General features: G+C 45.7%; 4 protein-coding genes across 13 annotated transcripts; all 4 read right to left on the bottom strand.

Annotated features, from left to right (window-relative positions):
* Window positions 1-9,969: 9,969 nt before the first annotated feature.
* Window positions 9,970-24,251, bottom strand: LOC144934213 (non-selective voltage-gated ion channel VDAC2). Its single transcript, XM_078859814.1, has 9 exons — window positions 24,096-24,251; window positions 23,145-23,216; window positions 22,624-22,673; window positions 17,330-17,482; window positions 16,977-17,029; window positions 15,053-15,280; window positions 12,196-12,346; window positions 11,273-11,330; window positions 9,970-10,990 (listed from the first exon to the last, which is right to left on the bottom strand). Exons 2-9 carry the CDS (start codon window positions 23,209-23,211, stop codon window positions 10,899-10,901), a joined length of 852 nt encoding a protein of 283 aa, XP_078715940.1. The 5' UTR covers window positions 23,212-23,216; window positions 24,096-24,251; the 3' UTR covers window positions 9,970-10,898.
* Window positions 24,252-30,845: 6,594 nt separating this feature from the next.
* Window positions 30,846-150,954, bottom strand: PCDH15 (protocadherin related 15). 5 transcript variants are annotated; one of them, XM_078859807.1, is made up of 38 exons: window positions 150,815-150,949; window positions 143,214-143,307; window positions 125,761-125,887; window positions 105,819-105,920; window positions 102,052-102,066; window positions 101,556-101,621; window positions 95,983-96,143; window positions 94,669-94,824; window positions 92,196-92,312; window positions 90,804-90,914; window positions 90,179-90,349; window positions 88,017-88,125; window positions 85,301-85,413; window positions 84,551-84,757; window positions 83,680-83,814; window positions 81,785-81,934; window positions 80,036-80,229; window positions 77,727-77,859; window positions 75,911-75,990; window positions 74,588-74,681; window positions 74,157-74,285; window positions 72,826-73,131; window positions 70,480-70,698; window positions 67,994-68,110; window positions 66,879-67,019; window positions 66,498-66,610; window positions 63,534-63,643; window positions 61,788-61,928; window positions 60,747-60,874; window positions 58,564-58,773; window positions 57,721-57,809; window positions 56,623-56,799; window positions 46,227-46,445; window positions 43,828-43,938; window positions 37,943-37,967; window positions 36,960-37,036; window positions 35,972-36,113; window positions 30,846-32,298 (listed from the first exon to the last, which is right to left on the bottom strand). In XM_078859807.1, exons 4-38 carry the CDS (start codon window positions 105,898-105,900, stop codon window positions 31,738-31,740), a joined length of 5,109 nt encoding a protein of 1,702 aa, XP_078715933.1. In that variant the 5' UTR covers window positions 105,901-105,920; window positions 125,761-125,887; window positions 143,214-143,307; window positions 150,815-150,949; the 3' UTR covers window positions 30,846-31,737. The 5 variants fall into 5 exon arrangements, with proteins under 5 accessions (XP_078715933.1, XP_078715928.1, XP_078715931.1 ...); XM_078859802.1 differs by lacking the exons at window positions 30,846-32,298; window positions 35,972-36,113; window positions 36,960-37,036; ... (1 more) ...; window positions 43,828-43,938; window positions 150,815-150,949 and adding an exon at window positions 149,777-149,807 and having other exon boundaries at window positions 46,223-46,445; XM_078859805.1 differs by lacking the exons at window positions 30,846-32,298; window positions 35,972-36,113; window positions 36,960-37,036; ... (1 more) ...; window positions 43,828-43,938; window positions 125,761-125,887 and having other exon boundaries at window positions 46,223-46,445; window positions 150,815-150,954.
* A 4,999-nt stretch (window positions 150,955-155,953) lies between these two features.
* On the bottom strand, window positions 155,954-172,248 carry IPMK (inositol polyphosphate multikinase). Of its 6 annotated transcripts, XM_078859801.1 has the most exons (8): window positions 172,178-172,248; window positions 167,128-167,949; window positions 166,521-166,606; window positions 165,135-165,231; window positions 164,054-164,226; window positions 162,596-162,677; window positions 162,171-162,371; window positions 155,954-161,849 (listed from the first exon to the last, which is right to left on the bottom strand). In XM_078859801.1, exons 2-8 carry the CDS (start codon window positions 167,450-167,452, stop codon window positions 161,629-161,631), a joined length of 1,185 nt encoding a protein of 394 aa, XP_078715927.1. In that variant the 5' UTR covers window positions 167,453-167,949; window positions 172,178-172,248; the 3' UTR covers window positions 155,954-161,628. The 6 variants fall into 6 exon arrangements, with proteins under 6 accessions (XP_078715927.1, XP_078715922.1, XP_078715923.1 ...); XM_078859796.1 differs by having other exon boundaries at window positions 155,954-162,371; XM_078859797.1 differs by having other exon boundaries at window positions 155,954-162,371; window positions 167,128-167,374; window positions 172,178-172,225.
* A 5,471-nt stretch (window positions 172,249-177,719) lies between these two features.
* LOC144934278 (cGMP-dependent protein kinase 1-like) lies at window positions 177,720-204,968 on the bottom strand. Its single transcript, XM_078859958.1, has 10 exons — window positions 204,948-204,968; window positions 204,221-204,317; window positions 187,244-187,383; window positions 185,339-185,428; window positions 184,235-184,376; window positions 181,742-181,905; window positions 180,807-180,929; window positions 179,201-179,263; window positions 178,260-178,326; window positions 177,720-177,803 (listed from the first exon to the last, which is right to left on the bottom strand). The coding sequence occupies exons 2-10, from the start codon at window positions 204,302-204,304 to the stop codon at window positions 177,720-177,722; spliced, it is 957 nt and encodes a 318-aa protein (XP_078716084.1). The 5' UTR covers window positions 204,305-204,317; window positions 204,948-204,968.
* Window positions 204,969-216,596: the final 11,628 nt, after the last annotated feature.

The raw sequence follows: 216,596 nt of genomic DNA, 5'->3' as shown, positions 1-216,596 counted from the left end.
ATCTGCGGCACTCGCTTGTATGAGAAAATTCCACCACGGGTCTTTTGTGTATCTGGCCACACTGATGACGTCTATGTATCCCCCGTGTTAGCCTCGTGTTGAAGATATACCGGTTTATTACTTGGTACGAGAGCGTTTCTGTCTAGAATTTTTTAAAATATATATCGTAATCGCGTTTATATTTTGATACATTACGAAATGAACGTACTGCATTGCTGTTCGGTCCTGTATATGTGACTGTGTCTTAATGGGGATGTAAGGTTGGGGAGGCAAACCCGATTGTCGAGGCTAAACAGAATGTGTAACTATCACGCATTCCGTTCTAACTCTCTGCTCTGTATGTTATACGTACTATATATGTTTAATTGTTATCATTTCAGATTGTTTTACTTTCTATACGAATTTAGAAGGAAGGGATAGTGCTGAGCTTTCAGCATAAGGGGGTGATAAGGGGCGATCATCCCTTAAAGCTGTGGGGGTGATTGCACTTGACCACACTATTCCATTGCCTTCACAACTGAGTCTATAATACAAAGATAACAATCATAACAGGAATACTAATGCCGGACATTGCAACAATAGAGCCTTAACAATCTGATGCTGTTGTCTGGGATCCTAAAGGTAGATGGCGCTGAGGGATGACTGACCAGGCATTTGATTGGAGGAGCAAAACAATAAGTGCAAGCTTTGTCAAGATTCTTGTGCAATGTTTGTTGTTTGTTAAGAAGCGGGTGTGTCCCGATGGCTAAAACAACAGTCAGCAATGGGCACGTGCAATTCATTACGCATTAGTTCAACCGTGGGTGAGTAATTCCTTAATTGGCTGTAACCTTACTATACACGCGCGCTGGTGATTCCTGACCATACACACTAATAATGTATGCAAGTACCAGAGTCTGCCATCACCGTAGAGTGTAGTGTGTGTGGCTCGTATTAAACACAATGTTGCGTTGAATGGCCTGAGTAAACAGTCGTAGAGTCGGTTGTTTGACAGCGTCCGACGCTCTCTCGCAGTCCCCGTGAGGGCAAGGTGCTTCTGAAACCAAACATCGGATCCGGCATCAATGGCAGGGGAGCTGGTGGGATTTTACATTTCGTCACTTGCGTAATGCTGTTACCCCCTGTTTGTCGGTTTTGTAGCAAGTGTTAAAGAAACCAAACTGAACGATAAGGATAGACACAGTGACATTCAGCGCACGCTTGTGTGTCTGTGCATGTGTGTGTGTCTGTGTGCTCGCGTGTCTGTGTGTGCGCGTGTGTGTGTGCGCGTGTGTGCGTGCGCGCGTGTGTGTGCGCGTGTGTGTGTGCGCGCGTGTGCGTGTGTGTGCGTGTCTGTGTGTGCGTGCGTGTGTGTGTGCGCGTGTGTGTGTGTGTGTGCGCGGGTGTTGGTGTGCGCGTGTCTGCGCGTGTGTGTGCGCGCGGGCGTGTGTGTGCGTGTGTGTGTGCGCGCGTGTGTATGTGAGCGGACGTGTGTGTGTGTGTGCGTGTGTGTGCGCGGACGTGTGCGTGTGTGTGCGGACGTGTGCGTGTGTGTGTGCGGGCGTGCGCGCGCGCGGCGCGAGAGTCGCGGAGGTGGCGATGCGGGTCCTGTAAGCCAGCAAGTGACAGCCACCGGTTCCAGAGGTCAGTCGGGGAGGTACATGATACTCGTTCCCTGCTGTCGCTTGGGCAGCAAGTTGTGCGATAAATAAAGGGGATGTTTGTGAAATCAATATGTGGAAGAAGGGTAGGGGTGCTGCTGGTCCCGTGAGTTTCAAAGAGGTTGGCTAATGCGTTTTATACATTCGCAATCGGGATGTAACCACCATCAAAATGATGATAGGTTACAAGAAAATGAATGAATACATCTCAAGAACAACGGGACGCCCTGTAAGGTGTCTGCTGCGTATTTGTAGCGATCACAAAAGTGCCTCAAGAATGGAGGGCCCAGCATTGGTACGTATTTTCAGCTAATTCCTAGTTCAGAATTATGTTGCAAATCAGAGGAAACCAATTGAGATGGAATGTAATCACCATTGACCATTTTATAATACTGTACTAATCTTTATTTGGACATAATGACCACTGAAAAGGTTTTCACGTGCACTTGTATTCGTCACTTCTGAAAACATTGCCATGTAAAGTAGCGCAGTGCAAATGTAAACTCTCACCTGTGGAGTTTATGCAGAGAGCACTTTGAGAGTTTAGATCCAGGGTTGTATCCCCACCCGCCTCCCATGAATAAAGACTACTACTTTGGTTGGTCTTCTTGGTTCTTTCGGTAAAGTCACGTAGAATGGAAATAATAAAATAATAAAAATAAACATAATAAAATTATTCTCACAACGTTTCGGCCACAACGCAAGCAGCCGTCCTCAGGTGAAGAACACTGCCATCCAACATAAAAGTATGCTTATGATTATATTGCCCTTCAGAGCAGAGAAGAAGCAGCCAAATATATAGTCGTGTTCTGGTTTTTCTAGGATCATCGTGTTTTGTAAGTAGCTGCCCCTGGGGAATATGGAAATGTTTCACATCCAAATATTGGTCCATCTCCAAACGTCGTTGATATGCGTATTTGTATTTGTGTTGAACTCCTTTCGCACCATACGTAGCCAACCGTGTTAATTGGAGGTACGGATATACTATCTACAGTATATACTGTCTATACTGTAGATAGGTTTAAAGTTTATATTCGGGAAAGTAGACGTAAGTTTGTTATTGGTTGAGTTTTGACCTTTCAACGATAGCCTTTTAATAGATTATTTTGCTATTTTATTTGCTGAGATAATACGTTTTTATTTTCTTAGAAAAGACATTGTTTTTTTTTATATTTGCATTGCTCTTAGCTGTAAGGAATTAAGAAACAACTTTCATTTCAGATCTCTTGGTGTACTTTTAAGTTTTAATTGAATAAAGAAGAGGGTTTAATATATTAACGATTTTCCTTTAATGTCCTATTCCTACTTTTACCTTAACTTTGAGATGACGTTGGGCTGTACTGCCCTCTGTTGGGCATCAGAGTAATGTATTCTCAGCCAGTGCCAAAACACACTCATTGTTTTATTTTTTAAAGTTTCTGAGTACAGGCGCAAAACGTCAAGTGGATGTGTTTTTCACTCACACACACACACGTGGCCCTGTCATAATGCACAGGTACAGAACCAACAAGATCAAACAGGTAAACTCTCTGAACACTGGCGCCGACGTCACTGCGCAAGATGGATCTGACTCAAGATGATGGGGTATCGGTTCATAAGAGACCATAGAGAGATGATGAGAAGTTTCCCGTATCGCAGAGTGTCCGTACATCCAATTAGACTCCAGGCTGTGGTGTCGCCGGGATGTGTGCAGGTGAACGTCTCGCGGAATGGTGAATTATGGAACACACCACTGCAAGGCGTAACCACTGAGATGGAAGACAATGGGGCCGTCCATAAATGACGTCACGCGATGTTGGACGATTTTTGACCCCCCCCCCTCCTTCGTCATACGGCGTCACAAAAAGTCAGACCCCCCTCAAATATGACGTTACGAAGCTCTGCCCCCCCCCCCAAAAAAAAAAACATGCTTCAAATCGCTTTAAACTATTGTCATTTCTAGTGCGTATTTAGTGTGGCGCTGCACTCTGATGTAGGAGAAAACATTTATTGAAGTATATGTAATTAAGTAGAACGTGTTGTCTATATTTATTTAAAGTTGCGCATTTTGAGGTGACTTCACATTTCTCAACCCCCCCCCCTCGTCACACATCGTCACAAATGTCTGACCCCCAGCCCCCCCCCCCCCTAGATGCGTGACGTCATTTATGGATGGCCCCAATGCACGCGGTGTGGGGTGGCACGAAATTCAATGAGCCAGCCGGTCTCGTACTACGTGCATATGTAGCCCGTGCCCACTGTGCCTCGCTCTTCCTTTGCCATGATATTCATCGAGCGAATAGGGGTGATTATCATTAAAAAACAATGTAATGGCGGTAGTAGTCTGGGCGTGGTCTTTTTTAGTTCTCTGTTGTGTCTCTCGCCACCTCTGCATCACTCGCTCGCGCGGCTCCAGCTGGAGCACGCATACCACACACATGTCGGTGATGTGCACGTCTTCTTCGAACTCTGGGGAGCCGGAAAAGCCCTCTGTACCAGCGTGGACGGCACCCTCGTGTTCACCTTCTGAAGCGTTCGCTCGTCACCGTGGCGTGCGCGATGACCACCACCACCACCACGTGACTTTTCTTTCGTGTTGTGCGCGGTGCATTTGGCGCCACAGCGCGTGGATTTGTAGCGTTTATTTTCATTTGTTTTCTGGAGACTGTATTTCATATCGGAATCGCCTCCAGTGCTGTTGCTGCTGGTGGCAATAAAAGTTGTTTAAAAGTCTCTCTTTGGAAGCAGCACGCACAGGAAACTTCCCACAGCCAGTGCAACTACTCCACCTCGGACGCCTTTAAATTGCACACTGGAAGGGCTCCAACAGCATCAGCAGCTCCATCAAAGCGTGCAACATAATTTTCCTGTTCCGATTCGACCTTGACAACAACCTCTCCATTCTCTCCATTCACTGCCTCTGTTCCCTTGCAATAAACCGTGACCCTTTCAATCGCTGCCTTGATTCCGAGAGGAAAGCCGCGTGACCACTCACACACAAGCCGGGGAAGGGGTTGGAGCCGAGAGAGAGACGTTTCTGTCAATGCCAATCGCACACAGAGGAAACCACGCAGCCAATTTCCTTTATCTCGTCGATAAGGAGCGTTTATCATGAACCTAACCATCCCAGTAACACTCACCCCCCCTCCCCCCCTTAAACGGTACTAAAATAGCGACACCCACAACGAGTCACCTAAACACCACAAGTAAGCGAAGACGTGTAAAGAAGAGAAAAAAAAATACAGCCAGGACGTGACTCTAATGTCACCTATTGTACTGCCTAGCACCAGGGCACAAGTATATATTGGAAGTACTCTTTGTTTGATAATTGTTTTTTACCCTTTTATCTGGCAACAAAACTGATACCTGCGGTCAGAATGCAACAAAAAAAACACAACTCTAATAATGTATGCGCTGTCCTTGAAATTAATTGGTCCACACCCGAGACAGCTTTTCTTAGAGCCTAGTCTCACATGGTGTTGGACCAGCATTTTCACCATTGGTTCCAATGGTGTAACTGCTTACCCCGAGCTCTCGTACTCTGATGGTGCATTGTCTTTGAGTTGTGCGTCTTTTGGCGTCCTCTGGTCCATGTGAGACTAGGCTCTAAGAAAAGCTGTCTTGGGTGTGGACCAATCAATTTCAAGGACAGTGCATACATTATCAGAGTTGTGTTTTTTGTTTGCATTCCGACCGCAGGTATTGTGGTCAATGAAAACATGACTCCTTGTAAAAAAAAGTGTCAGTTTTGTTGCCAGATAAAAGGGTAAAAAACCAATTATCATATTTTTCTACTGGCAAAGGAAGTTCCAATGGTGTACATTTTTTGCCCGAGCTCTCATACTCTGATGGTGCATTGTCTTTGAGTTGTGCCCCTTTTGGCGTCATCTGGTCCAACACCATGTGAGACTCGGCTTTAAGAAAAGCTGTCTCGGATGTGGACCAATCAATTTCAAGGACAGTGCATACATTATCAGAGTTATGTTTTTGTTTTCATTCCGACCGCAGGTATTGTGGTCAATGCAAACATGACTCCTTGTAAAAAAAGGTGTCAGTTTTGTTGCCAGACAAAATGGTAAAACAACTATTATCATATTTTGCTACTGGCAAAGGAGGTTCCAATGGTACTCTTTATTTCTTTCGGTAAAGTCACGCAGAAAGAAAATAAAATAAATAATAGAGTACGACGTTTCGATTACAACACAAGCAACCGTCATCAGGTAGAACTAAATTTGAGGGAGAGACAAACCACAGACACGGAGATACACAGACAGACACACAAGCAGACAGAGACACACAACATCGATATTGGAAGATTCACCTCGGCAAACAGCTCGTAAGCTCCCTGGAGTAACAGGTTCAAATAACATCGAGAGTGACCGGCCCCCGTGTCTCCTCAGTTTAGCATGGTGCCGATTTACACCATGCTACACTTGTTCCTCTCCTGTTGCTCAGTCACACGAAATGTGTCTTATCAGTCCCCTATTTCCCTCTTCAAATTTGGCAAATCTGCACAACTTTAAGTTGAGCAAGGAATGTTCTCTCCTGAATCACGGAGTCACGACGTCTCCACGGATTCCACCCGGACTCCCCACCCCCCCAGACCCACCCCGGACCCCTCCAGGCACCCCCTGGACGCCCCCGGACCCCCCCCCCCTCCCGGACCCATCACGAACTGCCCCGGCCTCCCCCTGAATCACCCCAGACCCCCCTCGAACCCACCCAGAACCGACCCCGGAACAACCCGGGACCCACCCCAAACAGACCCCAGACCCCCATCGCAACCCCCCAAACCTACCCCGGATTCACTCCGGACCCTCCCAGGGACCCCAGGCCCACCCAGGACCCCCTCGGACCCCCTCGGACCCACCCCTGACCCTGAAGGCCCATCCTGGACCCACCATGGACCACCCACCTGAACCCATGTCGGATCCATATTCAGTACTATCAGTTGTTAAATGTGTGGTTACATGATGCTCTCTGGTGGCCATATTCAGTACTATAAGTTATTAAATGTGTGGTTACATGATGCTCTCTGGTGTCCATATTCAGTACTATAAGTTATTAAATGTGTGGTTACATGATGCTCTCTGGTGGCCATATTCAGTACTATAAGTAATTAAATGTGTGGTTACATTATGCTCTCTGGTGGCCATATTCAGTACTATAAGTAATTAAATGTGTGGTTGCATGATGCTCTCTGGTGTCCATATTCAGTACTATAAGTTATTAAATGTGTGGTTACATGATGCTCTCTGGTGTCCATATTCAGTACTATAAGTTATTAAATGTGTGGTTACATGATGCTCTCTGGTGGCCATATTCAGTACTATAAGTAATTAAATGTGTGGTTACATGATGCTCTCTGGTGGCCATATTCAGTACTATAAGTAATTAAATGTGTGGTTGCATGATGCTCTCTGGTGTCCATATTCAGTACTATAAGTTATTAAATGTGTGGTTACATTATGCTCTCTGGTGTCCATATTCAGTACTATAAGTAATTAAATGTGTGGTTGCATGATGCTCTCTGGTGGCCATATTCAGTACTATAAGTAATTAAATGTGTGGTTACATGATGCTCTCTGGTGGCCATATTCAGTACTATAAGTAATTAAATGTGTGGTTACATTATGCTCTCTGGTGGCCATATTCAGTACTATAAGTAATTAAATGTGTGGTTACATGATGCTCTCTGGTGGCCATATTCAGTACTATAAGTAATTAAATGTGTGGTTACATTATGCTCTCTGGTGGCCATATTCAGTACTATAAGTAATTAAATGTGTGGTTACATGATGCTCTCTGGTGTCCATATTCAGTACTATAAGTTATTAAATGTGTGGTTACATTATGCTCTCTGGTGTCCATATTCAGTACTATAAGTAATTAAATGTGTGGTTACATTATGCTCTCTGGTGGCCATATTCAGTACTATAAGTTATTAAATGTGTGGTTACATGATGCTCTCTGGTGGCCATATTCAGTACTATAAGTAATTAAATGTGTGGTTGCTTTATGCTCTCTGGTGGCCATATTCATTACTATAAGTTATTAAATGTGTGGTTACATGATGCTCTCTGGTGGCCATATTCAGTACTATAAGTTATTAAATGTGTGGTTACATGATGCTCTCTGGTGGCCATATTCAGTACTATAAGTTATTAAATGTGTGGTTACATTATGCTCTCTGGTGGCCATATTCATTACTATAGGTTTTCCATAATAGAGGGTTTTTTTGGGGAGTTAGATCGCGTAAATATATAAATGTGTCGTTAAAACCCGCCACCACCGACACAGCCAACTAGTAAGGGTTGTCACGTTAACAGAACATGCCAATTCGTCACTCGTACAGCACATCGGTGTGTTGGAGAGCTAAGATACAACATTAATAATCTGAGTACGACGTTTTGCCAGTAATTACAACTAGCTTCATCAGTCAACATACATTATGAATGCGCATTATGTGAGCCCTTTGATCTTGTCCTTCCTGTCTATAGTGTGTATTAAAATACCCGTACCAACGGTAATCCCTATAGGCTATCATTTAAATAATGTATTATTTGATGATTCTCTTCCACGCAGCACTAAGGTGGTAGCTATGTGGCAAGGTGACTTCTATAAACAAAAGGAAGGAGCAGCAATGGCCTCTCCTTTGTCTCCTGTGATAGCAAATTGGTACATGGAAGATTTTGAAACAAAAGCAATAGCTTCAAGCACACTAAAACCATCTGCTTCACTTGACCGTATATTATTACTTAGGGGCCGTCCATAAATGACGTCACGCGATTTTGGACGATTTTTGACACCCCCCCCCCCTTCGTCACACGGCGTCACAAAGTCATACCCCCCCTGAAATATGACGTCACAAAACTCTGCCCCCCCCCCCCAAAAAAAAAACATGCTTCAAATCGCTTTAAAATATTGTCATTGTAGTGCGTATTTAATGTGGCGCTGCACTCTGTTGGAGAAAACATGTATTATAAAGTCTATCTATATAAGTAGAACGTGTTGTCTAGATTTATTTAAAGTTGCGCATTTTGATGTGACGTCACATTTCTCAACCCCCCCCCCCCCTCGTCACAAATGTCTGACCCCCCCCCCAGGTGCGTGACGTCATTTATGGACGGCCCCTTATAGGTCTGCATATGTCCAGCAAAGGTATTTGTCGGCAACCTGCGGCTCTTTAAGCACTGCTGTGACGTTATTCACATGCATTGAGTTTTATACCGAATTCGAAAAAAGTAGCTCTTGTTATTTTGGTTACCTACCCCTCATTTCGGGGGTTCTGGTCTCGGTTAGGGAGCTTTCAGGTTAACACATGCACAGGGTGCATTTAGACATAGCCATACATTCTACCGCAGTACCATATATGTCCACATGAAGACACCACCTAATCCTTTGCATCGGTGTGGAATTTCATCCCGTCGATACCTTAAGGGCCGAGACGTCCGTACCCCCAAAACATGTGACCCTGCCGATCAATAGTAGTGACCCATGTATAGGTAATGGGTATATAAAATGACACCTTCATTTAGCTATTAAACATGTAAACAGTTCAGTTTTAGTCATTTAAATAAATCCGGAAATGTTTTTTTTTATACAATTAGTTATGGAAAAGGCAAAGCAAAAATGTTAACCCTACAATCATGACTGTTACAACCAATCCATTACTTACCTTTAAATAACACATCGTCAATGAATTTGGGTAGTGATTTTTAGCAATTTGAGTTCCCAGTGGCATTACGGCATCTTATTAATCGTCTTAATACCATCATCACTTTTGCCTGCACGGTATATTTAAGAGTAGCTGCATTTTAAAAACAGCACAGCCAAGACGTACCAGTGGTTTGACCATGTTAAGGACCGATGTCTCAAAAGACATTATAAAAACACTGGCATGCATATTGACTCAACACAATGCAGACAATGGAAATCCCTAAGATTGTATTTATTGCCATAGAATCAGCTGATCATACAACAGTTCTTCATTGAGGTGCCAAGTGGGATGAATTTTACATGCATGGGTCGGAGGTAAACCTTACACATGTTAAAGGTGAAAAAATATTCTATTACCCACATGAAATGTAGACCAATTCATATTGACTCAACACAATGCAGACAATGGAAATCCCTAAGATTGTATTTATTGCCATAGAATCAGCTGATCATACAACAGTTCTTCATTGAGGTGCCAAGTGGGATGAATTTTACATGCATGGGTCAGAGGTAAACCGTACACATGTTAAAGGTGAAAAAATATTCTGTTACCCACATGAAGCCAATATAACGGTCACATTTAAAGTTCACGTTAAAATCGTTTCTTTGATAAAAGCAAAAGAAGCTGAAACAGCAAAACATGCACTTTTATTTTTTATTGTGAAGTTAACCGAGGTTACAAGCTCCCAAACAGTCCACAGGAATTTGGAACTTAAATTTTACACAAGACAGCTTTTATTCCACCACTGAATGTTTACAGGGCAAATGTTCATACCCAAATTTAAACACCTTTGCAATAAAAATTAAGAGATTGGCAATACTTCAGCAAGCGATGCATCTTCACAAAATGTAGACCAATTCATGTGCAGGGATGAATTTCATGTGCAAATTGGTTACTTAAACGTAATAGATTGTGAACATACAAGCATACACGTTGTGGCTTATGGCTTCGTGACAACCAGCCTCAGGTTAACTTTCAAAAAAATACACAAGAGAGTTACCAATTAGGTTCGTTAATTTATTACACCAACTGAGGAGAGCAAAGAAACAGCATTGGCAAAATGTTTGGGTAAAATGACAATGCTGTACCTTACAGGGCAGAATTTTTTTTATAACGTGTGCAATCAATATTATCAAGTCAAGGTGAATTATAAAGAACTACGAAGGCCAGTTAGGGTCACCTGGCAGTTTACTATGCCACCAGATAACAGAACAGAAAAGTGAAACATGCACAAATGAACCACAGGTGCATATTTTAAAAAGGCAAAAAATAACTCCCAAGATATACAAGAGGCTCCCAAAAACGGTTATGCATTTACACAAACTTAAAGAACACAAGGACTTAAATGCTTTAAAGAAATCTAAAACATGGATACATATACGCAATGCATACGTGAATAAACACGGTTAGGGTTACATGGGACTTAAGGTTAACTAGTGTTCACTAGGTAACATGGGATAACTAAATTTGAAGCTAATTGCACAGATATAAAATAATGACTGCCTTGTAAAGTACAGCAGAACGTTGCTAGACAGCTCAAGTTGGTGTAGGCCACTCTTTTAAGCCTCCAACTCCAGGCCCAGGCCGAGCTTGTGGCCACCAGCATTGATGTTCTTCCCATCAAGCAGGGCGGACAGTGAAAGTTTGACACCTGTAACACACACAACATTGATGTGGAAAATGCATATTAGTGACTTGAAACCACAATTAACCCTCTTCTGCAATTTTTTTTTAATGTTTTTTACCGAATGTACAATGTTGAGAAAATTAATGACAATTTTCTGAAAAAATATATTTTAGAATTTAGCAACATATGGAATGTACCACCACTAAAGCTGTTGCATCTTACAGCAATTTGTCAATGTTGCCAAACGTCATAACCCTATAATCAATGAAATTACGAATATTAAAACATGATTTATCTTGTACTCACCAGGCCGAAGTGTCTGAGTATACCCCAAGCCAACGAGGCTGGAGTTGTTAACCTTGGCCTGAAAGATAAAAACAATTTAAGTATTAGTTACAGTTTAACAACTCAACATGAAGGCAGTTATAAGCTTCCAAAAAGACAAATATGTGCTTTCCAGAATCATTTTAAACTTGATACATAAAACAGGAATTTTTTTATTGCCCCGATTCTTGAAATCTCAAAAAAGTGTACGCCACAACATTCATATTTGTGCACATGCCACAAGCGGCTGTCAAAAGGCACAACTTTCCTGGAATAGTGCAAAGGATGTGACTTCACAACTTAAAAATGACAATGTAATCAATCTTTTTTTTTTATTCTACGATGTGACGTAAATAAATTGTACAACTTTAGAAGTTGTCAATGCATGGGGAGTAAGTGCACCCATAACTCCTGCTGTAAGAAATCCCAAATGCCCTGCCTTTTTGCTTGTAGACATTTAGGGAAATAATATTCAGGAATTATTTATTTGAGCCCCATAAGCTATTGTTTCATCCGTAAAAATATATTCCCAATTTTGGTTGCAATGCCCTTTTAAATGGCATACATGCAAATATATGAAACACTCTTGGCAAAAATTGGATAATACCACATCAACCATGTGCATAATTGAAAAGGTTGCCCTCTGAATTCTTGTTAGGGATGTCCCATATAATTCTAAAATGGTGGCAACTAAAAATAAATTGTGTCCACCCTGGATTCAACACACCGAGACAATCATTCATCTACTCCAGATGGTTGATGGTCCAAGTGGATGTGTTTTACCAAAATCCAAAGCATGCCCTACACACAATCACATTCTGGTAAAGCAAAAATGGTGACATAAAAAACATCTTGAACAGTGCGAGGATAGACCAATGCCTAGATGTTTGCAGCGGCAGTCTTACGTTGATAGTAGTGTTTGAGTCCAGCTGGTACTTTGCAGCAATACCAAAGCGGGTCGTGTTACTGCCCGCAGTCCAGGCCAGATCCACGGCTGTCTCCAGCTTGTCATTGACCTTCTGGTAGATGTTGCCTCCAAATTCCGTTCCATCATTCCTGCAACAAAAATGTGATTTAAGTTCACGATGGTGGCAGCCGCATGAAAAAGAACACTTAGGTGGCAAAAGGTATCAAAAACCACGTGTCAATGTAATATCTGAATAAAGAGCATCATAATTCCGCAAGCCTTGATCCATTCAAAACCTCAAGATGCAAACGTTTATCGGCTTATATTCAAAAGTAATTGCTTTGTATACATATGCAAACATTCATACGAAGGATATGCATATATTTTCCCTTTCCAACATGTCATGTGCTTGTCCTCGAAATGATTTAATTTGTTAGAGAACACATGGAGGTCAATGACATGATGCAGAGTTGTGGGCTTTTTAGGACAACAAAACTAAGGGATAATGCCTAAGACTTTGTCAAGGAGGTAATATCAATCGTGAACATAGCTGTTGAAACATGACATTAGGTGTTTTCAGGGTTGGACTGGGGGGAAAAACCGACCCTCGCAACCATGAGCCCGCAGAGATCGGCTCACAAACACGAAGTTACACCCACAGACACGAAGACCCACTTCGTGGGATCTTCAGAAAAATCAAAGAACAGCGTGGCAGTGTGGTCACAACACCTTTATATTATGACAAACCTCTGGTCCCATCTCCCAGAAAACTGCCCTTCATCATATGTAGAGGACAAACTCACATAGTTCTTATTCTCTGTTCAAGCCCTAAAAATCTGGATGTCATTTCTGAAAAGAGAATTGATGCTTTCAATTTTGTAGGATAACTTTAATTGCAATTGTATTTGTCTTTGCCTGTGTACAATAATCACTAAAACATCTATTTTGGCCATTCCTAGCTTGATTTTACTGGTTTTTGTTAGTATTTTGTCGCGGCCAACTGTTTTTATTTAAAATTATATTTTGCACCGTTTTATATTTATTGTTCAATGTGGTTACATTTGCTCAATTATATTAAATTTTGCTCAAATTTCTATTTGATTAATTGTTGTACATGCTTTTATGTTAAGGCTTTTATAATGTTGGTAACCCAGTTCACTTCTGAAAATGACACTATCCAAGTTAAGTTCTCACGTGGTTATACAAAATAAACTTGACATTTGAAAAACGGAAAGCTTTACACATTATATATCTCCAATGTAAAATGATGCTTCAATTATTCGATGCAAAAAGGGAAACAGCTGATTTGACAAATGCACACCCATTTCCCCTCTTCATATGTATTTAATGTCATACTAGGTGCCAACCATGACATTAAGCTCATTAGAACTATATTTTCCTCTAGTGACCGAATACAATCATTCTCACTCAAGTGAAGGCAAATTAATAACAATTTATGTTAGGTCAATCTCTTGTAGACTGAGTAGGGATTTGATTCAGTGGATTCAGTCATCCAAACTGTCACAAACTAAAGCTCTTATTTTTGTTATCAAACCATTCATAAAGTGATCAAATTAATAACACCTTCCTTACTATATCTGTCCCTCTGCATCAAAATAAAAAATATTTTATACACATGCCATGAGTGACAGAACTTCTGTGAATTTCAGCAGCATTGGTATCATACAATCAAACTTGGACTGGTTTTGACATACAGTGTCTCGTTAGCAGTCATGCTTGCTTCAACCAATGCTGAACTGCCAGATGTTTTAATAGATAAGGGACCCTCTGTTAGATATGGGTTCTAGTTTTAATAAAGATCAATATACTTTATTCTCCACAAGAATGCCAATGATAATTATTCTTGTTTCAGCAGCCTTGGTGATTGCTCTCAACAAGCCTATTCACAGCAAAACTCAAATATAAATATTTATTTATTAGAGAAATGACGACAAAGATTAATACTAAAAGCATTACCCCACCTAATTGTAATACTCTCATTTAACAAGCTATGAAAATCAAATTCATATGAGAGTTAAGATGGCTGCAAAATTGGACTCGAGATAAATTAATAAAATATCAATCATGTATGTGTGCCATGAATTAAATAAAATTGTTCAAGCAACAAAACAGTAAAAATATGGAGCATTTTTTTTTTACACATTTGCCGAGCACAGGCCCAAATATCCAAAAAGTCAAGATGACAGGAACTCGCATGATCAAAGTTGTCATTAACAACACAGCAGGATCATGATGAAACTGGCTATCGAGAGCAGGTTAGTGTGCTTCTGTAAAATTAAACGTGATAATAAAAATCGACACCAATATACCTCAACGTTGTCAGTGTATATTATGTGCTGTGACATTGACTGACAATGGAGATGAAATAAAAACTGAAAGTGCACAACGAAGCATGGAGAGATACATTATGGGGCTTAAGGCACAACAATGAACATGGACCAGCGAACATTTGCAATTGAGTCATCTTGACTGTGAAGGAAAGTGAGCGAGCTTCGGTGAAGGAAAATGAGCGAGATGATGAATGAGACTGGTGATAGAATGGGAAGCAAAGGAAATAATCCATCCACAAATACAACCACTGTGGGGAGATGGAATGACGAGATCATCTCACATGGAAGAGCGAGGCGAGTTGTGGTTTTGGTGGACCATGGTGGATGGAGACGACAAAGGGAAGAAATGAATCTTACAGTGGATATCTTAGCTTTAAATTCAAAAGTTCAAACACGTTATGGCAGTTTGTGCATGCAAGGAAAAACATATTTACCCTATAACCTATATGGAACCATCTGCATCTACATTACAGAGATTCTGTAAAACAATGTGCAGGTACTTACACATTAGTGTGAAGCTGGAAATCAGCAGTCTTGTATCCAATGGCAAAGTTGCTACGGGTCAGCTTGGACTTGGCTGTGTCAAATGCCAGCTGGTAGCCAGCCAACCATCCCTCATAGCCAACCACAGCTGCGCCATTCACAGTTGGGCCTGCAAAGTCCAAGTCCACGTCACAGCCCAAGTTCAAAAATTCCCGCTTGTAAGTCGACTTCAGTTTGCCACTCTTCTTCCTGCACAGCACACATGAAAAACAAACAAGTGTACATGATTCAACAGCTGGTCGTCATTAAAAATGTGCAACTATTTTAAGGAATACATTTTTTTAACAGTACATTTACATTTATGAGACACTTACTGTAAGATTGTTGGTAATAATGAAAAATAATTGCAACTCAAGTGTTAAATCTGATAATATTTTGGGAGTGGATTATCTATATATAAAAAAGGGACATTTGTGAATGTGTGTCTGTTCGAAATGTTTAGCATACTTCCCAACATGCAACAAACTTGAAATTTGGCATGTGGGCAGCTTCCAGACTGTGCACAATGCAAAAGTATAAAAATAGACTTTTGTATTGGGGGGGGGGGAGCGCAATAATGGATATATTTTGCACGGCAAGTGAGCGGTGACGTCACATCTGTCATGTCACCCGCACGCGGCAGCGTCACGCAGTATGCCTGCTGACGTCACGCATTCCCCCCCCACCCTCCGCGTAGGCCATGTATTAATCCAAGACAAGAATCCAAGTCTCGGGCGAAGCCGGGTAGTAAAGCTAGTACTTTATAAGCCATCCAACGCCACACACCAGTGAACCCGTGATGTTAAATTCCATGATGTATTTCATGTGTAGTTTGTGGGGAAGTACACCCATTCTATTACACTAAAATATGGGAGTCGCATTTACTAGAAATGTGCAACACTGCGTAGAGTGTTTAATACACTCTACAAAAGCATGTACAAGTATATGAATCCCTGCAGTCACAAAAGCTTTAAATCAAAATTCATGTACAAGTAAACAGGCTAACTCCACACTTACATTTTTTTAATAGTATAATTCCTATGACAAAATCACCTAGAATACACATTGTTGGATATTGGAAGCAAATCAGGTTTGAAACTGGAGTTTGGATGGGCGACATCATGAACAACAGATCATAGACGATATATCTACGAGGTGTGCACTAGATGGCAGTGCAGAAAAATCCAGCGTCGAATCATAGGTTTATGCTTCAATGTTTCTATTCCGCCTTAATCATGCCGCACTACCCAGCATGGTAAAGTATGGTCAATAATCACCAAGACCCTGCAGTGTGGTGAGGCCCTCACCCAGCCGTGGATTCATAAAAGCGCTGGACATGTACACACTGCGATAGAAATTTAGAAAACGTCAGATCCAATGATAAAATCCAGACCGTAAATTTTAAACAGGATACGATTTTGACCAAAAGCAGATGTTGATAAGTTATCAAGAGAATATCATGCAAGAATTTTCATAGTATGCAGTTGGTTTTCCAAGATAACAAATCAAACAATACATCAAACAGCAGAAGAAAATACCTACCCTACTGCATTTACAATATAAAAACTACCTTTTACTAAAGAAAAATACAAAATATATTATCAGTATACGATTGTAAATATTGAGTGTAGTTTAAAAACATTTAATGTACTAAAGATTGTATTGCCAGTGTGAGGTGGTGCCATAGCCCAGCAGTCGGGCATTCGCTGCAGAAGTTCAGATTTCGAAGCCGATAGGCCATCCCAGTTATAACTGGAAAAGTAGTACTGTAAAATATGCACCATCTCCTTCAGAGTGGTCATTAAAGATCCCGTGACATTATTTGAATTGAGTAGGCCGTTGTGTGCTGGCATCATGGTCAAAAGTTTATATGCATACATGAAGTATTGGTATATCATATGCTTACCCGGTGTTAGGAGCAAATGTGGTGTCCAATGTCAGCTTAAGTCCTTTGGCAAGCTGCACACAGAGTACATTATTAACACGGCCACTAATACCACATTTGCATTGATACATTGTCATAAAAAAGATTAATAAGCCATTATTTCTGTTCTCAAAAGACAGGTACAGTAATCCTTACCTCCAAAAAAGTATAATTTCTAATTGGAGAGTACGTAATCATTTAAGTTCAATATAAACACAGGCTTAATAGGTTCAAATTAATTCACGTTTTTCTCACTTGGCAATAACAGAAACATTAGAATGCATTTGTACTTCACCATTTGAATTAGGATAGAAAATGTTGTGTGGTACACATACCTGATCTTCCACTGATATCTCGGTCGCAAGCGTGTTATCAGTACTCCACTTCTCCGTCAAGTTCAAGCCATAGTCTGCCCACTTGTATTTGGTCTCCAAGCTGGCATTCACTTTGCCAGTCTCAGAATTAGATGATCCACTCGTAGAGAATTCCTGTAGCACAAACACAAAACCAGAGCAACCAAAACAGTGGTTTTCAAGAGCAGCTATTTAACATAGAAAATGTAAGCCATACACTTACCACTGAACCATCGGGATAATTTCGTCTTCAGAAACTATTGAATATAGAATACAAAAAAACATCCAAAACTTGCAAAAGAAAGTTAAAGGATGCAGCCCAAATCTAATTTGGTAATGTAACTTTTATTTAAAAATACCAAACCATGACGATCCAGCATCATGCACCACAGGTAGGGATGGTTTTAGATTTTAAACACACTGAGTTATAACATCCAGTAAGTAAACTAAACACATAATTAGATATAAAATACTGTTATATTAATATTTGATAGTGTGTAAATGTTATGGTGATATCTATACTGCAGCTTTTATTACATCATAATTTCACAAAGGCATTCCTTGTAATTCAACTAACACCTAAAACAATATATAAACGTTACATGTAGCAAATTACTACTCTACTTAACCAGTTAATGCAGAAAAATGTATGTTCATTTCTACTGTTGTAACACCGTGCTATATAATACGAATACAGCAATTTATATACTTCATTGTTATAGAATGTTGTAATTTTTTTACATTTCAATAGAAGAGTGGATGTCGAATGGTAAGCAAAACATTACTTTAAACCAAAACTTTATGTTACAAATAAAACACGTAATTATCACCGCACGAATTGGTTGCCAAATTTGTAGTGCAACACCTGGCAAGCTTAAGCGCACGAAAAAGTGAAGAGGAAAACGCCTTGCGTAGCTCTGCAGAGCTATGCCAGAGGAAATGAATCAACCCGCATACTAATGAGTGCATGACGTCACGGGGTCACGGATCTCTTGTGCTGCAGATTCCCAACGGGAAAAGCGGCTGGTTTGCGCAGCTACAGCAGCGGTCACAAAAAAAAGTGGAAAACGGCCTACAGGCTTGGCAGGCCACGTGTCTTCATTATATTTGGAAATTAAGTATCAGTGGTTCAGTAAAAACGTGTTTACCTGGATGTGGCTACTTTTAGAGGAAGTGAAACAATACCATGCCTGTGTGCTGTGTCTGTGATTTAACAAGCAGTCCTTTACATTTATAAAGATTATCATATTTGTGAATAACAACGTTTGGGCAATGGGCCTTCTTCAGAAGACATCTGTCAGAGACCGAGTTTGTAAGGGTTATGAAATATTGAGTACTAGACAAACACTTCAAAAATGAAAACATATTTTTCTTCTTGGTTCTTTCGGTAAAGTCACGTAGAAGGGAAGTAATAAAATAATAAAAATAAAACATAATAAAACAATTCTCACGACGTTTCGGCCACAACGCAAGCAGCCGTCCTCAGGCGAAGAATGAAGACGGCTGCTTGCGTCTTCGCCTGAGGACGGCTGCTTGCGTTGTGGCCGAAACGTCGTGAGAATTGTTTTATTATGTTTTATTTTTATTATTTTATTACTTCCCTTCTACGTGACTTTACCGAAAGAACCAAGAAGATGAATCCCTGCAGTCACGAAAGCTTTAAATCGAAAAATGAAAACATATTTATAAACTAACTTATGTTAAAAGTAAATTTATGAAATGGCTGAATGCATTGTGGGAAGTCTTGGTCTTATAACAAATCCGAAAGTACATTAATGAGTCCAACTACCATTTCAATAAAGGAAATTCAACTGCCCTACATTACTCACACAATCTGAGAAATGAGAAGTACAACTATGAAACCAAAAACGCAATTAAAAAGGCAAATTTCTCTTGCACTCAATAATAAAGTTATGTTTTCAGTGTTGACGCATTCACTCAGTCCTGCTTGGCTGAACGAGTCAGTTTAAGGAATACGAAGGAAGATTCGATAAAAAATCAGTTTAAAAGGTAGCAATGTCCATTATTTCTCGTCGCATTCACACCACAGATAAAGAAAGACCAAGCCACACACTGACATGTCACTGGGACTGTGGTGTCCGCTGTTTAAGTGACGAGCCACTGGTGTGGATATGTCTACATGACAGCTGACAGATGTTGAGCAAATCTATTTCCGAGGCATTTAGCTGTTTTCCCAATGGAGTGGAGGCAGCAGAATGTGCACATGATGCAATAAACCATATTGGTTGAGGTGCATGTAAACCTATGGTGCCATGAATGATGCTTTGGGTATTTTTATCCATGTATCGGTTGATGTGAAATACACGTGGGAAGGCGCCCAATATGCTATTATTGCTAGCATTTCACAATGAACTAGAAACTCGTAAGTCCATGAGGTTTGCTTCAATGGAATACACAGACCTCAGTAATCGAGTGGTTTGCGCTACAAAACGAGGATTATGACAATGGGATGTGCATATGGTAGAATCAATCCACCTCATTATCAAACCATAACCCTCTAATTTGTCCCATGTCATTTTTTCAAGAGCTTTTCACACAATTGTTGTCTTAAGAGCACGTGCTTGCTTAATGATGCATTATTTATGTACGAGTGTACAGGATGAATGGTAAGTGGGATGTGCTATTGCAGGCAGACTTCGCCTAGCGCTCAAGCTGCGTTCCTGAAGTGAGCGCAAATCAAATCAGCAGTGAACAGGGTACCATGGTATATTTAGGGAATGTTATCCTAACAGCATTATTTATTTCGTACGAGCAATATATGGATGGCTTCATTGGGGTACCGGTGATAGCACTAATACAAATGGTAAACATTTCATAATTTTTTTTATAGCATCACTATTACGTACTGTACTCGCAAGTGCTTTATACTGTACTAATACAAGGCAGACATTGGAGAAGCTACTGCACTCCAAAATCCGGGTAATTCTCAGAGAGAAGTTTCAGGACCTCCATGATCTTAGTGATGGCCTCAAGTCTAAATTTCTGTGGCGAGGTTTCTTTTAGGTGGAGGCTGAGACTAGTATACTGGTCTCGTGAGTTTTGACCTGTCTAACAATGAAAAACCATATATTTAAATATATATATAATCGCGACAACAAATCGTAATAGACTCGCAGGTGGGATCTGGTTGATTCAGAACGTAGGTTTCTCTCATTGGCTGTGCGAATGATGGGGGCGTTAAGTTATTGGCTAGCACTGCTGTGTTCTTGCTCGTAAGCGCTTAATAAATGTTTTGATTTTAAAAAATTATTCTTAAAAAATCTCCAGGACAGAGCACTAACGATTCAATGTTCTACGGGGTCATGTTAAGCAAGGTCTACCGGCATTTGTCAATTCTACTTAATCAAATCGACAAAAATCAGTTTTACTCTAAAGCGTGCATTTTGGCTAAACGGGGTTAAAGGAACAATTTGAAGACTATTACGGCCACATATTTACTAGCAATTGCACTCGGTGGCGTCATTGGTAAATTGCGTGACTCGTAATCGAAAGGTTGAAAATTGCAAATGGCCAAGGATCGACTTAAACCATTTAGCTCTCAAATTTATACAATCATCACAACCTTGGTGGATTTTATCAGTGGTGTTCTGGGTTGTGGGCAATGGATTAACTGTGATGTAATTCACAGGGTGGTGCCTTCATTGAAGAATGTCAGATGGGCAGCCTTTGGATTCATGGATATTCAGCAAGGACTAAAGATAGACTTTGAACGCCGAATAATCTTTGGTGCAATTGTTTTAACATACGAGTTCCAAGGGTCAGAATAAGGTATATTTAGATTTAAAAGCTTATGTGGAATATCTCGATCCTAATCTGACATCACATGATACCATAAGAAATCTACATTGGGCCCTCTTCAAATCTGCACAATATTTAACCTCATTGTCAAACCCAAGAAACCTAATAAGTCCACCCAATTGCTTTTTAACGATCCATAGAACCAGAAATGGAACCTGTGACAAAGCCTTTGGTATTGCAGCATCAACATTTTGGAACCTTTTAAATTATCCTTCAAAAAATATCCTCAAGCAGAAGATTACTGCAATAATACAGCCACATTTGCCCATGTGATTTGTAACTTTTAACCTTGCCCATTTTACTGTGTAATCGAGGGACTGTATTGTCTTGGTGTGGCCTGGGGCTGTTGATTTGCTGCCCAAAATTGCAATTGGTGTCAAATCGGCAGGAGTTTATGTACTTGTGCAATTTGTACATCTATACTTTATTTATATTCATTTTTAGTGACTTGCTTTTTTTCCTCCATCTTGCTCTTATTTCGTGTTTTTTTCAAATAGCTTGCTGACCCACCCCAACTGTGCATCTGTGAAAAAGAGCTTCAGATCAACGAAAGATTCTGATAAAGGCATGCTAAGGCGTTATTAGGATTCAGTATAAATTATCATTAAGAGGTGCACTTAATTTCCACAAAAAAGGAAACTCTACTGGACTCGCTTGTCAACTTGTATTAATGTTGATAACCAATTAAGATACTGAGTGCAGTCACAATTGTAAACTGAAAAAAATGTGGATCCCTCAAAAAAAATTATATGGCATGGTCCTACAAATCTAAATGTCGCCCAATGTGTTTTTAAAACCAGGCAAAAGGGCGCAGTCCAGTTACCTAAAACAGCCTTACCGAGTCAAGTAAATTGCAACAAGACCACTATGAAGAGTAGCGACATTACAAGGTCAACGTGGAATAGGGACGCGTTCTCTCTCAAAGTGGAGCAGAAAAATACAAAATATACTACAGCTTGGGAGATCACAAGCTAACCAAAGGGCTTGCAAAAAAAATATATACATATTTTATGATCACTCCCTTAGTCATGGAGGTTGAGGAAATGAGGTTATGCAAAAAATAGGGTCGCCCCCACACAACTATGCAGCTCAAGGAACGGATTGGATCTGGTTTCTAATGGCTGCGTCGTCGAATGACCTGGAAGCAATGTCATTTGCCCTATGGTGACGTCACTCAAGGGCTTATATTGCACAGCCGTTGCAGTAGACTATCTTAGGCTTTCAGATGACTATAGCACACATTGCGAATTTAACATGCACAAAGAAGATGTTAAGACGTGGACTAAACCTAATTACGGAAATAAGATTTATTTTTATATGCCCGTTACTTGCAACTGTAAATCCCTATGCAGTCACTGAGAGTGCAAACTAAGAACTTAAGCAGTACTCGCTCTATCCTCTTACAAGGGCATTTGTATTAATAATACCGTGACCTCGCCAATAATTCTACAACTCACCACTCCACTAGAAGTCTTTGTCTTCAGGTCAAGTTTCACAAGACCAAATCCTGAGAGCAAAACATGAATATATAATTAACCACTGTTACATTCCACGACACCTTAGAACTTGGAACGTTCTCATGGGATAGAAGCCACGTAGTTATTAAGAGCTGTTCGGCAAATTTATGACAAATTACATAACAGCAAAAATTGAGAATCAAGTCGCGACTTGTGTTAAATCATTTATGAAACATCCCGCGGGAGCGTTGATCAAATGGCATGACATTTACTTAGAACGTCTTGAAATATTGCTGGTCTATGTAGATAAGTAAATTATCAATATATACAAAATAACTATGTAAGTATAAAGCTACAAAGAATTAACACCAACCTACTACGATAGTGGTTTACACTGTGGTTCATGCAGGTAATGACACGCTCTACCTCATTCCAATCTCGCAAGGCACACACGGCCTGCAGCCTAAACTGCACCACACCAGTCACACCCAGCCCCCCGCATGGCCACCGTGCAGACTCACCGAAACCCTTCGAAAAGACATCTCGGGCAGACTTCCCAAGGTCAACAAAGGTTGGTGGGACAGCCATTTTATCTGCAGGGAGAAAAAAGGCACATTTGAATAACGTATTTGAGCCAAGTCTGCCACGAATTCCACACATCAACCCCATACATTTCTGTCAGTCTATGTCTATCAAATCTCGGCAAAATATTCCGGGATAACGTACACCACAATCCCACCACATTTAGGTTCAAATCGATTCCTGCCAACCGCTCACAGATCCCAATTGCCGGACTGTCCCGGGTTTCACCCAAGCCTGCTGAGCGAACATCTCTACGAGAGAAAGCGAGAGAGAAGAGAGCGCTGCGCCGCCGCGTGCAAGATGGACGGCTCGCTTCGAGTGCGCATTAACCCCCCCCCCCTGCTCCTCGCTGCCACCACAACCCAGCACTGTCGGGTGGTACCGCACTACTGCAAACACGGTGTGGGAGGTGGGAGAGAGGCGGCATCTAAAGCCCTAGCCGCCGCGTCTTGCTTCCCCGCGTGCACCTCAACCCGTGCCTCCTCCTCCCCCCTCGCAGTATAAATAGCGCGGCGCTGTTCGCGCCCCATGCCGCCCGCCGAACCGCGCGCCAAGGTCACACGACGGCGCTACGCGACACGGCGCCGACGAGGGCGACCTAAGCCGCCCGTCGTCGCCGCTGCTGCTCGGCGCGGAAGACGACGCATCGCGCCTCGGCCTCGCGCTCGAGGAAACTCGGGCAGGAGCCACGCGCGCGGCGTCGGCCGTGGTCGAGCATTACGCGGCAGCATGAGCAGGATAACGCGCAGGCTTTCTGTCGCGCCAGGCCGCAATGGCGCTCGGGGTTGGCGCGGCGGAGAGAAGCCGCGGGGCCGCGAGGGCAGGGCGGGGAGCTGGCGGTGAGGACGGCGAGCAGCGCGCTGACTCTCCCCCTGCTCTCTCTTCCTCACCTGGAGGAGCGCGGAGAGGAGCTGGAGACGCGCGAACCGCTGGAGCCGGAGCTGGAAAGTGGCGTGTGGTGTGAGCGAGGTTGCGAGAGAGACGCAGTCAAAGGTGGGCGGGGGGAGATGGGCGCGGCGGCTGGTGACGTCACGCGGACCACGCCCTCGCCCCGCCCCCGCACCGCCTCGTGACGTCGGGCCCCGCCCCCCTCGTGACGTCTGGCCAACCGCCAGGACGCTGACGCAACTTTGCGTCAAGGTCTAAAGGGCAGCAGGACGCCAAGCGGATTGCAACAAGCAGCACCCGTCAAGCCTGAATAATGTCCATAATAAAAGGTGTTTTGGTCGCGAAAGACGAACGTGTTAAACGGCACTTTGGGGGTTTGCCACCCTTTTTCCACGGACATATTTCTCAGCCCCAAGGTCGAAACAAAAAAAACCGGTGCGGTATTCTGTTAAAAAATAAGTTAAACTTCAATGCCACCCGATGTCTTGACACAGTCCCGCTGATGCCTACTTGAATTGAGGGTGATATCGGCACGTAAAATAAAGACTGATCGGTACAAAATCAGTTACTGCCACCGGAACACGAGACGCCAGATGCCCGGACTTGTCCGGTCTAACCCGGGCAGGTGGCACCGTGACCCCACACATCTGTCGTTTACCTCCCCTATACCTCCATAGCCGTCAACCCATAAGGTTTACCTGTATTCTTGTACAGGAAAATTGAGTTTTCATGTCCATACGGCGTGCAGCTGTTTCAATACGGGCAAAACATGTTTTTGTTCATTTATGTTTCCCCCTTGTGATGGGATTTTGTAGGGTGAACGTTGAGATGTATAACGGCACGGGGTGACCAATAAGGTCAGAATTGGTTTGTAATAGGGTAAGCACTGATAAGGGGTTGACAGGTATGTACCTCGATCGCCCACTGTATCTCATCTGCAATCGTCCATCCTGCATGTGTACCCGGACTCATCGCAACTTCCTATTTCTGACCATATTTACTCTGATGGCACGCTTCATGTTAACCTTCAAATGTATTCATACTTCATCTTCCTTACCATATCTAGCCCTGCCCCATTAAAAAAAAACAAGTTATAAAAAGGAAACATCCTATGAGCCTTTCCGAGTGCGTATTTTCAGCGGCATTGGTTCAACATAAGCAAACTGAAATGGTTTCAACACACATTTAATCACCAGCAGTCAGACAGCTGTGGTTATTCTGTATCCTCCCGTGAAATACTGAGCATTCTCTCGAGTGGCTTTTGTTAAAGTGCAGAACTCTGACAAATACTGTATACTGTAACATAATTTACAGACATCTGGCAGTTGTTGTTGTGCAAGCGAGTATGACTCTGCTAATGCGACACAGAATGTTAAAACCAGGCCACAGTTTGGTTGGGTTTAAGCGATACTGCTGAAATGATGCATTCCCAGAGGCTGTGCGGCAGATGGGATGTGTATACATTTGTAATATAGCTCTCAGAGACACCGTCTTGTCTTCTGTATACTTATTATGAATAAAGGCCACTGACAACTCAACAAGTAACCGCGAGTGACTGTACACTTGGGTAGTGAGACAACTCTATTCAGAGACAACATAGCTTCTAGTCCCAAGACAACTCTCAGACGATGGAGACGACCCGATCCAAGGCGGCGACGACAACGGTTCCCCACACCAAACAGCCCACAGCTCCGGCTCGTGCTGGCTCTTATCCTCGTCTTGTCCGGCCACGCCCTTAATCCCGAATTCTCCTCGCCACACCTGCTCTTGTCAATCACCGCCTTAATTACACTTTCCTGCCATTGGATCCCGTGCTCCCCCTCACGTGACCCTGTCAACGCTCGTCCCATCAATCATCATTAGCACGTCCATTAGTAACCATGGTCCCGGGGAACCATACTGTCCCGCTATTGCTCCGCACTGTCTTTACATCACCCCCCCCCCCTTTCTTAAAAAAATAGCTGTCTTTGGCTAACACAATTTCAACCACTTTCTTGTCAGGCCGAATCAATCATTTAACACAACGCGTAACAATTGTGGAAGGGTTGAAAGAACAACTTACACTTTAGAAACCAATGCGGACCACCGCAACCAAACCCATAACACAACAATAACGCCAAAATGCGAACAACAACACACGCACGCAACCCCCGCGATGATCCCGTCCAGCCCCGGACATTTTGAACATACGGACGCCCACAACCAGGGGCGATTTCTTCATTAGGGCGATTGGGCGACGCACCACCAATGTCATTCAACCACACGCTAGCCGTCACTGTCAGCCTCTGGATATAGTCCAATCAGCGTCATGCTACGTTCTGTGGAGTACCGCCTCTTTTTGGGCGATTTCCCTCCAGCTGAGAATCGCCCCGAGTGGTCCCATAGACTTACATTCAAAGATGTTTTTTTTCGAACGGGGGCGCTGCAATGCATTCTCTATGGCTTCCGGGAGGGCTCGCCCTAACGTGCTTACGTCATCATACGTGCTTACGTCATCATACGTAAGCACGTTTCATCCAACAATATAATTTGTTGCCACCTAGTGGAATCTTTAATAAAATAAACTTGAGTGGTTTGTTTTAATAGTGAGTATAGAAACAAACAAGATGTATTGTAAGAGTCACTTTATTTTTCATTAATATTAAAGAAGTGAAGTTGCCTTTACATGCTTAAGCTGTTAATTTATCCATTGCATGGGTGGACCTTATCCTTATCAATCATCCAGACATTTGCCCCCCCTGAGAGATTTTGCAGGAGCCGCCACTGCCCACAACACACAAAGAAACCAACAAGATCAAGGCGATCCGTCAACTAAATGTACAGTTCTTGACATAGGTCCTTCTCCCCGGGCAGATTTGTGGCCGACAATGACCAAGAGGGCTTGCACTCAAGCCCGGGTGGGGGGGGGGGGGGTTTGAGGTCTTCGGGCACTTCTGACGCCAGGGATTCGCAACTGGGGGTGGAACAACACACATCCCTCAGCATCCGATTACTCTGGCCCCCCGTTCCGGCCTGTCTGACACCCCAAACCCCGACCGCACAACACTGGGGATGAATGATGCAAGACTAAGACAATATACGGCACCAAGCGCAACTTATGGCAACTCAACAGCAATATCTCACTTGCCCTTGCCCGCACCGTGGCCGTCCAATTTCAACAACCTCCACCGGCCATTTACCTGGCCAGTGCAAATTTCGGGGACTAAAGCAATGGCACTTCGCAACCGACTCCATGCTCTATCCCGTACTACACCTCCTCTGACTCACACACTCCGACACATCACACAGCCTGACGATTTACTGACAAGGAAGGTGTGTAACTTCCTGAGGCCGGATGCCCTCCGACATCCATAGGGGATGAATTTCCACGGCCAGCATTCCCTCAACAGAAACCACATGCAACAGGAGTCGCACTCAACCTCAAGCACCCCGAACAATTTATGGTTACTGCCACAACTCACCCTCCCATGCTTTCCAGCATGTGTCCTTACTCAGTCCAATCTCAGCGCTCGGCCTGAACCCGTCACATCAAGCTAACCTCGCATAAGCATATTCCTTTTGCCTGAACCCCCGCAATTCCCATATCCCCGAATAGGATCTGCAGGAACGGTTCCCCCTTTCCACTTAACAGCGTTAGCACCCAGAGCGGTATGAGTCCACGGCCCTTCCGCTCAAGACAGCCCAAGGAGAACCCCAGTCTCCTGCCAGCCAGGTCTCACCGTTTGCCACAATGCAACGGGACCACTATCCCCGAGCTCTGTGAGCCCCCAGCCAACTGTTCCAGATGCGCCACAGAGGGTCTCGACCTCCGGGCCGTCAGGTCAAGCCATCTGCCACAGCACGACGGGACCACTACTCTTCGAACAATCTGAGCACACAGGCCACTGCGCTAGACATGCCACGGAGGGTCTCACCCTCCCGCTGTCAGGTCAAACCGTCAGCCATAACACGACGGTATAACTACTTTCGCGTCAGGCGGATCTCTAGATATTTCTTGAATATTACCTGAACCCCTAATGCTTGCTGATGGGGGGGATCCCCGTAACATTCGTGGCCCCATGACATCTGAACACACCCTGGACAGGCAACAATTGCAGGGGCATCTTGGTCAGGATCTCTGCCCCAGAGATAAGTCACAGCCAGCATCCCAAATCCAATATCTCAACCTCCCCCTACTCTGAAACAGGCTACTACACCCCCCATTCCTCCATTCACCGCTATACACACAATCACCACAGCGAACCTCAACGATCCCTTAATTTAAAGGGCTTTGTGACAAAACGATTCTCGAATCAAAAGTCCAAGGCACTCATCCCACAACACACATAATTTCACACCATACACAAAAAATGCTATTCCCGATGAACCAGCCACCACCACTACTACTCGGCTGCCAGCTTTTGCTACTGCAAGCCCAAGTTCCGCCTCAGCGAATTCCCGATAACCCGATGCGTGAGGTGATTTTTAGCGGTCGGGTGTCTGGTTCATCATGACTCGCCTGGGCTGGGCCACAGCTGTTGACGAGGCGGTGGACGCAAGGGGCTCCATTATGTCCCCACGACACTTGGCAATCCTCACACAAAGGGTCGAAGCTGGCCGCAGCAGAGCAGACGAGCCAGGGCGCCCGCAGCCAAGGCACCAAATTGGACCGGTCCCCTCCACGATCCGCCGCCGTCACTCCCCCCAAAGACTAAGTTTCTTCCTGCCGACGGCTCCACGAGAATCTTGGATGGTCGGCCAGTCCATGTGTCTCCATGCCGAAATTTTCCGCTCCATGCAGGCCCCCAAGGCCATCCTCGGAAGGTCTTGCACGCTTGCAGGCACCCCTCGGCCCAGATTGTGGGTGGTATACAGCAGACATCTCCTTGTAGGCATTCTGAAGCGTAGCCCTCTTCCCCTCCGGGATGACCCAGAACACCGCGAGGCCATCATCGTCAAGAGTCGTAGGCAAAGCAGTCAGCACCTCTTCCTCCGTCCAGCCGTAAATTCCTTGATCAATGGCAACCTTCGTGGTTGCTCGACGGCTCCTCACTCTGCCACCCGAGATGTCACCACCTCCGCCGCCTCCTGCGTAGGCTTCAAAATGGCGGCCCCCGACCACGTGGTCTTCAGCGTGAGAACCCCGCACGACTTTGCGGTTCGTCCCCAGCTGCATCGACTCCCAAAGTCGCCCCTCTCCTCTTCAACGTCAAGTCAGCGACGGTCAACCGTAGCTGATATGCCTCCGCCATCAGGGCTTGCCACTCCTCCGACGCAGGTGCCACACCCCCTGCACCCTCGGGCTTCGTCACCGGGTTCCCGGCTCCCGGAGCTGTTGCGGGAACTCCTTGACCGTCTCCCTTCTCCGTCTCTGAAGATGCTACAGGTGGGTTCTTACTATTTCCTTTCGTTGGCATTTTACAATAGCCACTTCTGACACCACTGTAATGTAGCCCACAGCTCCAGCTCGCGCTAATTACACTTTCCCGCCATTGGATCCCGTGCTTCCCCTCACGTGACCCTGTCAACGCTCGTCCCATCAATCATCATTAGCACGTCCATTAGTAACCATGGTCCAGGCCTCCAGGGGAACCAGACTGTCCCGCTATAGCTCCGCACTCTTTTTACACGGGTTTTAGTAATCCCTCGTTATGCGAAAACCCGTAGTATTTTCGCTGTAACGCATACCTGTCAACCCATACGGTTTACCTGTATTCTTGAAACAGGGAAATTGAATAAAATCTTTTTAATGTTTTTGTATTTCTCCCTTGTGATGGGACTTTATATGATGAACGTTGAGATTTATAAGGGCACGGGGTGAGCAATAATGTCTGAATTGGGTCTGTAATAAGGTAAGGGGTTGACAGGTGTGATAACGTAACCTTGAAGCGAGGGAACGAATGCAATGTGCGTTACGTTACATTCACTATTACTGAATTTTTAATGTCTAAATTCATTTTTTTGGGGGGGGGGGGAGTCTAAGAATGCACGGTCTATCGTGCATTTCATGTCATGACACTGCTACCACAAACTCACTGTGGTGGTTCCCCACGCTCGCTGTGCCGGCTGACCTTGGCTCGTTTCGGTTTGGTGCTTCGTGTTGATCACGCCTGGTGCTGTACAGTGCACGATTTCACCCTTTTACTTAAACGTTCTTATTTCAGGAAACGTAAGTTAAGGTGTCTGAGGCTATGAAGTGCAAGTCATAGGAGAAGTGCCAAAAGATACCCTAAAGCAATTACCACATCTTGGTGCAACCGCAACCTCACATGACGATTACCAGTTTCTGGTAAATGCTTCACAGTAATTTAATTTCGAAAGCAATTGTATTATTTTTTTATATCACAAAATTTTCGATTTTCCATTAAATATTTTTTTTAAAGGTTTCTGCATTATTAAGTGTGTTTTTATTACATCTTGGGACTGAAATTTTTCGTCGGAACGCATCTCCAATTGTATAATGGAAGGCAATGCCAAAATAGGGTGCGATATACCGAATTTCGCTCATGGGCAACTTGTCAGGAATGTAGCTGTTCCATATATTGAGATATGACCATATATTTTTAATGTGAAGGCCTATCGTCTGACTATTTTGTTTCTTAAATTATTTACCAAAATTACATGCAACTTCCTTCTTAGCCATGAACCGATTGCCCAGCAGTGCTCCGATTTCCTATTCATAAGCATGTAGAATTTTCAATGTGACCATTCATAAGTACACAAGCATATGTTACAAGCCTTGTATGTGAGCACAAGCACATTTTATTATCATTTTATACATTATCACGTATCGTCAAAATAGTTCTGGGCATTTTCATATCAGCGGTGTGTGTGTGTTGAGATGAATAGCATTTTTATGAAGCAATTATTCAAATGAAAGTGTAACATGTGACATTTATAATAATAATTCACCGGGAAAGTGAGATTTTTCAAATGTATGCTTCACATTACCCAGTGGGAATACATAATTGTTGCTTGTATGATAAGACCTTGCAATGCCTCAGAGTGCTAGCAATGTGGCCTAGTGTTAGTTCATATCAAAATTTGACATATTCTGTGTACCAATGCAAGGTACTGGATTGTATTTTTCCATTGTGCTGTAAATAACACATTGTATATCACTGATTAAATGTTAAGTACTGTGCCTGTTTATTGTAAAAAATCATTTTCTCATTAGTTTATCTTCGTACCAGATTTTTTTTTAACATGTTTTTTTGTATTTTAACTATCAACACAAAACGGTTAAGATTTTACTGAAGATGAATGCAAGACATTAATTTACAACACAGCTGTACTATTGCAAGTGAAATGTCTTGTTTATATTTAAACATATTCTCTTAGAATTCATAAGAATGTCATGAAAACGTGCACAATTACATTTATGTAACTGAATTGTGCCGATTTACAACCCAGGAATGCATGGTAAACCCATTTCCTGTCAACCTTTTATACACATTTAAGAACACAAAACAATTGTACATATTTTAGAATAATTTTTAGATCATATTCAAACATGGAAATTTGTCAAACCATTTTGTCTACTAGCTACAACAATAAAACAAAAATAGAGCACGAGCATTTTTGTATTCAGATTACTGTTGTTTTATTTTGCTAAAAATATAATAAACGGTCTTTAAAATCTGTTGTGCTTCATACATTTGAATGTCAAAGTTTCGTCATTGGAATGCTCAGCTTAGCAAAAGGCCCCATCCATAGCTCCTCTTCAGCCGAGGGCGACTCTCCGTCGCTGGTGGAGTGCATAGTCTCCCTGGTCTCGTCCGCGTTGTCAGCGGACGACTCCATCTCGTGGAAGACGTGCTGCCGTCCGCGGCGCTGCAGGGTGCTGCTGCGCGATGCCGAGCTGGGAGGGCGCGTCAGCGTGGAGCTGCAGGATGCGCTCGACGGGAGCAGTGTGTTCATATTGTCGCCTGTCTTCCCGTACGACGTGGCCAGGTTTGACTTCTGCAAGTAGCTCTCAAGAGATGTTTTCCCATTGGACGATACTCGTTTCGCTTTGGAGTTATGTGGTTTTCTAGCACTGGAAAGTAATGGATTTTTCCCCTTCGACGTGTGTGAATTCCATTTAGTTCGGACAACCGTCCCATTCTGGGTGATATATACATGCCCCGATTGTCTGGACTCACTGGTGCTGATATAAAATCTTTCTCGCTCCACGGTACCGTCATCTCCTGTTGAGCTACTTTCCCAATGCTGAACCTTGTGCTCCTGCATTAACATAAACAAACCAAATTAGAAACGAATTATACAAATCTGAATATAAATGTTACTCTATGAGTAACTCAGAACATATTAATATAAAACATTGGTATTTTGAGGACATTTAACATATTAATCACACTGACACTTGTAGAATTCCACTTCAACCACTGATGAGGTCACAAAAACGGCACAAGATATTTTATATTGTAATAAAATGAATGGTAAAACATTCAACATATCAGAAATTCTCTATTTTAAATTATGACAGCACAAAGAAGTTAGTAGAAATATAATGACGAGAAAACACAAACGTTAGTTCCTGTTAGTAGAGCCGCATGCAAGTAACATTATTTGAGAAAGTAGTGGAATGAAGAACCAGATATAATTCTGACAAAAGAGAATTTCCAACAAACACAGCCAGACCATGCTAAGCAATGGGTTTACCAGTGCGACTAGGATGAGCGTGCTGCTTTATAACATGGTGACAGTGGAGTCACTCTCTGGAAGTGAACTGCCAACATGGTTTTCCATATCTCCTGTGAAAGACTCTTCTTCATCACTGCCCTCTGTCTCTTCAATTTCCGTTGAAGGGAAATTTTCGGAATCTGTTTTATCCTGATTAGAACTTTCATGATCTGTTTGTCCAGAAGTCCGGGCATCTGTAACTTCACTGGATGTCTGTAAACCTTGTGTGTCAGCTACACTCAGGACATCGCTAATTTGAGCCTCTTCCTCACTAGATTCTGAAATGGACTTGGGCAAGCTCCTGTTAGCAAAGTCACTAGTGGAGGAAACACTGCTGATATTTTTGAAATCATTTGTTCTAACCGTATGAGCTGAGCTACTCTCCACGGTAGTTTCAGAGTCGACGACACTCATTGTAGAGCAAGCTCCACTGGTATGGACTGAAATATTGTCGCTTGTCTCTGCTAACGACCTATATATGGATGAACCATCAACAGAAGTAATGTCTTCTGAGCCCATTTCATCTGCATGCTCCGATTCAGAATTTTCATTCTCCAATTCTGTTGTGTCAACACTGGTTCGAGATTTAGATGTTTCATCTCCTGAGACACTAGGATGTTCAAATCCATCATTCAAACCCTCACGATCAACATCCGCAACCTCATTCTCATCCTCGTGTGATTGTTGTAAACTTTCCTGATCATCCAAAATTGCATCAGTGTCTGTTGAAAATCCTCTGCTAAATGATCTATTTAAATGTATGCTGCTCATTACAGACCTCTTGCTCTGTGCTACTGTACTTGCATCAGATGTATAATCCACTGAACACATTTCACTCTGCTGTGTCTCATCCTCAAAATCTTCAGAATCAGACTCTTCTCTATGCTGGCTTCTCTCCTTTTGACCATTTTCTGAACTAAATCTGCTTTGAGAATCTTCGTTATCCTCGCTGTCTGACATACTGTCCGCTGATACGTTATCTCTTTCTGGCAGTTCAGACAAACTGCTTCTCTGACTGTAATCATACTCTTTTTCAGTTACATCACTGTCACCAAAACTAACTTTTGACTTTGTGCTAGTTGTTTTACTGGACACACTTCCTGATACAGACTTCATTTGCCTTGAAGACAAGGCACTTCTATCAGACATTTCACTGAGCACTGAAAGATCATCAGATTCATTATCTTTGGTTTTTGTTGTAGCGTTAGATTCGCTTCCTTCTTCAGAAAACACACTGGCAGTCCTACTGATGGTCTGGCTCCTGCTTCTCAGCGATGCGTTTGAGACACTGGAAGCCCTCGATCTGCTTCCCTGATCAGACAAGTTGCTGCTCGTCTCCGCACTCATATGATCTCTGCTTCTGGTTGACGACATTGATCCCTGACTTGACAGTGATTTTTTTATGCTGCCCTCACTCGTATCAGACACACTTTTCACACTTTTATCACTTATAGAAGAACCCTTTTTTAAATACTTCCCAGTGCCTTTAGAAACTTTTTTTAAGACACCACCTATTCCAAAGGTTTTTGGCTTTGAACCGTTTTGAGCTTTTTGGAAATAATTCCCATTGATTAATACAAGTTCTGAAGATGAACTGGCCTTGCTAGAGTGCCCATTGGAAATCTGTTGGGGTTCTTGAGGTTTGCTGACCTGACCTTTTATCTTTCTAAAAAACATGGGGAATAGTTTAGCTTTCTTCCAGTGCATTTGAGTTTGAAGAATAGGTTGTTTATCTGAAAAATCATCGGGTCCTATTTTGCTAAATATTGGCTGATTTTCCGCATCATGATTTTCTGGGCTGATGTTGTTCGATGGTAAAATTCTTCCACGTCTTGCTGACATCTGTGATGCTGGCAATCCATCGTAATCCTGAGCGATAGCAGCAGATGGGCTCGAATCTCCCGTTTCTATTTCACCCGCATCCATTTGGGGATCCTGCCTTAAGCTGGGCCTCTCACTACCAGAGTGCCCCGTTTCTGGCAGGCCCTCTGCAGCTGCAGGCGACACTTGCTTCTTATGCTTGCCTTTCTTTTTTTGACCTACAGCTTTTTCCTGCGTGTGACCTTCATGCATAAGCTGAAATGATAGGTGAAACGTGTTACATCATGCACGTTAATGAACACTATTATGGAATAAAAATGATCAAATAAAAAAAGCTTCATACCTTTGAACAAAACGACAAAATTGGAATATTCAGAAAAATACCAACACCATTGTTCAAACATGATGGTTTGGGGTTAACTTTCAGTGGATGCTCTACAACCTTTCCAAACAATTATATTAACAAGTGTAGGCACATTGATAAATATCTGTAGAGAACATTTGTTTATCTTGTTCTTTTATATGTATAGCACCATTTACGGTTAGCATCGCAATTTTATCTCCAACGAGGATTATCATTGTAAACGTAAACACAATTACGAAAACAACAATTGTGACATTTGCAGGCACGTTTTTCTATCTAAGTTATGTATTACATGGTTTGCGTCAAACTGGGACCCATATATAACTGCCTATAAACATCTGCCAGTTAATCAAAATTGGTTCAAACAAGTCTGACCGCTGATAAGACACTTAATGTCAAAACCTGTTCAGAGTTTGATTTTGTCGTAACAACGCTGCTCAAATGATGTACTCCCAGAAGGCTGATGGGATGTGTCCAAAACAGTTTTATTTTATGTGGAGGGGCAGATATGGGAAGAATGCAAATTGTCTGTTAAAAACATGGCAATAAAAAGCAAAGCCCTTCATTGTGGTCGTTTTAAATTCAACTGGAGAGACAAATAGCACTTGGACATCCATGGAGTGAATCTCATAGACAAGAATATATTTAACATTTTTTACGGTATTGTTCTTGGCTGAACTTAAAGTGCCTTGGGATCACTGAAAAGTGATATAAAATGTCGATGCATTGTTTACTATTACTTATTATTGTCAATTCGGGGATTATTGTTACCACATGTAAGTAGGGTTGCCACCTCTTTCACAAAAGATACCAGGAGATATTTCTCGCTCGGCCAAGGTCTAAAAGAACTGTGCATTTTACAATCACAAAGTTCAACAGTTCTAACGGATCTCGGCACAAATCCATTCCTGCCACTCAATCACAGGTGCCAATTCCTGGACTGTCCCCAGGTCAAACCCAGATAGGTGGCAACTCTAACATGTAACCATTACTGAGTGCGTTCTGAGGTGTAACAAAAAACGATCTCACCTCTCCATCCTCACCCAGACCGCCACCTTCCCCGTAGTAATAGTCGCCTTCATCCTCCACGATGGGTTCTCCGTACTCGTTAAACATCCGCTGGGGTGCCGCAATCAGCCGGCGACGGCTACCAAACCCTGCCACGCCGTACCTACAAGCACCGCAGCAAACACATTCGGCAAAAAATGTGCAATTCTATGTCGGTGTTTCAGCTGTCTTTTTTTTAATCACGTGTTTGTACTGTTTATTCGCCTATATACACTAGCGTAGCATTTCAACTGTCACAGCTGGAGTGACTGTACATGAATCCGCGATGTGCACCATTTCATTATTTATATAATTATTTTTGCAACTGATGGTGTGTGGAATTCATTGTATGAATATACACTGTATATGTTATAGATTTAAAATATTGGTTTATGTGTCATTATGTTCCTGCTATGTGCGAGTGTGTGTGTCACCTTGGACACCCTTGCAAACGAGATGTTCCACCTGAAGTGATTTTCCAGGCGTAACATTTTAACTAATAAAATACAGTTTAAATCTAACAAATATTTTCTCACGCAATGAAACATCTTGTATATTTTCCTTCCTCTGCACCTTACTGATTATGTAGCCAAAGGCGATTGCGCTCAGGATGGTCTCGTAACAAATACGTATTTATTTAACAACATCGCTGGTATCAAACAAGAACCCGGCCATTCGGTAACAATACCAGCAATAGCCGTCTCTCTCTGTCTTGACTGTCAAGAGCGCATGCACGTTTTCCATGCACGTCATTCGCACAGATGTCACTGTAAGATGGAAAGGTGTTTAATATATTTATACAAAGAGCTCAAGGTCAACAGTGGTGAGCCAGGAGATGGCAGCCATGACGCCCTTGTGTAGGGAGGGAGTTTCACAAATGTGTGTGATCCCCCAATCCTCACTACCTCCACAGTACGTGATCACAGGCCACATGGAGCATAACCATCAGCGCCCGGTAGATGATACTCACCCTGTGGCCTCGTACCCATAGTAATCATGTGGGTAGTATTCTTGACCAGGATCAATACCGGACTCCATGGAGAGCTCCTGCGGCACATTAAGAAGACATTGTGTATAGAATACCGAAATGCTGAAAGGTATATATTTTTGCAAAAACAAACCATCAGATCAGTAGTGGTAGATTGGAGCAGAGGGACAAGGTGGGGAGTTATGGCGTATGAGTGGCCATGAGGAGAGAGGGTGCAGGGACCAACCTGTTTCCTACAACTTGGACAACTCACGGAGGTGTGCTATATTCACCTTGGACTTCACCTTGTAATTCCTAACGTCACTTACGCATAAACATACCCTGCTGTCATCGTAGATGGTGAAATCAGAGGTACAAGTGACTGAGGTCAGGGTTTCAGGCTGATGTACCACTGCGAAGAAATATATGTAATCATACTTAACTACACTGGTCAATGTGGAATGGTGAAGATACCCGACTTTGGTACTGCACCACTCACGTTCAGTTGACCCACCCACCGTGATGACAGCAGGGTAGGTGTAGGCGTAAGTGATGTCAGGCGTACAGGTAGCGGGCATACAGCCATACACGTAGTTTACTTTTTTGTAAGATTAATTCTGCTCTTTATAGTCAACAAATTATGTTTTCCAGGTCGGGCTGTATTTTAAGCTTTTTGTTTCTATCACGCTTTCGCCTGCACTACGACCGCAGGCGTCTTCAGGAGTTGACCTGGGTGACCTTGCCTCGTGGTTATACTGTAAACTCTTTGCGACTTGCTGTCTGCCAAGTCAACAAATTCACAAATTCCGATTGATCAATTCACAGCTGATGCGTTGTGTACACGTGAGTGAGCATTATGCAACAATTAGAATTGCTTCGAAGGTGTTTGCACTTATTCGATTTGTTAATGGTACAGGCAATGGTGGTGGTAAAGCAGAGAGTGATGGCAATGGCGGTACAACGCATTCCAGTGTACAACTGCTTACCCCTTGTTGACCATATCCAATGTTCCTAAAAGGAAATAAACAAAAACGTGTATATATATTTTAGCTATATTATCCAGACCCCCTGTAGAACAATAATGATGATTTGTTCTATATAATCATTGTACAACTAATAAACCATTGTTTATACACAGAATAATCAAGTGTCATTGTGGAGAATGAGAAACAAAATAAATTAGCAAACAATTTCCTCCTCACATCTATCTCTCTATGTAAAAAATGAAAGTGTTTTTTAAACATCCCATCAACCACATTGCCTTATGGAAGTGCATTATATCAGTAGCAGCAGTTAGACACAAGCAAACTCTGGACTGGGTTTTGACATTCAATGTCCCGTCAACAGAAACAGGCTTGCTTGAACCAATGCTGGTTCACTGTCAGATGTTTAGAGATGAGGAACCTCTTTGCTAGACATGGGTCCTAGTTTTACGCAAATAATATAATTCGTAACATAAAATAAGCATTTGCGTCCTTAGTTCAAGCAAGCCTGACTATCCTGATGAGACAGTGTCAAAACCAATCCAGTTTGCTGGTATTGAACTAATGCTGCTGAAATGATGCACTCCCAGCAGGCTGTGTGGACATACTTGTATTATTTTAACAGTTTCACTGAAAACTCATGTGCATCGGGCGGTGAAGACAAGGCAATTTAAAACCAACATAAAACCAAAAATAACGTATTTATTTATACACAAAATGAATGTACCCGACATGTACAAATGATTTTTTTCCATGAAAATGTGTAGATGCTAAACAGAAAGCTATGAAAGCAAGACCAGCAAATGCAATGGCAAATACAACGTTATTATTCCTGCAATACACACATCAACTATATTCACACTGTCAGAATCACACTAATCTCCACTTCTTACCTATATTGCTCACAGCCAAACACCACTGAAACTAAACTATACTAAAAACTATATTCTTTGGGTCTTCAGGTAAAGTCACGTAGATAGGTTCAAAGAAAATAACAAGAAATAACAAAAAACTACGACGTTTCGATCGCAACACAAGCGTTCGTCATCAGGAAGAGGGGGTTAGCTTCGAAAGGTAAACTGTTTGTAAAGTTTCGAAATGGGCGCAGCTCAAATGTCAGCAGCCAATGTTCATGTAAAAACTAAACTATGTCTAATTTTACCAGGTAAGGCCCACTGAGCTATATAGCTCTTTTTCAGAAGAGACCTGGCCACAAATGACAGCTCAACGAAGTGGCTCATCATGTGGAAATTTGTAGCAGCCAAATACTCTAAACGCATGTTGATTCTAAATGTGGAAGGAAAAACCGGAGAACCCGGAGAAATATCCACGCGGCCATGGCAAGAACATTCAATATACAGGCGTCAGGGTCGGGATCGAACCCACAACCTCCTGTATGCCAGGCAAGGTCGTTAACTTCTCGCCAATGATCCACATATGCACCCCCTATTATTCAGTACATATCGTCATCGACTTACAAACAGTATATGTTTCTGAGACCTGGTCTTAAGTGATTTTGTTCGTATCTCGAAACCCAATATTTAATTGTATATACACTCAGTGTTATAAAATGTCTTATGGTTCAACAAAAAAGGAAGCATTGCTAAACCCATAAATAAGAATAAATATTGTACATTCTCACGTAATACTGTAATAAATACTGTAAAGTAAAACACATAAATAAAGTAATATGAAGAAAAAAATCGGTTTATTTTCACTTACCTTGCGTCAAACGGTTCACTGTCATTGTGCATCGCGCCGGATGCTGGGACTCATTACATCTCGCAGAGAATCACTCCGCCGAACAAAATAGTATAGCCGAAAGTTCGCAAATCGGATGGTTCAAATTAATAACATTTTATGGCGGGCGTTCATATCCAGGGGACTGCCTGTATCCATATTTTACGACACATTCCAGTCCTTACTATACATTTACAATTCTTTATTTAACTTATTGTTTTACTGTATACAACTTTTTGTCTCCTCATTTACCTTGAGCCCAACTTTTCAGCCTTCTTTTTTATGTTTTTCAACCTACTGGTTGTTACTGTGACTACATCATCAGAATATCTTGAGATGGTTTATATTTCTACAACTGTGTTTATGCCTCAAAAACTATTTTTCGAAAATAACTACGAATGTTGCTATGAATGACGAACCCCGCTCTCCACGTGACAGGTGACTACACAGGGCTCTTATTGTTTCACAGTCGTGGGATATTTAAGTTTACAAGATATGTTGTGTTTTATTTAAATATTTTAATTAAAACACACTTTCACAAGATGTTCAACTGTTACAACTAGAGTTCATTCGACATAAACCAGCAGTGTGCACCATTACATGATATCTTTATTTACGTGAATGACTGGGTGTGATATTCATGTTATAAGTGCACGCCGTATACGTTATAGATTAACAACGTGTGTAAGTAAATACATTTATAAACGCACAACTCTTGTAGCCTAGGTTACCACGAATGAATCAGACCGTTTACACTCGCATCATGTCAGGTTTGCTATGTGTGTGTGTCAATCAACACCCGGGACACCCTTGCAAACAAGATGTTCAATCCCAGGGATTTCCAGGTGAAATATTTGAATGAATAAAAAATAAATGCAATGAAGTAAAGCACATTCAATCGAACGATTCTGTGGGCCTGATTGTGTAAACTTCGTGTCATAATTTTGACTTCTGCTCAGGTATATATCATTGCAGTCCAAAATTCTTATTGCTCATATCCATGTACGTAGAAGTAGAACTCAAGAAACATGTTGACAGTTTCCATGCAATTTACTTGCACAACAGTTAACACATGTTTGGCTTTTTGTATCAATAATTAAAACCTGAAGTGTCCGTAATAAGATTGATGCATCGTTAAAACACTGCATCCCAGTGATCTAGCACATCAGTACTGTCAGCAGAGCTTAGCACGGGCAGAAGGCTGTCAGCGTCACACCCTCTCACGGTGGTGCCATTGCTGCCCTGAATTCTGTCGGCAGAATCAATGGCTTTATATTGACCCGTCTCCACGTGTCCATTGCTCTCCTTGTAATATTTTAGTGTGGGCCCTCTTTGCGGACTCTTACTCAGCAGATGGCACTTATCTATCTGGCTGTATATGTTGGCCACAGACCTTTCAATCTCCTCCAGGTTGGGAATTGTTTTAAGGATTCCCTTGAGAGGCCTGCGGCGTCTCTCGTTAGTGGGCAGTGTCTCGTTAGTGGGCAGTGTCAGAGTGGGCGAGGAAGGGGGCTCAGAGGAATGTGCGCTTGCTTCAAGAAGAGTAACGGAAACAGGGTTGAGATCGTGTGAAGGAAGATCCACACTACTTGGCAGGGGAGGTGGAATGTGTTGAGAATAAGAACTAGGGACAAGTTGTGGAGGCAGAAGAGGAGGTGGAGGAGGTTGAGGTGGAGGAGGTGGAGGAGGAGGTGGAGGAGGAGGTGGAGGAGGAGGTGGAGGAGGAGGTGGAGGAGGTGATGGAGGTAGTAGTTGATGAAACTTTGGTACTGGGGGAGGAGTCGGTTTTCTGTTCGGAGGTGGCGACGCATCGCACAAGCTGTAAGAAAGTAATTCTCGAATTGTTTGGGAAGACTTTATGCTTCGAGATTCCTCCTGACCATATTCAACCACCTCTTCTGTAGCATCCCCGTTCATCACAGGTAACTGCAGCAGCCATTGCATTGGGCTTGCAGCACCGATATGGGGCAGCATGAGCAGCTCTTGTCTGTGCGAGAGTGGGAAGCTCCAGTTCTGCCGCAAGCGAGCTGCGTCGTCCATAATTGGAAACATTCCCTGTGTTTGCTGTGAGCCCGCACGCTCCTGCAAGCTAAGCGGCCTCCTCTGTTGCATCAGAGTGACGTACGGGTCAATGAGCAAAGGACTGGTGGTGATGTAGGGGCTCTGATCAGATAGAGCGGTGGCACGACTGTGCGATCGTAGGAGACCGTGACGGAGGCTTTCTTTGTTGTATATATACACTTGATTGGTTGCACAGAGACCAAACATCTCGTGAAATTCATCTTGCGCGAATTGGGAGATGCTGCATCCCAACACACAGCACCGTTGTAGGGAGCAGCACGTGCAGGATAAGGGAAAGAAGAGAGCAATGGAAGGGTGATGGAAGAGAGAGAAAAAAAACATAGCACGCTTTATGACAAATAAAAATGGAAAAGCAGTGTTAAGATGAAAGCTGTGCAATCTTTACCTTAAGGTGCATATTTTCTTGATGATTATGCAGAATTATATATTATGTGTAATTGAGTGCACCAGATAATAATACTCAACACAAAATAACAAACAAACAAAACTACTATTTTATTTTACAAGGTAAAGCTGACTGAGCTATAAGATGTTTTTCAAAGGTGACTTGACCACGCATGACAGTGAATTTCAGTGGCTCATGTCATCACATTTGTGTATTTATAGCAGTAGCCAAATCAACTCAACGCACGTTTCTAAACGTCGAGGGCAAATCAGGAAGACACGGAGAAACATGCACACGGCCACGAGGAGAACACACAGACTCCACATATACAGGCATGGCCAGGGTCGGGGTCCAACCCATGCCCTCCTGTGTACCAGGTGAGGGAGATAACAAATGACCACCTCAGCGCCCAATAATTGTTGATGTTTTGGGAAATATAAAATCCAAATAAATAGACAATACGTCTTCGTACCATCTCTCCACATAAAATAAATTTAAGAATGTTGTACGCATCCAAACAGTCACAAGGCATTCTGCAAGTGAATTTTCCAGCAGCATTGGTCCATCACAAGCAAACTCTGGACCGGCAAACTCTGGACCACTGACATCAGCAGTTAGGCTTGCTTGAACCAATGCTGATGAACTAATACTATACTAACCATGTTCAACTAGGAAGCTAAGCCTCAATGAGTTTTCAAGACTCAAGTTTCAAATAGAATCCTGCTTCGGAATATTTCACGTGTGAAAGAAAATGATCCGGTGAAAACCCACGTAGCTCTTGCACCAACATGCCGTACCATCTCCTACATACACCGAGTTGTTCATATAATGTTCAATCTCTGCATGATCTGCCAACTGTGCCTCACAAACAACTGCATAGATAGCACTTTCATGAAACTCAAAGTAATCTCGTGTTCAAATAAGCATTGAGATGATGCTCATCTCTTGTCTATAGCCATGAAGCAGTGGTGGAAATGCGACATACCTATAGCAGGGGCGAGTTTATCATTAGGAATACCACTAACTTCCTAACAAAGTGGTTTCTCATTTTATCGACTGTGGAGGGATGATGGGCTGAGTCGACCTCCACCCAGGATTTGAACTCACAACCTTTCGATTGAGAGCAGCTCACTCCTCCCGCTGAGCCACCTGGCCGGATAATGAACCTACTATGAATGAACCTACTATGAGTGCAAGTCTAATGCAAGGATTACAATTGCAATTCCTATGAATGTAGGAATGTAAGATTCCAGTTACAGTCCTGGATGCAAATTGTTAACTTAATTATTATTATATTTACCCCAAAAAAGCTCTCACTGAGTCTCAAGACTCTTTGATCGGGAGGGTTCTGCCAAGTTTTCAAAGTAGGGGACAATGCTACTGTGATGTGATCCCGATCGAGCAACTTGCAGGTACATATTTCAGCGTTGGGAAGTTTGGCCAACGCCAGTTACATTGTGTGTTGTTTTTAGCTTTGGGAGGAAACTTCAGAAACGAGAGGAAACCCATACAGAACAGCAGGAGAACACTCAAACTCCATGCAGAAAAGCGCCCGAGTCGGGGATCGAACCCAGGCCCATCTTACCGTGAGGAAACAACGTTAAACACTAGGCTGGTACCCTGCCGCGCGAATGTGTTTGAATATCATTTCAGGACGGGCAGCTGCGTGGAAATCACTCACCCCGTGTTGTCGCCGGCCTCGTCGTACTGCTGAGCGATCGGCGACTGCGCCGTCTTCCCGGTAGGGAGAGCCGACTGGATGCGCGCATTCTTGGCACATTCCGCTTGGCGTCTGCACACCGGGAGGACACGAGCGCGATGCGTGCACAATTAGCAAATGCATGATGAACGCAAGTGTAGTTGACGTGTACAAGTTTGTTGGGATGGCCACGTTTTTCATCAACTTGTGTCAGCGGTCAAAATAACAATGTGGCTATACCGTCAGCTCCTGAGCTCGTAGTCTGAACAAGGTTAACAGCATTGCACATGCAATGTGGTGATCACATGGCTTGCAGGGCATGCATGTGTTGAACCAATGCTGTTGAAAAGATGCACTCTCAGAAGGCCTGTATGGCTGATGGAATGTGTGAAAAAATTAACCTGTAAAAACAAGGTTTTTCACTATAAATCCTTCATATGCGTGGCATCGGTTTTATTTTATTATTCATTTCTGTTTTTCTTGAGTAAGAGTTTCATTTTTATCACGTTGGTATTTTAAATTAAATATGAAAATTATTTTTTCCTAAAAAGTGGAAAATTTTGTCAAAAATGTTTTCACGAACATTAATTGTCACGCACAACGAGTCTGTGTGCAAAATGTCAGCTCGATTGGATCACGGGAAGTGGGTTAAAAAACGACCGAAAGATTTGCACGGTTGTAAGCGCGCAAGCAAGCAAGCAAGTGAACTTAATATAAAGGATTTAAAAATACTTTTGTTTTATGTAGAGAGACAGACATGGGAAGGAGGTGCATTGTATACTTTGTTATTTTGTATTATATTTCAATTAACTTGTTATTCACTTACTAGTACAATGAAGCATCAACTTCATACCCTATGTTCGCACTTATATTTGTATACCCATTAGCATAAGAAAATATAATATGTAGATTATATTTAAAAATCAGAAAACATTACAATGTTATACTTGACTTGTTTATGATTGAAAGTGACCATAGTACTTAGATATGTTACTTACTCTTTGAATCTTTGAGAATGCACAGGGACAAAAGAAAACAACATTAGTAACACATTGACATCAATAGCGTTTTATACAACCAGACAGCAGGGGCAAAACACAACGCTCATGTAATGTTACCACTGCGAATCTACAGAATCTAGTGATGTCCATCTACGTAATCTCACGTGTTCCGATTGCTACATCTCAGGCTTAAAGATCTTACGCAGTATTCGTACATCAGGATCGAATACAGTGTTCCTGTACATGGCCAATTCCTTTCGGGAAGAGATCTGGTACACACCATTGCAGAGTACACACCGGTTTCCTTTCCCATTCATGCAAAAACTTCCCCAATAAGGAATTTGTCCAACATCCCGAAGCAGAACTCCCCCAAAGAAGAGTCTTGAGACTCAATGATGGGGGGCTCACACCCCCACCCCCAACCTCTCGCCAACACTCAGTGTGAGCGCCTAAACTACACGTGACGGGTTAACTCTGCCCCTCACCCTGCCCCTCACCCCCCCCCTCCCCCCCACGAATGATGCTCACCCTTCATCTCACGCCCAGCCTTTCCCCTTTCTGTGCACGTGGCATTGAATAACACTGGTCAACACACTTTTTCTGGCATAAGGTATTCCAACGGTTTTAAGGTAAGTTTGGGGTGCTGATTCCTAATCTGGCATGAGTTTTTGTCTATCACATCAGGTTTTTGAGATATCAAATATTGCATTTTCAATAAAAAACTGCAGAAGAAAAATATTAAATAAATGCGGATATCTACATAAATTTATATTATAAACACACTATCCTAAAAATGCAGCACCATATTTTAACACTAAAGCAGTCACTGACTCGCAACAACTTGCAATCATAAGTTACAGAGTTAATTTCGGGTAAAATCAATGAAATGGGGTATGCCGGTAGCATAAAAATGAGATGTGATAGAGCAAATTTGAGATCAGATTTGGAATCAGCACCCTGAAATTAGTCTAAAACAGCTGCAAAAGTCCAGGCCAGAAAAATATGTTTTTTTTGTTGACTAGTGTAATGAACGCTCCCCTAAAATTTGTACTTTGAAAGAAATCAAGATCGAGACGTCATCATGGCCGAAGCCGCTGATGCCACCACTGCACCTCCTCACTACCGGCACCCCCTGCCCTCCACCAGATCCCGCAGCTGTTGTGCAATCAACACGCAGCGACCTCCTTCTTAGCTCTACCCTGACGTCTTTGCCATCGTCTGTTAGGACCTTCCCCTTGGTGGCCGGACTCGTAGAGACCACTCAAATGCCTCGGGTGTCGGTAATTGTGCATGTTTAAAACAGCTTTAGAAAAATAACACCTCACGAATGTGTGTTTTAATAAATGAGCCTGAATGGATGTCGTGCACAAGCGTGCTCACTGCTTGTAGGTGACGATGACGATGAGGATGGCCGGGATGCAGCAAATGATGATGATGACGGAGAGTGCGATGAGCGCGCCCTCCGTGTAGCCCAGAGCCTGGGCCTGCTTCTGCACCGACTGCACCACGGCCGGCGAGCGGATCTCCTGCACCCGTGCTCCGGCTCCAAGAGACGCCTGAAACTCTTTGTTGATGTCCAGAAGTTTCCCGTCCAAAATTCTGAAGAGATCAACCCGAGAAAGACTCTCGTGTTCAAAATACAACGGCATGTGTTTTTACCTCAGAATAAAAAAAAAGTTAGATTCTGGAGAAATCCAGTATATACCTGGACACAGATACCTTCTCTGTCTCCTTGTCTAGCTTCCCGTTGAAAACCCCTGATCTTAAAACACATCTCAGTTACATACGATGCCTAATAATATACACAAAGAGTATTTAGACAAGAAGATTTACAAAATAGATGGACAATAATACACCTTTTTTGTGCCTTCACGTAAAAAAATGTAAATATTGTTTTACACATCCCATCAGACACGTGACCTGGGAGTGCATAACTTCAGCAAGATTGATTCAACAAATGCACACTCTGGATTAGTTTTTCACATTCGGTGTCTCGTCAGCAGAGTCAGACTTTGCTTGGAGTAATGCTGGTGAACTGCCAGATGTGTATAGGCATTTACGTGAGATAATATTTAAAAAAAATACATAACTCAGCTTAACGCCACCATGTGACGATGGACGTTATTTGGTGATGCGCCGCCATCAGCTCAAATGAATTCCTACACCATTCTTGCACTTGACGTGTGACTTAAGAGCAAGTGGAACTACTCAAAATTGCATTGTAGGCTTCACGGGTGGCATCTGTTCTGCTAATTTTGCTACTCTTTAGCAAACACACTCTGTTAATTGCAAAGCAGAGAGAGAAACATGATTGATTCGTTTCAAAAACATTTGCCTGTGTGTTGCGACGTGCAAGTAACGGTGAGACGGAGCTGCAGGGACAAACAGAGAAGCAGAGACAACTGAGAGACTGCGGGATCATGGCTCACGTGTCTTCAAACCTCTTTGGATATAATTGTGAAACTGGCTGAGGCATTGTGGCAATTTTTACTTTTAACAATGCAGCTTAATCATCGCAATATTTATATTTTGGCTTAAACCAGTAACCATCTCCTCTTTTGGGGGTTTTCATTCCAGAGCAAAACAATCTATTTTGGTTCAGTTTTCAGTTTAGGTTCAAGACAATTAACAATAAAACCCGTTCACCGGTTACAGCTTCCAGTTCCGTTAGATGTTTTAAACTGCACAACATTTGTGTGATTCACCAACCCTCGCTGCCTCCACAACGCTGGATTGCAGGCCTGCGCTACTGCCGCCCATAATCTCTTTTCCAAAACCCTTTTGATGATTATACTGCTTGTTTTATCCAGGATTCTCTTTCAGAAGGGTCCTGTCAAGTTTGTCGCTGTAGGAGGTGACGTTGCTATGTGTGGTGATCCAAAGTGAGTAATTCGCAGTAAATGTTTTGTGAGGTTTGGTTGATACTCGTTAAGTTGGATGGGTTTTTTTCTTATAACCTGGCTCAAATATAAAAACGTATTAACTCTAATCGATTAAATTTCGATTTAAATTTCGATTTAAAGCTTTCGTGACTGCAGGGATTCATCTTCTTGGTTCTTTCGGTAAAGTCACGTAGAAGGGAAGTAATAAAATAATAAAAATAAAACATAATAAAACAATTCTCACGACGTTTCGGCCACAACGCAAGCAGCCGTCCTCAGGCGAAGAATGAGAACATTATCAAGCTAGGAGCTTATATAGGTGTAGCGAGGAGGAGCGCCTTAACAAAAGAATGTGCATATGAAGAGGAATTTAGCATACCAATGGGCAATGAGTAGGAGGTGGGCGGAGGGGTTTCAAAGTCCCATTATGCCCATGCATTATGCAGGATCAACAGCACCACGGGGGGGCGCAAGGAACAGCGTTAATAAAGGAAAGGAATGTTAATGATATGTAGCTGCATTTACCAAACAACCACGTAGAAAACCAAAGTAAAAACTACATAAAAAACTAAAATATAAACTGATACTTACTATACTCTACAATAAGCTGAATTACTAACAACAAATAATAAATTACAATTGTACGTCGTAAGAAGTATATAATATACTTCTATTTAAACTTTATTCTCTTAGCATATACAGTACTATATACTGCCATAGATAAACCCAACATTAAATTATATACTGTATTGCTGTAAACCACCCTATACTTTATACATTTTAATATAACACTATGTATTATTCAACTCACCCTAATGTGTATCGAAATGGTTTATTACGTCCTTCCAATGATTGCTAAGCCTGAATCCATCTTCTCGGTTAAAATTGTCTCTGTGTTTGTATATGTGGATCGCCTCATGAACGAATCTCTCATGATAGCCAGATGGCTTGCAGAGAACCTCCGTCTTGGAGAAGTCAATGTCATGTGAGCCCACTGAGTTGTAACAGTGGTCTGCCACGGCTGAGGTGTTTGTCCTACCGTGTTTTAGATCAGCTTTATGTTCACGAATGCGGTCTGAGACGTGTCGTTTGGTTTCCCCAATGTAACTGCTACCACAGAGGCAACTTAGTTTGTAGACGCCAGGGTACTGTATGTCTGGAATCACATCTTTTACAGACGGTACCAGATCACGGATTTTATGTACTGTGTTGAATCGGACCTGGATCTTGTGTTTAATCAGGATTTTGGAGATCTTTTTTGTGACCCCAGCAATGTAGGGTAAGGTGATGGTCTTGAAAGGCTCCTCAACAGGATCTTTCTTGATGGTTGGAGTGATGGCTTTGCGGATTGTGTAGTCGGAGTAACCATTAGCCTTAAGAGCTTGGCGTACGTGTTTGAGTTCACTGGAAATGTGTTCATGGTCGGAGATGCATTGGGCTCTATGATATAGAGTCTTGATGAGGGAATTCTTCTGGGATGGATGGTGGTGGGAATCCGGTTTTAGATAAGCATCCGTGTGGGTGGCTTTCCTGTAGACAGAGTGGCTCATTGAACCATCAGGTCTCCTTTTGATTAGGACATCCAAAAAGGGTAGCTTGCCATCATTTTCGACTTCCATGGTGAATCTGATGGCTGGGTGTATGGAATTGATGTGGCCGAGAAATTGGTCTAGAGCAGGCCGGCCATGTGGCCAGATGACAAAAGTGTCGTCTACGTACCTCTTCCATAAGGTCGGGCGTAGAGTGGCAGTCTGGATGGCGTCCGTCTCAAATTTCTCCATGAAGATGTTGGCTACAACCGGAGATAGGGGGGAGCCCATTGGGGTGCCCTCAATTTGCTTGTAGAAGGTTCCATTCCAGGTGAAGTATGTATTGGTTAAGCAGTGTCTCACCAGGGGGGGTACCCCAGCATTTAGTCCTTGATGAACCAAGTCTTCAATGATTGCGATGGTGTCAGGCACAGGCACCTTGGTGAACAAGGAAACCACATCAAAACTGACAAGCAGGTCGTCTGGGGACAGGGCAATCCCCTTGATTGTCGATACCAGGTCAGTAGAGTTTAGTACTGCAGAGGTGGTTTTTCCAGTGAAAGGCCGTAGGATTTCGGACAAAAAACGAGCCAGTTTGTAAGTGGGGGAGTTGATAGTAGAGACAATGGGACGAAGAGGTGTATCTTCTTTATGTATCTTTGGCAAGCCGTACAATCTTGGTGGCCTGGCTGCAGAAGGTTTCAACGAGAACTGTTTGGTCTGATCAATTAATGCGGTTGAAGCAGAAATGATGTTGTTGGTTTTGGAGACAAGGCTGTTGGTGGGGTCTCTTTTTATTTTTGTATAGCTGCCATCGTTGAGTAGTTCTTGAATTTTGTTGTTGTATTCTATTTTGTCCATGATGACAGTGGCATTGCCTTTGTCGGCTGAGAGGATGACAATGTCATCCCTCTTTTTTAATTGAGCTAATTCAAAACGCTCATCTTTGCTGATGTTGCTAGCTGGCATCTTAGCGTTTTTGAGGGTTACAGAGATTTCAGATCTTGCTACGTCTGCAGCGATGTGACTCAAGCCCTTGAGAGCTACATCTACTCCAGCAATTATATCATTAACTGGTATGTGTCTAGGTGTGACTGCAAAGTTTAGTCCTTTAGCTAAAACGGATTTCAAACCTTCAGAAATAGGACTGTTACTGCGATTAATTACGACTTTGTTAACATCTAGCTTTTCAATGTGTGGGTCCGGTTTATTGTTTGAGAGGCGGTTGAATTTGGAAATCAAGTTGTCCTTACATTTAGTCGACATAGCGGCAGCTGAAGAGGCAGTCATTTTTTCCACGTGTTCCCAATCCGATGTGGACATTGTTGCACTCAAAGATAAGTGTGATTTGTAGAGTGTCTTGTCTAACTGATCTAGTTCGGTGCGCGTAAGTCTGATTTTCTCTGAGATAAGAGCTAAGCTAGTTCTAGACAGAATTCGTTTCGCATTAGAAGAAGTTACAGCAGCAGATGTTAGTGTAAATGCGTTTGGTATTACCTTAGAGTCGCGGCATCTCTTCAGAAAGGTGAGAGACTCGATTAGCTGAGCCTTCTTATCCCGGAGCTTGTTGAAGGATCTCAAAGTTATGTGGAAACCCTCCCCGTAGAGGCGGTTAAATTTCGATTTAAAGCTTTCGTGACTGCAGGGATTCATCTTCTTGGTTCTTTCGGTAAAGTCACGTAGAAGGGAAGTAATAAAATAATAAAAATAAAACATAATAAAACAATTCTCACGACGTTTCGGCCACAACGCAAGCAGCCGTCCTCAGGCGAAGAATGAGAACATTATCAAGCTAGGAGCTTATATAGGTGTAGCGAGGAGGAGCGCCTTAACAAAAGAATGTGCATATGAAGAGGAATTTAGCATACCAATGGGCAATGAGTAGGAGGTGGGCGGAGGGGTTTCAAAGTCCCATTATGCCCATGCATTATGCAGGATCAACAGCACCACGGGGGGGCGCAAGGAACAGCGTTAATAAAGGAAAGGAATGTTAATGATATGTAGCTGCATTTACCAAACAACCACGTAGAAAACCAAAGTAAAAACTACATAAAAAACTAAAATATAAACTGATACTTACTATACTCTACAATAAGCTGAATTACTAACAACAAATAATAAATTACAATTGTACGTCGTAAGAAGTATATAATATACTTCTATTTAAACTTTATTCTCTTAGCATATACAGTACTATATACTGCCATAGATAAACCCAACATTAAATTATATACTGTATTGCTGTAAACCACCCTATACTTTATACATTTTAATATAACACTATGTATTATTCAACTCACCCTAATGTGTATCGAAATGGTTTATTACGTCCTTCCAATGATTGCTAAGCCTGAATCCATCTTCTCGGTTAAAATTGTCTCTGTGTTTGTATATGTGGATCGCCTCATGAACGAATCTCTCATGATAGCCAGATGGCTTGCAGAGAACCTCCGTCTTGGAGAAGTCAATGTCATGTGAGCCCACTGAGTTGTAACAGTGGTCTGCCACGGCTGAGGTGTTTGTCCTACCGTGTTTTAGATCAGCTTTATGTTCACGAATGCGGTCTGAGACGTGTCGTTTGGTTTCCCCAATGTAACTGCTACCACAGAGGCAACTTAGTTTGTAGACGCCAGGGTACTGTATGTCTGGAATCACATCTTTTACAGACGGTACCAGATCACGGATTTTATGTACTGTGTTGAATCGGACCTGGATCTTGTGTTTAATCAGGATTTTGGAGATCTTTTTTGTGACCCCAGCAATGTAGGGTAAGGTGATGGTCTTGAAAGGCTCCTCAACAGGATCTTTCTTGATGGTTGGAGTGATGGCTTTGCGGATTGTGTAGTCGGAGTAACCATTAGCCTTAAGAGCTTGGCGTACGTGTTTGAGTTCACTGGAAATGTGTTCATGGTCGGAGATGCATTGGGCTCTATGATATAGAGTCTTGATGAGGGAATTCTTCTGGGATGGATGGTGGTGGGAATCCGGTTTTAGATAAGCATCCGTGTGGGTGGCTTTCCTGTAGACAGAGTGGCTCATTGAACCATCAGGTCTCCTTTTGATTAGGACATCCAAAAAGGGTAGCTTGCCATCATTTTCGACTTCCATGGTGAATCTGATGGCTGGGTGTATGGAATTGATGTGGCCGAGAAATTGGTCTAGAGCAGGCCGGCCATGTGGCCAGATGACAAAAGTGTCGTCTACGTACCTCTTCCATAAGGTCGGGCGTAGAGTGGCAGTCTGGATGGCGTCCGTCTCAAATTTCTCCATGAAGATGTTGGCTACAACCGGAGATAGGGGGGAGCCCATTGGGGTGCCCTCAATTTGCTTGTAGAAGGTTCCATTCCAGGTGAAGTATGTATTGGTTAAGCAGTGTCTCACCAGGGGGGGTACCCCAGCATTTAGTCCTTGATGAACCAAGTCTTCAATGATTGCGATGGTGTCAGGCACAGGCACCTTGGTGAACAAGGAAACCACATCAAAACTGACAAGCAGGTCGTCTGGGGACAGGGCAATCCCCTTGATTGTCGATACCAGGTCAGTAGAGTTTAGTACTGCAGAGGTGGTTTTTCCAGTGAAAGGCCGTAGGATTTCGGACAAAAAACGAGCCAGTTTGTAAGTGGGGGAGTTGATAGTAGAGACAATGGGACGAAGAGGTGTATCTTCTTTATGTATCTTTGGCAAGCCGTACAATCTTGGTGGCCTGGCTGCAGAAGGTTTCAACGAGAACTGTTTGGTCTGATCAATTAATGCGGTTGAAGCAGAAATGATGTTGTTGGTTTTGGAGACAAGGCTGTTGGTGGGGTCTCTTTTTATTTTTGTATAGCTGCCATCGTTGAGTAGTTCTTGAATTTTGTTGTTGTATTCTATTTTGTCCATGATGACAGTGGCATTGCCTTTGTCGGCTGAGAGGATGACAATGTCATCCCTCTTTTTTAATTGAGCTAATTCAAAACGCTCATCTTTGCTGATGTTGCTAGCTGGCATCTTAGCGTTTTTGAGGGTTACAGAGATTTCAGATCTTGCTACGTCTGCAGCGATGTGACTCAAGCCCTTGAGAGCTACATCTACTCCAGCAATTATATCATTAACTGGTATGTGTCTAGGTGTGACTGCAAAGTTTAGTCCTTTAGCTAAAACGGATTTCAAACCTTCAGAAATAGGACTGTTACTGCGATTAATTACGACTTTGTTAACATCTAGCTTTTCAATGTGTGGGTCCGGTTTCTTGTTTGAGAGGCGGTTGAATTTGGAAATCAAGTTGTCCTTACATTTAGTCGACATAGCGGCAGCTGAAGAGGCAGTCATTTTTTCCACGTGTTCCCAATCCGATGTGGACATTGTTGCACTCAAAGATAAGTGTGATTTGTAGAGTGTCTTGTCTAACTGATCTAGTTCGGTGCGCGTAAGTCTGATTTTCTCTGAGATAAGAGCTAAGCTAGTTCTAGACAGAATTCGTTTCGCATTAGAAGAAGTTACAGCAGCAGATGTTAGTGTAAATGCGTTTGGTATTACCTTAGAGTCGCGGCATCTCTTCAGAAAGGTGAGAGACTCGATTAGCTGAGCCTTCTTATCCCGGAGCTTGTTGAAGGATCTCAAAGTTATGTGGAAACCCTCCCCGTAGAGGCGGTTAAATTTCGATTTAAAGCTTTCGTGACTGCAGGGATTCATCTTCTTGGTTCTTTCGGTAAAGTCACGTAGAAGGGAAGTAATAAAATAATAAAAATAAAACATAATAAAACAATTCTCACGACGTTTCGGCCACAACGCAAGCAGCCGTCCTCAGGCGAAGAATGAGAACATTATCAAGCTAGGAGCTTATATAGGTGTAGCGAGGAGGAGCGCCTTAACAAAAGAATGTGCATATGAAGAGGAATTTAGCATACCAATGGGCAATGAGTAGGAGGTGGGCGGAGGGGTTTCAAAGTCCCATTATGCCCATGCATTATGCAGGATCAACAGCACCACGGGGGGGCGCAAGGAACAGCGTTAATAAAGGAAAGGAATGTTAATGATATGTAGCTGCATTTACCAAACAACCACGTAGAAAACCAAAGTAAAAACTACATAAAAAACTAAAATATAAACTGATACTTACTATACTCTACAATAAGCTGAATTACTAACAACAAATAATAAATTACAATTGTACGTCGTAAGAAGTATATAATATACTTCTATTTAAACTTTATTCTCTTAGCATATACAGTACTATATACTGCCATAGATAAACCCAACATTAAATTATATACTGTATTGCTGTAAACCACCCTATACTTTATACATTTTAATATAACACTATGTATTATTCAACTCACCCTAATGTGTATCGAAATGGTTTATTACGTCCTTCCAATGATTGCTAAGCCTGAATCCATCTTCTCGGTTAAAATTGTCTCTGTGTTTGTATATGTGGATCGCCTCATGAACGAATCTCTCATGATAGCCAGATGGCTTGCAGAGAACCTCCGTCTTGGAGAAGTCAATGTCATGTGAGCCCACTGAGTTGTAACAGTGGTCTGCCACGGCTGAGGTGTTTGTCCTACCGTGTTTTAGATCAGCTTTATGTTCACGAATGCGGTCTGAGACGTGTCGTTTGGTTTCCCCAATGTAACTGCTACCACAGAGGCAACTTAGTTTGTAGACGCCAGGGTACTGTATGTCTGGAATCACATCTTTTACAGACGGTACCAGATCACGGATTTTATGTACTGTGTTGAATCGGACCTGGATCTTGTGTTTAATCAGGATTTTGGAGATCTTTTTTGTGACCCCAGCAATGTAGGGTAAGGTGATGGTCTTGAAAGGCTCCTCAACAGGATCTTTCTTGATGGTTGGAGTGATGGCTTTGCGGATTGTGTAGTCGGAGTAACCATTAGCCTTAAGAGCTTGGCGTACGTGTTTGAGTTCACTGGAAATGTGTTCATGGTCGGAGATGCATTGGGCTCTATGATATAGAGTCTTGATGAGGGAATTCTTCTGGGATGGATGGTGGTGGGAATCCGGTTTTAGATAAGCATCCGTGTGGGTGGCTTTCCTGTAGACAGAGTGGCTCATTGAACCATCAGGTCTCCTTTTGATTAGGACATCCAAAAAGGGTAGCTTGCCATCATTTTCGACTTCCATGGTGAATCTGATGGCTGGGTGTATGGAATTGATGTGGCCGAGAAATTGGTCTAGAGCAGACCGGCCATGTGGCCAGATGACAAAAGTGTCGTCTACGTACCTCTTCCATAAGGTCGGGCGTAGAGTGGCAGTCTGGATGGCGTCCGTCTCAAATTTCTCCATGAAGATGTTGGCTACAACCGGAGATAGGGGGGAGCCCATTGGGGTGCCCTCAATTTGCTTGTAGAAGGTTCCATTCCAGGTGAAGTATGTATTGGTTAAGCAGTGTCTCACCAGGGGGGGTACCCCAGCATTTAGTCCTAATCTATTACAACGTTATTTGTTGCTGGTCGCATGCGCATTATCCCTTGCAAAACCAATTAGTCATTCAAGTTCTCGCTGGATTTCTTCTGAAAAGGTACTTTCATAAACCTCTTCTTACATCTGTACTGTAAAAAAAATATCCGTTTTATATATATAAAAAGTTACAAAAATGTCTTATACCCTATAACTTATATGACATAGGACCACATGTGTGTAATATGGTAAACGGAAGGTAAGAGTGATTTTTTTGCTCAAATGATCATTGAAGCGGTGCTCATCCTTCCGTTTACCGCCTTGAGTCAGTGGTTCCAATTTCACATTCCTCAGATGAGGGCAAGTAGGTCCATATGACAACCACTGTTGACTTCCCAAAAAGTGGTATTCATTTTATCGACCCCCGGAGGGACGACGGGCTCAGTCAACCCCGCAACCAAATTTTTAACTCGCATGCCTGTCAACCCCTTGTCAGTGCCGACCTTATTACAGACCAATTCAGACCTTATTGGTCACCCCATACCCTTATACATCTCAACGTTCATCCTACAAAGTCCCATCACAAGGGAGAAACACAAACAAATAGACATGTTCTTTTTCACGTATTGAAACGGCTGTACGCCGTATGGACCTTTAAACTCAATTTCCCTGGACAAGAATACAGGTAAGCCGTATGGGTTGAAAGGTGTGGACTCGCAACCTTCCCATTGCGAGTTGCCCGCTCTGTCACTGAGCCACCAGGCCGGACATAATATAGGTAAGCCGTATGGGTTGAAAGGTGTGGACTCGCAACCTTCCCATTGCGAGTTGCCCGCTCTGTCACTGAGCCACCAGGCCGGACATAATATGTTAGGCCTGATAAGAATTCAACTGGAATAATGCAAACATATTTAAATGAATACAAGGACAGTGAAAAAATATGTGTTAAGTCATGGGAATTACTTGAAGAGTTCCTTGCTGGAGATGGCACGGTTAGTCATTGGGTCAATGGCATAGACAGCCACGTCTGAGTTGGTGTAGTCCTCCTGCAGGTAGCCTTCACCGTACTGCCGCGGGCCGATTGAATCCACCACCACCTTGGCCCCTGGAATCTGATCCTGGATGTACCTCTCAATGATCCTACACATCAACACAGAGGGCACGCACAGCCAGAACGAGCACCATCAAACTTCACTGCAACATGTTGATAGTCCTTAACAGTCTCACATGGTTTCAATCAGGAACATCATCATCATCAGTCAAGTTCAATCCACTGCTCGATGAAGGCCTCCCCATACAACAATACACGCAGCACCATGCTCATGAACTGATTCCGTTGCTCCATCTTGGCGTTATATTCCATGTATGCAAATTGGCTTCAATACACATTCATTAACATTCCACGAAGCATGCATGGGCATGACATTTCATCCTTGTTGAAGGTACTACACTATATGCTTGAGAGTAATTGGGAGGTGTAATAAAGAGCATTAAGTATGCGTTCAGGGAAGTGATGGCTTAGGGGGCCTTCATCCAGCAGTGGATTGATCATGGCTAGGGTTGCTACCCTTTCCAGAGAACAAAACCAGAGCATTAGTCAGCCTAGGTCTACCAAACAGTGCAATTATTGCGATAGAATGCAAAATAATGATTGTATTAGAATTGCACTTGTTTACCCAGGAAAGCCTCGCTGGGTCTCAAGACTCTTTCTTAGGAGGGTCTGCTCAAGTGTTCACAATAGGGAGCGAGCGATGTTGCTATTTGTAATCCCAATTGAGTTATTTGCAGGTACATCTTCAGCATTAAGATGTTTGGCCAATTCCCAGTTATGTTGTATATATATATATTTTTTAAATAATGCCACCAGATCTCAGTACAAATCAATTCCTTCCACCCAAACACAGATGCCAATTCCCAGACCCATCTGACTCAAACCCTGGTCAAACTTGGACAGAGGTGGCGACCCGAGGTGAGATGCAAATGCAGCCATTCCATTCGTGTAGAGCGCAACCACTCGATGTTGAGCCAAGCGCAGTGATGTTGGAGCCACAAAGCACATACTTCATCAGCTGGTCCTTGTTGTTTTCCACGACTGCCGGTGGAATGGCGGAGACAATCACCTGCATGTCCAGCTCGTTCACAACAGAGATCTGCATGGACAGGAGACGAACACTGCCCATCTACACGCACGTGATGCACATCGCTGTCTGCTGGCGCAATGCGCGCATGCAGCATCAGTAACAATGCAGTGCACCCATCAATAATAGTGTGGCGATAAATGGAAACAAATATATATGTTATATGAGACATTTGAGGAAATGCCCTTTCTTTGTAGCACATCAAGAATTGTGGTTGCCTGTCATCTACATTTTTACACATTTTACTTTTAAGGCCACAGTGTTATTGACAAATGTGTTGAGCTTTTGTGCACCACTGACAATGCAATTTAAATTTAACACGTAGGCTTTCGCGACCAATATTATTAATAATATAGGTTTTTGGGTCAGATCGCGTTATTTATAAATGTGTCGTAACCCTCTCTACAGCACACCGGTGGACTAAAAAAGTGAATTATTTTGTCCTTTGAAAAACGTGACACATTTTTTACTGCTTGGCCGTGTCGGGTGGTGGAGGGTTACGACACATTTATAAATAACGCGGTCTGACCCAAAAACCTATATTATGAATGCAATTTCACCAAATAATTTACGGCATTATTCGGATGGTTAAACTGGGCTATGCTCCTAAAATCACTTCGAAAGATTCACTTCATTCCATTGCGGAATGCGTAAATATAAAACTACATTATATAAATTGCAGCTAACCCTATCCTTGTACACTGATCGCATATCTCAACTCTCAACTGGTCTCAATAACAAAGTATGCTCGACGGGTTTGACGTACCACCACTTCAGACGTGCCACTCAGTCCAGCTCCGTATCTGTCGACCCCCATCACCTGGAACCTGTAGTACTTGCGTCGCATGTTATAAAACAGCATGGCAGTTTTGATGATGCCAGTCAGAGGCTCAATGATGAAGCCCTCGTTGGTTGAAGATGGCAGCAGCAGTTTGTAGGCAATCATACTGTTATTGCCGCTGTCCCGGTCATCTGCCTGATTGAGATGGACATGAGACATAATAAAATGAGACATAATGAAAGAAGTTTAAGAAAAACATGCTGGGTACATACTTTGAAACCATGAAATTAGAAAGGCATAGCTTTGACACTTTAAAATGTATTCATTTTATTTAATTGCTGAAAAAAATGAAATTTCCAGATCACAATTGCTCATCACTAAAACTGAAAATGTATTAAGTTTTTAGTTGTTGAAATTTTTATATTTTGACTGTATTTGTTTTGCATTTTATGAATAAGGATGCTTTTGACTGCCTCTGCGAGCCTTTGGAACTAACGGTGAACCTCAGGAATACTAAATAAGTCTTTGTCTGGCTCTACGAGCCACAGGCATTATTACAGAGACTTCATAACCATGAAGGCTGGCACTACGAGCCACAGAGAAGAAAGCTCAATTTTGCCTGGCTTTACCTGGTAAAATAAAAAAAACAAGTTTAGTTTTATTTGTATATATATTTTTGTAAGTGATTTGTTTACCCTTCCGATACTTTGCATTCCTATCGTGGTTTTGTATTGGTTGTTGTTTTAACCTTGATTTGAAGCTTTCGTAACTGTAGGAATCCATACTCTTTGGTTCTTTCGGTAAAGTCACGTAGGCGCCGGGGCCGTGCCGAGGTCCTGGTCTCAGACTGTGACCTACGTGACTTTACCGAAAGAACCAAAGAGTATGTTGTTTTAACGTTCTGACCTGCCCCTAACTGGGCATCTGTGAAAAAGAGCTTTATAGCTCATCGAATTCCTCCAGTATGACTAAATATTCTGATCGTAATTGTGAGTTTCAAGATGCTCATTTTTTACGAAGTGGCTGTTGTGTAGTACTAGTTATCGTATACAGTACAGTATAATGTATCAGACTTCAGCAAATGCTCTCAGCCTGTGCTATTGTCATGCATTTGCATGATGCGATGTTCGTTCAGAACAATTCTTTGCATTCCGTTCCAAGCAACTGCCAGAACTTGAAGGATTGTTCCAGAGCACTCCAACTCATCCTCACTGAGAGTGGGGATTTGGCAGGCGTCGCAGGCCCAAACCCTGCAGGAGGAGTGGGCGAGATAACGAGTGCGTGGCGAGATGCCCTCAGCACGTCGCACGGTGTCACCTCTGCCACTGTGCGGCGGAATTACAAAATCAAAATCTTGATTTAGACCTGAGGAATCCGATGAGCTTTGAAGCTATTTTTCACAGATGCCCAGTAGGCGTGCGTCAGCAAGTTACGACAATACAGTGAGGTCCGCATTTCCTTGGCACTTTTATAGCTCCGTCCTATACTACTGTGTTATTTATATTGTCCACAATGACTAGAATTATTGTTGTGTTATTTATGACATTTTTTCGTGTCAAACTAGGACCCATATCTAACAGAGAGGGTTCTTGCCTATAAACATCTTGCAGTCCAACCAGTGTTGGTTCAAGCAAGCCTCATTCTGCTGATGAGATACTAAGTGTCGACATTTCGCCAGAGATTGCTTGTGTGGAACCGATGGTGCTGAAATTATGCACTCCTGGAAGGGCTGTGTGGCTGATGAGATGTGTGAAAAAATAGATATTTTTCATATGGAGATACGGATGTGGGAAGGAGTTATAGTGCCTGTTTATTTGTTTTGCTACTCAACCGTAACGCTGCTCTAATCTCACAAATGTGGATGCATTCTGCTGTTGCACAGTTGGGAATCGGACCCTCATCAAAAACTAATCGCGGAATGGAGCCTCATTTGTGACAAAAAGGGCTGTGGAATGAAATGACGGCCATATATATTTTTAAAGTTATCCGTAAAATCATTTTTGACAATGTAAGCTTCATCATGTTTCTTCCATTGTATTCCCTTATTGAAGGAAATACGATTACGCTCCCTAAATTGCAACAATATTTGCACAGATTCTCATGAAATTCTGGGAAGATAACAAAACAAAATATGACTATGATGTTGACTTCCATATATGATCCCTCACCTTGACTTGCAAGACAGATGTAAACGTTCTGGTCTCCTCTGTAACGCCTCCCAAATACAGCGTCTGGTTGAATATGGGAGCATTGTCATTTTCATCCTTCACGTACACGATCACAATTGCCGAGTTTGCTGGAAATAAACACAATAGGCCAACGTCACCAACACGAGTCAGTAAACCTTAATGCACTGCACATGAATTCAAGATCAAAATGCCATTACAGTAAATGCTGATTCGACTATACACCATCATCAGCATAATTGCTGCCATCTTTTTGCCAGATCTTGCAACTTTGAGGCAACAGGGTGACACACATTGGTGCTTCAGAAGCCCTGGCTTCAATTCCTGAGTTAAATCCCTGAATTCCTGAACACTTTCTGTGTGGAGTGTTTATGTTCTCCCCCCTGTTCTACATGGCTTTCCTCTCAGTTCTCGAGATTCCTCCAATAGCTAAAGAGCATGAATTGTAACTGTTATTGGCCAAACATCCCAATGCTGAAAATATACCTGAAGATTACTCTATTGTGATTATACACATCAATCATTGACCCTTACGAGCAGACTAATGGCCACTTGCAGGCCAGTTACTGAGTCACCTTTTGCCACACAGGAACCGCTGTCACTGCGGGTCCCCTTTCCAATGTTTTAGATAAGATGTGATGTAAAGTACTTGAGTTCATTGGGCATTTCTCATCAAGCGCTCTATCAAAGTGATTTTATGCTCAGTTGAGCATTGCGGTGGTGCCCATCGTGTTTCCAGCCCTGAGCCAATTGTGGGAATTCCACATTCTTACGGTGTGACGAGTCTACCCATGGGACAACCACTGGTGACTTCCCCACAAAGTGGTACGGTACTTGTTTCATCGACCCCAGAGGTAGGGACGATGGGCTGAGTCAACCCCCAACTCGGGTGTGAATTAGCAATCCTCACATTGCGAGCCACTCGCTTTACCGCGAAGCCATCTGGCCGGTTAACTGCCATATTAATGCAATGAGTGTGCTTATGCGGACGATCATATTTCACGAATAAATGTAAAACCTCACAGCGAGAAGTGGAGCGCAAGGCTGAGCGGCCGGTGGGGAGCGAGTCGGCCTGCACCTCCAGCTGGTACTGAGGAGTGCTCTCGAAGTCAAGTGGCTTGTTCGTTCTGATCACTCCGGTCTTGCTCTCAATAATGAATGTGTCTGTGGAGGAAGGAAAAAAAAAAACCAAAAACATTACAGGAATAAGCAACGTCAGCAATCGATTTCAGTGGTGGATTGGGAGGGGAGGTTAAGAAACGAGACGTAACCTTCACATGCATTGCGCAGCTGTTTTTGCCCGCTCGTATCTACAACGCTCACCTGCCATGTTCTCTTCCCAACCTCCAAGTTGCTTACCCTATCCTCCCCCATCCTCAACACGTTCCACCCAACACAACCATTGAATCGCATCTACAACACTCGCATGTTATGTTTGCTTCCGGACCTGTGCATTGCTTCTCCTGTCTTGCCACGAAATTCCCAGCATCCATCTCGGACATATCAGCTAAAAAGCCAACAGCTTATATTAAAGCTGCTTCATTTTGACTTACTTGAGGGCCTACAACTTCTGCTGCTGCGTCAACAACAAAGGCCTTAAAGCCTTCTTAAAGAGACCCTGCCTCTGACTACCCTCCTCCTGTCTGGTTCGCAAGTACTGCCAACCTGCCGGGAGATGGGCACGTGGCATAAAATGTCACCTCTGTTAAATTTGTTCTATCATTTGGACACACATCCTCACACAATGCAACCTGGATGCACGCAGCGAGAAGCACCTGTCAGGGCCACACGAGGAGGAGGTGTAACTTGCACCATGTCCACGTGCCTTTGTTCCCCAGTTTTGGTGTTTACACAAAGGCTGAGTGGAAGTAGGGGAGGGTCCAGGACTAGTTCAGATATTTGCCACTGATGTTGGCCATAAGTGGGAATCGAACACAAATATCCCCCATATAGCCTAAATAGACTTTTGGGGCAAGTGCCAGAACGACACACAAAGAAGGGGTGGTGGCCAGCAACACGCCCGACCGCCCCACCAGGTACTAATTTGAGGCTGACTCGACCTAGGGGAGGTCCAAGACCGGTTCAGATAATTGTTACTGTTGTAGTGAACGACTTCCACAACGACTCTTGTAAGGGTGCTTCTTCTATTAACTGTAGCACTGCACAGCTCGGCTCCTTCCCTCTCTGGGTAATTTCCCTTCTCACAACGCCATGGACGAGGCGTCTCTCTCCGGTCCACTAGCGAGGTTCGCTCCCCCCCCCCCCGGTCTCGCCGCTGGTTGGCGGCGTGCCGGAGAGAGAAGGGACGGGCTTCGCTGGGGAACCCGCCACGTGGTCGGTGGCGAAGAGAGGAGATGACGAGCAGCGACGCAGTCCGGACCCCAGGCTTCTCACACCAACCACGAGTCCTCCTCCCCTGCCTCCCCTTATATTCACCCCGGCGGAGCCTAGGCGTGGCTGGAGGCGGAGCTAGGCTAGGCTCCGCCTCCAGCCACGCCCCCTCGTGGAACCTTCCCGATGGTTCCCGAAGCGTCCCTCTCGGCTCCGCCCGTCACCTTTGGCCCAGATGTTGTTCCCTCTCAGGATTGGATGGTGATTACATGATAGTGCCTGCACCCAGTTACCCTCTGGCAACCACTGGATGGCGCATCTCTCATTACACTGGTATTGGCCGTATGCGGGAATCAAACTCGGGTCGTAGTGCAGCGCTCTAATCGATACGCTACCGCTCTACAAAAGACAAACACACAGACACGTGCGCAGACTAACCCCCATTGTTGCCAGCGGTGATTGAGTAGGTGATGGTCTGGTTAATGGCCGACGCTGTCACCACGACAACACGTGTTCCAATAGTAGCATATTCGCTGATGGGCTCCGACCTACACACACGACAAGACCTCCATTTAGTCGTCAGACGGCGTAGATTCAACACAAACAGATAAATGCAAACTTGTCAAACATAAAGTGATTCATTGTGTAGAGTTTTGAATGATGAATATTGTAAAACAATGCGTGGGTTTGGCCTTAACCTCTGTCATTGTGAGTTTGGTAACCATTGCTCAATCAATCAATCTTTATTTTATGTGTCAATATCGCCCTCAATAAAATAGGCATCAGTCAAACATTACAACAGAGCGGGAACAGTAAAAGAAAATAAAACAACGAGAATGAAAAAACCCGTCACGACCTCAGTAGCTAACACCGACTGAGCAAATTGCTGCGTCAATCTGGCTCGACACTGGTCTTCATGTGTAATATTCTCCACAGATTTTCCCATAAGATGATCAAATTTTTTAATATTTTTAATAACACACTTTTCTAAGCATAGGCGCAAAACGTCAAGCGGCCAGAAAAAAACCCCCACTGCATTGAAATCGATTCCACAATTGTTAATATTCTCTAAGCCTATTGCAACACCCTCTTATTTTGATAACTGTGGTGTCAAGATCAAGACGTCATCATGGCCGAAGCCGCACTTCCTCGCTACCAGCGCACCGTTCCCTCCACCAGATCCCGCGGCTGCTGCATGTATGTTGAACTTATTTCGCGCCGTATGTACAGTGAGGGAAAAAAAGTATTTGATCCCCTGCTAATTTTGTACGTTTGCCCACTGACAAACAAATGATCAGTCTATAATTTTAATGGTAGGTTTATTTGAACAGTGAGAGACAGAATAACAACTAAAAAATCCAGAAAAACGCATGTCAAAAATTTTCTAATTTGATTTGCATTTTAATGAGGGAAATAAGTATTTGACCCCCTCTCAATCAGAAAGATTTCTGGCTCCCAGGTATCTTTTATACAGGTAACGAGCTGAGATTAGAAGCACACTCTTAAAGGGAGTGCTCCTAATCTCAGCTTGTTACCTGTATAAAAGACACCTGTTCACAGAAGCAATCAATCCGATTCCAAACTCTCCACCATGGCCAAGACCAAAGAGCTCTCCAAGGATGTCAGGGACAAAATTGTAGACCTACACAAGGCTGGAATGGGCTACAAGACCATCGCCAAGCAGCTTGGTGAGAAGGTGACAACAGTTGGTGCGATTATTCGCAAATGGAAGAAACACAAAAAAACTGTCAATCTCCCTCGGCCTGGGGCTCCATGCAAGATCTCACCTCGTAGAGTTGCAATGATCATGAGAACGGTGAGGAATCAGCCCAGAACTACACGGGGGGATCTTGTCAATTATCTCAAGGCAGCTGGGACCATAGCCACCAAGAAAACAGTTGGTAACACACTACGCTGTGAAGGACTGAAATCCTGCAGCGCCCGCAAGGTCCCCCTGCTCAAGAAAGCACATATACATGCCCGTCTGAAGATTGCCAATGAGCATCTGAATGATTCAGAGGACAACTAGGTGAAAGTGTTGCGGTCAGATGAGACCAAAATGTAGCTCTTTGGCATCAACTCAACTCGCCGTGTTTGGAGGAGGAGGAATGCTGCCTATGACCCTAAGAACACCATTCCCACCATCAAACATCGAGGTGGAAACATTATGCTTTGGGGGTGTTTTTCTGCTAAGGGGACAGGACACCGCATCGAAGGGATGATGGACGGGGCCATGTACCGTCAAATTTTGGGTGAAAACCTCCTTCCCTCAGCCAGGGAATTGAAAATGGGTCGTGGATGGGTATTCCAGCATGACAATGACCCAAAACACACGGCCAAGGCAACAAAGGAGTGGCTCAAGAAGAAGCACATTAAGGTCCTGGAGTGGCCTAGCTAGTCTCCAGACCTTAATCCCATAGAAAATCTGTGGAGGGAGCTGAAGGTTCGAGTTGCCAAACGTCAGCCTCGAAACCTTAATGACTTGGAGAAGATCTGCAAAGAGGAGTGGGACAAAATCCCTCCTGAGATGTGTGCAAACCTGGTGGCCAACTACAAGAAACGTCTGACCTCTGTGATTGCCAACAAGGGTTTTGCCACCAAGTACTAAGTCATGTTTTGCGCAGAGGGGTCAAATACGTATTTCCCTCATTAAATTGCAAATCAATTGAGAACATTTTTGACATGCGTTTTTCTGGATTTTGTTGTTGTTATTCTGTCTCTCACTGTTCAAATAAAGCTACCATTAAAATTATAGACTGATCATTTCTTTGTCAGTAGGCAAACGTACAAAATCAGCAGGGGATCAAATACTTTTTTCCCTCACTGTAACCACCCGTGCTAATTGGAGGTGTGAGGGATAGACAACAAACTAAACACATAAAGCAGTTTGAAAGAAATGAGTTTATAATCTATATTTAAAAGTGCATAGCTCCAGTGGCTTCCTACTGTCGGAAGGAAGAGCGTTACAGACGGCCGCAGAAGCGCATGTGAAAGTGCACACAATACAGTGACCATCTTTGGTTTGCCAAAAGCTGCTGCTGCGAAGATGACTGGAAAAGTCGATCGACACGCAGCAACCTCCAAGCTCTGCCCTGACTATCTGCTCGTCGGTTGGCACTAACACAATGCCCCAGGATTTTAGCCAAACACCGTGTCGTGTATTGTATGAGATGTTAGCTTTGCGTGGTGGCGTGAGGTTGACTGGTCAGATGTTTTTTTTTTGTCCAGCCCTGGCAACAGCTACCTTAGCATCTGAATGGATCTGGGGGAGATTGCGGGCAATGGGTTAAATCTGTTCTCTTCTGCTTGTGCGTTGCCTATCCTGTCTCGCCATGAAACCCCTAGATCTCTGACCCAAGATGTGCTGCAGTGTGTTGATGGCAAATGGGTATTGGTGTGTACCTGTATTCCTCTTGTGTGAAGCGAGGGATGACAGAGGGCTGCAGCACAGTAATGGTGACTGTCGTGCTACTGGTCATAACGGGATCTCCTCCATCGAGAGCCAGCACAACCAGCTAATGAGAAACACGAACGTAAAGCGACACAGTAAAGCGTGGGACTCCACATTTTTCAATGAACCAAACTCGGACACATTTCTGAGTCGGCCTGGGTCTATCGGAATTTGCGTGGATTTTCTGTTATTAAGTTCAAAAACACATTACCGGTGCCAGATCTCGGAACAAATAAGTTCCTGCCACCTGAAAACGGATGCCGATTCCTGGACTGTCCACGTGAAACTTAGGTCCAACCCAGTCATGTAGAAACCCTAGTGGAGAGGCACACCTTGAAATTGGTGTTGGGGTCCTCATTGAGGTTGACTTTGGTCAGGATGCGTCCAGTGTTCTCCTCCACCATGAAGAGGTCAGCAGACCCGCTGGACTGGGCTTCATCAACTGCGTACTGTATTACACCTATACCGCCGTACTGGACACACACATGTGCACAAAGACAAAGAGTCCCCCCCCACCCCGAATAGCCTACACAGACTGTTGGGGCAAGTGCTGCTCACAAGCACCTGTTAAGACTGGAACGGCACACGAGAGGTTTGTGTGCCAGCATCAAACCCTCCCCAGCGTCAATGTTGACTCATCGCAACACATACTCATTCGATTCTGAGCTGACCTAAGAGAAGTACACGACTGGTTCAGATATCTGACATTAATGTTAGCCATGGCTGGGATTTAAACTTGAGCCACAAGACTGCAGCCCAAAACTCTTCTCTTTCTGCTTTCTCCTTCTTCACTCGGACGGGCTCTACTTTGGAATTCCTTCCCATTGTTTTGTTTCCCAAGCTCCTATCATCAAAAAGAAGCTTGCTCAATTGAAGAAGCACATTAACTCCCATCTATTACAACTTTGATAGTGCTCTCTGTTGCTGGCCGCCTGACATTTTGGGCCCTGGAGGAAGCGAGGGTTGTGAAACTCCTTTGCCGTGGGTACTGCTCACCAGGAGAAGGCAGCACCGCAAGTAGACTAATTGCCATCTGTTTCCATCTATACGGGGACAGTGTTCCCCCCTTGTGTGCGTGTGTTTTCTCCGAGCGCTCAGGTTTCCTCCCACATGTTTCCTCCCACATTGGCTGAGAACATCGGAATATATAGAGGGCCACAAAGCTTGGGCAATTGTTGGTTTTGGCTCACCGCGTGGCTGCTGGCTTCCCGCTCGTCTGTGGTTCCCCGCACCTCCGAGTTATTCGCCGCGACAACGAGCGACTACTTTGTGAGTTACAAGTTTGAAATTATAAAAATTACTATTTATTCTCACCTCACTGACACCAATTCCTTTTTCTTACAACCGCTGTTCTCACACTACAATGGGGTTGGCCGTACGTCAGTGCTAAAGCCTAACTTGAACATGGCACGTGGATCTTAGGCAAAGAGCTCCAAGTCGTACGTACGGGAGGGTCCGGATCTCGTGCGAGCACAGAGATGATGTATGTCCCTCGATGTGCATCCGGAGCCACCAGGCCCATCTGGTCCAGCATCGTGAAATTCGGGGCAAAGTCATTCATGTCCTGCCACCAGAGAGACACCGTTTCAAGTTAGATTACAAAATTATTACAAGCATATTCTTGGTTCTTTCGGTAAAGTCAATTAGAAGGGAAATAATACCGAAGAACCAAGAATATGAATCCCTGCAGTCACGAAAGCTATAAATCGAAATTTGATTACAAGCACATCGATAATATTGTTACAGAAAATAAAACAGTGTTGGAGAATATTATATTAGTATTTGAGAAGCAGATTTTTTGCATTAAAATTAAATAGTGGTCAGGGGCCCGAGTACCGAACTGCTTACACAATTCTATACATTTCGTAGGCCAAGATTTGTCCATATCCGATTCCCTACGGGATTTACGCAAGGGGACTGCGTATATTTCCGTGAGATCCTACGGGCGGCCTACGGGCAGCAACAAGCAGCCTTAAGTCAGTCATTACTCAACTCATGCCCATACACACCCACACTCTCACAAGCACATGCACACAGACACACGCCATCACACATACACACGCAGAGACACACACCATCACACATACACATGCAGACACATGCACACATAAACACACACTCAACACACAAGTGCATGTGGGCAAAATTGCACACAAATAGACATAATTAATATCCCCCATATAACCATTGAACAGACACAGCACACAATAGATACACACACAAACACAAAACAAATGCACACACACATAGACATTCCCTAGCAAAGTAACACACTCGAACAATTACGTGCACGCACTCTCACACACTCACACAAATATATACACTTAAAAAAACGATTAATAATATTCAAATAATACGTGCAACGTACAGGCCCCATGATACCACACTGGTACTAGTGGTGTCAAAATGGACCTCTTTGGAGGAGGAGCAAACTCCGGGCCGGTTTAAACATGCATGGTCTCGGCAAGAGTCAGACTTGCTTTAAAAAACTTACACCCAGACGGCCATGTGGCTGACAAGATGTGTAAAAAAAATATTTAGTTTTTTCAACGTGGAGAGACAAATATTGGGAAGGGGCATATCGCCTGTTATATTTGGTTGCTCATATTTTCCACGACGCTTATGAACATTATTGTAATTAGGGGTATCTGCCCGGGTTAAAACGCAGGCTCTCAGCGACGAAGGCTTGTAAATGACTCCAACTGTTGTGCTAAATCAGCCTCACTCTAATCTGTGATTGAGATTTTAAGTTTAAGCACAGTTGCCAAGCACTGGCCCAAAGGCACAACACGTCGTTATGCAAGCATTATCAAAGCAATCTTTCATCGTGCACTTTTGCAATATTATTAAAAAAATTAATTTAGAACACATTCAATACAGCTTGCCCCGTTTTCGTGGGCATTTTCACAGAATCTGATTAATAGAAAGTCAAATATTTAAATGCTACTTCATAAAGCCTGTCTTTGCCAGGCAAAAGTTTTCAAGAAATATAATAATTAACCTGATATGATCTTTGACAATTTTTATCTACGATCAGACACGAACAACTGCTACAAAGATTTGTTTTTTTTTAGCGCAAAAAATTATATAGTTGACGACTTGATTCAATTTCTTATATTTAAAGACGTACCCATCGGAAACCGCTGAATTTAAAGATTCTGATCTTTTTTTTTATTAGAAAAAACTAAAAATTATGAACTTCATATTCTGTGAGGGGAAACTCTGATCTTTTACCGTTTTCGAATAATTCAGATTTGAAAATCATAAAATGTGTATTCTTTCATTCAAACCCGCTTTCATCCAAATATCTCAAAAACAATCAAAGAGAGAACAATCATTGGAACCTCCTTTGCCAGTAGCAAAATATGATAAAAAAAATGTTTACCCTTTTATCTGGCAACAAAACTGACACCTTTTTTTTACAAGTTATGTTTGCATTGACCACAATACCTGCGGTCGAAATGCAAACATGACTTCTTGTAAAAAAAGGTGTCAGTATTGTTGCCAGATAAAAGGGAAAAAAAAAATTATCAGAGAGAACAATGTTTCTCGCTTTAATATAATGTGTTGTTTAATGCTCTATCAAACGAAAATAAACGCAAACGTATATTTTTTACGGTTTCTGAATGACACGCACAATATGTTTATGGGGCACTTAAAATCGACATTTGGGGGTGTTAAAATGAAAAATCTCGGATTTGCAGATTTGTCCTGTTGTTTGTGTTCTAAAAAGCGTCATATGTACCATATTTCAGCTTTCTACCTTGTCGGGAAGTACCTAAGTGGTTTTTGAGAAATACAGATTAAGGTCTTCATTTACACAGAAGATTACATTTTTAAACAGCAAAATCATTAGAAATTTTTACAAAAAGTGCATGACCATTTTTATGGGGAGAAAATTAGCTACCCTGGGTGCGTACGCGCTATTCACACCTTGATGTTGACGTAGACCGTTGCAAGGGATGTGAGGTTGCTGTTATACGCGTCAATAGCCTTGACCAGTAGCGTGTATTCATGTCCTGGTGTTGTCTCATAATCAAGGGACTGGAGAACAGCCAACTGGCCCGTGATATCATCCACAGAGAAGAGCTTACTCATCCCAGCAGTTAGCAGTTGGTATCTGGTGCTTGCATCCATATCTGCATCTGAAGCCTGCGAATAAACGAAGCAAAAGTTGAACAACACTTCAGCTCATCACAATAGCCAGGAAACCCAGAGAGCGAGTCTACATACGAAGCAGCTAACCTGTATGTCATAACATAAATAACTAAGCAAATACTCTTTGGTTTTTTTGGTAAAGTCACGTAGGTGAAAAACTAAATAAAATAATACAACTAAATTAAATCACGACGTTTCGGAAGCAACACAAGCTTCCGTCATCAGGTGGGACAACCACAGTTGTTTTATTTTTATTTTATTTTGTTTTTCACCTATGTGACTTTACCGAGTCACGAAAACTTCAAATCTAGAACTAAGCAAATAATTAACCTGCTTCACATATCTGTCCCTCAACGTTTTACACATCCCATGAACCACACAGCATTTTGGGAGTGCATCATTTGAGCAGCAACTGGTTCACCACAAGAAAGCTATTGACAGTCAGTGTCTCATCAGCAGAGCCAGGCTTGCTTGAACCAATGCTGGTTAAACTGCCATATGTTTAATAAGTAAGCACCCACTTTAATAGACACAGGTCCTGGTTTGACACAAGACCATGAAAGATGCAACACAAAACATTTATTTTTGCCATTGTGGGGAATAAGTAAGAACAAAAATGATCAGCCAATATGGCTCCGTTTAACACTTAGGCTTTCGCGACCCATATCATCTATAATATACGTTTTTTGGGTGAGATGGCGTAAATATAAATGTGTCGTTAAACCCGCCACGACCTGACACAGCTAATTATTAAGGTTTTTCATATAAACAGAACATTGTAAATGTTGTGGATTTGCTCTCCAACACACCGGTGTGCTATACTAGTAACGAATTGGCATGTTCTGTTTACGTGACAAACATTACTAATTGGCTGTGTCGAGTGGTGGCGGGTTTAATGACACATTTATATTTACGCCATCTAACCCCAAAAAAAATCTCTATTATAAATATGGCTCCTTGTGTGTGTTTCTGCATCCAGAGGACTCCTCCGAGACCGCTCCAGCAACTTCAATGAACGAGGAGGCAATTGAAAGCTGTTGGCTTTCAAGTGAGTGGCTTTTGTGAATGTGTTAAAGGGTTCTATAACACATTTGAGCTCGGACCCAATATTTGGATTATCAGCCCAGATGTTAATAATCTTCTGCCAATTATGATAGTCCAGCGCAGCATGAGCCCTGTGTAAAACGTATACAAGAGATAGCTGTTGTGTGTGTGTGTATATCTATTTTGCAACTGAGCCACTTTCATCACAAACCTACTTGTTTATACTGTTGTGGTTGGTGTTGTTTTCATTGTGTTTTATTAGGACCCAACACTTGATATTGTTTGATCGTGTGCTTTTGAGTCATCAAATTAAATTAATCAACTTGCTTCGAGGAACATTAACTCCGTCCTAGTATTTTCTCACTATTTAATATCAGCGGATTTCCCACTAGTATCTCACATCTGAAGTGCAACCACTTAAAGAAAAAAAATTGTTTTCTAAACAAAAGTCAAAGCAATTTTCTGATCAAATGCTCATCTGTTTACTAAAACCGTAACTATTTTATTTACCAGGTAAAGCCCACTGAGCTATTAGCTCTTTATCAGAAACTACCTGGCCACAAATGATAGCTCAATGAAGTGACTTATCATGTGGAAATAAATAGAAGCAGAATAATCTAAACACATGTTAATAAATGTAGAGGAAAAAACCGGTCGACCCCGAGAAATATCCATGTGACCACGGGACGAACATGCAAACTCCAACTATAACAGTGTCAGGATCGGAATAAAACCCACGACCTCCTGCATAACAGGCAAGAGAAATACCATCTCACCACCCGGTGCCCCTTTCTATCGTGTACAGTTTAAAGCCAGAGCTGGAAATTCCACATTGCTATGGCATGGGGTGAGTCTATCCATAGGACAACCACTGTTGACTTCTCCACAAAGTCCACTCATTTTCTCAACCCTGGAAGGATAATGAGCTGAGTCAACCGGCAGCCAGGATTTGACCTCTCAACTTTCCGATAGCGAGCTGTTCGCTCTACTGCTGATCCACATGGCTCTATCAACAAAGGCATTTAATACACCGTACATGAGCCTTAGTAGACGGACACGCTCACAGCTTCACCACACCTCGAGACGCAGCACCAGCTGACCCGGAGAGCCATTCTCCGGCACGGTGACATTATAGACGCCCTGGCTGAAGATGGGCGGGTTGTCATTCACGTCCAGCACAGAGATGGCGAGCGGGAGGTTGGTGTGACGAGGGTACAGCGCACGGTCGCTGGCCACTACGGTCAGCATGTAGGTCTCCTGTTTTTCTCGGTCCAAGGCCACCTTTGTGTAAATGCTCCCATTGGCCATGATCGCAAACACAGCCGCATAGTTGTCCAGGCTATACACCACCTCACCATTCATCCCTGCATCTTTATCGGTTGCCTGAGAATAAAACAAACGTGCTTCTAAGCAGGAACAATGATGCATTAATGCAACAACAAAAAAACACGCATTTCAACTCTCATTGGCCAAACATCCTAATTGTGACAAAGTACACATTTGGGATTACACATAGTAACATCGCCCCCTTCTGAGGTAAATTGGCAAGACCCTCCTTAAAAAGTGTCTTCAGACTCAGTGAGGCTTTTGTATGTATGTATATTGAACTTCTTTCACACCATATGTAGCTAACCGTGCAAAGGAGGAACGAAAACAAACGAAACATAAAAAGCAGTTTAAAAATAAGTTTTGAATCTAGATTTAAAACAACATAGCTCCAGTGGCTTCCTAATAAGAGCGTTCTAGACGGCCGCAGAAGCGCATCTAAAAGTGTGCGATGCAGTAGCCATTTTTGTTCAATGGCTAGCCAAAAGCCGCTGCGAGGATGACCGGAGTTTGCGTGATGGTTTATGCTCCTTGACGAGATCAGCAAGGTATTGTGGTTCATTTGTGGAAAGAACTGTGTGTGTAATGAGTGCGTAATTGCAATAGCAATGCTCTCATCATGCCAATAAACCATATGCTGGCAGGAATTGTAAAAAAATGCATACGTGTGAAAAATGATAACAATATTTTTGTGCAAATAGCATCTAGGTCATAATTTTTCACCCTTTCTGACGAAGGTTGACAGAGTTAATGCTTTTGCTCTGTCCATCTGTTACAGGGGGAGCACAATGACTCTCATAAAGATGAACATATATCAACAAAATGTTGTCTTAAGTTATGCTGCAATTAGAGACTCACACTACACACAACCCGGCAAATTGATCAAAGGGTTGCTCAAAAGTCAGCGATGAAAAACTATTGTGAATTACATATTCATCTTCGCACCATTGCATATTTTATAGTTAAAACACTCATGGTATTAACCAGGGTGGCTTGCCAGATTCGAACTGCGAACCCACTCGTGGCCAACACGGCACCGCTGGGCCATGTCACCGCCCCCCACATTTGTAAGCGCTTCTCACCCGGACTTGCCCAACAAAGACACCGGTTCTCCCCTCGTATACGGAGAAGTTCGTTGGCATCAGAGGATCGAAGGTGGGATCATTATCATTGACATCCGTAACAAGCACCGCTACCGTAGCTGTTGAGGTCTGTGAGCACGCACGCACGCACACACACACAATGTCATGTAAAACCAAACACGACAGCGACTCAACCATTTACATTTGTACTGCCCTGAACTCACTTGTGTACCTTATCATGAGCACTGGGTGAGGCTGGTGACAGAATGGCAGCCAAATGAGAGAACATGGTGTGGGGAGGCCTTAATCCAGCAGTGGATACACAATGGGTCGTGATGATGATGAAATGCGATCGCAATAGAGGTAATAAATGAAGGGGTAGTGATGGGGGCCGGAAGGTTATGTGCTGATGGATAAGACAGCTCGCTGACCCCATTAGGATGTCCGTCAGATGCTGTTAGGATCAGCTGGTACTGGTCCCTTGTCTCACGGTCCAAAGACTTCCACAGGGACAGAATTCCAGTGCTGAGGAACAAAGGGGGGCAACTTAACCCTTAAGATGAGCAGATAGAAAGCAACAGTATTCATCAGTCACCATCCTATGAGCTCACCCAGATCCGGAGGAACGCTGCTAGCAAACAGTGGAATCATGTGGATGTCCAGAATAAACACCTAATTCGAGACACAAACGTCACACCTCCTGGCTTTGACATTCCTCCTCGAAGACACTGGTGGAACCATCAACTGCATCAGAGCAGCAACAAGCCGATGTGCACATCTTCATGAAATGGACAATTAAAGACAAGCCGCAGGAGTGTGCGATTGTGGCCATGAAACCCAAACTACAGACCATGTAGTAAACCACTGTGGTCTGCACGCCTTCAATGGAGGAGGAGGAACAGAAAAGCTCCACGAACTCTCTCCTGCAGCCCTCTCGTGGCTAGCAGACCACGACGTGGGCATTTCTCTCCCGAACATATTGATGCCACATACAACAATAGAATGGTCTCTCCAAGTGGCTTGCAGATGTATCCAGCCAGGGAGCCTCGCACGAGTTGAACACCTGGCAGTGAGACTACTCCACCCAGCGTCCCACCAGGGTGGATAAAAATTAACCCGTAAAAACAAAGTTTTTCACTATAAATCCTTTATATGCGTGGCATCGGTTTTATTGAATTATTCATTTCTGTTTTTCTTGAGTAAGAGTTTCATTTTTTATCACATTGGTATTTTAAATTAAATATAAGGAAAGTCGTATATAAGGATTATAAGGTTTTCAGTTTTTGTATGATTGTTTATATTGTACATTTTTGTTGTTTTCTTGAATAATTTTCCGTGTTTAGGAAAAAGATATGATTGTGTTAGTGAAAAAAATTTTTTCCTAAAAAGTGGAAAAAATTTTGGAAACATTTTTCACGAAAATAAATTGTCACGCACAACGAGTCTGTGTGCAAAATGTCAGCTCGATTGGATCACGGGAAGTGGGTTAAAAACGACCGAAAGATTTGCACGGTCGTAAGCACGCAAGCAAGCAAGCAAGTGAACTTAATATAAAGGATTTAAAAATGAATACCGTATTGTGGGGCAAGATCAACTGTGGTTGTCCTCTGGAGAGACTCGCCCCCCGTCATAGAAATGTGAAATTTGCACCACATGCTCAGGGCTGTAAGCAGGAGGGCGAGTAGAGCGTCAATGCTCACTCGAGTCGCAGGAGATCGCTGCGACGCGACGATCGTGGATAAATGTGCGCCCACCTGGAGTTGAGGTAGAACGCTCCGTCTGGGTTTCCACTCTTGATGCTGTAGACGATCGGGTCGTTTTCACGGTCAATGGCCTGAGAGCAAACGACACAAGACCACCAGGTTGATCTGTCGTGGGGGTGTGGGTGAGAATTACGGTGGTGGTATTCTGAATGATCACAACGATTATGGTCAGCGCTTATTCCGCACCTAGGATTAGCATAATTGGCTACGTACGGTGTGAAAGAAGTTCAACATACATATATGGGGCATAGAGGAAAATGTTTCAGTCATCAAGGGGGAAGTGCTACAGGCATGGGTTAAAGTTTCGACAGCAAAGGACGTACGGAATTGACGGATATGGGAGTTGAGGTGCATTGATTCCACACCTCTCAAGTCTACAGAACTTCCAACTTCCATCTCTGTAATGCCCTTATTCATGCCTTGAGTCGCATCTGGGCTATTGCAACCCCACATTCCTCACTTCCAAAGTCATTTCCAGACTTCTCACCTGCATCCATACAGTATGTGACACCACATTACTCCAATCCTCAGATCCCTCCACTGGCTTCCAGTCTAATATCAGCTACAAGCCTGCCCTCACCATATTGGATATACTCTCCCGTGCCTTAGGAATGTGCAATTTCCACCCCTGACTCAGGGCTATAAGCCATATTCAAGATCCTTCATGGGGCTGTCTGTGCCCATGTTGTGTTTTTCACTAAACCTCACACGCAGGTCAGTGTGGGTTTAAGTTGGGGAGGTCCAGGATCCGTTCAGATATCACTCGCCGGGAATGGAAGTCAGGTCGTTGGGTTCATAGTGCAGTGTGTAACCACCGCGCCACTGTCTCCCTGTACCTAATATCACGGTGCTGCTGAAATAATGTACTTCCAGAAGGCTATGTGGCTGATGGGATGTGTAAACAAATACTTTAATTGTTGACGTGTAGGGACCGACATAAGAATCATGCTTATTATCCGCTAATTCATTCTGTTTCTCATATTCTCCACGTTAACTCGAATGCGTATTGGGCGTTTCCTGCATTGTGGGCGATCGCTGCGGAACGGTGCGGTGTTAATCCACCGCCGTGCCGGCTCCATCGCTGTGGCTGTGATAGCCCTCTCTCTGCGTGTGAGCACTTGTTGCAGTGCGTTGTACGTATGCATGTTGAACTTCTTTCGCACTGTATGTAGCCAACCGTGCTAACCAGAGGTGTGGGGGAAGGACAACAAATGAAACACAAAAATGCAGTTCTAAAGAAATTATTTTCAATCTATATTTTAAAGTGTATAGCTCCAGTGGCTTCCCAATATCGGAAGGAAGAAAGTTCCAGACGGCCGCAGAATCTCATCTGAAAGCAAGTGATGCGGTGACCGTCTTTGTTCGATGGCTAGCCAAAAGCCTTCCTTCCCCCGCACCTCGGATTAGCATGGTTGGCTACGTATGGTGCGAAAAAAGTTCAACATGCATACAAAGCCGCTGTGAGGACGAGCGGAGTTCACGAGATGGTTTATGCTCTTTGACGAGATCAGCAAGGTACAGTAAAACCTTGGATTGCGATTAACTTGGTCTGCGAGTGTTTTGCAAGACGAGAAAACATTTTAAATAAATATTCATTTGATAAATGAGCGAGGTCTTACAATACGAGTAGTATGTATACGCTTTGTCTGCCGAGCATCACGTGGTCACAACTGATATACGAGTGCTTTGATATACGAGTGCTTTGGATTACAAACACGTTTCCGGAACGAATTATGCTCGCAATCCAAGGTTTTACTGTATTATGGTTCAGCAAGGTATTGTGGTTCAAGCGAGGTATTGTGGTTACCTGCACACTGAGCAAGAAGGCACCGGCACTCAGGGCCTCGCTGACCTCCATGCTGTAGAAGCTGAAGGGCATGCTGGGAGGGCTTTGGTTGTTTGGGGGTAGCACCTCGACGTACACGGTGGCAATAGAGCTCCTGAGCAACGAGCAACACAACAACACAGTCACTCCGGCACGGCAACCGCTCATAGCAGCTTCGGAGAGGTTTTTGTTGTTAATTAATTGGGTAATTAATCTATTCAATGCTTGCCCCCCTCCTTCCTCCCAGCACCCTCCGCTTTCTTTTTTAAAGTTTTTTTCTTCCCTTCTCCATATAAAAGCACACCCACCCCACTCTGTACTCCCCCCCACTCCCTCGCGTCTCAGTTTGTGCTCTGTACTGGGCTCCTATTGAAATATAATATAAAAAATATAGTCTGCTTGAGTGGTAATGCACTGGTTAGCACACTGCACTATGAACTTGGCGACCTGAGTTCAATTCTCAAACATGGTTGCCCATGAATGGCGAGTTATATTTCTTTCCTCTCTAGGCATGTGAATGTGTTCCTCGCCTCGATGCTTGATGTTAACGGTCTTGAGTTTGTTTGTAATTAGCTTTGGCCTCTCTTGGGCTCTGATGGAAAGGAATATTAATTGCACCAGTCTGTGCTGGCTTCCTGTGTTTGTTTGCATAGACATCTCTGGCAATGTGGTGTTTGTTCTATTTAATAAAAATTTGTATTACTAATATCGGATGTACAAGTAAAACCGGCCAGATGGCTGAGTGTTACAATGAGCGGCTCGCATTCGGAAGGTTGCAAGTTAAAATCCTGGCCGGAGGTTGGCTCAGCCCATCATCAAGGACGGCAGGGAAATGCAACGGCCACACCTGTGCCTTACAGCAAGAAGCTCCTGAGTTAAATTCACAACCTGGGCGCCTCTCTGTGTGGAGTTTGAATATTTCCCCCCCCCCGTTTCCTCTGGTGTCCTCCCATAGCGAATAAACCATTACAATTGCACTGGTATTGACCAAACATCCCAATGCTGAAACATTACCTGCACATTTCTCAATTGGGATCTCACGCAGCAGCAGCTTTGCCCCTAACTGTAAAAATTTGGCAGTACTCTCCTGAAAAAATGTTGAGACTCAAGTGAGGCTTTCCTGAATAAACAAGGCCAATAATAATAATCTTTCTGGCGTTGGTGAAATTAGTTACCCCCTAAGTCCACAGTGGTTGTCCGATGCATGTACTCTACGCCACCAAAGGAATGGGGAATACCCATCACTGGTTCAGAGCTGTAAATAGGAGTTAAGCACTGACTCAATGCTCATTCAAGCAGGAAATAACTTTTACTCATATGGGTAATTAATAATGTACTTACTGTGTGTCTGTGACCTGCATCTCTTAGCATGTAAACAATCAAAGTCACCCGAACTGATGTATAGGGTCTCAATACAGCCATCACGTGTAAGATGTATATGGATTTTACACTTTCAGCATAGTGAAGTGTATTCTGCAATGTATTTTGGCTGTGTGGTGGGCTTTATTGGTGCTATGAAGTGGGTTTTTGATGGGCTATGAACATCACTTAGGAAGAGGAGAGAGATACGTCTGAGGGTAAAGAGAAGTGCATTCAAGGCAGAAGTGCCATCTGTATTGCTGTATAGATCAGAGAGCTGCCCCCTAACTTAGCAGCTCGAAAATAAGTGATTGGCATTTAAGCTCAGGTGCCTAAAAGTGATGCTGGGAACTTGGTGGCAAGACAGGAAAAGCAATAATTATTTGTGTAAGAGAACATGGCAGGCGATAGTTGTTGATGTGGTTAGGCCGGACGGGGGAGGGCCAGTTGCTAAGAGAGACATTGGAGTGGTCTGCACGAGTTCGGGGAAGAAAAGACCTCATACCAAATGGTGGGAGACATTGAGGGGCAGAGCTTGGAGGTTGCTGCGTGTCTACTGCACAGCTGCGGGATCCGGTGGAGGGGAGAAAACATTGGTGAATTAATACTGAATGAAACTAAACTCTTTTTATTTTACCAAGTAGGGCCCACTGAGCTACATAGCTCATTTTCAGAAGCGACCTGCCAAATGACAGCCCAAATAAGTGGCTCATCATGTGAAAATTTGTAGCAGCCAAATACTCGAAACACATGTTGATTCGAAATGTGGACGTAAAAAAATGGAGGACCTGGAGAAAGATCCGCGCGACCACGGGGAGGACATGCAATATACAGGCGTCAGGTTCGGGATGGAACCCACGACTCGATGAATGATCTTGACCGATCGTGATGCAGTGCGCCATGAGAACGTGCAGCGCGATGGCAGGAGGCACCTTCTGTCGGCAGGCGGGGCGCCGTCACTGGCCTGCACGGTTAGGGTGAAGGTGCGTCCCACGAGCAGACCACCGGGCCCCGCCACGCTCAGGAGCCCCGTGACATTGTTGATGACGAACTGGCCCTGGTCTCCAGCCAGAATCTGATAGTGCACATTTCCGTTTACGCCTGAATCGGCATCACTTGCTACGAGCTGCGGAGGAAGCAAGGTATGGAATATTTACTGTCACATTACGTTTCATGCAACACGTTTTATTTGACTTTCTGTATGTCTCATCAGGTGCGCAGCCAGGCACACTGTTGCTATGTCACCTGACGGCCGTATATATTTACAAGCACTTCTTGTATTCATAGACACGACCTGGTACACAGCTGAAATGCTCATTTGTTCAACTCACAACCATTAATGACTATCAGTGACACAGACAAATAAATAATTATTCAGTGTCATCAGTTTAACAAATAAATGCATAAACATTAACATATAAATGGCAAAACTTGATGAATAAATGATGCTTGAAATTGTGATTTATCCACTTTTTACAAGTTGAACACTTGACATTGACTGTATGAGATGCAGCAGCTACTACATATGGGATGTAAAAAAATTAAGTATGCCAAAAATCTGGTGTTTTAAATAGAACAAGACTTCAAACTTTGCCTCAAGAATATTCTCATTTAAATATAAATGTGTCGTTAAACCCGCCACCACCCGACACAGCCAATTAGCAAGGTTTGTCACATGAACAGAACATGCTAGTTCTTCACTAGTTCAGCACACCGGTATGTTGGAGAGTAACGAATTGACACTTTTGTTTACGTGACAAACATTACTAATTGGATATGTTGGGTGATGGCGGGTTTAATGACACATTTATATTTACGTGATCAAACCCAAACAAAAAAATTATGTTATGGATAAAATTCCCATTGCTTGTGAAGACCATGCCGTGGAACCATGGCAATAACACCATCACCACTCTCAATTGAAAAATGACAACTAAGAAATTTACACACACACCAGTACACTGTCATAAACGTTAAAGTGGACCGTCTTGTGGCGACTATGATTATCTGCTGCTACCTAATAACGAGTTTTGGAAAATAAAAAATATTGCACAAGGATCAGGAATATGCCCCATCCATTCCCCAACGTTTGTATGAAAACCCATCATGCACACCACAAACACCCTCACGAGTGTGTCTGGCTGATGCAAGTTGAACAACCCGTGGCTGTGACTGGATGCAAGAGGAAACAACAAAGATAATTTTCATGGTTTGTTACACAGTTGCTGAGCACAGACGCAAAGCACCACAACGTCGAGCAGCCAATGCAAAACAGCACTGACAAAGTTCTAATCGATGAGAATTAACGTCTTTATTGAACTGAGTATGTTTGTTAGAAGAAAAGAGGCGTTGAGAGGAAATTCGAAAGTGGAGCGGTGCAAGGAAAGAAGCAGAAAGAGGAGTGTTTTGACCTGCAGTGTGGTGAGTGAGTTGGGCGAGTAAGTGTGTTGTTGTGACCTGCAGTGTAGTGGTTGAACACCGTGTGGATGAGACTACACAGTCAGTGTGAGGTAGGCCGAATCGTCAACATGAGTGGAGTCATCAACGAGTGAAGTTCATGGGAAAGGTAACCATGATAACAGTGATAGCAGTGTGATAACCGCCGATGAGAGAGCGAATGACTGGAGTGAATTAGCGAGTGAATTAGCGAGTGCTAGATCATCAATAGCAAACACACAAACCTGTATGACAGGGTCACCCGGTATCATATTGGAGTAGGCGTTGGCAATATACGACAGAGAAGTGAAGACCGGCGTGTTATCATTCGCATCCAGCACCAGGATCGTCACGTTGGCCGGCCCGCTGTGCAAAACCCCGTCCGAGGCCATCATCTGCAGGAGGCACATGCAACATTCTCACCAACAAGAGGGCCAGGACTCACCACCAGGACCAAGTGTGTTGCAGCCGCTTGTGGTTGTAGCAGGGTGGGGCACCGGTAATAATTGCAAAGCATTTTCTCACTCTCATACAGAGGGAACGGCTCAGAGGCAGGAGAAAGGCCCACAGACAAGCAAAAGGGCAGTCACGCAGTGAGCTGGTGCCAAATTTGCCCAAGCTCTGCAGTTTTCTATATATTAAGGTGTCATTGGCCAATCAATGAGTGTTTATATGTAGTAGGAAACTGGAGCACCTGGAGAAAACAGACACGTGCACGACGGGGAAACACTCTATCCCATCCCTTGGCAAGTGAGGGTATGGCACCTCCATGTCCACAGCAAAGGTGTTTTACAACATCTGTGCGATCCGTAAACCTTCACTTCCTCCACAGTGCTGTATTACAGGCGTGTGTAGTCACCACCACCCTAGCTAAACAGGTGCCGGTTGGTCAACATCACTGGTTTTATTTCTAGAGAAGCGGAAGGTCTTGGCTTGTGCATCTACGTACGCATGTTGAAGTTCTTTCGCACCGTACGTAGCCAACCGTGCTAATCGAAGGTGTGGGAAGCCATGAAGGCGATAGACTTTTTGGAAACAGATTAATCCAATCGGGCTGGGGGATGATTCAAGAATAACAATGATATTTGCAGTAGAGGAATATGGATGCGACTGACCGCCAGGGTGTGTCTGGGTAATTGGCTCATCTACTGCTGCTGCAAATGTATAAAGGGTCTGTGCAATCCAAAAAGGAAGAGAAAATCAGGGGGCTACAGCTGCTAATGATGATGTTGCTTTTGCGAACCTGTGAGTTAGAAACAAAACATTTGCACGGTAACCCTGTTTGGCAGTTCACCTGATGGCATTACAAAGCCCCTTTTCCAAAGACTCGTCTCACTCTAGCCAGAGCCAGATGGACGAGCGCCTAAGGTGGTTAAAACGTAAACAGACTCTCCGGTATCGTTGTGTGGGTAGAAGGGAAGTGGAGACTGATGATTTTTCATTTGTTTGTTGTTGTTGTTGTGCAATCACTGCCATGGCACTTGATTGCAGGGCACTGCCGTGGAGCAACGGTTGAGACCCTGGAATGCACGGCAGAGGCTGTCGGGTTGATTGGATGAGGCATCTTAACCTCAAACAAGTTCATCAATCACTCTTGATGTCTATAAGAACACCACGGGCCCCACAGTCCGTGCCAGGCTCTTCATTAACCACAACACCACGCACAACCTTCACTTGCATTTGACGCATATCCTTGTCAGTTTACACACGAGTGCCAAAACCACCCAAAATCCATGTTAATATTTTTGTTGCTTAATCCTACACTGATTGGTTTTCAAAATAAAACTTTCTGAGCCAACTTTGTAATGGAAAATGTATTACATTGATAAAGATTTGTGTTGGTGCACTGTTTTTTTGTAAACAAAGTTAATTTTGCTCAGATTTTTGTTCGCTTCATTGTTATACTTTTATGTATTTTAATCACTTTTGTCGTTTCAGTGACCCGGGTCACTTTTGCAAACGATGCCCTCGAGTTCTCACCCTGGTCACTGGAAACAATCTTGAACTTTGACCCGAACGCCACTCCCTGGCAACAACGCGGCGCCACCTCGACCCGGCCAACCCCCCCCCCCCCCCAGCACCGCACGGCGAACCGCGGACAACCAGTGCCACCGCCGGTACCACCAGCGCCCTGCTTTACCGTGAACGAGTACTGCTGACGCGTCTCCCTGTCCAGCGGCTGCAGCAGGATGAGGAACCGCGTGATGCCGGAGCTTGTCACCCCGAACACGGCACTGGCGCCTTGTAGCGACACCTGCAGCTGTGGGTCCTTTGTCTGCCGTGACGCAGCACAGCGCAGCGCAAGGAAATTGCTCGCGTCATTGCGGAGAATACAAGTGATGAATATAAATAAACAGAGACAACTCGCCTCCTTCACACATAGGTCTGTCTGCACATACAAAATATTTAAGATTTACACATCCCATATATGTATGTTGAAGTTATTTCGCACCATATGCAGCCAACCATGCTAATCGGAGGTACGGGGGAAGGACAACAAACTAAACATAAAAATAAGTTTTACACAAATTAGTTTTCAATTTAGATTTAAAAGTGCATAGCTCCAGTGGCTTCCTAATATCGCAAGGAAGAGCGTTCCAGACGGACGCAGAAGTGCATCTGAAAGCTGCTCAGTCTTTAGGGAGTGCATCATTTCAGCAGCATTGGTTCAATACATGCAATCTCTGGACCAGTTTCAACGTTCATTGACTTGGTACGATAATCAACGTATAAGAAGCTTAATAAGAAACTTAATCTATAAGTTATATATTTCAAACATGTGTCCACATGTTCATTATTTGTCTGCTATGTGTGTGTCAATCGGCACCATGGACACCCTTGAAAATTTGATGTTCTATATCGGGGGAATTGTCCAGGTGAAATATTTAAATGAACAAAAATCAAATGTGGAGTGCTGCAGGGCTGACTGCAACCGTGGCAGGTGGCACAGCAACAAGTTGAGGCGGGCCCTGGTGGCCGCATCCTTCTCATCTCATCTGCCCCTGACTCACCTCTTTAACATCGGCGTCCAGAGCCACGATGCTCAGAGGGCTGTCCAGCTGGAGGGTGCTAGAGATGGTGGTGCCCACGGAGGCGGACTCGAGGATGTAGCCTTGATACATGGTCCTCTCAAAGTACGGAGCTTGGTTGTTCTCGTTCAGGATCTCAATGTGCAGCGCAGCGTAGGCTGGCAGTGGGTGCCCATTATCCTGCTCAGCCTGGACGCAACGCAAAGGGTACGAATAAACAAGAAAACAATTCACCTTCGCACGTTTGTCCCTCCGCAGAAATAAATACGTGTTTTTAGACATCCCACATGGCCTTCTGCGAGTGCATAATTTCAGCAGCACTAGTTCAGTACATGAAAATCTCTGGACTTGCTTTAAAATTAAGTCTCATCAGCGGTCAGGTTTGCTTGAATCAATGTTCGTAAACTGCCACATTTCTACAGGAAAGTATCTTCTCTGTTAGATATAAGTCCGAGTTCAATGCAAAGCTACATGCAGTCATACACAACACAAACTAATCATGCATGTTATTGTACAGAATATAAGTAACAAAATAAATAAGCGGACAATTATCCTCTGAAAATACAAGTGTGACATGGGGAAGCCTTCATCCAGCCGTAGATAGAACATGGCAGAATATTAAGTGCAAATTACAAAGCCAAGCAGTCCACCTCTCTTCGCCTCAGTCTCATGGAAAAATGTGTTTCGCATTCACACTACGATGCGGAGGTGCACACATGTACACACACCTACCTTCAGCACAAGATCAAACTGCGGGAACATGTCACGGTTTACTGGCTGCAAAAGTTGCAGTTCAGCTGTTTTCCCGTTCAGATAAAAGTAATCAGAATAGTTCCCAGGGTCGCCTGAAAAAAACAGACAAATGCTAGGAATTGATACCCATATCACACGAGAACGCATGGTGATTTGGGTGGCTATATAATGCATCATCATTTCATAACACGAAAAACACATCTGGCCTGGGGTATCAGCCCATTGAACGAGTGGCTCGCAATCGGAAGGTTGCAAGTTAAATTCCTGGCTGGGGGTTGACGCAGCCCTTCATCCTCCCAGGGTCGATAAAATGCATCCCACTTTGTGGGGAAGTCAGCAGTGGTTATCCTATGGATAGACTCATCACCACCATAGGAAATATGGAATTCCCTCCACTGGCTCAGGGATGAAAACAGGAGATAAGCACCACCTCAGTACTCTTATTCTAATATACTGCACTGTCATTCTCACAGCGCAAACACCACAGATGTCAATAGTCTCACACCTGAATGCCAGAGCAACCATAAAAAAAACATTTAAAACCGAACGCGAGGGTTATCAAATAGCCAATGCCTTCAACTTATATGTAAAAAATGTTGCATAGAAATAACAACAATGTGTGGCATAATGAGAAAAAATATCACACTTTTTATTCAATGATATCTTTATTTAATCAGGTAAGGCCCGCTGAGTTATATGGCTCTTTTTCGGGAAAGCCCAATGAAGTGGCTTATCACGTGCAAATTTATAGCAGCCAAATACTCTCAACGCATTTGCACCTAATGCATTGTTATTGTCTAGAATTTCTGACCAATAGCAGCTGTGGAACATTGGCACTGATGCCATCAGCACGATGCACAGTGACTGATGCCATTACAGCCAGAGGTTGGAGTGACAATGGACATTCACCATCATGTGATAGTTTGTATGGTAAACCACGGGTTGATTTTAGCATTGGTTAAACACAGAATAAGAACTGGGATTTTTTTTTTAAGACAGAATCTTCTGTTATTTCATGCATTCGGTAAAATACAAAAGGGACATTACATACAATACAAAAGGAGGCCCCTCTCCCTTTCAAATGGGACTCATCCTGGTTTCCCGAGTTCTCACCTGGTTTGACAAAGTCAACTTGATAACCTGAATTGAAGGCGAGGCAGGTAATGATTCATCTCCAACAACCCTCAATTTGAATCTCACCATTTTCAATTAAGATTAAAATCACGACTATATATTGTCCTCTTTAGTACTGTCATATTTACGCTGTGCTGTCCTTTATCATGTGAAACACAAATACAATGTGGACCCATGTCTATCAAAGAGGGTCCTTGCTAATAAACATCTGGCAATCCACAGTTTAAGAAAGCTCGACTCTGCTGATGAAACAATGAATGTCAAAACCAGTCCAGAGTTTCCTTGTGTTGAACCAACTATATGAGTATTCGTATTTTCTGCTTTTGCATTTTGCCTGGAGTATAGCTTCCATGTCCTGTCTGTCTCAATTGCCTAGTCTCGGTGGTTCAAATCATTCCAGTTTAAAAGGTCGTGGCCAATGCTGATAATGCCACATCTGACCATTAGTTTAAAAGGATTTACATTTAAAAAACATTTTTTTTACATTTGCTGAGTACAGGCCCAATGGCTCAAAATGTCAAGCGGTCAGCAACAAACAGCACTATCAATGGTGTAATAGATAAGATTGACACGTTTCTTGGATTAAAACAAGGTTATTGCAATGACGGCTTGGGAAAAAAAGACGATGGGAGATTGCATAGCATGGGTACGAATTGGCGTCGCGCTAACTAAACACGCACATTCGGAGAACCCGTCCAAACGCCACCATGGCAAACGGCCGACTTTACTGCCACATCGCCAGACTTTACACACAGCAGGCCACGCACCATGGGGACCACTGACACATTCCAAGTGACGGTGTGAGGCCATTGCATAGATAGCAGGCACAAGCAGAAGAAAAGAGAAATGTCTTCAAGCTGGACGTGGTGATGATAGTGGTGGTGGTGAATTCGTGAGCTTACATTTTATTTACGAAACATTTGATTGACACTCCTCATTGACAGGCGAGGTCTGCCCACGTGACAGCAGTGCTTGTTTACGGTGTCCTCTTTAATAAACATTCTGACAAGAGTGACAGAACGACATTGACGACTGAAAGGCGAGCCAGAAAATCCAAACTCGTCATTGTGTTTGCGCCCCCGTCGGATGAGCATCTGTTGGCTGAACTCACACTGAACAAACCACGGCCAAATCTTGCAGACTTCAGCCGCACTGGCTTCAAGTTGATACTGTTTGTCACTCTTCGTGGGCAGCAGTGGTGGAGCAGACGATGGTACTGCGCTACAAACCAGGTGACCTGGTTGACTGCAGGTATTGTGGTTAATGTGGTTAATGCAAACATGATTCAATGTAAAAAGGTGTCAGTTTTGTTGCCAGAAAAAAGGGTAAAAAACCTATTATCAGGTGACCTGAGTTTAATTCCTGGTCACAGTACAAATCAGTGGAAAATTATATTTGAATGGGTGCTGAGCCTCCCCAAGGTCGACTCAGCCTTAAAATAGCACCCAGAGTGTACACATCAGCGTGAGAAAGAAACAAAGGCGGCCCGGTGGCCACATCCCCTCGTGTGTCGCACCTACACAGTCTGTTCTTGCGAGCCCAAACCTACGCGTGCACTCACCGATTAGTATGGAGTAGATGATGCCAGGCCGGGCAGTGGGAGGCTGGATGTTTCTGTCTTGATCGATGGCTTCGATTGGTGGTGTGACATTAATTGGAATGACCAGAGTCTGGGAAAAAAAACAAAAGAATTACAAATGTTAGGGTTAGCAAATTCAGTGATCTCCCGCTGACTCAAATGAGCAGTGGAGCAGTGCTCATCTCCAGTTTACAGCCACGGTGAGCCAGTGGTGCAAAATGACACATTCGTATGGTAGGGGTGAATATCTCCATAGGATAACCAACACGTATTTCACCACGAAGTGGTACTCGTTTTATCCACCATAGGGATATGATGGGTCAAGTCAATGCCCAACCTGCATTTGAAATTCAAACCCTCCGATTGCGAGCCGCTCGCTCTACCACCACCTGGCCAGATAAATTAGAACAAATGTTACGTGAATGCATGAAAGATGATGATTTCAATCACAGGTGTTTTAAGATTACAACAGTTGGCATTGTTTGTAAGTTGCTGTTATGCTGAATGACTTTTAAACATTTTGTAAATAATTTAAGAAAATGTCTGTGTAATTTAAAAGGAGAGTGAGTGAGTTTATTGAAGAACTTAAAGTGCTCAGAAAACCACTAACACACAACAACATCTGTCATTCTCCACTAAGTGGCAGTCATGTTACCGCTCGGTGCTTGTGCCAGGCCAGGTGCACCTTAACACCATGTGAAGTATCGAAGGCTTACTGGCAGGAGGACATAGGACGGACCAAGGTGTTATGATGGATTGACTGAAATGACTGGCAGATGCACCACCTGTGCTCCTCACTGTACCAACTTGCTACATATTAGCCACCCGTCGCTCTGCTTGTTGTTGTGAAGATCACTCATCTGCCCTCCGCTGTTGTCAGAGGGCGACTACCTCCAACTGCCAAATAGCATTCTTCATTAACCTCCTCCGCAGAGACCGATCTTGAGACTCCTCATACCCATCATCGGCAAATCTAATCAGCTCCATATCCTTCCCTACCGCATCAGTCCACCTATTCTCTAGCCCATGCCGTGCCCATTTAGCCCCCTCTATCTGGCCAAACGGAAAATGTATGGGCATGTGGGCTACATGACCTAGCCAATGCAGCCTCGCCTGCCGGAGTAGCTCACTTATGGGGCCCTGACAAAATCTTTCAAGGTCCTGTGAGCTCTTCACACGATAGAGTCTGGTTAAACACAGGAGAGATCATAGGCAGGCCAGGCTGAATGTTTCCAACCAGTGCAGATGTTCTTTTAAAGGGCTTCACGTTTCGCAAGCATAGAGAAGAGAGGGCATATGTTTAGCTGATGAAAATGTAATGTGGCTCAACTGAATCGGTTTGAGATCTCCACTGCCAACCAGAGCTGGTCATAACCAAACTGCCCAGGTATGGAAACCTCTCCACACTCTGCACAGTTGCCCTATCACTCATGGGGAGTGGGCAAATCAGAGCATTTGATGATATAAAATACCCAGACCGGTGCGTTATTTTTCTGAGGCTGATAGTAAAGCCCCATTTCCTAGTAGCATACTCGAGGTTCAGCACAAGTCTCTAATTCATTCTCAGAGTGAGCAGCAATTACCAGATCATCAGCATACATAGCATGGTTGACCAATAACGAGTTATCTCTTGACCACACCCAGATACCGATCAGGCTCCCATTGTATCTATACTCGATGGAAATTCCCAAGTTACAGTAATAGAAAGCATCTTGAACTATGTGGTCAAAGAAGATGTTAAATAGTGTCGGGGTCAGAAAAGACCGTTGTCACACACCAAGGCAAACAGGGAATGGCTCTGACTCCTGGTCACGCAGCTTTACCCAGACCTGCTCACCATCATGAAGATCCTGAATGATTGTGAGTAGACGGTCAGAGACCCCAAAAGCACGAAAAATGACGCAAAGATAACTCACAGCCCTGCCCTAATAATAGTATGAAAGGCCTTGGACCAATTCAATAAAGCAGAGATGCAGGTCCTGTTGAAATTTCCTACACCTCAGTAAGCCTGTGTACCTGTTCCATACTAGATTTAATTATTTTGATGGAGTGATTTGTGATCACGTGCTGCTGAGGCGGTTTCCATCTCCGTGTCAGCAGAAATGGACCTCATCGATGTAAATCTTGGCTACCGCAATACTCACTGGCCTGGCGAGCTCCGGGATGGCAGCAAAGTACTTGACGGGCCGACAGTCGCGAGACACGCTGATGGGAATGCACGGCAAGAACATCGGGCCCAGATCGTCTCCGTCCAGAACTTCGATGCTCAGCGTGGTTGTGCTGCTCTTCCGCTCGGCCACATTGGGACATCGATCCTGGTGAATGCAAGCGGTTATAAATGGCGGTTATTTTTCCCACTGCCAAGAAAGACGACATTACTATATATCATAGTCACACAGCATTAGCAATCTCGTGTATTTTAAAACAACAAAATAATCGGTGGCGTCGCTGTTGAAAGTACGAGAAACAAAACATGAATTAGCATAATAATTCATATCCTTTGCACACATCTGTCCTTCCATGTAAAAAATAAAAATGTGTTTTTCACATCCCAAAAGCCACACCGATATCTGGGAGTGCATCATTTCAGCAGCATCGGTTCAGCACAAGCAAAGCCTGGACCAGCATTGACGCTCGGTGTCTCATCTCTTGTGCTTCACACAATGCTGCTGACATCAACGTGGGGGTTATTAATAATATGAACAGACAAGAATACCTGTCAGGTACAGATGTAGGTGAAGTGACCCATGTATCGCATAGTACACTCACACTGGCCTGGACGATGACAGAATACTTCTGGAAGTCCTCATAGTTGAGTCTCTCGCGGAGGATCACAGCACCAGTGAGTGTCAGCGGAATATCAAACGTGTTGTTGGAGCGCTGCAGAGAATCAACACGGCAAAGGACCCTCCAGGTGTTTATCAGTTACTTGACACAACTCTTAGCTCCTTCTGGGAGACAGTACTCAACATGCGTTTGTTATGGCGGGCCCCTGAATGAAGACCACTGATCGTGCTCCACACACTCAGACACTCACCAATCACTACATTCACCTACTACCCATCAAACACTTACAGCTCATTTACCAAATGCTCGCCACACACCAGACAATCACAATTAATCTAAAACTTCTTCTCACCAGATACCAAATAATCACCAGGCACTCACCATAATCACTGTGAACTCACCACAATCAACATCCACTTACAACTCAAATTCTACTTTCTGATGGTGAGAGGCTCGCTCTACCGTGGAGTGGCCTGGCTGGCATCTCCACAGCAGAGTACAGGATTCCCTCGTTTTTCGTGAGTGATACGTTCCGGAGATGCTCATGAATAGCAAATTTCACGGATGATGATATTGGCCTACGAAAATCTAACCTTTCAATTAATTACCTTGAATGAATCCATAAATCATCTATTACATACACGACAATTTTCCTTTAATTTTTTTTATAATAAACATAAAGTAAATAAAAATGTGTGTAGTGACTGACTCAGAGACACTAAGAGTAGGAGGCACTCTGTTTATTAACAGCCTCAACAGTTCACACTTGTAACTACAGCTCCCAGTCAGGACAGCTGGCAGACTGCCTGACTGACGACGCCGAGATGGTGAAGACGGCGACGGAGACTCCAGCAGCACGACAATCCCACTCCAAATGACAGCCCTGAGCTCTCGCTCAGAGCCTCCTTTTATGCTCCCAGCGTGGTCTCGCTCTGCTCCGGCCACGCCCTCTTTCTAGAACCTACTAGCGGGTTCCCGGGCTTCCCTCACGTGCCCCTTCTGTAACCTTCCCCCTATATCCCTCTGTCTGGTCTATCACGTGACCTGCTGTCAGTCAGGGCTGCTGCAACTGCAGATCCCCTTCCCTGCCAGCAACAAGCGCTATGCTGCTAAGTGACCGATTCTATGTCACTACATTTGTTTGAAAGTATTAAATAATACTTTATTTCATTGCTCTCTCGCATCACATTCTCTCTCATTGCTTTATCTCATCACTTTTTTTCTCCTCTCTCTCTCTCCTCGAGGTAGTCGTGCAGGGTTCTCTACGCGATTCGCAGATAGCCAAAATCGCGGATAGCAAGTTTGTGAATGACAAGGGAATACCGCGCGCGGCGTAGCACGGCACGAGGGGCGAGTGTGCAAAGCGGCCCTCACCGGATCGCGGGGGTTGTAAAGGATGGAGTACTCGATTTGCCCATTCGCTCCATCATCAATATCCACTGCTCCAAGCGTGGCAAAGCCAGTGAAGATTGTGGTACCTACGGGAGCCAGCTGAACAACAACACCGTCACCATTATGAAATTAGACTAAATCGTGTTAGTATAATAATCGTGTTTTTTTTCATATACATTGCTTGAATGCCTCAGAAACTCAAAGTGCCTTCATCACGTGTCATCTCAAACATCCGGAGGGCACCTCCAGCGGCAGCTGACCCTGTGAGGCACAATCTGGGCAGTAGGGAGCGATTATACCTTTGTGTAATCCCCCTTGAGTAATTTGCAGGTAATTTTTCAAATATACAACATTTGGACCATGACTCCAGCACACCATAAGCTACTATTTTCAATTACTTCATGCAATAGTTCACACCTACTGTGAAGCACAGTGTGTATTTCATGATGAATTCACCCAGAGTATTAACCAGGGCGGCCTGCCATATTCAAACAACTAACTACTGAGCACGCTACTCCTGGGCCATGTTGCATCACCATATCTACTTCCTGTTACTCTGCAAACTTAAATCGATTTAGGTGTCAAACATTCTTTTTTTAACAGTTGCTCAGCAAAATGTCATACAGCCAGCGGCAAACAGCACTTTTAAAGATGTGATAGATAAGCGTTAACACATTTGTTGAATTGAGCAAGGTAATGGGTTTGAGATTTCTTGTAAATAATTCCTACCCTGAAATGTCCTGTAACTGCTGCCACTACTGACAGTCTTGGGCTGTGGTCGTCCTTGTAAAAGAACTGCTAAGCTGCATGGGGTCTCGCAGGGCTGACACAGAGTCCGAGTCTGAGTTATAGGAGCTTGGGGAAAAGAGACGATGAGATGGAATTCCAAAGTGGAGCAGTGTGAGGGAAGAAGCAGAGAGAGAAGTGTTTTGACCTGCAGTGTGGGGAGTGGATGAGTGAGTGAGTAGATGAGTGAATGGCTGAGTGTGTGAGTGAGTGAATGGCTGAGTGCATGAGTGGGTAAATGGGTGGGTGAGTGGGTGAGTGAGTGGGTGGCTGAGAGAGTGGGTGAGTGCAAGGGTGAGTATGTTGTTGCGACCTGCAGTGTGATGGTTGAACAGTGTGGATGAGACGAAACAGCCAGTGTCTGGTAGACCAACTTCTCAGCATGGGAGGAGTAATCAAGGAGCGAAGTTCACGGGAACAGTTACCATGACTCTAGTAGCGATAAAAGAGGCACAATGAGGCGACCGACTGCCAGTGGGCGAGTGGCCGCAGCGAATCGGTGAGTGCTGGCTCATCAATCACCCTGACTGCTTGCTGCTGCGTTCTATCAGGTGTGACAGGATGAGGGAAACTGTTATTTGTAGGCGCCGCAAGGGTGGGGGGTGCCAAGTGAAAATGGTTCATGGACAGATTTATTTATTTTGAAACCTAGTATTTTAAATATTCTATATAAATGCGCCGCATGTAGCTTGTCATAACCGAATAGATTTTGACCGCAGCTTCACTGTGAACGCAGATTGCCCCGCATGCCCCGGTGTGTGGCCTCGCGTACCCCGGCACACAGCACTCACTTCCTTGCTTTTCAAAGCTTCCTACCACTTCCCAGTTGTAAAATGCAATGCCAGACAAAATTGCTACTTTGTGGCTCAAAAAAAATCGCATTTCTATTGTGTATCGTATAAGCAGCAATGGATTCACGTGTTAATTAATACCAATGAAGCTTGTGAAACCTTCTGGTTGTTATTAAATTGCATTGCCGATGGTGCACGTTTATTACGCTGTAAAGAACGTATTCTGAATAATTCGGTGATTCATACTTTTGTTATTCGTGGAATCGTGGCCATTCTACAATCACGAAAAATATCATCACCATTTACACATACAAAATAAATTTTAATACAATTCCTGGTAATTACGTATATGTGTATTACACAATGCACAAGCCATATACTCATATATAGTTTTGCAACAACTAAAACATTCCCTGAAATATTAAATCTATCTTAGTTTTAAATGTATTTATTAAAAACAGTAAACTTTTTTGTGACGCAGATATCTGTCAAAACGAAAGCACCACATGACACACACATGTCTTACTAACACCAAGTTGATGAGAGGCAGAACACGTGATATCTCTCTCTGAGTTGTGACCTTAGTGACCTCAGTTGAGCTTTGCAGCTGGAGGGGAAGCGTGGATAGCGGTGGTCTTTATTGTGGGGGGGGGGGGACCGGCTGAGAACCTTTGTTGTCCTTCCCCCGCACCTGCCATTAGCACGGTTGGCTACGTACAGTGCGAAAGAAGTTCAACACACATACATACTGCCGTACAAATGGGTGGCCGGCATGGACCCATGCTGCTTTGAACACGAGTCCCCCCGGGGTAACGGCCAGAGGCCAGGTGCTGCTACCACTTTCCGTGCCAGAGCACGCGCGTGCGTTCTTAACGGACCTCGTTGACGCTCATGTTGTAAGACCGCTGCTGGAAGATGGGCGGATTGTCGTTGATGTCGCGCACCAGGATTTTAACCTCGTGGTTGATCGTGCTCCCCACGTTCAGGTTCTGGCACTGGACGATCACCGTCAGTGATTGGATGCTGATTGGCGGCTGCGAACAAAGGACACGCGGAGGTTGCGGCGTTGATGAGATTGGCACATCAATATACACGGTTGAATTTCAAAATTAACTGGTAAATAATTCATGCTTCCCTTGAATGTTCATATCGACAACAAAGTAAAATTGCATTATAACCCATGTATGAGGTAGTTTGTTCAATCCCACTGGAAAAATGTCTTTTCATTATTATTATTATTCACCATAAACATGCTAGCAAAATGCTAGAATGGTAATCAATGAGAGTTCGATGTATTTTTTGTACGTGAAATCTCTCTTGTATTTCACCTGAACTGCTCTTATCTGAAATCCCAGCATCTGTGCTTCTGTTCTCTGTGGCCCTGAGTCGATCGAGGAAGACTCCTGTTATCCACAGTTCGAACCTTCCCTTGTTCGGCGCAGAATTTTAAACAAAGTAGAGTCACGCGGCATTGGCCCACTGGAATGGAAATATCTATATCCAAGCACGGACAATCCATCCGGTGCAAAAACTGATATAATCGCTCCATCTCCTTGGGGGGCAATCCTCTCGGACACGTTCCATTCCCCGGCTGCCACTCCGTTATTATTTTTTGTTGATCGGACATCGTCGTCCCTTCTAGCCGTGACGCATACTGCCCAATCCCACTCACTTTTATAAATAACTCGGGCGATGTCATTAACCTGCGTGTGTTCCCTGACCATCTGTTCCTCTTTCATTCTCGTCAATGCCATTCCGAGCATGCACGTCGCCACGCTTCATCGGGCACTTTTAAGTCTTTGGGCACTTTTAAGTTTTTGGTCGATATTTTTAGCTGAACATCATGATTTTTGAACCATGTCAAAGCGGGCAGTGCGCACGATCTAAGATTTAATTAAAAGTATATAAACAGAAGCGTCGAGGCATCCGGCTGGGTGGCTCAACAGCAGAGCGAGCGTCTCATGGGCGGAAGGCTGCGAGTTTTAGGGGTTGATTCAGCCCATTGTGCCTTTGTGGTCGATAAAAGGAGTAACAATTTGTGGGAAAATCAACAGCGGTTGTCCTATAGAGACACTTGCCCCATCGTGTGCTTATTTGAGCAAGAAATCACTTAGAATCTTTTTTTACGGAGGCATATGTGTTTCTCTAAATAACCATTCTATTTGAGCGCTGTTCTGCGAGACGTTACTCACATCGCGATCGAAAATACGGCCAGCGGTGTTGAGGTAGAGTCGTTGTAAGGCCGGATCCAAGCGAACCCACTGGTTTTCATTCAACAGCAGCGCGAGGCTGATGGTAGGACTAGGCCCAGACGATATGCCCTTGATGTGCATGCTGTCCACCAGGACAGTACCTGCAAATATAATACAATTAACCTTATACACACTTCTATTCGTGAAAATATTTCACCTGGAAAATCCCTCTAAATGGAACATCTCATTTGGAAGAAAGTCCAGTGTGACACATACACATAGCAGCCACGTAATGACACGAGCACACACGTTTAAAATCTATAATTGGATTTGAAGGCTTTGATTAATCGCATTTGGGCTCCGCAAGCCACTGATCAATGTGTGAATCTTGTATAGTCCACACCTGTCAGGATGGGACCTTGATTCATGTTGCGTGAATTTCTCATGGTGGCAAGTTGGTAACTCCCTCGCTTGGAATGCGGGAGGACGTGGGTTCGATCCCGACGCTGACGCCTGTATATTTGTAGTTTGCGCATTCTCTCTGTGGTCGCGTGGATTTTTCTCCGGGTTAAACAATTTTTCCCTCCACGTTTAGAAACATGCGTTTAGAGTACTTGGCTGCTATAAATTTCCACGTGATGAGCCAATAATGAACCACAATATCTTGCTAATAATCATCAAGGAGCATAAACCATCATGCAAACTCTGGTCATCCTTGCAGCGGCTTTTTGCGAGCCATCGAATAGAGACGGCCATTGCTTCGCGCGCATTAAGATGCTGGACCCCTCTTTCTTCTAATATTAGGAAGCCACTGGAGCTATGCACTTTTAAATCTCGATAAACAAAAAACGTATTTCTTAAAAACTCATTTTTGTGTTTAGTTTGTTGTCCTTCTCCTGCACCTCTGATTTAAAAACAGTTGGCTACATACGGTGCGAAAGAAGTTCAACAAACATACACTTAGTTCACCTATCAATTGTGGCCAGGTCGCTTCTGGGCCTTACGTTTAAAATAAAAAAAATTGCTTAGTTTTAGTTTAGTTTATTGAATTCAGTATTTTGGATGATTTTCATAATAATTATAAAACACTGGCCGTGGTTCCGTCAGTGTTTGTGTGTGCCTCGTTCAGCTAAATTAATACATAAATTACGAACTAATATTATTTTGCACACGTTAAATACTAATTAACCGTTATACCACTGATTAACATCTTATGGTAGAGGCTCAAGCCACAATATTAAATAATTTATAAACATCAGGTAAATATTTGATGTTGTTTACCATGTTAATTTATACAATCAATTGCACATTGATAATAAATATGTACAGTTGCAGTATAAAACACAAGATAATCCGTTAGCATCATCATGTTTACAAATTCAACTAACAAAATAAACAATCAGATGATCCGCCTTCCACGTACAAAATGTAACAATTTTTACACATCCCATCATTCACACGGCCTTCTGGGAGTACATCGCCTCAGCAGCGTTGCTTCAACACAAGTACACTTTGGACCGGTTTAAACATTTAGTGTCTCATCAGCAGAGCCAGGCTTACCTGAACCGATGCTGTTGGATTGTTAGATGTTTATAGGCAAGAACCCTCTCATTGATATGGGTAATAATTCAACGCAAAACTGTATCATACGTTATACAAGACAATCATTAGCGTCTTATGACATCTGAGCCATGCCCAAACGTCACGATCTCCCTCGAGTGTGAAAAGGAAATGATTAAATAAAACATGTTTCCATACATCCGTGCCTTTACTGGGCCAAGCAGAAGGGAGCGTTGTGTGGTGTGACGTTACAGCCCTGAGATCCCAGCGCCTGGTGACACAGCTGAGGTGCTGTGTGGTGTGATGTTACAGCACTGCTAGCGACGGACGGTGGTCACCGTGCTGTTAGTTTCATGTTCATTATTAATACATCTGGGGCATGGATCATATGTCGATAAGTCTAAGAAACTTAAAGTGGTTTAGTTATTCACCATCGCTGCACGCATGTGACATGGTATGAGGGATAAAATGTAGCTTGAAAGTCCTCATTATAAGTGTGAAATATTGGGACTATGTAATCGTTACGTGAATAAAGCGGCAAATTCATGTTCGGTTGAAAATACATGATGGTAATGTAGTATGGGTCTGGCCAAAAATAAAATGAAACTGTAAACATTTTAAAAGTGTAATTGTGTGTTATGATAACTTATATACGTTAGTGTCAAACGAGGACCCATATCTAAGAGAGAGGGTCCTTGTTGACAACATGTGGCAGTTCAACAGCAGTAATGGTTCAAGGAATCCTGACTCAAATTGCACAGGGTGAGGCTGTGATACAAAGATCAAGGGCGACAGTGTCTGGCATTGAGCTCAACCTGCAGAGGTTGCAATACCAAATTAATAACTAACGGGTCCGGCTCAGCAACTGTGACTATTCTCTGAATGTTCCAATCTTAGAAAGGACAGAACCTTTCTCCGAAGTGAGCCAAACCTAGAGGCAAAGACTTCGCCACTTGCGCATCCAGCCAGGGTAGTAACTTTCAATTTGTGTGAAGTGAGGGAGACATTTTTTGTTCTATTCAATTGATGAGCACAGGGCCCAAAGGCTCAACATGTCCAGTGGCCAACAACAAACATAACTCTCAAAGTTGAAATAGACGAAGAGTTAAACACGTTTCTTGAACTGAGAAATTTGATGATAATAACAACTTGAGAAAAGAGGCGATGGGAGGCAATTCCAAAGTGGAGCAGTGCGAGGAAAGAACCAGAAAGAGCGGAGTCGTGACCTGCAGTGTGGTGAGTGGGTGAGTGAGTTGTTGTGACCTGCAGTGTGGTGAGTGAGTGGGTGAGTGGGTGAGTGAGTGAGTGAGTTGTTGTGACCTGCAGTGTGGTGAGTGAGTGGGTGAGTGAGTGCGTTGTTGCGACCTGCAGTGTGGTGAGTGAGTGGGTGGGTGAGTGAGTTGCTGTGACCTGCAGTGTACTGAGTGGGTGAGTGAGTGCGTTGTTGTGACCTGCAGTGTGGTGAGTGGGTGGGTGAGTGTGTTGTTGTGACCTTGTGTGAGGAGCTCACAAATCCTTGAAAGATTTGGATAAAGTCCCATCGGTGAGCTCCTCCGACAGGCAAGACTGCGTTGGCTGGGTCATGTAGCCCGCATGCCCAGCCACCGCATGCCCAAACAGCTTTTGTTCGGCCGGATCGAGGGGGCTAAATGGACGCGGCACGGGCACGTCTGAGATGGAGTGATGTGGTACAGGAGAATGTGGAGCTGAGTGGACTTGCTGATGACTGGTCGGCCTCTATGGAGGAGGCTCGTAAAGGACTCGACTGGGTAGTTGGAGGCAGTCGCTCTTCAACAACAACGGAGGGCGGAAGAGTGATACTCACAACAATGAGCGGAGCGCCGGGTGTCTAAAGCACAGCAAGTTGTCAAAGTAGGGGGCACAGGTGGTGCATCAGCCAGTCATCTCAGTCAATCGACCCGTGGCAACTGGGTCTGTCCCATGATCTCGTGCCAGCGAGCGTTCGACACTTCACGTGGCCTCAACGTGCACATAGCCTGGCACGAGCGTCGTGGTGACGTCACCGCCACTTAGTGGCGAATGGTGGTTGTTGTTGCTGTTGTGACCTGCAGTGTGGTGAGTAAGTGGGTGGGTGAGTGTGTTGTTGTGACCTGCAGTGTGGTGAGTGGGTGAGTGAGTGTGTTGTTGTGACCTGCAGTGTGGTGAGTGAGTGATTGGGTGACTGATGGATGAGACGAAACAGCCAGTATCTTGTAGACTAAATCCTCAACGTGGGTGGACAAATCAATGAGTTAATGGGAACAGTTACCATTGTAGCAGCTAAAGAAGAGTGATAAAGAGATGACTGGCCACCAGTGACTGAGTGACTGAAGTGAATCAATGAGGGCTGGATCCTCAGGTCAACCCTGACTGCTGCTTGACTCTGGAATCTCTTAACGTGCAGTGAGGTCGGAACTTGGTGGCTCCACCCGAGATCTGACAACAGGATTCAAACTTTGGCCGAATTTGTGCGTTGTATGGTAGCAGTAATAATTTTTCAGAGTGAAAGGTGGAGGATTGGAGGTAGAAGATTGATAGCACTATGTAACACAATTTTTGTTCCTGGGTAGTAAGTGTTATTTCGTAATTGCTTATGCCTAAAAAGTATACGAAAATTACTCTTTGGTTCTTTCGGTAAAGTCACGTAGAAATAAAATAAAATATATAATAGAATACGACGTTTTGATTGGAACACAAGCAACCGTCATCGGGTGTGAATGAATGCAAGCTCTGAGAGAGACACACACACAGAGAGAGACAAACACAGACACGGAGAGAGACACATACACAGAGAGAGACAAACATACAGAAAGAGACACACAAAGAGTAAACTTAGCTATTTTCCCCCACACAAACTTTGCTTTTGTGTTCAGGACAGTGATATGTTGAAACAGCTTTGTCGCAGTGGTTCGTGGCTTCCTGGGCAATCGCAAGGTCGAAAACTATGTAAAGCTGTTTGAGACTGTTGAAGAACTACAGCACAATGGGCTATAGGATGTCCCTCAAAGTCCATATCCTAGATGCTCATCTTGATAAATTAAGGAGAACATGGGAGCGTACTCGGAGGAGCAAGGCGAGCGCTTCCACCAGCATATACTGGACACTGGACTTTGAACGCCGCTACCAAGGACAGTATAACGAGAACATGATCGGAGACTGCATTTTGGGGCTGATTCGTGAAAGTGATTTACAGTATAATCGTAAATTTCGAAAAACTACTCACTTCGAAATCTTTTGCAGTCATTTTTTTATTACTTTAGTATATATACAAGTTAATTTTGATTAATATGTTTTTTTTTCTGACTTTATGTGAACGAAAAGACACAAATTCGCCAGTTTTTTCATTGAAAATAGGTAAATTTCAAAGTATCACTGTCCTGGTCACAAAAGCAAAGTTTGGGAAGAATAATAGCTATTTTCTGTACTTTTGAGACGTAAGCAATTAGGAAATAACTATCTTCTTTTGAATCTTTCGTGACTGCAGGAATCCATACTCTTTGGTTCTTTCAGTAAAGTCACGTAGATAGAAAATCAATAGATCACGACGTTTCAATCGCAACACAAGCAACCGTCATCAGGAAAACTGCTGACACAAGAGAAAAGAGCTCGTTCTTCTGCTGTCTTTCCAACAGACCTGTTCTTCACCTGAGGACGGCTGCTTGCGTTGTGGCCGAAACGTCGTGAGAATTGTATTTTATAATGTTTTATTTTTATGATTTTATTATTTCCCTTCTACGTGACTTTACCGTAAGAACCAAGAAGATGAATCCCTGCAGTCACGAAAGCTTTAAATCGAAATTTAACAGTGTAGTTTACCTATGGATTAGAATACTCATTGTTCAATACGATGGCAGGACCTGTGGAGTTAGCAGTGTGTTCCGCAGTGGAAGTGTTGAGTTTGTTGTCCTTCCCCCGCACCTCCGATTAGCACGGTTGGCTACATATGGTGCGAAATAAGTTCGGCATACATACATTGTCGAATATAACTCGGAGTATCTTAGCCGCATGCTCACCATCGGGGCTTTCCTCGTCTATGGTCACGATGGTTACCGGGGGTCCAGGACGATCGAGGCGACAATCTGAAAGAGAGCCACAAATCTGCATTGAAGCACAAAGCATTCCCTACGCGATCGAACGCGGCAACATGCAACTGCTTAGCACGTCTTAATCGTGTTTCTGAAGCTATGGTGTCACGGAAGCGACCTTAACTACGCGACTCCAATCCAAGAACATAATAACAACGGGGCAAGCATAAGCAGGCGAGGCATACGAATGCAAAGACACTGGGGAGCGTCAAGCGAGTCTACATTCAAGTTTGCGGCGATACCACTATGGATACAGAGGACAGCGGGGAAAGGGCCAGCGATGAAACACACGGTGAATATCAATGTCTCGGGAAGCTGGAGCGACTGGGTTTGCTTGTCGAAGGAAAGACAGCGGGGTTCATAGGGCCAATGCAGGACACAGTCGCGGTGTGAAACAGCTGGCAGTGATCTAGCACCAGCTTACCCTCGTAGAGTTGAGCTAGTGGAAAAGGAGGCAGTGTGCCGGAGGTGTGAAGAAGACGAGGAGGAGAGGACATAACAGGAAAGGAAGAGAATAAGCAGCTGGCAAGAGCAACGCAACCTTTACCAGACCAGACCTTCCATGCAAGAAATACTTTAAAATAAGATCACATTGTTCTGCAGGATATCTGAAAAGATGGCACAGAGTATAGGAAGCAGGTGTTGTAGTGAAACTCATCTGTGGTGATGTGCGAATAGGTGCGAATACAATGTGGACAGCAGGAATTCGCCACCACGTCTGGTGTGCACTTAGCACCCGTCAGCAATGACTTCAGGCAGTCACTCATATCCACTGATAAATGTCACTATCGCTGTCATCGTCGTAAACAGCGGACACCATCACTATCACCTGCATCACCATGAGACGCGGCCTATCCCTGGTGGGTGAACCTCTTCCTGTGCTGTCCACTATCCCTCGCAGCACTATGAAACCACAATCCATGTCTCTCTGGCACACTCAACTATCCCCCATTAGCTCCATCTCCACGGCGATTGTCCTCTCGGGCGCGTTCTCTTCTTTGGCTGAAAATCCATCATCAGCATCATCCATGCGCAGATCACCAAGTTGATGCCGCTGGAAATTTTGGCCCAGGCACCCCACACTACTGTTTGTTGTTCAACGGGCAGAAATCGAACTTCAGCCTCCGGGTTCGTAGCGCAGCATACGAGCCACTTCGCTCTCCACGTTGCACGGACAACCGCAACAACAGCCGATGCTCACACGGCGATGAAACCGCGGCGCTCGTGCCAGGCTAGGTGCACCGAGGCCACGTGAAATGTGGAAGGCTCTCTGGCAGGTGTTACGCGCGCGTGTGAATGCGCGCGCACGCGCAGGTGACGGTCCCTGGAGCGTCCGTGTAAGCTGGGCCAGAGGTTGCAGCGAGGCCCTCCCCTCTCTGGCACCAATTTCAGAAGTGATGGCGAGAACCGCTATTGCTGTTACTTAATTAAATCACATTAACTACGTACATGTGCGTTACATAGATTTTGATCGTTAGTACGCCGAAATGCGAATGTGACGAAAAGGCCTGTTATAACTGGAACGTATATTCTTAAAATATATTATTATTATTATTCTCTATGCAATGCAAAAAAAATCATCAATTATATCACTTTAATGCACAATTATTATCGCCAAATATGCTATTATGAATCCGACATGTTACATTAACGTGCAATTTATTTCTATAATTCAAATATGCAAATGTGATATGTTACTGTTGTGGGGTATTCATTATTGTTTTATTGTCATTACATTACTGTTACAGTTTTGATATATCGTGTAAGAATGTTATTTCTACATTACACGCAGCTTGATCCGGGCCTCGCCACCACCGTCGTAAATGTTCTCAATGATCGTGAGCAGCGGCTCGGGGAGCACGAGTGCGTGAAGGGCAACCCCACCAGCCCCGGCCCTTTTAATGGCGTCGCGGGCCCTGACAACAAGCAGCAGAGACGCAAGTCCCATTTACATTTCCTAAACCTTTACTGGAGCGGACGGACAAAGAATATGGTGCGTGTGTAGGACTGCCCCAGCCTGAAACCACACTGAGGCTCCGCAAGCTTCTCCTCAGCTTGCCTTGGCAAGACAGTGTTGAATAATCCTTGCCAGGACCTTTCCCGACCTCACACTGAAGAGGAAAATGCTGACAATGTATGTGTGTTCTGATTGAAGGAAAGACAAAGATCCCCAATACAGCCTTAACAGATTGTTGGGGCAAGTGCCGTTAGCTCGCATCTATGAAGGACGGCACGGCACACGAGAGGGCGGTGTTACTAGCACTACGCCCGACCACCTTTGTCTCCCCAGTGGTGAGGTTTACACACCGCAGCAGGTACTCATTTATGGATGAGTCAGCCTAGGGGAGGCCCAGGACTCGTTAATATATTTGTCATTGATGTTGGCCACAAACAAACACCCATACACATGCAGTTTTAAGTACTGAGGTGGGACATTGGGACAGACACTGAACCATTCAAATACTTAGTCAATGGAGAAGCTTCTGTACATGCATCATTATTGTTAGTAGGAAGTGAGAATGTGAAGACAGAAGATGTGATGTGGTTTGAGATACTATAGACATCAGGTGGTGACTGCAAGAAACTGTGGGATGTTACAGAAGGAAGCTCTGGAGGGGTGTGATGGTATCAATAACGGCGTGATTATATCTTGGCTTAATGTGGCCTCTGTACAGGTAAGGATAATCTGTTGGCCTCTGACCACTACCAACGCGACAATTAACGCCATGTCAGGAAAGGTTCAAGGTTGCCACCTATTCCACTGTAAATCAAACCTGGGCACATTTCTCAGCCCAGGTTCATCAACACTGTGTAGTTCCACGTAATAAAGTTCAACACAGTACTAACACCAGATTATCAATACAAATCAATTCCTGCCATCCGAAAACGGATGCCAGTTCCCAGGCAGGTGGCAACCCTCTGAACGTCTTGACCTTTACCCTGACGAAACTATTGCATACGTCTGAAGCATTACAGTGCTTGAACAATGATGGCTGGTGGCTGCGCACATCTCTAATCCAGCGCTGTGGAGGCAGTAGGGGATGGTGGATCACGCACATGTCGTGAAACTCCCTTCCCGTGGGCAACAAGGTCGCCATGTCTTGACTTTCAGGGTATGGCAGTACAGCAAATTGATTCATTTCCATCGGGACGGAGATTGTTACCCCCCACTCGTGCACGTGGGTTTCCTCCAGGAGCCCAGTTTCTCTCACATCGCACAACATCTATGACTGTCGTTGGCCAAATATCCCAATAAAGGCCCACAGAGCTTGGGCAACTGTTGGCACTGGTTCTGGACCGTTTCTGTTATTTCCCATGCCTCCGTGCAAAAACATGTTAAAAATTCTACAGCAGCGTTTGGAGATGCAACTTGCATGACAGACTCGATATACAATTTAAAAACACCATTACCTTTGTCAATTCGGACTGTTGACAAGATGTGTACTGGCTTTGTGAGTTTTATTATTATTACCTGGATGGGGAAAAGCGAAAACCAAACATTTCCCCAGTTCCTAAAGTTAGGCCTCATGAGAGAGTGACCCTTGGCCAAGGGAAATAGTGCTGACTCGTGGAGAAATATTGCTTACAGCAGAGGTTTCCAAACAGCAAACAACACGAGAGTTTGCTTCAATATTTAATCACCGCACACGACAAGGGTAGTCAACTGAACGCTGCACACCGACCGTTGAGCGCAGGTCACGTGTACCCGGACTGCAGAGCTGCTTCTGCTGCTACTGCTGTGGTTCACGAGCAGGTCCCAAGCTACTGTCAGTCTACATGTTTCTCTAACCCTACTGCCTGTATTATTTTTCATCTCGCGTACATTGCGACCTCTCCCTCTGCGTTTCGCTTCCACGTCACTCGAACTCCGGTCATCCTCGCGGCAGCTTTTGGCTGGCCATCGAACAAAGATGGTCACTTTAAGATGCACTTCTGCGGGCGGCCGGTCGGAATGCTCTTCCTTCCAATATTAGGAAATCACTGGAATTATTTACTTTTAAATCTAGATTGAAAACTAATTTCTTTAGAACTGCTTTTGTTGCTTAGTTTGTTGTCCTTCCTCCGCACCTCCAATTAGCACGGTTGGCTATGTACGGTGCAAAAGAGGTTAAACATACATACACATCAAAACAAGTTTGTAAATCATTTTATATTTAACGAGAGTAGTTGAGCGCGCATGGGACATCTTACCATCTTGACTCTGTGCGAGTTTTAGGCGGAGGTAAATGAAGTAACACAATAACCAGATCGTTGTTGGCTGCAGCAGGAGCATGGTGTGGGTTCACATGCAGCCTGCAACACAAAATACAAAACCACACGCACATACAGGGGAGCATTATTACAGCAATCCTCGAATAATAGCAATCTTTACATTCACATGGTGTTGCTAATATGCCTCAGCAACTCACGAACATTCGATGGGGACCCCCCATGGCAGCTGTCTCTGTGTGGCACAAGGTGACTGAGCACCGGCATGCTAGTGGGCTTGAGATTGCTGCCGATAGGGGGGTGATGATTGCTGCCGTGTTTCAAACTGAGTAATTTGCAGATCACATTTCAAATTTGGGCCATGATGCCAGTACACAATGACCTACTATTTTGAATGACGCCACAGGATCTTCAATTTCCACTGTGAAGCAGATGGCACATATATTACGGTGAATACAAACCGCAAACCCTGCAACAAATGCTAAATGCGCTGCCGCTAGGCGAAGCGACCTCCACTTACGGAGGCCAACATAAACGGGTGTAGAGGAGATTGAATCTCCCTCGTCTGGTGTGCAGGAGGTCATGGATTCAACCCCCACCCTGGCGATGCCTGTATTTGTGGAATCTGCGTGATCTTCTCGCGGTCGCGTAGATTTCTCTCCGTGTACTTCGGATTTGCCCTCCACGTTTAGAAACATTCCGTTAGATTATTTGGCTGCTACCATAAATTCCCACGTGATAAGCCACTTCAACGAGCTATCATGTGTGGCCAGGTCACCTCTCAAATAAAGATAATGGCTCAGTGGGCTTTACCTGCTGAAATAAAATAGTCAGCTAGTAAGCTAGGAATCATGTGTCCACAATTACAATTTACATATTCTATAAAGTTTAAAAGGTAACAGCAACCACAGGTGCTGCACAGATGTGACCATTTACACAACGTGCAGTTCAAGCAAGTAACAAGTTGGCAGTTCTACTAAATATACAATAATAACACACATTAACATATGAAATGAAAGATGCTGCCATATGGCGACACCAGGTAAACGCTCACATTGAATCCTCATGCCTCGAGCGCACCACCCGTGGTGCAGAGAAGATAAAATGCAGCGCATGACATTCCCGGCTAAAAATAAAACGGAGGAATTCATCCGCCTCTGTTGTCACCTGGATACGGATCCTCGTGCATCTCATCTCTTCTGCAGAGATCCATAGGAGAGATAATCCAAAGAGCTCAACACTTCACAAGATGCGTAAAGGTTTCAAGCCGGTGCTTTCAGATACTGTAATAAGCATACTGTACTCATTTAATCAGGAAAGCCACAATAAGTTCCAAACACTCTTCTTTAAGAGGGTCAGGCTACATTGGGATGTTTGGCCTACACATAGTATGTTTTAACTGCGGGAGGAAGCGAAATAACCCAGAGGAAACCCATGCAGAACAGGGAGAAAATATACAAACTCCACAAAGAGAAAGGTGATAATGATATGTTGGCGTTTTGGCAGAGGACAAGAAAATCCTGAACAGCAGACACACGTTAAATGTTCCCTGGGTCTGCCCTTGTAAATGCGTCTGTTAAAACTGAGCCACGTGCTGTAGGTCACCTTGAATGGTTGCTCGTCTGTTCCTTGGGCTCTTGATAACGGCAATTATTTCATGAAATGCTCCGTCATGTGTATGTGTGTGCATTTGTCAGCAAAACGAGAGGCAATATCAGAAGTTGATTTCTTATGCGTGTACCAGTCAGCAATTTTACAAGGCCATATTTCCCTCAATAATTTTATGGCCAAAACCATTTTAGTAACTCTATTTTAGTAACTCTATTGACAGAAATTATAAAATGCCTCGTGTACATCGATACGCATGTAGGTTTGCTTTTCCATGGGCATTCAGGATGAATTAGAATCTCATTACAAATTGATAGAAACACCACAATGGAGCCATCCACCTCCAAACGCTGGCAAAAGTATTTCGATTAGTGTCCCGTATTCCGCCTTATTTCTGAGACTTGTATGGGTGTATCCAATTATAACGAGATCGAGAAATTAACGTAAATACAGGGCCTTGTTAATCATATTAATTCCAAGTCCTTCCCCCGCGTGTTTTTATCCCCCCTTCACCAGAAACCATCGGCGCGTTGTACCGGGCTTGCGTGCTTACCACAAAAAAAATTAAATCATAATAATAATCCCGACTTGTAACGCGGTGCCGCACAGAATTGCCTCACTCTCGACAAGAGAGAATGACTCAGAAGGCACGAGGAGGAAGCACAGATGAGCTGGCAGGCAGCGACACGGTGAGACGGCGCCAGAAATTGCTCAAGCTTGCGGCCCTCTATACTTTAAGATGTTTCAACCAATTAGTGAATGTCCATTCATGCAGGAGGAAACCGGAGTGCCTGGAGAAAGCCCGCATATGTGAGGGGGCAACACTCTATCCCGCACTGATGGAACGGATAGATTATAGAGTTGAAGTTTTCTTTGAAGTTACTTAAGCGGTTGTTCTTTCGCTGTTTGTCCCCACCTGAAGACGGACGCTTATGTTGTGCCCGAAACGTCGTGATTTAATTTAGTTGTTTTCATTTTTATTTAATTTATTTTTTATTTTTTGCCTACGTGACTTTACCGAAAAAAAAAGTATGGAACGGATAGAGTCCAAATTCGCTTTATTGCCTTTTACTGGAAAACCAGGATAGGGCACCTCCTCGCCACCCACGGGAAGGGAGTTTCACACCATTTGTGGGACCCACCAACCCTCACTGCCTCCACAGCGCTGGATTACAGGCTTGCATAGCCACCACTGCCGGGCGTTAATGCTGATAGCTTTGCATTGACACCTGCACTGGGATAGCAGTACCGGATATCAGTGGTGTACTTTCAACATTCGAGTACTGCAGTGCATTTATTCAGACGGGGAGAGCTCTTGAATCGGTCGGCTTTCTAGAAAAAATATTCCGTACCAGACCCAGACAACAACAAAGTACAACAAAAGTGTAGTGTTAGGTGGTATCAACATTGCACGGTCAATCCACTGCTGGATGAGGGCCACCCCAAACTGCCGCCACTTCTCACAATATTGCGATGCAACAATCCATCCGGCAGCTGCGTATTAACTGATTCCATCGCTCCATCTCCTCCACGAATGCTGCTCTCTACGACGAGTTCCATCCCTGAGTTGCCACTCCGTTATTAACCTTGACCATCGGCCGTCATTCCTTCCAGTGAAGTGTCCTGCCCAAGCCTTCGACGACTTTTATTAAGAGTTTGGATGGTGTCACTCACCTGTTCTCTAATCCGTGTGTTCCTCTTTGTTAATGTAATTCCTAGGGTGCATATATTCATGCTGCTTTGTGCTTTTTCAGTTTTTGTCCTCTGTTTTTCGTAAACGACCACGTTGTTTCTGAACCCCGTCTCACAGCTAGCAGTGCACGCTGATAAACATATTACTTCAATAGACGCGACATTTTTTCACGTCACTTCTGTGTGGTTTAACAGGAACACAAAATATTACTGTTTCCGTGAGAGATGGAGGCAGCTTTGGGAGGCTTTTATCCAGCAGTTGGTGGCGAACGGTTAAATGTTGTTCAAGTCAGAAAATTAATCCATCATTAATTTTTTTCATTTTATTATGTTCTGTTTGAGTAGAAAACAACAAGCCCGCCACACTTAAAATAAAATCACTCCCATCACGGCATCGTACACATTTTTGGAGGAATTGGCCCGCATAACTCTTAAGCCTTGAACTTTTAGCGATTGGAGGGGGTTTTAGTCACCCTCCAAAAAGACCCAAAAACCTCAATCACGCGGATCTTAGGATCATCGCACGGGGCTTCTGGGAGGAGTTGCTGCAAACTGCGGTGGTGCCGCAAGTTTTAATTTTCACGGATTACTGGAGCACGGATTATAATGAGGGTTTTATTGTGCTTTGCAACAAGGCATTTGTTTCTCCGTGAACCCATGACTATATTGCTTAAGTAACAATGGTATTAACACAGTATTGTGCAATTGGTTAGGGCTAGCCCATCGGAGCAACAAAAACACAGGGCCAATCTGATAGCTAAGCATTGGATCCATGTCCAATTGGGTCCAATGTAATTTGGGTCACATCAGAGGTGAACCTACACAAGCCTAATAAAATCAAACGGTTTCACTGAAAAACCAGCTGTCATCATTCAGCGACGCAACGCAGGGCTGCGAATGATGTATTAATATGAATCAATAAAGTGTCCCTCTTGTTCAAAGGAGAGTAGTGGGTGGGGAGTGTGACGCGCGCCTCTTCACCATTCCCATGGCATGCTCACTTCCTGCTAAGTGCTGCACTTTGATGCGCATGTGGAAATGATAGGATGAGTCGTATAATCGACCAGGGTTTGAACTCGCGACTTTCCAATGGTCAGACAAGTTCTGAACAGTACCATTAACCATCACCAAACACTAAACTGTATAAATAACTAAAGCTCAAGTTTTTTTTTAGCTTTAACAATAAATTGCTGAACAAAATCCAAAAGACCCCAAACGTCCAATGGCCAGCAACAAAACAGCACCATCAGAGTTATAATAGATAAGCATTAACACGTGTTTTTAATTTGGCAAGGTAAGAAATTGAGAAGAGAGACGATGATGGGAGGGGGGAATTCCAAAGTGGAGCAGTGGCAAGGGAAAAAGCAGAAAGAGAATGTTGCGACCTGCAGTGTGGTGAATGTGTGAGTGATCGAGTGGGTGAGCGAGTGGGTGGGTGAGGGAATGAATGGGTTGGTGAGTGGGTGGTGAATGTGTTGTTGTGACCTGCAGTGTGGTGAATGTGTGAGTGAGCGAGTGGGTGAGCGAGTGGGTGGGTGAGGGAGTGAATGGGTTGGTGAGTGGGTGGTGAATGTGTTGTTGCGACCTGCAGTGTGGTGAATGTGTGAGTGAGCGAGTGGGTGAGCGAGTGGGTGGGTGAGGGAGTGAATGGGTTGGTGAGTGGGTGGTGAATGTGTTGTTGTGACCTGCAGTGTGGTGAATGTGTGAGTGAGCGAGTGGGTGAGCGAGTGGGTGGGTGAGGGAATGAATGGGTTGGTGAGTGGGTGGTGAATGTGTTGTTGCGACCTGCAGTGTGGTGAATGTGTGAGTGAGCGAGTGGGTGAGCGAGTGGGTGGGTGAGGGAATGAATGGGTTGGTGAGTGGGTGGTGAATGTGTTGTTGCGACCTGCAGTGTGGTGAATGTGTGAGTGAGCGAGTGGGTGAGCGAGTGGGTGGGTGAGGGAGTGAATGGGTTGGTGAGTGGGTGGTGAATGTGTTGTTGCGACCTGCTGTGTGGTGAATGTGTGAGTGAGCGAGTGGGTGAGCGAGTGGGTGGGTGAGGGAATGAATGGGTTGGTGAGTGGGTGGTGAATGTGTTGTTGCGACCTGCAGTGTGGTGAATGTGTGAGTGAGCGAGTGGGTGAGCGAGTGGGTGGGTGAGGGAATGAATGGGTTGGTGAGTGGGTGGTGAATGTGTTGTTGTGACCTGCAGTGTGGTGAATGTGTGAGTGAGCGAGTGGGTGAGCGAGTGGGTGAGCGAGTGAATGGGTTGGTGAGTGGGTGGTGAATGTGTTGTTGTGACCTGCAGTGTGGTGAATGTGTGAGTGAGCGAGTGGGTGAGCGAGTGGGTGAGGGAGTGAATGGGTTGGTGAGTGGGTGGTGAATGTGTTGTTGTGACCTGCAGTGTGGTGAATGTGTGAGTGAGCGAGTGGGTGAGCGAGTGGGTGAGCGAGTGAATGGGTTGGTGAGTGGGTGGTGAATGTGTTGTTGTGACCTGCAGTGTGGTGAATGTGTGAGTGAGCGAGTGGGTGAGCGAGTGGGTGAGGGAGTGAATGGGTTGGTGAGTGGGTGGTGAATGTGTTGTTGTGACCTGCAGTGTGGTGAATGTGTGAGTGAGCGAGTGGGTGAGCGAGCGAGTGGGTGAGGAAGTGAATGGGTTGGTGAGTGGGTGGTGAATGTGTGAGTCAGCGAGTGGGTGAGCGAGTGGGTGAGGGAGTGAATGGGTTGGTGAGTGGGTGGTGAATGTGTTGTTGTGACCTGCAGTGTGGTGAATGTGTGAGTGAGCGAGTGGGTGAGCGAGCGAGTGGGTGAGGGAGTGAATGGGTTGGTGAGTGGGTGGTGAATGTGTTGTTGTGACCTGCAGTGTGGTGAATGTGTGAGTCAGCGAGTGGGTGAGCGAGTGGGTGAGGGAGTGAATGGGTTGGTGAGTGGGTGGTGAATGTGTTGTTGTGACCTGCAGTGTGGTGAATGTGTGAGTCAGCGAGTGGGTGAGCGAGTGGGTGAGGGAGTGAATGGGTTGGTGAGTGGGTGGTGAATGTGTTGTTGTGACCTGCAGTGTGGTGAATGTGTGAGTCAGCGAGTGGGTGAGCGAGTGGGTGAGGGAGTGAATGGGTTGGTGAGTGGGTGGTGAATGTGTTGTTGTGACCTGCAGTGTGGTGAATGTGTGAGTCAGCGAGTGGGTGAGGGAGTGAATGGGTTGGTGAGTGGGTGGTGAATGTGTTGTTGTGACCTGCAGTGTGGTGGTTGAACATCGTATGGATCAGTGTCTGGTAAACAGAGTCATCAACATGGGGGCAACCTACACTTAACTTTGTTGACCTCTTAACATGTGGCCCAGCATCCCGTGTAAAAGCACTGCCACTGCATTGTTTCTGTACTGCAATGTAGTTGCACATTGCCGAGCCATAACAAGCAATTCACTGGCCAAGGGCCCGATTATTGTAGCCATTCTGTTCGTCGTTATACCACGCTTTGGCGGAATAACAGTCGTATTCATGGAAATAAGGACTCGCTCTACTTTCTGAAATTCAAGTCTGGCCAATCTTCGCAACATGCACCAATTGTTATGGCTCAGAGTTGGCGGTGTGAGTGAGTGAGTGTCCACCTGCCTCGTAGACAGTGAGCGGCTCGCAATCAGAAGATTACGAGTTTAAATCCTGGTTGGGGTTGAATCAACCCATAATTCCTCTGGGGTCAAAGGAATACAGTTTTTCCACCAAATGTTTAAGGTTGTAATTGGGACATTAGCACTGTCTCAAGAAATCACTTAAACTTTTGGACTCTGAATGCAGAAATGCTTTCCACATATGGATAAATATTCCACCGTCGTGCGATGTGGCCTGGTTGTACCTCCACTCCACTCTTGTTTTGCAGCATCAACACACGAGAGTGATGGAATCTTGCAGAATGGAGGACTGCACACGTAGGGAAATGACAGTGCTAATGACTAAAATGATGTTGATGCGGATGAAGAGCATTATAATAACGGCATTGCTATTGCCACTGCCACTGCTGCGGACAGTGATGAACATGCGGAGGAGGTAGTGTTCCCAAATGAGTCTCACCGAGTCCTAGACTCGCTTTAAGTGCTTTGTATTTTGGAGGGAAACTGGAGTACCCAGAGGAAACCCACCTTCAAAGTAGATATCACTCAAGCGTCCACACTATTTCTGCACTTGCCAGAAGCCATGCGAATTTCGAGTGTATTTTGTGTAACCAGGTGAGAACTCAAAAGAGATAGGATGAGACTCATTTGCGACAGTGACCTGGCTCACCAAACATGACCAAAAGAACCAACGTGAAAGAAAAGTGCAACAATTAAGTAAATTGAAATCACAGCAAAGACGCCTGCATCAAAAAATAAATGGAAAACAGTGCACATCCATAAATAAAATAAATTTACTTAAATATTAAATAAAATGTATTCCCTTTAACAAAAGCTAGTTCAGACAAATATATATTTTTAAATCGTTCAAATTAAAATCAACTTATAGATATTTTTTTAAAAATCTACTCATAGAAACATAAAAATATGTGTAGGGTGATTAACTAACGAGCAGGTAGACAATGATAGTTGTCAAATACCACCCATGACCTACCGTTATTGTTGTGGTGGACTAGCGTATTATTCCGCTCGCCATCGCTGAACCGTTTAAGCGGAGGTTACACGCACCGCAGTCTGCTTATTTATATTAATTTATATTGCCACTATTTAGCTCATTACGATGATCCATCACTAAGCACTCATGACAAATTCACCACACGTTTTTGCTCTTGTGCACCACTGCCAAAGCAGTCCCTTTTGTGTTTAATTATTTGCGTAACATTGATAACCAAAATTGTATAACAATAGCTGTGAAAAAAATGCAAAGGACAGAAAATCAATCACGTCTTCTATATTTGTGGAGAAGGCTTTCAGTCGTGCCATATTAAACTCAATTCTGCAGATATCCAAAGTTCAATTTCTGTGATTGGTCTGGCAGATATTCCCAGGATAATAGGGCTTAAGTGTCCTCAAATTAGAAATGCATTGCAATGATTCTCGTGTGTATATGCTACAGACATTTCTCAATGTGCAACACAGAACGGTGTGGGGTAGAGGCAGAGAGGTTACCATAATGCACCGTGAGCGCGGTTACTCGAGTTTGATTCCTGGCCATTGCTAACATCATTGGCAAGTGACATCCACACTGATCCTGGGAGGATTGTCCCCGCTTTCACCAACCTTGATGGACCAGCTTGGTGAAGTATGGTTAACGAACCCTCATGGCCAACGAGCAGACCTTCATTCAGCAGTAGTTTGATGAAGCATTGGAGCATTATATCTCCCATGTATTGTCAACAGAGTACAAAAGACATTGCCGTTTGCACGCCTCTGGATACAATCGCACCGACATGTCCGTTTAAAAGTGCAAGTGTTTGTATCAAACGTGATCCCAGATCAACAACTCCAATGATCTGGAGCAGTTGTTCCATCCAATCCTAATCTATTTGGATCGGATTTCAATGAAAGTATTTCGGTTATGCATCATTTCACGGCTAGAAGTCCTCTGGTCTAACACCGTTTGAGACTAGACATAAGAGTATAGAAAGCTATACTCTTAGGTTTTTTTGGTAAAGTCACGTAGGTAAAAAATTAAATTAAAATTAATAAAAGTAATAATAGAAATAAAATAAAATAATAAATCACGACGTTTCGGAGGCAACACAAGTCTCCGTCATCAGGTGGGACCGTCACAGCTAGATTTATTATTTTATTTCATTTCTATTATGACTTTTATTAATTTTAATTTAATTTTTTTTACCTACGTGACTTTACCAAAAAAACCTAAGAGTATGAATCCTTGCAGTCACGAAAGCTTAAAATCTAGAATCGAAAGAAAGCTGTCTCTGGTGTGGACCAATCAGTTTCAAAGACAATGCATAAACTATCAGAATATGATAATTGGTTCTTTACCCTTCTATCTGGCAACAAAACTGACACCTTTTTTACAAGGAGTCATGTTTGCATAGACCGCAATACCTGCAGTCATAATACAAACAAAAGAACATAACTCTGATAATGTGCACTGTCCTTAAAGTTGATTGATCCACACCCGAGACAGCTTTCCTTAGAGCCTAGTCTCATATGGGTGGGACCAGATGACGCCAAAAGGCGCACAACTCAAAGACAATGCACCATCAGAGTATGAGAGCTCGGGGCAAGCATCTACACTATGGGAACCTCATTTGCCAGTAAAAATATGATAATTGGTTCTTTACCCTTCTATCTGGCAACAAAACTGACACCTTTTTTACAAGGAGTCATGTTTGCATAGACCGCAATACCTGCAGTCATAATACAAACAAAAGAACATAACTCTGATAATGTGCACTGTCCTTAAAGTTGATTGATCCACACCCGAGACAGCTTTCCTTAGAGCCTAGTCTCATATGGGTTGGACCAGATGACGCCAAAAGGCGCACAACTCAAAGACAATGCACCATCAGAGTATGAGAGCTCGGGGCAAGCATCTACACTATGGGAACCTCATTTGCCAGTAAAAATATGATATCAGAATATGTTTTTGTTTGCATTCTGACCACAAGCATACGTGGTTAATGCAGATATTATTCCTTGTAAAAAGTTTCAGTTTTGTGTTTTAACATCTTAACACCTGATTTGTTGCCAGAAAAAGAGGAAAACCTATTGTCATATCATTGGTTGTATTTATTTTAGCATCATAATCCAATAGTTTTAAACATTTGGTTGATGTAATATAGACATGATTTAGTTTCAGTTCGTTATATTATATCGACGTTCATCAGGTTTTCAATTTTAACAAAATTGTCACGAGTTTGGTTGTAGGCAACGCTGTGTACAGACGCTGCACAAGCTGAGGCTGCACTGCACGCCGTGGTAGGGAGACGGGATTAGCTACTTACTACTTAACTACTTTCATTTTACCAGGTAAGGGCCACTGAGATATGCAGCCCTTTTTCAGAAGCGACCTGTCCACAAATGACAGCTCAACGAAGTGGCTTATCGCGTGGAAATTTGTCACGGCCAAATAGTCTAAACGCATGTTTCTATCTTGACTTAAAGCTTTCGTGACTGCAGGAATTCATATATAATACGCATGTTTCTATCTTGACTTAAAGCTTTCGTGACTGCAGGAATTCATATATAATACGCATGCTTCTATCTTGACTTAAAGCTTTCGTGACTGCAGGAATTCATATATAATACGCATGTTTCTATCTTGACTTAAAGCTTTCGTGACTGCAGGAATTCATATATAATACGCATGTTTCGATCTTGACTTAAAGCTTTCGTGACTGCAGGAATTCATATATAATACGCATGTTTCGATCTTGACTTAAAGCTTTCGTGACTGCAGGAATTCATATATAATACGCATGTTTCGATCTTGACTTAAAGCTTTCGTGACTGCAGGAATTCATATATAATACGCATGTTTCTATCTTGACTTAAAGCTTTCGTGACTGCAGGAATTCATATATAATACGCATGTTTCTATCTTGACTTAAAGCTTTCGTGACTGCAGGAATTCATATATAATACGCATGTTTCTATCTTGACTTAAAGCTTTCGTGACTGCAGGAATTCATATATAATACGCATGTTTCTATCTTGACTTAAAGCTTTCGTGACTGCAGGAATTCATATATAATACGCATGTTTCTATCTTGACTTAAAGCTTTCGTGACTGCAGGAATTCATATATAATACGCATGTTTCTATCTTGACTTAAAGCTTTCGTGACTGCAGGAATTCATATATAATACGCATGTTTCTAAATGAGGGAAAAACCGGAGGACCCGGAGAAAAATCCACGCGACCACGGGGAGAACATGCAAACTCCAAATATACAGGCATCAGGCTCAGGATCAAACTCCCTACCTATTATATACCAGGCGAAGTAGTTAACATCTTGCCATTGCAACTCCCTTATTGGAGGATGCACATGTGTATGAGAGGCTACCTCATTGTCCAGATGATAAGAGGCTCCAGAAAGCTCGACACAGCAATAAATTTGGGGTCATCTTTAAATAGGACACATTTTCCAGAAAATAGAACCTTGTGGGAAATCATAAAACAAGGAGCAAAACACACAAGTTTAGAAACACAGCATGGATGCAGGGAACTAACGCATGTTTCATATCTGAAAACACTGCGGTGCCATGAGAGTCGTCGCCCAGGCGATGATTATGAATGCGCCGCTTGATCGCAGGGAGAGACGTCTTCTGGAAGATTATTCTGATAAAAGCACGACTCCTCGAACACATTCATAATGCAAATAGATAGTGTTTATAATTAGGTAAAAACCTCTAGTCATTGACCCTCGCCCATGCAAAACACGTTTGGAACACGACTCATTCGCCGGGCTACAAGGATGCACAAACCTGTCAACCCCTTATCAGTGCCCTACCTTATTCCAGACCAATTCAGACCTTATTGGTCACCCCGTGCCCTTATAAATCTCAACGTTCATCCTACAAAGTCCCATCACAAGGGAGAGACACAAACAAATAAACCAAAAAAATGTGCCCGAATTGAAACGGCTGTATGCCTTTTGGACCTGAAAACTCAATTTCCCTGTACAAGAAGACGGGTAAACCATATGGGTTGACAGGTATGAAGCCTCATCTTTTTCTTTAATAAACACGGCGAGAGTAGGTGGGTGGCGGGTGTAAAAGGTGCTTCCTGTAATCAAAGCGTATGGTACTAGGCAAGCGTCCGCTGTTAAAATAAATAAATGCACTTCTTTTTGTGCGCAGTATCCTGGGCCATCTCTCACATCCCAATCTCTGCATCGTCAACAAACCCGCAGGAGATCATACGGCCCACGCAGCCACGTCACACGATTAATAAGAATCAATTTCCGAATTGACTCATCATGGCTAAGGCCACTATCGATGGATTGCGCATTCTACCTGAAAACAAATCTATTCACGAAAGACGAATCCTACAGCTATTATGGATCATGGGCCTGCCATTACTCAACCGCAATGATTGATTGGATTGCCACTGTTTGGGATGACAATTTACCAAATTGCATTGTATTTTGGTCCCAGTTCGAAAGCTGCCAACTTAAAATAAAGCAAAGTTGCAGATCATTCATTTAACTTTAAACAATCTATTTTCACGGAAACAAAACACACGTGAACTTCTCTCGTCACGGTTCTTTGACACAACCGTTGTTCATCAGCACCCGTCTCTCCAGTCAGGTGTCCCAGCGGAAGTGAACAGCCTGGACTCGGAAGGTTCCGAATTCATATTTATTTGGGAGTTGACTCAGCCCATCATCCCTCTGTGGTTGATAAAACAGCGACCACTCTGTGAGAATGTCAGGAGGGGCTGTCCTACGGATAGACTAGCCCACAGCCCAGAGGAATATGTCTACTCCACCACTAGCTCAGGTCTGTAAACAGGAGAAGAGCACTTCCCGATAATCATTTGAGCATAAAATCAGTGACAGTGATTACCACGGTCCAATCGCATGAATCCACTGGCCCTGACAACCTTCTTTACGCTGGTAAGTAAGCAGGATGCGGCACGTACAGTTCCATCAGAGCTGCCCGAGTTACTGTGATTGCACTTTTTATCTGTCACCCACGTCCTTTGCGATGTGCAAGATGATGGGGGGAGGAGGGAGGGGCAGATGAAGGATCCTCTGATGGCTGCCAATAAAATAATTTTTGGACCGGAGGGTGATGGATAATTGGCATTTCTGTGGTGCGTGGACGTTAAATGCAGTGTTTTTTGTTAGTTTTGCATACTATGCGTTGAAGTTGTTTTTTACATAACATTGAAAATCAAAACCATTCTACGGATGTAGTTGGGTGGGTGGGTAGGTCACAGAGATAAAGCCATATCAGTGCTTAGAGCTGGCACTGCTGAGATTCAAGGGTTCAAATCCAGGCAGCTATCCATGGTTAAACCACGTTCGCAAGTGCAGCGATTTGATCTAAAGCCCAGTCACCAATGCCAGCATAAAAAATAAATCCATTCCATTATCTAAAAATACACCAGCGGAGGATTGTGCATAACATACTAGTACATCATGACACAATACTTTTCCTAACCAAATAAAAATAAAATGTTATATACCATCAGCCTATTGGTCTTCTGGATCAATGTTTTCCAGGAGCATTTAAAACAGGCTAACGCTATACACTTCCATCAGGCCTGGTAAACAAATGCAGCCATTGCTTAGGACATCAGGCAAGCCAGCAGCAATATTTTAATTGCATATGGAATAACATTTGACATCTATTTTTCAATTAGAGACCCATTAACCCTTCATTAGCTTCCTATCACACACACACATTCTGTTAATTGTTCAGAAAGACCTTAGGGGAACCAAATTACAAACGTGTTACAGGCCAGCCAATAATGTCAGCAAGATGGATATAAGGAAAGGTTTTTGCACCGCATACATACAATGCAATCCACAAAACGACAAATTCATATCAAATACCATTATGCCTGGCTTTCAGTATCAAAATACAATATTCAATGGACTGAAGATTTAAACAAAAACAAGCCCTAAATAAATAAAAACAATTTACAGAGAAGGAACCACATTGAGTTGCATGAAAACAGCAGCAAAATACAAATCAGGTACTCATGATGACTTATGCAATTCTAGAAGATTGTCCTAACTCCATTTCCACATGGGATTTACGGAAGAGAAATTGCGTAAGCTCCGACAGATCCGACAGATCTAAGGGTGGTCGAGACCACCCTTAAGTCGGCCATTACTCACGTCCACACACCGGCTCTCACAAATGCAAAGGTCCCCGTATAGCCTTACCAGACTGTTGGGGCAAGTGCTGTTAGAGAGCACCTATGAAGGCCGGCATGGCACACGAGGGGGTGGGTGATCAGCACCACGCCCGGCCGCCTTTGTCTCCTCAGTGACGACGTTTAAACATCACACCAGGTACTCATTTGAGGCTGAGTCGACCTAGGGGAGGCCCAGGATCGGTTCAGAAAATCGTCACTGGTAGTGGCTGTGAGCGAGAATCGAACGGCAAGTTCGTAGCGCAGTGCGCTAACCACTACACTACCGCTCCCCCACTTTGTCTTTCTCTCACAGATACACATGCACACAGACACACACTCTCACACATATGTACAGACACGATTCTCGCTGACGGCCAACACCAGTGATGATCATCTGAACCTGTCCTGGAACTCCCCTGTGTCAACTCAGCCGCACATGAGTACCTGGTGCAGTGTGTGAACATCGTCAAAAAGGCGGCTTGGGCATGGTACTGGCCACCCACCCCCTCGTGGGAGTGCTGGCCTTCATAGGTGCTACTCACTAACTGCACTTTCATGACAGTCTGTTATACGGGGAGTCCTTGTCTTTGGAGTGTAGCTGTCGTACCAAATCACCTGCAAAACTAAATAACAATTACAAAACAACATAAAAGTCAGAGTGATTTTCTGCTCAAATAAGCATTGCAGCAGTGGTCATCTCCTGATCACAACTTTGAACCAGTGGTGGAATATCCCCATTCTTATGGCAGGGGCGAGTCTCTCTCAAGGACAGCTACTCTTGACTTGCCCACAAAGTGGTGGCAATTTTATCGACCCCAGAGGGATGGTAGGTTGAGCCAACCCCAACCCGGATTTAAACTCACAACCTTTGGATTGCGAGCCACTCGCTCTACCTCTGAAACACCTGACCGGCAGATCTAAATAACGATTAAACCACGCATCATTGGCACTTTCATATGGACCGTGGAGTCGATGAGAACACATTTGTAAAGCACAAAGGGTGTACGTGACATGCGGTTGTGCATTTCTCCGTGTTAATCCAATTTGCAGTTTTATAACTTTCGAACAGCATCCAATCGGTGGCTGTCCGATGCCAACACTGTAAGGCCCTCAACGCAACGGGCAGAAGCAGCCTGCGACAGATGGTACGAGAAGCCATTTATCCACTTCATTTATTATATTTCTTATAATCTGCGCAGTCAACTCAGGGGCACACGAATCGCGTGCAGACCTGAAGTTGAAACGTTACCAAGTTAATTGGTTATGTGACGTCTCAAACATATGGTATATGGCCGTCAACATTTAATTATTGCCCATCAAACCTGTGAATCCACACTGCAGTGCTTAATGCATCACTTCAGTGACACCGCGTCATAATTAGTCTGCTCTGAACTACAATTGTGTCAGCGGTTGAAGGAAATGCACGAGAAATGTGATGCTAAACATATTCAAAGGATAACTGCAAAGGTTAAACAGAATAAAGTTTTCTGCCTAACAAAAGCACACACGACTTTGCGATTGTGCCGCTTGGGTAAATTCCGTACAGACTTAATGATTTTGACTTGGTGTGATATTCATTGCGCAATTGCATACCGTGTCAGTTATAGATTTACAATGTTTATATAATGTTTGCTACGTGTGCGGGTGTACGTGTAAAGTGTAGGTGGGCGAGTGAGTGAGCGGGTGGGTAGGTGAGCGTACGTCTTCGTTAGGTTTGTGTGCGAGTGTGTGGGTCAATGTGCGTGTTTGCGAGTGAGTGGATGAGCGAGCGCATGCGTGCACGCGTATATGTGTTAATACGCAAACACGGTTGGCTCCGTGCGGTGCGAAAGAAGTTCAACAAATACAATATGTAACACCCTCGCAAACGAGATGCTCCATCTCAAGCGATTTTCCCGTTCAAACACTTAACTCATTAATCAACAAAAACACCCCCCGCACCCCCCGAAAAAAATAATTTCCCACGGCACCGTAATTCAGAGCAACGGTTTGACATCACCGTACAGAGAGGGCCCACTGCTCTGGGTGCGGCGAAGAAGACCGCCCTGAGTCCGATGTGGAATCGCGTGAAAACGCTTGGGCAACCCATGGCGCGCCTCGGGCTCACCTCAAAGGTCGCTCTGCGGTGGCAGCGGCGGCGGCGGCGTAGGGCAACACGCGCGAGGCATCACCGACCACTCACGCCGCCACAGCGCGGCCCATGGCTGTCTGCGACGTGACCCCCCCAATGCTGCCGCTCGGGGCTGTAAGCGGATTAGGCGCGCGTGTCGTCCAAAGTGCCGTGAATAATTATCCCCGCGCCCATCCCCACCGCCGCCACCACCTCCACCCCCACGCGGCTCGGATTACAGCACCGCAGGATGAACCCGCGCGAGCGAGAGGCTGCGCCCACTCTGATAATTACATTTCTGTAACTGTAGACATCAATGAATAATGCAGTGCCACTGGAAGCAGCGGAGCGAGATGCGGGAGCGGAGCGGAGGGAGAGGCGACCGTGGGCCGAGGGGCGACTGCGCCTCGCAGATGACGCGCGCGCTCGAGCTCCCGGTGCTGCTGCTGCTGCTGAACCGGCGGCACACGATGAGCGCCGTGAGACACCGGCGGAGGTTCCGGTTCGACCCCAGCAAGCCGCCATAGTTAATGCTGCGCTGACAGTTGACCAGTGAACGTTAGAAATCACGCGGCAGCGTTCGAAATGAGTAGGCCATTGCGTTCTGGCGTTCTGGTCCAAATTTGGCAAATTCGAAATATTTCCCCTTTGGGTTCCCAATTGGGATTGCACAAATGTAACCGGTGTGGGCTTAACTGGAGACGACTCGCACGTAAAATGTGCACTTTGTGGGGTTTTTTTTCCGTTGAGAAATGATATGCAAGTGTCGGTTTTAGTCCCGCAATTCGGTTTGGGCGTCTGTGATTGGTCCAGACGGTATATGAATAGCATTCTGTACAGAATCCCTCTCTGATATATATGGGCCATCGTTCGATGCAACACTGGTACGTAACACAAAATAATTAGCATCGTTGTGGAAAATATAAGGCACAAAAAAGCCAAATACGTCCCTTTCCCAAATGCGTCGCTTTTCGACGAATTAAACTGCTCTTGAAATGTGTAACCATTGTATATGTGGTGATATTTAGTGTACATTCGTGTGTGAAATTGCCTAATTGAAAGATTAAAATCCACCCTTCAACATTATTTCAAGCCAACCACTTGGTCAATAAATGGTAAAGATCTAGCAATTAATCTGTAAACAAGTTGTTCAGACGAGAATAACTAGTTACAAGTGGGACATTTTTTAAAAAATGTATTGCAGTAACTGACCATATATTCTTATTTTCATTACTCGGGGAAACAGTCGCCTTCGAGTTCACCAGGACCTCAGTAACGTCCCTCGTCATCGCTTGAAGGCACGGAAGCCCGTTTGGACCATTCGCTTCACCTTCAACAATGCGAGTTCAATCCTGACAAAGCTCGGACAGCTGAATGGAGTTCAAAATAATTCCCACAACAAACACCTTTTGAAAGACCCAACACAGAAGATCGCTAGGTTTGATCTTCCACGAAGCTCATGGTCCGCCTTAAACCGCATCCGCACAAACCATGACATACTTTTTGCACAAATGGAATATAAAAAAAAAACTCTCCAGTGTGCGACTGTGGTCATCCAGCTCAGACCGTACAATGTTTAACAACACAATGCCCGATCCACAAATACTAAGGTGACAACACAGCGATACACTCCGCTGATCCTGACGCGGTTATCTGACTTGACCACCTGAATGTGAAATGGTAGTTGTTGCTTCGCGTCTACAACCCATCAATCGGTGTGCCAATGAATCCCTGTGGACCCTGAGGGTTAGGGTTACCTTTCATTTTCTAAACACAGCTGCTGGGCACAGGCTCAAAACGCCAAATGGCCAGCGGCAAACAGCACTGCCAAAGTTTCAACAGATAAGGAGTGTAACACATTTCTTGAATTGAGCAGGGCTATTATGAGAGCTTGGGAAAAGAGACGATAGAAGGGAATTCCAAAGTGGAGCAGCAGTGCGTGGGAAGAAGCAGAAAGAGAGGAGCTGTGACTGGCAGTGTGATGTTTGAACACAGTGTGGATGAGATGACACAGTCTGCTAAACCGAGTCCTCAACATGGATTGCGAAATTAATGAGCACAACGAATTAGAAGAATTTCACTCTAAAATAAAAATGGGATATCGCCCACAATGCATTGACATTGCTTTTATTCACAATCTGTGGTCAAGTGCACGTTGCAGGAGACCTTGTCTTCCCGTTGTCTGCAAACGAGGCAAGATTCAGCTCAGTTCTATTACAGCTGCTCTCATGGTCATGACCAAACATTTGTCTCACCCCTCTACAATCTTACCTGCGAATCCCCGGGGTTCCGATGATAATGGGAAAAATCACAGATCCACTGGCCCCGGCGGATAACGTGATTTACGGATAAGACGACGGGGGAGGCGTTTGATGTGTTTCCCCGTGGAGGGAACGATTGTGATCGCCCGACGGGGCAAGGCCTGGGCTCAACTTTCACCATAAACTGTATGTACTATATTAGAGAGAACAAAAAGTTTTGTTGGCTGGCCACGTGCCGCCCAGCGCGCAGAGGGGAAGGGGCACACAATTAGAGGGGTGCGTGGGGGGCATGCGAGGGTGGGGGGGGGGTCGACTGGGGGTTGTCACGCGTGAGATGGGGGCGTTGGGGTGGGGAGAGGACCTTCGTTCAACGATGGGTACTTTCACTTTATTTTTTATTTTACTTTGGCTGACTGGCAGCACGCTACGAGTACGTTGGCGAAAACAACATGTGGCCGAGATAAACCGGTCTGTGTTTGTGCACGAGAAGGAGTCTGGTTGGCCGGCTCGGTCCGTCATCGGGGCCACGCGTGCCAACACTGGCACGCGTGGCCCCGATGCCATCAACGCTCCCCTGGCCACTGATGGGCTGTGAGGCTTTAGTAGAATTTCGGAACGGAGCTCCATCCATTCCGCAAGGGGGCCCTGGCCGAACGCTGCTTTGTGAATTTGAAAGAATCGATTTACAGATGATGACAATGAAGGCGATGTTGAAGAGAATGATAACGATGAAGATGATAGTCATAGTGGTTCTCAAGATGAGTAAAGGAGGTCATCTGATATTCTTTGGTTCTTTCGGTAAAGTCACGTAGATAGAAGAAAAATAATAATAAAAAGAAAGTAAATAAAAATGATAAAAATAAAAATAAAATAATAATAAACTAAATATAGACTGTAGCCTGGTTCTTAACCTGAGTGGGCGTACTGGCAGTCTATAATGTAGATTTATTCTGATTCTTTCAGTAATAAAAAAATAAAGATAAAAATAGTCTACATTATAGACTGCCAGGACGATAACTCAGTTTAATAACCATTGCTACAGTCTACATTACAGAATGCCAATACGCTCACCAAGCTTAAAAACCAGGCTACAGTCTACAGTATAGACTGCCAGTACACTCAGCGAGGTTAAGAACCAGGCTACAGTATACATTAATGTTTTTGTTTTGTTTTTTATTATGCTTATTTTATTTTTATAACTTTTTTATTCACTTTATTTTTATTTTTCTATTTACGTGACTTTACCGAAATAACCAAAGAATATGAATTCCTGCAGTCACGAAAGCTTTAAGTCAGGTCATCTAATATTTCACGACAAATGCATTATTGTGCAGCCTTTCTCAGCAAAGATGGGATTCTACATTGTTTTGCATTAAAATACACACCAGCAATTTGAGAGATGCAATTTGCATGAATGACTCTACAGGTTATAATAAAACAGCATTATTACGATGCACTCGTTTGAGGCGCGAATCATCTTACCTATCAAGTTCCCGGGGGAGAGGTGCCTTGAGTGGCAGCCAAAAGCAGGCATCGAGATCCACTACGCCATTTCAGCACGCGACCAAGAGCGAATGCTGAGTGCGTAGAAATGAATACTCCGAGACACCTGCGTGCACCGGCAAGTGATAAGGCATTGTTAGTATCTCACATGGAGTCAATAGGGTACAGAGAATCAGCCGACCCAAGAGGAAAAAAAGCAAGGAGTAGCAGATTTAAGACTGTTGTACAGGACAGTGTAACATGTAGGACGAGGGGCTTTTGTGAGCCTAGGTACACAAAGACAACGATCCCCCGTATAGCCTTTCCAGACTGTAGGGGCAAGTGCTGTTAGAGAGCACCTATGAAGGCCGGAACGGCACACGAGGGGGTGGGTGGCCAGCACCACGCCCGATTGCCTTTCTCTGGGGAGTGGCTCGTTTGAGGCTGAGTCGACCTAAAGGAGGCCCAGGACCGGTTCAGATAATCGTCACCGGTGTTAGCCGTGAGCAGGAATCGAACCGCTAGACCACCACTCACTACACAAGAACGTGTTTGACCACACATCCTTGCGTGACTACACACACTCGTGCAATAAAAATCACCAGATACTTGACTATGAATTTACTATGAATGTTACAATTACTTTTGAAAGTAATTTGCCTGAGTCGACTTTGTTACGAGTAATGTATTAACATTTATACGTATGTATGTGCCGTTTGATTTCTTCTGCAAAATTTATATTTTTTCCTCTGGCGAGATGTTAACTACCTCGCCTGGTATACAGGAGGTCGTGGGTTCGATCTCGACCCTGACGCCTGCTGTATATTTGGAGTTTGCATGTCTCTTTACCTGTGGTTGCGAGGATTTTTCTCCATATCCTCCGGGTTTTCCCTCGACATTTAGAATCAACACGCGTTTAGAGTATTTGGCTGCTATAAATTTCCACATGATAAGCCACTTTGCTGGGCTATCATTTGTGGCCAGGTCGATTCTTAAAAATAGCTGTACAGCTCAGTGGGCCTTAACTGGTAAAATAAAAAAAATGTTGAAATAGTAAAACAAATATGCTTGTTTGTTTTTGATACGATTGCAATTTACATCATTTCTACAATATTTGTTTTTATGTTATTGCGTTTGTCCTTTTGGTGACCCATGTTACTCTTGCGAATTCATGGCTCTTGAGTTCTCACCTTGGGTAAACACAATCCATCTGAAACTTGAAACTATGTTTGCTTTACGAGTAGAATTGACACATTTTTTTTTCTTCCATATAGACCAAACCCAAGCATAGTTCTCAACCAGTCTAGGTCTATAAAAGCCCAGGCATAGGTGCACAGTCTCAATGTCTGGGTCAAACCCAGACATGCAGCAATCTTATTCCCATGTCTATCTATACACATATGGGCCCGCATACAACTGACGGTCGTCAGTCTTTATTTAGACGCAGATTATTCAGAGGTGACTTTACTCAGTGACATTAAATGACCTGATTTACTGCGTAAACATAAGCTGCTTATCGTGAAGATATCACCGTATGCTTATCAATTACCCCCCATGACGCCAGAGTCTACACGGAGCTGGCGTGTAAACACAAGAGAAATTACTTCATAATGGGAGCTCAAAGAGGACGTAGTATTTCACGAGTAAAAGAATGTTGCACGCGAGGCAGTGAGACGGGGCAGATGAGTGGGGGGGGGTCTGCCTCTCCGATGCGATATCAACAAAGCCGCGCGCCAAATCGGGTGCTTAAGACTCGGCGAGTTCAGACAATTTACTTTCTGGGGGAAACACTTGGCAGGACCCTCTTGAAAGTCGCGAGGCTCTCTTGGCTAAACAGGCACAATTGCAATTACCCCACACAGGCCTGCAAGCGAGTGTATTATTACCCCTGTCCTACATTTTCAGGGAAGAGAGCGACAATCGCAGTGAGTTTCCCGAATTCAGTGATTTGGCAGCCCACAGCGGCACTGTTTACAGCACTCACTCTCGATAATGAAATTCAGAAAGTAAAAAAAAAGTCAGGGCAGAATGTCAGTTGAACAAATGCCGATGGAAAACAGAAAGTTCGCAAGGCGATAGCCGTAAATGTTCGTGTTATGTGTGTTTCAAACAACACACAGAAACGTGTTTTTGTTATATATGTACACACGTGAAACTTATTTTTTACCGAAAAACCTAAGAGTATTCATTTCGCACCGTAGGCAGCCAGCCACCAGCCGTGCTCATCGGAAGTGCGGGGGAAGGGCAACAGACTAAGCACAAAAATCTGTTCTAAAGAAATGAGTTTTAAATCTAACACAAACACTGTACTACACATATGTTGAATACACTGTATACGTGACTATATTTAAACATTTATGTAGCACCCGGTGGCTCAGCGGTTGAGTAAACAATGGGAAGCGTGCGAGTTCAAGCCCTGGATGGGGGGTTGACTCAGCCCATCATCCCTCTGCGGTCGACAAAATAAATAACACTTTGCGCAGAAGTCAACAGTGGTTGTCCCATGGACTTGCGGAAATCATAGCGTTGGTTCAGGGCTGTACACGGGAGTTAATCGCCGTCTCAGTGCTGATTTGAGCAGGAGATAATTTGATTCTCGTTATGCACAGCATTATACGTTGTGTTGGTATAAAGCCACTATTTTCAACAATTAAATTAACGTCACAAGTGATTATTGATTATATTACTTTGAAAAAAAACGTTACTAAAAATATTTGTTTCGGGTCTATAGACGTATGCATGCTACATTGCTTTTGCAAATAGGTCTCGAATATCAGACAAATGTAAAAACATGGATTTTTATTCAAGCTGGCAAAATGTTTACCTTTAATTTTTTAACCATATTCAGATAAATCATTGATTGAATAGCAACCGATATCGCTAAAGATATTTAATTGGATGTTGCAAATCTCAGCTATATTAATTATACATTGAGAATATTCAGTTGCTCACGCGAATATTGGGATATCAACCGATATTGTAACAGGGTTTTTTGTTTTTTTTGGCCTCTTCAGGTAAAAAAAGAAATACATGTCCCCAATGTATTCCCCAATGTATTCCAAACACGCCATTGCCATTCTGCCACGAGATGACGAATGACATCGGAAATTTCTCGGAGCGAATCTCGCCGTGTCTTCTCCAATCGCCTGCGGAAGAGAATGCTCAGCGGACGTCTCTACCCCCAAGGCAGGAGGAGCTGCGACTCCCCGCACGGCTCCGCCCAGAGTCTGTTTTGCTGCATTACAGTCAAATCGATATTCGTTTTTTTGTTTCATTCTCAGAGCTTAAATTTCGCTACATTAAATGCAAAAAACAATTTTAATGCGATGGATTTTTTTTCCGTGCACCCCTTTGGCAATCGGACCATCAACTCGCTACACATTTGAACAAAACATTTAAACGAGCAGACAGTTGGCCTCCGTCACACGCCTGCCCCTCCACATAAACGTATAAAAGTGTTTTAACACCTGACCATCGACAACATGGCCTACTGGGAGTGCATAATTTCAACAACATTGGTTCAACGCAAGGCAACATTTTCAACCAGAATCGACATTCAGTGTCCCATCAGCAATTTGTGTGTTGTTGTAACTTTCTGACCACCCCTACTGAACATCTGTGAAAAATAGCTTCATAGCTCATCAGATTTCTCCACGATAAATAAAGATTCTGACCCTGAGACAGGCTAGCTTCAAACTAATGCTTGAGAACTGCCACACGCGTGTAGGCAAGTACCCTCTCTGTTAGATACGGGGTCAAAGTTCAACAGAAAAACTATACAATACATAACAAAAACATAAGCATGACCATTGTTGTGGAGAATACCGGTATCAAAATAAACAAGCAGACAAATTCGATTCCTTCTATCATCTGTCCGTGCTCAACGAATAAGTCGTTTTTACGTATCTCAAGATATGAGAACTCTGTTTAATGATGGCGGCTGCCTGCAATGGAGACCTTGGATCTCAGCGCCACACATTAACGTGACATTTCATCAGCGGATTTGGCCTTTTCCCCCCAATCCTGTGAATGAAACATGAAGAAGCATGATGTGCCTCTGCTGCTGTGCACTGCATAAAAGGCTACCTCATAGCAAATGTGCATGGCCATTCAGGATTTAAGTCAAGGTTAATGCAGAATTTCTTATTGAAAGCCCTGGAAGACATAAACAACGTTTAGAGCTTTCTTTGTTTTTGAAATGTAATAAAAAAAAAACAGTCATGAAAATATTTGCATATATTTTCGGAGCCGATGGGTTTTTTTCTGTTCACAGTTGCGTTTGTAAAGATAACGGTGGAAGCCCAGCAGAATGTGTAGACCTTAGTATCTATTGAACTGAGATGGGGATCAAACGGATGAAATAAATATGCAGACGAGTTCAGAATGCAGTGCTTTTCGCAAAACTGATCTTGATCAACAAAATCAACACAGCCGAGCGCCTGAATGTTAATTACAATGCAGTCGATATCACGGTGAAGAGGTCACCACAGCCCAATCTCATTGGTGCCTCCATACTTCACTACCGATGCTTTATTGCTGCCAGACCTGGCAGCTGTTATAGTCCACACTATCAGCAAGGTCCACTCACAGTATCCAACCCTACGGTTGAGCCTTCCCTCGGTTGTTGACCCTCAGGTCTCATTCTGACCCTCCATCCTGCGAATGTGCGGCCACTCACCGCGGCCTCCGCTTCCACATTGCAGGACATCCGTACCGTTCTCTCGTCGCACTGTAAATCCAAACATGTCACTTGCTTCTTGTGTTTCTTTGGGATTTCTGGTATTCTCCCCTATCGTCTCTTCCCAAGCTTTTGTAACTTTGCTGAATTCGGGAAACGTGTCAACACTTATCTATTCCAACGTCGATAGTGCAGTTTGTTGCTGGCCTCGTGACGTTTTGGCCCTTAGGAGTTGTGATAGGCCAAACGCTCTTTTGTAGTCTCATCATATGTCTTAGTACTAAGGTTGACTTCCCTCAGAGTCAAGGTGGAGAGGTCATCAGGCTCAATGCTGTTCATGCCACCACACCTCACCATCTGCTGGCCATCGCAATTGTTGTAAAATTGACTCAACTTCCGAGGTCCACATTTGCAGTCTCCCGCCATTGGAGTTCAGGTGTTCCCTCCTGGTTTCCATCCTCTGGATGCCTGTCTGCATGCCCTGCCTTCTCCGTCCGCCAATGTTCCCTACCCATTACAAGCTTATCTTCCTGTTTAAACCTACAACACTTCCTTGCCACGGTCAGATGTGGGTATTCGGCCTAATTGAGGCTCCCCTCCACCGCTGCAAAGCGTTCAGACGCAACATGCACAACGTAAGCACATCTTACTCGTGGGACTTACACCATTACTTGGAGAGCACAGTAAATCCTCCTCAGCCTAATATTTTATCGAGCACTTCAACAATTCTCAGCACTGCATTTGGTGGACGTAAAAAAAACGCATCAATCCCCGTTCCTTTTACCTAAGATTGTTAAAAAGTGCGCGCAACGCTTCCGCACCACCATGAGTAATGTTTTAAACATCTATTCATACACATAGCGACGGCCTTGCCTTACTAATAATACCCACTTCATTATCGCCACCTTGCACGAAGCCCACGAGATTAATTCTCATTCAGCGCAGAACCGTATTAAGCCTGTCACTTACATTGTGCACCTGCTACCATGAGCTGTTTGTCCTGACTAATTCCCCAAACAGTGCAGACGTTACAATTACAACTCGAAGCTGTGCCTGGTATCGGCTGCTCAGAGACTTGGTTTTTGCTTGCTGCTGTAGCTGCCGGGGACTCGACGACTGCAGAACCTGTCTTCAAAATGACACAAATGGGTCGGTGATGCTGCGTTTGGAGTGTCTCTCCTGCACATGTCTGCTCGCCACACCGTTAGAACAGTCTCCACCTGAGTGCCCAATTACGCCTCAAGAGCCATTCCCCATCATTGATCAATCAGTGGCGGAGCCACAGTTTACGCTGTAGATCAAACCCGGACGCGTTTTCTCCGTCAGCATAGGTCAATCAGAAGTGTGCAGTTCTACCGTGATGAAGTTCAACGCAGTGCCATCAGATGTCGGTACAAATGAATTCCTGCAACCTGGACAAGGATGCCAATTCCCGGGCTGTCCATCTCAAGCCCGTAGAGGTGGGAAGCCTAATTAGCACGCACCACGCTATCAAAAAATGCGAACCTGGGTTTGATTCCTAGTCACGGGTGACATCAGTGGGTTATTTAAATAGTTTTGCAATACCGGTGGATGCTTGAAAAGACTTCGGATGTGCAACAATATATTGTATACTTATGTATGCACACCCATGAATCACTTGAGATTAATAATGGCTAAACCCAAGACACATTCTGGGATGAGATGTTATGTACCCTTGAAACATTAAAAATGTCAGTTCAAAATATGATACATGTAGTCAGCTTGAAACAAAGATATAATTACCAGGCACTGGCTGTTTCGTCTCATCCACACAGTGATCCACCAATACAACAACACACCCACCCACTCACAAAAATACAAAGATCCCCCGTGTAGCCTTGACAAACTGTTGGGGCAAGTGCTGTTAGCGAGCACCTATGGAGGGCGGCACGGCATACGAGGGGGTGGGTGGCCAGCACCAGGCCCGGCCGCCTTTGTCTCCCTAGTGGCGATATTTACACGCCGCACCAGGCACTCATTTGAGTCAAGCTAGGGGAGGCCCATGACCGATTCAGATAATGGTCACTGGTGTGTTGGCCGTGAGCGGGAATGGAACTCAGGTAGCAGCGTTCGTAGCGCGGCGTGCTAACCGCGACACTATCGCTCCCCACTCACACACCCACTCACCTACCTACTCATCCGCTCACTCACCCACTCACTCACTCACCCACTCACTCACACACTCACTCACTCACCTACCTACTCACACACCCACTCACCTACCTACTCACCCGCTCACCCACTCACCCACTCACCCACCCACTCACTCACACACCCACTCACTCACCCACTCACCTACCTACTCACACACCCATTCACCTACCTACTCACCCGCTCACTCACTCACCCACTCACCCACTCACTCACTCACTCACCCACTCACCCACTCACTCACTCACTCACCCACTCACTCACTCACTCACCCACTCACTCACTCACCCACTCACTCACTCACCACACTGCAGGTCCCTTCACCTCTCTTTCTTCTGTTTCTCCCACTGCTCCACTTTGGCATTCCCTCCCATTGTCTCTATTCCCAAGCACCATAATTAATTCAAGAAACGCGTTAACTGTTACCGATTATAACTTTAATGGTGCTGCTTGTTTCTGGCCACTTGATGTGTTGGTCCTTTGGGCCTACGCTCAGTGTGACTGTATTTTAAACAATTATACACTTTGATAAATACGAATTTGCATTACTGTATGTAAACATTTTTTCACCTCCAACAATATGGGTAAATGAGACATCCACCAGCTGCTGCTGTACGATAGTAAATTACAGCTCGAAACGAGCGCCAACGGTACTGTTACAAAGAGTTTTCTATACACCCCGAGGGACGCGTTCCTACCGCTCAATCCACGCATGATCATGACTTGGGAAGGGCAAGCAGTCCTCAAATGCAGTCACCCATGTCAGGTCCAAAGATTTGACAAAACCTCCGGCACGTTCATTACCGGTTCACTCGCTCATCTCAGGTAGACTACCCCACCGCCCCTCCATGAAATCATGTTATTTTAAAACTATTACTATTAACTATGTTTTATTTTATCAGGTAAGGCCCACTGAGCTACATAGCTCTTTTAATAAGCAAAATTATAGCTCAACGCAGTGGCTTATGACGTGGAGAGTTATAGCAGCCAAATACTCTAAACGCATGTTTTAATTGTGGAGGGAAAACCCGGAAGACCCGGAGAAAAATCCACGCGACCACGGGCAGAACATGCAAACTCCAAATATACAGCAGGCGTCAGAGTCGCGATCAAACCCACGAACCTCCTGTATACCAGGCGAGGTAGTTAACATCTTTCCACCGCGGCGTCTCCTTCCAATATCTGCCCCTCCACACACAAAATAAATACATAAATTCCAAATCCATTCAGCCGCAGAGCCTTCTGGGAGTGAATGCATTTCAGGAGTATTGGTCCAGCACAAGCAAACTCTGGAATTGTGTGCTCTCAGAATGCTGTGTGACTGACAAGACATGTTAAAACATGATATGATGTTTGCGTGGCAGGATAGATATGATAGTCTCCACAAAGGTACAAACTATTATTTTGTGTTATGCATTGGTGCTGTTTTCCTTTCACTGCCATTAGCTACACGTCTTATTGGTCGTTGCAACGGTTTTTTTAGTGCCTTTGCATGATGCTCCAAAACATAATTTGTTGCGCAGTTGAATTTATGACTTACATGCTCGCAAAAAACATCATCACCAACATCATACCTAGCATCCTCATGATCAGCATCAGTAGCAGCAACACACAGCCACAGTGTTCGTGAATGGCGCATCGGGTCGTTATGTGTCTGTTCTGGATGACCACAGTAGCCTCACACCGCAAGGAGAGTTTTTAATTTTCCACAGATCCGATCCACAAACACGAAGGGGGCATCATCACAGCGATGCTGCACCACGCCGCTACTACTGACACAATAATCAGGCTCAACCACATCCATGCCAAATTAAAATTGCTGCTCTATAGGGTGGTCCAGCTGTCTTGTCACTCCCATCTAATTCCATATTTATTTTTGCATACCAATGGGTGTTTGATGTAATGTAAGCAAAATAACAAACAAAAAATAGGACCACCCTTGTACATCAACATCAGCCACACGCAGGCGAAGACAGCCACAGTTCGCTGCCTTCCTCTCTCTCCCTCTCTGGCTTCCACAGCCACTTTATAGAGCGGCAGCAGCATCAGCTAAGCCAATTACTCAGCCACAACCTGGGTAACGAATGCCCTCTCCCACCAATCAGGTGAGCATTGTTACTATTTAATCGCCCTCAGGTCGATTGGATTCACCTGTTTTCGCGCAGTCAATCCCACAGGAGGCAGCTGTGAAGTCGACACGAGCCTGATGCCTTTCACTTCTCTTGCAATACGAGCAGTGATTCTAGCCGCCCGGCACCCGGTTGGTGCAAGTGTAGTGACATCTCGGGATGTCACTGTGCAATGCCGGCCCGAGAGAGGCACGGCGTGCGGTGTAACGACATCGTGGACACCACGAGGACGTGGGTGCAGTACCGGCCCTAGAGGGGCTCGGCGAGCGCTGATCGATAGCGCTGGATGGCACCACGCTTGGCGTGCAGTGCCGGCCCCTACAGGATAGGGTGTAGGAGTGCCGTCCATGGAAATGGGGTTACTCAAGGCCGTGGCACTCTGGTTGACCCGATAGGACACGTGACCGGTTAAGTCTACCAAGGGGCCCCAAGCGGGGGATAGGGGTGGTCACGTGGTCGGGGTGCAGATCCTGCTCGAGGATTCTGGAAGGTGGGCGTGGCCAAGGGCGGAGCCAGAATATAAGCCGGGTCCCCCAGAGGGAAGAAACCTTCGTCGACGTTCAACAAGTCCCCAACACGTGGACCTGGACCTGAGCTGTTGGTCCTGGTCCGTTGTAGCTAGTTACGTTGTAATTAGTGTAGTCAGCCTGGTGGTCACCACCATAGGTTGTTATTCTGTTCAGGGGCCGTTACCCCGTGTGCTGCTGTTAAATAAATGTGTTGCCTCCAAGAGTATGTCTGCGACTCAGTTGAATCCACTACACAAGTCATGATAGCCATCATTGAGAATCTGGAACGTGCACAGGTTATGTTCACTCTGAGAGCGAATCACTCAGAGGCGATGAGAATCACAAACAAGCGGCGGGGGAAGGCATCTGGAACCATCATCAGGCTCCGTAGCCCTAAGGGCCGGTGACATTACCCAGCGGTAGAAAATTCGCAGCTCGTTGCAGAGGTTCATGGCTAGCTTCCACACTTGCGGGTGTATTAACCGTAGCAATATTAGGCACTCTCTGCTTCCAAGTGGGATTTTCAATATGCAGTGACGTCATTCGAAAGAGGAGGACATTATATGCCGACATCACGGCTGAAATAAATAAAAAATTGCACCGCTAATTACTAAATTGGAATATATATACGTGTAGCAATAGTTGCCCCCGACTGGGAAAATTTGGCAGGACCTATATAAGTCTTGAGACTCGGTGAGTGGTGGTGGCGGGTCGTAAGAACCCCCCCCCACCACCACGCTACGCCTGCCCGCGTGAACCAAATTACTCTCAATTCAAACACAAATTAACTCGCTGCACACTGCACGCGTCCGATGATTGTTAAACGCATAACGTGCTTAGAAATTAACGATTCCTGCATTAATAGAGCCAATTCTAATTCAAGAAGGAGATCTCAGTGTACGCGCGTGTGTACCCACGTGCGGCATGACGCAGACAGCGGTGCACGTTCGTATGTTTGTATGTAAGTAGGTTGAACTTTTTTCGCACCGTACGTAGCCAATCATGTAATAGGAGGATGCGGGAGAAGGACCACAAATTAAACACAAAAAACAGTTCTAAAGAAATTCCTTTTCAATATAAAATATTTAAAAGTGCATAGCTCCAGTGGCTTCCAAATAGAGCGTTCCAGACGGCATCTGAAAGCGCGCGATGCGATCAACCGTCTTTGTTCGATGGCCGGCCAAAAGGATTGACTTGGTCGGTAATCCCTCTGTGGTTTTCGCTGAGAAGAGACCAATCCCTGCATCCCTACGGGTGGGAATGCAACCCTTACACTGCTGGTTCGGCGGGGCTGACAACGCAGCTTAGCTCTCTGTCCAATGTTCAACGGAACAGGCAGACAATTTTGACTTTGAATAGTTGTTTAGCACGTGAGCCAATGAGCCGGTCAACCGGCGCTAATGTTCCGTCGTCAGAGGACGCCCGCCATCTGAAATGGCTTGGGCACGTTTAGCCTACCGGACATCTGTGAAAAAGAGCTTTATAGCTCATCGGATTATTCTGGTCATAATAAAGATTCTGAGTCTGAGAGCAGAGCGAGCCTTCTGCCGGACCCCAGGACACGGGCACGCAGGAGAGGGTGACCACGATGAAGCCGGTCTACACAGCTGGACGAAGCATCATCTGGAGTCACTCGGGAAAGACTGACACTTGGGAAAGCGTCGTGATGAGTGGGGAAGCACTGGATTGTCCGACGTTTCAGCGACCCGGACGGTCTTGGTCAGTGGTTCTTAACCTTTACTGCAGCCTTGCACCCCTTCAGAATCGTAAAAAATATATATATATAATGTTAATAAATACATAGGTTTTATTAAACAAAGTAGTTGTACTTCCGTGACCGTGCTTAATTTATGTTTCGATAATTTACCCTCTAAAAAAATCTGGCCACGTCTCGCACCCCCAGAAAAGGCATCTCGCACCACCGGGGGGGTGCGTGCACCCCGAGGTGGTCCTGGCCGATTAGGGGGGTGGGCCCGAGGCAGAACTTATTATTTGGGGAGTCCAAATTGTGTTAATAAACTCCTCGTGAGATGATAGAAGATACAGACGGAGACAGAGTTGTAGCGAATGAGAGAGAGAGAGATGGAAACACAAAACAAAGGTGATGTTACGCAAGAGCAGAGCGATCCAGACACGATATGGATGAGCGACTAATTGGATTTTTAGAAGATAGTTCACTTTATTGCTTTTTTGGGGAGGGAATTTGAATTCAAGTTGCTGGTTCGTTCATCCCCTATCAGCCTATCTCTTCATGAATCCGGGACACCTTGAGTTTTTTAGGTCGTGTTTAGGTGGCTCACGTCACCAGTGTTCGTCTCTAACTCTCTCTGTGTGTGCTGCTTCTTTGTCTCTCTGTGTGTGAGTTGTACTATATCTCTGCGTTGGTCTCTGCCTACTGTGTCTGTATCTCTCTCTATATCTCTCCGCACGCTATATCTGCATCTCTCTGCTTCTCTGTGTGTGCTGTATATGTATCTCTGTCTCTATGTCTCTCTGTGTGTGCCGTATCTGAATATCTCTCTCTGATGTTCTGTATCTGAATATCTGTCTCTACTTCTCTCTGTGTGCCGTATCTGAATATCGCTACCTCTCTCTGTGTGTGCTGTATATGTATATGTGTCTCTACTTCTCTCGGTGTTCTGTATCTGCATCGCTGCCTTTGTCTCTACATCTCTCTCTCTCTCTTTGGTGCTCATTCTATCCAGCTCTTGCCATTACGTGGGGTGGACACGTCTCTTCTTGGGGCAGGATATCGACAGCACAGAATGGCTCATTTTCTCAACAAAGAAATGAAAGGGGTCTGCGAACCCATGAATCCCAGGGTCCTTTTGGCTTCGCTAACTGTCAACAGGAGGTAAGGAATGATGATGATGGTGGCTGCCGATGCCTCGGGCATAGATACGCATCTGTGGCAAAATGTAAAAAAGGCGTTTCAATGTTGTCTTCAGTGACCGTGGCTCCTTGGAATCGACCGCTGCGTTGGGAGGGTTTAATACCCATGTGAGCCAACATTCTGACACCTGGAGGAAGTTATTGGAAGGCATCGGCGAGGTCAGTTTAATAACTGCAAATACACTTAGGGTTACCATCTGCCCGGGTTTGGCCTGAAGAGTCTGGGAATTGGCATCTGTGTGTTCAGGAGGGCAGGAACTGATTTGTACCAAGATCTGGTACCAGGGTTGTGATGAACTTTATTACACAGAATACTGCACAGTTTTATATCGACCAAGGCTGACTGCAGAATTATTGCAGGGGTTTTGACGGGAAAGGTGGGGACGCCACTCGCAGATCCAGGCCTCGCGACGGCCCCATTGAGGACAGAGGTTTGAAGGGGTTTTTTACCCTTCTAAAAGGTTAACTCTCAGTGAAAGAGGAGTCTGAAGCGGACATACCGTGGGAAGGATTCAAAACATCTGTTGTTGTGACAGTGCCAAAAGTGCTTGGGGTCCAACAGGGAAAAAGGGTAAAATGAAAAAGCTATAGAAAAGGTCAGGGCACGTGCATGAACAACGGCATCTGGGGGTTGAGCAAGGGGAGAGGATGCAGCCTTCGTTGAGGGAACAATGATGGAAAGATATTGACTCGCGTAGCATTGATTATTTGCACAAGCGAGCAGGGGAAATGAAAGATACGAAAAGAAGAGGGGCAGCAAAAAAATATATAAAAAAAAATTGTAACGAACTTTGCGGGGGGAAAAATGCACCAAGAGAATACAGTGTAAAGTCAAGCCATTAATGTAATTTAAATATCACATCTTGATAATTGCGATGATATTCATTGTTATGGTTGTAAGTAATTGCCACCGTAGTGCACTTGCAGGCATAGCGTTAGTGAAACTGTTAATTGCTCTCGTCGTAGTTACCGAAGTCATTAACCCTGCGAAGATCGGTAATTCGACGGGGGGGGGGGGGGGGGGGCTGCCTTGCCTGACCCTGGTGCGTTCCCTGGGCCGCGTGGGAATCCTAAACCACTCGAACAGACCAGCGCAGATGAGGTATAGCAAAAAAAAAACAAGGGTCACAATATTCTTGGTTCTTTCGGTAAAGTCACGGAAAAGGGAAACAATGAATAATAATAATAATATAAAACAATACAATTCTCACGTTTCGACTGCAACACAAGCAATCATCATCAGGTGTGAAATCCACAGCAAGAACATTTTGTGTTGCAGTCGAAACGTCGTGAGAATTTTATTGTTTTAGATTTTTATTATTTTATTGTTTCCCTTCTACGTGACTTTACCGAAAGAACCAAGAATATGAATCCCAGATCTGAAGCTTTCGTGACTGCAAGGATTCATATTCTTAGGTTTTTTCGGTAAAGTCACGTAGGTAAAAAATTTAAATTAATAAAAAATAAAAAATAAATAAAAATCACGACGTTTCGGAGGCAACACAAGCTTCCGTCTTCAGGTGGAACCGTCACAGCACGATAGCTGTATCACTTGATCACTTGATACAGCTATCGTGCTGTGACGGTTCCACCTGAAGACGGAAGCTTGTGTTGCCTCCGAAACGTCGTGATTTTTATTTTATTTTACTTTAATTAATTTTAATTTTTTACCTACGTGACTTTACCGAAAGAACCAACAATATGAATCTCTGCAGTCACGAAAGATTTAAATCAAAATTTAAGGGTCACAATGTTCAAATTACACAGTCGTGGTCCTGCTGGGTGGGTGGTTGTAGAAGCAAAGGGTGCACAGAATCCCTGGGTGCGCAGATGACGCAGTCTCGATTTGCCTCTTGCTTTCTAACAACGCGAGGAGTCCATGCAATTCAATCTCATTGTGCTGGAGACGCAGTACGTGATCAATACGTAAATAAATATGGCAAACTTGTTCCGTGCACAGTTTACGTTCACGCTCAGAGATGCAATAATTCAGAGGCGTAGGAAATCAGACTCACGCGGGAAGGCAGCCAAAACCACTGTCAGTAATTGTCTCCAAGGGGCCGTCAGTAAATTACGTCACGCGATTTTGGAAGATTTTTGACCCCCCCCCCTTTCGTCACACTGCGTCAGAAAAAATCAGACCCTCAAATATGACGTCACAAAGCTCTGCCCCCCCCCCCCTAAAAAAAAAAACTTGATTCAAATCGCTTTAAACTATTGTCATTGTAGTGCATATTTAATGTGGCGCTGCACTCTGATGTTGTAGGATAAAACATTTATTAAAAAGTCGATTTAATTAAGTATATATAACGTGTTGTCTATATTTATTTAAAGATGCGCACTTTGATGTGACGTCACATTTCTCACCCCCCCCCCTCGTCACACATCGTCACAAATGTCTGACCCCCCCCCCCCCCCTAGGTGCGTGACGTCATTTATGGACGGCCCCCAAGCTCCGCGGTCATATATTTGGATGTTTGGCCAACTTCATGAATGAGTGTTTAATACACGAGGGGAAATCCGCGCGTGTGAAAGAGGTAACACTCAGTCCTCGTCCAGATGGAAATCAACCCACGTGCTGCACTGTCAACATACCCTGTGGCATGCCTGCAGATGGCAACCCACGGATAGGAAGGGAGTTTCACAAATGTGTGTGTGATCCACCAACTTTCACGGCCTTCACAGTGCTGAATCACAGGCCACATGAGCATAGCCACCAGTGCTCGCTATGTCCACAGAGTGTTGCAATGCCACCATTGGAACCTCATTTGCGTCATCTGGTCCAACACCATGTGAGACTAGGCTCTAAGAAAAGCTGTCTCGGGTGTGGACCAATCAATTTCAAGGACAGTGCATACATTATCAGAGTTGTGTTTTTTGTTTGCATTCCGACCGCATATATTGTGGTCAATGCAAACATGACTCCTTGTAATAAAGGTGTCCGTTTTGTTGGTGCAATGCCAGTTACAGTCCAACATCGCCAGAGAAGTTAAAGATTATTACAGGGAATCGCAAGACGCTTAATATAAACACAAATATCGTTCTGTGTGGAATAGAGAAAATTAGACAAATTCTTAGCAAAATATTCAAAGGCCTAAAGATGCAAACTAACTATTTGAATCAGTCTGACAGGTAGGCTTTCACGACTAATATTATTCGTACGAAAATGTGAACCCGCCACCACCCGACACAGCCAACCAGTAAGGTTTGTCACGTAAACAAAACATGCCAATTAGTTACTACTTCAACCCACCGGCGTGTTGGAGAGTGGATTTACTCTTTGTTGATGTAGTGGTGGTATTGACGTGCGCCGACTGTGACAGTGATGGATCACGGGGCGGCGCGGGGTGCCGGGTTGGGCACGCGTTGTGGGCGTGGTGTGGACGCGCGCGCCGGGAGTGACAGATGACGAGGCGGCGCGGAGTGAGTGGTGAGGCACGATGAGATGTGGGAAAAGAGGATCGTAGCCAGCACCCGGCGATTGGTCGAATAAGTGGGTGCTCGCAGCGACGTCCGCAGGTGGGGTATAAAGGGGGACGCGCGAGAGCACTCGGGGAGAGTTACCCAGTTGAAGACCCGAAGACGGAGCTGAAGACCTAGTGAAGCCGAGTAGCTCAGTGGCGTTAGTCGCCGAGTAGCTAAGTGGATGTTGGTCATCCGAGTAGCTCAGTGGCGTTAGTCGCCGAGTAGCTAAGTGGATGTTGGTCATCCGAGTAGCTCAGTGGGCGTTAGTCGCCAAGTAGCTAAGTGGGTGTTTGTCACCCGAGTACTAAGTGGATGTTGGTCATCCGAGTAGCTCAGTGGCGTTAGTCGCCAAGTAGCTAAGAGGATGTTGGTCATCCGAGTAGCTCAGTGGGCGTTAGTCGCCAAGTAGCTAAGTGGGTGTTTGTCACCCGAGTACTAAGTGGATGTTGGTCATCCGAGTAACTCAGTGGGCGTTAGTCGCCAAGTAGCTAAGTGGGTGTTTGTCACCCGAGTACTAAGTGGATGTTGGTCATCCGAGTAACTCAGTGGGCGTTAGTCGCCAAGTAGCGAAGTGGGTGTTTGTCACCCGAGATACAAAGTAGGTGTTAGTCACCTGTAACCAAGTTTGATAAAATAAAGAGTGTGTTACCCGTGAAGTCGTCTCCCGTGGAGTTACTACATTACATTTACATAACAAACCTCACTGCTTGACTGTGTCTAGTGGTGGTCGTGGTGGCTTAACGACACATTTATACTTACGCGATCTAACCTAAAAACCTTTATCACGATTACTATTTGGATGTCACCTCTTATTAAAATACATGTAATGAGCAAATTAACATTGGAATGGGAGCAAGGCAAACACAACAGTGGGCAAGTTGTGCTGCCAACATCCTTCCAGTGAGTTCCCGCTGCACATTGCGTCTCATCTCAAATATTCCAAGGGCACCCCCAGTGGCAGTTGTCCCAGTGTGGCAAAAGGTGACTCGGCACCGCGCCTGCGAGCGGGAACCAGCCTGCAAGTAGAGGTGTGATGATTGCTACGCAGATTCCAATTAGGTGATGTGCGGATAATATTCTGTTTCAATCGTTTGGACCCTGACACCGGCACGCAATCGCCTATTCTTGCGAATTACGGAATTTCATTCTTAACATCCACTGTGAAGCAGACGGCGTGGATTTATAGTGAATCTACCCGCGGTAATAACCAGGGTAGACTGCAGGATTCGAACCGCGAGCCTTTGCAATAAGCAGGGGAACAAAGCACCACTGGGCCATGTCAGCACCCCCAAACATTGTATGCGTTTCACAACTGCAGTGCCGTGTTGTAGCATTTGACGCGTGCCCCTTGTCTGTTCGCACACTCGGCGCAATAATCACCCCGAGTCCGTGCTGATGTCTCTGCAAAGTAACTTTACTGTTTAAAGTAATTTTGTCCGAGTCAACTTTCATTTCAGAAAATTCGTTTCACGTGTAATGTTTAGTGCACTGCTTTCGATTTCTTCTGCAATGCAGTTGTTTCAAATCCCCTGTTTTCTATTAGCTGCATTGCTGTTCTTGTTTTGATGTCATTGTCGTGTTATTGCTTCTGTTATTGTGGTGACTCACTCTTGCTCGCGAGACTGTCCCCTGGTCCCATGCGTCCTCGCCGGCTCAAACAAAGCACACTCGACATAAACTCGCTGCAGCGATGTCCACCATTCTGCAACGAGAGGGTCATCCTCGATTAACGAAGAGTCCTTTCAATCGAAGCAGGACTGTGGTCAGTGTCAGGACGAAAATCACAACGCATGATCGATCAGTGATGCACGATCGCTAGCGTGATGGGGAGCGGGCGAGCAAAATTATCAACTCACGCACATGGTAGGGCGCGATGCCAGGCAGAGAGATGTGGGCAAAGTGGGGAGGGGGGTCGCGGCTTGCTTACAAATTCTAACGGAGATACACAGGGAAGAGGCACGGTGTTATTTAATTGACAACGTTACTCCGTGGACAGCGTTTGGCCCTGCGTCTGATTCTTGTGTTGAAAAAATCTGTTTCTACAAAGGAGTCAGCAGTAAAAGCCAAACCACACGTAAAACGCAACAATGGCAATTTGGCCATATTTTGAAATAATTAAGATACAATCTGCCTTTCTGCCAACATATTCATCAGGCGCTATGTGCTTGCACGTGATTTACAGCTAGCGACAATATCTAGGTCATTCACTACACGTGCCAGGTAAGAATACATTTTGGCAGAGTAATTTACATAGCTTCGTCAATCCATTGTTGGACGAAGTCTGCACACTGCTTACTTTAACTTAACCAAGTCAAAGTGATTTCGAAGCAGTTGCTCATCTCGTGTTTACAACCCTGTGCCAGTGTTGGAATTTCCACAATCCTATGGCAGGGGTGAGTCTATCCACAGGACAACTGCTGACTTCCCCGCAGAGCGGCATAATAATTTTATCGACCACAGAGTGATAATAGGCTGAGTCGTCCCCCAGGCAGAATTTGAACTCGTCCCCTTCCCACTGCGAGCTGCACACTCCACCGCTGAACCACGCGGCCTGATGTACATCGAACAAATCCCAACACATTCGTCCAAAAACACTGCCTTCAGAGGGACCTTATATATATAACCATGGCCCATCTTTGTTGCACACTGCACTATTGACGAACGTGTTCAGCTTGTGTACCGTGTGCACCGCCGCTAACGCAGTATCACCAAGCCATTTGTTAAATATGTTAATGTTACCCATATTAAATTCTCACTTGTGTAAACACATGGAATGCACTGTTTAAGCGGCTCAAAAGGGTCAATTAACAAGTCATGTATCTTGTATTGCTAAGTCATTTGGTGAAATAATGTATAAACCACTTACGGAGTAACCCCGGGGTAGCCCCACTGCATCATCGCTGTGAGCCATGAAGCTGTGTGACTCACAGTGCTGAGCTCTGCTGACTACGCAAGAACGTGTACTGGGGCTGTTGGTGGTGGTGATGGGTTGGTAATATGGTGATGGGGGGTGGTGGGGGAGGTGGGGGAGGTGATAGTGATGGCAGTGGTGACAGTGGTGATTTAATGCGGGTTGTGGTGGTGGTGATAATAATGGTGGTAATAGTGATGGGGGGGGTGAAGGGGGTGATGGTGGTGGCGGTGATGAGTGTGATATTGATGGAGGTGGTGATAGTAATGGGGGCCGTGCTGATTGGTGGGAGTGTTGATTTATTTAGAGGGAGCGTTAGTAAAGCAGACAGTACGCTGCGATACGAACCCGGCGAACCGAGTTCAATTCCCGCTCACAGCCAACATTGGTGACGAATATCTGAACCGGTCCTGGGCTTCCCCTAGGTCGACTCAGCCTAAAATGAGTACCTGGTGCAGTGCGTAAACATCCTCACGTGGGCTAGTCGCGCGTGGTGCTGGCCATCCATCCCCTCGTGTGCCGTGCCAGCCTTCATAGGCGCTCGCAAACACCACTTGCCTCAAACGTCTGTTAAGGCTATACGGGGGATCTTTGTCTTTGTTGGTTTACGTGGTGGTGATAGTGATGTGGGTGGTCATGGTGATGTGGGTGGTGATGTATTAATGGAAGTGAAGGTGATCAATTTCAGATTTAATTTCTTCTAGAATTTAAGACAACGGAACTCTATATCGACCTGCGTGTAAATAAACGTGTATGCTGTCCGATTATCGGGTTGTAAATGTCTCTTCTTAGCGTTATCGATAATGCACCTGCAAAAAAAACTCCTTTTAAAAAATCGCTTTGCCATACACATCGATATATCTGTGAATAAAGAAGGCTTCCAACATTGGGCCCGGTATAAATGAGCAAAGCAAACAAGTTGCCTAAACGATCGGAGATGTTTTGTTGGAGGGACACGGCTCAGGAAACTGCTGCAGACAGACAGGACACGACAGAAGTGATGGGACACAGAAGTGGATCGAATAAAGAGGCATGTTTGGGGAGAACTGATCTTGAAAACGAAAGGCAACGTATATGATGATTTAAGAATGTTTTTGATCAGCATATATTACCTGCTGTGACGTACAAACAAAAAAGGGAAAACATGAAACACCACTTCGAGTACCATGGCAATATATTATTTTTTTAATGTATTTTACGAGGTAATCTCTATAATGCATAACTCTTTTTCATTAGTGACCTGGCCACAAATGATATCGTGTGGAAATGTATAGCAGCCACTTACTCTAAAAGCATGTTTCTATATGTTTCTAAATGTGGAGGGAAACACCGGAGGACCCGGAAAAAAAATCCACGCGACCACGGTGAGAGAGAGACATGCACATTACAAATATACAGCAGGCGTCTGGGTCGGGATCGAACATCACGACCACCTGTATACCAGGCGAAGTCGTTAACATCTCGGCACCGCGGCGCAAGCTTCAGAAAACACCGCGGTCTCGTTCGCGAATAGTAACGCAGGACACGTAGCCACACGGAACTCCAACACATTCCTCAGTAAACCCTGCCTTACACATTCCTCAATAGCAAGGTGACCAATGTGTTCAATTTATTTTGTGAGTCACTATCAACGCAGCAGCAACAACATCGCCAAATAAGCAGACGCAATGGCAACTGCTCAGACCAGGGTGTCGGCCACCAGAGGCATTTTTTTTCGAATTCGGTAAAAAAAAACTCCTCAATATTTCAAGAGCCGCAATGCACGCGAATACGAGGCGGTCTCCATAAACAGATTTATTTAAAGAGCCGCATGCGGCTCCGGAGCCGCAGGTTGTCGACGCCTGACTCAGACCAAGCACCACACGCAGGAGACGGCGGTGAGAATGGGCTGCAGCAGCAGCTGCAGCAGCTGCAGCAGCTCCAGCAGCAGCTGCAGCAGCTGCAGCAGCACCAGCAGCAGCTGCAGCAGCACCAGCAGCACCAGCAGCAGCTGCAGCAGCACCAGCAGCAGCAGCTGCAGCTCCAGCAGCAGCTGCAGCAGCACCAGCAGCAGCTGCAGCAGGAAGAACGCTGGCGAACGGAGTGGAACAACGAGGAAGTCCAAAATAATGAAACACACAAGCCACAATAGTGCGACTGTGGCCATGAAACCCAAACTATGGACCATAGAGCAAGGCCGTAATTATAATTGAATATTGGGGGGGACACACATCCCCCCTCAATATTCAAATATGCTCAAAATATCCCCCCCAATATATTGCTATAAAATAGATTTCTGTTTATATGATTGTGGTTATGGTTGTACTTTATTCATCCCTAATCTCTGCCATTACATACAATGAAACAAGAAAAGGTAAAAAAGAAAAACAGAGCAATGTAATACAATACACTATTAGACATTATTGTAAAAAATAAATAAAAAGTCCATCCTATGTGTTTGTGAATTTTTTTAATATTTTAGGCAGGAAATGGCAGGAAATTCGTTTTCAAATTTAGATTTTTTTTTTTCTGGAGGGGGACCCCAGACTCCCTGGAAGATTTGGTCCCCCCAATGTTGACCTCATGGCTACGGCCTTGCCATAGAGTAACAACAACAACCGCCATTCGCCACTAAGTGACGGTGACGTCACCACGACGCTTGTGCCAGGCCATGTGCACCTTAAGGCCACGTGAAGTGTCGAACGCCCACTGGCAGGTCACGGGGCAGATCCAGATGCCACGGGTCGACTGACTGAGATGACCGAGACGAGTGGCTGATGCACCACCTGTGCTCCCTACTGTGCCAACTTGCTGTGCTTTATCCACCCGGCGCTCCGCTCGTTGTTGTGAGCGTCGCTCCTCCGCCCTCCGTTGTTGTTGGAGGGCGACTGCCTCCAACTGCCCAGTTGCGTCCTTTACGAGCCTCCTCCACTGAGGTCGATCTTGACACCGCTGGTACCAGTCATCGGCAAGTCCACTCAGCTCCACGTCCTCCTGTACCACATCACTACATCTCGTCTATAGCCCGTGCTGCTCCCGTTTAGCCTCCTCGATCCGGCCGAACAAAGCTGCTTAGGCATGCCCACTGTGGCATGTGCTCCTTCAACAGAGGAGGAGGAAGAGCAAACCTGCACGATTTATATGCTGAAGCCCTCTCATCGTGGCCAACAGATCTCGATGTTGACCATTTAGCTCCTGAACATACGTCCATCATACGCAATAGAATAGAAGAAAGGTTCTTACTGGCAATTCCGCATTCACATTCATATCCCTGAATGCGAGTAGGATACACACCGAGCCCAAGCTGTGGGTAATACTACAGGGCCCCCCCCCCCCCGCTTCCCCGCCACCTCCCCCCCCCCCCCCACGAAACTCACAGCCCCCCGAGACGCACTGGGCTCCCCGCAGACTCAGGGTCTGTAGTCAGGGCCTCCTCCACCCACGATTGATGCGAAAATCACCCCCACTTTCTACACAAACTCAACTCGTGTGTTTTATATAAAGTAAATATGCATTTATTTTACACAGTTGTTGAGCAAAAGCCCAAGAGGCCAAGTGGCCAGCAACACACAGCACCATCGAATTTGTAACAGATGACAGTCATATAAATTACGTTAAGATAAGAACACGCTTTTTTGTATTCAGCAAGGTTATCATTATTATGAGCGATTGGAAGAAAGAGACGGTGATGGGAGGAGGGAATTCAAAGTGGAGCAGCGCAAGGGAAGAAGCAGAAAGAGAAGTGAGGTGACCTGCAGTGTGGTGAGTGGATAAGTAGGTGAGTGATTTAGTGAGTAGGTGAGTGATTTAGTGAGTGGGTGAGTGGATATGTGAGTGGGTGAGTGATTTGGTGGGTGAGTGAGTGAGTGGATGGGTTGTTGGGTGAATGAGTAGGAGAGTTAGTGGTTGAGTGAGCGAGTGAGTGGATGAGTATGTTGTTGTGACCTGCAGGTAGTGGATGAGATGAAGCAGTGTCTCAGACCAAGTCCTCAACACGGGTGGAGGAGTCAATGAGTCAAGTTCAGGGAAACGCTCATCGGTACGTAGCGCAGTGGCTCATGGCCAATTTCAGCAGCGAATATCTAAACCGGATCTGGGCCTCCCCTAGGACGACTCCACCTTAAATGAGTAGCATAAAAGAGGAGACAAAAGGCAGAGAGATGGGCGTGGTGCTGGTCACTCAACCCCTCGGGTGCCGTGCTAGCCATAATAGGTGATCGCAAACAGCACTTGTGTTATTGGCTATAAGGGGGATCTTTGTTTTTCTACGTGAGCACCGTCACCATCTTCAAGATATTCATTTCATGCCTACCTCTTCCCTCTCATCTCACTCTACTCCCCTTCACGCACTCTCCTGCCTCTCCCCTCTCATCTCACTCTACTCCCCTTCATACATTCTCCTACCTCTCCCCTCTCATCTCACTCTACTCCCCTCGACGCACTCTCCTACCTCCCCCCTCTCATCTCACTCTACTCCCCTTCACGCACTCTCCTGCCTCTTCCCTTTCATCTCAATCTATTCCCCTTCACGCACTCTCATACCTCCCCCCTCTCATCTCACTCTACTCAAGTGTACAGGGTGGAATATGTTGCATGCAGTACGGTAAGTAAATAAAATACTGCGCGCATAAAGAGAACGGATAAGCTGTAGACTGTAGAACTGAGAATATAAACACGCATCTTTTGGCGACACCAGCATAAACAGCATGTACATCGCATATTACCAAATGTGCCCTGATATAGTTTTAGTACCACAATAAATCAGCAGACACTCCGCCTCCTTGCCATGTCTCTTCCTGTACATCAAACATAAAATTATTTTTTGTACACAGCCACACGGCGTTCTGCTGATGAGGCACTGAATGTCAAAAACGATTCCAGAGTTTCTGTTGAACTGATTCTACTGAAATGATGCACTACCGGGAGGAACATGTGGCTGATAAGATGTGTAAAAATAAATGCTCGTGTTTTATGCGGAGGAACAGATATGTGATGGAGGCGGATTGTGGGATTATCTGTTTTGAGTAAGACGACCAAAGCAGCTTTGGGGAGTGACGTGGGATGATGGAGATGGAGGCAGCATGCGTGGGATGATGATGATGGTGATCATGCGAGTGGGATGATGATGCTGGTGCGATGAGCGTGCAGGATGCATATGTAGTATATAACTCGGGTTGTCAAATGGCAGCCGGTAAACCGGTAACCGTTTTCAGATTCGATTACCCGTCCTGAATGTCAGGCACCGAACTCGTTTCCAGTGGAGTGTCAGTCACGGACTCACCGATTGGCACGAGCCGTACGGTGGCTTAAATCACCGCGTGGTGAAATGTGCCCTCGTCCCCCAGTACGCAAGGTAATGGTGGTGGTGGTGCAGCTCTGCACGTGCTTGCGCGCGCCACCGCCGCTGGCAGCGAACGAGCTCGAGCGGGCATCTGTTCGACTCTTCCACGCTGAGTGGGCATCTGGGAAGAGGCGGGAGTGTCCACACTGAACCCCACCACAACATCGATCGGCCGGTATTTAACCTGGCCGGTCGATGTAAGCGTGGTGAATGTGTTTCTACTGATGGGGGGAGGGGGGGTGAAAGAAACTTGCTCCACTGTTTCAGCTTCCTCGCGCGGGAGATGGAATCGAACCGGCGACCTCTGGACCGCAGCTCCAGTGCGCTGTTGATCAATACACTGTGGTGGAGGCAGCTTTGTTTTTTTTCTTCAGATAAAGAGATAAACGTGCTATGCGCATTGCTAGACATCCACCACGTATGTGCGGCAAATCGGTAACCACTTTTCTACCGTTACATTTTGTTCGTTATTCCGTCACCGTTAATGCAACAAACTAATTTCTTTTCAACCCTATGTAGTCGATATCACTGTGGGATTCAAACCGTGCGAAATCATCCATCTCCCTCTCGCATCTCGCTCAACACCCTTACACGTGCTCCTTCGCTGATCCAGCAACCCCTCCACCACCACCAGCAGCAGCAGCGGCCTCCACTCTGACAGAGGTCTCTCTCCTTCACCTGAAATCCTCCCGCTCGGTCGAGCACCCGAAAAGCCTCTTGCCTGTGCCTCTCAAGTGACATCCATGGCACCCGCCTTTAGCGATAGAGACACCTCCGTATCATGCCCGCGATGCGCATGCCCCTTCCCTGTGTGTCTCCACCACCACCACCATCATCATCATCTCGAGATGCAGTGGCAAGTGAGAGCTATCAAAGCACCGCCACTGTTGTGCCGCACGGCGTGGGAGGAGGCATGGGATGGACCGGGGCCGAGGTGAAGATGTTGGCCGACGGCTCCGGGCGGACGCCACTTCTTACCTTGTGTCTGGGAGGGCACCGAGCACGGCAGTCTGGGCACACGGAGAGCGGCGCGGGACGCCGGAGGAGAGAGAGAGAGAGCGGATGAGAGAGAGCGGAGAGGAGGAGGAGGAGAGAGGAGAGCGAGAGCGCCTCCCCCCTCTCCTCCGCCTCCTCCGCACGCCGTGCACAGTCCCCGTTGCCTGGCAACTCCTCATGCAATAATCATGAGCCTGTTAGCAAGAACCTTTCTGCAAAGGTTAAACCACAAGCTGCTTTACAAAAAGAAGGATTTGTTGTTCAATGTTAGCGTTAAAATGTTAACGTGGATGCGCAACGCCGGGGCTGCATCACTTTCCCCGTTTCGCTGGCGCGTCCACTAAAGTTGATTGGGATCGCCTGGACAGTTGAGCATGCTGGGCCTAATCACAATCAATTATGCTAACGACTGCTGCCGCTTCGCTTGTGACGCAATTCGGGATGTAAGCCGCTGCCGACGATGTCGTCGCGAGGCAAATATTTAGTTGGAAACTTCCAAAACGCCCATCGCTGTGGATTAATGATTTGGTGGTGGTGCTGCTGCTGCTGCTGCTCGTGCTGGTAGCGGCGCGCGCAAACACCAACAACGCACACGAACGCATTCGTCAACAGCCACCGTGGCCTTAAAGAGAATGGAAAAAAATAAAGCATCACATTTAAAATACATAATAATAATAGACAACGTTTCGGGGGTAACGTCCCTTTATGTATAGGAAAAAAAACAAATAGGTTGTTACGATGTTAATGCCGCGCGCGAGACGCTATTCAGCAGATCTTGGTCCCATCGCAGCTGCAATGCAAACCCGCGCTTGCGTAACTTACTGCCCTCCCCAGAGACGCGCCGAGTCGCAATTCACCCGCCGCGTCTGCAATTCCGGCACCCAGCGTAACAGCAGCAGCAGCCGCACACACGCACACAACCCGGGCCATTGTCGAGGCGGCCCCTCTCTGGAAGGGTGATTGCTGTCGAGCTGTCGTGCTGTCGATGCACATCCAATCCGCTGGTAACGGCCATCCGTATGGGGTGGAGGGACCTTCAATAAGGCGTCACATGTGTTCGTGCAATTCTTTCTGTTTGACCAACATGCAGGCGCGGTATGTAATTTACGGGTGTTGTGTATGCCATGTTATATCGAGCATCACACTATGCAAATGCACACCGTAGAGGTGTATGCACGGTCAGTAGTGATTTTCAGTGTGCCACGGTGTTCACGTGAATTGCGTGTGAAATCGCAAATCATAACGTGCTATATCATCATCGTGGGCATGCATGCTGAATACGTGACTGCAGGTTTCCACTGTGATGATATGACGTTCCATTCTGCAGCAAACTTGAATTTATATACATCTGTTGGCATGTACAATTCGTAATAGAAGATGTATCATCTGCGTAGCAAAACTGAAGCAATGTAATTACTGGTCGATTTGCATACAAGAGACATTCAATGTGTTATAATCGTCGTTGTATCATCATCGCCAATTTCCCTCCTCTTTCCCCAATCCACGAGTTATGTGTGTATCTTGTTCTCTGTGACGTCAATATTCACGGTAACAATGTGAACGGATATCCCTCGATTAAGGAACGTTCGGTTTACGAAATTTCGAGTGAACGCAATTGACAAATTTTGGCCACTTTTTATTGAACGAAATCAAATTTCCGCGTTTACGAAATGTCACAGCGGCACGCGCCATGAGATCAAACAAAGCAGCAGCACCTGGGAGGCTGCATCATCCATTCGCGATATTGCCACGGAATTCCGGCAGTGCAACAGTAACACCTCCAACATCACATTTCCAATAATTCCAACGTGCAGATCTTTTGGTGAGTTCCCTGAAAAAGAGGTTTTTGGTTCGATCCCGACCCTGATGCCTGGAAATTTGGAGTTTGCATATTCTCCCCGTGGTCGCGTGGATTTTTCTCCAGGCCCTCCGGTTTTTCAATCCACATTTTAAAAAATGTGTTCAGAGTATTTGGCTGATATAAATTTCCACATGATAAGCCACTGGGATGAGCTGTCATTTGTGGTCAGGTCGCTTCTGAAAAATAGCTATACTGTATAGCTCAGTGGGCCTTACATAATAAAACAATATTTACAATTTTTATTTTTTATTTTACATAAGTAATTATTTAATCGTTTTAATCTTTTTGCCCTTTGTTATTACAGTATTTTTGGATTGTAAAACTGATACATGCGTATAGTTTTAGATTAGGAGCAAAGTTGTAATGACTATCCGAAACACATCCCTCATTTTTTTTTAAATTAAATTCGTTTTATGCGTAGTATTTGAAGAACGTATCCGTTTCGTAAATCGAGGGATACCTGTATATGGGCGATCAGAGGCTGTGGTCTCCGGTTATTGAAGTCAGTCTCATCACTCTTTTTGATTGAGGTGTCCTCCGCTTTGTGTAAACATTCAGTAAAGATGTCTCCAAAATATGTCACAACAACTGCCCATGCTTCTTGGGTGGCGTCTACACTTTTATAATCCGGTCCAGGAAGAAGTCTTTTGAGTGTGTAATGTGAATAAAATCCCTTCACTTGTATCATTATAAAGTGCATGCATTATGCAGTGCAGTACACACAAATATGGTTATCGAGGAATACAACCAGACCAGTATCATCATGACACGATAGGCCAGAGTATGCGTTACCCACATTTAAAATGTATAAGTTGTTAACTTTGCAACATCCGCGGGGCACCAAAACCGCGCGCGTGTGGGCGACGCATGGAGCGCATGGGGACGAGCTTTGGAACGCGGCGCTGTTTCACGACGACATAGGGTAAACATTTGGTGCCAGTTGTCAAATCTCAATATTTAAATGAGCACCAGAAAAATGGTGGCTAACGTTTAACCCTCATCGCTTGAATTTCTATCTCACGTGAACAATAATTTGTGTATCTAGAGATAAGTATATCTGGGAGAGATGTTGGTGATCCTGCACATGCCGGCGATAACCCTATGAGACCTGTCATCAGCAGGAGTCGTGATGTAATGCTTTATTTCTATGCATAACCGGTAACCGCGTGAGAGGAAAAAACGGTTACCGGTTTGCCGCACAAATAAATGTCTGGTTGTTTGACTTGCATCCCACTGGGATTTTTGCACACAGCGTTGGTGTACGGTTTTTTTTTTCTGCAATATTTTGCTGTCTTTTCTTGGATTTTCTGTTTGCACTTAGTCACATGTTCACTTTAAGATGTTTTTTGTTCATGTTTTTTGTTTGTTGCGGTTGCACCCGATTCAAGAGTCGAATGGCTCACAGGGCTATACCTAATAAATTAACTTGAACTTGTAACTGAGAAGCGAACGGAGCTCCCGTGGTGTTAATGATCAGCAGCGCGCTGGACTCGAAACGCAGAAGTTCGCCGGTTCGATTCCATCTCCCGGTTTGGCAGCTGAAACAATCGCTTCAAAATAAGTTTGCTGCTGGGTGCATGCTTGGAACATAACGAACTCGAGTGCTTCATTTGGGAATACGATTTCACGGCGTGAAAAACGTGAATCACTCTCAACTCGTTTCCATCGCTCACACGGCAATGGCTGTGTGGGTTTTCTTCCACTTCAACGATTCTGGAGCACCCCCCAGTGGTGTTGACACATCACGATGCGCGCCACCAGCACCATCACACACCGCGCACGTTGCTCTGGCTAAGGAGCCGTCCATAAAGACGTCACGTACCTAGGGGGGGGGTGGTTCAGACATTTGTGACGATGTGTGACGAGGGCGGGGGGGTGAGAAATGTCATGTCACATTAAAATGGGCAACTTTAAATAAATATAGACAACACGTTCTACTTAATTAAATAGACTTTTTAATAAATGTTTTCTCCGACAACATCAGAGTGCAGCGCCACATTAAATACGCACTACAATGATAATAGTTTAAAGCGATTTGAAGCATGTTTTATTTTCAAAATGGAAATATGGCTGGGGGGGGGTGCAGAGCTTTGTGACGTCATATTTAAGGGTGGGTCTGACTTTTTGTGACGCCGTGTGACGAAGGGGGGGGGGGTCAAAAATCGTCCAAAATCGCGTGACGTCATTTATGGACGGCTCCTATAAAACCGCATTCCCGTGATTTTGCTCCAACGCGACTGCGACGTGTCGATCAAGTCGACCACCGTCTGTCTGGCCCACGTGTGTTGTTTACCCATGATGCAGTTCCGCGACAACGTGTTCATGAGTTTATCGCCAGAGAAGTGACCGACTTTACAAGAGAAGTGCCATTCCTCTGCCGTTCTAGAGGGTATGTACTCTGTCTACGAGGATATCAAACGTCTCGCCTTGGCTGGAAGAGTTCAATGAAGGCTGTCGTCCCTTTGTGAAAATCGTGATTTGATCCCCCGTCAAGAATGTTGTCCGGGTACACCAGCTCCTCAGCCTAGAACGCACGTGCGTTTTCAGTAGAGTCGGTAAGAGTTAACCGGTAACCGTTCTTATAATCGGGTTACCGGTTCTGAAAGTCAGGTACTGGTAAGCGTTTTCAGTGGAAAGTTAGTCATGAATGCAATGATTTAGGACATGAACTCCAGGAGATGGAATGAAACTGATGACCTACGGATTGCAGATCCAGCGATCTCACCACGACACCATGGCAGCTCCCTTCACCTCAATGTTTGTTGGAAAAATTGTGAAAAGTTAAATTACAAAACATATACAGTAAAACCAATATAGAAGGCTGCTGTTACTAGGTGAACACTGTGCACAAAACTACATTCATTTCCAGGATGAAAAGAAAACATACATTTCAAAGAAAATGTACAGTTGCAGGAGGCTGTTTTTCAAGGGTCAACACCCAAACAAATAGCAAACGTACGCCTATTTTCCAGAACATGTTACACCTATAGACAGTGCACACACACCTCCCACTAACGTTGTGAGAGTTTGTTTTTTTCCTCCTCCAGAGTAAAAATCACAACATGGGAATCAAGACGACATGGATGTTACGATGTTATTATCGGAGGGATGAACATCGATGTTAAAACATTGATCCATCGGAACTTAAACCCCGATGTGACCGATATGTCGGTGTTTTTGCCCATTCCTCGCTCGCGCCAGGCGATAAATAACAGCGTCACCAAGACCAGGCATTATGTTATCTCAGGCGGAATACGAGACACATTTAGACTGTTAAAATAGTTTATTGACATTTGATTACGAATTTAAATAAAACTGAGAAGCATATTAAATACAGTAAATCCATTCCAGTTATGTTTTGCTATTTTTAAAAATATATATATTTTGTTGTTGCTTATAATGTAAAATGCTTCAGGGCTGTGAAAGTCGGTGTGGGGCAGCATCGTTCTTTACGGGGCGTGCAAGACGGCATGGTGGACAGCAGTGGTGTAGATGGTTGATAACCGAAAAAAACAATCCTCACAAATAAAAATGACTCTGGCGATGTGCTAAGTGCCAGCTTATAGGCCTCAAGCCCGAGGCAGCCTTTGACTCGACCTATCGTCCTCCCTCTGGAGGTAATAAAAATGAGCACCGCTCTGGAAAATTAAGAGTGGTCATCCTCCCGAAAAGACTTGTCCCCACCACGAGAATACGGAATTTTCATCACTGGCTCAGTATGCGGCCACTAAAGTGGAGTGCGTCCCCTTTGCTCATGTGAAGAGGCAATTTCAATTGAGTCATTTATAAAATAGTGGAGGTCATTTTAATCAGCATTAGCGTAGAATTATAGCAATCTGACACACCGCGAAGAACCAATGAAAACACATTGAATTAAATCCACTCAAATGATTCAACTCTTTAAATAACGGCTGTCATTCTTAAACATCGTCACGATTAATAATGAACCATCAAACACCAATAATTGCCCGATCATATTTACTAAATGCCACACATTTAAACATTCACTTTTGAAAATAAAATATATAAAAAAACATTTGCAAACACAAATAAAGTATTCTCAACAAGAATAAGCGAATCTGTCATCCATATTAAAGTTTATGTACAGTAGATTCTCAACCAAAACAAACCCTTAAACCAACCACTCTTGGCAAGCTTTGTATTTTCTGTTTGTGGGGTAATTGTCATTGCAGCAAATCTGTGCACTCTTGCCATGCATACCCCAGATCACTCTTCTCGGCTCATTTTCCACAGCCACTGAGCCAGGACAAGACCATCACCCTCTGGCTCCACCGTGACCCATCTGGACCTGCGTCGTGAAGCTACGAGGTCATCTCAGCAACGAGGTGCCTGTCATCCCGTAAAGCCACTCACCTCGTTCATCTATCAGGATACGTTTGTATCATCACCAGTGTTCTTCATTGTAAGGCCCGAGGGCCACTGGTGGCAATTAGCGCGGCCCCTGACAATATACAAATGTGAAAACACTCCATCGTGCTGCCCAACCCCAATTGTTTGAAATGTGTGGCGGCCCTCACACTGATGTCTTATCGGCGAAAGTGGCTCCCTCTGAACATATGAACACTGCCATAGCCCGTTCTAGAAAGGAGGCCCGGCTTCTTGCCAGAGGTCGCAACCGGGTACCCGAAACCCGTACCCTACCCGATACCCGGCTACCCGTACCCGGACGGGTACCCGTTTGTGACCCTGGTGCGGCCGGGTACGGGTAAGGAATCAAAACCCGTTTGCGACCTCTGCTTCTTGCCCTTACCCGTTGCCACCTCACCCCGCGCCGTGTGGCCGCCTCGAGAGCAGCCAATCATAATCACCGGTGGCAGCAAAGCCCCAGGTGTGCCGCGGTTTTTTTCCAATTAATCCACACACAATTCATAAAATAATTAACACTAGACCAGGCACATAGACATCCAAATGAGAACTGGAAACGGACAGAAATGCTAATAAAATCATTAAATAGATGAACAGATGGCCACCCAAACAAAACAATTATCAGTTACACACACAGACACATTCATACGCACCGACTGACGCACACAAAAACACACAACTTCCCCTCTTCATTAATCGGCTGAGCCGGGTGAGTGATTAAATCAAAGCCTCGTGCGCATGCAATTCTAATTGAGGAGCCGCGACGAGACCTGGGGGGAAGGCGCGGTGGTGATCAAAGAGAGAGCGACACACGACGCGATTGTGGAAAATCCACAATTACATGACGGCGGATAGTTCGTCCAGAGCGTCGTATCGCTTGAGAGACGCACACAGATCATCAACCGGCCACAATCAATCGACTGTTGGATTTAGGACCTACAACGATTTGTTGGTTCAGTGTGCTGCGAAAATTGAGCCACCTCGAAAGTGAGTGCCGTGGAATGAAGCTCTGCTGTTCGGGAAGGTGGCCGATCTTGGGTCATGCCGACTCTGCAAGACTTAACACTGCATCATTTGCTATCTTAAACACGTCTAAAACTGAATTCATTTTTCAATAACACTCCCCACAACTTTCACCCACAACCTCGCCCAGATCGCCAACCCAGTGATGGAACATGACGGGGGAGCTGCACGGGTGGAGGTGGGTTCGGATGGGACTGGGTCACGGAGATCAGAGGAGCGACTCGGCTGGGATTGGCACAGCTGTGGCCTCTGCATCGAGCGCGACTCGGGCTTGCAAAGCAGTTGGTCAGGGCAATGGTTAAACACGCGGTCCCGTTACTCCAGGTCTCTGCAGCCAATTACATTTCATACAGTACGGCGGTTCCCTGCATTTGTTGCACGATTCCCAACTAGTGTTGAAAATGTTAATGCATCGTGTCATGTCTGACATGGGCTAACGACAATCAATTAAAGGTGATGCAATGTGAGTTAACTGTTTATATAATCCATGCCATAGTAGCTCGTGCACCTGCGTTAAAACATTACTTGAAGAGGGCAAGGTCTGTTGCAAAGGGTTACAGAATCCATGCAAGGTAGGATTTACCTGATTTCAATTTGCACCAAAATTCCATACCCAGTTTATGTTTATGTTAAGTATTTGCTTTATCTGCATAAAAAGTTAAACTTTGCATTAATTCTAGATTTGAATCTTTCGTGACTGCAAGGAATCATATTCTTAGGTTTTTTCGGTAAAGTCACGTAGGTAAAACATCAAAATTAATGAAAATAAAATAAAATAAAACAATTTTGATGTTTTACCTACGTGACTTTACCGAAAAAACCTAAGAATATTAAACTTTGCACATGTCAGCAAAATACCCTCGCCTCTTTGCAATGCCTTAAAGAGGTGACTCATCTCATGAACGGAAGTAATACGTCTCAAACACTCAATCAACTTTAAATGAAACTGATTGTGTAGGAATGGACAGGTGGTTGTTGGATGGAATAGCACTGTTTAAATAACCATGCGTTTGTGTGATAATACCAAATAATGTTCCCCATTATACACCAATAGTACCTCCGAGGACAATACACATTCTTGTATTTACTTAACACTGTCCTTTAAAATGAGGCAATTCCTGGATACAAAAATACTGTGCTATGTATAGTGCTGCCCATGCGGTTTCCCAGCACTGTGTGTTACTTTTAAAAGTGAAGTGGGCATGAAACATCGGCCCTAATTTCTTCACAACAATGAAGTATAAACTATATTTTTTAACAATGTCAACCGTGATAAATGGAACACTAAGATAACCAATATTGAGGTTCCAGGTATAATGATGTATATACGATTGAATTAGCCTAGGGTCAATCCAATCTATTTAGTTTTAAGCTGAATTGGTCTGATCGGATGATCAGAAAAGTTCTGAGTTGCACTTTCAAGTCAAACGTCCTCCCAAAACTATAAGATGGCCCAAAAACTCGGATCTCACAGTCATCTTCCAGATGACAATATCTGCAAGCAATGCAATCAATAAACAACAGAGGTGTGCTCTCCGCATAAAAACAGTCACAATATAAGAACATTTAAGTCCGAGTCAATCCTCGGTTATGAATGAAAATGTGCTGTGTAATGTAATGTCGGCACGACGGGTTGAAAGATATGGAGTTGCGAATGTTAAAGTGAACTGCACCATTTACATGTAACATTCCCAAATAAAAGGTAAGGAATGAATGACTATGTGGTCTGACCATGCAGGAACATAATTTGAGGAGAATTGACATTAGGGTCAAAGGGCCATACGCCCTGGGTCATAACAGATCATCAAATTATTGGGGTGTAAAGGCTTACATCCGCAGCTTTTGAGATGAAGAGCAGAAATGTCAATTTCCCAAGCACGGCAGGGCACAATAATAATAATATAAACACGTACGATTCACCACACTGCTCGCACTGCACAATGTCCACACTGCTGCCAAATTGACGTTGACGGGACCCATGCAAACGTTGCTCACACAGCCGAGTTGTGGACGCGTGCCGAGTGCCACTTGCACCGTCTCCAGTGTGGATACGCGTTACAGACGCGCGCCACACGAAGCGGTGGACACGGCCCAGCGGTAGCTCGTTCGCTGCTTTTTGCAGAGGTTCGTGGTTCAAATCCGGCAGGCCACCCTGGTTAATACTACTCAATACTACTCATTGTGAATGCACACCGTCTGCTTCACAGTGGAGGTTAAAGATCCTGTGGCATCATAGGAAAGGAGTAGGCCATTGCTTGTTGGTGTCGCGGTCCAAATTTGCTAACAGGCTTTGTTGAATTCAATAGCCGACATTCATTCAATATTCTACACTGAGCTCAGAGCCAAATTTGGGCTATTACAGCTTTTACAATGATATAACAATATTTATAAAGTGCATCTCATCAAGGATTTCAAAGCACTATATAAGACACTCAGCATTGCAATAAATCATGAAATTAAAAACAAGGAAATAGAAAGATAATAAAATTAACAATAAAAGTAATTTGTTAATTAGCTAAAAGTTAAATAAACGAAAGTGTACCGATAGGGTTGGAAATGGCAACTTAGCCGAGTGCATAACACGAGCAATTATCAATATGTTTAAAGTATAGTTTAAAATTGGTTGTAAGCGCTGAAATGCAACAATTGTGTTCACATTCATAGCACAAACACAACATACTTCTTTTTCTTGAATATTCACTTCATGGAAGACAGCATGGTTTCATGGATCACGACAGAAATCACCATGGTTATCACTAGGCTCTGCAGCTGTTAATTTGTATTATTTTCATCATTGATATGTAACGTTAAATGTAAGATATACGGTAAATAATAACAACACTGATGATGAATGAGTACTTTGCAACAGAAAAGCTATCAAGCAAGAATTTATATTGCTGATGAACCATTTAAATTATAATCGAATGGTGAAAATGATTCTGGGAGATTACACTTCAAAACATGAAGGCCGCATTGAATGGCAACCAAGGAGTGAAATGGGACAAGCGTGTGTGCAGTGATGTAGTGCGATTTAGCAATCAATTGCAATTACATCTGTGTAATATCTCTCTTAAGATGTTATTGGAAGACAGTTTCCAAGAAGACAGCGGTAAAGGCCAATTATACCAAGTGGCTTCCAATGTACGAAGGCTCATTTTATTCTTGCAAAGTTTAGTCTTGACCTATTCAATCACACTCTCATGTGAGTCTACTTTTCTATAATGAGTGCTCAAATAAAATAGCTTGAACGTATGCAACATGTATACAGTATTAGTTATTAACAGGAGCCTTCATGCTTATTTCCTTAAGCTTAATAAACAGAAATATTGAGCACCTGAATACATTTTTCATGGCGTTTCATAGTTGGAATGTTTTAACCAAAATTGGACAAATTATGCCAAGCCTTATGTAATTAGAACAAATTTAGGTTTACACAAATTCGTTATTTACATTCGCATAAGGATGCCCGCTTGGTTTGACAAAAAAAATATAATACACTTTTTGTTGGATGAAGGACATGGCAAAACTAATCTCGTGCCTTTCCCAGGATTTCCCTGAGCACTGCAATCAAATTGTTCAGTCCGTAAATGTAGCCCTCGTCGGCTTCTTCCGAGATAAATGCGTGAGCAAAATCAATCAGCTTCACATCCACATGTTGCCTGCCAGTCCTCACCGTGCCGACGGAGCGCGCGTAGTCTCTGTGAACATCCTTGGTGCGAGGCTCAGCCACTTGTCTGCATAAGCAACCTGCATTTGTGTTGTCCAAACAGGAATCAAACACGTAGGAAGCTTGAGTATGATCATTACTTGTTTGCAACAAGTAAACATTTGGCTGGCAAACATCCACAGAGGTGCACAATTTCACAAAATGATTGTCGATTATTGCCTCTTCTAAACCAATGCTGCCAGGAGGCACATCAACAATAGGACCAGGCTCAGCCGACTGCTCTTGACAGGTTGCCTTGGTGGCAGCAACAGGGTGAACTGATAACGGTGGGTCACGTTCACTTCCAAAGGCCCTGCTGTGTGTACACCCGTCATGTGTTCTGCTGGCTGCTTCAGACTCACACGTGGCTGGTGATGTTGTCCGTGTGGAATGACCCGTCTGAGGAGGAGCATTTCCTTCATATACCATGAGCAGAGAGCTACTGTAAAAATTCCATATCCGTTGCTGTTGAAACCAAGTGTAAATATTCTCCAGCCTCTGTATCACACACTCCAGTGCATCCAACCGCAAGCAATGGCCATTATGGAAAAACTTGGAAATGCCTGTGGGTACAAACAAGAAAATCAACTGAAACCACAAACCTTAAAGTGGCAATACTCCTGCAACTAAACGTCCCACTATAGGCAGAACAACTAAAACTCATCCCACTCTGCACAGAGCAACTGCAAGCGCTCCCTCTGTGTGTAGAGCAGCTCCTACAGCTGCCACTGAGTGCAGAGCAACTGCTTGAGCTAAAATAAAACATAATTAAGAATAGACTCCTCACCTTCTTTGAGATTATCTGTCTCTAAACTTCTGCCAAAGAATTTATCATAAACAACATCAGTGTTTGTTTCAGGCTGGTACACCTAAAAGGAGAAAAAAACAGTCAATTGCATAAGACACAAGTATTACAATTCACCAACTATTTCACGATCAACATTGAAATGTTATGCAGCAATTCATAACTCAACACACGTAGGCCAACAAAGCAACAATAACACTAGTGTTTTTAAACGTAATATGGTGGTGGATAGCACAAAACAGCAAAATGCACGTTTGCAGAGTAAAGCGAGCAGTTGGCAGCACAACAGAAGGGTCGCCACCTTCTCCACTGCAGAATAAACCCAGACGTGTTTCTCTTGTCAGCCTAGGTCTAACAACACCATGCAGTTTACTGCGATAAAGTTTGTTTTTTAGCGCCACCGGACCTCAGTACAAATCAATTCCTGGCACCCGAACACAGATACCAATTCTCCCGGAATGTCCAGGTCAAACCCGGGAAGGTGGCGATCCTATATACAGTAGACATCTGGATTTCTCTGTGTGCAGGCGGTTGAACAGAATACATGATCCATGTTTAGATTCCTACATAATCAAAATAACCACAACATTACACGGAATTGTTTTACTTGATGTTTTTCTTCGAGGGTCATTGTGATCAGATTGAGAAAATCACTCCTGTTGTCAACACATCGTATAAAAGCCTCCACTCCAAGCAAAATTCACAACCCATCAGCACGTTTTAACTTTTACAGGCACGTTAATTTGGAATAAAAATGTCCTACACAAACATCAAGTAAAGCATATATAGTAACACTTTAAGTCGTATTGCTGGAAGTCATTTCGACAAAATTTGTGATACAGTTATTATATAGATTTTTTGAGTTACTGAGCACAGGCCCAAAAGCCCAAAACATCAAGTGGCCAGCAAAAGTCCTTTCAAAGTTGTAACAGATAAAGAGCGTGACATACTTCTTGAATTCAGCAAGGTTGTCATACACGCTTTGTAAGACAGACGATGGGAGGGAATTCTAAAGTTGAGCAGTGTGAGGGAAGACGCAGCATTGGTGTGACCTGCAGTGTGGCGAGTGAGGAGTTGTTGAGCGAGTGGATGAGTTGTTGTGACCTGGATTGTGGTGCTTGAGCACAGTGCAGATGAGAAAAAACAGTCAGTGTCTGGTGGACCGAGTCCTCATTGTCAGTGGCGGTATCAACGTGAAAATAACCATGGTAGTAGCTAAAGAATATATGTATTCTGAACTTATTTCGCACAATACAAGCCAACGGTGCTAATGGGAGGGTAGTGAGGAGGGGACCGACCACTGATGAGCAAATGACTTGAGTGAAATGTTGAGCGCTGGATCATTAATAAACCCAATTGCTTTACATTCGTTTATATCTAGGTATATATGTGAATGTCGTGAACGGTGAGGCGAACTCTAAGTGTGACGGTAACACTGACTCTCATGCCCAGAACGAGGAATCCGATCTCTTGCATAAGGGGGTACTTGGTCCGCTCATAGTCCACTTTTTCTTGTGAGGCACACGGATCATAACTCTGGCGTCCCATCTTCACATCCATAATGCACGGCTTATTGAATTTGCATGTCACATCTTCTAGCTTCAGATACACAGCTGGCTTACATTAAAGAAACATCACACAATGCATTTGACTTTTAATACCGTTGCTAAGCACAGGCCCGAAACTTCAAATCAACCATTCTAGATTTGAAGCTTTCGTGACTGCAAGGATTCATACTCTTAGTTCTTTCGGTAAAGTCACGTAGACAAAAAAGTGAAATTAAAATTAATAAAAAATAAAAACAATAAAATCACGACGTTTCGGAGGCAACCCAAGCTTCCGTCTTCAGGTGAAACTGTCACAGCAGAAAACCCACTTGATACAGATTTTTTTGCTGTGACAGTTTCACCTGAAGACGGAAGCTTGTGTTGCCTCCGAAACGTCGTGATTTTATTGTTTTTATTTTTTATTAATTTTAATTTCATTTTTTACCTACGTGACTTTACCGAAAGAACTAAGAGTATTTCAAATCAACCAGCCGCAAGCAGCACTATCCAAGTTGTAATAATGCATTCCTTGCATTAAGCACAGTCATAACAGCTTCGAAAAACACGCAATTAATAGCTACAATTATATCATTATTTGGGTGGCAGGATGGTACAGTGGTAACACTTGTGCCGCACAGCAAGAAGCATCTGGGTTCGATTCCCAACTCGGGAACATTTCTGCGTGGAGTCTGTATGTTCTCCCCCCTGGTCTGCATGATTTACTGCAAGTTCTCTAGTTTTCTCCCTTGATTGAAAAAAACACATCATGTAACTGCTACTGGGGAAACATCCCAATGCTGAAAAAATACCCATAAATTACTCAATTGGGACTACACAAAGCAACACACTGCTCTCCTGTGAAAACTTGTCAGGAACCTCTTGAAAATTAGTCTGAGACTCCACGAGGTTTTCCTTGGTAAATGAGCATGATAATAATACATAAACCAATAAATGAGAAGAATAAAAAAGGATACTATTGGGAGAATTAGGAGGTATCCATGTGCCCATGAATCTTGGTACTTGTTCTCGCAGGAAGATAATTCTCTCGTCTTTACACTCGGCATTAAATACCTGAAGAGACAGAAAATATTGGATTACCATTATCGAACTGCATACGCGGAAACCATATTTGATCACGGTGTACACCAAAGAAAGATGAAGGAAGGTTTCCCCTTATTTAAGAGAAAACAATCATCTCCAAGTGGATTACATCGATATACAAAAGGGGTGATGTTTTAGTTCTCGGCATGAAAAGCAACTCCCTGTGGTGTGAATCCACTTACGCACAACTCAGAGATCTTGTGCCTTGAGAGCAAATACAGAATTGTGTGCATGACAGCAATTCAGACACAGCCCACTGTGATCATTTAGATAAAGGGGTGATGATATCATGGCCGATGCCTACGCCACACCTCCTGGCTACCAACGCTCCCTGCCCTCCACCAGATCCCGCGGCTGCTGCGTAGTTAACACATTAACATGCATGACCTCTAAGATATGCCCTGCCATCTCCACCAGCTTGTTAGGTCTTCCCCTTAGCGACTGGCCTCGTGGAGACCACTTCAATGCCTGTCTCGTTAAGCTGCCCTCCCCCACCCTGCACATATCCGACCCAGTGCAACAGTGTTTTCCTAATCATATCTACAACACTCACCTGTCTTATTCTCTTCCGGATTATTTTCAAACTGATTAGGGTCCAACTCTCTGATCCATACAGGACTAGAGGGGCACTCTTGCCTCAAATACCCACACACACTGCACTAATACTCCCCACCAAATCCACTGATATCTAAACTAAAACATAAACTTTTTTTATTTTACCAGGTAAAGCCCACTGAGCTATATAGCTCTTTTCAGACGTGACCTGGAAATGTATAGCAGCAAAATACTCTAAACGCATGCTTCTAAATACGGAGGGAAAAAATGGAGGACCCAGATAAAAAACCACGCGATCACAGGGAGAACACGCAAACCCCAAATATACAGGCACCAGGGTCGAACCCACGACCTCCTGTATACCAGGCGAGGTAGTTAACATCTCACCACCACGGCACCCTGCAACGGTAGAGTTTAACACATACATTTTCACAGCCACTTGTAATTCAAGTGCAGTTTTCTGGGTTGGGTCACACGTTGATTATTTCTTCTCTCAAGCACTCCACACGCACGACTTACTTCGCAGGCAGCTTCAGGCGTTGAATAATTCGTAATCATCTGTAGCTCACTCATTAAAATCCTGAAATTTCCCACATCAGCATGTAGAGAAATCTTGAGAAGAAACAGTCAACACGCAGCCCAACCTGGAAGGCGGTGCTTGTTGGGTGTTAGCCGATGCACCGGCTGGTGTGCCCCGTTCTCACCGTTTTGTAGAAATCCACCTCCCTTTGTCCCCGTGGAGGGGGCTGCACGTGTTTCAGCACCGAGCCGTCGGGGTGCTGCCGCATGCCTGTGGCACACAACCCGCAATGCGGGGCCCAATCCGTGGCAACGCCACCAGAAATCCCAACCTCAACGTTTGGAACTTGCTTATAATGTATTTTGTGTAATGGATGATAACATCAGCTTTGAAACCAGGTCAAATATTTCAACTCAGTGATTCATATTTCATGACATACATCTCATTTAATGGGGGGGGGGGGGGGTGTGGGATCGAATAGTTGAAAATGGTCTGCTTTTGGAATGATTTTGAGGATCTAAAATTGGTATTTAGAATGACAGTAGCCCTATGAATGTCTGTACAGAAGACAGGGAATTAGGTATTCTGTAAAAGTCTTGCCAAATAAGTATCAGAGCTTTTAAATTGTTTTTATAGGTGAAATAAAACAGTCAAATATACAAGTGAATCCTGAATCGATTTTATAATTTCACTCATGATAAAAAATGGGACATGAGCGAGTAAAAACGCGAGCCACTTCGCAAATACACGCTACAACATTCTTAAAACAAATTAACAAAGTTATGCCGTACCGAGGCCCTTCTTTTTCCCATCCACATGTCCAGCCACTTGGTGGGACAGCGGTTTGAGTTGTGCACAGCAAGCCGAGTGTGCAGGTGCCGCGTCGGCACAGTCTGCAGCATCGCTCCGGTCTTCATGCGAGCCACCGCTGCCTTCCAGCCACTTTCCGATTCTCCGATGTTCATCGTCCATTGCTGCACCTCCTGACGGCATCCATGGGTCTTGTGGGGTAGGGTCGGGATGTTGGGTTCGCTCGGCCTGAGGATTTATGCCATCTAATTGTGCAATTACACTTGCGCTGGTTGTCTCATTATCGTCGGCTTGCTTTTTATACATGTCACTGTGTATTTCGCTTAATTAATCTTCTTGTTATTTGGCAGAGAACTCAAATTCCATGCTAACATTTAACTTACGTGATATTAAGCGCACGCAAGCATGACCAACAGTGATAGTTGAGCTGTTTTTTCTAGGATTGTATATTAACCTCCCAATGACTATGCTCTATCTCAACTAACATCTAAGATTTGCTGTCACATGTCTAAAGGATATGTTCTTTACAGACATCTCACATTTTAGCACAAAATCAGACGCTGGATTTGACACTCAGGCGAAACGTGTATTTTATCTAGCAGAAGTTTTCACATACTATGCTGTTCTTCATCGTATGCAAGCCTACGTGTTAAATCTTAGGAAAGTGAGGATCTTTTCCTGAAAAAGACAATTTTTAGTCTATTTTTAAAGGACCAGCAAGATGGTCAATGTGCTACTTGTGTGTTCATTAAACTTTCGTAATCAACGATTGAATACAGTGCATGTCATTACACATTCCTATCCTAAGTGTCAGTAGGGGTTGTGGAATTATAAACAGAAAAACATCCATGCCAAAAATGTCACATTAATTGAGAGAAAATGATTACATTTTAATACATGTGAATAAAAATACTTCTTAAAAATGTATGATCGATTTAATCAATGCTGAAATAAATGCTTTGCATAGGTAATTGGTAAACGACCGTGCACAATTTTAGAAACCAATACCTTTCATTAGCATAAATAAAATTGCCCGTAAAAAAAATCAACACTCAAGTGACTCGGTATAGTATTACTAATTACTGGGATTGTTCGTGCATACTTTTTAATGAAAGCACACGCAAGATCAAGCAGCATGGGCATGCAATCAATGGCTGGGCATGTGGCTTCCATGACCCTCGCTTGCAAGGAGAGCTCACATCCATGCTGGGACTGTGTCCAGCCAGACATTTCAAAGGGAACTGCAAGCCCCTCACACAATTCAGCCTGGTTAAACCCAGCATGGATCATGGGCAGACCAGTTTGAATGTTTCAAATCAGCACAGGTGTTCTTGTAAATGAACTATGTGGTCATAAACATGTTAAATTGTGCAAGGGACCAAGGGAATCCATGCCACACCCCAATTTTAACAGAAAATGGCTCTCACTTACAGCGACACGGCTTTGATAATATTCGCTCACTATCGAAGAGAATGACTCAAGTGACGCGAGGAACCACAGACGAGTGGGGTAGACAGCAGCCGGGCAGTGAGCCGGTGCTGCCAACAATTGCCCAATATCTGCGGTCCTCTACAAATTAAGGTGTTTTCGGCCAATTGATGTTCATACATGTGGGAGGGAACCAGAGCGCCCAGGGAAACCCCACACATTAGGGCCGACATTCTATCCTATGCAGATTAAACGGAGATTAGCACGAATTTTGCTGTAACGCATTCTCCTGGCAGGCCAGGGTATGACATTTGTGTGACTCACCAACTTACACACAAACACAGACACAATCACAACACCTTAATCCCTAAATCTCTCACACACTCTCACTCATACACCCTCGATCACACTCTCCCCCACTCTCATCACCCTGACTTTCACCCTCACGCACTCACTCTCAGCCTGTATCTTCACCCTCTCGCCTTACTCTCACTCTCTCTCCTCACCCCTCCTCATACTCTCTCTTCAGCTCTCCTCACTCCTCAACCCTCACCCTCTTGCTTCACCGCCTCTCCTTACCCCTCACCTCTCCTGACCCCCTCTCCCCTCACCTTCTCCCCTTCACACCCTCTCTCCTCTTCCTCACCCCCTCTCCTCATCCCCCCCCCCCTCTTCTCACCCCCCCCCCTCACCCCTCTCTCTCTCCTTACCTACCTTTCCTCACCCCCAATTCTCTCTCTCCTCACCCTCTCCTCATCCCTCACCCCCTCTCCCTCCTCACCTCCCTCTCCCCCCTCACCTCCCTCTCCCCCCTCACCTCCCTTTCCCCCCTCACCTCCCTCTCCTCACCTCATCCCTCACCTCCCTCTCCTCGCCCCCCTCTCCCTCCTCACCCCCCTCTCATCATCCCTCATCCTCCTCTCCCTCCTCACCTCCCTCTCATCCCTCACCATCCTCTCCTCATCCCTCACCTCCCTCTCCTCATCCCTCACCCCCTCTCCCCCCTCACCTCCCTCTCCCCCCTCACCTCCCTTTCCCCCCTCACCTCCCTCTCCTCACCTCATCCCTCACCTCCCTCTCCTCGCCCCCCTCTCCCTCCTCACCCCCCTCTCATCATCCCTCACCCCCCTCTCCCTCCTCTCCCGCCTCACCCCCTCTCCTCATCCCTCACCCCCCTCACCTCATCCCTCACCCCCCTCTCCTCATCCCTCACCCCCCTCTCATCATCCCTCATCCCCCTCTCCCTCCTCACCTCCCTCTCCTCACCCCTCTCTCCCTCCTCACCCCCCACCCCCTCTCCCGCCTCACCCCTCACCCCCTCTCCCGCCTCACCCCTCTCCCGCCTCACCCCTCACCCCCTCTCCCGCCTCACCCCCTCTCCCTCCTCACCCCTCACCCCCCTCTCCCTCCTCACCCCTCTCTCCCTCCTCACCCCTCACCCCCCTCTCCCTCCTCACCCCCCACCCTCCTCTCCCTCCTCACCCCCCTCTCCCTCCTCACCCCCCTCTCCCTCCTCACCTCCCCCTCCTAACCCCTCACCCCCCTCTCCCTCCTCACCCCCCTCTCCCTCCTCACCCCCCACCCCCTCTCCCGCCTCACCCCCTCTCCCCCCTCACCCCCTCTCCCGCCTCACCCCTCACCCCCTCTCCCTCCTCACCCCCCTCACCCCCTCTCCCTCCTCACCCCCTCACCCCTCACCCCCTCTCCCGCCTCACCCCTCACCCCCTCTCCCTCCTCACCCCTCACCTCCCTCTCCTCATCCCCCTCTCCCTCCTCTCCCTCCTCTCCCTCCTCACCCCCCACCCCCCTCTCCCTCCTCACGCCCCTCTCCCTCCTCACCCCCCTCTCATCATCCCTCATCCCCCTCTCCCTCCTCACCTCCCTCTCCTCACCCCCCACCCCCCTCTCCCTCCTCACCCCTCACCCCCTTCTCCCTCCTCACCCCCCTCTCCCTCCTCACCCCCCTCTCCCTCCTCACCTCCCTCTCATCATCCCTCATCCCCCTCTCCTAACCCCTCACCCCCCTCCTCACACCCCTCACCCCCCTCTCCCCCCTCACCCCCTCTCCCGCCTCACCCCCCTCACCCCCTCTCCCTCCTCACCCCCTCTCCCCTCACCCCCTCTCCCGCCTCACCCCTCACCCCCTCTCCCGCCTCACCCCCTCTCCCTCCTCACCCCTCACCTCCCTCTCCTCATCCCCCTCTCCCTCCTCTCCCTCCTCACCCCCCTCTCCCTCCTCACCCCTCACCCCCTCTCCCGCCTCACCCCTCACCCCCTCTCCCGCCTCACACCTCACCCCCTCTCCCGCCTCACCCCTCACCCCCCTCTCCCTCCTCACCCCTTACCCCCCTCTCCCTCCTCACCCCCCTCTCCCTCCTCACCCCCCTCTCCCTCCTCACCCCCCACCCCCTCTCCCGCCTCACCCCCCACCCCCTCTCCCGCCTCACCCCTCACCCCCTCTCCCTCCTCACCCCCTCTCCCCCCTCACCCCCTCTCCCTCCTCACCCCCTCTCCCCCCTCACCCCCTCTCCCGCCTCACCCCTCACCCCCTCTCCCTCCTCACCCCCACCCCCCTCTCCCTCCTCACCCCCCTCTCCCTCCTCACCCCCCTCTCCTCACCCCTCTCTCCCTCTCCCTCCTCACCTCCCTCTCCTCACCCCCCACCCCCCTCTCCCTCCTCACCCCTCACCCCCCTCTCCCTCCTCACCCCCCTCTCCCTCCTCACCCCCCTCTCCCTCCTCACCCCCCTCTCCCTCCTCACCTCCCTCTCATCATCCCTCATCCCCCTCTCCCAACCCCTCACCCCCCTCTCCCAACCCCTCACCCCTCACCCCCTCTCCCGCCTCACCCCCTCACCCCCTCTCCCCCCTAACCCCCTCTCCCTCCTCACCCCTCACCCCCTCTCCCCTCACCCCCTCTCCCGCCTCACCCCCTCTCACCCCTCACCCCCTCTCCCGCCTCACACCTCACCACCTCTCCCGCCTCACCCCTCACCCCCCTCTCCCTCCTCACCCCTCACCCCCTCTCCCCTCACCCCCTCTCCCGCCTCACCCCCTCTCACCCCTCACCCCCTCTCCCGCCTCACACCTCACCACCTCTCCCGCCTCACCCCTCACCCCCCTCTCCCTCCTCACCCCTCACCCCCTCTCCCGCCTCACCCCTCACCCCTCACCCCCTCTCCCGCCTCACCCCTCACCCCCCTCTCCCTCCTCACCCCCCTCTCCCTCCTCACCCCCCTCTCCCTCCTCACCCCCCTCTCCCTCCTCACCCCCCTCTCCCTCCTCACCTCCCTCTCATCATCCCTCATCCCCCTCTCCCAACCCCTCACCCCCCTCTCCCAACCCCTCACCCCCTCTCCCGCCTCACCCCCTAACCCCCTCTCCCTCCTCACCCCTCACCCCCTCTCCCCTCACCCCCTCTCCCGCCTCACCCCCTCTCACCCCTCACCCCCTCTCCCGCCTCACACCTCACCACCTCTCCCGCCTCACCCCTCACCCCCCTCTCCCTCCTCACCCCTCACCCCCTCTCCCGCCTCACCCCTCACCCCCTCTCACCCCTCACCCCCTCTCCCGCCTCACCCCTCACCCCCCTCTCCCTCCTCACCTCCGTCTCCTTCACGCGGCGCCGCCTCCCGACCCCTCGACCCCCACGGCGAACGCGGAAGTGAAAGCTGAGGTCGGTTGCCGGATATCCGGCGTGACGTCACAGGGGCGTGCGGAGACGGCCGCCATCTTACCTGGGGGTGGAGGAGGGGCAGGCGGGGACGGCCGCCATCTTACCTGGGGGTGGGGGGGCGTGCGCCATTGGCTGCTCGCTCGTTCGGACCATCGATTACTGCCGATATTAGGAAGCCACCTGGAGGCGTGCACTTTTGAATCGACCAAGTTGAAAGCGCATTTATTTAAAAACTGCCTTTTTGTGTGTGTGTTCTTAGTTTATTGATCTTTTTATACCTATTCTTGGTTCTTTCGGCAAAGTGACGTAGAAGAGAAATAATAAAATAATGAAAATGAAACAATACAATTCTCACGACGTTTCGATTGCAACACAAGCAATCATCATCATCATCAGGTGTGAAAACCACAGCAAGAAAAGGTTGATTTTCACACCTGATGAGGATTGCTTGTGTTGCAATCGAAACGTCGTGAAAATTTTATTGTTTTTTTATTATTTCCCTTCTACGTGACTTTACCGAAAGAACCTAGAATATTAATCCCTGCAGTCACGAAAACTTTTTATACCTGTCAACCCCTTATCAGTGCCCCAGCTTATTACAGACCCAATTCAGACCTTGTTGCTCACCTCGTGCCCTTATAAATCTCAACGTTCATCCGATACACTACACTATACACTACACTATACACTGCACAATACACGACACTACTACATACCTGTCAACCACTTATCAGTGCCCCACCTTATTACAGGCCAATTCAGGCCTTATTGTTCACCCCGTACCCTTATAAATCTCAACGTTCATCCTACAAAGTCCCATCACAAGGGAGACACAAATAGACAATTTAGTTTTGTCCGTATTGAAACGGCTGAACGCCGTATGGGCCTAAAAACTTAATTCGTCTGTACAAGAATTACGGGTAAACCGTATGGGTTGCCAGCTTTAAACCCCCCGCCAACTTCCTACGCATTTCACAAGTAGTACTAATCCCATATCTGCATTTCCCATAAATATGCTAAATTCCTCTTGATATGCAAATTCTTTTGTCAAGGCGCTCTTCCCCCTCCAACCCAGCTTAAATAGACGCTCCAGGCCTGGGGTTGTTTAATTCAGACCACGTCTTCTCGATAGACCTGTTCTTCACCTGAGGACGGCTGCTTGCGTTGTGGCCGAAACGTCGTGAGAATTATTTTATTATCTTTAATTAGTATTATTTTATTATTTCCATTCTACGTGACTTTACCGAAAGAACCAAGAAACTGAATCCCTGCAGTCACGAAAGCTTTAAATCGAAATATAACTGTTATCCATTATACTCATTAGCCACAACGCCTATCCCTCTGCTGTCCGTGTCCCTTTCTCAGCACCTTACTAAATGTGCAGCCTATAAGGTGATTGCGCGCAGGATGTTTTCAGAATAATATAGGTCTTCATTAACTTCGCTGGCATCAAACAAGAACGCAGCCGTTCAGCAAGAACAATCGTCTGTCTCTCTTGTGTCTCAACTGTGACGAGCGCGAGCACGTTTTCTACAGCTCTGCGAAAATGTAACCACAACCGTGTTCTTCTCATTCATTATCCGTGGTGCAGGTGTCGGCAATCTCCGGCTCCAGAGCCGCATGCGGCTCTTTAAACGACTGCTTCGTGACGTTCATAAAATGTATGAAGGACCATCGTTCGTGATCAGATTGCATTGACAGCTTTTGAAATCTTGGGGGGTGGGGGGGGGGTTTACCGAATTCGAAAAAAATAGCTCGTTATTTTGGTGGGCATGCTATTACCTGCAATTTTCCCCCCCACGGATAATAGGGGTCACCGATTTGGGGCCCGCATATGGATATGGATAAAAGGAGTTCCGTGTTACATCGATGGCAGTTTCATTTTTTTGGGTCAGCATTCAACTGAATCCAAATTTAAAAGGCAGACAAGAGGGTTAGAGTCGCGAGTGGTTTGGGAAATCTGAACGTGATAAATTAAAGTAAACGTAACAATGTGCCGAGGAAGAGATGTTTAATCATTGCGTACGACTTGCTATATGGTATATGAATCAGAAACATGGTCATTAAGTTCACTAACCAAATGAAAGTATTTCTCAGAAGGATAAAGCGGCATACACACTTCACAACTGGAATATATAGCGTCTGAATGCATCTGTCGTACTATGATAGTGCTTGCTACGTTGTGTATGATGCAGTGTATCTCGGATGGCCACCGTTTCCACTGTCAAACAAATCCGGACATATTTCTCTCTCAGCCAAGGTCTACCAAAAAAACTGCAATCTACTGTGATAAAATTCACCGCAATGCCACCATGTCTCAGCACAAATTCCTGCCACTCGCACACATATGACAGTTCCCAGACTGTCCGGATGTATTAACACTGCGTGTTGAACTTCTTTCGCACCGTACGTAGCCAACTTTGCTAATTGGAGGTGCGGGGGAAGGACAACAAACTAAACACAAAAAGCTATTTTAAATAAATTAGTTTTTTTTTTATCTAGATTTAAAAGTGCATAGCTCCAGTGGTTTCCTAATTCTAGATTTGAAGCTTTCGTGACTGCAAGGATTCATATTCTTGGGTTTTTTCGTTAAAGTCGTGATTTTTTATAAAAATTTTACTTTTATTAATTAAAATTTTAAATTTTTACCTACGTGACTTTACCGAAAAAACCCAAGAATATGGTTTCCTAATATCGGAAGGAAGAGCGTTCCAGACGACCGCAGAAGCAACCCGAAGTGCAACTCGTCCTGGGTGGTTGTGTATCATGGCACGTGCTGAATGTTGTGGTGGACATTGTGCGTGGTGCAGCGAGTTCTCGAGTGTGCAGCGTGGCAGATCTTGAGGGATGTGTAGAGGAACCTCACGTCTGGTGTCTTGTGAATTGCGCTGTTGGGATCGCTCGTGCATGCACTGTGAAATGCAATAAACCCACGCGTGTGTGACGGTCATCCGGTTGTTGCGCGTGGCTGGGGAAGGGCGGGGAGGCAGGGCTGGGTGCTTCATTGTGGAGGCCATCTGAGCATTGATGAGCAGGGCGGCCCATATCTTTGTGTGCTGCAGGCACAGGCACACTGCCTAGAATCGCCACCTTTTCCACTGTTAACCAAATTCGGACATATTCCTCAGTCAGCCTAGGTCAGTGGTTGGCAACTAAAATAACAAGAAGATCCATTTATTTCGAATTCGGAAAAAAAACTATTTCAAGTGCAGCAATGCATGTGAATCGGAGACGGACCTTAATAAATAACGGCACGAAGTAGTCATTAAAGAGTCGCATGCCGCTCCGGAGTTGCAGGTTGCCGACCCCTGGCCTCGGTCTTTCAAAACTGTGCAGTGTTTTATGAAAAAATGTCAACACAATGCCACCAGATCTCAGTACAAATCACTTCCTGTCACCCAAATACAACACAATTCCCAGACTCTCCGGGTCAAACCCAGAGAGCGTTGGTCATAATGGTCCCTTGACCATAACTTCATCACTCTGGTCAGTGCCTGTCTATGAATAGGGTGTGGAGGCCCAGGTCTGGCTCAGATATCGCTTGCCACTGATGTCAGCCGTGAATGGGAATCGAACTCGGGTTGGCGGTTTCATTGCGTCGTGCGCTAACTCGAGTGAGTTTACACCTCTACGGGTTTGATCCACACAGCCCGGGAATTGGCATCTGTGTTCGAGTGGCAGGAATCGATTTGTACACAGGTCTGGTGGCACTGCGTTGAACTTCATCACAGTGGACCACACAGTGTTGATTAGACCAAAACTGACGGAGAAACTCGTTCGGGTTTGGTCGAGAGTGGATAAAAAGGTGGCGACCCTACGTGCAACTCCTGTCCCACTGGTGACGACGCTCCACGTACAGTTCGGTGTGGGCGACCTCTGCCCTTTAATGACCTCCCATGTGACGAACCTCGTCAGTAGCTTCTGCCAGTTGTTAAAAGTTGAATTTAAATTGAAGCGGGGAAATTGGTGCCAATTGAAATGCTTTTCTCAACTAATGAGCGTTCATTTCACATTTATTGAGTGCATTCTCTTGTACGAACACCAACAAAACTATTCAACAAAACGTATTGAGAGGTATGAACAAGCATGATCGTGAGGTATATCATTTATATAATTAGTAACACAGTACTTTGAATTGTCATTCCACATTCAAATCACATACATTTCTTTAATTTGCATGGGCAAGAAAACAGCGCATTGAACAGCTATCTCAGTATAATGTTTAATCGTAGTCAAGTTTTGTAATATGGTTCGTATAAATAATTTATGCATTTATTTTAATATTTTTTGTATTGTAAAACTACCGTACATTATTAAGTATGATACTTTATGTACACAAGAAATTAAATCATGAGGAAATATGATAACAAAACACGATTTTTGTACACGGAAATCTATAAGGCTTTTCGATTTAAAGCTTTCGTGACTGCAGGGATTCATCTTCTTGGTTCTTTCGGTAAAGTCACGTAGAAGGGAAGTAATAAAATAATGTTTTATTTTTATTATTTTATTACTTCCCTTCTACGTGACTTTACCGAAAGAACCAAGAAGATCTATAAGGCTGTTCGGTAAAGAATGAGAAAATCATTTAGAGAATAAAGAATGACTGAAGATGTCAAACAAATGAAACAAAAAACAAACATTGTTTTTATTTTACCAGGTAAGGCCCACTGAGCTATGTAGCTCTTGTTCAGAAATGACATGGCCACAAATGATAACTCAACGAAGTGGCTTATCGTGTAGAAATTTATAACTCTAAGCGCATGCTTCTAAATGTGGAGGGAAAACCCGGAGGACCCGGAGAAAAATCCAAGCCACCACGGGGAGAACATGCAAACTCCAAATATACAAGCATCAGGGTTGGAATCGAACCCACAATCTCATGTATACCAGGCGAGGTAGTTAACATCTCGCCACCGTGGCACCCCTGAATTTGTCATGAGAAGCACCGACAGGGAAACCCTTTTTATTGCAGCAACTCCTGCATTTCTGGTATGAAAGGGACACAGTCCACGTTTGTTCAGGTTTCTTATCTCTCCAAAAGCATAGCATTGGTCATTTTAGGGTTTCTCTTTAAAAAAGGACATTGCAACCTCGACACGTCATGCTGGAACTTTACAGAGCTGTGGGATGCCAAGTACTTTTCAACGACAGTACTGTGAAGCTGCGCGCAGATTACGACTGGAGTTCTTGAAACCACTTTTTACCTAAAAAAAATGTTGTACCTTTTGAGAATACAGATGTACAAGATGATGATCCCTCAGTCGTGTAGCTTTAATATTCACAAGTTTGCTATTTGGATTGTGGTGCTTCTGGGAATTAAATATCGTTAAATAAATAAACCCTACTCAGCATACATCAACTCGGCCAACATTTTAAATATATTCATATTAATATTCACAATATACAGCATACTGTAACTTAGCATCCAAGTTCCAATAAACATTACTTTTCTTGAACATTAATCACTCTAAAAGTCATTGTACCACGTTGCACTGGTGCTCCGATCTTCAGGGTAAGCTTTGAGGTCCCTTTGGCTGTCACTGTAAGAAACCTGCAGGGAGAAAATAACGTCAATTTAACTGTTAGCTGTGTCACGTTAAATAATAATATAAAGTCAGATTTATGGTGCGTGCAGAATTCGTACAGCCAGTCGCTCACACAAGTCAGAGGCCCTAAACCACACTGCCTGTACACATATACATGTAACAGATGTAACTCCACCAAGCATCTGCAGGACAGAACCCAGACTTCATGTGTTCCGGAAATCACCAGCGAGTGAGCTCAAACAATATTAGTAGGTGCGTTGCTAAACGCTTGTGCACCACATGATAGTTTACTTTGTTTGGCCGTGTTGGGTAGGAAGGAGCGATGCGAAATAAATGTTACACGTCCAAACCCAAACAATCCATCATGAATCATAATATTGACTGCGTAAATCTACGTGTTAAATATATGTATGGTTTAATTTCTATATATGGTTCATGAATAAAGTAAAACGCTTTCTTACTTTTGGCAAAATTGGAGCTTCCATGGTCCCATTGCGAAGATGTTCCCAAACAAAACGATTAAACCACCTGTAAAGTAACAGGGGCACAGTTTAAATAACAACTTTTGTAAGCAAACGGTATATTTAACTCAACATACGATAATGAAAAGTGACTTCTCATATATGTATCCGTGTTTTTTGTGCATAGACGATTAACCTGGACTACAGCTAGGGGTGTGCAGAGTCAATGGAGAGTGCCATCAATATGGACGCGATGATAAATGCTGAATCTGGCCATGCTAAGTGGCAGAACAGAGATTGAGAAAAGGAGAGAACCTCGGGTGTTGTAAGACTTTGCAATTCCGGAGGTATAACGTCGATAACCGGCCAGGTGGCGCAGCGGGAGAGCGACAAGCTCACAATCGGAAAGTTGCGAATCCTGGTTGAGGAATGACTCAGCCTATCATCCCTCTGGGGTCGATAAAATATCTTTCACTTTCTGGTGGAAGTCAACAGTGGTTGTCCTATGGGTATACTCGCCCCCATCATTGGAATTGAGGACTTTCCACTACTGGTGCTCAACTTCTGTCAACAGAAGCCGAGCACCTCCTCAATGCTCATTCGAGCAGGACATCACGCCTTTGACTTGATACCGAACTAAGCGTGCACACGTTCCGAGTGCAAATGATACAAGCAATGCAGAAGAGTATTCTTAGGTTTTTTCGGTAAAGTCACGTAGGTAAAAAAATCACTTGATACAGCTATCGTGCTGTGACGGTTCCACCTGAAGACGGAAGCTTGTGTTGCCTCCGAAACGTCGTGATTTTTATTTTATTTTTATTTTACTTTTATTAATTTTAACTTTTTTTACCTACGTGACTTTACCGAAAAAAACCTAAGAATATGAATCCTTGCAGTCGTGAAAGCTTCAAATCTAGAATAAATGCAGAAGAGCTCGTGACCTGTGAGTGCGCACCGCTTCCAACCCGTCTCCCAGGCTCCCGAGTCTATGCAGAGGATCGACCCTGGACAGCGTCGTCGTTCACAGGCAGAGTTAATGTCGCAATTAAAATATAACTGAACAAGGTCACCGGGCAGACATATTTCCTGAATACATATCAAATAAAAAGCACGCAGGATCTGAAAAGGCAGGTCCTGAAGGAACAAACTCAGAAGGTCGACATAAGTAACGGCATGCAGAGTAGAGGCTGCAAGTGGTGCTTCGGTGGGAGAGTGATGAAGACTCGCTTGTGACCTGTGGTTGTTAGGACTGGTTAAGAGCTAGTTAGTGAGAAAGCGTGGGACTGGGTGAAGGTATAGTATCGAACTCTGCGGAAGAATAGTTGCAGGCCAAGCGCGCGACAGTGCGGGATCACGTTTATTAGTGAGTGATCGTTATTGCAAAGAGCAAACTTCGGGGATAGAGTACGGTCTTTGTGAAATGCTGTTGTTATTTTATCCATTATATCAATGCATTCTGGATTCAAACGATAAGATGGATGTTAACATGTGTAGTGCCTGAAAATACGCGCCACACGCGGCAGTGGGTGTACGCGCGCGCAGAGTACAGTGGGAGCAAACGAGGTCGAGATTGTTGTTGTCGTTAGGCGTATGGAGAAGGTCAGAGACGGGTAGGGGGCAATTAAGGACACAGGGCGCTGATTGGCTGGGAGTTGTTATTGTCCAAATGTGGTGCCACGCTGTCGCTGAGGACAGTAACAAGTGGTAAGGGGTGATTAAGGACGCAGGGCGCTGATTGGCCGAGAAGTTGTTGTCGTCGCTTAGTGGCGCCGCATTGTCTGGGAAAACATGGCAGGTGCCAGCGGGGGCTGGGGACGAGTGGCGATTAATTGAAGATTAATTGTGGAGATTAATTGAAGATTAATTTACTCGAGGATAAAGAGAGGGGTTTTTGGAGCAGACAGGAGTTTGCGCCTGGGAGAAGAAGCAGGATGTCGGAGCTGAAGCAGCGGAGCCAAAAGCAGTGGAGAAGTGTAGGGTAGCAGTGGAGAAGTGTAGGGTAGCAGTGGAGAAGTGTAGGGTAGCAGTGGAGAAGTCTAGGGTAGCAGTGGAGAAGAGTAGGGTAGCAGTGGAGATGCCAGCAGAAGCGGCTGGAGTGTGACGGCGAAGCCAGCAGAAAGCGGCTGGAGTATGACGACGAAGCCAGTAGAAAGTGGCTGGAGTGTGGCTGAGTGTGACGGGGGAGCCGATAAAGAGCAGCTGAACTGTGACGAGAGAGTGGAGAGGAGAGTCGACGGAGGAGAGACGCGGAGCGAACGAGGCCGGCGGAACGCGGAGAGCGCGCAGGAGGAATGTTGATTGGTGTTAACTGGAGGAATGTTGATCGGTATTAACGAAATAAAGAGAGAGAGAAAAGCAAGAAGCTGTCGTGTCAAGTCGAGCACTACACATGTAAATAGAGGCGTTGAAAAAGTTAAATGTTTTCCTTTATATTTGTTACTTCTAAATAAAGTCCCTCCGGTTCACTTAAATTTTTTGAGCTGGCCATTACATCCTGCCTACATTTAGCACATAATAAGTGACCAATCCGTTGACACAATTGCTCACCTGCACAAACTTCGGATGAGGTTCTCTGCCCGGTTGCTTACTTTACCCTGCAACATGGCAAAGGAGATCCCTTGCAGTATAAGACTGTACGTCTGGACCGTGTCCTCACTCTTGAAGAGAGGGCTGTGAACATACGAGTTTCAAGATCAAGCTCGAGACGTCATCGTGGCCGGAGCCGTTGATGCCACCACCGCACCTCGTCACTACCGGCAACCCCTGCCCCCCACCAGATCTCCGCACCTCGTCGCTACTGGTGCCCCCTGCCCTCCACCATGTCAACGCGCCTAGCTTTGTGCCCCTGGCGCCCACTCCGAGCTCTGTATTCAAAGAATAACTGCTCTGCTGTTGTCCTCTGCGCCTTTCTCGTATGTTTCTTATTGCGCATTCAATTCGTCAATTGTCACCAAACGTATGTATGTTAAGCTTCGTTTGAACCGTACATAACCAACCGTGCTGATCTGAGGTTGCGGGTGAAGGACAATACATTAAACAAAAAGCAATTATAAACAAATTGTTTTTTCAATCTATGGACACTAAATTATGAAATGCATTCCTACGGCTAAATATAGTTAACTGCACGTGTAAACCTCACCAACCCACACTGACCAGCGTGGTGAAGTATGGTCAAACAACCCCCATGACTGACACGGTGTGGGGAGGCATTCATCCACTGGTGGATCTGGTGATGGCTGCAATGTGGCACGAGTAGAAACGCCTACATCACATCGAGTCGTAAAACATGCGTCTCGGGCGTGTAAGAGAAAATACACTGCAAGTTGTATTCACATGCAGAGATTATTCATCACTGTGCAGCTTCATAAACAATGGAATGGGGCATTGGACATATGAATCATGGAAGCGTATACTCCAGCAGTGGATTGACGAACGACCATAAATTATTCGTATTTACATACAACGTGCCTGAGAGACATTACCTGCCTGTTAGCAGCTCATAAATCAGGACTCCCAGAGACCAATAGTCAGCAGAAATATCGTGGCCCTCGCCGAGAATCACTTCTGGAGCCATGTACTCCGGTGTTCCGCAAAGGGTAAAGGTCCTTTCTCCCAACAGCAATCGTTTTGAAAATCCAAAGTCTACCTGCGTAACGAGATGTCACAACAGTCCATATTTTTCGCATCATGTCCAGGACACCGCTTCATTCGTGTGACAGTAAACACAATGTATGTATGTTTAACTTATTGTTTACCGTACGTGGCGATCAATACTAATCGAATGTACAGGGGAAGGACAATAAACTAAACACAAAAGCAGTGCTGAAAAAATTTGTTTTCAATCTCGATTTCAAAGCTCAAGTGGCTTCCTAATATTGGAATGGAAGAACGTTCCAGACGGCCGCAAAAGCGCATCTGAAAGCACGCGACACTGCACGTGCGCATGGTCTCGGCATTAGGTTACGCAGTGGTGGAAAAGTGCCGCTATGCGCGTGCCGCCACACACCGGCACTTCCACATTTACATTGTGACCACTGTGGTGCACACACTTGCTCCTTGGCTGACGACCACTTTTCATCAGATTAATATTTTTGTTGCAGACAACACAGTTGTACCGATTAAGTTAGTGGACATCTCGTTTATCCGGGTCTCGCTCATCCGTGTACCCCGCTCCGTGTTTTGAAACTCACGACAACACTCAGCCACTCACCCACTCACCACACCGTAGGTCACAACGCTTCTCTTTCTGCTTCGTACCTCCCACTGCTCCACTTTGGAATCCCTGCCATCTTTGCCCCCCACCTTCAGCTCTTATAATAATAACCTTGTTCAATTCAAGAAAAACGTGGCGCTCTTATTTCCTACAACTTTCACCCGTGCTGTTTGTCACTGGCCGTTTTGACATTTTGGATATTGTGGGACCTGTGCTCAGAAACTGTTTACAAAAAAACCTCACACATTTGTAAGTGAGATGCATGCTAGAAATTAGAATGATACTACTTGGCTCCATCTGCCCCGATGTTTAAGAAACTCAATATCATGTCCATCTACAACAATACTATACTCCAAATATGCAGCTTTATCTATAAATACACATACCTCCGAGACATCGTGCCGAAATCCTTCAAAGTATTCTTCCAGGTTAATTCCCAAATCCATGCGTACAACACAAGACACTCCGATAACCTTCTCCCTCCACCACTGCCACACCACGCACAGTCAATTCACTATCAGATACAGAGGTTCCGCACTCTATCTTCACGTTGCCAAACTACCATCATCCCTCAAACACATTCCTGCGGAGGGAGCTGGTAGGAACGTTGGGTTGCTCGGTCAATGGCCAGGGTCAACGGCGGCGTGTTGTATTCAGTAAATTTGCCCGACTGTGAGGGCGGGCACAAGCCGGCGTGAGTAGGTTAAACGTTGAGTTTTATAAGGGTATCACGGGGTGACCAGCCCCTCTCCACCCAGCCCCACCCCTCCCACCCACCACCCAGCCCCACCCTCCCCACCCAGCCCCTCCCCACCCTCCCCTCCCCAGCCAGCCCTTCCCCACCCTCCCCTCCCCACCTAGCCCCTCCCTCCCCACCCAGCCCCTCACTGCACGACGGACGGACACAATAATCCCCTGTGGGCTGGTGTAACCCAGAGGTTCCTACCAGTATAACTTCAAGAATAGACTACGAGGTAGCCTGATGAGCCAAACTACCCAGTCGTCTCCTCCATGTAGCCTAACTCCCACACACACTCACACACACATAAGCACACATGCGCACACACAAACAAACATGTATTTTTTTTAACACTGAGTTTAACACGTTTGATTGTAATTAGTATGCTTTGTTTAATTGATTGAACAATCTGTGTTGTATATTGTTTGACACGTAGGCTTTCGCGACCAATATCATCCATAATATAGTTTTTTTTGGGTTAGATCACGTAAGTATAAATGTGTCGTTAAATCCTCCACCACCCGATACAGCCAATTAGTAAGGTTTGTCACGTAAATAGAACATGCAAATGTGTTAATCGTACAGCAGACCAGTGTGTTGAAGAGCAAATCCACAACATTTATAATCTGGGTACGACGTTTCGCCAGTAATTACAACTAGCATCATCCAGCGGAGAGCCATATTTGTGGAGACATTCTCCTGTTTCGCACGGTACATAAAATAGAGAAACTAATATCTGGTACTGAAGATGTATTACCAAAGCTATCAACAGAAGGTGTGTACCAGATTAATTGCACTTGTGGCAAATGCTATGTTGACAGGACAAATGATCAGCACGAAACTAAAAGGACACCGAAGGAATATTAAATACTCCTCAATACAACTGTCAGCAGTAGCAGAACACGCGTGCCAACACGGACAATCAATTCATTTTTATAATGTTGAAGTTCTGTGCAAAACTAATTACTACTGGCCAAGACTAATTAGAGAATCTATCGAAATTGAGGTCGGTGTGATTGTTACCAGCTTGGCATAGCCCTTGTGATCCAAGACAACATTTTCTGGCTTCAGGTCACGATAAACGATCCCTTCTGAGTGCAGGTAGGCAAGTGCTTCCAGGACGCACGCCATGTAGAAGCGAGCAGTGTGCTCATCAAACCTACCCCTGCAGCAAGGAGACGGGGAACACAAACGCATGAATACTATCAGCTTTATGTTTAAAATAAATATGAACGTTTGTATAACGAGAGACCAGGATATTCTCGTTTCGAAGAGTGACCTTAAATGTGTTTTGCTGTTGCTGCTGCTATGTTGGCAGAAGTGCTCAAGCAAAGCCAAAAACAACTCATGCTCAGCAACGACACTGAGCTCTGGCAAAGGACCGTTGCCTGAAACGTCGCCTATCGTATATTACTTTATTTTCCTTTCAAGGTCACAGTGTAATCGATGAACAAAGGAAATGCGCCACGTTCGTCAGTAGCATTGCGTGTGTGATGAAACTATATTCTTCAACACACACTCTTTTATATATTGCTTTTGTTTTGTGGTAAGTGCTAATTCAGAATGATGACTTTTGTGTTTTTATTCCTTGCGTTTGTGCACTACTGCCAATGCAACCCATTAATATTTTAGTTGGGTACAAGAGTTTTATATCGCTCCCGAAAATTAACCATCCAGATGGGAATTATCTCAAATGTTTCTGTTGGCTCTCATACTACTGTTAAATTCATTATCTGAGACCGATAAAAGATCGTGGCCAAACTCATTATGGAATTTGTATTTATTGTGGAAAATCAACAACTAGTCTATGAGTTGTGGTATTATTTTGTGAGATGATGCCAATTGTCATTTCGTGTACTTTTGTAAATTGACCAAAGTGGTAACCCAGTTATAGGTTAAACGCATTTCCGCAGACAAATAACAACTGTAACTTGCATTTGCAAAAACAAATTGAAATCTAGTTTCTTGGAACAAAGTGTGCGGTACAAGCGGCGCGTTGCGGTTTGTCTGAATATTTAGAAAGGCAGCTGTGCGCGTTCACGTTCCTAATGCTGTCTGACTCTGCAAAGTACCCGCGGCAGCGTGTGTGCGTTCACGTTCATAGCGCTAACAGTGCGAGGAACCCACCTCTCCTGCAGGATGTCCCACAGCTCTCCACCGAGGCCGGCTTCCATGAGCAGATACACGCATTCCATGTCTTGGAAAGTGCAGTACAACCTGACACCGGAGACATCACACCACATCGTGGCCAAACTCATCATGGAATATTTTTTTATTGTGGAAAGTCAACAACTATTCTATGAGTTGTGGTATTATTTTGTGAGATGATGCCTATTATAGTAATAGGTTTTTACCCTTTCAACTGGTACAAAAACTGACACCTTTATACAAGGCATCATGTTTGCAATAACCACAACACAAGCAGTCAAAATGCAAACAAAAAGAAACAACTCTGATAATGATATGCATTGTCCTTGAAGTTGATTGGTCCACACCCGAGACAGCTTTTCTTAGAGCCTAGTCTCCATTGGTGTTGGACCAGATGACACCAAAAGGCGTACAACTCAAAAACAGTGCACTATCAGAATATTGAGAGCTCGGGGTAAGCATTTACACTGAGACATCTCCTTTACCAGTGGCAAAATATAGTAATAGGTTTTTACCCTTTCAACTGGTACAAAAACTGACACCTTTATACAAGGCATCATGTTTGCAATAACCACAACACAAGCAGTGCCTATTGTCATTTTGTGTACTTTTGTAAATTGGCCAAAGTAGTAAACCGACTGCGCCACCGGTTGTGGCTCGATTTGCCCTCCCCTCTTCACCCGGTGTCCGTCGCCCGCACGGGCGACAGGTGAACTGGCAGTGGGATTGTAGCTCGATGGCTACCAGCGAGCGCGGCTGTAATTCTCACCGACTGCGGCTCTGTACTAACCACTTGCTGTAGAGCAGCGGTCCTCAAAGTGTGGTTCGTGAACCACCAGTGGGCCGCGATGGTCCTCCAGGTGGGCCGTGGGCTGATGCAAATGCCGGTTGATCCGGACAATAATGACAATGGTTTCGGACGAAATTTTGTTGACCAATATTATCCATTATAAAGTTTTTTTGTGCTGTTTACGTGACAAACATTACTAATTGGCTGTGTCGGGTGGTGGCGGGTTTAACCACACATTTATACTTAAGCGATCTCAACCAAAACAACTTTATTATGGACATTAATTAATATTTTACTCATGATATTTCATAATAAATTTATTTAGGTAAGCTCTCCTGATTAAACTACCCTAACCCTAAGATCTAAACGCCCTCCCCCCACTAAAAAAAAAATTACAGCTGCATTGAGAGACAAGTGAATGTGTTTTGTCACAGGGAGGGCTGGATTGTCCGCTGAAATGTTTGCATCGGCTGAGTGTGTTCCACGGGCCCAAATCGTTTGAGGACCACCGCTGTTGACTATGGTGGCTTGTGTGGCAGCAGCAGCCGATATGTATCAACACCAGTAGTATCAGCAGCACGCACGGCCACACCAATAGTATCAGCAGATTGCACAGAAGCAGCAGAAGCAGCACAGTTCGTACGATGTCGACCTAGGGGAGACTCAGGACCGGTTCAGATAATTATTGTCAGCCGGTGTTGGCCGTGAGCGGGAATCGAACTCGAAATGTGGTTTCTTGGACCACCAGTGGGCCGCGAGCGGGAATCCAACTCGAGTCGCTGGATTCGTAGCGCAGTGCACTAACCGCTACACCATCGCGCACTAACCCAAAGGTAACCGTGGCGCGACCCTCATAACTGGGCAAAATGTGCGCGGTGATTGGAAGCCGTTCCACAATGAGCTCGGGAAAATGATGCTGATCGCGGCAGACAACTAAGCGACGGGACCGTTGACAAATCTGGCTTTTCAAGGAGCCCACTGCTTCCGTGAATAACAACAGCCATGGACGAGAGGAATTTGACTATTTCAATCTGAATTCAAAACAAATCTAAAGTGTGTTCAGCAGGCACGCTGGTATACATCGTAAATCTTACTTGACAATGAAGTTGCTGAGCGAGTGGTGCATAATTTCTTTCTCCAAATAGATGTACTCCTCGTGGCTTCTCTTCTTTATTTCCTGTTTTTTCACAATCTTCATGGCAAAATACTGGGTTCCTGTGTTCTTCAATTGAACCTGCATGGGAATATGTTTACAGTTTGCATCAGCGCCACTGAGAATATTTCACAAACGTTGAGACGCACGAACGTAGAGGTCTTTGAGGACATCAACTCTTCCACACGCAGTGTTAAGCTGTTGTTAATCGGATTAATACAATTCCTCCAGGAAGCATACTCTCTGTGTTACATACACCGCTTTTATGCTCCCCATGTTTAAAGTATTTTGATTTTTTTTCTTCCTTCGTGGATTTTTTTTTGACTGTGATAGAAAACATCCAAACCGACTCGAGTGTAACGGCTACAAACAGGTGGCCCTTGTACACAAAGTTATAATAAGGACACATTCCGGGGCTCGAGGGGCACGGTGTTCGTTCTCCACAGAAGTGCACAGCAGAAAATTCTTACAGCGTGCAGCTTGCAAATTAAGTATCCCCCACAGACAAATAAACATACCAGCGAATGTGTTAAATGGTATTCAACGATGTTAAATAAAACATCCGAGTTTCAACCTCCGAAGGTGACAACAGAAGGTGAACTGGGAGACGAATGTTTCGTGGAGATGCAGCGCATGGCTGGAAATGCAGCGCCAGAAAGAGCATCAGAAAACAAACGCACATCGTAACGACATTTGAGAGATGCAAGTGGCAGTTTCTGGTTACTTATCCATTGAGATGTGTGGCTCAATTCACGTAGCTATCTGGCCAGCATTCAAACGCTTTTTTTGGCAGAAGGATTTAGGTTTTTTTGTAATTTAATGCAGGGTCCCTTCTGCTGCTCAATTAGCCCATCGATCCATCTCTCGGAACGACCCAACGCGGGTTCGAAATGCAGCAACGATGCCGAAACTTTCCTCCACTGTGCGCAATTGCGTCAATGGCACTCTGGGGTGTGGATCAATAGACTTCATTTAAAATATTTCACCTGGAATATCCCTTGAGGTGGAATGTCTACGGTGCCGAGAGGGCCTGGCATCCATCCACACAAACTCACGAGCAAGTTTGGCACCCTAACCCCACGCCTGTGTGTGAACTCTCCATCAGATTTTTGATACGCGAAATTCTTTGAATGCAGCTGAATAGAAGCTCACATACACGTGAAAGGTAATTTTATGTACACATCCCATCAACCGCACAGCCTCTTTGGCGATACACCGTTTATAACAACGTTCCACTTTTACAGAATTGGTTCACAAACACCACGAGTAGAGATGCCCGAGAGATGAGCGAACATCTCCTTGAATGGGCCGAACCCAAAAGTCTTGGAGGCAAAGGGTCTGTGGGGCCCGCGGTCCCGTGTGGAGCCTCTGAAAAGCCGGAAGGGTAAAAGCCTCCAGCTGTCAAGAGTGTCACTCACCACCGTGCGCTGACCTCCAGTACAACCGGTCAGCGCCTCCGCTATGGTGGCTACCCACTCGTGCGGTTACGTAAAAATAGATGTCTAACGAATAAGAACACAATACCTTCAGGGATGGTGAATTAATACAAAGCAGAGAGGACACGGTGAGATGCGTATGTTATGCTGTCATATTTAGGGTAATTGGAACTTAGTGCGAATCAACAAGAGTTTAACTCACGTGTTGGCTGAATTCACTTTTTTCACGATTTTAAGTGACACGTTGAACGGCATAATTCCAGGGAAAGGGTGCGAACGTGACCAATTCTGTCAAACACATTTTGTCAAAAAACACAAACCGAAGGAACGTGCTGAAAATGTACGCACCGTGGTCAACGCATCAACTGTGGGCACAACGAATGCGTGGATAAAATGACAGGGAAATGTGGCCGTCACGTGGCAGGTTTTGCAATGAGTCAGAAGAGAGGTGCGTGTGTGGTCCAGGCACAGATCGCATTACATATCGGCAGCATCTGACAGCGCGCAGACAAACTGTGATGGGAACACAACTCAAAATAAAAACACGCACAAAAAATATGCAGTCTAAACGCCCTTGCCAACAGCAGCAGCGGCAACATCATTTAATAAGCAGCAGTCTGGATTCCTTGGGGCGACCCCAATAAGAGCGTGTGCTTTCTCTGGCTCACGAACTCATGTTGAGCCAATAGCAGCTGCTGCTGCTACCGCTGCTACCGCTGCAAGATGTTCAAAGAGGAGCTCCTCTGTGCTCCACTCTAGACTATGTTCTCTGCGATGCCGGTATAGGGATGAAAAAAAATGTTGACAAAGCAAAGGTATTAACTATGTTGTATTATATTCTTAGGTTTTTTCGGTAAAGTCACGTAGGTAAAAAACAATTTTTCACACTTTTGTTATGTAGGCTAGGCGTAGTCACAAACCGCACCTCTCCATAACAAAGGCTCAGTCTATTGTTATGCAGTCTATTCTTAGTCTTAAGCCTCACCTTACCATATTAATAAAAAGTGTGCCGTACTTGGCCCTTCCCCTCTTCAACCATTATATATACGGAGTGGTAGCTCTTGTAATCTCTCATTTACTTGATACAGCTGTCGTGGCTGTGACGGTTCCACCTGAAGACGGAAGCTTGTGTTGCCTCCGAAACGTCGTGATTTTTATTTAATTTTACTTTTATTAATTTTAATTTTGTACCTACGTGACTTTACCGAAAAAACCTAAGAATATGAATCCTTGCAGTCACGAAAGCTTCAAATCTAGAATTATGTTGTATTACTAAAGATTTCTCACTACTCTTGTCTTGTTTTCCATCTGCACCTTGTAGGACTTGAACCCTTGTCAAATATAAAACATGAGAACATTATAATTGAGTAAAAACAGGTGTACTCCGCTACCCACGTGTATCTGCTCTCCGCTGATCGTTTGTTTTCAGGACATGCATACATTTACGTAGACTTTTTTTTCTTTTTGAAAATCGCCTGGACAACGCATTCACGTTCGCATCTTTAATGTGTGTACTTCATGTGTACGATACGCACGCAGAGGTGACAATCCCTATAGTAGGGAGAATTGTTGTGCGGGAAATAATTCGCGCGCCACACTGAACCCTGCGACCTACGTCCCTATTCATGACCACGGCAGGACATGAGCCGCGAGCGAGATCCCAATCAGCCCTCGTTCTAACCTTCAACAACTCTAAACCATAAGTCTGTTCATCCTCGCAGCGGCTTTTAGCTAAGCTTCGAACAAAGACAGCCACCCCATCGCGCGCTTCCAGATGTGCTTCTGCGACCGTCTGGAACGCTCTCCCTTCGAACATTCGGAAGCCATTGGAGCTGCGCACTTTTAAATCTCGATTGAAAACGAATTTCTTTTGAACGTATTAAGCTTGTTGTCCTTCCACCGCACCTCCGATTGCCACGGTTAGCTACGTACGGTGCGAAATAAGTTCAACATACAAACATGAACGGATGACCCCTATCACTAACACGGTGTGGGAAGGCCTTCATCCATTAGCGGATTGACAGCGGCCCGTAAATTATTCTCGTGCGCCGCTGTGCATGTATATGTTTCGACTTCATCGCTTATTATTAGCCAAATAACTTCATAATAGCTTCCACTTTATTATCACCAATATTATACACGCATCGTACATCGTGATTAATATTCGTTTACTCGTTGATTTCACGGTGTGTGGCACTGCATGTGCAACCTGCGCACGGCGTGCGATCGCTCAGGGAGTGGGGGGAGCAGGGAGTGGGAGAGGAGGGAGTGGGGGGAGCAGGGAGTGGGGGGGGGAGGGAGTGGGGGGAGGAGGGAGTGGGGGGAGGAGGGAGTGGGGGGAGGAGGGAGTGGGGGGAGGAGGGAGTGGGGGGAGCAGGGAGTGGGGGGGGGAGGGAGTGGGGGGAGGAGGGAGTGGGGGGAGCAGGGAGTGGGGGAGCAGGGAGGGGAGGGAGTGGGGGGGAGCAGGAAGTGGGGGAAATGGGGGAGCAGGGAGTGGGAGAGGAGGGAGTGGGCGCGGGGAGCGAGGAGTGGGGGGGGGAGCAGGGAGTGGGGGAGGAGGGAGTGGGAGAGGAGGGAGTGGGGGGAGCAGGGAGTGGGGGGAGGAGGGAGTGGGGGGAGGAGGGAGTGGGGGGAGCAGGGAGTGGGGGGAGGAGGGAGTGGGGGGAGGAGGGAGTGGGGGGAGCAGGGAGTGGGGGGAGTAGGGAGTGGGAGAGGAGGGAGTGGGGGGAGCAGGGAGTGGGGGAAATGGGGGAGCAGGGAGTGGGGGGAGGAGGGAGTGGGGGGAGGAGGGAGTGGGGGGAGCAGGGAGTGGGGGAAATGGGGGAGCAGGGAGTGGGAGAGGAGGGAGTGGGGGGAGCAGGGAGTGGGGGGAGGAGGGAGTGGGGGGAGCAGGGAGTGGGGGGAGCAGGGAGTGGGAGAGGAGGGAGTGGGGGGAGCAGGGAGTGGGGGAAATGGGGGAGCAGGGAGTGGGGGGAGGAGGGAGTGGGGGGAGCAGGGAGTGGGAGAGGAGGGAGTGGGGGGAGCAGGGAGTGGGGGGAGCAGGGAGTGGGGGGAGCAGGGAGTGGGGGGAGCAGGGAGTGGGAGAGGAGGGAGTGGGGGGAGCAGGGAGTGGGCGCGGGGAGCGAGGAGTGGGGGGGGGGAGCAGGGAGTGGGGGAGGAGGAAGTGGGGGAGGAGGAAATGTTTGGATGAGGGAGTAGGGGAGGGGGAGTGGGGGAGAAGGGAGTGGGGGGGGGGAACTTGGTGGGGGGAGGAGCGGGGAGTGGGGGAGAGAGGGGGGTGGTGGGAACATGGAGTGGGGGGAGCAGGGAGAAAGTGGCGTTGGGGGGAACAGGGAGTGGGAGAGTGAGGGGGGGTAGAGAATGAGGGGAGAGTAGGGGGAGCGGGGAGTGGGGGGGGAGAAGGGAGTGGGGAGAAAAAGGGAGTGGGGGGAGGGGGAGTTGGGGGGAGCAGGGAGTGGGGGGAGCAGGGAGTGGGGGGAGGGGGAGTTGGGGGGAGCAGGGAGTGGGGGGAGCAGGGAGTGGGGGGAGTGGGGGAAACATGGAGTGGGGAGGAGAGAGTAGGGGGAGTGGGGGGAGTGGGGGGAGTGGTAGGGGAGTGGGGGAGCATTGAGTGGGGGGGGGGGAGCAGGGTGTGGGGGGAGTGGGGAGAGAAAGGGAGTGGGGGGAGGGAGAGTTGGGGGAGCAGGGAGTGGGGGGAGTGGGGGGGGGCAGAGAGTGGTGGGAGCGGGTAGTCGGGGGAGCAGTGAGTGGGGCGCTGGTAACCGGCCGAGCGGCGTTTCTCAGTGAAACGGCCCTCGGGGAGTGCGACTGTTTTCGGAGCCCAAGGAAACCCCCACACACACACGCGCGTGCCGGGAGCGCTTCTCTTGAGAATCCACCACTCTAATTACTTCCCACTCGATCCAGGCAGCAGCAGCAGCAGAGTGTCACAGCTAAGTGGAGGCCATTAACAAACTACGTGAGTCATCTTAACGACTTCTCCGTTCAAGAAGACCAATCGCAAATAACGAATCCCAAACGCGGTTGTCCAAGCACGTCCCGGCTGCTTGCGTTGTGGCCGAAACGTCGTGATAATTATTTTATTATGTTCTATTTTTATTATTTTATTATTTCCCTTCTACGTGATTTTACCGAAAGAACCAAGAAGATGAATCCCTGCAGTCACGAAAGCTTTAAATCGAAATTTTACGTCCCAAGTTGTCAATCCACTGCTGCACGATGAGGGTCTCCTCCACCACCCTGCGTGGGTCGTGTGGTGAAAGAAAGTGCTCGCCGCATGCACGACGGACGCACCGTCCAGACTTATCATCCGTGCTGAGATCCTGAGATCGGCCGCATTCTGGGCGATCCTGTCACAGGCCCCGGGGTTACACGTCAGCCAAGAAAGGCACTGGGGCGTCATGGTTAAATAAACGACGCGAAGAGATTATCTCGCTCTCATTAGGCTCTCCGACGGTTCCATAAAGTACACACACGCAAAATGAATTAACCTCATTGGGCTTACACTTGCTTAACTGAAGGATGGAAATAATACGTGCGTCGGAATATGGCTTTACAATTGATTTACCACCGTCAAGAAGTCATCGTCTCAGCGGACTCTCGCGTGACTGAACGGTAAACACGAATCAATGGGTCTCAAGTGGGTTTTACACCTCGTTAAATTATCGTCGACCATGATCAATCGACTGCTGGTGAATGCCTCCCCGTGCCGTTGCCATCCCTCGTGGCCCTGCGATGCCAAATCCATCTGGCACCTGAGTGACGAAGGGCATCTCCTTCGTTAGACGGATGCTTGTTTATATTTGGTCGCTGAGCCACTGGGGCGACATCTGCGTCACAGATCCAAATATAGGACAACAGATCTTGGGCATTTGTTGGTGGCGCCGGCTCTGGCTGCTTTTTCGGCTCGTCTGTGATTTCCTGCCCCCCTCCACTCCCCTCCCCCCCGTGCCTTCCGTGCAAAACACTGCGCGTTACAAAGTCTACAGCAGCGTTGTGATATGTGATTCGCGTGGACGGCGCTGAATGGTTATTACGATAATGCCTCAATGTTGTCATAGCCATCACTAGTATTAATATTATCGCGAAGCGACAGCAGCTGTGCCTGTGATGAGCCGCAGCCTCCGCCTGCCTCTGTCCAGAGACTCGGCCCGGCACAGCCCTGAAGGCAGCACGCGCCTTGTCGTAGCAGCAGCGTCCGTGTTTATTTGGCGTTGACAACCAAACTCCTCACATAAGACCTCAACGATGTTCCTCGCCGCCGACTCAAGATCCACAATCCCCCTTCTGGGATGGCGCTGCTGTCACCATCATAGCATCTCTCCCAGACGGCCGCTTCTGCGGCGACAGCAGAAATGCCTTCTGCGGTCGACTGAAACGCTCTTCCTTGCGAAATTAGGAAGACACTGGGGCTATGGGACTTTTACATCTAGATTGAAAACTAATTTCTTAGGAAATGTTATTTTGTGTTTAGTTTGTTGTCCTTTCCCCGCACCTCCGATAAACACGCTTAGCCTTCATGCGGTGTGAAAGAAGTTCAAGATGCGTATAAACAACATTGCCCAATAGAGGGGAACAACTAGGACGGACAACACAAACACCTAATTCGAGACGAAAACATCGCACCTCTTGGCTTTGACATTCCTCCTCAAAGACACCGATGGTGGAATCATCAGCCACATCAGAACATCAACAGACCGATGCGCACATCTCCTTCATAAAAAGGAAAATTAAAGACAAGCCACAGTAGTGCGCTTGTGGCCATGCAACCCGAACTATGGACCACAGAGTAAACCCACTGTGATCTGCGCTCCTTCAACGGAGGAGGAACAACAGCAACACTTCACGAACTCTCTCCTGAAGCCCTCTCGTGGCTCTCAGACCTCGCCGTTGGCATTTAGCCCCCCAACATATTGCTGCCACGCGCAAGTTTATCATAAAATTTGGCGTTCAGTGGTGAGCGCCATCCAGCACAGGAGCCCCTCGCCGTGGCTGGCTTCTCGTTGTTCATGCGCCCGGCAGCTTCTTCGGCGCGACGTTCCGGGAATTCTCCTCGCAAGCGCCAGGAGCCGACGCCGCGAGAGGCTTTGCGGCCAAGGGGCTAAGGGCCACCCGAGCTGGCCACGACGTTGTGATCACCAGGGTCGCAACGGCGGTGATGCGATGCGATCCTGGGTTACGCGAAAGCGCTAATTTGAACAAATAGACACCGGCCGTCCGACTGCTCCTCTCAAGCATTTGGCGTCTTGCAAGCTCTGTATTTAAATAATTAACTGGCATACAGCCGTGGTTATGTAACAGGCTCAACAGTTCACGAGACCCGGTTAACATGTAAACACTGATTTCTTGCTCAGAAAAACAGTAGTAATTTCATTTGGTCTGGTTAATTTTAAACAGGTGACGATCCTAAGTAAAATCGCGACAGGAATACATTTTACGAGCTTAAATAATTAATTTTTTTGTAAATAAGAAGTCGAGTAAACGTGAAACATTTTTTTTCTAAACTTGCTCAGGCCCACGGCACTAATGGAAAACACATCATAGTATCATGCAAGGCACGCTGTCATGTACCCTCAGCTGCCAAGTATGACTCCTCAGTTTATCTTTAAATAGTTTCCCTTTTGAAGCCCATCGGGAATTACTAAGTGGATTTTAAGCAGTGTTGCTCCTTTAAGGTGAAGGTCGACACCGGTTTGGTTGAACCGGACAGTCCGGGAATTGGCATATGTGTTGACATTGCTTTGTATTTAAATTGATGATTTGTATTTAAATTGATGATTTGTATTTCCGTCGGTATGTACCGTGGCCCCGGTAGTATTGTGCACAGTTTCGACAGACGTAGGATGGCTGAGGACTGTGGAAAAGGTGGCAACCCGAGGTTACGTAACGATAAGTAGTTATACAGTACGTGGATATAGGTTTAACACGACCAATATTATTCATAATAAACGTTTTTGGGTTAGATCGCGTTATTTATAAATGTGTCGTAACCCTCCACCACCCGACACGGCCAATCAGTAAAAAAGTGTCACGTTGACAAAAGACAAATAGTTCACTACTTTAGCCCACCGGTGTGTTGAAGAGTGAATCCACAACATTTACAATTTTTGAGTACGACGTTTCGCTGGTAATTACATCCAGCATCATCGGGCAATTTGGCAATGGTGACGGTGTAAAGAAATGTCCTGCGACTCTCACAGTCAGAGAAAAAAAATAGTACCTAAAACTAGACATGGAGGAACTACTGCGCTTCTGAAAGAGCATCAATAAGCCTCTAATAAAGGACGATAATCCAGAGCTTGTGCCATAGTCACGAGTGTTTGTCACAGCAGCTGAAATGTGCGACAGTATTCTGTGTTTTTTTAATGGAATCTGGCTGGGCACAGCAGCAGTGTCTGCTGTGACAAACACTCGTGATGGCAACGAGCGACTCGCAACTCCGCCCATTGTCTCTTGGAATTGATACAGTAAATCTAGTTGTGACGGTCCCACCTGATGACGGAGACTTGTGTTGCCTCCGAAACGTCGTGATTTATCATTTTATTTGTATTATTATTTATATTATTTGTATTATTATTTTTTACCTACGTGACTTTACCGAAAAAACCTAAGAGTATACATCATCACCATTCCTCCCTCCGTGGTCAATAGATTAAGTATACATTTGTGGGAAAGTCAACAGTGGCTGCCCTATACCGAGACTCGCCTCGGCCATAGGACTGCGGAATTTCCACCACTCGCTCAGGGCTTCTTCCTCGTGTCTCCTGTCCAACATGTAATATATTTTCCCAATATTCTGCACAGGTCACCGCTTCTGGTGTGGGCATTTCCAAATATTGAGGAGTGCATTGTGGTACTGCAGGGCATCTCAGGAGATGATCCATGGTTTGCTTCCCCTGACCAATCACATTTTTCGGTTGTGTAGAAGCCTCCCTCCCCCCCATCTGCCCAAACCAACTCTCTTCAGTCTGTTTAGGCTCCACCATGTGAGCCATTTGAAATTGGGGCCAGATGCGAGCTCCTCACTGGGGGTGATTCCTTGCCAGCTCCGTTCGGCAGCTTTGTCGCTTGACAAAGCTGCTGAATGATAAACAGGAGATTTGAGCAGCAGGAGATCACTCTGATTTACAGTATTGAATGTGTTCATTGTAAACTGAAGAACGGCACGAGGTCGCCCATAGTTTCTCAACAAGGGCCACAAGAAAAATCGCAGTGTCCCTAGAGGCAGGACACGGGCGGGGGGGGGCATAAAAGCTACACAGTTCACATAGGGGGGCCCAATAGCAAAATACAGCGTCTGCATGCAAAATCAGCCCGATACGCCCTCCCACGAGTGTCGTTATGCAATCTCGTGTAGTCAGCGCAGACGAGGCACAGAACCTTAACAATATATTTTTGGCAAATATTTTCAATCTATCAATCACATTCAAACTGCTCCAATGGGCCAGTATCTTGGACGGGTGTGATGTGCGTCGAGCTGACTGAATTAATGTGTTGCTTTATGTCATTACTTATAACGACCTCCGACACATCACATACCACGCAGCCATTTACAAAACCAAACCCTCGCCATCATCTGAATAAATACGTGGTACGCCCCGAGACATCACACCAATCTCAGATCACGTTAAATTATTGTAACTTTTTACCGTAGCAATCAGAATTTCCATATTTACACCACCAAAACAAACTTTACATTGCATTTTGTATTCTTTATAAATAATTTGTATTCACACCAAACAATGATTATATCGGTGTTTTTAAATTAAAATTGTATGCAACAGAAACAAAACAGTTACGGTACTTGAAATAAGTCACTTCTGTGCTTTAAAGTTGCCAAACATACTTGCGATATTGACTTTAAAATAACTCGGCAGTCCACAAATTTCTAAACAAGAGACCTTCCTATAATGTACACAACACAATCATCCTCCGAAATACGTTCAATAGGCATAGCCTAGCAGACAATCCACAGGGAATCATTTATACTACAAATTAATAAAATAACCATACCACCTCTACCTACTCAGCAAATTACATTGTTGAGGAATTAAACAAATCTATTAAAATTTACAGTCTTCAGCTTGCTTGAGTCTACCAGTAATAGCTGTAATAACCCTCAAACTGATCTTATTAAATTTTCAATTCGCCTATAATCTTAGAAATGTTTTTTTATATTATATATTAATACGTTTAAATATGCCTATATTAACTTGAAAGATAATTTAATGTATCACTCTTCTATTGCGCATGAAACACTTTTCCAAATGCGGCATTGAATGTCTCCATCGTCTACGCTGTGGACCCAGTTGGTCCCATAACTACACCGATGAATAGGAGTCAATGCCGTTGGAACCTCATTTGCCAGTAAAAAATATGATAATTGGTTTTTTTACCCTTCTATCTGGCAACAAAACTGACATCTTTTTTTTACAAGGAGTCATGTTTGCATAGACCACAATACCTGCAGTCCTATTATCAGAGTTATGTTTTTTGTTTGCATTATGACTGCAGGTATTGTGGTCTATGCAAACATGACTCCTTGTAAAAAAAAAGGTGTCAGTTTTGTTGCCAGATAGAAGGGTAAAAAACCAAATTATCAAGGAGTCAATGGTTCTGCTTTCTCTGTTATCCCAACGTGCACTTGGGTAACAACATAACAAATAAGTACACATTACGCCTCCTTCGCATGGGTGTCCCTCTGCGGAAACAAAAGTATTTTCTACACATCCCATCAGCGACACGACCTTCTTTGCAGTGCATTATTTCAACGCAAGCGAACTCTGGACCGGTTTCAACATTCAGTGTCTCATTAGTGGAGTCAGCCTTGCTTGAACGAATGCTGGTGAATTGCCAGATGTTTATAGGCAGAATTTTATTGTGTTGAACCAACACTGGTGAAATTATGCCATCCCAGAAGGCCGCGTGACTTATGAGATGTGTAAAAAATACTTATTTTTTACGTGGAGGGATAGACATGTGTAGGGGTGCATTGTCTATTTATTTACGTTGTTACTCATTCTCCGCCACTATGCAAATAATTATTTAGTTTTAGACATCTGACCGATTTTGTCTCAGTCGTTCAACACTGGCCTTGTCCTGCTTTCATGATGCCAAAACTTGTGTTTTTGCAAGGTTCATCCGCAGATTGAAATGTAAAAGTCGTTGCGTCCTGCAATCCACGCACAACACCATTTCCCCTCTGCGCAGACATCGCAGCGTGAGAGACGGGAAACGTTGTGGAAAGCGACGGTGTCCACGCGTGTGATGCTGTGAGGTGTGCTGGTGTCCACGCGTGTGATGCTGTGAGGCGTGTCGGTGTGGCGAAACGTCGTCTCTTCCACCGCATGCTGACCTTAAGCGTTTAGCGACAGTGCCGTGCGTGCGAGGAAAATCCCGAGGGGGTCACATTCTTGGGCACGGCTTTGCTTATCAGCCGGACAACACCAACCCTAAGTGTGGCTCTACTAATTCCTCTACTAATGGACGCCCCTCCTTTTGAACCGTCAACAGCTGCTTCATTATACACGGTTAACCTTTGTCTATTTTTTTTGCTGTCATGCAATCCGCAATTTTGACAGAATCAATAAAATCGTACCATCAAAATACTCGTTGCGTTCGTTGGGGGAACCAGTGCGATATTAAATGTGGTTTCAGACGCTTGTCACGGCACGGACGCTATGTTGCGATAAACATCGATTGCGATGTTACACAGAGAGAGCTGTGACATCGTACTCCGTACGTGTAAAGCAACTGCCCGGTACAGTAACACAGAGTACGCTGAACAATTGACAATAAAACGTCTTCACAACCTTTTTCTAACGAATTGCCCTCCCACCAATCAGGTGTGGCGTGGACTTAAAACGTAGGCATTGGTCAACATTTGAACAATTCATTGGGACGTATAAATCATATTTTTTTTGATGGTGACAATCTTGGCGGGTGGTGGATGGGTTAATGACAATATGTTTTTGCATTAAACTTTCACGTGGACTACCCCAAAAAGAAATATGGATCAGGTGAGCATCGTCATTTATAAATTATGATTTTTAAAAAAAAAAATTTACCAGCTAAGACCCACTGAGCTATATAACTCTTTTTCAGAAGCAAACTGTCTACAAATCACAGCCCAACGAAGTGGCTTATAACGTGGCAATTTATAGCAGCCAAATACTCTAAACGCATGTTTATAAATGTGAAGGGAAAAACCAGAGGACCCGGAGAAAAAAACCACGCGACCACAGGGAGAACATGCAAATTCCAAATATACAGGCGTCTGTGTCGGGATCAAACCGACGACCTCCTGTACACCAGCCGAGGGAGTTAACATCTCCTAGCCACCGTGGCGCCCCTTATTATATGATTATTGACTCCTTCCCCAGCCCGATGGATGCACCCATTTCCAAATAGTCAATCTCCTTCATGGCTTGACACAAGCTGAGGACTTCTCCAGCAATAGAACCATAGTGATTCTTCTTTTTGGTTCTTTTGGTAAAGTCACGTAGAAGGGAACATAATAAAATAATTATTTTATTATGTTTTATTTTTATTATTTTATTACTTAATAAAAATAAAACACAATAAAATAATTATTTTATTATGTTTTATTTTTATTATTTTATTACTTAATAAAAATAAAACATAATAAAATAATTATTTTATTATGTTTTATTTTTGTTATTTTATTACTTCCCTTCTACGTGACTTTACCGAAAGAACCAAGAAGATGAATCCCTGCAGTCACGAAAGCTTTAAATCGAAACATAGTGATGCTGGCCAGCTAGGACCATGAGACAGCTGTCCCAAGCTGCTACAGCCACTCTAATGGAAACCTTGTCAGGGTATGTGCCCCAGGTGACCATTAAGGTTGAACGAGGGGCATATGTGCGCCACGAGGCCACGCAGATTCCACACGCAGGGTTGCATTTTTATATTTGTTTTCACCAAGGTGATGAGCACAGGCCAAACGGACTTAATCATCAAGCGGCTAGCAAAAAAAACAGCATGATCAAAGTTTTAATAGATAAGAGTGTAAACACGTTTGTTGAGATTGGGAAAAGAGACGATGTTGGGAGGAGGACCTCCAAAGTGGAAGCATTGCGAGAGAAGAAGCAGAAAGAGAAGTGAGGTGACCTGCAATGTAGTAAGTGGGAGTGTGAGTGAATGTGTGAGTTGCCGTGACCTGCAGTGCGGTGGTTGAACACGGTTGTATAGGATGAGACGAAGCAGTCATTAGAAGAGACCGAGTCCTCAACGTGGGTGGAAGAATTAACGAGCGAAGTGCACGGGATCTGGTAGTAGCGATAGGAGAGTGACATGGAGGCAACTGACCGCGGCATTCATCAATCATCCTGACTGCTGCTTGCTGGTGGGAGTGTGAGCTCCCCACACCGCATTCTCGAATGACCGCTCTCCGATACCGCAATGGTGCCTCACTCCGCTGGCCGCCTGACCGCACGCGATCTCGTGGTCGCCAGTTCTCGGATCCTGCGGATGCTGCCATTATAATGTGGGTGCACTGCCCGACTAACAATCTCTACAGAACATTGAAAGTTCGTATGATTTTATATATATGTGAAACAAATCTGGTCCATGTCCCAGAAAACAAATGGGAAGGAATATTTCAAAAGGAGCAATATATTCATGGATATATATATTCTTGGTTCTTTCGGTAAAATCACGTAGAAGGGAAATCATAACATATAATAAATTAAACAATTGTTTTATTTGTATGTTTTTATTTTATTATTTCCCTTCTACGTGACTTTACCGAAATAACCAAGAATATGAATCCCTGCAGTCACGAAAGCTTTAAATCGATATTCATGGATAGATTGATAATTCTAAATAATAATGATGGATTTATCTCACTTTTGCGCACGGAGTGTTTAGAACCCATCTCTTATTGACAATACGGAATCATCAAACTGTGTTAATTATACGTGAGGATTTCAACAACGAAATCATAAAGCAGGCAATTTTCCTCCTTCCCATGTCTGTCCCTCCACATAAAAATACACGTGTTTTTTGTAGGTATCCCATCAGCCATACTGCCTTCTTGGGTGTCTAAAGTTGTATAATTGGTTAAACACATACAAACGCAGTGCCTCATCAGCAGTCAGGCGAGCTTGAATCAACGCTGGGGAACTGGCAGATGTTTTCGGCAAGATCCCCACCCCCCTCTCGATTTGATATGAATCCTAGTGCGATGCAAAACTATTATAAGAAGTCTTTTTTTTCCATTGAATATTTTATAAGGCATCAGAGCTGTAATTACGCTGAACTAAGTGAAAACCAAACTGGGTACGATGGTGCTCTTCTGCGCAGTCTCTGGTGACGGGGCAATTTCACCCGCGGATGGGACCCACATCCAAGCCCTTCCATTGTCCCAGCTGACGGCACTGACAATGTATTAATTAGCTCTCTACGCCAGCGGTTCTCAATCCTCTTTTTTGCTGGGCTACTGTACTTCTTATTAAATTTAGTTTCAACCGAGTTACCCCCCCCCCCTTGCCTGACCTTGCCTGACCCAACATGGTTCTGAGAAATACATCCGTGAATAATGAACATCAATATTTTAACCCAATTGTCCACGTTGTGAGGTATCATAACTTGCTAGTCACTGCAAGCGAATACAAAAATCAACACGTGCTTTGCAAGCACGGCGTCATTTATTCATTCTCGCTGGTTACTCTTGGAAACCACATTGTGTACGATCAATGAGTTTAGGAAGGTATATTTCGTTATCGGTTACCATATGGATTTAAATTTTATCGCAGTTTTAAATTGGCAGATTCGTACATGACTATTCACCTATGACTCGCATGTATGATTTAATTTCACACAATTATCAATCACCTCACGTACCCCCCTGGGATATTGGCACGTACCCCCAGGGGTCTGCGCGTTCCTCCGATTGAGAACCACTGCACTACACCATCCGCCCACGTCTGTCACTATTGCAGCAGCGTCCCATCGCATGGCAGGTGATGTGCATATTTCATGCAATTGAGGACCGCTATGTCGCAGATTTTTTTTCGTCGGTCCGAACGGGCCTTTTTACGAACCACTCAAAACACCGATTATAAATTATTGTTCAATTTAAATTCTAAGTCAAAATCAGACATTGGTGAAATGTTTCATTTGCCCGTTAAGTTCGTTTGCATGTCAGATCACTAACTTTACATTTGCAAAGGTGGATGTAGTGTCGTATTCCTCTTTATAGCAAGCGTATATTCTTATTATTATTACGGAAAACCAACAGTACGTTGTTGCCTTGCGTGCATCGTTACGGTTGCTGCTGTCCCTGCACAGCGCACAGTGAATACTGATCGTGGTGACTTCTTTTTTACCTAAATTCGCACGATGGCAATTGCTCTCACATTATCTCACCCACTGGGTGGAATGGAATGGGTGAGGTTTAGTGCCCTATTGCCAGCCACTCGGTCAGGCTCGCCCACCTCTGTCTGGTTTTGACCCAGCGGGTGCGGGAATTGGCGTCTGTATTGATATGTGCCAAGATCTGGTCGCGGGATTGGGTTCAACTTTGCAGTATTACTGCAGTGCAGTTTTGATATGGAGCTTGGCTGACCGAGAAATATGCCCGGGTTTGTTCTCCTGCGGAAAATGTGGCAGCTCTACACTAAATGCTGTGGAAAACATTGCAGAGTCAATGCTTGATTTTGCAAGTCAAGTTTGTCAATAATTTCACCGTTAAATGCTGCATAACGAGCATGAATAAATACCATCTCTTCCTGGGTAAGAGAGGCATATTGACGTAGCTGTTCTGGTATATCAATTGATCTTCTGCTGACAGGGGTCCAGAAATGATATTTCTGACAGCCACACATTGAAATGATTGATAAAATACAGCATACTCAAATATGGCACGATACAGCATGCTCGATAGATGCAATGTACTATTCAACGGGTGCCCCAATCACATGTATAACAGCTAGTTTACTTACAAAGCCACACAGGGAAGTGCGTTCATGACTTCACCCACATTAACAGTAATTCTATATGGTAATGTAAATGTATATTCTAGATGTTCAATAGAGTATAAATATATATATGTCAATAGAGTAGACTTGGACCACGGGTAACAGATGGAAGCAGGGGTAATGAAGAGTAAACGATGGGCAACTGGTTAGATAGCCATTCTGTCAAAAACTACAGGAGAACTCCTCTTCTCTGCTACCCTATTGGCCACAACTCCTATAGCCTATGGGAACTGCAGGGTCCGTGAAAAACAAGTCGTTGCGGAAACGGAGTCCAATTCGCCGACAAGAACAGTCCAGCGAAAAGAAATGACTCCGATCGACCGAATTTTTTTCCTATCCCGCGCACAAGCGGGGGGAGATTCGTTACTAACCCCGCGACAGAAAATGGATTCGCAGTATTGGTATCACGGTGGATGAGAGCGCTGTTCTCCCGTACAATAAGTTAAAAAGGCAAGTGTGCGTTTGCAACGTAAGACTCACCAGCTCCACGCGACCGTACGTTCCTACGCCGAGGGTTCTGACGACGCTGAAGTCAGACAGCTGCAACTTGGGGATAGCACCCATCTGTAACTCCTTCCTAAGCGGGGTTTTTGGAAGGAAACACATCAGGGTGATCAATGACTGGCAGACGATTGCAATCTTCAAAAAGGTGTGAGAGAGGCGTGCGGAGATAACGCGTGATTCGCTCAAACGCAGTGGCACGCGCTCAGGTTCGCGTCTTGTACGTAAACAAACTAAACACGTCCGGTATTCAGCAAACAGAATGCACATTTTGGAATAGTTTACATCATAGCAAAGCAATTTAATAGTTTAATAAGTACAATATGTTTTCTCCTTGATTCGGAAAATAGGTACAAAGCTCATAAGGTGCAATTACATTGTCTTTCTTGGTGCATTTACAGTCACCGCAGTTACATATGCTGAGGTAATAATCCCAGTAGCTAGCGGTTGTTTAAGTTCTAAAATGAATACTAAAAAATGCTATGCAGTCATATTAGCTAAATGACAGCATTGTGATTTCCAGAGTAATGCAAAGTCACAAAGAGTGTTTTTAATTCCTGAATACTAACTTAATGACACTCGAGCAATTAAACATAGACACACATTTGTATTACGCGATGTATCCCCACGGTGTTTTTCAAATGTCATCGTCCAGAGAGGTATGCCAAAAACGAGGGTTACGTAACTGCGTGAAACCCATACTAACAATGTCTCTTTCACATCCTCCTCCTCCGCCGCCTCTTTTGCCGATGTAAAATTTCCACCCGTCCCATCTTCGAGACGACACCGTGAGCAGCAGCCGTGTGCCGGGCTGCCGATGGCCTCGTCCCACTCTGCCTGCATCACCCCGTCTCTTTCTCTCCTCTCTCTCTCTTGATTTACGATGCGGAGAGGAACGACGGCGAGAGGTGTGCGCACACGGTCTGCCGGGTGGTTCAGAAAGTTACGAAAAAGGTCGCCCCCCCACACCACCCCACCACAGGCTCAGGATTTATTTAAAGCCACAACGCAGTAGATGCAGCGCCGTTCCAATCTACTTTGGACGTCACTGAACACGATGCTGATGTAACAAATATAATGTTCTCCCTGCGGAGACTTACAGCGGTAATGAGAGGGTGGAAGAGAGGGCCGCTGACAGGGTTCAAAGCACACGGTGAGGGAGCGAGGGAACGCGGCGGCGCTGCAAGACGGTACCAAGATAGGAATCCCATTCCTGGGCTCCCCCGGAGAGCTGTCAATTAGGAAAACCAGTGCAAAGTTGTAATGGGGAATATCATTGCACCGTGCACTGTAGTAACACGGCACAGCAGTCGCGCTAGACGCTAAGTGACGAACGCTCCTGCTTCTTGTTAGAATGCCAAATGCAGAGGTGTGGACTCGAGTCATGTGACTTGGACTCGAGTCAGACTCGAGTCATGAATTTGATGACTTGCGACTCGACTTGGACTTGCATAACAATGACTTTGTCCTACCTATGAGATGTGGACTCGAGTCATGTGACTTGGACTCGAGTCAGACTCGAGTCATGAATTTGATGACTTGCGACTCGACTTGGACTTGCATAACAATGACTTTGTCCCACCTCTGGCCAAATGAATGTGGCACGTTTTTTTTTTAAATTAAACGTATGCGTTGGACTCGAGATGCGTAGGAATAACGAGTTGCGTGAGAGCAACAGGCGCAGAGGTGGTGGTCGAGCTTAATAAACAGTGGTCGCGTAATTTCGTTAAAAAGTTCCCAAAGTGCTTTGCCAATCTAGCGCGCTGATTGGTCTGCGATCTAAACTAAACTCAAATAAACTTCAATTTTTATCAGGTGAGGCGCACTGAGCTACTAGGTTACTATTACTGGTAGGAACCTCCTGGTTACACCAGCCCACAGGGGATTATTGTGTCCGTCCGTCCGTCGTGAATTCAAAAATGGGAGGGGTGGGGCTGGGTGGGAGGGTGGGGCTGGGTGGGGTGGGGCTGGGTGGGGGGTGGGGCTGGGTGGGGAGGGGCTGGTCACCCCGTGGTGCCCTTATAAAACTCAACGTTTAACCTACTCACGCCGGCTTGTGCCCGCCCTCACAGTCGGGCATATTTGCGGAAAACACCACGCCGCCGTTGACCCTGGCCATTCACCGAGCAACCCAACGTTCCTACCAGCTCCCTCCGCAGGAGGAATGTTTTTTACCAGGTAAGGCCCACTGAGCTACTAGATTATTATTATTTTTATAAACGACCTGGCCACAAATGATAGCTCAAGAAGGTGGCTTATGTGGACATGTATCGCAGCCAAAGACGATTAAACGCGTGTGGATTCTAAATGTGGGAGAGAAAAAATGAGAACCCGGAGAAAAATCCACGCGACCACGGGGAGAACACACAAACTACAAATATACACACGTCAGGGTCGGGTTCGAACCCATGATTTCCTCTATACCAGGTGAGGTAGTTAACAAACGATACCAACACCAACACTCTCCCTCAAAACAATCCTGAACAGGATTGATTAACAGTTGACGCTAAATGGGTTAATTGGCCATTGCATATTTGAGTGAGAATCAGGTTTGACTGCAGCGCCATATTTCAATGTTCATGGTTTAAACGTGATTGGTCAAGAAGAGTGAAGTTGAGATTCTGACTTTTAGTTTGCCCAGGTGCCGAGGAAAATGTTAAATGGCCAGCAACAAATTGCACCGTCAAAGTTGGAAAATATAATAGGGTGCACTTTCTTGAATTCAGCGAGTTTATTTATTGCAAGAACTTGGGTAGAGAGAAGATGGCAGATAATTCCAAAGTGAAGCAGTGTGAAGAAAGACGCAGAAGAAGAAGTGTTGTGACCTGCAGTGTGGTGAGTGAGTTGGTGAGTGACAGGGCGAGTGAGTGAGTTGGTGGATGAGACGAAACAGTGAGTCTGGTAGACCGAAATTTACAGGAACAGGAACCATTATTATCATGATACTTGTGTTAAATAGTTGTTGCTGTTGTAGACGGAGGTACTCGGAGACGGAGGTGAGTTAGGGGCTTCCGCCAGGGTTTATTAACAGGTATCACTATAAGGGTTCCCTCTTCACCCCTTCCACTATCCCCGTTCCTCCAGTGACCCTGCTTACGTCACGGGGTCTCCCTTAAATACCCTCTGAGGCGAGACGTCACGTGCACTGCCCGGCGCGTGCGACCCCACGTCCCGTGATGTCACAGCACCGGACAGCGCACGCGACGCCACCACTCTCCTCTACTCCTCTACATCACCCCCCCCCGTGAAAAAAAACAGCCGACCCGGCTGCAAGCACCCCGCAAGCGGGGCCCCACACCGGACCGAAGACCGAATATTCACGAGTTCCTGAAGGTATAACCGGCTGCTAGAAACTAAACCTTAGGGCAGCACGGCCCCTCAAGCAGAACAGCAACAACAAAAAACAAGACAAATAGACCCCGAAGGCCTCATCCGCCGGATAGCGCCGAACGGGCGCCAGGGGCTGGGCCCGCTGAACGGCCATCAGGGCCGTCACCGGAGCCGCATCCCCCTCGAGCGGGTATGCGCTGCTGGCCCGCTCCCCCGTATGATGTCCGTCTCCCATGCAGGTGGCCCGTCAGCGGGCAACAGGCCCACCGCCGTGGCCTCCGGTGACCGGGGGGTCTCTGTCGGCCTCACTCGGGAGGGGCCTGGGGGCACACACACAGGTCGGACGTCACCTCCGTCAGCGAGACCCGGCCGGTCAGGCACGCCGGACACATCATCAGCCGGCCGCTCCGGAATTGGGGGTGGATCCCCCAGGGTAGATGGAACATAACGTTTGAGCCGGGACGGGTGCACTATCCACTGCCGGCGACCGAACCGAATCCGGATGCATTGCGGCCGGCGGACCTCCACAACCTCCACAGGGCCCTGCCAAGGGCGATGCAATTTGGCCGATGTGCCAACGGGGACCTGGGGACAATGCAGCCACGCTTTTTGACCCGCTATCCACGGGAGGCCAGCTGCCTGGTGTTTGGGCAGCCGCTCATTAGCCGCCTGCCGGCTTGCGGAATTCTCGGCAGCGGCCTGTCGCGCCTCGCGCAGCCGGTCAAGCGCGACCTTCAAAGGGGTCGGCACCGCCGACCCCTTCTTGGAGGAGCCAACGTCCATCTGGACGTGCACCGGGGGCTCCGGTTCCCTACCGTACATCAAATAAAAAGGCGAAAATCCCGTGGAGGCATGAGGGGCCAACCGATACGCCGCCAAGACCCCCGGGACGAACAGGTCCCAGTCTGACTGGGACGTGTTCACCTGGTGGCACAGCATGGACGTAAGGGTGCGGTTCAAGCGCTCTACCATCCCGTCTGACTGGGGGTGGTAGGGCGAGGTGCGGATTTTCTTGGTGCCAAGGAGGTCACACACCTCCTTGAGCAACCTAGACGAGAAATTCCGCCCCTGGTCAGTCAACAATTGTTCCGGCGCGCCCTTGTCAAACACGTACCCCTGGACGAAGGCCTCGGTGATAGAAGAGGCCAACTGATCGACCAAAGGCCATGCCATGGGCCAACGTGTGAGGTACTCAACGCCCACCAAGAGGTATTTGTGGCCCCGTTGGGATGCAGGGAATGGCCCCAAAATGTCGAGCGCCACGAGCTCATTAACGCGAGAAACCCGGATGGACTGCAGCGGGGCCCGGTCCCGGACAACTGGGGCCTTCCTCCGCGCGCAGTCGTGGCAACCCTTTAAAATCAGTGCCACGTCACCTTCAACACCCGGCCAGTAATAGTCCCGCTTAAGGGTCAATAAGGTCTTGTGGTAGCCAAGGTGCATAAGCTTCTCGTGAATGGCTCGGGTTAATTTACCACGCAGGCTAGTGGGCACAACCACACAATAGCGTTCCAATTGGGCATCCCAACGCATGAGTAGTCCGTCATGCACGGCGATCTCCGGGGCAGCCGACGAAGCTGAGCTCCGGGCCTTATGTCCGACACGGCGCCGTAGCTTCAGCAGAGAAGAATCCTCCATCTGCAAGCCGGACCATACCTCCCGGGGAAGTCCAAGGCCGAAATCCGCGGGCGACGCCGCACCTGGAGGGGTGTCCGCCTCGGCCGACGCGACCAACTGGGCCGCGGCGTCCCCTGGGGCCTTGCAACGGCTAGAGCCCAGGGCGCAAGCACACCCACCGCCTGCCGGCAATCGGGATAAACCGTCCGCATTTCCATGCTGTGTCCCCTTCCTGTGGATTACATCAAAGGGGTAATCCTGGAGCACTTCGAGCCAGCGAGACAGCTGACTCGAGGGCTGACTAATCTTCAGCGAATATTGCAGGGCCGCGTGGTCGGTTCGGACCGTAAACAGCCTACCGTACAAATATGGTCTATACAACTGAACAAAATAAACTATGGCCAAAAGTTCCCTCCGGGTCACACAATATCGCTGTTCCGTCGAGGACAGAACGCGACTGCCATAGGCTACCACCCTCTCAACCCCGTCGACCACCTGGGCCAGGACAGCCCCAATTCCCGTGTCGCTGGCATCGGTATCGAGCAGGAAGGGTTTCGTAAAATCCGGGTACCCCAAGGGCGGCGCATCCGCCAAGGCCGTGCGAAGCGCCGCAAAAGCCGCCTCCTCCTCCGCGCCCCAGTGAAACCTTTGGCCTTTGGCGGAAAGGGCGTGCAGTGGCTTCGCAATGGTCGTAAAATCGCGGACAAACCGGCGATAGTACGATGCGAAGCCAACGAAGCTACGCACCTCCGCGACAGATGTGGGAGTCGGCCACGTCCGGACACAAGCCGTTTTATCCGGGTCCGTGGCGACACCTGACGTGCTAACAATGTGTCCCAAATACCTCACCGATGGTTGTAGCAAGTGGCATTTCTGGGGTTTGAATTTCAAGCCAGCAGCACGCACTTTGACGAACACCGCCTCAAGGCGTTGCAAGTGCTCGCCAAACGTACGGCCAAAAACAATAACGTCATCCAAGTAGATTAGACAAGACTCCCACTGCAGCCCCGCCAAGACCATCTCCATGAGACGCTGGAAGGTGGCCGGGGCCGAATGGAGACCCATAGGAAGCCGATTGAACTCGAACAACCCCTGGGGTGTGCGGAACGCTGTTTTGGGTCTAGAGGCCTCATCCAGTGGCAATTGCCAGAAGCCGGAGAGCAAATCTAAAGTCGAAAAGAACCGCGCGCCCGAGAGGGCGTCCAGGGAATCATCCATGCGAGGCAATGGATATGCATCAGCCACCGAGATCTTGTTCAATCTACGAAAATCGACGCAGAACCGGAGACTCCCGTCCCGTTTCTTGACTAGCACAATGGGGGCACCCCAAGGGCTAGTAGATGGGGAGATGATGTCCGCCGCCAACATTTCCTCGACAGCCGAGCGGACATGATCTTTTTCCGCTGGGCTAAAGCGGTGGGAATTAAGTCGAATAGGGGCCGCGTCGCCCGTGTCTATGTGGTGGTCCAAAAGAGTAGTGCGACCCAGATCAAACTTACTTTGGCTGAATACATCGGTGAACCGCTCGATGAGGTCGCGGAGTTGCCGACGTTCCCCGGAGGACAACGAGGCATTCTCGTCGCACAACGTGGCAATCCATGATGCGTCGGGGTCCCCCGTGCGCATCACGCCCGCCACGACCCCTCCATCCGGGGCAGCGCTCTCGGGTGGAGGAGCCGGGGTCGCGTGTGCCAAAACGGCGCCGGCCGGGACTACGACCGGCAAGGGTCCCGAATTGAGGACCTGCAAAAAAAGGTCCTGGCCCCCCGACACGGCTGTCAAGGCGCCCACCAACCCCTTCGTCCTTGAAAAGTAGCTTGACGGGGACAGGAGGATACCCGTCTCCGTGGAGCCCATTTCGAGCGGTTTGCGCAACCTAAGGGGTATCAGGATTTGTGACGCCGGTGGTACGGTCACCGGCACTTTATTCAAGGCCCGTACACCGGCGACCAAGGGAGACAGGACGGTAGGCGATTGTAGGAATTTCAGCCGCCTCCCTGACGGCATTTCCACACAGCCCTGGTCAACGAGAATTCGGATGGGCATCCTAGACAAAAAGTCGGTCCCCAAGAGGCATGGCACTGCCAAGGTCCTGGAGACCAAAATCGGCCCGGCCAACTCAATCTCGTCAACCCGAACCGACGCTACAACGTGGCCCAAGATGCCCAAACTGCCGCCGTTCGCGGCGACACAAGCCCCGCGAACCGGCCTTAACGGACCCACGCTGCGGGGTAGCAGCCCAAAAATGTCCTCCGAAATAATGGTGGCCGATGCCCCCGTATCCACCAGGAGGCGAACGTGCACCCCTTGCACATATCCTGCCACCGCTGAGGAGCCGGCAGCTGCCGCCACCATCCTATGCGCAAGTGCATCCCAGTGGCGGGTCTGTCTGGGCCATTGAGGGGGTGATGACGATGGTGCACCCGACCCTTCGAGGACAACCCCATGACGATGGGTCCTAGCCCCGCTAGATGCATGAGGTGAAGGGAGCGGCCGCGCAGATGATGCGTCGCGACTCGCCTGGGGCCCCGGACCCGATGCCAAGGAGGGTCTAGGAGAAGGTGGAGTCCCTTTTCCAAAGGCCCCCGGGGCATTCCGGCAGCCCCGCTCAATGTGGCCCCGCTGACCACAGCGGAAGCAGGCCACCGTGTCCGCCTCCTGTGGACGGGAAGGTCCCGGCCGCCCCCGCTGCTCCGGACGGCGACCACCCGCCCCCCTTCCTCGACGATCGGGCACCGCCAGGGCCGCGAGGGTGTCCACCCCCTGAGAGGTGACCCCCCCGTCCGGCGCCGGGACCCCCGCACACGCCGCCATCTGAGGCCGTTGGCGGAGGGAGAGGTGCGCCTGAATGTTTTCGGCGACCGCCAAGGATGTGATCTGCCGATCATTGTTGATCGACAGAGCAATTCCTAGCTCCCTTGCCAGGTCAAGCAGCTTCCCCAAGGCCATAGAATCAAGTGCCCTGCCGTACAGGTCAGGGTATGCAGCCTGTGCCAGGGCCAGGAGCGAGCAGCGGAAGGCCAGCGGCAGTTCCCCCTCCTCCCGCCGCCGCAATGAAAACTTTAGCTGCGCGGTGGACGGCGGCTCAAAAACGTTGGCCATTTGGATATAGGCCGCCGGGAGTGTAGCCCGATTGGCCGGATGGATGGACTTGAAGGCCTGCAGAGCCCTTTCGTCCAAGCAGGTCGGAAGCGCCGGCAAGGCCTCCTCCATGGACCAGCCGACCGACATGTATGCCGCGTCGAACCGGTCCTGGAAGGCCGACCAGTCGCCCCCTTGCGCGACAAACGGCGCAACGTCGGGTAACCGGCGCTGCCATTGGCCGCGCGGCGCCGCGAGGTGTGGAAGCCAAGCGGCACCTGCGGGCCACCCGGCGGACGCGACGTGGTGCGGCGGTGGCAGCATTGCGGCTCCCGCGGGCCACGCCGAAGACGCGGAAAGGTGCGGTGGTGCTGCGGCTCCCATGGGCCACGCCGTAGGCGCAGCGAATTGTGGCTGAGTTGCGGCCCCCATGGGCCACGCCGTAGACGCAGCAAAGTGCGGCTGAGTTGCGGCCCCCATGGGCCACGCCGTAGACGCAGCGAAGTGCGGCTGAGTTGCGGCCCCCATGGGCCACGCCATAGATGCAGCGAGGTGTGAAGGCACCTGCGCTTTCGCGACCCACCTGTCAGCGGCGGCGTACGAAGCCACGGCGTCGTCCCGCGACGCGGCGAGGGACCACGGCGTTGCCGAAGACGCGGCGGTATAAATCGGGCCTGCAGCGGCCCCCGCGGCCCACCCCGCCGGCGCAGCGAGGTGCGGGACAGCGGCCGTAGCCGCGGCAACCTCTCGCGACGCAGCGAGGCACCACGGAGTTGCGGCCTCCCCGGGCCACGCCGAAGACGCGGCGGTATAACACGGAGCTGCGGCGGCCCCCGCGGCCCACCCCGCCGGCGCAGCGAGGTGCGGGACAGCGGCCGCAGCCGCCGCAACCTCTCGCGACGCGGCGAGGCACCACGGCGTTGCAGCCTCCATGGGCCACGCCGAAGACGCGGCGGTATAACACGGAGCCGCGGCGTCATCCATGACAAGGGACGCAGGCACGGCGAGGTGCAGAGCCGCGGCATCACCGGTGGCCGGCCCCGTGAGCGCAGCGACAGTTGGAGCCGCGGCAGCACCCGCGGCCCATTCCGGCGGCACGGCGATGTACGGGGCAGCGGCAGCTGCCGCTGCCAACCCCGGCGGCCCGGCGAGGACGGCACGCGCGTACTTACCCGGGGCCCCCCCGGCGGGCGCAGCTTGATGTAGAGCCGCGTCGTCGCCGGCGGCTGGTCCCGCAGGAGCGGCGTGCCGAGACACCCCGGCCGCGTCAGTGTAGAGACGCGGCGTCGCGGTCGCCATGGCAGCACCCGCGGCCCATTCCGGCGGCACGGCGATGTACGGGGCAGCGGCAGCCGCCGCTGCCCACCCCGGCGGCCCGGCGAGGACGGCACGCGCGTACTTACCCGGGGCCCTCCCGGCGGGCGCAGCTTGATGTAGAGCCGCGTCGTCGCCGGCGGCTGGTCCCGCAGGAGCGGCGTGCCGAGACACCCCGGCCGCGTCAGTGTAGAGACGCGGCGTCACGGTCGCCATGGCAGCACCCGCGGCCCATTCCGGCGGCACGGCGATGTACGGGGCAGCGGCAGCTGCCGCTGCCCACCCCGGCGGCCCGGCGAGGACGGCACGCGCGTACTTACCCGGGGCCCCCCCGGCGGGCGCAGCTTGATGTAGGGCCGCGTCGTCGCCGGCGGCTGGTCCCGCAGGAGCGGCGTGCCGAGAAACCCCGGCCGCGTCGGTGGAGAGACGCGGCGTCGCGGTCGCCATGGCAGCCATGTCCGCCGGCCGCCGCGTCGCAGCCGTAGTAGCGGCCGCATACGTCTCCCGAGCCAACATGGCCGCCGCGGATTGCGTCGCAGCCAACATGACGGCCATTTCCGGTGGAGCGGTCGCTGGGAAAACGGCGGCGCTTTCAACGTTGGCAGTTGACAGTTGCTCCCGTCTCGAGTGCGGGGCGGTTGGCTGCGTCCGTGCCTCCACCTCGGCCAACCTGACGGTCAGCTGCCCCACCGCCTGCAGGAGCTGGTGCAGCAGAGCTGCGGGGACGCTTTCCGTCTCTGGCGGCGGCGGTGAGCTGGCACTCCCTGCAGCCGAATCCTCCCGCTCCGGCCCGCTCGTTTCCATGGGGACCGTCACCGGGGTCCCGGGCTCCGGGGTCACTGCTGGAGCCTCCTCTCCGCCTTCGGCACCCTCTAAGTCATGTGCCGGTGGGTTCTTACGCCGTGCGCCCGCTTTTGACATGTTGGCGACGGTGTAAACTTCTGACACCAGTTGTTAAATAGTTGTTGCTGTTGTAGACGGAGGTACTCGGAGACGGAGGTGAGTTAGGGGCTTCCGCCAGGGTTTATTAACAGGTATCACTATAAGGGTTCCCTCTTCACCCCTTCCACTATCCCCGTTCCTCCAGTGACCCCGCTTACGTCACGGGGTCTCCCTTAAATACCCTCTGAGGCGAGACGTCACGTGCACTGCCCGGCGCGTGCGACCCCACGTCCCGTGATGTCACAGCACCGGACAGCGCACGCGACGCCACCACTCTCCTCTACTCCTCTACACTTGTTTACCCAGGAACACCTCACCGAGTCTCAGTCCTCCTTTTCAGGAGTGTCTTGGTAGCAGCAATTAAAGAGTGACGAAGAGGCGACCGATGGCCAATGAGTTCCTCGAGTGAATCGGTGAGTCTCTGATCATAAATCACCCTGACTGCTTCAATTACTTCTACCGGGCGCAGCACGTGCATATAAAAAATAAATAGGTCCATAAATTGCGTTTTAAAACTATTTTACAATGTTCTTTCTCCCCATCTTGATACACTTATTGAGACTATATTGTTTACGAGAAAAGTAGTTAAATCGAAAAATATCCACGAAATTAACATTGAAATTAGTTAATTTTAACAGTTGAATTCACTGGTGTTAAATGAGCATTACTGTATATAAATAACATTATTTATGAATAGCCTAAATTTGATCAAGCAAACAAATTATCTGACCAGGTGGCTCAGCGGTTGAACAAGTGACTCGCAATCGAAAGGTTACGTTCAAATCCTGGCTGGGGGTTGACTCAGAAAATCATCCCTCTGGGAAAGAGTGCTTGTCCCATGGAAGACTCGCCCTGGCCATAGGATTGTGGAATGTCCACGACTGTAAACAGGAGATGAGCACTGACTCAATGCTCATTGGAGCCCTCAAATCACTTTGAATCTGAAACTAATTCAGGGGAAGCGTTTCGAAAAGTAAAGTGTTGAGTTAATTTCATTTTCTTTATGGATACATCGTTAATAATATAATCTATCCACGGCTCTATATTTGGCCTAATTAAACTTAAGTGGGCTGATGTCAACCGTGAGTTTTCCAAAAATTTAGTTTTCGCTATTTTACATAATTCAAAGCTTAACTTTTCACACGCAATATTATTTTAGAAGAAAACTCATAACCATGACATTAAGAGAGGGAGCTAATGGAAGTGGAAGGGAAGAAGAAGCTCTTGAGTTGTGAGTTTGCAGTGCACTGACAGCAGCTGCTGCTGCACCACTTGTGCTAAGTAGTTTCGCCTCCAACAGAAAAGGTCCTTGCCGAGAAACAGCTGGGAGATCACCAGCGTTGATAGTGAGACTTTGAATGTCTAAACCGGTGCAGAGTTTTTTTTGTGACGAACCAATGCTGCTGAAAGTATGGACTCCCAGAAGAAGGTGTGGCTGATGGGAAGTGTAAATCTTCTTGGTTCTTTCGGTAAAGTCACGTAGAAGGAAATAATAAAAATAAAACATAATAAAATAATTCTCACGACGTTTCGGCCACAACGCAAGCAGCCGTCTTCAGACTCTGCCTTCTCGACATACCTGTTCTCCACCTGAAGACAGCTGCTTGCGTTGTGGCCGAAACGTCGTGAGAATTATTTTATTATGTTTTATTTTTATTATTTTATTATTTTCCTTCTACGAGACTTTACCGAAAGAACCAAGAAGATGAATCCCTGCAGTCACGAAAGCTTCAAAAGGGATGTGTAAAGAATATATTTGTATGTGAAGTATCGGAAATGACGGCAGGAAACTTCTTGACGGGTAACACACTTTTTATTAAATCTTGACTTGTCACAATACAACGTGTGGTCTCTATTCTTCCGACGACACACTTTACTTAACTCGTGTAGACTCTCTGCCTCTGGCTACACTCTTTACTTAACTCGTGTAGACTCTAGCTCTCTGGCTACACACATCACTCGTCTCGTGTAGACCCTATGCCTCTGGCTACACACTCCACTCGTCTCGTGTAGACTCTAGCTCTCTGGCTACACACGTCACTCGTCTCGTGTAGACTCTAGCTCTCTGGCT

Source organism: Lampetra fluviatilis, chromosome 9 (assembly GCF_964198595.1).
Source record: "Lampetra fluviatilis chromosome 9, kcLamFluv1.1, whole genome shotgun sequence".
Classification (NCBI taxonomy): Eukaryota; Metazoa; Chordata; class Hyperoartia; order Petromyzontiformes; family Petromyzontidae; genus Lampetra; species Lampetra fluviatilis.
The sequence above is the reverse complement of the archived record's forward strand: the minus strand, read 5'-3'. Positions and strand labels throughout refer to the sequence as shown.

Coding starts and splice junctions, on each gene's coding strand:
- LOC144934213 (XM_078859814.1), bottom strand. CDS start 23,211: ATGGCTGTCCCACCAACCTTTGTTGACCTTGGGAAGTCTGCCCGAGAT. Junction 12,347..15,052: donor TTCCAGCTTCACACTAATGT/GTAAGTACCTGC, acceptor TTTTTGTTGCAG/GAATGATGGAACGGAATTTG. Junction 10,991..11,272: donor TACTCAGACACTTCGGCCTG/GTGAGTACAAGA, acceptor TGTGTGTTACAG/GTGTCAAACTTTCACTGTCC.
- PCDH15 (XM_078859807.1), bottom strand. CDS start 105,900: ATGCTCCTGCTGCAGCCAACAACGATCTGGTTATTGTGTTACTTCATT. Junction 57,810..58,563: donor GTGGCACGTCTGAAGTGGTG/GTACGTCAAACC, acceptor CTGTCCATGCAG/ATCTCTGTTGTGAACGAGCT. Junction 46,446..56,622: donor TCCAGCAAGGAACTCTTCAA/GTAATTCCCATG, acceptor TGATCTCTTCAG/AATTTTGGACGGGAAACTTC.
- IPMK (XM_078859796.1), bottom strand. CDS start 167,452: ATGTATAAAAAGCAAGCCGACGATAATGAGACAACCAGCGCAAGTGTA. Junction 166,607..167,127: donor TGGGAAAAAGAAGGGCCTCG/GTACGGCATAAC, acceptor TGTGTGCCACAG/GCATGCGGCAGCACCCCGAC. Junction 165,232..166,520: donor AGGTGGATTTCTACAAAACG/GTGAGAACGGGG, acceptor CTGTCTCTTCAG/GTATTTAATGCCGAGTGTAA.
- LOC144934278 (XM_078859958.1), bottom strand. CDS start 204,304: ATGGGTGCTATCCCCAAGTTGCAGCTGTCTGACTTCAGCGTCGTCAGA. Junction 187,384..204,220: donor CGTACGGTCGCGTGGAGCTG/GTGAGTCTTACG, acceptor ATTCCCATGCAG/GTTCAATTGAAGAACACAGG. Junction 177,804..178,259: donor AAGCTCCAATTTTGCCAAAA/GTAAGAAAGCGT, acceptor TTCTCCCTGCAG/GTTTCTTACAGTGACAGCCA.